This window comes from Equus przewalskii, chromosome 24 (assembly GCF_037783145.1).
Source record: "Equus przewalskii isolate Varuska chromosome 24, EquPr2, whole genome shotgun sequence".
Lineage (NCBI taxonomy): Eukaryota > Metazoa > Chordata > Mammalia > Perissodactyla > Equidae > Equus > Equus przewalskii.
Genome location: NC_091854.1, coordinates 12,419,558 through 12,651,982, shown reverse-complemented (window position 1 = coordinate 12,651,982; position 232,425 = coordinate 12,419,558). Strand labels below are relative to the sequence as shown.

Below are 232,425 nucleotides of genomic sequence, written 5' to 3'. Positions count from 1 at the left end.
TTTTCTCTCTTTGCACAGGGAGTTTTATAGCATAATTCAGCTCCCTGAGAAACAGGAGAGGCTCTGAAGATCAGCATCCATCACGGCATCCTCATCTCCTGCAGCCTTGGCAGGAATTATTTGCTGATTTGGAAGTAATCCAAACTGAAAGCCACATAAGCTGAGTCCAGGAGTAATTTTTAACAATCTTGAAACATAGACCAGACTTTTTGACCTGGCACAACTAATTTTGAACGATTAGCAGGGTTGACAAAAAGGGCTTTGTAGTTTAAACAGGAAATGGTGAAGAAGCAAGGGAGGAGGAAATAAGTGGAGACCACTGACTGCTGGGAAGGTTTGATTTCTCTCAGCATTCATCGGAAAGTGAGCTGTGCAATATGGCGTCTGAAGACTGCGCTGTTGAAACAGAAGGTCTGTTAGCATTGTTAGTTCCTCTACTGGGCAGGCACCAGCTCAGCCAGTTCTCATGGCTATGGATGTACAGGGGAATATGGGGAAACTGTAGGAAAGGAGTAAGTGTAGGACACTTGGCCTTTTACCAAGAGGGAAATGAAAGCCTGAAATTCTGTGTTGGCCACAGAAATAACACACAACAGCCAGACTTTCCATGTTTCCTTCCCACACACCCACCCCAAAGCTCTGGAGGCAGGGACCACCAGCCTGGTTATTACCCACCCTGATGCTCAAGTACAATAGAGTGAAGTATAAATCTCAGTCCAATCTTTAGTGCGATACAGTAAAGTGTAAATCTCAGGAAGCCACATAAGTCAAGAGATGGTAATTCTCTTGCACCAACATGGCAGAACCGCTGCATGGGCAGAGTTTGGTGCTGCTGAGATTGAAGAAATGGGCAAGAGAGAGAAGGTGAGGAAGACAGATTTGCCAGGGGGACCACATTTATGCATTAAGGATATTATGCATGTTTGTTACAGTAAGTATAAAGTTTATAATTGATTGAATAAAACATTAGAAAGTGGTTGGGTTTAATCCACTTAAAATCTCCCATGCCAAGAGATTGTGCGGAGAGAAGAGCCTTACAGGAGCATCTAAGAATGTAGTGGAGAACCTGCTTTCAGGCACCTATCTCTCTGAGAGAGGTATGAAACCACTCCACAGCAGGACAGGCTCCTGGGGAGCAACTGGCCTCTCCTCTCCCTGCTCCCCAAGACCCAAGTAGAACAACCCTGGGAAAAGGGAGAACCAGTTAATTGAGACTGAGGCCATACAACCCGCATCTGCCGTTTGAAGCCACAGGCGACACAGTCTGGCCTGAGTTAGAGGAAGGGAAAGAGGAAAGCTTCAGATCAAGTAAAAGATACAAGTTTGAAAATGCACAGGACTGGGTCCTAACCATCAAACCCAGATAATTTTAAAACCCAGGAGTGACAACAGTAATGGAATTGGCTGAGACATCATTAAGAAAAATTGCTACCCAGTAAGATAGGGGAACTCAACAGAGCACAGCTCATTATAACTACTGGAAAACATTGTTTTTTCATGTTTGTATTCCAATGACTTGAAACTGCCCAATCAACTGGTCTCACAGCAATGACACTCGACAGTATCACTGCCCAAATTTATGGTGACAAACCTACTGATATATAGACCCACTCGCTGTGCACCTAACTCCCTACTTGTCTTTCCACTCCTGAAACCAACAGCGAGTTAGCCATTGATGATTAAGTAGCTAGGAACTAATGTTTTTTTCCTTTTTGCAATTACTAATTATAGCTTTTAGCTATTTAACCCACCCATTGTTAACTGTGCTGCTTAGGCGATATGCTATCTGACTTCCACTATGCTCCTATAGATATCTTCCTGGAGCCTGGGTCACCATGGTAATGGGTGTCTGAGCTGTTTTTCAGGAATTAGAACTCTTTGTCTACTTCAGGCCAGTTGAGACCACCAACTCATCAACTGGGCCCGTGGAGATGTCCTATAGGCGACCTTTTGACGTCAAAAGGCTGAAAACTCCACCCCCAGATCACGCTAACATTGCCATTTTGTGAACATGGGTCCTGTGAAGAGGCATGATGTTTGACGATGCTTGCACAGATCATCAATACCTCACCTCCCATCACCTCCAATCACCTCTCTCCACATTTCAGACTACCTTGTCCCCTATCCCTAAATATCCCTGAGTCCCTATTTTTGGGGAAGCAAATTTGAGGCTCATGCTCTCGTTTCCTCGCATCACTGCCTTGTGAGTAAACTCTCTCTCTGCTGCAATCTCATTGTCTCAGTGTTTGGCCTTCTGGGCTGTGGGCAAAAACCAACCTGGTTTGGTAACAAATGGCAAGCCAGCCAGGAGCTAAGTCCCAGTGGATCTTTTTGCCTGAGATTCGTTAGCCCTTTGCCAGTGTGGAGAACCTGTGGATGAGTCCAGCAGCTGCCGCGAGCATTTCTCCTGGGACTGTTCTCAGGATTCTTTCCTGACTTGGTGCTGGCGACTCCTTGGCACATATTTTCGCTTTGCAGCAGAGAGAGAGTTTCTTGGTTTAGAAGATGTCTTTTTGGTGAGTAACTTCGGTACAAGTAACCGCATTCTTACTTCTTCTTCCTTTAAGTCTGACTTCCGAATAGAAGCCTTGGTTTGGCAGGGGATGCCCTCCGCAACTTCAGAAAAAGGAAGCATTGATCTGGCCTTCATTGTGAGGGTCTTGGTTTCAGAGACACTGAATAATAAGGAAGAATTAAGGGATCCACTCACAGAAGTGCTCTTGGCTTGGCTTGGTTTGGTTTGGTTTTGAGATCTGGTTCTAGCTGCAGCATAAATATCTTTTGACCGGCCATGTCTAAATTCTGAAACAATGGGTAATGCTAATTCCATTCCCACCTGCAGCCCCCTAGGCTGTTGTAGGGGAGGAAGACATTTCCTCTACCCACTCTGAGTCCTTCTGGCCAGACAATGAATTAAATTCACATGAGGCAATAACAGGAGAAAATTAAACAAAGCTTTATAACATGTATACATGGGAGAGACCCAGAAAAACTGAGTAACTCACCAAAATGGCAGAAGCTCTCACCTTAAATACCATCCTCACCTAAAGACAAAGGAGGATTTGGGGAGTGAGGGAAGCCAGTTATGGGAGATTACCAGAAAAACACAGTAAACAAGAGTAAGGTTATTATGCAGCTTTAAGTCCTTGCCTTCTGCATTGATGAGAGTTTCTAGAGATAGGGTCATCCCCCCCTTCCTGGTACAGAGAGAAAAACACATTTAAACATGGAGATTTCTTTTACAAATGTAAATGTCTCTTAAGAAAGGATAACTTCTAATTTTCAGAGTTTCTTTCATGTCTGCAGTTTTTTTTTAAAGATTTTATTTTTTTCCTTTTTCTCCCCAAGCCCCCCCAGTACATAGTTGCATATTCTTCATTACGGGTCCTTCTAGTTGTGGCATGTGGGACGCTGCCTCAGCATGGTTTGACGAGCAGTGCCATGTCTGCACCCAGGATTTGAACCAACGAAACACTGGGCCGCCTGCAGCGGAGCGAGTGAACTTAACCACTGGGCCATGGGGCCAGCCCCCATGTCTGCAGTTTTTAAAAGTAACCAGCCCAAGGGGCTGGCCCAGTGGCGCAGCAGTTAAGTTCATACATTCTTCTTCTCGGCAGCCCGGGGTGCGCCAATTTGGATCCTGGGTGCAGACATGGCACTGATTGGCAAAAGCCATGCTGTGGTAGGAGTCCCATGTATAAAGCAGAGGAAGATGAGCATGGATGTTAGCTCAGGGCCAGTCTTCCTCAGCAAAAAGAGGAGGATTGGCAGTAGTTAGCTCAGGGCTGATCTTCCTCAAAATAAATAAATAAATAAATAAAATAAAAATAAAATTCTTTAAAAATAATCAGCCCAAAATAATCCTCATGCCAAAGGGACATATCCAGTCCCCCACAGTCCCACCTTTTAAACTTTTAAGTTTCACAGTCCTTTGAAACTCTTAGTTTCATAGTCCAGAAGCTAAGTGGTAAATTGCTTCATCTCACTGAACACATTTCTTAGTGCTGGTAATAGATCAGTCCAGTCAAATTTATTTTAGAAGGTGGTGATGCAGGTGGCAGCAGATGTTAGCTCAGTGCTAATCTTCCTCAAAAAAAAAAAAGAAAGAAAGAAAGAAAGAAAGAAATGCACTTGAAAGCAAGGGTTCCCAAATCAAACAAACCAGATGGGATATCTACTTTCATACAGAAGCTTCCAAAAGGCTTCAAAATTCCAAAATAGCTTCATTAAAAAACTTGTTACAAAAGGTTAATGAAAATTTAAAGACGCGTGATTGTAAACAAAAGCCTGCCTAACCACTGGCCTTACAGCTACAAGAGCTCCAAGGTCAGAGACATAAAGAATACCTGGGCTAACTGCCTTGCGCCCTCCTAGGGGTCTATCATCAAAATGCTGACCCAGCAGTCCATGTCTCAGTTGTAATCAACTAGGACACTGGAAAAGAGATTGTCCTCAAAGGGCCTATGTAAATTTTTCAACATCGACTCGAATGCCCTCATATCTACCCACAAAGGAGGGCCCCAATATGGGCCCCTCCTAGACTGATGGAACTCCAAGGGATTCTCCAGTAAACTGCTACCAGTAATTCCCTTAAAACGGCGAAGGGAGGAGCTGGCCCAGTGGCATAGTCGTTAAGTTCCCGTGCTCTGCTTTTCAGGCTTGGGGTTCACTAGTTCAGATCCTGAGCACGGACCTACACACCACTCATCAAGTCAGGCTGAGGTGGCATCTCACATAGAAGAACTAGAAGGATGTACATCTAGGATATACAACTATGTTCTGGGGCTTTGGGGAGAAAAAAAGAGGAAGATTGGCAAAAGATGCTAGCTAAGGGCAAATCTTCCTCACCCCCCACAAAAAAAGCACCAAAAAAAAAAAAAAAGATAAGGCAGGAAAATGGATTCCATTAGATTTAAAAAACAAAAAAACAACAAGGAACAGCAAACGGAAAACCAAAATTTAAATTAATGAAAAAACTGGCCAAAATGTCACTCCAAGCCCGCAGATGGGATCCTGGGAAAAACTGGCAGAAGCTGGCTAAAGGTGAGAATTCTTACCAGAGTCAGCACTCCCAGATATCTGTGTGTAGTACCCAGCAGAGAGAGAAAAATAAAATTTCCTGTTGTCCCTTCCTTTCCAAATCCAGGCCATGGGTTATTGATCTTAAGAGTGGCTGTAGACCTTGTGAAGATAATCTCTCTTGCACTCTCCTTGAAGAAGCCTCTCAGGTCATGGTGTTGTTTAATACTGCCAGAAATATTTGCTGTTTGTCCTGTCCAAAACCTGACAGGATATTTGAAAGAATTTAATAACTTTATGATCAGAAATTTGGCCAAAAGGGAAGCTGATATTCAGAACCTGAGAGGAATTGTTTTTAGACTTTCTCTTCTAAGCTAAATGTACCCAGAGGGAAAGAAAAACATTCCAGCATAGGTGGATGGAAGTGTCAGTCCTTTGGTATCATCCAGGCTACAACTCAATCCTTTAAGGAATTAGAAGCAACTCTCCTTATCCTATAAATCTTTGCAAGACTGAAAATGCAGCTCTAGAAACAGTTCAAAGTCAAATTTTTACACGCTCCCATGATAGACCTGATTTTTTATCATGTAGCCAAGTTTCCATGTGCAGGAAACATTTTATACTTAATTCAATGTCCAGTGCACCTTTCTTATCTACACTTACAGTACATCCAGGAACGAGGAAAGAAGAAAACCCTGCTAAGTCCCGGAAGACCTGTAACAAGGGGCTGTTCTCAACATGCTCTTAACTTTAGAATTGAGTGTCAATCAAATTTGCTAACCTAACCAACAGGATTAATTGCCTACCTTGCTTGTATGTTTTGTTTTTCTGTTTTAATGTCACGTAACATGGATCAACTTTGCTAATGCAGTACTTCCCCCTTATCCTCTTATTTACTTCCTGTTTATTTACTTTCTTCGGTTTCAGTCACCTGCAGTCAACTGAGGTCTAAAAATATTAATGGAAAATTCCAGAAATAAATAATTCCTAAGAGTTAAATTGTGTGCCATTCTGAGCAGCAGGAAGAAATCTCACACTGCCCCCACTTCACCCCTCCCAGACGTGAATCATCCCTTTGTTCAGCGGATCCCTTTGTATCCACTCTGTACACACCACTGCCATTTAGTCACTTAGTAGCCATCTTGGTATCAGATCCACTGTCACAGTATCATAGTGCTGCTGTTCAACTAACCCTTATTTTACTTAATAATTACCCCAAAACGCAAGAATACCGATGCTGGCAATTCAGATATGCCACAGAGAGCCATAAAGTGCTTCCTTTAAGTGAAAAGGTGAAAGTTCTCAATTTGATAAGGAAAAAAACAAATCGTATGCTGAGGTTGCTAACATCTATGGTAACTTTCATTACAATATATTGTTATAATTGTTCTATTTTGTCTTGTTAATCTCTTACTATGTCTAATTTATAAATTAAACTTTACCATAGGTATGTATGTATAGGAAAAAACATAGTATCTATAAGGTTCAGTACTGTCCATGGTTTCAGGCATCCAATGGGGTTCTTGGAAAGTATTTCTCACAGATAAGGAAAGATTACTGTAGAACATGACCTAGTTGTCTAGTTAGTTTATTTTGCTGCTCTGTTTCACTACTAGATGGGATTGGATCTATGTAGAAACTAATGTATAAAATACACATATCTGTTACTGGATCAACTGTCGTGAATAACAAATAGTGACAAAGGTCGCCAAGAAAAACAAAGGAAGACCCTAAGTACTAGGATTGATTAGTTCATTCAATTTCCTCATCTGAGAATGGAAGTAGCTTCTAGCCCTAATTTTCTGTATGCTATGAGCAATTCCATTGATTGGCAACAGCAACAACAATAAAATCCATGTCACTAAATTAAAAATATAGAGAGAGCACTATTTTTGCTTTGGGCACTGTCTTTCTAGAAAGCAATCAGCAATGTCAACTCCATAAAAATCTCCACCCCTTGACACATCAGTTTATGTCCAGATACCTATCATGAGGAAATAATTAAAATCGCCAACAAAGAAGCTCATAGCAGAATTATTTGAAGATACTCAAAATGGAAACAATCTCAATATTTAACAATAATTGCAAATTATGGTGTATTCATGTAATGAAATTCTACTCAATCATTTAAAGTGGAATTTACGAAATATTTTGTTGATGTATGAAAATGCTTTAAAATATATATACCTACTTACTAGTTACGGAACATTGGTAAAGTTTCTTATCTCTCTCCTACAGCTTCTTTATCTGTAACGTGGGAATAAGAGTCTTACATCATCATAGGATTGATGTGAAGATTAATTGAATGAATATAAGCAGAGTGATTAGAACAGTGTCTGGCACAGAGGAATCACTAAGTCAATGTTAATTATCTCATCACCTCCATCATGTTCATCCTCTTTCCAAAACAGTCTTTTCATAAACTGCTTATAATATGTCCAGTTTTTAAATGTTTACAAAATTGAATACACATATGGTCTTAATGGTTTAAGAGAAATGTATATTTTTATATATATTTATATATGCAAGTAATTAAAATTTCTTTTTTGAGAGATGTAAGGTACAGCATGGCAACTATAGTTAATAATACTGTATTGCATATTTGAAAGTTGCTGAGAAAATACATCTTAAAAGTTCTCATCACAAGAAAAAAATTTGTAACGATGTATGGTGACAGAAGTTAACTAGACTTATTGTGATGGTCATTTCACAAGATATACAAATATTGAATCATTATAAATGATAAAAAAATAAAAACTTAATAGCTCACCCTAAAAAAAACTCCTTCTTTAAACATTGTAATATTTTCAATTTTTTTTACTACAAACGTGTTATTTATAATCAGAACAGATTTTTACATATAAAAAGAAAACAATCTACATAGTACAAAAGCCAAAACATGTTGAGAAACAGAAAAGAGAAGGGTGATGCCAGAAATTCAAAACGGCAACAAAGAATGGGCACTGGGAAGGTAGAAAAGAACCAGAAATGAGGGAAATGGAGAATATACGGCTCTACAACATAAGCACAAGACGTCAGCAGTGCCTTCAGGGGCCACCGTCCCGTGCTAAAGGCACATGGGACACCACACACCTCTACAGACATGAGCAAGTTTCCAAGAACATTGTATTGGTCTCCAGAGGACACCCCAAAAGTTGATGTACAGAATGGTGATCCAGAGTTTGAGGCTAAACTAATTCTAACATTAAATAGAAGACGTCACAGAGGGACAAGCCCAAGAAACACTCAGACAAGATGCCAAGTAAATGAGCTTTTGTCACTGCCTTTCCTCAGCTGATTCATTCGGGGTGGGCACCTGACTCAGAACAAGCTTATCAGAGCTTTTCTCCAGGACTTTTTGAATCACAACCAGGGAAGATGATAAATGTCTCTCCGACAGCAAAGCTGTGTGTTATGAGGCTCAGGACTAGTCTCTGTCGAATTTTCCTGCTTAAAGGGGGAAGCTGATATGAGATGATGAGGCCAATAGGTCAAGAGGTGGGCAAAAACCTGGTTACACTCACATCCCTAGCTTCCCCAGTTCCCACCGAACCTGAGTTCTAGGGGCTACCACACTTTGCAGGACTATGGGAGACATGCCCAAGTGCTACCAATATATAAACATATATATGTATATAACTAACTTATTGGAGTCACTTTTCTGTCACGTGCAACCAGAGTGCTGCCTAAAATACTCGCCCAATACAATTAATATTTCTGAAAATGACTTCTTTATCTTACATCCTTTTTTTTGAGCTGAAGAAACCAATCATTGTAACCTTTATACACAGAACCTATTTCCTAAATTTTTGTTTCTGTCTACTGGTCTGAATGTAGCACCATCCAGCACCTGGAACATAATCTTTGCTGCCTTGGATCCATTTATTCACTGAGCACAGTTTGTACTATGTGGCAGGCACCATGCTGGAGGCTGGGATACATGGTTGCTGCTGTTCCAGTAACTTATGGTTTAGTCAGAGGGACAGACAAAGTAATTCAATGTGATGTGATAAGACATCACATACACATAGGAGCACAAAGGAGAAAGCATCATGGAGGAGGTGGCACCTCGTATGAGTCTTGAAGCACAAATAGAAAGGGAAGAAGGAAATTCCAGTCAGAAAGAGCCGAATAGGCAAAGGCATAGAAGTGAGAGATGAATGTTCCATTTGGAAAAATGTAAATGTTTCTATATGCTCAAAGGAGGAAGAGGAAAGGGCAGGAGGCTGAGGAGCAGAGAGGTGATGAGGAAGCACTAAGCTACAAACCAAGGAAGGCCTTGAATAAAATGCCAGAGACCCTGGACTTTATCCTGTAGGCAATGGGGGAATGGCAGTAAAAAGCTGCAGCGGGGCAAGATCAGCTGTTAGTAGAAAGATCATGCTGCAGGTTCTAGTGGGAGGAATCAGGACAGAGACAAGGAGCTCTGTTAGGATGGAGATTGTGATCTTTGAGCTAGTAAGTTACTGCTCAAGGTTTTAACGAGGCAAAATAAAACTTTTCAGGGTCAACTGATTTTGTCTTTTTCATTATCTGTTACAAATATCCCATCTTTCTTACATCTTCTTTTACACATAGATAATATTGGAATTGTTATCACATTATCATTTTAAATGTGTCTCTAAGGACAGCATGTTATTGCATCTTTTCAAAATCTAAGCTAAGCGTCCCCACCTTGCTAAAAGTGAGTCTAACACATTCACATAGTGTTATTTGCTAGAAACTATTTTGACCATCTTCTTTCATATTTTCTATTTCACATATCTCCTTCTGTTTATTCTGTTCCTCTCCTTTCCTAACTTCCACAGATAGACTGAATTTTACTCTGCTGTTTTGAAAATCTCACATTACGATTTTAGCCTTCTGGTAATTATCTCAACTTATTAAGACCCATTCTTACATTTATTATTCATGTATTTATTTCCTACAGTAATAGAAGTCAAAAGCTTGTCAATATCTATGGTCCCTTATCCCCTTCACTTCCAACAGAAATGTCTTATCAGGCTCTTGTCTCTCTCTGGACGGCAACACTAACCTCCCTCATGTTGGTATTTCCTACAGTTTAAATCATGAATTGACAGATTCTTGTCACTGTCTGTTTAGATAAGAAACTTTACAAAATTATTTATTAATATTAGTTCCCATATCTAATTAATTCTTCTTTGTTTTCCTTCTTGCTGGAGAATTTCTTCCAAGAGTTTTTTTAGTGTATGTGTCAGGTGATCTAAGTCCGACTATTTCTAACATTATTTTTACTGACTGTAATATGTAAGGGACAATTTAACATATTAGGTTTAATTTCTTTCTTCAATCCTTTGAAATTAATATTCCATTGCTTCTTGCACCAGGGGTTGCTGTTGAAGTCTGGGCTAGATATGTCATCATAGGCACACAGAGGACAAGGGAAGCCAATAGTGGGGCTGATATGAACAACTGCAACAAGGACAGAGAGAAAAGAAGGGAGCCAAGAACGAATTCGTGAGAAAATACAACATTTAAAGGGGGATAAAGAAAGAGGCATTGTGAACTAGATTGAGAAGGAACAGCTAGAGATTTGCAACGTCATCAGGAATGTGTCACGCAAACTGTCATTAAGGTACTGAAGGAACCTGGAAGATAAAGAGCACTAGTGCGTGGAGATTAGCCTTTAAAAGGTCATTATCAGTGTTCTCTGAGGCTGGAGGGAAGGACAGTCCAGACAAAGAAATATTTGCAGATGCAAAGGCTGGCCTTGGAGGGATTTCACTTCCATTAGCTTCTATTTTCTTGGTGAAGTAGGAATCAAGGACTTTGGCTCATAGACAAGGTGTTAGGTGAGTTAACAGAAGACCAGTATTATTGGAAACCCCTTTAGATTAGGCCAAAGAACAAAACCATCTTCCTACAGCAAACAAGAGGTTCTTACACGTGCAGAGGAAGCATTCTATTTCTTTTCCGGAACTCTCGAGGGGAATTGAAGCACCATTTCTTCCCTTTAGTCTATTCCGGACTGTGTTTCTGGTGAGAGAAGCTTTAAAGCGTAAAATTTAGTTTTTTTTCTTGGCTCTGTTCCTTGTGATATGGACAAGGTCAGCCTTCAGAGGAGAGAATGGAAGGGACTGTGAGAAGTCGAAACAAAGGAAGGAGAGAGAATGTTTAAGTCCCTGGTTTTGGCTGCTTCTGAAAACTAGCTACATCTTGACTTTCCCACAATCCTAGTTCAGTCCTTTTTTGCATTCCCTGTGTCAATAACTTCCACTTAATTCCCTAAGCCAATTTGAGGTAAATTTCTATTTATTGGAACTGAAAGTTGACACAAGTGAGTGATTAATGCAAATAAATGGGACAGGCAGAAGCATTGTAGGAGTTCAGAGCACAGAGATATTTTGGACCAGAGGTCAAGGAAGATGTTATGGCCTTACTTGAGGTGGGACAAAGACCAGATCAAGTTTGGAGAGCTAAGTAAGCAACCATCATGACAAGTTAGAGAGGCATCTAAATTCTAAAAGTGAATCCATTCAAAATGAATTTGAGCTCTGCAAATAAAAGTGAAAGTGGAAGACAGAATAATGGCCTCCCAAAGATGCCCATGTCCTAATCCCCACAACTGTGAATGTTTCACCCTACATGGCGCAAGGGACTTTGCAGTCGTGATTAACTGAGGATCTTAAGATGGGGAGGTTATCCTGGATTTGCAGATGGGCCCAATGTAATCCCAGGTGTCCTTATAAGGGAAATAGGGAGGCAGGAAGGCAGAGAAGGAGACCCAATGATGGAAACAGAACTCAGAAACAGAGACAGAGAGAGACTTGAAGATGCTATACTTTCGGCTTTGAAGACGGAGAGGCCAGGAGCCAAGGAGTGCAGGTGGCCTCTAGAAGCTGGAAACAGTAAGGAAACAGATCCTCCCCTAGAGCCTCCAGAAGAAACCAGCCCCACCGACCCCTTAGACCAGTGAGATGCATTTTGGACTTCTGACCTCCAGAAGCATAAGACAACATGGTTTTAAGTCAGTAAGCTTGTGGTAATTTGTTATAACAGGGGTGAAGCTAATACAGCAGGACAGGAGTGATTTGCTTTTAAGATATGTCTCCCTCCTCATCATATTTGATCCTGATTTATGGATACCCAGACTTTGAGTCCTGGGCCAAGCTGCCACACTTATCTAGGGCAAGGATTTTACCTACCCAGCTTTGAACACAGAGCCTCATTCATCAAAGGACGTTAATAAATGTATTTGTTGGTAAGTAAATATGTGCCATATTCTAGTCTGATTAATCCCAGGACTCTATCTCTAGGAACCCTCCTCAAGTACCAAGGTATACTCTCACACGCACACACGTATTTATTATTTATCTGTGTGTGTGTGTGTGCTCCTTACAGGTCTTTTCTATCTAGATGTGCCTTTGACACCTCAAACTCGATTTGTGCAAAACTGCATTACTGAATTTGTTTCTGCATCCCACTCCCTTTCTTATTTTCTTCCTTGAGTGAGTGGGAGTAGGGAGCCCCAACTCTCCACCCAGATAGCCAAGCAAGAAAAGTGGGAGTCATCTGATTTTCTCTCTTTCTTCACCCTCAGTCACCAAGTTCTAGAGAACGTATTCTGTAATTACCTCTCAAATTCACATCCTTCTTCTCTGTCCCCACTGACACAACCTTAGTCTGGCATTATACTCTCTTATCTGGATTAGAGCAAAATCTCATCACTAGTTGCCCTCCAGGTAGCACCAGCAACAGGACCCCCAGCCCCTGCCGGGTCCATCCTCTGTGAGGTAGGAACCATTTTATGCCCATTTTACAGATGAGGAAACTGAGGCACAAATAGATTTAGCAACTTGTTTAAGATCACACAACTAGTAAAAGTGATCATTCCGGCATTCAAATTCAGGCATTCTGGTTCCAGAACCTGCACTCTTAACCACAGTGTCATATATATTTCTGTCATATATTGCACTGCACTAAATCGCAATCATCGATCTCCTTGTCTGTCTCCCATGCTAATCTGTGACTTCATTAAACCAAAGCACTATATTTGATTTGTTTTTGTATCCCTCAGACCTACCACAGTGCCTAGTTCATAGTCAGCAGGGACTCAACAAATACTCCTTGACCTATTGGCAACCCCAGCTTCAGTCAAGCAACGTAATAAAGAAAAGAACACTGTGGTAAGTGCTAACCTTGTTAACTTAAACATCTGAGATAAGAGAAAAACGTTAAACCTTCAACCTTTTAAGTTCCTGATTTTTTAAAATTTTGATAAAATATACATAACTGCAAATTTATGATTTTAACCACTTTTAGGTGTACAATTCAGTCCCATGATTAAGCACATTCACATTGTTGTGCAACTATCACCGCCAACCATATCCAGGACTTTTTGTTCTTCCTAAACTGAAACTCCATACCCATTAAACAACAATTCCCATTCCCCCCTCCTCCCAGCCCATGGAACCACCATTTTACTTCCTGAATCTATGAATTTGGCTACTCTAGGTACCTCATGTAAGTGGACTCATACTGCATTTGTCCTTTTGTGACTGGCTTATTTCAATTAGCATAATTGTTTCAAGGTTCATCCATGTTGTAGCATGTGTCAGAATTTCTTCCCTTTTCAAAGCTGAATAATCTCATTCTGTTGTATGTATTCACTACATTTTCTTTCTCCATTCTTCCGTTAGTGGACACTTGGGTTGCTTCCATTTTTGGCTGTTGTGAATCATGCTGTTAAGAACATGGGTGTACATATACTGTTCAAGTCCCCGCTTTCAGTTCCTTGAGGTATACACCCAGGAGAGGAATTGCTGGATCACATGATAATTCTATGCTTGTTTTTCTTCAGAAGCCACTATACTGCTTTCAACAGCAGCTACACCCTTTTACATTCCCACCAGCAATGCACAGGGTTCCAATTTCTCCACATCCTCACCAATAGTGATTTTCTGTGTTTTTGATAATGGCCATCCCAATGCATGTGAAGTCGTAGCTCATTGTGAAGTTCCTGGGCTTTTTGTCCAGCGTGTATCTTTCTGGTCACTCTAGATCCTCTCTAAATCTCATACTACTCCTGAATCCTAAACTGAAAGAAAATGTCTTTGAAATCATATGAATGAGGGACACTTCCCACAGGATAATATTCTCTTCATTTATGTATGGTGATATGGAGGTGCTGACATACTGGAGATTTGTGGTTACTATGCAAAATTCACTATTTATTTATTTATTCATTCTCTATTTAATTGTATAGTTCATTTTGACCCTATTCTGTTTACACCTTCATTCCATTTATCCAGCTTTCCAGGCAACGCTATCCAAGAGTCAATAGCATGTTAATGAAGAAGCGTACTATTTACCAACTGCATTTTTAAAATCTAGGGGCAAATTTTAAAACATTTTGTATTATGCTATTGTCATTATAACTTTATGAAGTTACAGATATATTTCCTTTAATCACTGTCCTCCCCAAATTTTCTCTTAAAAAGGAATGGAACAGATTTTTTATTGACTCATGTGAGAGACTCTTTACCTAAAAGAAAATTAAAATTGATCTGTTTTTTGACAACCTCCTAAATAAAAATATCTCTTGTGTGCAGGAAAGAGTTAAATTTTTGCACTCTATCTAGAGGGAAAACCAAATACACAAAGCAACATATTTCACTATATAAGAACCTCAATAATAACTTTGAACTTGATTAATTTGAAGCACATATAGGCAGAAGGAAGAAAAACAAGCAGCCCAACCAACAATTAGTTGGGCAAGTAGTTCAGTGAAAGAGGAACCTCTGCTCCCAACCATCCCTACCCCAGGTGAGAAGGATCAGCCAGGAACAAGAGAAGCATCTGAGCCAGTTATACAAGAAATTTCAGAGAGCCATAACAAGACATTAATGGCACAAGTGGACTTTGTACCAAGAACCAAGGCCACGACTACCAAGGAGATGCAAAGGCATAAATGTCTAGCAAAGAAACTAGGTTAAGCATGAAGGATTATGTGGGTGCCAGGGCTGCCATCATAAGCCTATTGTATCTTTTCAGAGAGGTGATTAATAAGAATGCATTTGCATCCACATCAGACGCACACAGTCAAAATGTGTCAACTATGGTCAATATGATGAACACTAGTCCTTCTCAAATTTTAATGTGCATATGCATCCCCTGGGAATCTTGTTAAAATGCAGATTCTGATTCAGTAGGTCTGAGACAGTATTTCTAACAAGCTACCAGATGGCCAATGCAGGTGGTCCAAGTCTACACTTTGAATGCATGAGGTCAACAATCAGAAGGTCTGGCAAATTAGGCGGAAATTGAAATCTCTGGGGCTCTTGGCAAAACTTTTGCTCTCCTGATAAAAGAGCAAAGATTGTTGGGGCCACCGCATTCCTCTGTTTACAGCATGGATACAGGGCCTCTAGCTGTAGCAGCTGCTTATGATCAGGAGTAAAAAGCCACCAATCTAAGGTTAGTAGAGAAGAAATATAGAAAGATCCTGTGTCCTTGATGCCATCATTAAGCTGCTGCTTAATGCCTGGACTGCCTTGTAAGGAAATAAATCCATATTTGGTTAGGCCACAAATAATTCGGTTTTACAACTGAAAACACTTGTAATGAATACATATAGGCTAGAGGTACCAATATATGAAGTATGGACAAAAAAGCTGGCAGGAAAGCAAGTGAGAGGAAGAACTAAGGACCTAGGTAATCCACTGAGATAAGCTTCTTTCAATAAGCAATGATCTACTGTAGACTAGTGATCCCCAGCTTTTCCAGAAATAATCCAGTAAAGATTATTATTATTATTGTCAAAAAATGTGAATGATCTGCTTTCGCAATTCACATACATGATAATAACTGGTATTTACTGAGCACTTACCATGTGTCACACAGTGTTCTAGTGTCCCATATGTATGCATATATTTAATTCTTTTAATACACGACTATTCTTTGAGGCAAGTTTATTATTGTCCTCACTCTACTAATGACAAAATTGAAGCACAGAGAGGTTCAGTAGCTTAACCGTGTTCACCTACTTAATGACAAAGCTGGGGTCTGAACTCACACAGCACAACTCCAAACCCTTATATTCTCAACGACTTTGTCTCATTGCTGCCCCACAGGATAAGAGCTCTAGTACCTGTGACTTGGAAAGGAATGCGTGTATGCATATGGATTTGAATGCCCATCTCAACAAATTTGAGTGCTCTGGAGAAATTTAATCCACAGTTTGGAAATCACTCTCCTTTATCCAGGGCTGCCATTAACATCTCCAAGTTCTCATCTCCAGATTAGAAACATTTGAAAAATTGAAACCTCGATTTTAGAGTCATGTGTTTAACGAAACTATGAATATAAACAATCACTGTTTGGAAGTGAATATTATAATTGGAAAAAGTTCTCTGTCATTTAAAGACAACAGTGACTCAGCCCACTCTACCAATCAATCAGAGAAAGGAGCGCTGCTATCCTGCCCACCAGAGCAAGCGCAGCAGGATCTAGGTCTTTGTGTCAGAATTTTAACTAGAAGTCAAGATCATTTTCTACCTCTGTGATTTTGGCCTCTATTTCAAACATAACGCTGGTATGTGCTCTTCCTTCATGAAATAATAAAATAAGATAAATAAACAAATAAAATAAAAGTAAAGTATAGCTGAATTAAATTAAGATAAAGTAAAACCTTAAAATCCTATCCATTCTTTAGAGACTCAGCTGAAATGTGATTCCTAACTCCACCTCTAGACCTGACTCAGAATTTCTAGCTCCTTACTCTTTACTGCCATATATATGTTTATTACAGCACTCATCATAGGTCAGTCTCCTTCACTAAATAGGGGATTTTTTTAAGGGCCAGCCCTTTTTATCGTCTGAGTTTAACACAAAGTAAATACTCCATAAAATATTCAAAGGACCACTGTAAAGACTATATGGCATGTTATATAATATGTTATGCCCAGACAAACTTTCTCATTCTTCCAAATTACAGAAATTTTTATTACAAAAAGAAAATTGTACAATATGTGAAAATTTGATTTTTGAACTGGAATTTTCATCTGTTGTTTGTAGAATTCTTCCACAGATGGAGGGCTTGACCTACTATGAGTTGGCTTCCTTCTCAGGGGAAATGATGTGTCCTTGAGGAGTACGGCATAGGGGTTATGAATATGGCTTGGAAGTCAGACCAGGGTTTCAGCTTGCTTCTGACACTACTGGTGTGTGACTTTGAACAAGTTATCAAGGCTCAGTTTTCTCAGTTGTAAAATCAGAAATGGTGTCTACTCATAGGGTTGTTGTGTGGATTAAATGAGTTAATAGGTTTAAAGAATGCCACATAGTGCTTAGGATATATTAAGTGTTTAATAAATATTATTTGAGAAGTTAAGATATGACACCCTATCTCAGGCTGAGTTCACCACAAGCTGACCCTGAGACAAGGATTTGTATACTACGAAGTTCTCACGGAGAAAAGGTATGGGAGGAGGGGAAGCAGGACAGGGAAAATGGAGTCAAGTGCGGTGTTGATTACAGGCAAAGTCCCACAGAGGGGGCATCAGGCTGATCCCACAGGGATCTCGAGTGTATAACTTACACCTCGGGACTTGTCTCAACACAAGCAAAGGCACAGAGATTTCATATCCCTGCACCTATCAGTCATTGGCTAAAGACAACCTGGGAGGATGGAAGCACCCTCTAGCTCTCTGCACAAATGGGCAAAGCGGTTCCAGTAGCCTGTGAGCCATCCTTCAGAGAAGAGTTGCTGGTGTGGGCCATTGGAAGCAAAAGCACCCTGACCCAGGGAGAAGGAGCATACAGGAAGAGTAGAAGGGATATGAGGGGATTGGGGCAGAGCACCAAGAATGTCCACTTTCAAACCCCAAGGTGTAACCAACCAGGCAAAACACGGCCGCCCATAGCAGGATGTAGAGACAGATATAGGTTCAAATCCTACACTCTCCCTTCTCCAGACATTGTGAACTTGGACAATTTACCTAACATCTCTGGTGTCTATTTCACCATTTATAATCAGGGGATGATAGTACCGGTCTTGAAGAGTGATTACGAAAACTAAATGAGTTAAAGCAAAGTAACAATCAGAGTATCTCACATGGGGACTCAGTAAAAATTAGTTCTCCCTAATCCTTGTAGGATTCCCTGTATTCATGAAGAATGGGTTATAGAGATCACGTGAATAGATGAATCTGTACGTACTCACTCCTGGGCCAAAATTCTTCAGACAAACTTTCTGTTTAAAGCAAAAAGGACACTAGAAAAAGGACCAAAAAGAACCCCTTGATGGTGTCATGTCCCAAGAATGTCCAAGAACGTGATTTCAAATTGCTCCCTATTTGATGTACTGGGCTTTAAAATGACAAAAACAAGGAAAAACAGGCATTTTAGATTCAGAGTGTGGAATTGACTTGGAAATAGACGTAGGAGTCAGACCATCAATTTCGGCTATATCGATGGTGAAGTTGGACTAATAAATGTGACTGGACCTGAAGCCACAATTGGGATTTCTGATGCTTCTCTCCAAATCTAGAACTCAGAAACATACTCCCTCCACCATCCCCAAAACCTAGTCTGCAAAGCAGATACTTTTCCGCCTCAGTACAGAGGGAATCAGAACCTCACACAAATTGGACACTAGCAGCAGGGAAAGAGAGACTGCTTTCCAGACCTGCCTCTAGAAGGCAGGACAGGACCCTGACCTATGTATGCTTAGTGCAAGGAATCTAGAACAGGACACACACACTGTGGACAGAGATCCAAACGAGAAGGAGAAGAAACTAAGTCTCACATGATGAATTCCAAGCTATTTTATACCCTACATTCTGTGAATACCTCCTAATAACAGAAATTCAGCGTTGCTTTCAGAAAATCATATAAGGGTGAGTAATTCAGTCTTGCAATTCATAAAGAAGCTCTTTTCATTTTTTTAAATGAAACATTTACAGATATCATTCCTTCCAGGAAATAAAAAGTCAAATTATAGACCATATGCCTGCCTCTATAAAAATAATCCAATTCACCTCTCATAAAGAAAGAAACTGACTATTACTCTCTTAGCATGTGACTGACCATGATTTAAAAGTCCTATGACAGGACACTTCTCTGTCGCCCTGGTAATCATAAGTCTGACTCTCCCTGGAGAATTCAATGTTGTTCAGCTAAATTCCCAGAGAAGAGGAAAATCTGGGATGTGATGTTAAAAGGAAAAAAGAACATAAAATTAATATCTAATTTTCTTACCTTGGCATATTCATTCTCCTTGTGAGGAACATAAGGAACTTCTCCTTTCAATGATAAATTTAACATGGAAAAGGACAAACTTGTTCCCTTTATGTCTCTTGGAAAACAGTGTTACTCATTCAAATGTGAATCCACCATGACATATGACAGCCAACAAAATATCTGTGTGAGACAGAAAGAGAGGAGGATGAGGAATTATTAACAGAGAACAGGTAGGTTCTCCTAAGATCCTAAATGCCCACCTAAACTGTGAATAGTACGTAATAGAACCTGTTACCCACTGGAATCAATTACTAAACAAATTTTACCAACTACTTAGCTTTTGGGGTTAATGATCTGAAGAAAAAACTTAACAAAAACTTTGATGTTTAATAAACATTTTGTACATAAGGTTTTATGCAGAAACAATGCATACTAATTTGTGAAAAAACATATTTAGTAGTTTTGCAATATTGCATATATTAACATAGAGATCTTATAAAAAGTTAAATAAAGATTAACATAATCAAATCTGAAATTACTCTATGATATTTAAAGACACTGGGAGGATTTAAGCAAAACAGGCTCAGTATTAAATTTTACAAATATCCCCAATCTAGTGTACAATTACAGAGGAAATAAAAATCAAAATTAAAATTCCAAGCATGAGGTAATAAATGTCAAATACATCAATGGAACAAAATGGATTGTCTAGACTGGAACATGATTTAGTAAAACTTGTGGGACATGGGAAAAATGGTATTCAATGCACTTGTTTTAGCATTTATTCCTAAACAACAAAAAAAATAAATAAATATAATTTAGCTAGCAATCACCTTGAGAAGCTACAAAAAGAAGTAGAGTGTAAATGTAAAAATTAGTGAAAGTAATGACTAATGATAAAAGAAGAAGTAATAAGATAATGAGCACCACCAAAAATAATAACCAAAGGTACAAAACTAATTTTTAAATGTTAAAATTTCTGGGGCTAGTGAAGGTATAGGAGTACACTTTCTGTCACATTATGAAATCCCCAACTGGAAACTGAAATACCTATAAATGTTCAGCAATAAGTGAATTCTTAAGTTATACTTAATCCATATTACTAATTTGTATTTAATATTTAAAGTGAATTGGATAATTATATGAGCTCCCATACACATGATTTCCTAACCTCATGCATGCACACACCAACTTCAGGATTGTTGCCATGTTCATCTACCTAGTCTACTATTTTCTTTATGTATCTTCAATCAACTCATTGAGAAAATTAAAAAAAAAAAAGTGGTATCATTATAACAGTAATATTGGTGAAATCATAAGTTAGGTATGTTGGATAACAGCTAGATTTTTTCAAAGCCCCTCCTTCTGTAGTAGACAAGGAAACCCAATAATTTTGAGTGCCCTGTGTGAGCCTGTTTCCATGAGCAGGATTCGATTTGGACCCACTTAGCACAGTCCTTTCTGATTTGTGACTGGCCAGTGTCTGTCCAGGATGTCTACCTGAGGTTGAGGTGATGGAGACAGTGGTCCTTGTAAGAGGCAGACTAGTTATGGACAGGGATGGCTCTGAGACACCACGGCAGCTCCCACTTCTCTCTTTAGGAAGAGTATTACACACTCAGCAAGGGAGATAGATGGAAAACCAGCCAAGGGCATACATTTGTCACCAATTCCAAGAAGATCCTTTTTCAGGCTCCACGAAGCATCACTCCTTTCTGTGCCCCCAGGAACAAGTAGATGGGGACTGTTATAAATATTCGTCTATTTTCATGGGGCTGCATGTGCCCAGTGCTTGAAGGGAGCTTTTCCTAACTCCTCTGGCAAAGGGGAAGGATCTCTCTTCTAACCTCACAACCATGAGCTTCCTGATTTACTGAGGGAGCAATGGCATCTCCTCAAAATAACCTAGATACTCCCCAGACACTGGAGAGGATCTGAGTCCCCAGGTTTCTCCAACATTTCAAAGGGCTTGGACAAGTTCCTGTTTAGGGGTTGTGATAGGTCGTTAAAATGATAATCTTCACTAACTCAGTCAATCCCTCAGCCAAAACCACTTTCCTGAGCACCGTGTCTATGGGATGGGAGCACTCTTGGTTTGCTTGAAGCCCCCAAGCTGGAGTTTAGGGAGAGGCAGAGGGCATAGGAAGCAAGGTCAGCGAGGCAACCAGGACAAGACTGCCCAGGATGTATTTGATAATACCCAGGCCCACCCACTCCAGGTAATCACGGTCCTGCTGGGGTTGCCAGTGTAACAGCTCCATGCTGTATCTTGAAAAATATATTAATTCCATGAATGTACAGTTATCCTGTAATTTACTTGAGGGCTGGAAGGAGGGTGTGCGAGGCAGCCTAAGAGGGCAGAATCTGGGCACGTATGATAAAGCCTCTATCTTAGAATGTGACAAGTTGTGCTATTCTATTTTCAGTTCTCTTTTTGGGTTTGGGGTACTGGCTCCTTTTGCTTTAGGACTAGACACTCTTGATTCATCATCACAACTCCTAACCCAGCCCCTGTTCTCCTTTCTTTTAAATCTTACTATTTGCCTCATAAAACATAAATATGTGGGCTCAGAGTAAGAATGTTGGGTTGATATCCTGACTCTGACATTTACTAACTATGTGATCTTGACAAGTTACTGAAACCGTGTGCCTCAGTTTCCCCATGCATAAAATGAAGATAATATTCAATCTTACCTTAACAGTTGCAGTGAGGATTAAGTGAGAGAATCTTTGCTCTGGTAAGCACTGAATAGATGTTAAGTATTAATATTATTCACTCTGCTTCAGTACTAACACGCTACCAGACATTTTTGATATGTTTGTATAAAAACAAGCATCATATATGTATAAAAACACTCTTATTTGGGCAGGATTTTTTTTAAAATTTAGTCTAATAACTTCATCAAATCTTTTTTAATCAAAGTATTTAAAATTATTAATTTGGGTTTCAAAGCCATCTTATCTAATTTGGTGTTACTTATATTTAATAATCTTACATCCTCTTCCATTATTTAAACCCTTGGTAAATAACCTAAGTAATAGTTAAATTTCTTTGTAATACTGAAGAACAACATTAACATTACTGTTTCTGTTCGTTTCATTATGAAATTTTATTAATTTTCACATTACGCTCTACAGAGAATAAAAGAATATGTCTACCTTTAGGAAATTAGCTGAAATTAGAAAGAATAGAAAAGAATTCCCAAGTAAAGATGTGTAAGGTATTTTATAAAAAGATTTGACGTCTTCTGTGCTTCAGTCACTTTTACAGTAGCATACAATAAAACAATTGCGTACACTAAAGTCAAACATTTTCCGTGTATATAACAATGACCTTTATACGCTCAACGTCCCACAGCAGCCGACAATGATAACGTTTAGGAGTGTATATATATAGAGAGAGAGGTGGTGAAAGAAAAGCCTCTTGAACAAACCGACATTGGGCTCAGGACAATTCAGAGCAACAATGGGGTTATTCAGAAGTGTGGTTTTTCTCTTAGTCCTCCAGCTTCTGCAGGGGTCTGATACGTCCCTCGTTCAGCTGAATAACAATGGCTACGAAGGTGTCATCATTGCTATAGACCCTGCTGTGCCAGAAGATGGAAGAATAATAGAACAGATAAAGGTAAGGAAGAAATGAGATTACTTCTGTTAAAATTGTGGAAAAGACAAGAAGTTAATAGTTAATTATTATAGAAAATTCTGAATGGTCCAGGGAGCTTAAAAGCCATGTGGTGCAGTGAAGACAATGCTAGAATGTCAGTGGGAATTGCAGGTTCTAGAGAGGTTCTACCCTCTCTCACCATAAGACCCAAGACAGGGAACAGGGCCTCCCTGATCCTCAGTGTCTTCCTCAGTATATAAGCAGTTGAACTTGTCCATTTTTAAGCAATGATTTATTGAATGTTTATAGCATGTCAGAGGGAGACAAGAGTGAACAAAAAGCCCCTGCCCTCGTGCAGTGTACACTCTTTTCAGATGCTGGTAGATAATAGAGACATGTAACTGTGTAGCAGGTCAGACAGTAGTAAGTTGTTATGGAGTAAAATAAATCAGCCAAGGGGGATAGGGAGCATTGGTGGGGCTGGGGTAGGGGAGAATGTGGGTTACTGTTTCACGTCGGGTACTCAGGGAAGGCCTCACTGTTGCTGTGACATCTGAGCAGAGACCTGAGATGAGTGAGGGAAGAGCCCACTGAAAACTCTGGGGAGGGAACGGCAGGCGCAGAGGCATGGAGGTGAGAGCATGCTTGATGCGACCAAGGACACAACTGTGAATGAGCAGGAGGAAGGGCGGAGTGGGCTGAAGTTGGAGAGGTGGCAGGGCCCAGAGCACTGGAAAGACTTTTGGGGCTTTTACTCTGAGTGCCATGGGAATCCATGAAAGGATTCTGAGCAGAGGAGGGGTGTGCTGTCTCCTGCATATTCGGGGATCACTCTGAAGGCAGTGTTGAGGAAACTCTGGAGAGGGTTTCCACTTCTGCTCATCCTGTATAGGATCTGTTGCAGCAGAGAGGTGCAGAAGGACACTGGGTAGGAAGCTGTCGCAGGTCAGAAGTGATGGTGACTAGCAACAGGGCTATTGTGGTAGAGATCACTAAAGAGGGTGATTCTGAGCATATTCGGAGGGTAGCATAGACGAATTTGCTCATGGTTTAGATGTGCGGGAGGTAGAGGTGGGAGGAGAGAAAGATAGAAGTCACAGAAGACTTCAAGGGTTTTGGCCTGAACTCTTGGAAGGATGGAATTTTCAGTAATTGAGAAGGCAAAAACTGTTATATGAAGAAAATTCGGCAGTTGAGAGATCAGCAGTTAGTTTTGAACATTTTGACTTTGAGAACGGTTATTAGACATCCATGTGGATAGAGACACGAGTCAGGATTCAGGGGGAAAATCTGGGGGGAGATGAAAATTTGGGAGTCATCAGTGTGTGGGCGAGATTGGAAGCCATGAGAATAAAGGAGTTCACTAGGAAGTGCAGATGGAGAAGAGAGAGTCTCCAGGACTGAACCAAGGACTCCGATTTCTACAGTTTCTTCCACCTCTCACATTCCATGTAAGAAAGAGATTGGTGTTACAGACATGTGAATTAGGTCCCCCGTCCCTGACATTTACTACTTCCTTATATTCAATTCCTCCACTACTGTGTCTTAGGCTCACTGCTTTAGCCCTCTCATGGGTGTTATTATCTACCAGAAGCTGATGGGCATGACCTCAGTGGTGAGCAGGTGCTTCTGTGGCTGCCATTTAGCACTCATTCTGTGTAAACTCGGGCAGCACAGTGGTGTTCACTTATTGATACCTAGGGAAAGGCAATGCTTCCTTTACCGAGGAACACAGGCTTGAATAGCAGTTAATATAGCTGATCCTAAAAGATGGTTTTTTAAGTGTTCAGGGACAGCTGATCAATTTCAAAATATTTTGAACCTCTTAAATCAGTATTTGGAAGGATTATTTGTACAGGCACAGTGACTGCTAGGACAGTCCTCTGTGGGACACTACAAGCAAACATTCAACTGTTAGTGGACACGCCTAGATTACACGTCTCCTAACACTCTCCCAGCCCTCTACAAAGTGCTTGCTTGTATATTGTTAGGCCATCTTGTGAAACATTCTCATCTGTATTATACAGAAGAGGAAAATGGGGTTGGGAAAGTTAAATGATTTTTCCAAGGTCATATTTAGTAGCACAATAAAACTGAGTTCCAGCATGTGGGCTTTCAAGATTGACAGATGTGGGTTTGCATTCGGCCTTGTATAAGATGACAGAAATCACACATTTTTCTAACCAGGAAGCAAATTTCTGGACATAACCCTACTCCTGAGGTACTATCTGATCATAATAAGTTTATGCTGAATTGACCATTAATTTATGACCTGCAATGTCACTTCCCAACTTTTCTTATTCCTTTTATTCATGTGTCCTTACTTATTTTCGGAAACATTGACGTCTTAATCTTCTTTAATCAAGCTAGGATATTACAAGAATTCTGAGAAGAAATTTAGAAAGAATATGACAGGAATTCTGCTTGGAAAGCCTGTGAGAAGCATCAGTAGTCCCCCTAATATATCCTAGGAGATCACAGTCATTTGATTTAGGGTCAATGAAATCCCTCCATGATCTGAAGACATTCTAATACCTAAGGGGGTTGTACAGAGCTATGGAGACAGCAAAGTAAATGGAATACCTCAAAGTTGTACAAAACACAAGCCACACAATTGTGTGCAGCCACACTATTTTCCAATCAGTAGCACAATTCAAATAACCACATACGCTTTTATATCATAGCCACAGAAGGGGCCATCACTTCAGCAGAAGGTAACCGGTTGATACATAAATATCCCAAAACAAAAAAAAAGGGAGAGGCATCCTTAGGGAACAGGTAGAGAATTCTTTCATCTGCTCTAGGCCAGTGATGAAGTAACCTCCTATCTAGATTAGGAGCTCTCTGAAGGCCTTTTCCTGACTCCTAGCCAGTCCTCTGGGCCTTCAGTTCTCTGTACTCTGGCTTCTGATTGATCCCATGGCTCTGAACCCAATCAGTTTGCTGATCTCCTCAGTACACTACAGTCAGCACACTGAACTCTCTTCAAGAACACAGGGTAGAGAGCTCTGGAACTCCTGAAATAGAACAGCTCTATGATGGGCTTATGTTAGGTCAGGAAGCACCCTGGAGGACTGGAGCCTGCCTTGAAGAAAACAACACTCTTGACTGGGATGTTGCCAGTGAGATGAAGAGGATGACATCGTCATCCAGCACCCAGGGTCCCCCAAATATTCAGTGGGTTTGATCATCTACCATAAGACCTTTTCACCCATTTATTTCCCCACCTAGATAGTAAGCTCCAGGGAGGGACTATTTCTCTTAATAATCGTTGCATCTTTGGATTCAGGATATTGGACAGTATAAGGTGATATTATTTTCAGCTTGTTGGCAGAGCAATAAGCTCTGCCTAGGATCAAAAAGCTCTGCCTCTCCTATGAATTTTGCGTCACCCCACCTTCTAAGATCCCAACCCAGCTGCCTCTCCTGCGCAGTGGGAGTATAATGAAAATCCTTTCCTATGACCAGTCCCTACAGAATGTTCTCCTCAGCTTGCATCAGCTAAGGCTGTTCTCTACTACGACTTATAAACAGTAATGACATCAACCGGTTTGTGACTTCCTATGTGTGGAGTACTATACAACTCATTTCATATTTACGCCAACCTTAAAGATAGATTGCAATACTCCATTTAAGAGATGAGGGAACTGGGCTTCAGAGCGTTACGTAAACTGGCGAAGCCCTGTCAGCCAGAAAGTGCTGATGCCAGTATTGGAACCAAGCAGATGACACTAAAGTCTATGCCTTTATCATTTTATACAATTTCTCTTAACACCAAACACGAGCATTTGCCTTTTGATGAAGGATTATGGAAGATTCAACCTTTAATGTGCAGAATGAAGCTATAATTTTGGACTGAGGTGGCCAAGTGAATTGTGAGGCAGAGCCCTTGCTCATTAGTAAGTTGCTTTTTCTATCCACTCTTAAGCTGGGAAATACCTATGACGAACACTTGTTCATTTAGTCCACTGTCACTTCGCCATCCTCACATGTGTTTCCTTTAACAATAGGACATGGTGACTACAGCTTCTACTTACCTGTTTGAAGCCACAGAAAAAAGGTTCTTTTTCAAAAATGTTTCAATATTAATTCCCGAAAATTGGAAGGAAAACTCTGAATATAAGAGGCCAAAACGTGAAAGCTATGAACACGTGAGTCACAAAGTTTCTCTTAAAAATTATAATTTTTGCTGCTCCTCAGTTTTACAGCAAACTGATCGTTTCAGAGTTGTTCTGACTAAATGCTATCATTTCTATTTCTGATCTTTTAAAAATCTTTTTAAACATTCTCAGGCTGATGTTTTAGTTGCACCACCTACCCTCCCAGGTAGAGATGAACCATACACCAAACAGTTTACTGCCTGTGGAGAGAAAGGAGAATACATTCATCTCACCCCCAACTTTGTACTTGGAAAAAACGAAAGTGAATATGGACCATCAGGTAGGAATTTTGGTTAAAACACATATTTTGCAATGCTTTCAACAAGCAGATTTGTATCCAGCTTAAGTGTCCAAGCCTTGGAGCCAGAGTCCCTCGGTTCAAATCCTGACTCCCCTACTTATCAGCTGTGTGTGACCTTGGACAAGTGACCTAGCCTCTCTGTGCCTATTTCCTGTAAAATGGTGATTAGAGGAGTTTCTACTTTATACAATTGTTGTGAACGTTAAATTAGATAATCCACGTAACTATGCTCAGTACAGCGTCTACAGAAATTTGAACACAGGGCAATGGTAATAAAGGTTTTCTTTTGGCATATTTTTAGATTTTAATTTTCCAGTTCTTCACAGCCAGATATTAATCAATCACGTTCTGTTTCCATGGAAGGCAGATGCCTGGCAAGCTGGAAAGAGCCAAGAGGCCAGTTTCTGGCCAAGAGAAAACACTCACAGGCTGTTAGTTGCTGATACTCTTATTCAACTTATTTGGTTGAACCAGATGAACTTGTCATTAAGTCATCATTTTCACCTATAAAAGTGACAGTTTCATCTACTTCCATCTAAAAGTTAACATCATTGGTTCAAATGAACTAAAGCATATTATTTTTCACATAAAATGCAAATCATTGTTAAAGGAGGGCCCAACGCACATGTCACTACTCAGTGAAACTTCCTGAATCTGCATACTCCAGAATCTCCCTCTTCTGTTGCCCTTCAACGAGCACACATGAAGTCTCTTGTCTCTGTTAAACACTCAGCTGGCTCTGGTCCTCATCATTACCTGGACCTGTTCCCCACTGCAATGTTTGTCTTTTTTTTTTTGAGGAAGATTAGCCCTGAGCTAACATCTGCCACCAATGCTCCTCGTTTTGCTGAGGAAGACTGGCCCTGAGCTAACATCCGTGCCCATCTTCCTCTACTTTATATGTGGGAAGCCTGCCACAGCATGGCTTGACAAGTGTGCCATGTTCGCACCTGGGATCCAAACCAGCGAACCCCGGGCCACAGAAGCGGAACGTGGGCACTTAACACTGGGCCACCGGGCCAGCCCCATCCCACTGCAGTCTTGAAAGCTACGTCATCTCACTCCATCCCAATCTTATGTTTTCCCCATAGTTTAGCCTGACAATGTTTGTTCTCCTTGGCACTTTTAATGCCTTGTACCCTTCTAGCTATACTTTCTTTCCTATCTGGCATGTCCAGAAAGTCAATTCAACTACAAGTATAAATAGCTCAACACTCTTATCCTTATGTTTCATTCAACTTGCCAAGTCCTATGCACTGAGTTTCCAGGTAGTTTCCTTTGGCTCCTGTTAATATGTTTCCAAGATGTAAAAGAAAATTACAAAACTAATTGGTGTCGTTACAAAAACACATCTTCCAAGCTCAGGGAAGCACTCAAAGCTACTCAACAGTATTTTTACTTGCCTCTTCTCAGCTCTCTCTCTCATTCCCCACAGCAGCTGTTGCAAAACTTCTACCAGTTTTCTCAAGATCTCTAGTCACTCTTGTCAATCCTATCAATCAACAGATTCTTTGAGAAAATAAAGGCCTTTATCTTCTTCCTCTTTACTTCCAAACTCGTGTCCACCTTCATCTCTCCCCACCTCCAGCTGTCTTAGAAGAGGAGGATGTTCTACAGTTTTTAAAGCCAAGGTCCCCTCCTGAGCTCTTGTTGTTTTCCATATCCCTCAACCTCAACCCAAGCCCACAGCTGACTATAATGGGACCCATATGTTTTTGAAAAAACTCACGTTATGCAAAACAATGCCCTAAAAACAACAAGGCTTTTGAAAAATAAGATTAAGAAGACAGTCCCCAAATCTATGCAATTTGTAATAAAAATGATAACAACAATAGTAATAGATACCAAGGAAGATCATTTGGACCACCCTTGGCAGCAGCTCAGTGTGGCTGGATGCTGCCATCATAGCAGATATTAAAAGTACACACACACACAGAGGAAATGCTTTCATAAATGAGAATAGGGTTTGTGGGAACTGAGACAATGATATAGATGGGAAGGGAATTCTAAGTCAGAGGGGTTGCTTTTTTTAACCAAAATTTAGGATATAAGGTCTACATCATGATGATTTGATGTACATATACATAGTGAAATGATTACTAAAGTCAAGCTAATTAACATTTCATTGTCTCACATAGTTACCTGTGTGTGTGTGTGTGTGTGTGTGTGTGTGTGTGTGTGTGCTGAGAGCCCCTGAAATCTACCCTCTTAGCAAATGGAGGTGGGTACTGTAGGCAGGACCACCTGCCATGACCTAAGAAGGAAACACATTCTCTAAAAAGTGAGCCACTTATGCAGGCAGTTTTAAATTTTCTAAAAATTCATCAAACTCTAGAGCAGTAGCTAACACGAGGGCTTTTTCCTCCCTTACTGTAGGATATAATTTCATACTCACTAATCTGCCTCCATTTGCCTCGGAAACCTTAAACCAGTGTTCTCAAAGTTTAACGTGTAGAGGAATAACTTAGGGATCTTGTAAATATGAAGATTCTGACTCAGTAATCTAGAGTGGGCTTGAGAGTCTGCAAATCTTGTTAGCTCCCAGGGTATGCTGATGCTGCTGGTCCAAGGAACATATTTTGAGTAGCAAGGATTTTAAGAAGAAATGACTTTTGCGTAATACTGACATTTCCCCCCTATTTTCAGGTCTCGTGAGTTAATTTGAGTTAGAGAAACACATGTTGTAGCAGAATAGGCTATATTTCCAACCTCTCCTCCTCCATTTGATTTCCTCTGAAGTTTTCACTGATATTGCTAAAACAAAAATTCCACTTGTTTTTTCTTCCTGCATTTCAAGCTTGGATTTATCTTTATTCTTCCATTCACTCTAAAATTCTTAGGAAAAAAATCTTTTATTCTGATTCCCTCTCTCTATGCTTATCCTAGTCAAGGACTATATCCTACTCATCTTTATATTTCCTAGTACTTACTATAGTGCTGAATATACATAATTAATAATAATTGTTTTCACACAAGTAATGCTTGTATATACTAAGTATTGTATATTAATCAGTTCTTTTAGACACCCACAAGATTATCTATGGTCTATCACAGTGTTTTCCAATCTTTTTTTCATTGTCAACCTCCTAAGAAGCATTTACAGACACTTTTTAACTAATTGCATCTTCATGAAATTTTAATGCCACGGATGTTATACATCTGTTTATGTTGTAGTAGGAGTGAACATTGTAGAGCCAAAAGCCATTGTAATATCTAAGACTTTTTGCCCCCAAAACCAAAACCCAAAGGCCAGTCTATTCCATCCATAGCACATACATCATAAATGTTTTGCTGATTTAATATGTTGTGGAATAAAAAGATTATATATTACATAATGTAACATAATATAATATAATGCAATGAATGTAAAATACTTTTGTATAAACAAAAATATAAATGTTGGCAGTTATTTAAAACCTAAATATGAATATTTTTGATTGAAAAAAAGTTTCTTAAAATAATTGCAGGGCAAATTTTGTCATTTGAACTATGATGACATATTTGGAATATTTTCCCACAGGGAGGTTGTTTGTCCACGAGTGGGCCCATCTCCGCTGGGGAGTGTTTGACGAGTACAATGAAGATGAGCCTTACTACAGTGCTAAGTCAAAAAAAATTGAAGCAACAAGGCATGACCATTTAAATTTTCTTAAATTACCTCAGGCTGTAGCTTCTTATTTGCCTTAGTTTGATTTCTTTCAAGAGCCAGTCATTCATTTTTGTCCCAATCCAGGTAATAGACACTATATCACAAAACAGTGCTTTTCTGCTTTTTTAGAAACTGTACCTTAAAGTAGCTGGTTGTCCATTTAAAATACAGGTAACTTCAAGAGCATTTGGTAGCCTGTTTGACGCATTTGTATATCTCTCTACCACAGCTTCCAGAACTCATTCATTCTGAAGTTGTCTGTGTAAAAGCCTGTACTATATGCGAGGAGATCAAAATTATTTACACTACACAAAAATGAAAAAAACAATGCTGAAAGTAGTGGCAAACGTGGGCTGAGAAATCAACCAGCTTCAAGAAACTAAAAAGGAATTTCTTGAGTTTATACAGTTCATTTTAAAACACCAATCTAACATCACCATTAATAATAGACAATCCTCTTGGTTCTGACATCAAGAAAGCAGAATGTTTGGGGAGAGTTGATCTAAAATTAGGTGCCATCAGCTTAGCCAATCTTAGATGGCTTGCTGGGGCTGAGGAATTATAAACAATGTACAAACTGAAAGATATACAATTTCAGTGAAGGCTCTTCCTCAACTCCGTCGAACCAAGTTTGAGGACACGTATTTTAGAGTTTTACATTGACTACATTTGTTTGCATCGTATTCCTCCTACATGTCTAGTCTCTACTGCAGAATATTCATCATGATTGTTAATATAGATAACATCATTATGTTCACTGAGTTTGGGGCAATAGAAGCATGCACATATGTAGGAGTCTCCCTAAATGACTGAATAAAATCTAGTCATTCCTTCTGGGATTAAAACTGGAGAAACATTGAAAAGATGGGATATATTCACATCCCAGCATACTTGTAATCAGTGCCACCTATGGCCAATACCATGCAGTAAAACATACGCATAAAACACCTCCACCATTCTTTACTCTGCTCTCCTGGGCAGTACCTCAGTCTTTCCTTCAAGCCACATTTCACTTTGGATACAAATGAATATAAAAACACTTGTAGCCACGCCTCATCCCATTCTTTGGGGATATCTTCTTGAACAGAAATCTACAAAGAACCTTACGCTAAGGTGGTACCAAGAGCAACTGTTTCACAAGTGGCCTTGTCTAGATGCCTGCAGTGTATTTACCATCACAAGGCCACCAAGACAGGTGTTTGGAAAAGAGAAGCTTCCAGCCATTAGTGTGAGCAGGACAGCAGGAGCTTGAATTCCAGCAGAGAACTCAGCCATCGCCTACACTGGAGAGCCCACTTAACATTTCCCTCTGCCACTTCTTGAAAAACAGATAACTGCTCTGGTAGGAACCCTTAAACTTTGCTGTCAAAACAGGATGTGTGTGCTACATAAATGAGAATAAAAACCTTGATATAAAGGTCATTATTGAAAACCATGATATGAAAACATAAGATTTTCAAAAAACTTTAATCGTTACGTTGCCTCAAAGACTAACTGTCACATACTTTCAGGTGTTCCACGGGTATTACTGGTATAAATAGAGTTCATACATGTCAAGGAGACAGCTGTATAACCAGAGAATGCAAAATTAATTCTAAGACAAAACTGTATGAAAAAGATTGTCAATTCTTCCCGGAGAAAGATCAAACTGAAAAAGCATCCATAATGTTTATGCAAGCAATTAATTCTGTAAGTATACCAATCATTGCTTCAGACTGTATATTTATAATTAAAGGACATGTTATCATGTTTATAAAAGATCTGTGCAGGTCACGTGAGAGATTAGATGTATTAGTATAGAGTTCTTTGACTGGTACATAGTAAGGACTCAAGCAGTGTTACTTACTACTCAAAATCCACTTTACTATTATATGACTCCTGAGTCAATAGCATTCAAGAAACAACATACTTGGAGAATAGATTTGTAATATTTTTCAGATTTGTACTTGATTTCCAAAGGCATAATGTAGAAAAATTTTTCAAATTTTATCAACCCTTAGGTCGTTGAATTCTGTAAGGAAAACAACCATAACCGAGAGGCTCCAAGCCTACAAAATAAAATGTGCAATTCCAGAAGCACATGGGACGTGATCAGCAATTCTGAGGATTTTAAAAACACAGCATCTATGGTGGCACCACCCCCTCCACCTGTCTTCTCATTGCTGAAGATCAGCCAAAGAATTGTGTGCTTAGTTCTTGATAAGTCTGGAAGCATGGGGGTAAGTTTGTGAGCCCATTTTTCCTGGATGTAGGGACAGGTAGGTGATTGAGGGCCTAAGAACACTCAACACTACCTGCACCTGGATTGTTCTGAATTGTATGGTGACATAAGTACCAACACTTCCTGTGATCATGACCTCAAGTTGGGCAGTGAATATCATAATGAAAGTAGGATAGTGATAGAGTTTAAAACACCTAACCCAAGAGTCTCTGTCTTTTCCAGAAAATGAGGGCTTTATTGAGGTGGACTTTTAGGCCCTTTATTAAAGATTTAGTTAGAAGATCAGAACTAGAGATTGAAATAGGAAAATGTTTTCTAACCTCACCCTTATTGTCTACTGGAAATACTTGACAGATATGAGGAAAAGGTAGATTATGGGCTTATGAACTCCTTTCAAGTCAAGGGACAAGATCAACCAGGAAAATTCTTAACACAGTTTTATCTTATTTTCAACACTTATATCAATGACCTCTTTATGCTCAAAGACACCAACAAAGAGCATCTCCATCACGAAGATAGGACCAGATTCAGCCATTTGTTCCTTCTACTATCATTCACTGAATGGTAGGCATTGTGACAGGCTCTAGGAGTAGAAGCCCATATCCTTAAAGAGTTTATAGTTCAATAGAGGAAATTTTCCCTGCCTTCTCTATCACCTGGTTAACTCATACACAATCTTCAAAATTTGGTAGAGGTACCCATTTCCCCAGGAGGAGATGGGCTAGGCTTCTATGCTAGGCTAAGGGCTCTTCTGCTGGTCTCCCATAATGACCTGTGCAAACTCATATTACTATAAATTATGTTAAATTACACACTTCTCTCCCCACAAGACTGGGAGCTCCTCTAGGACTTGAAAGCATGTTCTCTAGGAATCATGTCCTCTAGGACTTGAAATAGAGTCTTATTCATCTTTGTATTAGACCAGGGTTTATCACATATAGGCATTCAATAAAAAAATTGTTGAAATGAATAGACTACAAATGAGCAGATGTAATGTGATAAGGTACTCAAAAGAATGGCACATTTGAGGAAGAATAGACCATGCTGAAGATCAGGAATAGTGTCTTCAACAAATGGTGATTCTGTGGACACTGAAAAGAGCAAAGTATGAATGAAATAATCCACAATAACACAGAGTTTCAGAAAGAGCATCAGAGTGTTAGACACGAGCACATATAAGTGCCTAGGACGTGTCGCTGGGGAGAGATGACATTCCTGAATGAGAGAAGATGAGCACCCTCCCCTAGACACAGTGCAGATAGAGCCAAGTGTAAAGGTAAAGCAAGGCAGTAAAGAGAGCCCTCAAAGATGGGATGTAGGTGGAGGTTCTTACTGTGATTTGGTTCTAGGGAGTTCAGAGGGAAATTTGGGCATGTGTTGGGGGTGGTACCACAGATCAGTTGGTGTTGAGGGATTGGAAAAGACAAATGTTTGAAGACACTCACATGGTGGGCATTCACGTAGGAAAGAGATATGAGTCTTAATGAATTACCAAAAAACCAATTCCTATTAATCTGTTGGTGGGGAAGTGGTGGGAAGAGGTAGGAACAGAAGAGGAAATAGGGGAGGTAGGGATTGGGCCTCTCCTATTTCAGCTCCAGCTAGATTAAGTTTCATCTATTAGGTAGTCTGGTTCCCAGTGGATAGGGAGATTTCAGCCTCTAGGTGGAGTCTGTGATACTCTGGTGAGATACTGTAGGATCTGGGGATTGGCTTCACCTCGACACAACTAACAGAGTATCCCAGGAGTAAGCAGGTAGATTCTAAGATGTAAGTCATCATTCTCCAATTAAAACTCAACCCCCACTCCACCCTCCACTCTAATTTGGGTGCTTAGCGGTCAACAATCAGCTTTACTCAAAAGCTTGTTTTCCTTACTATACTATATGTTTTCCATAATACACACAACTATATTTTTCAAGTTTATCAATTAAAAAAATAATTGCTTTCTTTAATAACACTGATTACTATTGATAGAAAATTCTTAAATAATTCTACTCCTTCATTTTATGTGATCTGCTATTATTTTCCAGTTGAAAACACTTGGTTGTTTTTCTTGTCCTTTTTTATTCAGGGTTCTAATCGGCTAAGTCGAATGAATCAAGCAGCAAAACATTTCCTGCTTCAGATCATTGAGAATGGATCGTGGGTGGGGATGGTGCACTTTGATAGTACTGCCTATAAAAAAAGTAGTTTAATCCAAATAATAAGCAGCAACGAAAGAAACAAGCTCTTGGAGAGTTTACCTACAGCAGCTTCTGGAGCAACTTCCATCTGTGCAGGAATTAAATCGGCATTTCAGGTGAAAATCACACTAAAAATATAGTTTTTTTTATTACTAAGACATTTTTATGTTAAATGCGTGCTGCACTTACTTGCTCTCTAGTTTTCACATATCTAATCCTAAGAAGCACATGACTAACCGATAGAAAAATTGTCTTGATGATTTTTGAATGGATCACTAAGTCAACATATAAACTGGTGAGTGAATAAATGACTATTAAAATGCCCCTAAAGCACAAGCCCAATGGGGTCGGGACTTTGTCTTGTTACCATGCAATAGTCAGTGCCCAATAAAGGTTAGTTAAATAAGTGTGCTTGGGCAGGAAAAGTCATCAACATTTAATGCAACGAAGCAAGCTAAGTGTATGATTCCACTTTGGGTCAATCCTCGTTTCAGTGTCTGTGACATCCAGTTACAGAAAAGTGATGTTTATCTCTTAAAGCAGATGTGGCAGGGACTGTTAGTCAAAGTCGGGTAAGGAAGACTGGTCACAACATGAATTTTGACCTCAGAGAACTGGCTCTACTACGTACCAGCTATGTGATCTTAGACAACGTTTCAGTCTCTTTGGACTCTCAGGGCCTTAGCTATAAAATAGAGGAAAACAAGAATGCTACTTCACAGGGCTATTATGAGGAGCAAATGAAATGATACATTTACATACTTAGAACAATATCTATTTATACTAAATATATAATTCACAATAACGATTATTATGAATGTTATTAATATCCAAATGGTCAATATGAGGTTGTAATTAGTATCATTTGCATCATTTTCCAGCTAAGGAATCTTCACTGTCCCCACAGGGTCTGTAAAATTGAATCTGAATTCCTCAATCCCATGTTATTTGAGTCTCCTGTCCCCTCAATAAAATTCTAACATGAAGTCCTGGGTTCAAACTCCAATCATCACTTACTAGCTTTGTGACCCTAAGCATGACTCTTCACCTCTCTAGACTTCTATAACCTCATCAGCAATGAAAGCCAGCAGATAGGACTGTTCATGTTTTAATTTATTCAACATATGTTTAGAGTAGGGAGTAGTGGACAAACATATAATATAATTTAATATTTAACATATATTTATGTACCCAGCAAAGCTTCTCTGCCCTGGTGGTGAACGCTATCCCAGTGGGGAATATATCATACCTCCATCAATCAATCAATCAATTAATTTAAAACAATAACAATTAAAGATTTTTGGAGACAGTGTTGTGATGGAACCAGAGTGAAGTCATAGAGTAACTGGGAAAAGAGGGGCACTGGCTACCTTAGGTAGAGAGGCCACTGGGGCTCTTTCTGAAGGCTGACATTTAAGCTAAGATTTGAAGGATAAGGAGTCAGTGGTTCAGGCAGAAAGGAAAGTGCAAAGTCCCTTGGGAAAGAGGTGGAAAAGAACTGGATTATTCCAAGAAATAACAGAAGCTAGTGACACTGGAGTCTGACAAATGAGGGGGTACGAAATGCGATTGGCAGGTAGACAGTAGCTACAACTTTCAAAGCTTCAAAAAAATAATGATAAGAAGTTTGTATTTTATTTTAAGCACCACAGAAAGCTACCGAAGGGCTTTAAGCATCAGAGACTGAGAATTAATTTACGATTTATGAAGTTGACTCTGGTTGCCCCACAGGAAATAAACTGTAGGGAGCAGAGTGGTAGTGCGGTTGTGATCTAGGGATGTGTTCAGAATTGGGACTTGAATTAAATTATACAGAGAATAAAACACATGTAACCTGGAGCAAGTATTCAGTAAATGGTGGCACTGTAATATTTGGCTGTTTCTCTTGAACCGTAGAATACATTTGCTGTGTCTTTGTCACTCACCTGTGTATCTCCCCAGTCTCTCACTCATTCTCAACAAATATTTTTAAATTTAATTCATTATTTCCATGAATGCAGCAAGCATATAGTTCCTGCTGAATCCCCAGTAGCCAGGTCAGTGATTAACACACTGTAAGTGCTCAGTGGGTAAACTAATACAAGAAAGGGAGAGGTGAAGTAGAGAGAACTCTACTTCATCTTTAAATCTTCATTTTGCACTCAAATGTGAAGGTAGAGTGTGATGGGGATGCTGGATAAATGTTATAAATGTTTAAAAGCATTTTCTATTTTTCAATTCGGTGGTAATGCATGTCAGAGCATATTTCAAATATATTATGACATATATAATAGTCATTCCTTGCCTCAAAACATTGGAAAATTGAAATGAGGCTAGTCATTTTGTTCCCTGACACCTGCTCTATTAGGAATTTCTACGTTCCAAATCCTCTTCTGCAAATCCACACACACCTCCACTCCAAGTTCATGAAAGCCACTGACAATCTGTCATTTGTTTCCTCTCAGCCTGGACTCAGTTTCTCAAAATGGTGCTCCAAGAAGCCACTACCAATTAAAGCTGTCAGAGGAAATGAAATAATGTGGCTCTCCTGGGATAAATTCTCTTCATCCTCTCTTACAGGCGCCTAGATTCAGAACTCTGAGCTTCAAACTATTTGGCTTCATAGGAAAAGGGTTCAAGCCACACATACTCAATAAATATAATTCATGTATTCTCTGAGCACAAAAAGTATGCTTAGTTTCATGTTTATTACTATTACAGGTAAAGTAAAAGTTATATAACAAGGTCTCTAACTTGGACGTGCTTAGAACTTTCCCCATCTTTCTTTATAAGCACTCTCAGGATTCCCTAATTTGGATTGTTTCTTTATGTTGAGGTGGATTCTTAATGCATCTAGCTGTATGTGCAACAAACTATACACAGAAGGCTTGTCAGAGGGTAGTGTGGTCAAAGAGCAGAAAAATATTTAATGCCACATTCTACAATTATATTTTTCATGCCTGGTTGACCTGAGTTTCCCAGACTGGGCAGTCATTGTCACTTAGCCAAGGTGGGATTTTCCACAGCCCTGCTCCCATATAGCTTCATTTGAACAGAAATTCCCTGAAGCAGGTGGACAAAATAGAGAGTCATGTTCACATTCCCCCAGGGACTGCTGATTGCAGATTCTATGGTTTTAAAACAGAAGCTATTTCTTCCTTTCTGCACATTTTTATTTTCTTTGTACATTTTTTCTAATCTCCCATAAGTCTTTGATCTAGGAACACTTCTAATTATGCTCTAAATTACGTAATTATTTGCAGGTAATTAGAGAAATTTACCCCCAAATAGATGGATCTGAAATAGTGCTGCTGACCGATGGGGAGGATAACTCTGCAGGCAGTTGCGTGGATGAAGTGAAACAAAGTGGGGCCATCATTCATTTCATTGCTTTGGGACCATCTGCTGATCAAGCAGTCATAGAGATGAGCACCATAACAGGTAAGAGGTGACATATAGATATTCTAGACCTTTGATAGCAATGCACAAGTGTAGAGGCTGACAATCAGCAACTTCTCTCAAGCTCTTGCTCTGCAGGCACTGTGCCAGGAGCCTGGGACCAGAGTTAAATCAGACCTGATGTCTGTTCTCAAGGGGCTCACAGTCCAGCTGGCTGGAGAGACAAATAAAACTATTAATCACATAGCATAATCAGATAACTGTCCTCCACGACAAAAGGAATATACAGGAATAAAGCACGATGTGAGCAGAGGAAGCCATTACTTCTCGCAGGGTTGTACAGAGTCAGGACGGAGGCATGAGAGATGAGGTGACTTCTGAGCTGGGCCCTGTGCAAGGTGTTGAATTTCTCTGGAAGGAAAAGGGGTGAGAGATGATCAGATCATGAGCAAAAAGACCATGTTGAGACGATAATGCCAGGCACGTGGAGGGATAGTGGGCAACCCATGAGACCAGAGCAGAGGCTGTGGGGCGGGGGCACGGGATTAACAGAAGCTCAAACTGAAAAGGTCTAAATAACAACAGAGTTTCTAGATAAACATTTACTCTGGTAGCTGTCATCTTAGATACACAGACGTGAGATGAAAAAGAGCTACATGTTTTCAGTGCCTTCTTAAACATAGAAAATACATAATTTTTAAATTATGAACATCAATGATTGTGTTGGGTTGGTTCTAATGTTACCAAATAGATACCCGCTTTTTAATGCTTAGATGTACAAACTCTCATCATTTCAAACTGCTTTCACAACCAGTGTAAAATTTATTTTTATCACAAGTATCCCCCCAAAAAGTACTGCTCTTTTGAACTTGTCTCTCTTACTTACCATTTTTCTGTCTCCTCACTGCCAGCTATTGTCAGGATAACTCAATATAGTGGCATTTAACCTTTCTGATTCTGATCTACTCTGGCTGGAAAATCGGAAAGCCAATGCTGTTAAAACTATTTCTTACATACAAGTGATTAATTCCCCTAAAGGGCTGTGTGAAGTCTGTGAGCTTTAGTACAATGACTTATAACATCATTTTTAATATTCTATGGTTATTTGATGAGTTTCAGCCAGCTAACGTTTCTTTAAGTGAGGTACCTCTTTATGACATTTTGAAGTTAACATTTCGGAGTTAATCTTTACACCTATCTGACTTTTGTCTATTTTAATAATCCATACTGAAACTATGATTTTGTTACCCTATTATCTTATTAATCACTAAAATGTGATACGCACTTAATATCTACAAAGCAACCTAGTTAATGTATTTACATTTTAGGAGGAAGCCATCTTTTTGCTACAGATGAAGCTGCGAACAACGGCCTCATTGATGCTTTCTCGGCCCTCGTGTCAGGAAATGCTGATCTCTCCCAGCAGTCTCTTCAGGTCAGATCTCCCACGCTTCAGGTCTTTCAGTTTGCACTTAGCCATAAGCAAGGAAATAATTTGGGTGTTCTAAGTTCTACATTTTTCTCAAAGTAAATTTTTAATTAAAATCAAAACTTCAGCCTGAAATAGAAATTATTCTTCAGATATGACCAAATTAAGTAGTGAAATAGCAAACACTTTTTCTTTTTCTTTTCCCATGGGGTTTGGTTAAGGGATAACATCAAAACTTAAAGATGTTAAATTAGCCACCAAAAATAGACTTTCCAATAATTGCATCCATCTTTCTGTGAATACATTAAAACAAACTCATGCTTCATGAAAATCTTCATGAACATTTTCTCACTCTTCGCTGCTGTGAAATTGATTTAAAGTAGACAAATGAACTCAAGTAGCTGGTTTAAAAATGGAAGAAATGTATCTTGGAAATAAATTTATCAGGAGAAAGACAGTGAATGATCATTGCATATCTACAAGCCTAGGGCTTTCCTTACTTCTTCAACAACTTCTTTCACTGATTTTTATTTTACTACATCTCTTCTGAACTTCTTTTCTCATTTGTGTTTCAAGAACAACACCATTTTTGGTTACTTTCATTCAAAACCTTTGAGTGCACTTTGATTCTTCTTTGTTTGTATCCTATGTAAAATGACAGCACAGCCTGTTTCCTTCAAAATATTTTTAGAAAATTCTATTTCTGTCCGTATCCATTCCCACCAAGACTATATTACATCGCTTTATGCCAACACTTCCATCTTCCATCTCCCAGCTCATCAAATCACTGCCTATGTTAAAATTTGCCATGATCACCTAAATAAAACTATTTTCCTCTACTCTTCAATAATAAGAAGCACGGAAGTTACAGAACGCAGGGTTAGGATAACACAGGCAGACTATTTGGTCTGAAGATCTGGTTTGTAGCTTTACCCTACAAACGGATTAATAATTGGTCTGAGGTCTAGCTTGGCAGTGTATGGAGAATAAGCTGAAGGAGAATAAAGCCCACTTTTGAGGTTTTTAATCGGGTTGACTGGGAGAATGATCATGCTACCATCTAAAAATGACAAGGAAGAAAGAGAACTGATTTTGAGGATATTATTTTGTGTTCTCTTTTAACTTTGGCAATTTTTAGTGGATAGTGAGACATGAAAATGGAATATTCCAAAATAATTTAAAATATAAGAGTAGAACACGGGAAATCAGCTAGAAAGGAGACATCTGACTGCAGGAGCTGCTCAAAGTTTCGAGAATGGACTTTTTAGATGGCGTGGAAGGGGCAGGAAGAAAGCTTTCTTCTTCTCACTTAAATGACTTACAGGTTCTGGAATAGAGAAATAACAAAAAGAAAGCAAATTTCTGAAAGATTAATGTGGATTTGTGTACATGATGGGTAGGTCTTGGGAGAGAATAGTGACCGGTTAGACATATATTACAATAATCTGAGTAAATGGGAACTCAGATTTGGGTGGTAGCAGCTGGAATACAGAGGAAAGGCTGCATCCTACTCTTTACTCAGTTGTTTTCCCCTAGTACTACTATGTAGCCAAAGCCTTCTAACTTTAACTTTCCTGATAAGAAGTCTAAAAATGTCACTCACATTCTGATTTAACTTGATCATAATACTTTGTTCACTCAAAGACATGTCCACTTAACCTAGGACTGAGATTTTTGTCATGGCAATGATGTTTCAATGGTAGAATCACTCCCTTCTATCAGCACTGCAGTGAGGTAGTTTTGTTTCAGGACTGGGTTGGAGTAGAAGTGGGATTTCCCATCATTCCTGAAATGACACCTCTGCAGGATGCACCTTCTGGGTCAGTGGAGAAGCTGTCTCTCCTTGAGTAAGAGCTAGCCACAAGGACTTGAAAAACTTTCTTTGAAGCTCCTCTCAGAGAAGGGTCCTCTCTTTTACTTCCTCTCTTCTCAGGATTCCAACCTTCATGGACATCAGTTTGCCCTATTTCCACTCTTGTTGGACATGATTACCGTCTGGTGCTACTCACTATCCTGTGTGAAACATTATTTCAAGATTTCACATCAGGAAAACATCCATGAGTGTTTGTCTCAGTATTGCCTAGTCCTGATTTTCTCTCGAGGCCCCCGTTAGGGTGTTTCTCCTCAAATACTCCAGCCACACACACACACACACGCCTCTTACAGCTAATTCTTCACTGAAGTTGTAACACCCTTTCATGCTAAAGGCCAGAGTGGCTGTTTGCCAAGACAACTGGGAAAAAATAATGTGGCCGTATCTCCAACCATAAAACCCATTCTTCTGCTCTAATGCTTCTATTATACCCTGTCCTTTCTTCAGACCCTATACTTCCACACTGACAACTGTCACATCCCAATCAGCTGTCAGAGAGATCACAAGCTAAGACGGCAAGCCCTATATAAGCTTGTTCTCAGGCCAGAAATTAAGAACAATATTTAAAAAGAGAAAAGAATAAAATTACTCTATTCTCCAGTCATTAATTCTAAACATATTTAAACAGCTTGAAAGCAAGGGTTTAACACTCAACAATAACCTCTGGATGAATGGCACTGTAATAATTGATAGCACCGTGGGAAAGGACACATTCTTTCTCGTCACCTGGAACGGACAGCCTCCCTCTATTTCTCTCTGGGATCCCAATGGAACACGGATGGAAAGTTTCACAGTGGACACAAGTTTCAAAATGGCCTATCTCAATATTCCAGGAACTGCAAAGGTAAGCAGCTGGCTTTTAGATCTCCTTGCAAAATTGTTTTATAGCTGAAAATGCATTGTTTAATATGAGGATGCCAATACTTGCTTCATCTTCAAAATTAAGATACAGTAGGATGAACTTTCTATGCCTGTATGGTCCTGAGAATCATGATGGTGGAAAAAAAGGAAAAAGAACTTATGCATTAGGAGGCAAGAACAGAAGGGGAAAAACTAGCAAGACTAAGACTAACTTTGAAGATGCAATGCAGGGACAGTTTGGGCAACTTGGTGTGTAGATAAATATAGACTCATTCCTAATTAGCACTACCAGATCATCGAATCTGTGGACTTTGAGGCCAAAGAAAAACGCCTAGATCAAAGAAAACTTTCCAAAACTTATTTTTCCAAGGTGAGATTTCACAAAGTTTGGACACAAAGCATGGCAATAGCCAGGATGCCCTGTCCAAACTGCCTCAACTCTTGTCCTTTTACCATCAAAAACCGCAAAATTTGTTTGTTCTGCAACCTACTTATAAGATTTATTTTTGTCTTGGATAAAGAAAACACAAAAAATAACTTGATCTTGGATCCTTACTAAATTTCCCTTGAATTTGCAGGTGGGTGTTTGGACTTACAGTCTTCAAGCCAAACAAAACTCAGAAATATTAACGATAACAGTAAACTCTCGGGCAGCAAATCCTTCCGTGCCTCCAATCACAGTGAATGCTAAGATGAATAAAGACACAAACAGCTTCCCCAGCCCAATGATTGTTTACGCAGAAATTCTACAAGGCTTTGTACCCATTCTTGGAGCCAATGTGACTGCTTTCATTGAATCAAATAGTGGAAAAACAGAAGTTTTACAACTTTTGGATAACGGTGCAGGTAATTCACAGGTTTTTATGAATAAGCCTATATTTTCATAACTCAGGATATGTTATGGGTCTCTGGGGCAGTGTGGGGCAGTAGAACAGGCACCAGAAGAAGTGATGCAGATTATGCATGAACACCAGGACCAGCAGAAAATTCTATGCAGGTAAAACCTACAAGGTGCTTAGCAAGTGTCTTGCACGTGGTAAGCAGTCAATACCTGGTATTTACTACCATTATTGTTTGTCATCCAGACAAGCAATGTCTGTCACCAGATAGGAAGGCCTCATTCAGGAGGTTGAGGACAGCATCAAGAATTCTGAACAAGTCAGTCCTAGGGGGACATCATCAAGAAAGTCTGGCCAGAAAAGGTGAAAGACAAGCAACCATATGGGTAGAGTTAAGAGGTAGAGTTCAGGTCTCTGGCAGGAAGGAGGGGACAGGCAAGAGTACTTTCCAACAGCTGGAACAAAGTGCACACGTAGTCCTGGGAACTGAGGCCCAAGGGCAGGCAGAACTGCCACGAGAGAGGAGGGGACATCACTGGAGCATCAGACACCAGGTCTGACTGGCAGGAAACAAGATACAGTGTTGGCCTTACTCTGTCTCCTTGTCTGTTTGGGTGAGTGGTGCTATGAGACCTTTTTCCTGACTCTGGATCTTTGCAGATCTGAACTTTCTTTTGATAACCACCTGAGTTAGCAGATTTTCTATTCATATCCTTTGCAGTGTAATTGATTCAGTCAATTTATAATCCCATCCTCACTGCTGTTGGCCCTGTAAAAATGTAGAAAGTGAAATCTTTCTTTGGTACACCTCAACGCCTTCATCTGATATGCCAGTATTTTCCGTAACTATCCCTTCCTCCTCCCCATTCTGAACCCTTTCCATACCACATTAAATCTTACCTACAACGTGCATCATTTCTCAAGGTTTTACCAGACGACTGCTTAGCTAATTTGGAATGCCTTTACCTAAGAAGGTATTGGTGACTAACAATGACTTGGAGCAGGGGTTCTCAAACTTTAGCATGCAAAGGAATCATCTGGAGAGCTTGTTATAACACAGAATGCTGGGCTCTCCCCTGGGAGGTCTGAGAAATTTACATTCGTAATAGGATCCAGAGAGATGCAGATACCTCTGGTCCAAAAACCTCACTTTAAAAACCTCTGTCTTAGAGGGGCTAGCCCCGTGGCTGAGTGGTTAAGTTCACGCGCTCCGCTGCAGGCGGTCCAGTGTTTCGTTGGTTTGAATCCTGGGCGCGGACATGGCACTGCTCATCAAACCAGACTGAGGCAGCGTCCCACACCCCACAACTAGAAGGACCCACAACGAAGAATATGCAAATATGTACCGGGGGGCTTTGGGGAGAAAAAGGAAAAAAATAAAATCTTTGAAAAAAAAAAAAAAAACCCTCTGTCTTACAGTGTTGGACTCCCTGAGAATTGTGTTTGCAATTTAACGAATGACTCCACTGCCACTGATATCAAGAAATATAATATAGGATTCCTGAGTTCCCCAATGTTTATACTAATAGTAGATGGGGTTTCCCCCTGTCAGACCAGGGAGGTAATGAATCATAGAGCAAGAGCTGAGAATTAAAAAAAAGAGTGGTTGAAGATAAGTCAAAATAAGTAATCTGTATGTGACTATGGTGAGAATTAAATCCTATGCAAAGATGCTTTTTCCTCACTGCTGATCCTTTTGATTTGAACACAATGATGACACATTCTAGAAGAAGAGCACCAAAATAATCTGCATATAAGTTCATAAGGTGAAGGTATTCATGATACATATATAGATACCAGTGTGTGTATATGTGTATATAATCTACACCTAAATAAAGATTATACCTATATATAGAAATTATAAAATAATATATAACATTATACATATATGTAATGTGATATTTATATGTATATAAAATAACTCAAAAGATCAATTCAACAAGATACTGGTTGGCTGAGCATAATGGAAATATTCCCAAGGGGTCAATCCAAACCTATAGAGCCTAATCAAGAAGATATGCTCATAAAGGCCATATGCTTGGCTTTGAAAATGAATAAATTTCTCGTTTTCTTTACAATAATCACTTATTCCTTCATTTCTATAACAAGGTGCTGATTCTTTCAAGAATGATGGGGTCTACTCCAGATATTTTACAGCTTATTCAGAAAATGGCAGATACAGCTTAAAAGTACGGGCTCGTGGAGGAACAAATGCTGCCACACGAAGCTTAAGGCATCCACTCAATAGAGCCGCATATATACCAGGCTGGGTAGTGGACGGTGAGTAACTCGTGGTATCTGAAATCCAGTGCTGGCTTGACTAATTGGGAGTTGATACGATTAAGCCTTCAAACATTTTAACTCAAAACATAACTTTCCCCATTTCTGGAATGAAGTTCTCAGTCATCCTGGGATTTGCCTCCAAATTAACCTAAGCTTTGGCACAGTGTCTGGCATCCAGTAAGCACTCAATAAATGTCAGCCATTACTACGTTAGGTTGAAGTATTTTACCTATATCAAAAGCAATATGCCAAGTTTCGGCTCAGAATGACAGAAACAGGCTAATATATTTATGTACCTAAGTATAAACCAGTGGCAGAACTTATCCTTCAGCTGATATACTCTGTAAAAGATACACAAATGAGTAAACATTTATTTTAAATGTTTTTATTAAATCAGAAGAAAAACAATAAAGTAGAGTAAGTTGAGGATAAGGATTAAGAATGCATTCTTTGTTAACTTTCCTTTCTCTTGCCTCTTATCTTGTGACTTTTAGGGGCTTTCTGTCAGCAACTGGAATAAATCCAAAGTATTACTCCTTAGCACTTGCAGCCAGGAAGGAGGAAGTGATCTAGGGCAAGTAGAAGGAAGGGAACTCCCTAGGTTTACTTCCAGTCTGGAGATAATTTCAGAGATTAGTAATTATTTTTTATCACAAAGGCATCTATTGATTTGTATAACATTATTCACACTCACTGCAGCCTTAATTCCACAGAAATTCATTATCTGATTCTATCCCCCAATATCCTGGTCAGGACATAAAAGAAAGAATTCCCTCACCAATTAATTGGATGCTTACGACTTTGTCAACAAACAGTAAAATGTGACTGTATATGGAAATAAAAGGGAGTGAAAGATGTGGGACAGGAGTTCACTTCACCGAGTTCTGAAAATGCTAGTAGAGATTTCCCCACTAAATACCAGGAAATTTCTAACGCAGGGAAAATTGAAGGGAATCCATCAAGACCTGAAATTGATGCAGATACTCAGACACCCTTGGAGAGTTTCAGCAGAACAGCATCCGGAGGTGCATTTGTGGTTTCAAATGTTTCAAATCTTCCCTTGCCTGACCTGTACCCACCAAGTCAAATCACAGACCTTGAGGCCACCCGTGATGGGGACGATATCAGTCTAACATGGACAGCACCAGGAGATGACTTTGATGTTGGAAAAGGTAAGGATGAGGTGTCAGGTGGTGTTGATTAACTTAGAGGTGCTGGTTACAAAAGCAAGAGTGTAAGGGGGGGTTGGAGGGGAACAATTTTTAACTGACAGCTGCTCAGCAAAGCATTAATTTTATAATCTGATAGTTTTGAATCAATCAAACAGGACACTTTTTAACTGGCCCCACCTTTCATACAAAGAAGTAGTATTTGGCAGAGTTTAAAAATCAGAATTCAGCTTTTCTTGAAAAATTAGTAAGGCTTTGGCTATGAATATAAGCTTTGCCTAACTAAACAACATTTTGAGGAGAATGACTAAAAAGGAATTTAATAGGGTATGCTCTGGTTTCTAAACTACATGTAACTTTTTTCCTTAGCTCAACAGTACATCATAAGAATAAGTGGAAGTCTCCTGGATCTAAGAGACAATTTTGATGACGCTCTGCAAGTAAACACTACTGATCTCTTACCAAAGGAGGCCAACTCCGAGGAAACCTTTGCATTTACACCAGGACACATCTCAGAAGGAAATGCAACCCACATATTCATTGCCATTCAAAGTGTGGATAAAAGCAATTTGGCATCAAAAGTATCCAACATCGCGCAAGTAGCTTTGTTTATTCCTGAAGCAGATTCCAGTCCTGAGGAAAATTCCGCTGGTTCTGGAGCTAACGTTTCTCCATTTGTGTTGTTGGTGTCTGGGTCTGTGGCAATTGTTAGTATTATTTCAAGTGCCACCATTTTTTCTTAAACAAGAAAAAAAATTCAAGCAGACCCATAGCAACGTTTTTAAAAACAACAACAAAAGTGAAAGATATTTCTGAATTTGAATTCATCCTGTGTGATCACGAACTCATCAAAATAATTTTAAGAATTCTAAGAAGTATACTTTGATGAAATATAAACATCCAGGAGTATTTGAAAAATTATAAATCAATGTTACAGTTTATTTACACATTATTTTGTTTATCATAAAAAGTGATGAATAAAGATCCTTTTTCATGTTGATACGTATTTCTATTATCTGATACAAAAGCTTTCTAGAATTATAATTCAAATTTCATTGAGAAGTTAAAATTGCCTATTTGAGTAATCAAAATACAAGTGTAAGAAAGCAAATAATATTTGAGAAAAAATGAATTTTGTCTTGGTACTTTCAGGTATAGATTGATGCTGCTGTATTCACCCAAAGTTGCCAACTATATACCACTATATACAACACGAATAAGATCATGATTATTACAATTCATTGATAGGGAAGATACTAGCAAAAAAATCAGTTACCACCTGTCAAACCACAGATTTTCCTTATTTCAGTTCAATATAATCATATATACATATATCTTTTCACTTAAAACACAAATCTGCCTGTGAACATTTTCCTTCATTGAAGGAAAGAATTACTGAAGCTACTATCCATTACCCTTGTTTCCAGATACAGAAAGAAAACTAAAACTTTAAAAATACAATATTTTAATTATCGCTCAGAGTCACAGCCTAAAAGTCTCAACCATAGTACTGAATGGGGTCAATTATAGAGAGAATGTAGGCTGGGAAGAGCAGGTTCACATGGTAGGTCACGGCAAGACCTGCCAGAGACCCCACTGATGCAAAGAGAATGGAACACAGAGCGTGTAACTATGCACTACCAGGTGCCACAGGAACTTCCACTCATGAGAGTAGGGAGACTTTGAAGTCCAAGTTTATAAGCATATGATGACGTCGTTCCTCCAACTGGTGGTTTTCTCTCTTTGCACAGGGAGTTTTATAGCATAATTCAGCTCCCTGAGAAACAGGAGAGGCTCTGAAGATCAGCATCCATCACGGCATCCTCATCTCCTGCAGCCTTGGCAGGAATTATTTGCTGATTTGGAAGTAATCCAAACTGAAAGCCACATAAGCTGAGTCCAGGAGTAATTTTTAACAATCTTGAAACATAGACCAGACTTTTTGACCTGGCACAACTAATTTTGAACGATTAGCAGGGTTGACAAAAAGGGCTTTGTAGTTTAAACAGGAAATGGTGAAGAAGCAAGGGAGGAGGAAATAAGTGGAGACCACTGACTGCTGGGAAGGTTTGATTTCTCTCAGCATTCATCGGAAAGTGAGCTGTGCAATATGGCGTCTGAAGACTGCGCTGTTGAAACAGAAGGTCTGTTAGCATTGTTAGTTCCTCTACTGGGCAGGCACCAGCTCAGCCAGTTCTCATGGCTATGGATGTACAGGGGAATATGGGGAAACTGTAGGAAAGGAGTAAGTGTAGGACACTTGGCCTTTTACCAAGAGGGAAATGAAAGCCTGAAATTCTGTGTTGGCCACAGAAATAACACACAACAGCCAGACTTTCCATGTTTCCTTCCCACACACCCACCCCAAAGCTCTGGAGGCAGGGACCACCAGCCTGGTTATTACCCACCCTGATGCTCAAGTACAATAGAGTGAAGTATAAATCTCAGTCCAATCTTTAGTGCGATACAGTAAAGTGTAAATCTCAGGAAGCCACATAAGTCAAGAGATGGTAATTCTCTTGCACCAACATGGCAGAACCGCTGCATGGGCAGAGTTTGGTGCTGCTGAGATTGAAGAAATGGGCAAGAGAGAGAAGGTGAGGAAGACAGATTTGCCAGGGGGACCACATTTATGCATTAAGGATATTATGCATGTTTGTTACAGTAAGTATAAAGTTTATAATTGATTGAATAAAACATTAGAAAGTGGTTAGGTTTAATCCACTTAAAATCTCCCATGCCAAGAGATTGTGCAGAGAGAAGAGCCTTACAGGGACATCTAAGAATGTAGTGGAGAACCTGCTTTCAGGCACCTACCTCTCTGAGAGAGGTATGAAACCACTCCACAGCAGGACAGGCTCCTGGGGAGCAACTGGCCTCTCCTCTCCCTGCTCCCAAAGACCCAAGTAGAACAACCCTGGGAAAAGGAAAAACCAGTTAATTGAGACTGAGGCCATACAACCGGCATCTGCCATTTGAAGCCACAGGCGACACAGTCTGGCCTGAGTTAGAGGAAGGGAAAGAGGAAAGCTTCAGATCAAGTAAAAGATACAAGTTTGAAAATGCACAGGACTGGGTCCTAACCATCAAACCCAGATAATTTTAAAACCCAGGAGTGACAACAGTAATGGAATTGGCTGAGACATCATTAAGAAAAATTGCTACCCAGTAAGATAGGGGAACTCAACAGAGCACAGCTCATTATAACTACTGGAAAACATTGTTTTTTCATGTTTGTATTCCAATGACTTGAAACTGCCCAATCAACTGGTCTCACAGCAATGACACTCGACAGTATCACTGCACAAATTTATGGTGACAAACCTACTGATATATAGACCCACTCGCTGTGCACCTAACTCCCTACTTGTCTTTCCACTCCTGAAACCAACAGCGAGTTAGCCATTGATGATTAAGTAGCTAGGAACTAATGTTTTTTTCCTTTTTGCAATTACTAATTATAGCTTTTAGCTATTTAACCCACCCATTGTTAACTGTGCTGCTTAGGCGATATGCTATCTGACTTCCACTATGCTCCTATAGATATCTTCCTGGAGCCTGGGTCACCATGGTAATGGGTGTCTGAGCTGTTTTTCAGGAATTAGAACTCTTTGTCTACTTCAGGCCAGTTGAGACCACCAACTCATCAACTGGGCCCGTGGAGATGTCCTATAGGCGACCTTTTGACGTCAAAAGGCTGAAAACTCCACCCCCAGATCACGCTAACATTGCCATTTTGTGAACATGGGTCCTGTGAAGAGGCATGATGTTTGACGATGCTTGCACAGATCATCAATACCTCACCTCCCATCACCTCCAATCACCTCTCTCCACATTTCAGACTACCTTGTCCCCTATCCCTAAATATCCCTGAGTCCCTATTTTTGGGGAAGCAAATTTGAGGCTCATGCTCTCGTTTCCTCGCATCACTGCCTTGTGAGTAAACTCTCTCTCTGCTGCAATCTCATTGTCTCAGTGTTTGGCCTTCTGGGCTGTGGGCAAAAACCAACCTGGTTTGGTAACAAATGGCAAGCCAGCCAGGAGCTAAGTCCCAGTGGATCTTTTTGCCTGAGATTCGTTAGCCCTTTGCCAGTGTGGAGAACCTGTGGATGAGTCCAGCAGCTGCCGCGAGCATTTCTCCTGGGACTGTTCTCAGGATTCTTTCCTGACTTGGTGCTGGCGACTCCTTGGCACATATTTTCGCTTTGCAGCAGAGAGAGAGTTTCTTGGTTTAGAAGATGTCTTTTTGGTGAGTAACTTCGGTACAAGTAACCGCATTCTTACTTCTTCTTCCTTTAAGTCTGACTTCCGAATAGAAGCCTTGGTTTGGCAGGGGATGCCCTCCGCAACTTCAGAACAAGGAAGCATTGATCTGGCCTTCATTGTGAGGGTCTTGGTTTCAGAGACACTGAATAATAAGGAAGAATTAAGGGATCCACTCACAGAAGTGCTCTTGGCTTGGCTTGGTTTGGTTTGGTTTTGAGATCTGGTTCTAGCTGCAGCATAAATATCTTTTGACCGGCCATGTCTAAATTCTGAAACAATGGGTAATGCTAATTCCATTCCCACCTGCAGCCCCCTAGGCTGTTGTAGGGGAGGAAGACATTTCCTCTACCCACTCTGAGTCCTTCTGGCCAGACAATGAATTAAATTCACATGAGGCAATAACAGGAGAAAATTAAACAAAGCTTTATAACATGTATACATGGGAGAGACCCAGAAAAACTGAGTAACTCACCAAAATGGCAGAAGCTCTCACCTTAAATACCATCCTCACCTAAAGACAAAGGAGGATTTGGGGAGTGAGGGAAGCCAGTTATGGGAGATTACCAGAAAAACACAGTAAACAAGAGTAAGGTTATTATGCAGCTTTAAGTCCTTGCCTTCTGCATTGATGAGAGTTTCTAGAGATAGGGTCATCCCCCCCTTCCTGGTACAGAGAGAAAAACACATTTAAACATGGAGATTTCTTTTACAAATGTAAATGTCTCTTAAGAAAGGATAACTTCTAATTTTCAGAGTTTCTTTCATGTCTGCAGTTTTTTTTTAAAGATTTTATTTTTTTCCTTTTTCTCCCCAAGCCCCCCCAGTACATAGTTGCATATTCTTCATTACGGGTCCTTCTAGTTGTGGCATGTGGGACGCTGCCTCAGCATGGTTTGACGAGCAGTGCCATGTCTGCACCCAGGATTTGAACCAACGAAACACTGGGCCGCCTGCAGCGGAGCGAGTGAACTTAACCACTGGGCCATGGGGCCAGCCCCCATGTCTGCAGTTTTTAAAAGTAACCAGCCCAAGGGGCTGGCCCAGTGGCGCAGCAGTTAAGTTCATACATTCTTCTTCTCGGCAGCCCGGGGTGTGCCAATTTGGATCCTGGGTGCAGACATGGCACTGATTGGCAAAAGCCATGCTGTGGTAGGAGTCCCATGTATAAAGCAGAGGAAGATGAGCATGGATGTTAGCTCAGGGCCAGTCTTCCTCAGCAAAAAGAGGAGGATTGGCAGTAGTTAGCTCAGGGCTGATCTTCCTCAAAATAAATAAATAAATAAATAAAATAAAAATAAAATTCTTTAAAAATAATCAGCCCAAAATAATCCTCATGCCAAAGGGACATATCCAGTCCCCCACAGTCCCACCTTTTAAACTTTTAAGTTTCACAGTCCTTTGAAACTCTTAGTTTCATAGTCCAGAAGCTAAGTGGTAAATTGCTTCATCTCACTGAACACATTTCTTAGTGCTGGTAATAGATCAGTCCAGTCAAATTTATTTTAGAAGGTGGTGATGCAGGTGGGTTCCCAAAGTTAGGCCTATATTGTAGAAGCAAGCAATCAAGTATTTAATGAGAAGTATTTTTATGGGAACAAAAAGAAAAAAACAAGGTTAATGGTTGGAGCAAATTATAAACCAGTTTCTGAGCCCACGGGGGCAGCCAGTCAAGATTTCTAGATGTCAGAGGCAAAGAATCTTTTGCAGTTTGACATGTCCCTGATGATGTCATCAGGTGTTCAAGTATCTTTCTGAGTGGCTTACAGCTTACACAGCAACAGACATGAATCTCTCTTTAGTATCAAGTTGTTCAGCTTCATTGTGCAAGCCTTCAGGAAAAAGGGCAGGTTCAGTTCTCAATGACTCCAAATGAAAATGAGGGAAAAAACTGAAATTTTAGTTTGGAGATTTGTAGCTAGATATTTCAGGAGACTAGAGGAATTCAGGATCCTGTCCAGTTCACAAGTAGAAAAACCCTCAATCAACAGAACTAGGATCTAATATCCACAAATGAGTATTATAGTTTTCACTGAAACATAATTTTTCTCTCTAAAATCACCCTCATTTTTACCAAAGATAGCCAAATTAAGACTAATAGGTTTGCAAAATGTTTAGTTTTGATAAAATTGGCCCAATCATTTACATAAGTGCAGCAAGTGTAGCCATTGATCATATAGGCTCTTTTAAATCAGCTTTGCTGGAATTCTTTTATGAGGAATCTCAGATTGAACTTGAAAGCCTCTTGATGCCAGAAAAGCCAAGCCAAGGATTTGCCATCAGACTTAGCCTGCAATACTTACAGATTTGTGTGTGAGGAGGATCAAGGCTGCCCCAGGGAGAAAAGCCCAAGGCGTCCTGGCCTACATACCAATCTGTATCATCCTCGGGAAGCACAGGACGTCCTGACCTGATCTGATCTGATCTGATTCTTATCTAAAGTTATAGCACCACTCAATAACCAGACCCCACCTACACTGATACCATTCTAACAACTTTTTTACATAATCTTTCCTTTGTCTTGTCACATACCTATCTATGCCTTATAAATTTAGCCCTACCCTCAAATCATGCTGCAGCTCTTCACTGCCCATGGGTCCTGTCCCCATGCTATTCTCTGAATAAAGGAGCACTACTACCAGACCTTGAGAGTCTAAGAAATCTTTCTTTCGACTCCTTGGCTTGCCGAGCCCACATCAGGTGGATTCATCTCTTCTGGAGGTCCCCCAAAATATGTCAATTTTCCAGGCATCAGCCAGATAAGTAAGCTTCCTTACTTACCAGATAAGGTTGCTGGAATCTTTGAAAACAAGGTACCAGGCCCATATTTCCAAGTGGCTTTATTCCATAAAGTCCAATCCTTGTTTCTTAAAAGCTGTCTGGTCATATCTGAGTCTATGCCTATTTTTCTCAAATATGACATTCCAATTAAAGCTTTGGTAAGATAACCGATGTTTCCAATTGTGTCCTGTTATATGGAGAACAGATTCTTATTAAATTTATGCAAATAACTATATTGCCATGAAAATAATAATAATCACTAAGTTTCCAAATTCTGAAGGGATCAGGTAGGGAGAAAAAGATAAATGTTTCAGTTCTGCTCACAAAGGTGTAATTTCACCAAATTGCTATGTCATAGTTAGCATAAAAGAAAAGAGAAAAAGATTTCCTTAAATCTGAGAAAACAAAACAGGACATCAAAAAAATCAGCAATACCTCAAATGAAAGGTCATACAAACTAAATCATCCTCACCAGTTCATTCAGTATTGTGTTATCGATTTTTTAAATCTTTATCTTCTGTTAGCAGATTTATGAGGTCATCAGTTTCTCCATTAGAATTCTGTAATTTCTTACCCAGTTTAGTTTTATAATCAGAAAGTTCATCAGAAACCTGCATTCTAGAGTAAGTGTCAGAGTCCTTTCCACAAATCTTTTTGAAGATGAGACATATTTGCAAAATCAAAAAGCATCAGAGTAAAACAATAACTGTCTATAAACAATAAGACTCAAAAATGGAAATTGACAAAGAAATTTGGTTAATTTTCTGACTTACAACACTTTAAAATAACCAGAATTATGGCTGACAACCACAAAACATCAGAATTTTAGGAATGTTATATAATTTCAAAACATTTATATCAATAACTTTTACCCACGTAATACCATAGGTCCCTATGAAACAATGTTTAGTTATCATTTTAACAATAGTGACAATTAACGATTTTTAGGCAAATCCAGAATATTAAATAGCTGTAAGACCTTCGCACTTGTGATTAGAGACTTGATAAACAATACAGGAAATTTATTTTGATAATACGTAAAATCCCTACCTTTCTGCTAGACTGCTTAAAAATTTTCCATAATCTCTTTACCAAGAACAGACTAGAAGTTCAGGAAAATTATCTTTTGAGAGAAAAACCAAGTTTTAATTTCTGTACCAGCTTATTTTTAACATTAAAACTCATTTACTTTAACATTAGTCAACTTGACCAGGCACAAAACTCCTTTCAGAATTTCTCCTTCGCAAACTTCTACAACTTTCTTTTTACCTTCAGAATTTGTCCCATGCTTTCTTTCTACCTTTCTAGTACTTTAGGACAACTTTATCTTTCTTAACCCAAGAAACAAAAATACTTCCATTCTTTATACCCTCTTTACTGAAAACATACATTTTACTTTCCTTGTATACAAAGCTGTTTTCCTTATTAATTTCTAGTAGCTTTAATTACACATATGAATTAGAATTTTTAACCCTTCCCAACCTAGAAAAAACTAAAAACTAAGGAATTATGAAGTGTCTTTCATATCAGCATTCTAAACGCTTTTCATAATTTCTAGGAGCACACCATTTCACAGTAATAGACCCAAACACTTTTAACCTTTCTGCAATAAGAAGCCAAAGTAGATAAACTTACACTTAATAATTAATATCTAAATCTTATTTGGAAATGATCTGGATACTCAATGAATTTTATCATTTAAATTAACCTAGCAAAAGTTCAAAGTTTCAAGTTACCAAAAAGATTTTGGAAGTTATTTTAAATACACATGCCATAAACTATAATTATTGCTGAAAGTTTATCTATAAACTCTTATTTATATCTAAATCATTTGTTCCCAATAATGATGTTTAGATTACCCACAAAAACTTTGTGAGACATTAGACAAAATTAGCTATCATTTAAAGCTATTATTTTGCTGACAAATTTCTAACAGACAACATGAGCTTATTTGACTAGTAAACCCAGGCTGCGTGTCTGCATCATATGCAAATACCAACAACTCTGAGGACATGCCTTTACAATCAAACCAACAAACTTTAAACTTTCATTAACCAAAGATTAATCTGTATCATGTTAACTTAAAAGGCATTGGGTTAATTTCTATTACATTTAGAATTTATGTAAGCGCTTATTTAAGCCAATTAAGCAGAGCAGAGCTCTTAATTTTGGCCATATCATCCACAGGTAAAATATCACACATATATAACATACATATAGACATATACAGAGTCTCCACAGCTATTGTTTTAAAAATTACTGTCATGAATCAGGTGCAGCAACACAAAGCTCCCTAGTTATGAATCCCAATTTGGTTTCGAGCCTTTTTACTAATATTTGTGGAGAAGACAATCAAGATGCTAGATTTTTTGGCAAGAGCAGGCTTATGGCCATTTTTTTTGGCCTTTTCCCTTTTTTTTTTCCTTCAATCTTAGGAATTAGTGATGAGCTAGAAAGTCCCCAGAGGATTTGCAAGCTCTTTGAGATAAGGGAAACGAGTGGAACCCAAACTGCCTCTAGAGCTGCTTTTCCAGCCTTACAAGGATTTTCCAAGGACAGTTGCTCTTGATTTCCCAGAGACTGGGTTGTAACTCAAATGACAGTATACGTGGATCTACCTGTCCAAGTACATCATAAAGGCACAGAGAAACCCCTCAAGTTTCCTCCAAGATGGAGTTTTTGGGGCATAACCCATCCAATTGAAAGTGTTTCCAATTAAAATGCAACAAAGAGTGAGTCTCTGGGGATGCATGGGGCATTTCCCATGGCAGTAAAGCTAGAATCCGACAACAGTGAGCTGGAGAAAAGAGTGCAGAGCTTGACTGCAGGCATCAATATAGTTATAAGATCTAGTCAAGTCCCGCTCAGCCTGGGCACTTAGTCCCAGGTGAGCCAGGGAAACAGGAGGCAAAGCACTGGGGCTCCCAGTGCCAGGGTTGAGAGTTAAGTCCCTGGCAAAAGCGTTTCAAGCTTTCAATTTTACAAAAGGTCCAGGTTCTGCTCAAGTCTAGCCTGAACTTTACCTCGACTTGGTGACAACAGAGGTGATGACAAATGAAACAAAGGAAGGAAAAGAGGTGAGGCCTCGCCCTCACAGTCTCTTCCCGAAGGTTATCAAGATAAGGATCACTTAACAGTTCCTGTGCCAGGGCACACAACACCAGCAGGACAGTACACAGAATAAATCACAGGTCTCTTATTCTCATAACTGACTCAGTAGGTGCCTAAAATACTCAATGAGTCAACCGCCAAGAGAGGGCACCCCACTTGGGGTCACTGGGTTGATCAGGCCTGGAAATCAGAGTAGGGGGGATCCTAGGGGTGGAGCCTTTGACTCTTTGAAGATTCCTTTGTTTCTCATTTGCAAAGCTCAAAAGGAGCCCAAAATGGCCACTGTAACTCAAGGAGAGATGAAAGAAAAAGGTCCATTACCTTGAAGATCCCCCTGAACCCAGAGCAACGTCCTACCCATTGTTCCGCCTGTGGGGTTCCTATAGCAAGGGGTGATGGGGGCGTCCTCCTGCATTGCATCCCTTGTATACCTTCTCTACTATGCCTGGCAGTAACAGGTGCCTGGTGAATGGTCCCAGAGATAAAAGAATATAGAAAAACAGTGAAGAAATTTCTGCCGGTCTGGGGGACATTCCACCCAATTGCATCCCGGAGCTGTTCTCCCAAGAAGGGGTTCCCATTCTCAACCAAAGGTTAGAGTTTGGTACTTTCCTTAAACTGGAGTCTCAGTTGGGACTTTCCCGTGGCTCCAAGTGTGGTCATGAGCCACAGGGAGGGATCCCAATCCAGCCTTAGGAAAAGAAACCTGCCACGGGCATCTTGGAGATTGGTGACCATCCTAATGACTTAAGTGGTCAACCCGTGCCCATGTAAAATTTAAATATTAGAGATAGGATTAGGAAGGAACGGATTAATTCGTTCTTCATCACCCTCAGGCTTAAGGTACTGGTTCTCTTTGGGGTGAATGCCGTGGTTTGCCCCATAGAGTACCCATGGGCAGCAAACATGGATTCATTCAGCTGCCTGAGAAGGTTCCTGATGGAGATGTAAATTTAGATCCATCCTTGAAAAAGAGAAAGGAGAAAAGGAGTTGGCAGTATGAAAGCAGAGCCATCAATTACTTCATAATTAGAAGCTTTCAAGAGCAACTATCAATATCTGTGCTTTTCTCCAAATGTGCATCCACGTACAATTTCTCAAATATATTTGGACCCTTGGTCAAACTTCCTTCCTAGAAGTAAAACAGGGCTCCCCAGTGTTAGAAAAGAAACAACAGGCCCAAAATAGGGTCACTTGTGCTGAGCTCAATGTCAGCAAAGCAAGACTTACTACCTAACCTAACTGCAGTTTCAGCCTCTCCCAGGAATGTGACCTTTAGCCTCCAAATTGGGAATATTCTGGTCAGCACTAATGAAGTAATCTACCTGGCAGACCCCCAAATAGACCCACAACTTTCTCCAAAGAAAGGTGACCTTGCCTGAAACAATCCACTCTTTGCTAGCAACTTCCTTTCTCCATCCCCTTCTGCCTATAGACCCTTTCATTTTGTACAGCTCCTCAAAGCTCTTTTTTATCTGCTAAGATGGGATGCTGCTAGATTCACAAATCGTTAAATAAAGCCAATTAGATCTTCAAGTTCACCCACTTGAATTTTGTTTTTTAACGGATTTGGTGGCCGTGATGAGATCTGAAGTACACTGCTGACGTCTTTGGGGACAACGAGAAACACAGGCGTTGGCAACCAGGAACCCTCTGAGTCTCAGGCTTTCTCACTGTTTCTGAGGGCCATGGGTAACTTCTCTTGGTTTTCAGCTCTACTTTCTTTGCATTGAGTTCTCGATCTACTTGGCTTTCCAGTCTGGGGCACATCAGCTTGAGTTTGTAGACCGTCCCTTCTAGAGCCTAAGCCCCTAGGCTTGGTTCAGACTGCAATTCCCCATTTGAGTGGAAAACCCTTTTCTTTGCTTCTTTCCCCAGATTCCACACTGGGAACTGCTGGTGGCAGCTACAGTTGCCCATTAGGTTGAAATCATTCCAGAGTCCCCATTTTTGGGGCTCTGCTTCTTCAGTCCTTTCCCCAGTCCAAAGCTCCACGAGAATTGTTGGTGGAGCGCAAAGGGCCTTCCCTTGCCCGGGCTGCGGTAACATCTCTTGGTTACTTACTGTGTTAAGGTGCACACGTGTGTTTGTCTTGTTTTGTGTAGATAAAGACTATTGTTAATCAGATCTCAGAAGCCAAAAAGCTGTGAAAATCGGTGGGCACCAGCTCACGCATTTAAAAGCTGTTAGAGTGCTCACCACCTAACCCAACAACTCCTGGGTTAGGATAAGCTGGCCACTGAACAAATTAGATTGACACTCGGTCACTGTCAGCCTCAAGAAAATTTCTATACAATGAAGTACACTGTAAAATATCACACAATGCCCAACCCAGCAGCACATCCCTTTTAGGTACTAGTTTGCCTCTGGGAGAACCAAAGTCTTAGCTTAGAATGAATGAATGAATGAATGAGTGAATGAATAAATAAATAAAACAGGAGCCTTAAATTCCAAAGTGTTGAGCACATCAGCTTTCAGCACAACTGCTTATTTCATGTCTAAGAACCACGGTCCTAGGAGCTGCTGATATCTACAGAAATGGCAAAATCTTACTAAAAACAGGCTAGAGCTACAGTGGCCCTTATGAAAAACATTCCAATTAGACAAGACTGCTCACTTAAGAAATGCACTTGAAAGCAAGGGTTCCCAAATCAAACGAACCAGATGGGATACCTATTTTATACAGAAGCTTCCAAAAGCCTTCAAAATTCCAAAATAGCTTCATTAAAAAATTTGTTACAAAAGGCAAGTGAAATTTAAAGACACAGATTGTAAACAAAAGGCTGCCAAACCGTTAGCCTTACAGCTACAAGAGCTCCAAGGTCAGAGACATAACATAACCCCTGGGCCAACTGCCTTGCACCCTCCTAAGGGTCCATCATCAAAACACCGACCCAGGAGTTGATGTCTCAATTGTAATCAACTACGACACTGGAAAAGAGATTGTCCTCAAAGGGCCTATGTAAATTTTTCAACATCAACTCAAATGTCCTCATATCTACCCACAAAGGAGGGCCCCCATATGGGCCCCTCCCAGAGCTGATGGAACTCCAAGGGATTCTCCAGTAAACTGCTACCAGTAATTCCCTTAAAACAGCGAAAGGAAAACCAAAATTAAAATTAATGAAAAAACTGGCCAAATTCTGGTAGATAACCGGAGCTACACTCTCTATTTTAAATGTCACTCCAAGCCCGCAGATGGGATCCTGGGAAAAACTGGCAGAAGCTGGCTAAAGGTGAGAATTCTTACCAGAGTCGGCACTCCCAGACATCTGTGTGTAGTACCCAGCAGAGAGAGAAAAATAAAATTTCTTGTTGTCCCTTCCTTTCCAAATCCAGGCCATGGGTTATTGATCTTAAGAGTGGCTGTAGACCTTGTGAAGATAATCTCTCTTGCACTCTCCTTGAAGAAGCCTCTCAGGTCATGGTGTTGTTTAATACTGCCAGAAATATTTACTGTTTGTCCTGTCCAAAACAGGATATTTGAAAGAATTTAATAACTCTATGATAAAAATTTGGCAAAAATGGAAGCTGATATTCAGATCCTGAGAGGAAATTTTTTTAGACCTTCTACCCTAAGCTAAACTTACTCGGGGGAAAGAAAACCATTCCATCATAGGTGGATGGATATGTCAGTCCTTTGGTATCATCCAGGCTACAACTCAATCCTTTAAGGAATTAGAAGCAACTATCCTTATCCTACAAATCTTTGCAAGACCGAAAATGCAGCTCTAGAAACAGTTCGAAGTTGAATTTTTAAACGCTCCCATGATAGACCTAATTTTTTAATCATGTAGCCAAGTTTCCATATGCAGGAAACATTTCATATTTAATTTCATGTCTTGTGTGCCTTCTTTATCTACTCTTACAGTACATCCAGGAACCAGGAAAGAAGAAAACTCTGACTTGGAAAAGAACTGTAATAAGGGACTGTTCTCAACACAGCTATGAACTTTAGAATTGAGTGTCAATCACATTAGAAAACTTAACATACAGAGTTAATACCTCCTCTGCTTCCTTGTTTTGTTTTTCTATTTTAATCTTAGATAATGTGTGGATCAAATTTGCTAATACAGTAGTCCCCCCTTATCCTCATTTTCACTTTCTGCAGTTTCAATTACCCATGGTCAACCGTGGTCGAAAAATATTAAATGGAAAATTCCAGAAATAAACAATTCATAAAAGTGACAAATAGAAATGGCAAGCAATAGGATATATTGGAGTATATGAGGAAGCCATTTGGTGTAAACCTAATTCGGCCTGACATTGTTTTTCCAAAAGGGCCTGACCATGGCCGTTGAGCATGCATTGTATGTCTGCTTCAGACATTCCCCATGGCAAGAACAAAGGCCCTTGAGATAAAGGTGCAACTTCCCTCCCCCTCCCAACCTTGGCATTTCATTAAGGATTAAGCACCTTTCCTTAGGCTAGGAACTGATTGCTGGCTTACCTATGACCACCCAGCTCGAGACAACAGACTTGCTTCCTGCTGCACCCGCCAAGATAGCAGACCCACTACCTGCTGGGTCCATCAAGCGCTGTGCCAACAGGGCAATCTTGTGACTATTGTGGGAGGGACATTTCAATCATATGTGAAACATCCTGTGTGGGGGTATATAACCACTCTGTATACCTCACTTCTGTGGTGCCCTTTCTTCCTTTGGGAAGAAAGGCCCCGGGCCATGGTCCTCAGATTTCAGCTCAGAATAGACTCTCCCAAATTTTCATTTATAGATTGGTTATGGATTATTTTCGTCGACAAAAGCTAAATTGCATGCCATTCTGAGTAGCAGGAGGAAATCTCACACTGTCCCTGCTTTATCCCACCTGGATGTGAATCATCCCTTCGTCCAGCATATCCAAGCTGTACACACCACCTGCCCTTTAGTCACTTAGTGGCCATCTTGGTTATCAGATCCACTGTTGCATTATCACAGTGCTAGTGTTCAACTAACCCTCATTTTACTTAATAATGGCCCCAAAGTACAAGAGTACTGATGCTGGCAATTCGAATACATCACAGAGAGCCGTAAAGTGCTTCCTTTAAGTGAAAAGGTGAAAGTTCTCAACTTGATAAGGAAAGAAAAAAATCGTATGCTGTGGTTGCTAACATCTATGGTAACTTTCATTACAATATATTGTTATAATTGTTGTATTTTATTATTGGTTTGTGTTGTTAATCTCTTACTGTGCCTAATTTATAAGTTAAACTTTATCATAGGTATGTATGTATGGGGAAAAAAATAGTATATATAAGATTCAGTACTATCCATGGTTTCAGGAATCCAATGAGGGTCTTGGAAAGTATCTCTTGCAGATAAGAGAAGACTACTGTATAACATGACCTAGTTGTCTAGTTAGTTTGTTTTCTTGCTCTGTTTCACTACTAGATAGGATTGGATCTATGTAGAAACTCGTGTATCAATATACATACCTGTTAGTGAATCAACTGTCCTGAATAACAAGTAGTGACAATGGTCACTCAGAAAAAACAAAGGAAGACCCTAAGTACTAGGATTGATTGGTTCATTCAGTTTCCTCATCTGAGAATGGAAGTAGCTTCTAGCCCTAATTTTCTGTATGCTATGAGCAATTCCATTGATTGGTAACAACAACAACAATAAAATCCATGTCACTAAATTAAAAATATAGAGAGAGCATTATTTTTACTTTACAAACTAACAAAGATATCTTTCAATGTTAAAACTGATAAAGTGCAATGAGATGTGCACTCTCATATGTTATTTCATGGACTATAAATGGGCACTGTCTTTCTAGAAAGCAATAAGCAATGTCAAGTCCAAAAAACTCTTTACCCCTTGACATATCAGTTTCTGTCCAGATACCTATCATGAGGAAATAACTAAAACTGCCAACAAAGAGGCTCATAGCAGCATTATTTGAAAGATACCCAAATTGGAGATAATCTCAATGTCTAACAATAATAGGAAAAGTATGGTGTGTTCATGTAATGAAATTCTACTCAACCACTTAAAGTGGAATTTATGAAACATTTTATTGATGTATGAAAATGCTTTAAAATATATATACCTACTTACTAGTTACGGAACATTGGTAAAGTTTCTTATCTCTCTCCTACAGCTTCTTTATCTGTAACGTGGGAATAAGAGTCCTACATCATCATAGGATTGATGTGAAGATTGATTGAATGAATATAAGCAGAGTGATTAGAACAGTGTCTGGCACAGAGGAATCACTAAGTCAATGTTAATTATCTCATCACCTCCATCATGTTCATCCTCTTTCCAAAACAGTGTTTTCATAGAATGCTTATAATGTGTCTAATTTTTAAATGTTTACAAAATTGAATACACGTATGATCCTAATAGTTTAAGAAAAAATGTATATATGTATATATATGAAATTAATATTTCTTTCTGAGGGATGTAATATACATGGTAACTATAGTTAATAATGCTATATTGCTAGTTTGAAAGTTGCTAAGAGAGTACATCTTCAAAGTTCTCATCACAAGAAAGAAAACTTGTAACTAAGTATGGTAAAGGAGGTTAACTATTGTGATGATCATTTCACAATATATACAAATATTGAATCATTATGTTGTAAACCTGAAACTAATATAATGTTATATTCAATTATACCTCAATAAAAAATAAAATAAAAAATAAACAGCCCTCCTTTAAAAAATTCCTTCTTTAAACATTATAATATTTTCAAAATTTTTATTATAAACATGTATTATTTATAATCAGAACAGATTTTTACATATAAAAAGAAAACAATCTACATAGTACAAAAGTCAAAACATGTTGAGAAACAGAAAAGAGAAGGCTGATGCCAGAAATTCAAAATGGCAACAAAGAATGGGCACTGGGAAGGTAGAAAAGAACCAGAAATGAGGGAAATGGAGAATATACGGCTCTACAACATAAGCACAAGACGTCAGCAGTGCCTTCAGGGGCCACCGTCCCATGCTAAAGGCACATAGGACACCACACACCTCTACAGACATGAGCAAGTTTCCAAGAACATTGTATTGGTCTCCAGAGGACACCCCAAAAGTTGATGTACAGAATGGTGATCCAGAGTTTGAGGCTAAACTAATTCTAACATTAAATAGAAGACGTCACAGAGGGACAAGCCCATGAAACACTCAGAGAAGATGCCAAGTAAATGAGCTTTTGTCACTCCCTTTCCTCAGCTGATTCATTCAGGGTGGACACCTGACTCAGAACAAGCTTATCAGAGCTTTTCTCCAGGACTTTTTGAATCACAACCAGGGAAGATGATCAGTGTCTCTCCGACAGCAAAGCTGTGTGTTATGAGGCTCAGGACTAGTCTCTGTCCATTATTCCTGCTTAAAGGGGGAAGCTGATATGAGATGATGAGGCCAACAGGCCAAGAAATGGGCAAAAACCTGGCTACATTCACATCCCTAGCTTCCCCAGTTCCCACTGAACCTTTGCAGTGCTATATGAGAAACGTCCAATATCCATCCAATATACAAATATAAATATATCAGGTGATCTGAGCCCTAGTATTTCTAACACTATTTCTACTTCACTCTAATATGTAAGTGATAATTTAATGCATTAGGTTTAATTTTTTTTCTTTCAGTCCTTTGAAAATAGTATTCCATTGCTTCTTGTACCTAGAGTTGCTGTGGAGAAGTCTGGGCTAGATGTGTAGTTGGTCATCATCAGCACAGTGACCCACATACAAAACAGATGAAAATTGGAGATGATGCTAGCTCAGAGCAAATCTTCCTGAGCAAAAAAAAAAAAAAAAAAAAAAGAGAAAGGCACTGTGAACTAGATTGAGAAGGAACAGCCAGAGATTTGCAAATGTCATCAGCAATGTGTCATATAAACCAAAAAAAGAGGCAGGTTCAAAAAAAAAGGAATGATCAACAACATTAAATATTGCAGAGAGGTCAAGTAAGTTTAAGTACTCCAAAATGTTCACTGCATGAAAGAATACATCCAAATCACCGAGTTTTCCTTTTTAAGATGAGACTGGTTTCTATCACTTTCCAATGCTGCTGAGAAGGATCAAAGAGGAAGAGGAAGGCAGTTCAGAGGGAGAAACAGAAAAGAGAGGGGACACATGATGCATCTTTAAGGTACCGAAGGAACCTGGAGGATGAAGAGCACTAGTGCGTGGAGATTAGCCTTTATAAAAGTCATTATCAGTGTTCTCTGAGGCTGGAGGGAAGGGACAGTCCAGATAAAGAAATATTTGTAGATGCAAAGGCTGGCCTTGGAGGGATTTCACTTCCAGTAGCTTCTATTTTCTTGGTGAAGTAGGAATCAAGGACTTTGGCTCACACACAAGGCGTTAGGTGAGTTAATAGAATACCGGTATTACTGGAAACCCTTTTAGATCAGGCCAAAGAACAAAACCACCTTCCTGCAGCAAACAAGAGGTTCTTACACGTGCAGTGGAAGCATTCTATTTCTTTTCCGGAACTCTCGAGGGGAATTGAAGCACCATTTCTTCCCTTTAGTCTATTCCTGGCTGTGTTTCTGGTGAGAGAAGCTTTAAAGTGTAAAACTTAGTTGTCTTCTTGGCTCTGTTTCTTGTCATATGGACAAGGTCAGCCTTCAAAGGAGAGAATGGAAGGGACTCTGAGAAGTTGAAACAAAGGAAGGAGAGAGAATGTTTTAAGTCCCTGGTTTTGGCTGCTTCTGAAAACTAGCTACATCTTAACTTTCCCACATTCCTTGTTTAGTCCTTTTTTTCAATTCCCTGAGTCAGTAACTTCCACTTAATTCCTTAAGCCACTTTGAAGTAAATTTCTATTTGTTGGAACCAAAAGTTCACACTCATGAAAGACAAATACAAATGAACGGGAGAGACAGGAGCATTATAGGAGTTCAGAGCAGAAAGATTTCTTAGGACCAAGAGGTCAAGGAAGATGTTATGGCCTTACTTGAGGTGGGACAAAGACCAGATCAAGTTTGGAGAGCTAGGTAAGCAACCATCATGACAAATTGGAGAGCCATCTAAATTCTAAAAGTGAATCGATTCAAAATGAATTTGAGCTCTGCAAATAAAAGTGAAAGTGGAAGACAGAATAATGGCCTCCCAAAGATGCCCATGTTCTAATCCCCACAACTGTGAATGTGTTACCCTACATGGCAAAAGGGACTTTGCAGTGGGGATTATACTGAGGATCTTAAGATGGGGAGGTTATCCTGGATTTGCAGGTGGGCCCAATGTAATCACAGGGGTCATTATAAGGGAAATAGGGAGGCAGGAAGGCAGAGAAGGAGGCACGATGATGGAAACAGAAGTCAGAAACAGAGACAGAGAGAGACTTGAAGATGCTATACTTGCGGCTTTGAAGACGGAGGAGAGGCCAGGAGCCAAGGAGTGCAGGTGGCCTCTAGAAGCTGGAAACAGTAAGGAAAGAGATCCTCCCCTACAGGCTCCAGAAGAAACCAGCCCCACCGACCCCTTAGTCCAGTGAGATGCATTTTGGACTTCTGACCTCCAGAAGCATAAGACAACATGGTTTTAAGTCAGTAAGCTTGTGGTAATTTGTTATAACAGAAATGAAGCTAATACAGTGGGACAGGAGTGATCTGATTTTAAGATATGTCTCCCTCCTCATCATATTTAATCCTGATTTATGGATGTTCAGACTTTGAGACCTGGGCCAAGATGCCACATGTATGCAGTGGCAAGGATTTCACCTACCCAGCTTTGAACACAGAGCCAGGTTTATCAAAGGACGTTAATAAATGTTTGCTAGTAAGTAAATGTGTGCTGTATTCTAGTCTGATTAATCCCAGGACTCTGTCTCTAGGAATCCCCCCCAAGTACCTAGATATACTCTCACACACACACACATATTTATTATTTATCTCTGTGTGTGCTCTTTACAGATCTTTTCTATCTAGACGTGACTTTGACACCTCACACTCAATTTGTCCAAAACTGCATTACTGAATTGGTTTCTGCATCCCACTCCCTAACCCTCTCCCTTTCTTATTTTCTTCCTTGAGTGAGTGGGAGTAGGGAGTCCCAACTCTCCACCCAGATAGCCAAGCAAGAAAAGTGGGAGTCATGATTTTCTCTCTCTTCACCCTCAGTCACCAAGTTCTAGAGAACGTATTCTGTAATTACCTCTCAAATTCACATCCCTCCTCTCTGTCCCCACTGACACCACCTTAGTCTGGCCATTATACTCTCTTATCTGGATTAGAGCAAAACCTCATCACTAGTTGCCCTCCAGGCAGCACCAGCAACAGGACCCCCAGCCCCTGCCGGGTCCATTCTCCTTCTGCTGCCAGAGTTCTATCCCTCTGCACACTCTAACCAGGTCACAGCTTTTCCTAAAAGCTTTTCAAGATTCTTCCTCAACTCCATGGTTGACTCTATAAATTCTAATCCTGGTTGTACAACGTTTCAGGTCTCTCCTATAAACTCCTGAGGATTACAGCGGTGTCATGGTCACTACTGCAATCCTGACACCTGGCATAGTGTCAGGCATATAGTAATTACTAGAGAACTTTTTCAAAATAAACTTCTCTATCTTTCCAGCCTCCTCTCAGGCCCTTCCTCACCTTATCCTTTACAATCTGACAACACCAGTCTTATCACTCTTCCCCAGATGGTTGATGTTATTTCACTCACATGACTGCAATGTTGTTCCCTTTGCCAGGAACCCCTGACTCATTGTTAGAAGGAAAATATAGTCATCTGTCAAAATCCTGTTGAAGCATTGCTTCCTCTTGAAGTTCTCTAACCACCTATCTCATCGGCCTCAAACTCTCTTCTCTGTACTTGTTCTGAGCCTCACTTTCCTTTTAAGTTTCTGATTTTTCATTCATGCTTTCTGATTTTTTTATTGTGGAAAAATATACAGAACACAGAATTTACTATTTTAACCACTTATAGGTATACATTTCAGTCCCATTATTAAGCACATTCACTGCTGTGCAACCATACCACCATCCATATCCAGCACTTTTTCATCTTCCCAAACTGAAACTCCATACCTATTAAATAATTCCCCATTCCCCCCTCCTCCCAGTCCCTGGGCACCAGCATTCTACTTCCTGTATCTATAAATTTGACTACTCTAGGTACCTCATGTAAGTGGACTCATACTGTATTTGTCCTTTTGTGATTGGCTTATTTCACCAAGCACAATTTTTTCAAGGTTCATCCATGTTGTAGTATGTGCCAGAATTTCTTTCTTTTTTAAAGCTGAATAATATTATTCTGTTGTATGTATTTTATTTGTACTACTGAATTTTCTTTCTCCATTCTTCTGTTAGTGGACACTTGGGTTGCTTCCATTTTTGGCTGTTGTGAATCATGCTGTTATGAACATGGGTGTACATATACTGTTCAAGTCCCTGCTTTCAGTTCCTTGGAGTATACACCCAGGAGTGGAATTGCTGGATCACGTGATAATTCTATGGCTTAATTTTTTTGGAAGCTACTGTACTGTTTTCAACAGCAGCTACACCCTTTTACATTCCCACCAGCAATGCACAGGGTTCCAATTTCTCCACATCCTCACCAATAGTGATTTTCTGTGTTTTTGATAATAGCCATCCCAAATGCGTGTGAAGTCGTAGCTCATTGTGAAGTTCCTGTTTTTTTTGTCCAGTCTGTATCTTTCTGGTCACTCTAGATCCTCTCTAAATCTCATACTACTCCTGAGTCCTAAACTGAAAGAAAACATTCTTGAAATCACACGAATGAGGGACACTTCCCACAGAATAATTTTCTCTTCTTTTATGCATGGTGATATGGAGGTGCTGAAATGCTGGAAATTTGTGGTTACTGCAAAATATTCACAGTTTTTCCTACTGTGTTTACCTAAATTACTCTCTGTCTTCTCTTTAATTGTATAGTTCATTTTGACCCTATTCTGTTTATAGCTTCATTCTGTTTATCTAGCTCTCTGGACAACCCTATCCATGCGTCATCAGCATGTTAATGAAGAAAAGTATTTCTTATCACCTGCATTTTTTAAATCCAGAGGCAAATTTTAAAACATTTTTTATTATGCTGTTGTCATTATAACTTTATGAAGTTTTCTCCTTTGCAGATATATTCCCCTTAATCACAGTCCTCCAAATTTACTTTTACAAAGAAACAGATTTTTATTGACTCATGTGTTAAAGGCACTTTGCCTAACAGAAAACTAAAATTGATCTGTTTTTGACAACCTTCCAAATAAAACATCTCAAAGTATACAGGAAAAGGTTATATTTTTGCAGTCTCTCTAGAGGTATAAACCCAATGTACAAAACAACATATTTCACTAAATAAGAACCTCAATAATAACTTTGAACTTGATTAATTTGTAGCACAATGACATAGAAAGAAAAAAAAAAAAACAAGCAGCCCAACCAATAATTAGTGGGGCAAGTAGTTCACTGAAAGAAAAACCTACCCTCCCAATCATCCCTACCCCAGGTGGCAATGATCAGGCCTGAGAAGCATCTGAGTAAGTTTACAAGACCACTTAGAGAGCCACGAGAAGATATTAATGTCACTGTCTGTCTAAGCTGACTCTCTACCAAGAACAAAGGAAATGCAAAGGTATAAGTGTCTAGCAAAGAAACTAGGTTAAGCATGAAGTATATGGTGGTGTCAGAGTTGCCACCATAAGCCTATTTTACCTTTTCAGAGAGGTGATTAATAATGATGCATTTGCATCCAAGTAAGACTCACAAAGTCAAAATGTGCCAATTATGGTCAAGATGATGAATACCATTGTTTCTCAAAATTTAGTGTGCATACTTGTCAGCTGGGAATCCTGTTAAAATGCAGATTCTGATTCAGTAGGTCTGAGACAGTGACCAGGATTCTGCATTTTTAACATCCCCCAGCTGGTGCCAATGCAGGTGGTCCATAGTCCACACTTTTAATAGCATGACGTAAACAATCAGAAGATCTGGCAAATTAGATGGAAATTGAAATCTCTGGGGCTCTTGGCAAAACTTTTGCTCTCCTGATAAAAAAGCAAAGATTGATGGGGCCACCACATTCCTTTGTTTACAGCATAGATATGGGGCCTGTAGCTGCAGCAGCCGCTTATGATCATGAGTAAAAAGCCACCAATCTAAGGTTGGTAGAGAAGAAATAAAAAGCCCACGTCCTTGATACCATCATTAAGCTGCTGCTTAATGCCTGGACTGCCTTGTAAGGAAATAAATCCATATTTGGTTAGGCCACAAATAATAGGTTTTACAACTGAAAACACTTGTAATGAATACATATAGGCTAGAGGTACCAACATGTGAACTATGCACAAAAAAGCTAGCAGGAAAGGGAGTGGGAGGAGGAGCTAAGGACCTGGGTATCCACTAAGATAAGCTTCTTCCAATAAGCAATGATCTACTGTAGACTAGTGATCCCTGGCTTTTCCAGAAATAATCCAGTAAAGATTATTATTATTATTTTTAATGTCAAAATAATGTGAGTGATCTGCCTGTCCAATTCACATATATGACAATAACTTTTATTGAGCACTTACCATATGTCAGTGTTCTAGTGTCCCATATGTATATATATTTAATTCATTTAAGACTTATAACTATTCTTTGAGGCACGTTTAGTATTGTCCTCACTCTACTAATGATAAAATTGAAGCACAGAGAGTTTCAGTAGCTTAACCATGTTCACCCACTTAATGACAAAGCTGGGGTTGAATTCAGGCAGCACAACTCCAAACTGATATTCTCAACCACTTTGTCTCATTGCTGCCCCACAAAATAAGAGCTTTAATATCTATGACTTGGAAAGGAATGCGTGTATGCATGTGGATTTGAATGTCCATCTCAATAAATTTGAGTGCCCCTGAGAGTCTTAATCCACAGTTTGGAAATCATTCTCCTTTATCCAGTGCTGCCATTAACATCTCCAAGTTCTCATCTCCATATTAGAAACATTTGAAAAATTGAAACCTCAATTTTAGAGTCACATGTTTAATATAACTACGAATAGCTATGAACATAAGCAATCACTACCTGGAAGCAAACATTCTAATTGTAAAACAATTCTGGGTCATTTTTAAGACGACAGTGACTCAGCCCACTCTACCAATCAATCAGAGAAAAGAGCACTGCTATTCTGCCCACCAGAGCAAGCACATTGGGATCTAGGTCTACGAGTTAGAATTTTAATTAGTAGAAGTAGAGGTATAGGCCATTTTCTCTTTCTGTGTGTTTGGCCTCTATTTCAAACATAATTCTGCTATGTGTTCTTCCGTTGTAAAATAAGAAAAGAAAAGAAAGTAGAAGTAAATTAAAGTAATAAAATAAGATAAAACATTATAATCCTATCCATTCTTTAAGACTCAGCTGAAATGGCAATCCCTAACTCCATCTCTAGCCCTGACTCAGAATTCCTTGCTCTTTCCTCATTGCTGTCATACATTTTTATTACAGCATTTATCAGATTGTATTATAGGTCTTCATAGGTCAGTCTCCTTCACTAAACTGTGGATTCCTTTTTTATCTTTTGAACTTATCACAAAGCATATACTCCATAAATATTCAAAGGATCAGTCTAAAGACTATGTGACATGTTATACACTATGCTTTGTCAAAACAAGATTTGTTATTCTCCACAATTACAGAAATCTAAATCTTCTGGATCAGGTAAAGAAAATTGTACAATATGTGAGGATTTGATTTGTGGGATTTTCATCTGTTGTTTGTAGAACTCTTCCACAGATGGAGGGCTTAACCTACTATGAGTTGGCTTCCTTATCAGGGGAAATGATGTGTCCTTGAGGAGTACGGCATAGGGGTTATGAATATGGCTTGGGAGTCAGACCAGGGTTTCAGCTTGCTTCTGACACTACTGGCTGTGTGACTTTGAGGAAGTTATCAAGGCTCAGTTTTCTCAACAGTAAAATCAGAAATGGTGTCTACTCATAGGGTTGTTGTGTGGATTAAATGAGTTAATAGATTTAAAGAATGTCACATAGAGCTTGGCATATATTAAGTGCTTAATAAATATGATTATTTGAGAATTTAAAATATGACACCCTATCTTAGGCTGGATTCCAGAAGCAGACCCTAAGACAAGGATTTGTGTACGAGTAATTTACCAAGGAAGTTCTCAAGGAGAAAAGGTAAGGGAGGAGGGGAAGCAGGACAGGGAAAATGGAGTCAAGTGCGGTGTTGATTACAGGCAAACTCCCACAGAGGGGGCATCAGGCTGATCCCACAGGGATCTCGAGTGTGTAACTTACACCTCGGGACTTGTCTCAACACAAAGCAAAGGCACAGAGATTTCATATCCCTGCATCTGTCAGTCATTGGCTAAGGACAACCTGGGAGGATGGAAGCACCCCCTAGCTCTCTGTACAAATGGGCAAAGCAGTTCCAGTAGCCTGTGAGCCATCCTTCAGAGAAGAGTTGCTGGTGTGGGCCATTGGAAGCAAAAGCACCCTGACACACGGAGAAGGAGCATACAGGAAGAGTAGAAGGGATATGAGGGGATTGGGGCAGAGCACCAAGAATGTCCACTACCAAGGTGTAACCAACCAGGCAAAATACAGCTGCCCACAGCAGGATATAGAGACAGACACAGGTTCAAATCCTATGTCCTCCCTTCTCCAGACAATGTGAACTTGAACAATTTACCTAACATCTCTGGTCTCTTTTTCACCATTTGTAGAAGGAGGATGAGAATACCTATCTCAAAGAGTGATTACGAAAACTAAATGAGTTAAAGCAAAGTAACAATCAGAATATCTGACATGAGCCTCAGTAAAATAAGTTCTCCCTAATCCTTATAGGACTATCTATATTCATGAAGAATGGATTATAGAGATCACTGTGAATAGATGAATTTGTAAGTACTTGCCCCTGGCCCAAAATTTTTTTGGACAAACTTTCTGTCTAAAGCAAAAAGGACACTAAGTAGGAAAAGGGCCAAAAAGAATCCCTTAATGGTGGGATGTCCTGAGAACATACAAGGACATGTGAATTTCACATTGTTCCCTATTTAATGGATTGGGCTTTAAAATGACAAAAAGGAAAACAGCAAAAAAAAAAGCATTTTCTTTTCAGAGTATGGAATCCATTTGGCAATAGCCATAGGAGTCAGACAGATCATCAATTTTGGCTATATCATTGGTGAAATGGGACTAATAAATATGACTGGACCTGAAGCCATAACTGGGATTTCTAATGCTTCTCTCCAAGTCTAGAAGTCAGAAACATACTCCCTTCACCATCCCCGAAAGGTAGTCTGCAAAGCAGATATTCTTCTGCCTCAGTACAGAGAGAAGTAGAACCTCACACAAATTGGACACTAGCAGCAGGGAAAGAGAGACTGCTTTCCAGACCTCCCTCTGGAAGGCAGGACAGGACCCTGACCTATGTATGCTTAGTGCAAGGAATCTAGCACAGGACACACACACTGTGGACAGAGATCCAAATGAGAAGGAGAAGAAACTAAGTCTCACATGATGAATTCCAACCTACTTATACTCAAGATTCTGTGTTCACAGTGAATAACTCGTAATAATAGAAATTCAGTTGCCTTCACAAAATTACATAAGGGTAACTCAGTCTTGCAATTCAAAATGATGTTCTTTTGATTTTTTTAAATGAAAAATTTACAGATACCATTCCTTCCAGGAAATCAACCCGGACAAGACTGCCTAAGATGTATTTGATAACACCCAGGGCCACCCATTCCAGGTAATCACAGTCCTGCTGGGGTTGCCAGTGTAACAGCTCCATTCTGTATCTTGAAAAACATATTAATTCTATGAATGTACAATTATCCCATTATGTACTTGAGGGCTGGAAGGAGGGTGTGGGATGCAGCCTAAAAAGACAGAGTGTGGGCACATATGATAAAGCCTCTATCTTGGGGATGCTGCTTGTTCGGAATGCAACATAGGTGTTCTCCTTCTGGACTCAATTTAAAAATATTTTCTGCTGTTGTATTTTCAACTCTCTTTTGGGTTTTTTGAGTCCTGGCTCCTTTTGCTTTAGGAGTAGAATTCTTGATTCATCATCACAACTCCTAACCTGACCCCCTTTTTCCTTTTTTTAGAAAGATTCTTATTATATTACCTATAAAATGATATTGCTTTATTGTAGAGTGATTAAATTCATGGGCTTGGGGTAAGAACGTTGGGTTCAGAGCCTGACTCTGACGTTTACTAACCATGTGATCTTGACAAGTTACTGAAACTGTGTGCCTCAGTTTCCCCCATGCATAAAATGAAGATAATATTCAATCTTATCGTAGAGAATTGCAGTGAGGGTTAAATGAGAGAATTTCTGCCCTGGTAAGCACTTAGTAAATGTTAACTATTAATATTACTCACTGTGCCTCACTATCCAGCACATACTAGACTTTTTTTAATTTTTAAAACATTTTATGCTGACCATTTTCAAACATAAATAAAAATAGAATAATAGAACAAACTCCCACATACCTATTACCTAGATTGAATAATTGTTAATATTTTGCTAAATTTCCTTTTTTTAGATAAGGCAACATTGGTTTATAACATTATATTGATTTCAGGTATATAACATTATAATTTCACATTGGTATATACTACAATATGCTCACCACCAAAAGTCTAGTTTCCACCCACCACTATACAATCAATCCCCTTTACCAATTTTGCCCTCTCTGCACCCCACTTCCCCTCTGGTAACCACCAATCTGTTGTCTGCTTATATGAGTTTATTTTGATTTTGTTTTCTTTGTTTGTTCCTTTTGTTTTGTTTTTTATATTTCACATAGGAGTGATATCATATAGTATTTGTCCTTCTCTGTCTGACTTATTTCACTCAGCATAATACCTTCAACATCCATGTTGTCACAAAGGCAAGATTTCACCTTTTTTATGGAGAGTAGTATTCCATTGTATCAGAAGATTTGAACATATATTTTTCCAAAGAAGACATATAGATGACCAACAGGCATATGAAAAGATGTTAAACATCACTAATTATTAGGGAAATCCAAATCAAAACCACAATGAGATAGCACCTCATGCCACTTAAATGGTTATTAGGAAAAAAGCAAGAAACAACCAGTGTTGGAGAGGATATGAAGAAAAGGGAACCCTCATACACTGTTAGTGGAAATATAAATTAGTGCAGCCACTTTAGAAAACAGTATGGACATTCCTCAAAAGATTAAAAATAGAACTACCATTTGATCCAGCTACTCCACTTCTGGGTATTTATCTGAAGAATACAAAAACTCTGAGAAGATATACCCCTATGTTCACTGCAGCATTATTTACAATAGCTAAGATAAAGAAACAACCTAAGTTCCCTACAGTGGATAAAAGGATAAAGAAAATGTGGTGTGTGTGTGTGTGTGTGTGTGTGTATATACATATATAGTCAATGGAATACTATGCCAGGCTTTTTTTAATATATTTGGTTAAACACAAATTCTATTCATTCTTTACTGAACAGGATCTTTTAAAAATTTACTCCAGTAACTTTATCTGAGCTTACTTAATTTAACGAAGTCTTGAAAATTTCTAATTTAGATCTCAAAGCCATCTTACTTAATTTGGTGTTATTTATATTTAATAATCTTACATCCTTTTCCATTGTTTATGCCCTTGGTAAATAAACTAAATAATAATTAAATCACTGTGAAACTGAGTAACAATATAAGCATTATTGTTTCTACTCATTTCATTACAAAATCTTTTTAATTTTTACATTGCACTCTGCAGAAAATACAAAGTATATATCTGCATTTAGGAAATTAACCATAATTAGAAAGTATAGAAAATATGTCACAAGAGGAATATCTGCAATGTATTTTAAATAAAAATGTCTAATCTCTCCTATGTTTCTGATCACTTTTACAGTAACATACAATAAAATTATATGTAAACTGAGATCAAATATTTTCCCACATATGTAACACTGACCTTTATACAATCAACATCAAATAATCAGCTGATAATGTTTAGGAGAGTACAAATATATGCAGAGAGAGAAAGTGAAAGAAAAGCCTCTTGAAAAAACCAGCCAGCCTTGGAGCCAGGACAATTCAGAGCAACAATGGGGTTATTCAGAAGTGTGGTTTTTCTCTTAGTCCTCCACCTTCTGCAGGGGTCCGATACTTCCCTCATTCAGCTGAACAACAATGGCTACGAAGGTGTCATCATTGCTATAGACCCTGCTGTGCCAGAAGACGGAAAAATAATAGAACAGATAAAGGTAAGGAAGAGATAATATTTCTCTATATAAATTGTGGAGTAGAAAAAAAGTTAGCAGTTAATAATTATTATGGAAAGTTGTGAATGGTCCAGAAAGTTTAAAAGCAGCGTGGTGCAGTGAAGACAATGCTAGAATGTCAGTGGGAATTGCAGGTTCTAGAAGAGGTTCTACCCTCTCTCACCATAAGACCCAAGACAGGGAACAGGGCCTCCCTGATCCTCAGTGTCTTTATCAGTAAATAAGCAGTTGGACTTGTCCATTTTTAAGCAATGATTTATTGAATGTTTATAGTATGTCAGAGGGAGACAAGAGTGAATAAAAAGCCCCTGCCCTCGTGCAGTGTACACTCTTTTCAGCCGCTGTAGATAATAGAAACATGTAACTGTGTAGCAGATCAGACAGTAGTAAGTTGCTGTGGAGTAAAATAAATCAGCCAAGGGGGATAGGGAGCGTTGGTGGGGCTGGGGTAGGGGAGAATGTGGGTTACTGTTTATGTCGGGTACTCAGGGAAGGCCTCACTGTTGCTGTGACATCTGAGCAGAGACCTGAGATGAGTGAGGGAAGAGCCCACTGAAAACTCTGGGGAGGGACCGGCAGGCGCAGAGGCATGGAGGTGAGAGCATGCTTGATGCAACCAAGGACACAACTGTGAATGAGCAGGAGGAAGGGCAGAGTTGGCTGAAGTGGAGAGGTGGCAGGGCCCAGAGCACTGGAAAGACTTTTGGGGTTTTTACTCAGAGTGCCATGGGAATGTAACCAAAAGTTCTGTCTCTGAACCCGATGCCAAACCAAATAACGAGAACAGAGTCTTGAGTGGAAGAGGAAAGTTTTTTACTATGCCAGGCACAGGGAGCAAAGCAAGGGCTCATGCCTCAAAAATTGCTAGCTCCCCGATGAGGAATGGGTAGGGATTTTTATTTGGGGTTTTGGGTAGGGGAGGGGGCGCGTGGAGCTTGTGCAGCTGGGTGCTTTCCCACCAGCCTGCATTGGGCCTTGAGAGGCTGCTTGCAGCGAGGCAGGGGGGGATGGTGAGATAGGAGGATGGCAGGTGGGCGTCCTTCGCCTTTGTCTTGTCTTCCTTTTTGAGGGGGGTTAGAGCGCCAGGACTGAGGAGTTGAGGTCTGGGAAGCCTCCGCTCCTTGATATTCTTGAGACAGCAGCTTTCCTGGCAAACTTCAAGGACACATGATTAGCCAAACTTTAGTGTGCCTCCAACTCCAGGCCACCTGGGCTTTTAACAATGTGTAACTCCCATTTAGTTGTAAAGCTCAAAGAGTCAAAGTTTAAAGAAACAGGTATTTACATGTGAGTGGAGCTAGAGAAGCAGGAAAGGGGGTGGTGGGTTTTAGTTTTAACCCCACGTATGCTGGGTTCAATGTGGGGAACTGATATCAGGGCTGATGTTAAGAGCCTGTAACATATTCCCCACTGTCATGTCTTGCTTTCCATTTCTATGGAAAAGGGGCGTCGTCATCATCTAGCTGCTTCCTGCTGTATTGGGGCGATGCTAGGGGGTCCTTGAGATGGAAAGCTTGAACATGCTTTTGCTAGTTTTTTCTGTGGGTGGTTAGTGTTCCGGTTGCAGTCCTGCAAATACCGGAAATACAACAGAAAAGGAACTTAAACATAATGTCTATCCCAGCCATCAATAGAAGTATAGATAAACCAAAATGTAAAATGCCAGATAATGCAGACTGGATTTTTTTCGGTATCCAGGAAAATAAGCTTGAAAACCAGTCACCCATATCTGTTTTTCTTCCATCTAGGATGGAAGCATGATGATCTAATGTTTGTTGGAACCAGGTAGCCTGTTGTCTGATCTTTTCAGTACTAGTCTCTACTTGTGATGAAGTGTTAACGTATGTGCAACAACAGGTGTTAGCTATGGCACGAATTCCACCTTGTTCAGCTAGAATATAGTCCAAAGCCAGATGATTATCTAATACAACTTTTGCTAAAGAGTCGAGAGAGGTTTGTACATTGAGCAGGGACTTGGCAGTTTCATTTGCTGTGATTGTTAGGGTCCGAATAGATTGCGGAGCACAGGTTGATGGGCTGCGACTCCCCACCTGGGCAATAGAGTGTACCCATAGAAATATTCATCTCCATCAGGAACGTTTCCCTGCAAGTCTCAGGTAACTCAGGTATATAATTTTAAGGAACTTGCCCAACGTTTTGATGCACTTAGGTTGTGAAGCGTAAAAGGAGTCACCAGATTCCCAAGGAGGCACTGAGTGAGAAAAGTGAAATTGCGGAGGCACTCCATAGCCCAAGGGTAATTACTGATTTTGCAAACAAAAGCATGTCTGTGAGGGGCACAAAAGACCTTACTTTCACCTTCATTGTGAGTATAGTAACCTGCAGAGCAATTAGTATAGGAATAGTAACCAACTTTGAAGTTTCATCCAGGGTTGCTCTAGAAATGAATAGTCAATTATAGCCTTAATTCCTTCCCCAGGGTATCTGGTGGGCCTCTGGGAACACATGGGGAGTTGCCCCAAAGGCGGAGGCGGTGTCATTTCAAAGTATTCAGGTATCCGCTGGGCTCCCTGGGTCCAATATACCACAGTACTAGGGGAGAGAGGAAGTGTAAGACAGGCGATGGTAGAAGAGCTCGTAAGGGGGAGGTGACTAATGCACACCTGGTACATGAAGGTGAGTGCTCTAAGATCTCGTGTAGGGACCCAGTCTCCGTCGGGAACCTGAGCAAAGTCTGATACGGGATGTACCAGGAGGTCCCCATGATCCAGAGTGGACTGAGCTCGGGGAAGGCAAATCCAGCAGTCCACTGCTTGTGTTGCATTAGTAATGGTCTGTGCAATTCACACTAAGGAGTTATCCAGCCAGGCTGCAACTAGAAAATGCAAGGAATAGAAATGAATTAGCAACATGAAGCATCTCATGATTGTTTCCTAAAGAGCAACTTAAGACCCTCCAGCGGTTTACTTTCCCACTTAGCAGGAGAAGACGTTTGTGGCTGGAAATTATCTGGACATTTCTTTACTCGAGTGTGGTGGACCCACGGTTTTACACCTGCCAATTTAAGGGATGTATGGGTGGTTAACAACACATCATAGGGCCCTCTCCATTTTTTTTCAAGTTGTTGTTCTGGCCCTTGTTCCTTCCACGCCTTCAGAAGTACTTTGTCTCCTGGCTGGAATGGATGTAGCGAAGTTTCAAGACGGGGAGGAGACCTGGAGGAGATAAATTCATGCATAGTAGTTAATATTTGACCCAGATGCTGTACATACTGCTTTAATCTAATTTCCGTAATTGCATGGGGGTCCTCCCCTTTTCCCCATGGAGCTAGGAAGGGTCTCCCATATATTATTTCATAGGGGCTTAATCCAAGTCCACTTCTAGGGGCCACTCTGATACGGAAGAGGGCAATTGGTAGCACCTTGTCCCACTTTAGATGGGCTTCTTGACAGAGTTTGGCAATTGTCTTCTTTAGAGTGTGATTCATCTTTTCCATTTGTCCTGTGGATTGTGGTCTCCACGAGGCATGCAGCTTCTATTTGATCCCAAGAACCTTACTTACTGGTTGTGTTGCTTCAGCCACAAAGGCAGGTCCGTTATCACTCTGGATGCTAGATGGCAATCCAAACCTAGGGACAATCTCTTTCAGCAAACATTTGGCTACCTCGGTGGCTTTCTCAGTTCTGGTGGGGAATGTTTCTATCCATCCTGAAAGTGTCTACAAATACTAACAAGTATTTGAAATTCCCGGTTGTCTTAGGCATTTGTGTAAAGTCTACTTGCCAATCCTCACACGGTTGTTCCCCAGAATATTGAGTTCCCTTTCTCAAGGGTTGCCTTTCTGTGTTTGGGTTGTGTCTGGCACAGACTGGGCAAGAGGAGGAGGCCTTTCGAGCCAGCTGATGTAGCTTAGGCCCCCTGAGGTGAGGTCGTAAGAGGTCCACTAAGGCATCTCTTCCATAATGAGTGCATTCATGCAAGCATTTTATTAAGGGCCACACCAGGGCCTCAGGGAGTAGAATGAGACCATGAGGATTTATTTTCCATTTGTGAGAAGGATCCCAATTATTAAACCCCCATTCTTGTGCCCTTTTCAAATCCTCCTCCATATCGGAGGGGTCACATTGACTTAAGTCCAATTGTGGGATGAGGGCCCCCAAATATTTAGGCCCTCTGGCATTTTCTTGGCAGCCTTCCCTGTCCCTCATGTACATATAGCTTGAATTCCTTTTTTAGATCTGGAAGGCCCAAGGCCGGTGCAGTCAACAACTTTTGCTTTAAAGCCTCAAATGCCTGTTGGCATTCTCCTGACCATACGAGGGGATGTGTTTCTTTTCCCTTCAAAGCATCATATAATGGTTTGGCTATCAATCCAAAATTGGGAATCCAGATCCAGCAAAACCCTACCATACCTAAGAATCCCCTTAACTGTCTTCGATTTTGAGGAGCTCTCACCCACAAAATCGCCTGTCGTCGGTCAGACATTATGTTGCGGGTGCCTTGGTTTATTTGAAAACCCAAATAGGCCACTTGTTGTTTACAGATCTGGGCCTTTGTGGGGGATACCTTGTAGCCACACCAGGCAAGGTGATTTAGCACTATAATGGTGTTGTTCAAGCAGTGCTGGTAACTAGGACTTGCTATCAGCAAATCATCAACATATTGCAGTAATGTTCCCTGATTGAGCTGGAGTCCCCTCAAGTCTTTTGCCAAAGTTTCATTAAACAGGGTAGGGGAGTTCTTAAACCCCTGAGGCAACACAGTCCAACAATGTTGGTTGGTGGCCCGTGTATCTGGGTCTTGCCACTTGAAGGCAAACAATAGCTGAGATTTCCTTTCCAGTGGAATGCAAAAAAAACATCCTTAAGGTCCAACACTGAAAACCAGCCGTATTCCCCTGGTACAGTAGTTAATAGTGTACAGGGGTTTGGTACTGTTGGATGTATATCCTGTACAATGTCATTAATGGCTCTTAAATCCTGCACAAACCGGTACTCATCTGAGTGTGGTTTCTTGACTGGTAAAATAGGCATGTTGTATGGTGATTGGCAGGGCCTTATCAGCCCATGCTGCAAAAATCTTTGCAAAACCGATTGGATACCTTTTAAGGCCTCTTTCTTCAGGGGATATTGTTTCTTTCTTGGACAAGAGGCTCCTTTTTTAAGTTCAATTTTTATTGGGCTGGCAGATCCAGCTCGTCCGGGCACCCCATCAGCCCAGACGGCTGGACTCACTCGTTCGTGGATCTCAGGCGGTATTGGGTGCTCTCCTTCTTCCATTCTTTCCAGGAGGGCTTGTAGTCTGAGTGCATTTTCCAGTGGCACCTGTAGGTGAAGCTGCTTCTTCTTGGGTGAAAAAGTTATCTGAGCATTCAGTTTACAAAGCAAATCTCATCCGAGGAGAGGAATGGGACAATCTGGTATATACAAAAAGCTGTGTTTTAACTTTTGTTCTCCCAAGCTGCATTCCAGCGGTTGTAGCATGGGTCTCTGCTGAGTTTCGCCTGTGACTCCAACAATGGTAATTGAGGAATTACTTAATGATGTCAATTGGCTGTTTAACACCGAATAAGTGGCACCAGTATCCCCTAGAAAATCAACCAATTGGGTCCCCACTGTCATTTGTGCCTGGGGCTCGTGGGGGACTATTGGAATGGGAGCTGCCAGCATGGCAAGGACACCCGGGCCCCGTCAATCATCATCTTCCTCCTCTAAGTCCTGGACTCGAGGGGTCATGGGCCTTCTTGGGGGAAGACATCTTTCCCCTTTGGTGTCTATTTCTAGCTTAGGGCATTCGTTTTTCCAGTGCCCTTTCTCCATGCACAGGCGCACTGATTTCTCTCTAACTTTCAGCGTCTTCTCCTCCTCAGTCTTGGATCCTCTTCCCCATTTCTCCATTTTAGGGAAGCTGCATAGAGCACTTTGACTGGCCTGGCTTTATGCTCCTCCCGAGCATTATAAACTTTAAAGGCAATTTCCACTAATTGACCAGGGCTCATGGCTATGGCCCCTTCAACCTTATTAAGCTTCCTCCTAATGTCTGGGGCACTCTGTCCAATAAAGGTCATGTTGACCATCCGAAGGTTTTCAGGGTCTTCTGGGTCTGAATCAGTATATTTTCTGTAGGCCTGACATATGCGTTCTAAAAACACTGCAGGATTTTCTCCTGTTTCTTTCCGGAGTTCCTGAATTTTGTTTAGGCTCCTTTGTTTGGGGACTCCTTTCTTAAGTCCAGCCAAGACACACCTTCGATAATGGCTTAATAGTGCATTCCCTGAATCCGTGTTTGGGTCCCAACTGGGCTCTGCTTGGGGAATGGTCACGTCAGGAGTGGGAGTTTGATTGGGATCCTCATCATGCAAATGCTGAGCCTCTTCCCTGATTTTTACCACTACAAGGAGCCGCTCATCGCCTGTAAGCATTATACTTAACAAAGATTGAATGTCTGCCCAAGTAGGGTGATGGGTAGAAAAAAATAGTTGTAAACAAATCTGTCATCTTTTGTGGGTCTTCCCGGTAGGACGGGTTCTGGTTTTTCCAATGTAGCAAATCAGAGGTTGAGAAAGGGGTATAAGTCCAATAGTAGGCGACCGGTTGCCCCTGACTGTTTGTCCCTAGAGGCAGCTGGCGCAGAGGGAATTGCCCTGCCCCCATTCCAGAAGACCCCTGGCCAAAAGGAGTACCCTGTCTAGAGGGGGAGACAGTTCCTGCTCCTGGTTCATTCCTAGGCTGATCTGTTGGAGACTCGGCCTCCACTACCACCTCTTCATCTGACATGGGCAGACACAAAGGGGGCAGTTGCCGTGGGGGTTCCCTCCCACTTCCCGCCGCCTGGGGTTGCGGTGGGGAGCGGGAGGCACCTGCCATTGGTGGTTGTGTCACAGTGAAATTAGGATTCAAAGGATTTAACACACTCGAGGCAGTTATGTCCTCATCAAGGTTTTCTCCTGGTGTCCGAACATCTTTGACTACCAGAGGTTTGGCTTTTCTTTGGACCATCAGCTTGGTCCCTGGCTGTTCACCTTCCTGATGATGCAACCGCATAAAAGCCTGCACGTACAGAATCTCATCCCACTTCCCAGATCTTTCACAGAACCACTCCAACTGCAATATAGTGTAATAATTTAAAGTTCCATTCAACGGCCATCTTTCCTCACTTTCCAAGACATACATTGGCCAGGCAGTGTTACAATAGAATACCATTTGATTTTTCTTCATTGGCTTATAACTATAGGTCTACCAGTCAGCCAATATTTTCCCCAAGGGGATCTTGGGTGGAACAGATATGGCGCCTCCCATGTTGACACTTTGAAAGAACAGACAGACAGACAGACAAAAACAAATACCAAACAAGCACGCTTTCCCAGAAACCCCCGGCCACAAACGGAAGCCAAAAACCAAAACCAAAACCCAAACCAAAGTGCTTCCAGTCCCAGCTTAGTCCGTGTCCTACACTCGGGGGCGCCCAACAAACGAAGATCGGCTGTGCAGAGCTTCCCAAACGAGCAAGGACAAGGGACCTCGGTTGTGCACACCCGGGGGACTTACCAAAGTTTGGCCGGGGCATCCAGACTCCAAACAAATGCACTTTCCTTTTCCTCAAGATAGTTTCCCTGGTAACCAGAGGTCCGAACAGTCGCCCTGGGAGGAGGTAGGAGGGAAGACTCCCAAAGCAAAATGGGCTTTGGCAGCTGCTGGAGCGGCCCCTCCAGCTGTCCCTGGCACTCTGCAGAGCCCGGCCAAGGGAGCAGACCTGGATTCGACCTGGAATGAAGTCCCACCAACTAAGCACCGGCCCTCGGCGATCTGGCCTCCCTGAGTCTTCCTCCAACCCTCTACTTTCCCTATTGGGGCAGGCATGGAGTACGACTCTGGAGCATCCTATCAAGCCAAGGGGGTCTCAGTGGGGGCCACCCACAGGTCCCATCTGGGTCGCCAAATTTGTAACCGAAAGTTCTGTCTCTGAACCCGATGCCAATCCAAATAACGAGAACAGAGTCTTGAGTGGAAGAGGAAAGTTTTTTACTATGCCAGGCACAGGGAGCAAAGCAAGGGCTCATGCCTCAAAAATTGCTAGCTCCCCGATGAGGAATAGGTAGGGATTTTTATTTGGGGTTTTGGGTAGGGGAGGGGGCGCGTGGAGCTTGTGCAGGTTGGTGTTTTCCCACCAGCCTGCGTTGGGCCTTGAGAGGCTGCTTGCAGCGAGGCGGGGGGATGGTGAGATAGGAGGATGGCAGGTGGGCGTCCTTCGCCTTTGTCTTGTCTTCCTTTTTGAGGGGGGTTAGAGCGCCAGAACTGAGGAGTTGAGGTCTGGGAAGCCTCCGCTCCTTGATATTCTTGAGACAGCAGCTTTCCTGGCAAACTTCAAGGACACATGATTAGCTAAACTTTAGTGTGCCTCCAACTCCAGGCCACCTGGGCTTTTCACAATTTGTAACTCCCATTTAGTGGTAAAGCTCAAAGAGTCCAAGTGTAAAGAAACAGGTACTTACATGTGAGTGGAGCTAGAGAAGCAGGAAAGGGGGTGGTGGGTTTTAGTTTTAACCCCACTTACGCTGGGTTCAATGTGGGGAACTGATATCAGGGCTGATGTTAAGAGTCTGTAACAGGAATCCATGAAAGGATTCTGAGCAGAGAAGGGGTGTGCTGTCTCCTGCATATTCGGGGATCACTCTGAAGGCAGTGTTGAGGAAACTCTGGAGAGAGTTTTCACTTCTGCTCATCCTATATAAGCTCTGTTGCAGCAGAGAGGTGCAGAAGGACACTGGGTAGGAAGCTGTCACAAGTCAGAAGTGATGGTGGCTAGCAACAGGGCTATTGTGGTAGAAATCATTAAAGAGGGTGATTCTGAGCATATTCGGAGGGTAGCATAGACGAATTTGCTGATGGTTTAGATGTGCGGGGGGTAGAGGTGGAAGGAGGGAAAGATAGAAGTCACAGAAGACTTCAAGGGTTTTGGCCTGAACACTTGTAAGGATGGAATTATCAGCAATTGAGAAGAGGAGAAAATTTGGCAGTTGAGAGATCAGCAGTTAGTTTTGAACATTTTGAATTTGAGATGCTTATTAGACACCCACGTGGATAGAGACAGGAATCAGAATTCAGGGGGAAAATCTGGGGGGAGATGAAAATTTGGGAGTCATCCATGTGTGGACGAGATTGGAAACCATGAGAATAAAGGAGTTCACTAGGAAGTGCAGATGGAGAAGAGAGAGTCTCCAGGACTGAACCAAGGACTCCGATTTCTACAGTTTCTTCCACCTCTCACATTCCATGTAAGAAAGAGATTGGTGTTACAGACATGTGAATTAGGTCCCCTGTCCCTGACATTTACTAATTCCTTAAATTCAATTCCTCCACTACTGTGTCCTTATGCTCACTGTTTTAGCCCTCTCATGGGTGTTATTATCCACCAGAAGTTGATGGGCATGACCTCAGTGGTGAACAGGTGATTCTGTGGCTACCATTTAGCACTCATTCTGTATAAACTCTGGCAGCATAGCAGGGTTCATTTATTGATACCTTTTGAATTCCAGGGGAAGATAAAGATTCCTTATACTGAAAGACACAGGCTTGAATAGCAGTTAATATAACTGATTCTGATTGACGGTTTCTTAGTGTTCAGGGACAGCCAATCAGATTCAAACTTTTCTGAACCTCTGAAATTAGTATTTGGAAGAATTATTTGTAGGGGAAAAAAATTTTGAAAAGATCCTCTCTTGAACACTACAAGTAAAAGATTGATTTTTAGTGGAAATGCCTAGATTACACAAAGTTTCCTGACAGTCTCTTAGCCCTCTACAAAGTCCTTGCATTTATATTATCAGGCAACCTTCAGAAATACTCTCATCCACATAATACACAGGAGAAAATTGATATTTGGAGATTAAATAATTTTCCCAACATTACATTAAATAGCACAATCAGAGCTGAGATCTAGCACAGGGACTTTGAAGGCTGACAGACCTGGGTTTGAGTTCTGGCTTGTATAAGATGATGAAAACCACTGTATTTTGCAACTGATGGACCAACTTCAGGACATAGCCTTACTGTTGGGATACTCTCTGACCATAATAAGATTTTTTTCTGAACTCACTGATAATGCATGATCTAAGATGTCACTTGTCATCTTTCCTTATTCCTTTTATTCATGTGTCTTTTTGGTTTGAGAGTCCTTATTTATGAAAACATTGAAGTCTTAATCTTCTTTGATCCAACTAGGATATTAGAAGAATACTGGGAAGGAATTTAGAAGGAATATTATAGGAATTCTGCTGAGAAAGACTGTGAGAACCCTTATTAGGCCCCTTAGTATATCCCAGGGTATCAGTCATGTGATATAGGGTCTGTGAAATCCCTCCATGAACTGAAAACATTCCATTAACCAAGGGAGTTGCACAGAGCCATGGAGACTACAAAGAAAATGGAATCCCTTGGAGTTGTACAATGTACAACACAACTGTATGCAGCAACACTATTTTCCAATCAGTAGCACAATTCAAACTACCACATATGCTTTCATATCGTAACCACAGAGAGAGCCATCACTTCAAGCAGAAGGTAACTGGTTGAGACCTAAATATCCCACAACAATAAAGGAGAGAGGCCTCCTTAGGGAACAGGTAGAGAATTCTTTCATCTGCTCTAGGCCAGTGATGAAGTAACCTCCCATCTAGATTAGGAGCTCTCTGAAGGCCTTTTCCTGACTCCTAGCCAGTCCTCTGGGCCTTCAGTTCTCTGTACTCTGGCTTCTGATTGATCCCATGGCTCTGAACCCAATCAGTTTGCTGATCTCCTCAGTACACTACAGTCAGCACACTGAACTCTCTTCAAGAACACAGGGCAGAGAGCTCTGGAACTCCTGAAATAGAACAGCTCTATGATGGGCTTATGTTAGGTCAGAAAGCACCCTGGAGGACTGGAGCCTGCCTTAAAGAAAACAACACTCTTGACTGGGACGTTGCCAGTGAGATGAAGAGGATGACACCGTCATCTAGCATCCAGGATCCCCCAAATATTCAGTGGGTTTGATCATCTACCATAGGACTTTTTCACCCATTTATTTCTCCCACTACATAGTAAGCTCTAGGGAAGGACTATTTCTCTTAATAATCGTTGCATCTTTGGATTCAGGATATGGAACAGTATAAGGTGATATTATTTTCAGCTTGTTGGCAGAGCAATAAGCTCTGCCTAGGATCAAAAAGCTCTGCCTCTCCTATGAATTTTCCGTCACCCCCACCTTCTAGGATCCCAACCCAGCTGCCTCTCCTGCGCAGTGGGAGTATAATGAAAATCCTCTCCTATGACCAGTCCCTACAGAATGTTCTCCTCAGCTTGCATCAGCTAAGGCTGTTCTCTACTACGACTTATAAACAATAATGACATCAACCGGTTTGTGACTGCCTATGTGTGGAGTACTATACAACTCATTTCATATTTATGCCAACCTTAAAGATAGATTGCAATACTCCATTTAAGAGATGAGGGAACTGGGCTTCAGAGCGTTACGTAAACTGGTGAAGCCCTATCAGCCAGAAAGTGCTGATGCCAGTATTGGAACCAAGCAGATGACGCTAAAGTCTATGCCTTTATCATTTTATACAATTTCTCTTAACACCAAACACGAGCATTTGCCTTTTGATGAAGGATTATGGAAGATTCAACCTTTAATGTGCAGAATGAAGCTATAATTTTGGACTGAGGTGGCCAAGTGAATTGTGAGGCAGAGCCCTTGCTCATTAGTAAGTTGCTTTTTCTATCCATTCTTAAGTTGGGAAATGCCTATGACGAACACTTGTTCATTTAGTCCACTGTCACTTCGCCATCCTCACATGTGCTTCCTTTAACAATAGGACATGGTGACTGCAGCTTCTACTTACCTGTTTGAAGCCACAGAAAAAAGGTTCTTTTTCAAAAATGTTTCAATATTAATTCCTGAAAATTGGAAGGAAAACTCTGAATATAAGAGGCCAAAACTTGAAAGCTATGAACACGTGAGTCAAAAAGTTTCTCTTAAAAATTGTAATTTTTGCTGCTCCTCAGTTTTACAGCAAACTGGTCGTTTCAGAGTTGTTCTGACTAAATGCTATCATTTCTATTTCTGATCTCTTAAAAATCTTTTTAAACATTCTCAGGCTGATGTTTTAGTTGCACCACCTACCCTCCCAGGTAGAGATGAACCATACACCAAACAGTTTACTGCCTGTGGAGAGAAAGGAGAATACATTCATCTCACCCCCGACTTTGTACTTGGAAAAAGTGAAAGTGAATATGGACCATCAGGTAGGAATTTTGGTTAAAACATATATTTTGCAATGCTTCCAACAAGCAGCTTTTTACCAAGCTTAAGTGTCCAAGCCTTGGAGTCAGAGTCCTGTGGTTCAAATCCTGACTCCCCTAATTATCAACTGTGTGTGACCTTGGACAAGTGACCTAGCCTCTCTGTGTCTACTTCCTGTAAAATGGTGAATAGAGGAGTTCCTACCCTACAAAATTATTGTGAACGTTAAATTACATAATCCATGTAACTACAGTCAGTACAGTGTCTACAGGAATTTGAACAAAGGGCAGCAATATTCAATGTTTTCCTTTGGCATACTTTTTATTTTTTTATTTTATTGTGAGGAAGATTGTCCCTGAGCTAACATCTGTTGCCAATCTTCCTCCTTTTTTTTCCTCCCCAAAGCCCCAGTACATAGTTGTATACCCTAGTTGTAAGTACTTCTAGTTCTTCCATGTGGGATGCTGCCACAGCATGGCTTGATGAGCCGTGTGTAGGTCCGCACCCAGGATCCGCACCAGCAAACCCCAAGCTGCCGAAGCAGAGTGCATGAACTTAACCACTACTCCACTGGGCTGGCCCCTGGCATACTTTTTAGATTTTAATTTTCCAGTTCTCCACAGTTGGATATTAATCAATCACGTGCTGCCTCCATGGAAGGCAGATGCCTGGCAAGCTGGAAAGAGCCAAGATACCAGTTCCTGGCCAAGAGAAAACACTCACAGGCTGTTAGTTCCTCATATTATATTCAACCTATTTGGCTGAACCACATGAACTTGTCTATAAGTGATCACTTTTATCTATAAAAATGACGTTTCCATCTAGCTCCATCTAAAAGTTAAGATCATTGGTTAAAATGAACTAAAGTATATTATTTTTCATATAAAATACAAATCATTGTTAAAGGAAGGCCCAATGAATACGTCACTACTCAGTGAAAACTTCCTGAATCTACATACTCCAGAATCTCCCTCTTCCATTGCCCTTTCAACGAGCATACATTAAGTTTCTTTGTCTCTGTCAAACACTAAGCCAGCCCTGGTCCTCATCATTACCTGGACCTGTTCCCAACCCTAGTCTTGAAAGCTATATCATACCATCCCATCCCAATCTTACTTCTCCCCAACATGTTCCTTTCCCCACTTGAGCTCTTTGTTCTACTTGGCACCTCTAATCCCTTGAGCCCTTGTAACTATACTTTCTTTCCTCCTTGGTATGTCCAGAAATTCAGTTCAATTACAAGTATAAACAGCTCAACTCCCTCACCACTCCTATCCTTACGTTCCATTCAGCTTGCCAAATCCTCTGTATTGAGTTTCTAGACACTTTCCTTTGGGTCCTGTTAACATGTTTCCAAGAAAACATACGTGAAAGAAAATACAAAACTAAGTGGTATCATTACAAAAACACATTTTCCAAGCTCAGGGAAGCACTCAAAGCTACTGAACAATATTTTTACTTCCCTCTTCTCAGCTCCCATATATTCCCTATAGCAGTTGTTCTAAGACTTCTACCACTTTTCTCAAGATCTCTAGTCACTCTTTTCAATCCCATCAATCAACAGGTGACTTGACCGAAAAAATAAAGGCCCCTATCTTCTTTCTCTCTACTTCCAAACTCAAGTCCACCTTCATGTCTCCCCACCTCCAGCTGTCTTAGGAGGATTTTCTCCAGTTTTTAAAGCCAAGGTTCCCACCTGAGCTCTTGTTATTTTTCCATACCCCCCACCTCAACCCAAGGCCATAACTGACAGTTTCACCCTTCCCTCTTAAACAGGTGTTTCTGCCCTAATGGGATCCATGAGTTTGTGAAAAAAAACTCACATTCTGCAAAACAATGCCCTAAAAACAATAAAGCTTTTGGGAAAATAAGATTAAAAAGACAGTCCCCAAATCCATACAATTTGTAATAGAAATGATAACAACAATAACAATAGGCACATGGGAAGATCATTTGGACCACCCAGGGGCAGCCCAGTGTGGTTGGATGCTGCCATCATTGTAGATATTAAAGGTACACAGACACACACACAGAGGAAATGCTTTGAGAAGTGAGAAGAGGGCTAGTGGGAACCGAGACAATGATGTAGATGGGGATGCAATTCTAAATCACAGTGGCTGCTTTTTTAAAAATAAAAATTGTAGAGATACAAGGTCTACATCATGATGATTTGATGTACATTTACATAGTGAGATGATTGCTAAAGTCAAGCTAATTAACATTTCATCTCCTCACATAGTTACCTTTGTGTGTATGTGTGGTGGGAGCTCTTGAAATCTACTCTCTTAGCAAATGGAGGTGTGCACTGGAGGTAAGATAACCTGCCACGAGCTGAGACGGAAGCACGTCTCTCTAAAAAGTGAGCCACTTGTGCAGGCAGTTTTAAATTTTCTTAAAAGTCATCAAACTCCTATTGTAGTAGCTGATATAAGGGTTTTTTCTTCCCATACTGAAGGTTATAATTCCACACTCAATAATTTGGATCCATTTGCCTAGGAAACCTTAAACCAGTGTTCTTAAAGGTTAACATGTAGGGAATAACTTAGGGATCTTGTAAATATGCAGATTCTGATTCAGTAATCTAGAGCAGGCCCAAGATTCTGCAGATCTTGTTAGTGCCCAGGTGATGCTGATGCTGCTGGTCCCAGGAACATATTTTGAGGCACAGAGATTTCAAGAAGAAACATGACTTTTTGGGGCAGGCTCTGTGGCTGAGTGGTTAAGGTCGCACACTCCACTTTGGAGGTCCAGGGTTTCGCAGGTTCAGATCCTGGGCGCGGACATGGCACCGCTCATCAGGCCATGCTGAGGCAGTGTCTCATATAGCACAAACAGAAGGACCTGCAACTAAAATATACAACTATGTACTGGGGGGCGTTGGGGAGAAGAAGAAGGAAAAAAAAGAAGATTGGCAACAGATGTTTGCTCAGGTGCCAATCTTTGGACAAAAAAAAAGAAACATGACTTTTGCATAATACTGACATTTAACCCTATTTTCAGATCTCATGAGTTAATTTGAGTTAGAGAAACACACATTGTAGCAGAACAGACTATATTTCCAACTATTTCTTCTCCATTTCTATTTCTTCCAATGTTTTTCCTAATATTGCTGGAACAAAAATTCTACTTGTTTCTTCTTCCTGTATTTCCAGCTTGGATTTACCTTTACTCTTCCATTTACTCTGAAATTCTTAGGAAAAAATTTTTTAAAATTCTGATTCCCTCTCTCTAAGCTTTCATAGTCAAGGACTATATCTTACTCATCTTTATATTTCCTGGTACCTACTATAGCACTGAATATATATAATTAATAATAATTGTTTTCATATAATTAATGCTTACATATGCTAGGGACTATAAATTAATCACTTCATTTAGACACCCATAAGATTATATATGGTCTTTAGCAGTGTTTTCCAATCTTTTTTTATTATCAACCACCTAAGGAGCATTTATATACACTTTTTAACTAATCGCACCCTCATGAAATTTCAATACCACAGATATGTCATATTTGTCTTTATGTTGTTGGTAGGAATGAATGTTGTAGAGCCAAAACCACAGTAATATCTAAGATTTTTTGCCCCCCAAGAACCAAGACCCAAAGTCCAGTCTCTTACACCATACTGTGTATATAATAAATGTTTTGTTGATTTAACATGTTGTAGAATAAAAAGTCAATATATTACACAATGTAACATAATAGAGTGCAATGTAATGTAATATACTTTTGTATAAACAAAAATATAAATGTTGCCAGCTATTTAAGCCTGAATATAATTTTTTTTTTTTTGAGAAAGATTAGCCCTGAGCTAACTGCTGCCAATCCTCCTCTTTTTGCTGAGGATGGCTGGCCCTGAGCTAACATCCATGCCCACATTCCTCTACTTTATATGTGGGACGCCTACCACAGCATGGCGTGCCAAGCAGTGCAATGTCTGCACGCGGGATCTGAACTGGCGAACCCTGGGCCCCCGAAGTGGAACGTGCACATTTAACCACTGCTCCACCGGGCCAGCCCCAATATAAATATTTTTTGATTGGAAAAAAGTTTCTTAAACTATCTGTGGGGCAGATTTTATCACTTGAATTATGATGACGTATTTGGAATATTTTCCCACAGGGAGATTGTTTGTCCACGAGTGGGCCCATCTCCGCTGGGGAGTGTTTGACGAGTACAACGAAGATGAGCCTTACTACAGCGCCACATCAAAAAAAATTGAAGCAACAAGGCATGACCATTTAAATTTTCTTAAATTACTTCAGGTGTAACTTCTTATTTTTCTTAGTTTGATTTTTTTCAAAAGCTAGTCATTCATTTTTGTCCCAATGCAGATAGTAGATGCTATATCACAAAACAGTGCTTTTCTGGTTTTATTTTACAAAGTATACCTTAAAGAACCTGGCTGTCCATTTAAGATAAACATCACTTCAAGGGCATTTGGTAGCAAATTTGGCATATTTTTATACCTCTCTACCACAGCTGCCAAAATTCATTCACACTGAAATTGTTCTCTGCAGAAATGGTTTTACTATATGAGAGGAAATCAAAATTATTTACACGATACCAGAATGAAAAAAAACGTTGGTTACAATTAGTGGCAAATATGCGCTGAGTAAGAAGTCAATCAGCTTCGAGGAGCCAAACAGAAATTTCCTGAGTTTATAAAGTTCACTTTAAAATTCCAATCTAACATCACACTTTATATAATAGACAATCCTCTTGGTTCTGAGATCAAGCGAAAAGAATGCTTTTTGGGGAATTGGTTTAAAACTAGGTACCATCAGCTTAATCAATATTAGATGACCTGATGGGGCTGGGAACTTATAAAAAATGTGCAAACTGAAAGATACAAGATTTCAGTGAAAGCCCTTCCTCGGCCCTATAGCCCAAGTTTAAAGACATGTATTTAAAGAATCTTACATTGATTACATTTGTTTATATCATATTCCCCCTAAATACCTAGTCTTTGCTATAGAACATTCATCATGGCTGTTAACATCACAGTCACTAAGTTGTGGGGCAATAGAAACATAGGCATATTTAGGAGACTTCCTAAATGACAGAATGAAATCTAGTCATTGCTTCTTGAATTGGTACTGGAAACACATTGAAAAGATGGGATATATTCACATTCCAGCATATTTGTTCTAATTACTGCCACTGTGGTCAATTCCACGCAATAAAACATATGTTTAAAACGCCTCCACGATTCTTTACTCTGCTCTCCTGGGCAGTACCTCAGTCTTTCCTTCAAGTCACATTTCACTTTGAATAAAAACGCTCCTTGACCACAACTAGAAGGACCTGCAACTAGGATATACAACTATGTACTGGGGGGTTTGAGGAGATAAAGCAGGAAAAAAAAAACGCTCCTTGAATAATCAAAACACTTGCAGCCAAGCCTCATCCCATTCTTTGGGGATATCTTCTTGAACAGAAATCTACAAAGAACTTCAAGCTAAGGTGGTACCAAGAGTAACTGTTTCACAAGTCACCTTGTCCAGACGCCTGCAGTGCATTTACCATCACAAGGCCACCACGACAGGTGTTTGTAAAAGCCATTAGTGTGAGCAGAACAGCAGGAGCTTGAATCCCAGCAGAGAACTCAGCCATCGCCTACACTGGAGATCCCACTTAACATTTCCCTCTGCAACTTCTGGAAAAGCAGATAACTACTCTGGTAGAAACCCTTAACCTTTCCTGGCAAAATAAGATGCATGTGGTATACGAATAACAATAAAAGTCTTGATATAATGGTCATTATTGAAAACCTCGATATAAAGACCCTTAAGATTTTCCAAAAATTTTAATTGTTAGGTTGTCTCAAAGACTAACTGTCACATACTTTCAGGTGTCCCACAGGTATTACTGGTATAAATAGAGTTTATACGTGTCAAGGAGACAGCTGTGTAACCAGAGCATGCAGAATTGATTCTAAGACAAAACTGTATGAAAAAGATTGTCAATTCTTCCCTGAGAAAGATCAAACCGAAAAGGCATCCATAATGTTTATGCAAGGGATTGATTCTGTAAGTACATCAATAGTTACTTCAGACTATATATTTGTAAGTAAAGGACATGTCATGATATTTATAAAATATCTGTGCAGGTGACCTGAGAGATTAGATGTATTAATATATAGTTCTTTGAACACTGACTGGCATATAGTAAGCACACAACTAGTGTTCCTGTTATTACTATTATTTAAAATCAACTTTACTATTATATGATTCCTCAGTGAGTCAATTTCATTCAATAGACAACATATTTGCAGAGCAGATTTTTTATTTTTTCAGATTTGTAGTTCAATTTTTAAATGCATTGTACATAAACAATTTTTTTCATTTTATTAACCTTTTAGGTTGTTGAATTCTGTAAGGAAAACAACCATAACCGAGAGGCTCCAAGCCTACAAAACAAAATGTGCAATTCCAGAAGCACATGGGACGTGATCAGCAATTCTGAGGATTTTAAAAACACAACATCTATGGTGGCACCACCCCCTCCACCTGTCTTCTCATTGCTGAAGATCAGTCAAAGAATTATGTGCTTAGTTCTTGATAAGTCTGGAAGCATGGCGGTAAGTTTGTGAGCCCATTTTTCCTGGATGTAGGAAGAGGGAGGTGATTGAGGGCTTAAGAACACTCAACACTACCTGCACCTGGGTTGTTCTGAATTTCATGGTGGCATAAGTACCATCACTTCCTGTGATCATGACCTCTAGTGGGGCAGTGAACATTGTAATGAAAGAATGATGGCAAGAGAGTTAAAAAGACCTAACCCAAGAGTCTCTGTTTTTTCCAGAAAATAGGTTTATTGAGGATGACTTTTAGGCCCTTTAGTAAAGATTTAGTTAGAAGATCAGAACTAGAGATTGAAATAGGAAAATGTTTTCTAAGCTCACCCTCGTTGTCTACTGGAAATACTTGACAGACATGAGGAAAAAGTAGATTCAGGGCTTCTGAACTCCATTTCAAGTCAAGGGACAAGATCAACCAAGAAAATTCTTAACATGGTTTTATCTTATTTTAAACTCCTGTATCAATGACCTCTTTATGCTCAAAGACACCAACAAAGAGCATCACCATCACGAAGATAGGACCAGATTCAGGCATTCATTCCTTCTACTATCATTCACTGAATGGTAGGCATTGTGCTAGGCTCTAGGAACAGAAGCCCATATCCTTGATGAGTCCAAAGTTCAATAGAGAAAACTCTCTCTGCCCCATCACCTGGTTAACTCATACACAGTCTTCAAAATTTGGTAGAGGTACCCATTTCCCCAGGAGAAAATGGGCTAGGATTCTAGGCTAAGGGTCCTTCTACTGGTCTCCCACAATGACCTGTGCAAACTTATATTACTATAAATTATGTTGAAATTACACACTTCTCTCCCACTAGCCTGGGAGCTCCTCTAGGACTTGGAACCATGCTCTCCAGGAACCATGCCTCTAGGACTTGAAACAGTGTCTTATTCATCTTTGTATCCCACTTGCCCAGAACAGGGTTTATCACATATAGGCACTCAATAAAAAATTGTTGAAATGAATAGACTACAAATGAGCAGATGTAATGTGATAAGGTACTCAGACGAATGGCACATTTGAAGCAGAACAGACCATGCTGAAGATCAGGAATAGTGTCTTTAACAAGTGGGGGATTGGGTGGTTACTGAAAAGGGCAAGGGATGAATGAAACAATCCACAATAGCACAGAGTTTCAGAAAGAGCATCAGAGTGCTAGACACCAGCACATATAAGTGTCTAGGAAGTGTCACAGGGGAGAGATGACATTCTTGATTGGGAGAAGATGAGCACCCTCCCCTAGGCAGGGTACAGATAGAGCCAAGTGTAAAGGTAAAGCAAGGTAGTAAAGAGAGCCCTCAAAGATGGGGATATAGGAGGTTCTCACTGTGATTTGGTTCTAGGGAGTTCAGAGGGAAATTTGGGCATGTGTTGGGGGAAGGTACCACAGATCAGTTGGTATTGAGGGACTGGAAAAGACAAATGTATGAAGACACTCATATGGTGGGCATTCATGTAGGAAAGAGAGATGGAAGTCTGAGTTACCAAAAAAAAAGTCCAATTAATCCATTGGTGGGGAAGTGCTGGGAAGAGGTGGGAGCAGAAGAGGAAATGGGGGAGGTAGGGACTAGGCCTCTAAGAATATAGCTGCAGCTTGAGTAAGTTCATCTTTTTGGTAGTCTAGTCCCCAGTGGATGGAGAAATTTCAGGCTGTAGTTGGAGTCCATGATAATCTTGTTAGATACTGTAGAATCTGGGGAGTGGTTTCCTCTGAATGCAACAGAGGATCCCAAGAGTAATTAGTCAGACTCTAAGATGTGAGTCATTGCCCTCCAATTCCAACCCAGCCCCCACCCCACCCTCCACCTCTAATTTGGGTGCTTGGCAGTCAACAATCAGCTTTACTCAAAAGCTTATTTTCCTTACTACCCTATATGTTTTACATAATACACATAACTATATTTTTCAATTTTATCAATTGAGAAGAAACAATTGCTTTGTTTAATAACACCAATTACTATTGATAGAAGATTCTTAACAAAGTCTGTTCATTCATTTTATGTGATCTCTTATTATTTTCCAGTTGGAAGCCATTTGCTTGTTTTTCTTTTCCTTTTTTATTCAGGGTTCTAATCGCCTAAATCGAATGAACCAAGCAGCAAAACATTTCCTGATGCAGACCATTGAAAACGGATCCTGGGTGGGGATGGTGCATTTTGATAGTACTGCCTACATAAAAAGTAAATTAATCCAAATAACAAGCAGCAATGAAAGAAACAAGCTCTTGGAGAGTTTACCTACAGCAGCTTCTGGAGGAACTTCCATCTGCAGGGGAATTAAATCAGCATTTCAGGTGAAAATTATAATACAAATATAATTTGCTCTCTTTATTACTAGGACATTTTTATGTTAAATGCTGTTGCATATACTTTCTCCCTAATTTTGACATAACTAATCCTAAGAAGCACAGGACTAAGCCCATAAAAAAATGGATCAGTAAGTCAATGAATAAACTGATGAGTGAATAAATGAGTATTAAAATGCCACTAGAGCACAAGTCCAGTGACATCAGAAACTTTGTCTGTCGTGTTACTACGTAATAGTCCGTGCTCAAAAAATGTTAGTTAAATAAGTGTGTTTGGGCTGCAAAAGTCATCAACTTTTATGCAATGAAGCAAGCTAAATGGTATGATTCCACTTTGGGCCAATACTCGTTTCAGTGTCTGTCACATTCAGTTAGAGGAAACTGATGTTTATCTATAGAAGCAGATGTGGCAGGGACTGTTAGTCAAAGTTGGGTAAGGAAGACTGGTCACAACATGAGTTTTGACCTCAGAGAACTGGCTCTACCACGTACCAGCTATGTGATCTTAGATAATGTTTCAGTCTCTTTAGATTCTCAGGGACTTATTTGTAAAATATAGGAAAACAAGAATGCCTACTTCAGAGGACTATTATGAGGATTAAATGAAATTATATATTACATACTTAGAACAATATTATTTATTGTTCTATCTGTTATATCTATTGTTACCTTCTTTCCATCTTTGCATGTTAAACTTCTACCAATTCTTCAACCTCCTTGCTCCTTTGTGCAGCTTTTCCTGCTACTCTCACCCCTGTTGAATCACCCTCTTTTATGAATTGCATGGCATTTCAGTGTAGCTTTTTAACATGAAGTCCTGGGTTCAAACTCCAATTATCACTTACTAGCTTTGTGACCCTAAGCGTGATTCTTCACCTCTCTAGTTCTCTATTACCTCATCAGTAAAATGGGGCAATGAAAGCTAGTATAGGACTGTTCATGTTTTAATTTATTCAACATATATTTATTGTTGGGAGTAGTGGGCAAACATATAATATAATATAATTTGTTCAATGTATATTTATGTACCCAGCAAAGCTTCTCTGCCCTTGTAGTTCATGCTATTTCAGTGGGGAACAGATCATTCATCCACCAATCAATCAGTAATTAACTTAAAACAACAATGATTGAAGCCTGTGGAGACAGTGTTGCGCAGGAACCAGAGTGAAGTCATAGAGTAACTGGGAAAAGAGGGGCACTGGCTACCTTAGGTAGAAAGGCCACTGGGGCTCTCTCTGAAGGGTGACATTTAAGCTAAGATTTGAAGGATGAGAAAGAGTCAGTGGTTCAAGCAGAAAGGAAAGTGCAAAGTCCCTTGGGAAAGAAGTGAAAAAGAACTGGATTATTCCAAGAAATGACAGAAGCTAGTGACACTGGAGTCTGACAAATTAGGGGGTATTAAATGTGATTGGCAGGTAGACAGTAGCTACATTTTTCAAAACTTCAAAAAATATGGTAAGAAGTTTGTATTTTATTTTAAGCACCGCAGAAAGCTACCGAAGGGCTTTAAGCATCAGAGACTGAGAATCAATTTAAGATTTATGAAGTTGACTCTGGTTGCCCCACAGGAAATAAACTGTAGGGAGCAGAGTGGTAGAAGAGTTGTTATCTAGGGACACGTTGGGAGTTTGGACTTGGATTAAATTACACAGTGTATAAAACACATTTAACACCCAGCAAGCATTCAGTAAATGGTAGCACTGTAATATTGTGTTGTTTCTCTTGAACTATAGAATATATCTGCTGTGTCTTTGTCACTCTCTATATCTCCCCAGTCTCTCACCCAAATATCAATAAATATTTTTAAATTTAATTCAATTCTTTCCATGAATGCAGGAACCATGTAGTCCTGCTAAATCCCCAGTAGCCAGGTCAGTGACTAACACATTGTAAGCACTCAGTGGATAAACTAATACAAGAAAGGGAGAGGTGAAGTAGAGAGAACTCTACTTCATCTTTAAATCTTCATTTTGCACTCAAATGTGAAGAGGGAGTGTGATGGGGATGCTGTATAAATGATGTAAATGTGTAAAAGCATTTCCTATTTTTCAATGTGGTTTTAATGCATGTCAGAGCATATTTCACATATATTACAATATATATATTAGTCATTCTTTGCCCCAAAACATGCAAAAATTGAAATGAGCCTAGTCATTTTGTTCCCTGACACCAGGTTTATTAAGGATTCCTACAGGGGCTGGCCCTGTGGCCTAGCAGTTAAGTTCACACGCTCCGCTTTGGTGGTCCAGGGGGTTCGCCAGTTTGGATCCTAGGTGTCGACCTAGCAGCACTCATCAAACCATGCTGAGGCAGTGTCCCACAAAGAAGAACTAGAAGGACCTACAACTAGGATATACAACTAGGTATTGGGGGGGGGTGTGGGGGATAAAAAAATAACAGGGACAAAAGGAGAAAGACTGGCAACAGATGTTAGCTCAGGGCCATTCTTCCTCACACACAAAAAAGGCATACCTTTAAAAAAAAAAAAAAAGGTTCCTACATTCCAAACCCTCTTTTGCAAATCTACACACACCTCCACAACATACCCAGGAGAGCGACTGATAATCTGGTACTTTTTTTTTTTTTAATTTTTTTTTTATTGAGTTATTGATAGGTTACAATCTTGTGAAAGTTCAATTGTACATTAATGTTTGTCAGTCATGTTGTAGGTGTACCACTTCACCCTTTGTGCCCACCCCCCACCCCACCTTTCCCCTGGTATCCACTAACCTGTTCTTAGTCCATAATTTTAAATTCCTCATATGAGTGGAGTCATACACAGAGATAATCTGGTACTTTTTTCCCATTGGCCTGCACTCAGTTTCTCAAAATAGTACTCTAAGAAGCCACTACCAATTAAAGCTGTCAGAGAAGATGAAATATAGTTACTATCCTGGGATAAATTCTCTTTATCTTCTCTTACAAGCACCTGGATGCAGAACCCTAAGTTTCAAATTGTCTGGTTTTACAGGAAATGGGTTCAAGCCACAAATAGAACTCAATCTCAGTAAATACAATTCATGTATTCTCTGAGCACTAGCAATATTCTTAAGTTTGTTCTTGTTAATATTAGAGGTAAAATAAGTTATATGACAAGACTCTTAACGTTGACCCACTTAGAACTTTCTATATCTTTTCTTTATAAACATAGTAAGGGTTTCCTAATTGGGAATCATTATTTTTTTTTTTATATTGAGGTGGATTCTTAATGCATGTAGCTGTATATGCAGCAGACTATACACAGAAGGCTTGTCAGAAAGCAGTCCGGTCAAAGAGCAGAGAAATACTTAATGCCACATTCTGCAATTATATTTTTCGCGTCTGGTTGACCTGAGTTTCCCAGACTCAGATGTCATTGTCATTTAACCCAGGAGGGATGTTCCAAAGCCCTGCTCCCATATAGCTTCATTTGAACAGAAATTCCCTGCAGCAGGTGGACAAAATAGAGAGTCATGTTTACGTTCCCCCAGGGGCTGCTGATTGCAGATTCTATGATTTTAAAACAGAAGCTATTTCTTCCTTTCTGCACATTTTTATTTCCTCCGTACATTTTTCCTGATCTCCCATAAGTCTTTGATCTAGCAACACTTGTAATTATGCTCTGATTATATTTGCAGGTACTTACAGGCACATACCCCCAAATAGACGGATCTGAAATAGTGCTGCTGACCGATGGGGAGGATAACACTGCAGGCAGTTGCGTGGATGAAGTGAGACAAAGTGGGGCCATCATTCATTTCATTGCTTTGGGACCATCTGCTGATCAAGCAGTCATAGAGATGAGCACCATAACAGGTAAAAGGTGACCCATATATTCTAGTCCTTTGATAGCAATGCACAAGTGTAGAGGCTGACGATCAGCAACTTCTCTCAAGCTCTTGCTCTGCAGGCACTGTGCCAGGAGCCTGGGACCAGAGTTAAACCACACCTGATCTCTGTTCTCAAAGGGCTCACAGTCCAGCTGGCTGGAAAGACAAATAAAACTAGTAATCAGATAGCATAAGCAGATAACCGTCCTCCACGACAAAAGGAATACACAGGAATAAAGCAAGATGTGAGCAGAGGAAGCCATTAATTCTCCTAGGGTTGTACAGAGTCAGGAAGGAGGCATGAGAGACGAGTTGAGTTCTGAGCTGGGCCTTGAGCTAGGTGTTGAATTTCTCTGGAAGGGTGAGAGATGATGACCAGGTCATGAGCAAAAAAGACCGTGTTGGGATGACAATGCCAGGCATATGGAGGAATAGTGGGAAATCCATGAGACCAGAGCAGAGGTTATGGGTTGGGGTGATAAGATTAACAGAAGTTCAGACTAAATAAATTTAAGTAACAACAAAGTTTCTAGATTAACTACAGGGTAGCTGTTACCTTAGATACAAAGATATGTGATGAAAAAGGACTATATGCTTTCAGTGGCTTCTTAAACATAGTAGAAAATACATAATTTATAACATTATGAATATCAATTGTTGTATTGAGTTGACTTCTAAAGTTACCAAATACATACTTGCTTTTTAATGCTTAGATGTACAAACTCCCATTGTTTCAAAGTACTTTCATGGCCAGTGTAAAATTTATTTCTATCCCAAGTACCCCCCAAAAGTACTGCTGTTTTGAACTTGTCTCTCTTACCATTTTTCTGTCTCCTCATTGCCAGCTATTGTCAGGATAACTCAATATAGTGGCATTTAACCTTTCTGATTCTGATCTACTCTGGCTGGAAAATCTGGAAGCCAATGTGGTTAGAACTATTTCTTACATACAAGTGATTAATTCCCCTAAAGGGCTGTGTGAAGTCTGTGAGCTTTAGTACAATGACTTATAACATCATTTTTAATATTCTATGGTTATTTGATGCGTTTCAGCCAGCTAACGTTTCTGTAAGTGAGGTGGAAAGGTCGCTTACACTTTCTAGTTAGGAAATGTTGAAGTTAACATTTCAGAGTTAATCTTTACACCTATCTGGTTTTAGTCTATTTTAATAATCTATACTGCAACTTTGATTTTGTTATCCTGTTATCCTATTAATCACTAAAATGTGATAAGTACTTATTATCTAGAAAGCAACCTAGTTAATGCATTTACATTTTAGGAGGAAAGCACAAATATGCTTCAGATGAAGCTGCGAACAATGGCCTCATTGATGCTTTCGCGGCCCTTGTGTCAGGAAACGCCGATCTCTCCCAGCAGTCTCTTCAGGTCAGAGCTCCCACTCCTCAGGTTTTCGTGTTTACATTTAGCCATAACTAAGAAAAACAATTTCATTGTCATAAGTTTTGAGTTCTATATTTTTCTCAAAGTAAATTTTTAATTAAAGTGAAAACTTCAGCCTGAAATAGAAATTATTCTTTAGACGTGACCAAATTAAGTAATGAGATAGCAGACATATTTTTTCTTTTTCTTTTCACATAAATGACAACACAGCCTGTTTCCTTTAAAATATTTTTAGAAAATTCTGTTTCTATCCATATCCATTCCCACAAAGTCTACATCACATCACTTTATGCCAAAACTTCTGTTTTCCATCTTCCATTTCATCAAGTCACTGCCTACATTAAAACTTGCCATGATCACCTAAACAAACCTATTTTCCTCTAGTCTCCAAGATGAAGAGCACTGAAAGCATAGGATGCAGGGTTAGGATAATATATGCATATTGGTTTGAAGGTCTGGTCTGTAGCTTTACCTTATGAACAGATTAAAGATTGGTCTGAGATCTAGCTTGGCAGTGTATAGAGAATAAACTGAAGGAGAATAAAGACAGTTTCTGAGGGTTTCAACTGGATTGACTGAGAGAAAGGTGATGCTACTGTCTAAAATTGACAAGTAGGAAGGAGAACTGATTTTGAGGATATTATTTTGTGTTCTCTTTTAACTTTGGTAATTTTTAGTGGATAGTGAGAAATGAAAATGGAATATTCCAAAATAATTTAAAATATAAAAGCAGAACACGGGAAATCAGCTAGAAAGGAGACATCTGACTGCAGGAGCTGCTTAAAGTTTTGAGAATGGACTTTTTAGATGGTGCAGAAGGGGCAGGAAGAAAGTTTTTTCTTTCCCTCATTTGAAATGCCTTATAGGTTCTTAAATAGAGAAATAACAAAAAGAAAGCAAATTTTTGAAGGATTAATGTGGATTCATGTACACGATGGGAAGTCTTGGGAGAGAATAGTGACATGTTAGAGGTATGTTCCAATAGTCTTAGTAAATGGGGACTCGGATTTGGATGGTGGCAGCTGGAATACAGAGGAAAGGCTACATCTCACTCTTTACTCAGTTATTTTCCCCTAGTACTACTATGTAGCCAAAGCCTTCTAACTGTCTTTGACTTTCCTGATGAGAAGTCTAAAAATGTCACTCACATTCTGATTTAACTTGATCATAATACTTTGTTCACTCACAGACATGTCCACTTAACCTAGGACTGAGATTTTTGCCATGGCAATGATATTTCCATGGTAGAATCACTCCCTTCTATCGGCACTGGTGTGAGGTAGTTTTGTTTTAGGACTGGGTTGGAGTAGAAATGGGATTTCCCATCATTTCTGAAATAACACCTCTGTAGGACACATCTTCTTGGTCAGTGGATAAAGTTGTCTCTCCTTGATTAACAGCTAGCCACAAGGACTTGAAAAACTTTCTTTGAAGCTCCTCTCAGAGAAGGGTCCTCTATTTCCTTTTTCTCTTCTCAGGATTCCAACCTTCACGGACATCAGTTTGCCTTCTTTCCACTCTTGTTGGACGTGTTTACTGTCTGGTGCTATTCTCTAGCATGTGTGAGAAATCATTTCAAGATTTCACATAGGAAAATATTCAGGAGTGTTTGTCTCATTATTTCCTAGTCTTGATTTTCTCTCTTGAGCCCCACCCCACTTACTGTGTTTCTACTCAAATACTCTAGCCACTACAAATAACTAATTATTTTTAGGTCATCATGAGAATGGGTAAATTGAGGGTAACACACACACGCGCGCGCGTGCGCACACACACACACACACACACACTTTACAGCTAATTCTTCTCTGAGGTTGTAGCACCCTTTAATTATAAAGCCTAGGGTGGGTGTTTGCCAAGATAACTGGAAAAAATAATGTGGCCATGTCGCCAACTGTAAAACCCATTCTCCTGCTCTACTGTTTTATTATACCCTGTGTTTTCTTCAGACCGTATATTTCCACACTGACAACTGTCACATCTCAATCATCTTTCAGAGAGATCCCAAGCCTAAGGCGATATGCCTTCTATAAGCTTCTTCTGAGATCAGAAATTAAGAACAATATTTAAAAAGAAAAAAAATAAAATTATTCTTTTCTCCAGTAACTACTTTTTAAAATATATTTAAACAGCTTGAAAGTAAGGGACTAACACTCAACAATAACCTCTGGATGAATGGCACTGTAATAATTGATAGCACCGTGGGAAAGGACACATTCTTTCTTGTCACCTGGAACGGACAGTCTCCCACTATTTCTCTCTGGGATCCCAATGGAAAACGGATGGAAAATTTCACAGTGGACACAGATTCCAAAATAGCTTATCTCAGTATTCCAGGAACTGCAAAGGTGAGCAGTTGGCTTTTAGATCTCCTCACAAATTTATTTTATAGCTGAAAATACATTGTTTAATGTTGTAAATACGAGTGCCAATATTTGTATCATCTTCAAAATTAAGATAAAATAGAATGTACTTTCTATGCTTTTATGGTCCTGAGAATTATGATGGCAGGAAAAGGAGGATAGAACTTATGCATTGGGAGGAAAGAAGAGAAGGGAAAAAAATAGGTAGGTTAAGAATAACCTTGAAGAGGTAATGTAGGTAGAGTCTGTGCAACTTGGTGTGTAGATAGCTACAGAGTCATTCCTAACTAGCACTACCAGATCCTAGAATCTGTGGACTTTGAGGTCAAAGAAAAGGCCCAGACAAAGGCAAACATTCCAAAAGTATCTTCCAGTGAGATTTTACAAAGTTTGGATACCACGAATGGCAATAGTCAGGATGCCCTGTGAAAACTCTCATCCTTTTACTATCAAAAACCTCAAAACTTGTTTATTCTGTAAGATACTTATGAGATTTATCTTAGCATTGGATAATAGAAACACAAAAAAAATAGCTGGATCTTGGATCCTTACTAAATTTCATTGAATTTGCAGGTGGGTGTTTGGACTTACAGTCTTCAAGCCAAACAAAACTCAGAAATATTAACGATAACAGTAAACTCTCGGGCAGCAAATTCTTCCGTGCCTCCAATCACAGTGAATGCTAAGATGAATAAAGACACAAACAGCTTCCCCAGCCCAATGATTGTTTACGCAGAAATTCTACAAGGCTTTGTACCCATTCTTGGAGCCAATGTGACTGCTTTCATTGAATCAAATAGTGGAAAAACAGAAGTTTTACAACTTTTGGATAACGGTGCAGGTAATTCACAAGTTTTTATGAATAAGCCTATATTTTCATAACTCAGGATATGTTATGGGTCTCTGGGGCAGTGTGGGGCAGTAGAACAGGCATCAGAAGAAGTGATGCAGATTATGCATGAACAACAGGACCAGCAGAAAATTCTATGCAGGTAAAACCTACAAGGTGCTTAGCAAATGTCTTGCACGTGGTAAGCAGTCAATACCTGGTATTTACTACCATTATTGTTTGTCATCCAGACAAGCAATGTCTGTCACCAGATAGGAAGGTCTCATTCAGAAGGCTGAGGACAGCATCAAGAATTCTGAACAATTCTGTCCTGGGGGGCCATCATCAAGAAAGTCTGGCCAGAAAGGGTGAGAAACAAGCAACCATATGGGGTTAAGAGGTAGAATTCAGGTCCCTGGCAGGAAGGAGGGGACAGGCAAGAGTACTTTCCAACAGCTGGAACAAAGTACACATGTAGTCCTGGGAACTGATGCCCAAAGGCAGGCAGAACTGCCACGAGAGAGGAGGGGACACCACTGGAGCATTAGGTACCAGGTCTGACTCACAGGAAACAACATATGGTGTTGGCCACACTCTGTCTCCTGGTCTCTATGGGTGAGTGGTGCTTTAAGACCTTTCTCCAGACCCTGGATTGTTCCAGAACTAAACCTTCTTTTGATAGGTTAATGAGCAAGAATATTACCACATTGATAACCATCTGATTTGTCAGAATTTTCCGTCAGTATCTTTTGGGATGTAATTGATTTAGTCAATTTATAATCCTATCCTCACTAGAGTTGGCTCTGTGAAAAATTTAGAAGGTAAAATTTTTCTTTGGTGCACCTCAGTGCCTTCATCTGATATGTCAATAGTTTCCTCAACTATCCCCTGCCTCTTCCCTTTCCCCAACCTCTTCCATGCAATATTAAAACTTACCTACATCGTGCTTCGTATCTCAAGGTTTTACCAGATGACTACTTAGCTAATTTGGAATGCCTTTACCTAAGAAGGTATTGGTGACTAACAATGACTTGGAGCAGGGGTTCTCAAACTTTAGCATGCAAAGGAATCACCTGGAGGGCTGGTTATAACACAGAATGCTGGGCTCTCCCCTGGGAGGTCTGAGAAATTTACATTCCTAATAGGATCCAGAGAGATGCAGATGCCACTGGTCCAAGAACCTCACTTTAAAAGCCTCTGTCTTAATGATCTTATACGTAGAAAACCCCAAAGAATCCACAGAAAAACTATTAGAAATAATCAACAACTACAGCAAAGTAGCAGGGTATAAAATTAACGTGCATAAATCAGTAGCATTTCTATACACTAACAATAAACTAACAGAAAAAGAACTCAAGAACTCTATCCCATTCACAATCGCAACGAAAAGAATAAAATACCTTGGGATAAACTTAACCAAGGAAGTGAAGGATCTATACAATGAAAACTACAAGACTTTCTTGAAAGAAATAGGCGATGACATAAAGAGATGGAAAAACATTCCTTGTACATGGATTGGAAGAATAAACATAGTTAAAATGTCCATACTACCTAAAGCAATATACAGATTCAATGCTATCCCAATCAGAATCCCAAGAACATTCTTCACAGAAATTGAACAAACAATCCTAAAATTCATATGGGGGAACAAAAGACCGCGAATTGCTAAAGCAATCCTGAGCAAGAAAAACAAAGCCGGCGGAATCACAATCCCCGATTTCAAAACATACTACAAAGCTACAGTGATCAAAACAGCATGGTACTGGTACAAAAACAGGTCCACAGATCAATGGAACAGAATTGAAAGCCCAGAGATAAAACCACACATCTATGGACAGCTAATCTTCGACAAAGGAGCAGAGGGCCTACAATGGAGAAAAGAAAGTCTCTTCAACAAATGGTGCTGGGAAAACTGGACAGCCACATGCAAAAGATTGAAAATTGACCATTCTTTTTCACCACACACCAAAATAAACTCAAAATGGATCAAAGACCTAAAGATTAGGCCTGAGACAATAAGTCTTTTGGAAGAGAATATAGGCAGTACACTCTTTGACATCAGTTTCAAAAGAATCTTTTCGGACACTGTAACTCCTCAGTTGAGGGAAACAATAGAAAGAATAAACAAATGGGACTTCATCAGACTAAAGAGCTTCTTCAAGGCAAGGGAAAACAGAATTGAAACAAAAAAACAGCTCACTAATTGGGAAAAAATATTTACAAGCCACTTATCCGACAAAGGGTTAATCTCCATAATATACAAAGAACTCACACTGCTTAACAACAAAAAAACAAACAACCCGATCAAAAAATGGGCAGAGGACATGAACAGACATTTCTCAAAAGAAGATATGAATATGGCCAATAGACACAGGAAAAGATGTTCATCATCGCTAATCATCAGGGAAATGCAAATCAAAACTACACTAAGATATCACCTTACCCCCGTTAGATTGGCAAAAACATCCAAAACCAAGAACGACAAATGTTGGAGAGGTTGTGGAGAAAGAGGAACCCTCATACACTGTTGGTGGGAATGCAAACTGGTACAGCCACTATGGAAAACAGTATGGAGATTTCTCAAAAAGTTAAAAATAGAAATACCCTATGACCCAGCCATCCCATTACTGGGTATCTATCCTAAGAACCTGATAACAGATATCTCAAGAGTCCGTTGCACCCCTATGTTCATCGCAGCATTATTTACAATAGCCAAGATGTGGAACCAGCCTACATGCCCAGAAACTGATGATTGGATAAAGAAGATGTGGTATATATACACAATGGAATACTACTCAGCCATAAAAAAAGACGAAATTGGCCCATTCACAACAACGTGGATGGACCTCGAGGGCATTATGTTAAGCGAAATAAGTCAGTCAGAGAAAGACGATCTCTATATGACTCCACTCATAGGTGGAAATTAGTATATTGAGAAGGAGATCTGATCGGTGGTTACCAGGGAAAAGGGGGGGTGGGGGGAGGGTACGGAGGGGGAAGTGGTGTACCCACAACATGACTAACAAAAATGTACAACTGAAATCTCACAAGCTTGTAATCTATCATAACATTAATAAAAAAAAATAAATTAAAAAAAAAAAAAAGCCTCTGTCTTAGAGTGTTGAACTCCTTGAGAAATGTGTTTGCAATTTAATGAATAACGCCACTGCTACTGATATCAAGAAATATACCTATAATACTACAGTATTCCTGAGTTCTGCAAATGTATACTCTAATAGCAGATGGGGTTTCCCACTATCAGACCAGGAATAAGGTGAAGGTATTCATTAGACAGATATCAGTGTGTGTATATGTGTGTAATATTATACATATATTAGAAAACATATAATATTATGCATATATGTAATATGTTATATAAATGTATATAAAATAACTCAAAGGTATCAACTCAACAAGATACTAACTACCAGACTATAATGGAAATATAACCCAAGGGGTCAGCCCCAAAATAGGGAGCCTAATCAAGGGAGTATGCTTATAAAGACCATATGCTTGGCTTTGAAAATGAATAAATTTCTCTTTTCCTTTACAATAATCATTTACTCCTTCATATCTATAACAAGGTGCTGATTCTTTCAAAAATGATGGGGTCTACTCCAGATATTTTACAGCTTATTCAGAAAATGGCAGATACAGCTTAAAAGTACGGGTTCATGGAGGAACAAATGCTGCCACACGAAGCATAAGGCATCCAGCCAATAGAGCTGCATATATACCAGGCTGGGTAGTGGACGGTGAGTAACTCGTGGTATCTGAAATCCAGTGCTGGCTTGAATAACAGTGAGTCGATATAATTAAGGCTTCAGACATTTTGCAACTCAAAGGATAGCTCTTCCCATTTCTGGAATGAAGTTCTGTCATCCTGGGGTTTGCCTCCAAATTGACCTAAGCTTTAGTACAGTGTTTGGCATCCAGTAAGCACTCAATAAATGTCAGCCATTACTACGTTAGTTTGGAGCACCTTACCTATATCTACACTGATATGCCAAATTTTCAGCTCAGGATGAAGGAAAGAGTCTAATATATTATGTACCTAAATATAAGCCAGTGACAGAATTTATCCTTCAGATTACATACGCTGTAAAAGATACACAAATGAGTAAACATTTATTTGAAATATTTTAAGTCAAAAGAAAAACAATGTGTAGAGTAAGGTGATCATAAGGATTAAGAATGGATTCTTTGTTAACTTTCCTTTGCCTTGTCCCTTATCTTGAGACTTCTAGGGTCCTTCTGTTGGCAACTAGAATGTAACCTGACATATTACTCCTTAGCACTCGAAGCAGGGAGGGAGGGAGTGACCTGGCACAGGTGGTTGGAAGGGAACCAGTAACAATTTCCCCAAATTTCTTCCCAGCCTATAGATAATTTGAGAGACAAAACAATTCCTTTTTGTCAAAAAAGCATACATTGAATAATATTACATTATTCCCATTCAGTGCAGTCTTAATTCCAAAGCAGTTCGTTATCTGATTCCATCCAACAAAATGCTGGTCAGGATGCTAAAAAAGAATCCTCCCACCAATTGGATACTTATGACTTTGTCATCAAGCTTAATAAAATGTGACTGCACATATGAAAAAAGAAAAGGGAAAGATGAGATGTGGAATTCAAATCACTGAGCTCTGAAAATACTAGTAGAGATTTCCCCACTAAATGCCAGGAAATTTCTAATGCAGGGAAAATTGAAGGTAATCCACCAAGACCTAAAATTGATGAGGATACTCAGACACCCTTGGAGAGTTTCAGCAGAACAGCATCCGGAGGTGCATTTGTGGTTTCAAATGTTTCAAATCTTCCCTTGCCTGACCTGTACCCACCAAGTCAAATCACAGACCTTGAGGCCACCCGTGATGGGGACAATATCAGTCTAACATGGACAGCACCAGGAGATGACTTTGACGTTGGAAAAGGTAAGGACGAGGTGCCAGGTGCTGTTGATTAAGTTACAGGTGCTGGTTGCAAAAGCAAGAGTGTAAGGGGGGGTTGGAAAGGAACAATTTTTAACTGACAGCTGCTCAGTAAAGCATTAATTTTATAATCTGATAGTTTTGAAACAATCAAACAGGACACTTTTTAACTGGCCCCACCTTTCATACAAAGAAGTAGTATTTGGCAGAGTTTAAAAATCAGAATTCAGCTTTTATTGAAAAATTAAAAGCTATGAGTATAAGCTTTGCATAACTAAACAACATTTTGAGAAGAATGACTAAAAAGGAATTTAATACGGTATGCACTGGTTTCTAAACTAAATGTAACTTTTTTCCTTAGCTCAACAGTACATCATAAGAATAAATGGAAGTCTCCTGGATCTAAGAGACAATTTTGATGACGCTCTGCAAGTAAACACTACTGATCTGTTACCAAAGGAGGCCAACTCTGAGGAAACCTTTGCGTTTAAACCAGGAAACATCTCAGAAGAAAATGCAACCCACATATTCATTGCCATTCAAAGTGTGGATAAAAGCAATTTGACATCAAAAGTATCCAACATCGCACAAGTAGCTTTGTTTATTCCTGAAGCAGATTCCAGTCCTGATGAAACTCAGCCAAATCCCAGTCCCGGTGAAAATCTTCCTAATTCTGGAGTTAGCATTTCTTCTTTGGTGTTGTCAGTGGTTGGGTCTGTGGCGCTTGTTAGTATTATTTTAAGTACCGCTGTTTGCATCTTAAACAAGAAAAAAAATTCAAGAAGGCCTAGAACAGAGTTTTAAAAAACAACAACAAAAGTGAAAGATATTTCTAATTTTTTAAATTCATCCTGTGTAATCATGTACTCATAAAATTAATTTTAAGAATTCTAGAAAGGATACTTTGATTAAATATAAACATCCAGGACTATTTGAAAAACTGTAAGTCAATATTAAAGTTTAATAATTTTATTTACTCATTACTTTACTTATCATAAAAAGCAATGAATAAAGATCCTTTTTCATACTGCTACCTGGTTCTGTATTATTTGATGTAAAAGTCTTCTAGAATGATAATTAAAATTTTGTCAAGAAGTTAAAGTTGTCTATTTCATTAGTCAAAATAGAAGTATAATAAAGCAAATAACAATATTTGAAAAAAATGAATTTGGTCTTGGTACTTTGAGGTATAAATTGATGTTATTATGGGGGCTGGCCCCGTGGCCGAGTGGTTAAGTTCACATTCTCCGTTGCAGGCGGCCCAGTGTTTTGTTGGTTCGAATCCTGGGCGTGGACATGGCACTGCTCATCAAACCATGCTGAGGCAGCGTCCCACATGCCACAACTAGAAGGACCCACAACGAAGAATATACAACTATATACCGGGGGGCTTTGGGGAGAAAAAGGAAAAAAATAATAAAATCTTTAAAAAAAAATTGATGTTATTATGTTCACTCAAATATGGCAACCATATACTACTGTATACAACATGAATAAGGTCATGTTAACTGCAATTCATCGATAGGGAAGATACTAGCAAAAAAATCAGTTACCACCTGTCAAACCAGAGATTTTCCTTATTTCAGTTCAATATAATTATATAGTATATATATTTATATATATATATGTATTTCAGTTCTATATATATATATCCCTTTTCACTTAAAAAACAAACCCACTTGTGTATATTTTCTTTCATTAATGGAAAGAATTATTGAAACTACTATCTATTGCCCTGTTTTCAGATACAGAAAGAAAACTAAAATTTTGAAAATGTAATATTTTAATTATCACCCAGAGTCACAGCCTAAAAGTCACAACCATAGTAAGGAATGAGGTTAATTAAAGGGAGAATGTAAGTTGGGAAGAGCAAGTTCACATGGTAGGCTATGACGAGGCCTAACAGAGATCCCAATGATGCAAACAGAATAGAACAAAGAGCATGTAACTATGGCCTACCAGGTGCCACAAGAACTTCCACTCATGAGAGTAGGCAGACTTTGAAGCCCAAGTTTATAAGCATATGGTTACGTTGTTTCTCCAACAGGTGGTTTTCTCTCTTTGCACAGGGAGTTTTATAGCATAATTTAGCTCCCTGAGAAACAGGAGAGACTCTGAAGATCAGCATCCATCATGGCATCCTCATCTCCTGCAGCCTTGGCAGGAATTATTTGTTGGTTTGGAAGTAAACCAAAATGAGAGCCATGTCAGCTGAGTTCAGGAGTAACTTTTAACAATCTTTAAACATAGACCAGAATTTTTGACCTGACATAATTAAATTCATATGATTAGCAGGGTTGATAGAAAGGACCTTGTGGTTTAAATGGGAAAGGCAAAGAAGAAAGGAAGAGGAAATAATCAGGAGACCCACGACTACTGGGAAGGTTTGATTTACTCTCAGCATTCATTGGTAAATTGAGCTGTGCAGTAGGGCATCTGGAGACTGTGTTATTGAGGCAAAGATCTATTAGCACTATTAGTTCCTCCAGTGGGCAGGCAGCTACTTGGCCAGTGCATAGCCATTAGGCTACGGATGTACAGGTGAATACAGAGAAAATGTAGGAAAGATGTAAATGTAGGAGACCTGGCCTTTTACCAAGAGGGTAATAAAAGCCTGAAATTCTGTGTTGGCAACAGAAATAATATACAACAGGCAAATTTTCTCTGGGTCCTTCCAAACCACCCACCCCACAGCTCTGCAAGCAAAGCCCACCAGCCTGGTTATTACCCTTCCTGATGCTTCAGTACAATAGCTAAGCTCAGGTAGGCCTCAGTAGTGGGCTCTCTCTTCCCAAGTTAGGCCCTAGTTTAGTTCTATTTCTATATCTGCATCAGTAGCTAATTGTTAATTAGTAAGAATCAGAAAAATAACTGAATGATTACCATTGTTGTAGTCAGGACAGGCTATATAATTTACAGGGTCCAGGGTAAAATGAAAATGAGGGGCCCCTGTTCAGGGGCTAGCCCAGTGGTGCAGCGGTTAAGTTCGCACTTTCCACTTTGGTGGCCTGGGGTTCACCGGTTCAGATCCCAGGTGCAGACATGGCACCACTTGGCACACCTTGCTGTGGTAGGTGTCGCACATAGAAAGTAAAGGAAGATGGGCACGGATGTTAGCTCAGAGCCAGTCTTCCTCAGCAAAAAGAGGAGGATTGGCAGCAGTTAGCTCAAGGCTAATCTTCCTCAAAAAAAAAAAAAGAAAGAAAATGAGGGGCCCCTGTTCAAAAATTAAGAATTTCAAGACAGCAACAGCAAAGTGTTGAACCAGACCCAGGCTCTGTGCGAGTGCACAGTCTCATGCCCACAAAGCCTGCCCTGGCTGTATTCTAGGATAAACCAGTGACAGCACTGATACCGACCCTGATATTGGTTTCCTTACATTAAACCCACCATATATGGGGTTAAAACAAAAACATTCATTCCCTGTTTACTCTCTGTCTTCCTGGCTCCAGAATCCACTATCCTCCACGGAGACAGACACAGACAAGGACAAGCACCTGGATTCATTATCTCCTCCCCACAAAGAGATACAGGCTGGAGGGAAAGCTGCTGACCAGCAAGGTCATGGGCTCCTGCCTCTCTGCAAGTAGTCTCAAGGCCAAAGACAGGCTGGTGGGGAAGCTCCAACCAGCAAGGTCAAATCTCCCCCTCCCCTCCCTAAAACCCCAAATAAAAACCCTTCCTTTTAGCTTTTTGGGGAGTTTGGGATTTCAGCGTTATCTGCCCTCTCTCCTTGCCCAGTGCTATGCAATAATAAAATTCCTACTTTCTCCCACCACACCCAGTGTCAGAGATTGCTTGCTGTGCAACGGGTGAGTGAACTTACTTCAGGTTCGATATCAGCACCAGTAGTACAAAATCTTTGCATGGGCTTTCCCTTACAGACACGTGGCAATATTCATGGTCTAATAGTGATCTAGTTAATCACGAAAAAGTGCCAGGTTTGGAAAGGGAACCTTAGGGCCATCACTTCTGGCAGGGAATCTAGACACAGAAAATAATTCTAAGCTGTCCCAGTAAAGGAAGAGAGGCAGCCCTATGTGGAGGAGGAAAGTACCTTAACAACTCCAGAGACTCAGATGATTGTAGGACTCCTCAAAGGAAAAAAGCCCATACCACCAGCCATGCAACTGGCTGCTGCCCCTGGAGGTGATGAGTCAGCAGTGTCATAAATGAAACACGTGCCTGCAGGGGTCTGTCCAAGCTGCAGTACTGAGGGGAGGTATACATTCCTAATCTCAGCTGTTCAGTCAGGACCAAGAGAACTACCTTCCTATGCTCCTATTCATGCTCCTTGTAATGGCTGATGTTGCAGGCCAGAGTGACCTAATAAATCATGTGTAAATGGTGGGACCCAAAACACAGTGCCTGATGAACACACAATATGATATCAGTATAAAATGGGACCAGGAAGAGCATAGCTCAAAGTAACAGTGAAGTGAGCCAGGCCTATTGTAGGCCAGACAGAAAAGTGTGTAGCTAGTCTACAAATGATTTCTAAAGATCCACAACTCCTTTTATTATTATTACCATACAACATGGCCTTGTGTGGTCGCCCGCCTCCCACATTGGATCTGGGCTGGTCCAATGACTTGCTTTAATTAATAAGATGTAGCAGAAATGATGAAAGCTTCCATTTTTGTGTTCTTGGGAACCCTGAGTATCCATGTACAAAATTCAGATAGCGATGGACAGACTACTGAAGAAGTTCTGAGACCATATGGAGAATGGAAGAGGCCTATCTCTGCTTCCCAGTCAACCCTCAGACGATTCCATTTGCAGTCACCAGACTTCAACATGACCAAAACAAGAACTTCCCAAGTCCAGTCAACCAACAGAATCTTGGAGAAAATAAAATGGCCATTTTTAACCATTTTTCAAATGGTTTGGTCCACAGTGCTAGATTACTGAAATTATCGATAATCATATCAGTCAGGGTTCCATGAGGGAAACAGAACCACTATGAACATTACAGAACAGGGTATTTATTATAGGATTTAAGGCAGGGAGGTAAAAAACGAAGAAAGGAGTTGGAGGATCAGAAAAAAGTTACTAACGAGCCTCCCAGAAGCACTGGTATTGGTGCTGGGTGTTTGATGTTGGAAGCTAAGCAAGAACAAGAACTGCAGTGGGACTGTGAAGGGGGCTGGTGTAGAAATCTCTGGAAGACTGTTGCTTCTGCATAGCTACCACCTCTGTAGTTCGTTGCCAAGCGTCTCATGATGGGTCTGGGATCATTATAGGTCAGCAAGGCCAGCATTCAGGAAGAAGAGTTGGACATGCAGTAAGAGAAGAACAAGGATACCAGTTCATCTGCATCTGTTTCTTACTGCCTCCTATCATCTCACATTCAGACAGTTAAGGCCGCTGTTTTACTTCTGCCTTCCAAATTTCAAGCAAATATCTCTATTAACCAATTTTAATCCAGAATCATACGTCTGGGAGATGTAGTTCTAATCTATCCCAGTTGCCTCAGCAAAGCCACCACAAGCATGGAAGTATGCAACGGTGACTTACTGTGGCATAGCAAGGAGTTTTTTTTTTTTTTTTCAAGATTGGCACCTGAGCTAACAACTGTTGCCAGTCTTTTTTTTTTTCTTTTTTTAGCTTTATCTCCCCAAATCCCCCCGGTAGATAGTTGTATATCTTAGTTGCAGGTCCTTCTAGTTGTGACATGTGGGATGCCGCCTCAACGTGACCTGGCGAGCGGTGCCATGTCCACGCCCAGGATTCAAACCGCCAAAACCCTGGGCCGCCACAGCAGAGCGCGCAAACTTAACCACTTGGCCATGGGGCTGGCCCCACAAGGAGTTTCTTTATGTGGTAGTAAGTGGACCCTGTTTCTAACCTAAAAATAAAAAAGTTAGCAAGCTGGAAGCTATGAGCTCCTGTGACCTGGTGGATTACTCCCTCTGCATTGGCTGCACTGACTACAGGAACTTCTGGCCCACCCTCTGAGAAACTATGTGGAGTCACGTGGCACTGCCCACTTATCCACTTAAATCCATATCTTATAAACATTTTATGCTGCTTGTTTGCTGATTCAGTAATGAACCCAGGTAAAAACAATTTAAGCTGAAGCCAAGATGCCATTCTCACTAATCTTGCAAATAATACACATATTTTTACGATTGAACAGAGGAGGAGCTGCCAAAAACAATGCTGAGAAGGAGCCTCTGAAGACAAATGAGAAAACTCAAGAGTGTGAGGTCAAGGAAGGAAGAGGAAAGAATGATTCAAGAAGAAACGAGCAGTCAACTGTTTGGATTAATGCTCAATTGTAGCCATTGAATTTAGCAACACAGAGTTATTAGCGACCTTAATACGAGTAATTTTGGTAAAGAAAGCATGAGGGGTGAGTAAATAGAAAAAGTGTGTCCACACACTTCTTTCAAGAATCTTGACTGTGAAGTAGAACAAAGACAAGCAGTAAAAATTGGAAGACGTAATACGTAGTCAAAAGAGGTATAATTTGTACAGCAATTGTTAAATTTCATTGCAAATATTACAGAACTATTTTATATTTTAAATTCTAAATATATATGATTGATCAAGAAAAATTTTAAAAAGAAGTTCTTTATAATGAAACTTTGGTATAACCCCAACAGAAGTTAAGCCTTAATTTTCTCATCTGTAAAAATGAAAATAATAGTACCCACCTACAAGTGTTATGTGGATCCCATGAGAAAATGGCAAGTGCTTGACTCCATTCCTACATCTAGTTAGTGCTCAGTTCAGGGCAGCTCTCATGCTAAGAAGTTTTGTACTGCTGTACCCTAAACTCAGGAATCTTAGCACTGAGAGCAACATGTCTATCAGTCAGTCAGTCAGGGTATTAAACTCCTACTTACTATTCACCAACACTCTGCCACTAGGTGCTGTGGATAGAATGGTGAATGAAAAACCAGTCTAAGTTCTCATGGAGGTTAGAATCTAGAAGAAAGACAGATATTAAACGTATCACAAGATATAAATAATTATAAGTTTTCAAAGTGGTCTGAAGTGTTATTAAGTTATTGTATCTCCCATGACTCTTATCAAACTCATAGGCAAACAAAATCCCCACTTATTCACACCATTGACCTTCCATCCAGATTCAGATTCCCCAGGAGCACATTGTTTTTTCCCTCAATACAACCCTTGCTATTAGAATAAGATAGTATTTAGTACCCATTGGGATCCCATTTTCCCAAAATCAACTATGCAGGTCCACAGCTGAGAACAAAAGATACTATGTATCCCAGATTCCAAGCTTAGAATATTGCCAGCCACATCTCCTTAAAGTAAAGGAGAGGCACTGGGTCAGGCAAAGCTATGCTACCGCCACCCACCAATTCCACTACCCTAACCACCTCCCAATATAAGAAGAGGACTAGGAGAGAGAAAGATTCGGCCTTTTTGGGAAGTGCAGTGTTCTGAAAGGACCTCCAGTACAGCGTAAATCTCAGGAAGCCACATAAATCAAGAGATGATAATCCTCTCGCACCAACATTGCTGAACCACTACATGGGCAGAGTCCTTGAAGCTGCTGAGATCGAAGAAATGGGCAAGAGAGAGAAGGTGGGGAAGACAGATTTGCCAGTGGGACCACCTTCATGCATTAAGGATATCATGCATGTTTGATACAAAAAGTATAAAGTTTCTGATTGATTGAATAGAACATTAGAAGGTGGTTGGGCATAATCCACTTGGAATCTCCCAGGCCAAGAAATTGTGCAGAGAAGAGCCTTAGAGGACTATCTAAGAACTTAACAGAGAACCAGTTTTCATGCACCTACCACTCTGAGAGAGGTATGAAAATACAGCACAGCAGGACAGGCTTATGAGGAGACATTGACCTCTCCTCTCCCTCCTCCCCAAGACCCAAGTAGAATACTCCTGGGAAGCGGGAGAAGCAATTAATTGAGACTGAGGCCATACACACACACCCCATTTCAAGCCACAGTCTGGCCTGAGTTAGAGGAAGGGAAAGAAAAGAGCTCCAGATCAAGTAAAAGATACAAGTTTGAAAGTGAACAGGACTGGGTCCTAATCATCAAACCAAGATAATTTGAAAGCCCAGGAGTGACAATAGTAGTAGAATTGGCTGAGATATCATTAAGAAAAACTGCTACCCAGTGAGATAGGGGGAACTCAACAGAACACAGCTCATTATAGCTACTGGAAAACACTGTTATCTCATGCTTATATTCCAACAAGTTGAGACTGCTTAATCAACTGGTCTCACAGCGACCACACTCATCAATATCACTGCACAAATTTATGATGACAAACCCACTCATATACAGACCCACTCCCTATGCACCTATCTCCTTGTCTTTCCACTCCCTTCCCTTCTGTAGAAAACACATGTTCATCTCCCTATCATCCATTCTCCCCTCCTGAGGCAAAGGTCCAGTCATTTTCCATGCTGGAATTCTTGGCAAGTCCTTGTCTTCATTTCCAGTCCTGCCCCTCCTACCATCACCCTCTATTTCTGGTGCCCAGCATGGCCTCTTTCTTTGGATTGGCCCCATTTCCCTCTATTTCTATCTTCCATTTCCATATACCCCTAACTCTTATCTGAGACCACCACACATACAACTCTAAAGGGATCCATCCAAATTATATCTTATATGAATAGCATCCTTGGAGTTTATCAAAGTACAGTCTCTGTGTCCTCGTGTGGTGGCTCTACCCACTACATAGAACCAACATATGAAAAAAATATGTATTCTTTGTAAATAGGTTTATATTGTTTTGTTTTATGAAACATGAGTTGTCCTAAAGGCTTATCATCTATAATAGACTTTTATACACTCATTAGCATCTATAATAGCCTTCTATACACTCATTCAAGTAACAATTCTTGCAAATTAATCCTTTCATTTATAATCCCAGTGCACTGTTTGCTTTAATAACCTATGTGATGATCAGGACATTAGTTCCTGATACGTTTGACCCCATTAGGAATGTAAGCAAAATGCTACACATTGTGCCTTTTACCTCTTATGTGGTTGTCAGAAAATAAAGGAGTGGTTTTTACATTAAATTGTTTTAGACGTATATGGAAAAGACAGAAAAGGAGTAGTTGGCAGTATGAAAGTAGCACCATCAATTACTCCATAATTAGAAGTTCTGGTTGGACTGGGAAATAGCAACTATCAAAATCTTGTGCTTTTCTCCAAATGTGAATCCATGCACAGTTTCTCAAATATATTTTCCAATTCACACAATACATATGTGCTAGCAATGCAGCCTTGTTTTCAAACACTCTTTACCCTGTGGCCAAAGTCTTTCTAAAATACAAATCTGATCCTGTCAGTCTCCTCCTTAAAGCCTTCTAATGACTCTCCTTTGCACTCAGTGTGAAGTTCAAGCCACATGATATGATTAATAATGCCGTTCCTGTTACCTCCTGCTTACCACTGTCCTCTCAGGTCTCACAAGTTCTCATATTGTTTATTCTGGGCTCCGTCCTCCCTCTCTCAGTGTATCACAGGCTCTCTCAACACTGGGCTGTCAGGTGCTTTTCATTCTTCTGGAAAGCACCTTGCCACCATCCCTCCAGTTCCACATCTTGCAGTCACATCGGTGACTCCTGCTCATCCTTCAGGTCCTAGAATAAGTGTCACTCCCTTGGGAAGCATTCCCTAACTCCTTCGATCCTCCTGACTGGGCTCAGTTCCTCTCACATCACCTCATTCTCACCCCTGGGGTAACCGTTAATCCTCTGTGTTTTAACTGATGATTTACCTGTCCTTACTTCCCTTCAGATGGTGAGCTTCTTGAGGGCAAGAGACAATATCTTAAAATCATTTTACTCCCAATGCTTATCACTAGGCTCAATAAATACTTGTCAAATGAAAGCATGGAACCTGTCTCCTCTGGAGTTTCAGTTGTAATGAATCAATCCCAGAGCCAACAAAAGGACCACAAAAATGAACCAGTAACAACCTTACTGTATGGGCTTAAGCCACAGAAAGACAATATTATCCCTTTAGACAGGAATGCTGAGTCGCTCCATTTAAACGAGGAAATAGTATATTGAACTATATCCTCATAGTTACTGCAACAACAAGCTTTGGTTTAACATTTCCTCTTAATTAGCCTTCCAGCTAGCTTTCAGCCTCTGTTTAGGTTAATTCAAATTTTATATGAATTTACTTCTAACTAATATATGCCTCCAATCCCAATTCCTTCTATGACCCTGCTTACACCTGCCCAGGACTTTACTTTAGTCCTTCAAATAAGTTTCAAATATATCAAGGCCAGACTCATTCAAAAGCAGCTCAAAACTTATTTCGCACTCAAGAAATGCAGCCCCTCCCTACCCTTCTGTATCAGCCTACCTTTCTTCCTGTACTCCTGCTTAAACAGCAGACTAATCCAGCCAGCTACTGTTCCAACCCAGAAGTCAGTTTATCTTTTCTTACTCATCTCTAGAGCTTAGTAATGCAAATCTTTGCTTCTGACATTTGCTGGATAAATTTTCACAAACAAACACACCCATGTAATCAGGACCAATATCAAGAATAAAACATTACCAGCATCCCAGATGCTCCCTTTCTGCTCTCTTCTAGTTATTATCTCCCCAAAAGGTAAACATTATCTTGACTTCTAACAACATAGATTGTTTTACCTGTTTATGTACTTTATATAAGCCGAATCATGTAGTACACTCTTTTTGCGTGACTGACTACCTTTACTCAAATACGTGTGTGAGATTCATCCAAATTCTTGCATGTAATTGTATTTTGTTGAATCTATTGCAGTGTAATACAAGCTTTTAAAATTCAACACTCTCTTATTAACATATTGAAATATGAATGAATATATATTCATTTTTAGTGATCATATACGCATGCAACAAAATTTATACAGAGAAATCTAGAATCTTTCCAATTGTTCACTCTTTCAAAACAATGTACTCTATGATGAACATTCTTATAGCAAAATCTTAATTTATATCTTCAATTAGTTAGAATTTCTAAAAGTGAATTTTCAGAGACAAGAAGAACTTTTTTCACAAGGATTCACATTAGCAATTTATTCACAAGAAAGTATTAGTAATTCTTTTTATTATCCACTGTATATGACAGTGTTTGCCTCCCCAAAATCTCACCAAAAGTAGACATTACTGTTGTTTCAGGTTGACAAAAATTATGCCTTTAACTCATTTTTTTCAAAAGGAGTATCTTTTTCTTATTGATTAGTTGAGCAAAAGTTAATCCTTGGTCTATTCAGGTTTCCTGTGACTGACTCTATTTTGATCATTTGTATTTGCCTAGAAAATTGTCCATTTCAATGAGATTTATCAATGGGTGTGTAGTGGGATCTCATGGTTTTAATTTGCATTCTCCTAATGATTAATTCACTTAGATTTAAAAAGGATTAGTAATATTTCAAAATTCTGCTCTGAATCTGACAATTCTTGAGGTTGGTTTAGATCTTGCATATATAATTAGAAAGGTTTTCAGAGTTTGCATATAAATGAAATACCTTTTGTAATTGAATTTTATCTTTCAAATTTTCATGCAGATAATTAGAAAATTAAATATAGATTAGAGAGCAATATGGTTACAAAATGTGTCATTTTGATTGCCCTTTTTGGTTCAGGTCATCCAAAGGACCATACAAGCATTTTGTGCCCACAGTTTCCAAAACCGTGAGCTCCATTGAAAAGGAAGACCTTTTAATAGAGGATTATTGGAGGAAAAGAAATGAGCTGTCAGTAAAGGAGGCTAACTGGCAGGATAAATGAAAAATGAGAAAGCCTTTAGAGCCTGGGTCCAGGACATGGAAGGGTGTGTAATTTCAGAGAGTTAAATTATCAGTACATTTTCCTAAGGTCAAGAGATGAAAAATGTTACAAATAGTATTGTTGCTATTAAAATTAGTCTTTATAAGTTCTGTTTTGTTTATAGAATAACATTGAACATAGAGGCAAGATTCTATTCTGTAAAATAAGGGATAATATTTTAAAAATCTATTATCATAGCATTTTCCATTAAGAAAAGGAGAGAAAATGGACTTCATTGAGGATATATTTACTAAAAATGAGGCTTCTTAAATACGGCAATGTATTACTTAAAGATCTTATGAAGAATTTTCTTGAATTGTGATTGAAAAATTATGTCAGAGATTATTTAAATGTGATACATGTTATAAGTAGAGGCTGGAGTAAGTTTTAGAAGAAACTTTCAAGCATAAATTTTGATTTCTCAGTAAAAAACAATCTTGAGGTTATTTTTGTTTAGGTTAAGTGCTACTGGCAGTTACTTTTCATAAGAGTTTTATAGGCAAATAAATATCTATGAATCAATAAAGAGAGATTCTCCAAGAGAGTAGAAAATAGCGTCCAAGGCAAGGGAACAACATGTGCAAAAAGTATAAGAAGAGAGCCTCGGGCACTTTAGAAACAGAAAGACTAGTCTTATCAAAGTGAGAGATGAGGCTGAAGAATTAGTACACGGGTTTTAAAGGGGTGGGGGCCTTGCAAGTCTCACTAATAATTTTGGACTTTATCATAAGATAACTGGAAATAACACAATCAGAACTTGTTTTCAAAAGCTCACTACTGTAGGTGATATAATACATACAATTAAAAGTGTCTGTGGGATCACAGAAGAGGGAAAGGTCAACTGATTTGAAAAGAAACATTTGAGTTGAGCTTTGAAGAATGGGAGAGATTCTACCAAGCAGCAAAAGAGAAAGGGTATTCTAGAAAGAGGGAACAACCAGGGGAAAGGCACCGGCATATAAACAGAGCTGGGCATGCCGGAGAACAGGGAGCAGCCGTGAAGGAGTACAGCAGAAAGTGGAGAGAACACAATGGAAAATAAAGCTAAGAGGCACATCCCTAATGTTAACGTACAAATGTTACCATATGGAACAGATACTATATGTTTAAATATTTAAAAGTCATAAATCATGCTAACAAACTATTATACGAAATTCGTTCTCCTCTCTACATATCTTCATATTCAAAACATAACGAATGAGAGGCTATGCAGTGTAGGTATATATGGTAAATTTACTTTCATCCAGGCCTTTATTTATACTTAAAAGTCCAAGGATTACTATATCTTTATGGCAAGTTTGCCAACACATCCAGTTCTAAATCAAAGTTCATTAACCTCATGACTAAGAAAGTCACGTAAATCTTGATAAAGTTACATAAATCAGATAACAATAATTAACAGTTAACTGCTGAGTCCTAGGGTTAGTTGAGTTTTTTTCCTAATGATTCCAGTAATCACTGCCTATCTGGCATGAGTAATCAGGTATGGATATATGACTGAAAAGTTTGCCAAACTCTTTGTAGGTTTTATTTTTTTTCTTTTGCTAAGGAAGACCCACCCTGAGCTAACATTTGTTGCTAATTTTCCTCTTTTTGTATATGGGCCACCAGCACAGCACAGCCACTGACAAATAAGTGGTATAGGTCCATGCCTGGGAAGCAAACCCAGGCGGCCAAAGCAGAGCACACCTAACTTAACCACTAGGCCACTGGGGCTGGCCCTCAAATTCTTTGTTAAGTGTAAAAATTAAAAACTGCTCTTGAGGTTAGCCTCACTGGAATCTCATAGAGTCTTAAACAGTATCCAAACAAATTCTTTACTGTGTAAACCCAATTATTTAATGTTTTTTATACCAAAGCCTAATAACAATATCATGAGTTCTTTCATCATTTCTGTTTATTCTTCCTCAAATTCTCCCATATCTATCTCTCGCTTTCCTTTCTTATCACTCTTGTCCATTCACACCTGATTGACTGCAATACCCTCATGGCTAATGTTCCCATCTCCAAATATTCTACTTTTATACTGGAATTCATGTATCTTTTCTAAAGTGTAATTTTTATCAAGTCACATCTCTGCTTGAATGTAGACAATGGCTTCCCCTTCCTATAGGATAAAATTCAAACTACTCACTACATGCCCATCTTATTTACCTCTATTCCCTCCTCAAACTATAGCACAAAATTAGATATTCATCTTTCAAGTCTTAATTTCAGTCATATCTTCTTAACTCTTCCCTGAGTCCAAATTCATCTCTCTCCTTTCTCTGAACACCAAATCACTTACTGTCTGAATCACATATTTTAGCATTCAAATATACAACAGAGAGAGAGAGAAAGATATACACACAGACATGAATATCTTAGAATTCAGAGAGCTATAGATTCAAAAAAGTCTAAAGGAAGTAAATTCCAAAGAGCATCATTCTTCCTAGGAGCATGGGCACAAGGACAGAGTCTGTTTCAGCCAGGGGGACTCGGCTGAAGTAAGAAGTCAGCAGAGCTTTTAACAACCATGCACGCTGGTATGATAGGCTGGAACCTGTAGGACCCTCAAATACAGAGATAAGTCTCATCACCTACCAATTCTCCCCCATGGAACTTTTGTTGAGTATGCAGCAATACAACAGGCTGATGACTGGGCTAGAAAACAAAAAGTCTCATGATGCTTAGATCCCAAAATCCTTTTAGAAGGAGAGGCCTGAACAGATCTCATTCCAAGATCCTGAAACTATAGGTGAATTGAAACTACCCAAAGCTACAATCCAGACCTGACTCAGCTGGACTTCTGAAAAAAGAAAGGACATACCTTTTCTGGTGGAAAACAATACTTATTCCAATCTCTACAGTACTTTTAAGCACAATGTCAAGCAAACAATAAAAAAAAATTGTGAGACATGCAAAGAATCAGGAAAATGTGAACCATAATTAAGAGGAAAAAAATACAAATATGTTAAAGAAATGAATGAAAAAGTGGAGAATTCCACAGAGAAATGGAATCTCTAAAAGATCTTTCAAAGCAGAGCCCACTTTTCAAAAATGGGGTGAGGAGACAGGAAAAGTCAAAGCTTGATCTTAAGCTATACACACTTCTGTTACCTCAAGAGTTGACAACTTCCTTGGCAGAATGCTACAGTGGTCATGACGAAACTTGCCTCTAGTAACTGAGGATAAAGTACATTGAGAAGAGGAAGGACTTAATTTACACCATTTCGGATATTCTCCTGCAAGATATACCCAGAATCTCTCAGGGGAAACTTGGTTAGACTTTAAGAAAGATTGGAGGTCAAGTTTGAACAAAAATAATTTCAATTTGAGTCATTATCATTAACGTGATCTCATTTTTAAATAGGCCTAAAGAAACTTTTGTTACATATATATATATTGGATCCAGCTCTTTTTCCACTGAGAATTAATAAACCGATTAATGGCTGAGAAACATTATCTTTCACTTATAAAACATAAAGCCCAGTAAAGAAGAAGTCACCATTGGGAATCTCTTGAACTTACACTCTGGCAGAAATCAGACAGAAAATTGTGAAAGCAGATATCAAAGGAAACAGATTGAAAAATAGGCAGAATAAGATATTATCTGAAAGTAGAAAACTTCTTGATATCTGCCTCCTGGTGACAAAATAACTACCTCATTTCCCACCATAAATTTCTCAACTTACCTCCATATGTACAGGAAAGTATAAAGAAGAAAATAATAGTCAACTGTAATATCAATAAACATGGAGAAAATGTTAAAGTTTTTATTTATTTTCTTTCAGACTTTTTCTATCTATATATAAACAAAATTAGAATCAAATTCTATGTTCAGTTTTCATAAATATTCTTTAGGAACACAGTTTGTATTTACTCTATAATATTCTTGATGGATGTAAACAATTTGCTTAACCTTCTTCTATTACAGTCACACACTGCATAATAACATCTCAGTCAATGACCATATATGCAATGGTGGTTCCATCAAGATTATAACGGAGCTGACAAAGTCCTGTCACCTCGTGCTGTTATAGCCATCATACCATCATAGTGCAATGCATTACTCATGTGTTTGTCTTGATGCTGGTGTAAATAAACCTGCGCTGCCAGTCATATAGAAGTATAGCAGTACAATTACGTACAGTACATACTACTTGATAATGATAATAAAAGACTATGTTACTGGTTAATGTATTTACTATACCATCTCAGTCTATGTAAGTACACTCTGTGATGTTTACACAACGAAATTACCTAACGACACATTTCTCAGAACATATCCCTGTTGTTAAGTGATGCATGACTGTATTGGTCTGTTCAGAATTTTTAGTTTTAAAATCATAGCATCATGAATATCCTTGTTCCTGAATATATAACTTTGTATATTATCTTGGAATAGATTCATAGACATGTGATTACTGATTTTTAAAATAAGCTCTTAATGTGTATTTTCCTTTTGCTTTACCAAAAGGTTGAACCAATTTACCCCTTCACTAGAAGAGTATGATAGCACCTATCTCATTGCTCATTCACAAATGTTTAAAAAATTACTTTTAATCCAAACTTATTGCATAATATCTATATAGAAAAACTTATTACAGTATTAATTTAAAATTTAAGGATTTTTAAACCAAAACTGCATTAAAGTCTGTCTTTACTACATGCATAAAACTTAGTAGGAATTTTAAAAGTGTAAGCAAGCTTTCAAGGAGAAAGATTAATTTCCTGACATTTAAAGGATTGATTAAAATCATTCTCATCATACCTAGTGTAATGTCTTACACATAGTAGAAATTCACACAAGTCCATTAAACACATGGTCATTGAGTGAATTATTATTCATTGATTAATGAATATGTAACTCCTAAAATAACAGTGCTTTCATGCTGGGAACTTTAGAGGTCATTGGTTCTAACTCTTTCACTGTCAAGATGCAGATGGAAAAGCCCAGAGAGGTTTAGTAAGTTGCCCAATTTCATTCCTCTAGGTTTTTCAGAATGTCTAAGTCGCAAGTTTCCCTTTCTTAAACTACTAGAACAATAAAATAGGTGTGCTTTAGGCCATTGTTAACCAAGTACTACAAACGTTGGACATTCTAGGGAAGAAAGCGTATGTAGCACAAATCTTTTATTTACTTGTTTCTTGACCCATCATTTTATACACGTTGCTCTCTTCGAAGCTACCATGTTCTTAGATGACCCAGCCACTCACCATCACTGATTGATGATATTGAGTCTTGACACATCACTCCAATCTTTGGCCATAGTGAATGACTTGGTTTTTGGCATCTTACCCAAGCTATGTCAAGCAAATCTTTTCCCTGAGATTGTTTTAACTCCTCCAATGGAATAAGCCAAAAGATTTAAAACTTGAGAGCTGTCAGTTTCTACATTAACCACCACATGGAAGAAATCTGTTTTAATATGAAAAAAGTTGTCTTAGACAAGTAGTGTACCCAGGTGTCTGACAGACACAAACAGGAATCCTCCTTAGAGGAACTTATCACCTGAGACTTCAAAGATCTTCTGCAAATAAAGGGAAAATGAGCAAGTCAAAGTCAAACGTCTCTAAACATAAAGAAAATAAAGCACCATTAGTGAGAACCAATAGAAAAAACAGTATAATCAGACTCACAAAAAATATTACTTTTAGAATTAGTAGACACTAAAGGCAAACTAAAAATGTTTAAAATATTTTAAGTTTAAAGAAACAAAAGCGAGGCTTGAAACACATGAAAAAAAGCAAACAGATTTTTAAAAGAACCAAAGAGAATGCCTAGGAATAATTTTTTTAAAAAAATTGAAAAAAAATTTTAAACCTCAGTGAATGAGTTTAATCACAGATTAAACAAAAAGAGAAAATTTCCAACCTGGAAGATAAATTAGAAGAAAATATCCAGGCAAGCAGCTCAGGAAGACAAAAAGATGGAAATTTTGAGGGGCAAATGATGAAGAAGAAAGAATGAGAAGTGCTAATACAGATTTAAACCGTTCCAGAAGAACAGAGAGAGAGAGAGATGAAGCAGAAACAATTATGTTAAAAAAACAATGGCTGCTAAATTTGCAGAACTGATAAAGAACCAATCCAAAGATTAAAGAACCTCCCCAGCCAGTCAGCTCAGCTGGTGAAGGCCCACCACAAGAAAGTCTGCTCCTGTAGGTTTGATGTGGATATAGAACAATTAGTTTCCCACAAAGAACACTTTGTTTTATGGCCGGAGACTTCAGACCTTAAACTTACGTAAAATATCTGTTAATAATGTGTAATTAAATTATTATTGGAGTAAATATCAGAAAACAATGTGTTACTTCCAGCACAAATGTATCACCACTATTTCAAAAGCTACTCAAACCACCTGACTTCCCAATGGAGACTTCTGTTCATAGACCAAGGGCCATACCTGACTTCTTAGGCTTACTGTATGGGATAGACTTGTGATATTGGGCACCCGATTTAATATCCTAAATAGGGGCCGGCCGGGTGGCACAGTGGTTAAGTGCCCACCTTCTGCTTCGGCGGCCCAGGGTTCACTGGATCGGATCCCGGGTGAGGACATGGCACTGCTCAGCACGCTATGCTATGGTAGGCGTCCCACGTGTAAAGTAGAGGAAGATGGGCACAGATGTTAGCTCAGGGCCAGTCTTCCTCAGCAAAAAGAGGAGGATTGGAAGCAGACGTTAGCTTGGGGCTAATCTTCCTCAAAAACAAAAAGTAAAAAAATACTCTAAATAATAATACCTCCTATTTGAATAGCACTTTGTATATACAAACAGCACTTACACTATCTCATTCAATTTCCATGGAAATTCTTAGAGATAGATATTAATTTATGTTACAAATGAGAAAAGATGAGGCTATACAAGTTGAAATAGTTTGTACAAAGTAAACTAGTAGTATATATAGACCTCAAACACTGGTCTCCTGGCTGGTTATAGAACACTCTTTAAAATATTCCCATGTTGCCACTTTACTAAATTTCTTACTCCAAAAGAAGTTAATCATAACACATTATAAAATATTTAATATTCAAAGTGCTTCTTTTCTACCATAAATTGTCCTCCTAACCCATCATGCCAATAATGTTTTACTGTATTTGTCTATATGTGTGTATGCATACATTTCGAACTACCCAATAAGTTAATTTCAGGGAAGTGGCAAATATTGATTCCCGATAAATAACCATAAGAATTGATCCAGGGCCCGGCCCGGTGGCGCAGCAGTTAAGTGCGCATGCTCTGCTTCAGTGGCCCGGGGTTCACCGGTTTGGATCCCAGGGGTGGACATGGCACCGCTTGGCAAGCCATGCTGTGGTAGGCGTCCCACATACAAATTAGAGGAAGATGGGTATGGATGTTAGCTCAGGGCCAGTCTTCCTCAGCAAAGAGGAGGACTGGCAGCAGATGTTAGCTCAGGGCTAATCTTCCTGGAAAAAAAAAAAAGAAGCAATCTAATACTGTGTCCTTCCCTTGGTTTTCCTCTTCTTCCAAATTTTTAAACTGCTCCTCACATGTCATCCGTAAGTTTGACTAACAAATACAACAGCAACAAAAAGTTGTTTCCTAGCTGTTGAGGAATGAATGATTAAAATGCAAGCCAAGTATGGCTTCTTAGAAATAGCTTCCTAATTAATAGAGTTTCTTGAGTATTTTAATGAAAAGACACTACTATAATCAATATTTATTAATTTGGTATTTAAATTTTAAGTGACACTAGTTTTACTGAAGTTTTAAAAATGTGTTTTTTAAATATCCATTGATTTGGAAAATGTATCACAAACCAAGTAAATTGATACTCTGTTAAACAAGTATCAATTGGTGCACCTTATTTTGAATGGATCTTCTACCCTTGAATAATTTTGTTTTGCTCTGTTTTTTTGGATTTTTTCTTTTTGCAGGGAAAGATTCACCCTGAGCTAACATCTGTTGTAAATCTTCCTCTTTTTTTTTTTCCTCCCCAAAACCCCAGTGCATGGTTGTATATCCTAGTTGTAAGTTGTTCTAGTTCTTCTATGTGAGCCACCACCACAGCATGGCAACTGCCAGACAGGTGGTGAGGTTCCAGGAAATGAACCCAGGCCGCCAAAGTGTTGAGCACTGAACTTTAACCATTAGGCTATTAGAGTTGGCTCCAATAATTTTTTAATATCATGCATTGGTGATTTGGAAATCATTGGTTCACTAAGTTATGTGGATCTTCCAAATGTTGACACATTTCATTATATAATATCAAAAACTCACATTAATTAAACCCATCACCAACCTCATCAGAGAAGTCTTTAAGTATTGGGAGGCAGTCAAGCTTTCAATAACAGATACAAGTTTTCCAGAATTCTAATTTTTAAAAGCTCAAATTTTATCATTGGCAACAAAAACTGTTGGTTGTCTTCCTCTATGTGACATTTTTGAGAAAATATCTGCCAAATACCCAAGTCTGAATAACCATTGTTTGTTTTTCAGTAGTTCTTTCAAGTAAAAATGGTGCTTTTGAAAAATGTGACTAGTTCAACACACGTCTTTTGCCCAGGTGGTTTTCCTCAAGTACAATCATACTTTGCTCTGCACAAAGAATATCAAAAATATGTGTATTCAAGGTTAGAGATTTAACAAAATTAATTTTTACTGCTTCACCAATTCCATTCTTAAGTGAAACAGGCATTATTTTATACTGGAAGTGCTTGGCAGTGAAGAATTCAATGACTATAAGCACCATTTCATGTCACTGCTAATATTTGTGCTAAGGTCCCAGCAGTTTTATCCTTTACATCTTTTGCATCATCATCAAATGTCAACATATTAAAAAAATACAAACAACTTCGTAATATTATCATCTAAATAGTTTTGACCATTCAGATCTTCTAAAAGGATCTTAGAGACCTTTAGGGGTCTGCAAACCACACTTTGAGGATCACCCACTTAGATCAACCTGGATTTACCCTTGAGTTTGAGATGGGGGTGAGCTTCATTTCAGTCACATGAGAACTGAGGACACCTGAACAAAACTGAAGGTCTATTAGCAAGGAGGAAAGGGCAAGTAGATATTGAGAAAACTTAAAGGGTGTGCAACAGCAATGTAGGAGTTAACAAAGTTGGCTTGAGATAATGTTAAGTACAAAAATAACAATAATAAATTGCATAATAATCAATCAGAGGATTCTCTGAATTGAAATAATGCCCAGTGTTGTAGGAAGAACAACAGAAAATCAACCAAAATAATTACAAGTGTCCAGGATCCCCACAAGATCAGAAGCACCTTGAAAAAGGTAGGGATCATAACTTAATCAATATTATAGACCCCTGACTAGCAGAGCGCCTGACACATCGCAAGTGTCCAAGAAGTTTGTTGAATAAATGAATGAATGAACAAGTTTAATAAATTAAATGAATGGAAAGAATATTCACAAAAGCAGAGCACGAATATTGGTAGCAAATGGAATGATGTTCCAAAAGTGATGGTATAAAAGAAGCAGCAAAGAAAGAAGAGCTAATAAAGAAAATTCTGAGGGAGGATCTACATGGAAACGAAGCTACCAATTCATTGTATGTTTAACTTCAACTTTGTGTAACAGTTGGTTAAACACAATCTCTGCAGGAATTAACTTTGACATCTAAGAATGATTGCACTGGAGCATGACTGGGTGTGTGTGGTTATGATGGTTCATAAATCTCTCTGAATCAGTGCAGCATATCCATAGGTGAACTCTTAACATTTCCTTCTTTATATCGCACATTGCAAAGAATGGCATTTGCTTTTAATTTATTTTACATAACTCTTTGAAAGGTAGCGTAACTATATAAAAACTGATTTGCTATTATCCCAACACTTGTACTCTTCCAATCTTACATCTTCTGTGAGGCATCCAGAAAAATATCTTTGAGGAGGACGAGGCAGCAGGAAAAGAATAAAGAAATCAGTTTTAATAAAGACATTTAAAGAAACCTTATTAAAGTTTCTGGAATTTTATGACAATATGATTTTTACTCCTATTGTCTATTTCATTTTCAGATACAACTTAAGAATGATTTATTGAAAGATTCTCTCTCCTCAAAATTATCAAAAAATAAATTATTAAATTCTAGAAGACTTGTACTTAACTCTAAGTTTTCATGGCAAGACAGTCAAAAGAAAATTCCATTATTCAACCTAAAATCAAAACAAGATAAAAATTCTATTGGGGCCGGCCCAGTGGCACAGCAGTTAAGTTCACACGTTCTGCTTTGGTGGCCCAGGGTTCGCCAGTTCGGATGCCGGGTGCAGACATGGCACCGCTTGGCAAGCCATGCTGTGGTAGGCATCCCACATAGAAAGAAGAGGAAGATGGGCACGGATGTTAGCTCAGGGCCAGTCTTCCTCGGCAAAGAGAGGAGGATTGGCAGCAGTTAGCTCAGGGCTAATCTTCCTTAAAAAAAAAAAAGTAAAAAAAAAATTCTATTGATTCATACAAATTAATCACAGCAATTCACATTCTCTTAGATCTTCTACTGTCAACTATTAGTCTATAATAGAAACAAATAGAGACAACTTTCACAATAATTTTCAAGGTTGATACTCACTGATTCACATAAAGTATATGTCACACATACTTTAAAAACATAGACTCTGAAACTGGATGACCTGAGTTCCAATTCCAAATTTGCCCCTTCCTGAAAGTGTGATCTAGAGCAAATTAATTAACTTCATCATGCCTCAGTTTCCTGAAAAATGGTCTGCCCCTAAAATCTTTTCTGATTCCATCTCATATAGAATCTATTTCCCAACCTTTGCTCCCTAGCACTTATATGTGCTTATAACTCTCTTACAGAACTTTTCTTACCCTACCTTGTATTTTAATCTTTCTTATCTAATCTAATTCATGCAATTGAGTCTGCAAGTTCTTTGGAGACAGTGTTTGTGTTTTACTGGAGAGTAGAGCACTGAGCCTGGCACACAGAAGCACTAATATATTTTTCTATATGATTTAAAAGGGATAAGGAAAAGCGAAAAATAAACATTAATTGAGGGCCTACTATGTACCTGGCACTTACAATAAGTGCTTTCCCCAAAGGTTATTTCATTTAACCTTCACAACATTTCTTCCAGATAGGTATTGCTGTCCACATTTTATGGTTAAGGAAATTCAGGCTGAGAGAGGTTAAATTCAGAAAAAATAATCTCTTCCCTCCAAGGAGTTTACAATCTAGTAGGGGAGGTATACTATGTATATTAAAAACAACAAATGCAACGCAGGTAGTATGTAATAAGTGGTTCAAATGAGTTCAAAAGAAAGAAAAATTACTTCTAGAGTGGATTATTTGAGATTTTATGGGTGAGACCACAGCTAAACCGGACCAGCAAGGACTGGATACTGTCAATAGATGGAGAAAATCAAAGATCATTCCAAAGGGCGTATAGTCTCACTCCTGACAGACAGTTCCTCCTCTAGTCTTTTTTGGACAGGCTTAGAGACTACTCATTCCCTAGATGAACACTGAAAGACTATATTTAAAGTTTTACAAAAGAAGCAAATGAAAACATAATAAATAATTGGCAAAAATTTACAGCAAGGTTTGTATTCATAATATAATATATAACATTTAATAATAATGGATAATATTTAGTGAGTGCTTATTAGGCACCAGGAGTCTTGTATGAAGTGCTTCCCACAGATTATCTCATTTAAACATGCATAATTACTCCAATATCACAGAAGAGAAACTAGACCTAAAAAGAGCCATACAAAGCTTACTAAGAATCACGTGACTGTTAAGTGACCAAAGTAAGGGTCAGGTTTAGATTCATCTGACTTCAAAGCCAGCTCACAATGCTATGTGTACAATTTCAAACTAAGGAACACTGGCAGATTTGTATCCAATCCAAAAAATAAATTTTAATTGAGGCGTATTAAGTTTTCAAGTTACATAAAGACTCAAAGCATTCAATGCCACTTGAAAACTGAAATACACAAGTAGTCATCACAGAAGGTAACCAAAACACCCCTTTTCCCCTAACCCATAGCTGTCCCCAACCACTGTGTTTATATCACTCCCTTCAAAAGGAAGAACAGAAATCCTGACTCACTGCCAATCGTATTCTAGTTCCTTTATTGTTTTTTGTTTTGTTTTGCTTGTTTTTTAAACAGGCGTTTTTCATGTGCTCTTTCCTGGTGCTTTTCATTTCAGTTCCTCCTGGTTCTAAAAAGTATTTTTCTGTAAACCAATCCCAGGATTGGAAAATCTCTAATACTATTTGGTGATGGTGATGATGATGATGATGCTGGCCACTACAATGACAATGACAACTACACAAACAATCTAAAATAACTTCTCAATTCAATGAGTACTTAACACCTTAGCTGGCTTAGAAAGTATGATAAACATTGCTACCTAATAACCAAATCTTTAGAATGAGTAAGATAAGGAAGCTCATCAGGATATTTAAGCAATTTATTGTGTAACATTCATGCAAATACTTTGGTTTAGATTCAAATTCCTCATTTCAGCAGATATAAATACTCTCCTTATCTTTCCAAAAGGTTTATTCTAACACGCAAAAATGGTGCTCAGTTTGAATGTTATTCTGTTCCTAGCTTTGCATGTCCTGACTAGAGTGAAAAGCTCAATGGTAAATTTGACTAACAACGGATATGATGGCATTGTCATTGCAATTAACCCCAGTGTACCAGAAGATGAAAAACTCATTCAAAACATAAAGGTAAGAGAGAAAATTTTATTATCCACTTATTTTTATTTCAATAAGTATTCTCAACTCATGTTGGCTAGGTACATACACACACACTCACACAGAGTTATAATTTCCCAAAATTGCTTTGACAATAGTCATCATTTATGTAGTATGTATCTAAACTGTCAAGATTAATGTTTGCTTAAAGTGTGATTTATCATATATTAATAGTATTAGTCATTCCTCTAATGAATTATTAAAAGGCTAAATTACTAATATTTTTTAAACTCATTAAGCTAATAGAAAGACTTTAGAGCTGGTGGAGAGTTATTTTCAAATTTTATCTTTATAAAATTACTTTTACAATGTTTAAATAACTAACCTACACTTAAGCCCTAGAGGTTTATTATCATATACGTTTTTTCAGTTGTTCATACTTGTTCAACTCTGAAAAATTCAAAACGCTTATGTATCTGATCTTAAGGAAAATAATACATATTTCTGAAGTTGACTTACTTCCTAATTTTATTCAGGTTAGTCAGTATAATAAAAACACTTTATATATAGCACTTTAATATATACTGTCTTCTTTGATCCTCTCAATATCCCTATGAAGTAGTCAAGAACAGAGATTATTCCCTTGTTATATAAATGAGAGAAGATAAGTGATTTGTACAATCATACAATTAGTGACAAAACTGGGACTTGAAGCCATCGAGATCTATATACTTTTATTTTCATTACTGCTTGGTAAAACTTTGCCTTTTACGAACACATTCCACATGAGAAGATAACTCAAAATAAATCCTGCAAAAATTTTTTTCGATTAACAGTAAGTATAAAATCTACCAAACTTTAAACTCCCAAACCAATTATCAGCGCCTCTGTTGGATTAAATAAGCAACTTGCCAACAGGTCCCTGCCTTAATCCCCTTCAGATCTGACCCAGCACCTTCACTCCCCTCTCCAACCCATAAAGCTGAAAGCAGGTCTGGATAGGTAAGAAATGGAGAGTTGATTTTTGAGCATTTGAAAATGCGGAGTTTATAGATTAGAGTGATACAGTAAAATTCGACCTATTTTTCAGTTAGTCTTTGCCAAAATATTTGGGGTAAGGGAGCTTAGATTTGCTTCTTATTTGTATATATACACTTTTATGCTCATTTCATTGTGAAAGTGTTACCACAAGGTATTTTTAATTTTGTCAGAAAATGGTAACTGAAGCTTCAACTTACCTGTTTCACGCCACCAAAAGAAGAGTTTATTTCAGGAACGTAAGCATTTTAATTCCAATGACCTGGAAGTCAAAATCTGAGTACTTAATGCCAAAACAAGAATCATATGAACAGGTAGGACATTTTATGTAGTTCATAAACTGCTTCTTTCTTCCTGGGCTTTTTTAAAATTAATACTTACAATTTTTCAGTAATTATTAATCACTACTTTAGTAATTATATTAGTAATATTACTTGTCTCAATTTAGAGGAAAAATTCCTTGTTCTTATTGTTCTTGCGATCTGTTTTGGTTTGTTTGTTCTTCCACTTTTTAGGCAGATGTCATAGTTGCTAATCCTTACCTAAAATACGGAGATGATCCCTATACACTTCAATATGGACAATGTGGAGACAAAGGACAATATATACATTTTACTCCAAACTTCTTGTTGACTAATAATTTGCCTATCTATGGGTCCCGAGGTAGGGACATCTATTTTACACTTCTATGTTTATTTCTACTGGAAACAACTATAACACTGTGACTAATGGTATTTTTAAAGATTATTTAAAAAGAAAAATAGGTATTAATTAATACCTTTGTTTGGAAACATACTAGTTATGTTCAATCTAACTATATTTCTTTGTGTGTGTGTGTTTAATAATAAAATTAGTTATTTATTGATACTAATCCATTGCAACTTTTTTGGGGTATCAGAGGGGTGTCAACTTCTAGAGTTCCTTGACTCAATTAGATTAAGGATATGGGGCAAGGAGACTTAAAAATAAGGAATCTATATTAAAATATTGTAAATATAAATTTTTAAGTGGGCATATTCTCTCATAGGCAGAGTATTTGTCCATGAGTGGGCCCATCTCCGATGGGGAGTATTTGATGAGTATAATGTGGACCGGCCATTCTATATCTCCAGAAGGAACACTATTGAAGCAACAAGGTATCATTGTATTGAACAAATCTGTTTTCAAAACTTTCCACTTATGATTTTTTAATTTTCTATACTAGGCAAACAAAAATTATCTCAGTGGTTGAATGCTCATTCAGTTCATTTCAGTATCCAACCTGCCCCGCTATGTATGTGTCCAACTACTTCTGGGGATTCCTTCTTGGAATCAAGATCATTCAAAATTGCAAATCATTTCAGTATTCATGGAGATTGTACTAAAATATGTTATTGTCAAAGGAGAAAGGAAAAAGCTGTAGCCTAAACCTTAAGTATCTTAATTGGTGTTCAAGTTCCTACCCAATCTTTTATTGTGTTTGATTCATAATTTTTTAAGGTGAATCTATTTTATTGAAATCAACTAAACTACTAGAGTTTCATGTTAAATATATTTTACTTTTCATTTACTCTTAAACTTAAAGGAGGGGAAAAAGTACTTTTCATAAGGATAAGTGAGTAAATTGATATGGTGCTTTTTTGTTGGGTTTTTTTTTTTTTTTTTTGGTGAGGAAGATTCACCCTGGGCTAACATCCATTGCCAATCTCCCCATTATTTTTTGCTTGAGCAAGATTAATCCTGAGCTAACATCTGTGCCAATCTTCCTCTATTTTGTATGTGGGATGCCTCCACAGCATGGCTGATGAGTGGAGTAGATCTACGCCCAGGATCCAAATCTGTGAACCCAGACTGCCAAAGTGGAGCATGCAGAACTTTGACCACTTGGCTATGGGGCTGGCCGCCCTGATTTTTTAAGAAATATAATCTTGGTAGATTTAGACAGGCCCTATTTATAAATAGATAATATATTTCAATTAAAAATATCAAGCATATGGAGTATTTAAAGAGTATTAAAGAACAACAGAAATCAGAGTAATAGGGAAAGTCTTTGGGATAAAAAATATACTAGAGGACAGAACTGTGATAGAAAAAATGCCTCTCCCCACCTCCTTTGTGTGGTTTGCTTTATCTCTGCTAAGCTGCCTAGAGTCTCTCGCACAGACTGGGCTCTCAATTCAGGATACTCATTCCTCTTCCCTCCTCCCACGCAACTCCTCCCAGCACCACCTCCCTTATCCAGACAATGCTCGTTCATCCTTCAAGACTCAGTTCAAATGTTGCTTCCCTAAGTGTCTTTCCTCTCCCTCCATTTGGGGTTAGATATCTTTGAACGTGTTCTCAAAACAATATGCATGGACTTCTCTCACACTGAGCATCAATCAACTGTGAAATTTTATTTTCCCCACTAAGATCTCACACTTAAGATCCTTGAGGACTAATTTTTTTCTAATCCCCTAGCCTTGGGCCTGGCACAAAACCAAGTAAGTAAAAGCTAAAGAAAGAACGTATCAAGAAATAAATTTTTGATGAATTAACAAAAACGAATGAGCTCCTTATCAGTCATTCAAAGAGATATATTAGTAAAAACAACCATCTAAAATAAAATTTATTGAGCTCCTGCACTGTGCCAGGTACTTTATTTAATCATCAGGCTTACTTTACAGGTAACCCTTTTGGAAGATATGACTCATTACCTCCTTTAGTCCTTGCAATACAAATAAATTTATTCAAGTGGATTAATGTTATGAAGTTTAATAGTAAATCAGAATGGGAGTAAATCCTGCAGATAAATAGAAACTCTTTAGAGTCTTTTACCCCATACCCTACCCTGCCTATTCCCTGCCAGGGACTTGACAATTATCTTACTTATCACAAAGACCAAAAGGTTTGAATGCACAAGCATTTCTATGCAGCTTTATTTTTATTTCTTCCTTCAATCTAGCTCAGTGGTTTTCAAAATGTAAATTGCAAAATGCTATAAACATAGAACAATACATGGTTTTGTATGTATGGTATACACACATATGTGTATATATGTATACGTGTGCATATATATGTGTACCATACATAGAAATTTAAGAGGATTTTAAGCATAATGTTGACTCTCCCCTCCCCACTAAGAAGCAACTTCTCTGTATCTCTTAACTCACTTAATCTTCACAACATCCCTGTGAATTAGGAATTATCATCTTTAGTTCAAGGTCACAAGGATAATAGATTTATTGATCACATTAGTGAGCAATCAACGTTAATAAATATGAAATGACATCATTCCTCTTGTTGAAATCTATGGTAAATAGGGGTAGGACATTGTGCCTACTTCAGTCAAAACGGAATGTTTAGTACATGATCTATAGCAATTATCATTGAGGAAAATATTTTAGGATGTTGGTCTGTATTCATGATTTGTCTGGTCTTCATAAATAAATGTAATCTCATTCTTTTCATCATAGATGTTCAACTCATATTACTGGTATTAACGTGGTTTTCAAGGAATGCCAGGGAGTCAGCTGTATAACAAGGCCATGTAGACGTGACTCACAGACAGGGCTGTATGAAGCAAAATGTACATTCATCCCAGAAAAATCCCAGAGCACAAGGGAATCCATAATGTTTATGCAAAGTCTCGATTCTGTAAGTACCTTCTTTTCCTAGTCTCACAAAGGAAGCTTTTGGGAAAAATTAATTAGGGAAGCTAGATTTTCTACTATGAAATTATATATACCAATAGAAATGAGAGAAATTACTCAGACAATTAATTAACAGCTATTTTCTCCAGCCTATGTCAGGGTGTGTCCAGAAATCATTCCACCCTTTCGTATTAACCTGTGTCTTTTCTTCAGATGTAGAACTGTACCCTTCTCATTGGCGTGACGTAATTTCTTATAACATCCCTTCCCTCATTTGACTTCTGTGGACTTGTGTCTAGAACTACAACCTTGTTTTAATTCTCTCTTTTAAGTGTTAGTCAGACCACTTTTCCAAAGTAATCCATTCTGTAGCTTTGAAAAGTACTGACATTCTAGATTTCCCATTATCTTCCCGCTAAAGCACACCAAGCTATTGCAAAGTGATATTGTGAAAACATAAATGGCTCAATCTCTACAGAACAGACTTAAGGGAAAAAGTTCACAATCACTAATATCAACACAATAATTCAAGTTCCAAAGCTAATGTTTGACCTGAAATATCTGATTTAAATACATAAAGCTCAGTGGATAAGAACAGGTGCCTTCGAATCAGATAGACTTGATATCAAAACCCAGTCTGTCATTTTCAAGCTGCGTCACTATGAGAAAACTGCTGAATCTGAGATGTAGTTCTCTCATCTTTTAAGTGGGTATTATAATACTCACTTCACAATGTCATTGTTGTTAGATTTACAAGATCTAATGTAAAAAAGTATGGTCAGTGTTTAGCACAAAGAACAAAATAAACTTTAAATTTTTAAAATTTATAAAATATTTGGATAATAGTCAATTGTCTCTTTCCCTGGATAAGTCCAATCTTAACTAATACAAACATATTATAGCTACCTAATGAAAACTTCTAAACATGTAAAAAAGATTTTTAAATATGAAACATATGAAAGTTATCAAAAATAAATCAAAATAAAGTACTACCACTAAATAGTAAGACTAACTTATTTTTTAAAAGTAAATTTTCATATACCAAGTCAGTAGCAACAAATACTTCCATAGGTAGAGGTTTGTAAAAGCCTATTGTTTCCAATAAAATTTAAAATTGTTTTGGAGCCGAGGGCATTAATGATGGACTTGAGTAAAAATTTAAACGTGATATTTTCTTCTAAAACTCTTAAGTGAACCCAATTTGATATTAGTAGAAATTGTTTTCCAGCCTAATAAAGCTCCCTCCTGGGAATATTTGAAACATGAGTCAACAAAGTTCACTTCAACCTGCTGAATCTGGATCAGCAAAGGCTAGCCAAAGAATTCAGCATCCAAATAGATATCAGATCATGCGACACAAGAGGATAATTGGAATATGTACTGTCTGTTCCAAACTATAAATTCCAAAAGCATTTGACTCTCCAGAGACAACTGATGCTGCCTACCTGGGACATAAATAATAATGAAGAAGATCACGTAGCTGAAATACAGAGGGCAACTAGTTATATAAGACATGGCTCGGAGATAAATATTGTACTTTAACCATATATCTTGTCCAGAATAACACTGACTTCTAATTATTATAATATAGATGAAATATAATGCATAGCATCTGTACCCAGGGCATAAGCTCAGACCCAGGAGAGATATGATCTTAAATACCGAATGTTCAATTCCATAATTTCTTTCCCTTAAATTTCACTATTCCTACTTCATGCCCAGCACTGTGTTAGGAGCTGGAAATACAGAAATAATTAAAGATAATTGTTCTTGAGGAAATGTTTAGTGAGAGAGGTCGAGCTATAAGGAAAACATATGGAATACAAAATAGGAAGAGATATAAACCAAGTGCTACGAGAGTACAGCAAACATCTCCAACTGGAGGTCAGAAAATGGTTTCTAAAGAGACGAGTTTTGAGTTGGGATTTGAAAAAAACGAGTATAAATTTACCAAAGCAAGAAGGGGAAGGATATTCTAGGCAAAGAAATAGGTTTACAATAACAAAGAATGGAAAAATACAGGATGCCACACATGATTGTACGAGTTGAGCAGTCCTCAAATTAGCTGCATCATGGACCCTAAGATTTTAATATTTATTAGAACAATTTTCAGGTAGATAGCAGCAAAAGAACTTAAGAAACTTTTTAAGCACCTTTTTCTAATTTACTCAAAATTTCCTGTCCCTCTTTCCATTTGAGTTAGCTGAGACCTTTGTGAAAGTTTCTGGCATACTCTAAGGACAGGAAAAAGTTCAGTGTGGTACAAGCAAAGGACACACAGTGAGCAAGAAGCAGGAAACAAGACTGAAGCAAGAAACTGGGACCTACAAAGCTAAGGTGTTTGGATTTTATCTTATTAGCTTCAGACTGGCGATGTAATCAGCTTAATTCTTTCAGGAAGATAATCCTACTAATTGTGAGGGAAAAAATGGAGTGAGGGGCCGACCCAGTGGCACAGTGGTTAAGTTTGCACGTTCTACTTCAGCGGCCAGGGGTCCACTGGTTTGGATCCTGCGTGCGGATATGGTACAGTTCATCAAGCCATGCTGTGGCAGGCGTCCCACATAGAAAGTAGAGGAAGATGGGCACAGATGTTAGCTCAGGGCCAGTCTTCCTCAGCAAAAAGAGGAGGATTGGCAGCAGATGTTAGCTCAGGGCTGATCTTCCTCAAAAAAAAAAAAAAGCAAAGAAAAAATGAAGTGAGATCATAATGGATGCAGGGAGAAGAGATGGAAGGCCATAGCAATAGGCAGATAAGAGACCTGAAAGCCCTGATTAAGGCAGTGGCAGTGGTAGGGGAAAGAGAGACTAGATTTGATAGGCATTTCATATCAGCAAGACTTGATTATGAATCATCACTTTGATTGAAAACTGTATTTTTCTCCCATCCAATATAACCCCTCCTGGGAAATGCAAATCAGAACCATATCACAAGGAAATAAACTCTTAAAACTTAAATAAAAGATATTCAAATTTAATAATTTAATTGTAAATCTGAGTTTACATCTGGAGACTCTATTGGGAGGGGATTTTTTTAAAAAGGAAATGACATTTACAAAAGTATTTCTTATAAGCTAAGACTTACTGCAAGGTGAATTCTTTCCTGAACACTGCACTGGTTTATGGAAGCATTTTTCCAACACTAAGTTTTCAAACTTGGAAGATTTTCACAGGTTTCATAGTAATGAAATATCATTTGGCAGAATACTGGATACAACTCACCATTTGCAACTGAAAGAGAAGCAATCACATATCTTCATATTCTCTCTACATTTTCATTACTTTTTCAAGAATAGTATTTTATTTATGTCAGAGTTCACACAGCCAATAATAACCCAGGATGTTAAAATACCTGTTCTCAAGTTTTTCAACCAACTATAAAGAGATAGAAAATAGTTAAGCAATTAAAGAAGGCCATTTTCTTTATCCCACTTTTAGGGGTCAGTTAGAAATTACTGCAAAGCCTGTCCCTTTTCCACTAACCTTAGTTCACAGCTTTATTTCCCCAAGAGTCTAGAAGGGAAAGTAAGAAGTGAACTCAAGCAGTTGTGCCAGTATCACACCACCCACCGCCTGCTATGATCTACCTGTACCTTAAAGAATCCCAAAAAACTTTCCAGTGCATATTGATGGTTTTACCTTGCTTCCTCTCAAGTTTGCAAAATGGATGGCAGAATGTTAGATTATAAATAACTTTTAATTGTTAGGAGATAAAATCTGTGAAGGATGTATATGCTAACCAAGCGCATATTTGGAAAAGAGGGTAATGCCACACTGGTTATCATGATATCATTTTCTAATTGATTTTTTTTCCAGGTGACTGAATTTTGTACAGCAAAAACACACAATACAGAAGCTCCAAACCTACAAAACAAAATGTGCAATTACAGAAGCACATGGGATGTAATCATGGACTCTGATGATTTTCAGAATGCATCTCCCATGCCAGGAACAAATCTACCACCTCATCCTACATTTTCATTGCTCAAGTCCAAACAGCGAGTAGTTTGTTTGGTACTTGATAAATCTGGAAGCATGGATTCAGTAAGACATTTACTTGTTAGCTCTCTTAAATTAAGTATTTAAGCTAATAGAAATATAATTTAATCTTAGGTTTAGTTCTACTTAGCTAATTAAAATATACACTTATTATTCTACTAAATTTTAGTATAATGATTTTATATGGACAATTACTAGAAGATAATATATTAAAACAAAGATAATTGTTATATTAAGATTATTGAATTATATATAATGTTTATTCTCTAACTTTTATAGATAATTTTTATTCTTTCATTCAGTTAAAGAAAAAACTGAACAAAATATAACTGAACAAAAAGAAAACATGAAAATCATTCATAATTCCACCACTGAGCATATGTCATTTTAGTCTTTTTTCTGTTCATGTATTTGTTTTTCCTGCTCAAAAATGTGATTATATTTTATGTTTTATAATGTGATTTTTTTACTTACTATACCTTAAACACTCTCCAGGGAAAAAAATGATTCCATGACATAATTTTTAATGGCTGAATCATATATACATACCATAATTTAGTCAAATAACCTCCTGTTATTGGACCTTTTGGAGATTTTCAAGTTGTTATTATTAAAAATTATGTTGTTTTGAACATTTTTGTCTTCATTTTTAAGTTATTTCCTTAGCAGAAATTCCTGAATATAAAACTGTTAAATAAAAAGTTATCAATTTTTAGGGCTTTTCCAACTATAACATGACTAATTATTTTTAATTTTCTTTAATATTATTTCTTTATAATAAAATGAAAGACTTAAATTCTAAAATACAGTAATCAATTATTATCATGATCTGCGGCCTGTAGACAACTTCGTCTTCCACCAATTTGTCAGGACTTGAGGAGAATCAGGAATTGTTCAGAGATCTTTTTCTTACAGGACGACCGTCTCCTTCGAATGAATCAAGCAGCAGAATTATATTTGATTCAAATTATTGAAAAGGAATCTTTGGTTGGGATGGTCACATTTGACAGCTCTGCTGAAATCCAAAATAATCTAACAAAAATAACTGACGATAATGCTTACCAAAACATCATTGCAAAACTGCCTCAGTTTGCTGGTGGTGGAACTTCAATTTGCAATGGACTCAAAGCAGGATTCCAGGTACAATAAAAATGTTTTTCTAAGTATCATTTGCCATTTACCATTACTTTTAATTTTGTCCAACTATCTTTGAACAAGGGTCATGAGCTCACAGGTCCCTCATTTAAATAATATTTTTTACAAAAAGACTCTCCTACTGTCTTGTTTACAGCTGGAGGCTCTCTGAGTGTGGTTATTCCACCAACATATTCCTGAGGGACTGAGCTGCATGGGGAGTAGTCAACCAAGGGAAGAAAACTCCAGTGTGCACATAACCATCAAGATTTCATTGAGGAGCTCCCCATTCCTTCATCTCTCCCACAGTCTGAATTTCTGTGAGCAGAAAATAATGCTGTTAAGGAGACTGTGGAAGAGGGAAATTAGTAATATTTCTATTATGAGTAAAAAAAGAAAAAATTAGTTCATCCAGTTAAATTAACATTTAAAAATCACAAAGACAGAGGTAGTTCCTCAAGCAGTATAGCCCCAAACCCAAGACACATAGGTGGAAGTTTAACGAAATAAAAATTCTGAAATCAAAACTTGAGAGCAACTTTTGAGCGCTATATTAAACTCCCTCTGGTACTCATCTGAATTTCTTTCAACCTGAGATAGCCTCTATTTAAGCCTATTTATTGTCATTCTTTAAGTCACAAAAATAAAAAACTGCTTTCGGTCACTGATCCTCTAATTGTCTCAGCTAGAAAGTGAAGCCTGCTACTCTTATCCAGGCCTCCAATTAATACCATCTCTTAGCTTTCCTTGTGATGTCTATTTGTTGTAAAGCCTATTGGTTTAAGAAGGTGTGCAGGCTCTGAATTCAGACAAACCTGGGATTCTAGCTCTATTATTTATTAGCTAAATAACTTTGGATAAGTTACTCAACTCAGAAAGTCTGTTTCCTCAACCAAGTAAATGTGGAAAATAATAGCACCTATCACATTTAATTGTGAGAATTATATAAGTATGTGCTCAAGAAAGGATTGTTATTACTATAATAATTCTTATTATACATGTCTATTCACTTCTAAAATATGACAGTACCAAACATTGGGAATACATCATAATGTTTGCACATATTGGTTCATACATGTTTTTCTTAATATAATTTGATATATATCTTATGATATTTTGACCATAGAATCTATTGCTAAATAGATTATGTTAAAGCACATTCAAAGCTATAATTACTCTTAATTACTCATGTAATGAAACCATATAATATGTAAGCATTTTATTTACAAAATCATAACAATAATAGCTAAAATATATTGAGTATATACTACACTATTGCCTATATTAAATGCTTTATACGCATAATCTTATTTTATCCCTACCATTACTTTTTTAGTCAGGTACTACTATTGTTCCTATTTTGCACATAAAGAAACTGAGGTTCAGAGTAATTAAATATCTTTCTTAAGAATATAGAGTCAGTAATTGGCAAACCTAGGATTCAAAACCTGGTCTTTCTTACTCCTAAGACCAAAAAGTTAATCACTACGTTGAGCTATTTATAGAACTCTATTATATATGACAGAGAGAGAGAGAAGAAAAAAAGACAGGGAGACTAAACACTAGCCATGATATTTATCAAATGGCAGAGCTGGAATTGATCTCAATTTGTCTGACTAAAGATCTCAGTCAATACTCCTGGTAAAAGTCAGGAAAAGACAAAAAAAATTGGAATACTCAATAAATTTATGAACTTCCTTCTTCACGGCAGGTCAAAGTTTTATCCAGGAAATCCTGAGATTCTCCAATGATCAACTAAAATGCATAAAAAGACACATACTACATCATTTGACCTTGCACATTTGCCATTAGTCATGACTTTGCAAACGCTGTCCGGTCCGCAGCCTTCCAAAACTGCCTGGGTCCTTTGACTCCACCTCAAGTATCTCCCGGAATCATAATAGCTAACATTCACTGAGCACTTTCTACGTGTTAGGCATTGTTCTACGTGTTTTATTCTTCTTCTCTTGGATAGCTTCACTATATGTGAAAAAGTTAGAAGCACTGTTGACACTCTATCTTTGGCAACCTACAAGAACATTGTACATTATACTCATTTCCATGCCAAAAGTTTCCTTTTGCCTACTCTGATACATAAGCCTGAAGACTTCTTCAAGACTAATGAACAGGTTTATTCTTAGTTTAAATTTTAGATATTATATTCTGTAATTAATAATCTGCTTTTTCACTATCAGGCAATTGTCTACAGTAACCAGAGTACTTCTGGTTCTGAAATCATATTACTGACAGATGGGGAAGATAATCAAATGAGCTCATGCTTTGAGGAGGCAAAAGCAAGTGGTGCGATCATCCATAGCATTGCTCTAGGCCCTTCTGCTGCCAAAGAACTGGAGACTCTGTCAAATATGACAGGTAACCCTTTGGAATGTAGTTTGAATAGAAATTACCAAAAATATCTCTCCCATCTCATGGGCTCTTTCCCCTTAAACTATAAAACTGCTCAAAAATTTCCTGTCCTAAAAATTAATCTTTGCCCCATCCATGTCCTTATCTTTCAAGTTAATATCTTTCCTCTATGGTCCCCCACCACCTTTCTCCATTTCTACCCATACTATCTTCTTCTGTTAGTCAATATTTGCTGTCTTCATTCATTTCTCACCACTCTCTACTACCAAATTGAACCTTCTTTCTCCATGGTTACTAATGACTTACTCAACTGCAATTGTGAAATTATTGATTAGTATCTGTTCTGCTCAATCCTACATAGAGATCTAAATAGCCCTATTTCATAGAGGAAGAAATGGAAACCTAGAGAGTACAAATGATTTGCCCAAGGCTGGAGTTAGAGTGCTGATTACCAATTCTTGCCCTCTGCAATCCGTTCTTTTCCAACTCTTCACACCTAAGTAATCTCTCTCTTCACTAATTCCTATATTATTTACTTTCCACACCTAATTTTTATTTTATTCTAAACTGCCATTCTCTAATTGTTTTGGTATAGCTTAGATACAACTAGAAAATAAGTAGTTGGTTCAAAAAAATTGTCTTAAATTTTATTTTTATAACATTATTTAGTGATTAGATCAGCTTTACTAATGTGGGAGGCACTTACATCTAATGACTGATATAAAAACAATAATATTTGTCCAGTTCTTTACATTTTCTTCATTCTAACTTATTTTGAGCAAAGTTTTAATTTTTATAGGATTACACCTGGGACACTGTTATACTAAAAGCTCCTAAGCTTCTGGAAAATTCATATTTTGTTAGTTTAAAAAGAAATTTAAAAATATGTTTTAAAGTACATACATTGATAAAGTACAATAACAAATATGATTTTCCTGTTTTAAATTAGTACTATAAAAGTAAATAAACATCCATTTTAGGAGGACTTCGTTTTTCTGCCAATAAAGACATAAACGGCCTTATTGATGCTTTCAGTAGAATTTCATCTAGAAGTGGCAGCATCACTCAACAGGCTATTCAGGTCAGTGTCTCAGAAAAATTCTTTGCCTTTTCACATTTGTAATAAATTTCTATTATCCTGAATAGTAACTTTATTCCCTAATAAATAACACTTTTGCCTGAAAATATTTCAAGTGTGCAGAAGAAAAACATCCCCACTGAATTTGCTTTTCTGTGACACTTATAGCCACCTTTTCTTCTGATTCCTCTATCCCTTATATTAAGTACTTTGTATTTGCAAAATTCTTCAAAATAATTCTTATTTTAATCGAAATCTTAAAAATAAATTTATAATTACTCTGAACAGACTAAACTTTGAAATTTTATTAACTAAACTAACAAATTGGTTTCATGTGTTTATTGTTTTTATTTGTATAACAGTTGGAAAGTAAAGCCTTTAATATTAGCAGGAGGAAATGGGTAAATGGTACAGTGCCTGTGGATAGTACAATTGGAAACGACACTTTCTTTGTTGTCACATGGACAATACAAAAGCCAGAAATTCTTCTCCAAGATCCAAAAGGAAAGAAATATAGAACCTCAGATTTCAAAGAAGATAAACTAAATATTCGGTCTGCCCGTCTTCAAATACCAGGTATTGCAGAGGTAAGAATATTCTTTTATTTTCTCCATGCTTTATCAATCAATTTTGAGAAAAAAAAATGAAGATAACATCTTATACACTGTGAATATTAAAACAGTGACAGATCATCTGTCATAAAAAACAAGCCAAATAGAATTAGCGATTCATATCCACTTACTATTTACCAGCTTACAAAATTGCATATTAAAAATCATTAGTATTACTTTGCTTAAATTTCTAAATAATTTTATATTTCAAATAGGAGTAGGAAAATATTACAAAAGCTCTCAAACAGACATTTCTGATTTTCAGACAGGTACTTGGACTTACAGCCTACTAAATAATGCCAACTCTCAAATGCTAACGGTGACAATGACTACTCGAGCAAGAAGTCCTACCACACTCCCAGTAATTGCAACTGCTCACATGAGTCAAAATACAGCACATTACCCTAGCCCAATGATTGTTTATGCACGAGTCAGTCAAGGGTTTTTGCCTGTTCTGGGAGTCAATGTAACAGCCATTATAGAAAACGAAGATGGACATCAAGTAATATTGGAGCTCTGGGACAATGGTGCAGGTAATAAGAATCTGCATCAACTTCCACTGAATTTAAAATCCTACTAAAGCCACATGACTTAGAAGTCAATATTTCCTGTATATACTAATGAATCATATTCTTAAATGAACTGTTTAATTTTAATGTTTTTAAAACTTTTTACTCAGTTATCTTGACGTGAGGCATAGACATGCACACATTTATTTTCTTTAAATTTTATGAACAATTTTACTTTTCCCAGGAAACTTAGGAACACAATTTTTCTCTATTTTCATTAGTGTCAGTGTTTTGCATACACTTTCTCCAGTTTAGTTATATTCTCCTTATTTTGTTAAGATTCCTTTATGAAATAATAGTAACTAATATTAACTGAATGTTTATCATGAATTAAACTTTTCCAAAGTCAAGAGTTAGCAAGTGGTCAAGCCAGGCTTTGAATCCTAGCAGTCTGATTCCAGGGTTCATGTACTTAAAGCACTGTGCTATACTATCTCCCAAAATGGTTGCCATCACTAGTGCTCATAAACAGTTGGGATTGTGATTTTTATTCTGTTGGATGGCTAATTATTACATTTCAATATCAAGGTGCTGATACTGTCAAGAACGACGGCATCTACTCGAGATATTTTACAGATTACCATGGAAATGGTAGATACAGTTTAAAAGTATTTGCCCAGGCAAGGAAAAGCACAGCTAGACTAAGTTCAAGACAACAACAGAATAAAGCTCTATATATACCAGGCTATGTTGAAAATGGTAAGTGATGTTAAAATAGAAATGCATCATTTGTTTACGTAAATTACATGTGGCAAGCATTGAAAATATAATGTACTATGGAAAACCTAAGTATATAATTATATAATCATCTGTATGTTAGAAACATTTATATTAACGGAGCCTGCATAGGACTGTGCTTCCACATGTTTTGTTTACATCCCCCTCAGTTCATTTCATTTACATTGAAAAAAAATTACCTCCTATGTGGCAAGCATTGCGCTAGAGGCTGGAGCTACAAAGATAAATAAGACATCATCCCTGTCCTCAAAGAATTTACAGTCAAGTAGTAAAGACAGATAGCTTAAAAAACAGTTCTAATATTGCATAATGCCTCCTCATCAATTTTAAAATGACACTAATAAAACAAGCTTTTTTTCACTAAAAGCTTTTGCTTTTTCAACATTTGCTATCAATCAGTGTTAACCCTCCACAGCTGCAAGATGAGATTACAAGATAAAGAATAGACATTACAATATGAAAAGTTACAAAATTACTTTTTTTGGTAGGTAAAATTATACTGAACCCACCCAGACCTGAAATCAAAGATAACACGGCAGAAGCTGAAGTAGAAGACTTCAGCAGACTAACCTCTGGAGGGTCGTTTACTGTAACAGGAGCCCTGACGCCTGGAAATCAGAATCATGTGTTCCCACCAGGCAAAATTACAGACCTCCAGGCTAAGTTTAAAGAAGATCATATTCAACTTTCATGGACTGCCCCTGGCAATGTCCTTGATAAAGGAAAAGGTAAGTTCGACATTAGGTTTTAAAATATGCTAAAAGAAATTCCATTGGCTTTCACATGCTAGTAATTTTCTAATGTCCTATTTATAAATAACACGAACGGAGTGTCTACTGTGGGCCATTAGTAACCTATTTTTGGATATGAAAACTGAAGTTCCAAGAGATAATGAACTGGCCCAAATTAATTCTATACTTAATAACTTCGACGTCTAACCCATTCTTGTCAGACTCTATTGTGCCAAACCGCCTCTCACAATATGAATCATCTTAGAATCACTTTGAGAATACAGTTAACAGTTTTCTGTTGCATTCTTTTCTCTCTAACAGGGAAAAGTTTTTCTAAGTATTTCTGTACCTGAACAATTTCATTCATTCCTTAACCTTTTGTTGAATTTTCGAACACTATTAGGTTCCTAAGAAATAATCTCTACTCTTAACAGTCAGTTAAGTGCAGAAGATACTTTCTGCAAATAAACAGATAAGTTTACCGAATGTGGTAAGAGATATGCTGTTGTAAGCACTGAATGATATGGAAGGCCACAGACTCCTGGTTGAGGGTTAAGATCACAAGGTATATCTTAAAAGGCTTCCCAGGGAAGACTATCCCTTTCCTAAGTCTTGAAGAATGAGAGAAGTTAGCCAAGTTAAGTGAAGGTATCCCACAGAGATAGAGATCACATGCAGAAAAACTCACTAGTCAGAAACCTTTGGCCATTGAGTTTGAATAAAGTTCAAGGCCAAAATATCTCATTTATTCAAAGTTCCTTATAATAAACTGCCCTCATTCCAGAAAGTTTAAATCATTTCATCTTTGCTTTAAATTTAACTGAACTCAGTTAGTATTTATTGAATGCTTACCATATTCCAGTATTGTGCCAGGCTAGTAGATTCTTACAAGATAAAGCCAATCTTGCTATTTTCCCTCAAAGGTGGGAAAATGAAAGCAATATGCAATATCAATATACACAGTATCTCAGGGGTTGTCAGTGCTGAAAAGCCACATGTTCAGTACAATAAACATCTCATTGTATACTCTCAAAAGAAAAGATGTTTTTAAATCTTTCATTTCATTTTCTATACAGCATTTTTCAAAGCTATATTTCTTTTTATCATTACTATGCAAGAAAAAAAATCATTCTAAAGCCAAAGAAACTGCCAGAATAGTTTCCTATTCTAAGAGCTCTTCTAGACTTCAATGCTGAAAACTCTTATATGACACCTTCTGAAATATGCTATTTTCCCACACTATGACCCTTAAAGGTATGGCAGAATAAAACAAACAAACAAAAACCAATACTTTCACTGAAAAAGCCACAAATGAAATTACCTGATCAAATGTTTAGTTCTAAACTCAATTCAGCCAAGACCAAGCCTTAAGTTCAAGAATGGCTTCATAGTAAATGTCCCTCATGCTGATTATAGGAACAAAAAGAAGGAAGAATGCATTACATGTGGACACTGGGAGAGAAAGAACTTCGCTGTGCTTAACCACAAATGCCTAAAATAGGTGGGATCTAATCTCCCTCTTTTCTTGTGACAAATAGGAAGAGGTTGTAGTTGCTATCAAATCTTACCCTCACACATTGCAAAAGAAAGTAGCAGCAGTATCTCAAAGAATAATACCTATATAATCTCAAATGAAGTACTTAAACTCTCTGGGACTCAATTTCCATACCTGTCAAATATGCAAATTAGACTAGTTGACCTAGAATTACTAAAACAAGTAGATGTAATTCTAATATTTTATGATTCTCTAATTCCACCATTTTGGGCAACAACTTAAAAACTATATTATTGGCCAACAAGTAATTAAGGAGGTCAAATACATGCCCAACAGAGTTCCAGGTACTCTAGTTGATACAAAAGGAATATGAAACATAGTCTTTGCTCTCAAGAATAATAGGATCTAATTGAGAAGATAAATTGAACCTCCATAAAACAATCTGGAAAACTCTATTCCATGCAATAAGAATTCATAGAAGAGGGGCCGGCCCAGTGGTGCAGCAGTTAAGTTCGCACTTTTTGCTTCAGCAGCCCAGGGTTTGCCAGTTTGGATGCTGAGTGCAGACGTGGCACTGCTTGGCAAGCCATGCTGTGGTAGGCATCCCACATAGAAAGTAGAGGAAGATGGGCACGGATGTTAGCTCAGGGCCAGTCGTCCTCAGCAAAAAGAGGAGGATTGGCAGCAGTTAGCTCAGGGCTGATCTTCCTTAAAAAAAAAAAAAAAAGGAATTCATAGAAGAAAGTCACTGTGGTGGATGAAATATGTGAACAAGACTTCCTGAAGAAGGTGGGCCTCTTGTTGGGGCTTGAAGAATGGGGACAATTTGCATAGATAGGAAGAGGGACGCACATTCCAGGGAGTCATGACAGGGAGAGAAGGAACTGAATAACACGATTAAGGTCAAGAAAGCAAAATTTCACAATGGAATATTTGAATTAAAATAAGGGATGGATGGATGGATAGATAGATAGACAGGTAGACCCGCCTAACTGGAACACAGGGTGTGTGTGAAAAGTAGTAGAATGGATTGATAAGGCCTATCTATTGAAAAACTAGAATGTTAAGACAGAAGGCATGAATCTTTTAAAAATCACTAAATCAAAGTTATTCACCACAGACTTAAAACATTTCAACATTTCATGAAAAAATAAAGTCTTGGGGCCAACCCAGAGGCATAGTGGTTAAGTTTGCACACTCCACTTTGGCAGCCTGGGGTTCACGGGTTCAGATCCCAGGCGTGGACCTACACACTGCTCAGCAAGCCATGCTGTGGCAGCATCCCACATACAAAGTAGAGGAAGCCTGGCACAGGTGTTAGCTGAGGGACAATCTTCCTCAAGCAAAAAGAGGAAGATTGGCAACAGATGTTAGCTTAGGGCCAATCTTCCTAACCAAAAAAAATAAAAATAAAATCTTCACTTCAGAAAGAGACTTTTGATGTTTTACTGTTCATGGCATTTCAGAATGTGAGAATATATTTTTATATTGATGGCTCTGAGAGATTTCTAAAAGCATTTTGGAATGAAACATTTATGTCAGCATCTTCCTTTCCGTTCTTGATAAAATAGCAGTTATAATAGCTAATATTTCAAAAATTTATTAAGTCTCAGACATTGTGCTGAACAGTTTTCATGCATTAGCATATATCATTCTCACCATTAGAATAGTAGGCATTCAATAAATATTTGTTGACTGAATTGAATGACAATCTCTATTTTACAGATGAGAAAACTGAAGGTAAAAAAGGTTAAATAAATTTTTATTACACAGCTAGAAAGTAATATAATTAAGGTGCTAATCAGCCTGCCTAGCTCCTAAGCATGTCTTAGTTACACACTCCAGTCTCTCTGCCTCCTTTTGTTCTGTATCCTTATCCCTGTCTCCCACTCTATATATCTGCTCTCTTACTCCCCCATCCTGTATTATTCCCTCTCTCAACTTAATGAGAAATAATACAGGTGTGGGGTACTGAATGTCTTTACTACTAGAACATTATTATGTTCCTTGTTCTAAATTAAAGTGGATTCAGCTCTTTATGTTTCTATTTCTGAAAAGAAATCTAGATTCCACTTTTTTAGTACTATATGATTTGGAATTGAATTTTTTGTGATTAGATAACTAGATTAAAAAATTGTTTACATATTTGTTCTTAAAATAAAGAAGATGAGATAACCAGACAAAGACTATACCTGGGATTTCCATAACCAAAACCTAGTCTGCCTTTCCGATAGGCCCCTAAATGCAAGGCAGTGTGGTGGCAACAAGGCATCCTAGAGATTTTAATACACATGAAGTACCTACTTGTTTTCCAGCCAACAGCTACATTATAAGAATAAGCAAGTGTTTCCTGGATCTCCAAGAAGATTTTGACAATGCTACTTTAGTGAATACTTCTAGTCTGACACCTAAGGAAGCTGGCTCAATTGAAAATTTTGAATTTAAACCAGAACCTTTTACAACAGAAAATGGCACCAAATTCTATGTTGCAATTCAAGCCATCAATGAAGCCAATCTCACCTCAGAGGTTTCTAACATTGCACAAGCATCTAAGTTTATCCCTCCACAAGAACCCAGCGCCCCTGGTCTGGGTACCAAGATTTCTGCAATCAGTTTGGTAATTTTTGGATTAGCTGTGATTTTATCTATCCTTTAAACTAGGAATTGTACTAGAACTAAAACTCAATGTTATGAGTATTTGGTAAACATTTATTTAGAATTTAATTTGCTATACGTGTCTATTATAAAACTCTTTGTAATATAAAACTGAATGTACAAAAGGTGTAAATTTCCTAATTCCTTGAGTTCATTAATGCTAATTAGATGCTAAATGTAAATCAAAATGAGTACAACATTTCCTATCTTTGAAAAACCCATTTATTAACTCAGTATAAAAAGAAGATGCATATTTGTACTTGTAGGCTTTTTAAGAAATTTTTGGAGTGTGCTACAAATTCACTTGGTATATTAACAAAATCAAAATTTATCCAAGCCATTTGAAAAATATTTACATATCCACAATAGACAATTCTATGGTAGAATTATTTAAGTTTTATTCTTGATTATGAATGAATACTTCATGTTTACATAAACTGTAATCAAAAAGGACAATAAAGATAATTTTCCAATGAGAAATGGTCTAAGGCAGTAAAGAGGTCAAGTTTTTTTTTATCATTGATTAAAAGTGGTATATGAAAGTTTTGACTCTAGGCATGAAATGACTGTTAGATAAAAAGAGAGTTTTATGTGTGAATTGTGGAGCAGTCATATTTTGAGACAATTACTAGATCCTGAGTATCACCAAGATGCTCCATCAGGGCAGGGATTTTTTTTGTTTTCACTGCTATATCCTCAACATCTAGAATAGTACTTCACATTTGGTAAATACTCAATAAATATCTGTTAAACAAATTAATGAATATTTTCATACTATCAAAGAAATTCAAATTTGACCCATTACATCAAAAAATATCCACAAAATATGATGTGCACATGATAATGTGAGGACTCAACATAATGAAAACTAACCACTTAGTAACAGTGATCAGAATCAACACATAGTGTTTCAGCAAATTAACTGCATCACGTCAATAGAATTTATAAACCATCAAATAAAATGTAAATTAAGCTATTAATATAGCAATACTGTGCTTTGTTTCTGAGAGACGGAGAGTGACAGGTATACTGGAGGAAAATTCTTTGTTTATAGGCAGGAAGATTTCAAAAAGTCTTTGAGTGTCTGAAAGGAGGAAGTTGTATTATATATCTGGAAAAGTTGGGGGGGGAGGAATCATAACACATTAGCAAACCAAATCCAGATGTATATATAGAAAATAATAATATATTGTGACCAAGTTGAATTTATCCCAGGAATCCAATGGTGGTTTAATACTGGAAAATTAATATAATTCATTACATCTCCAAGCAGCTCTACCACAAGCTTCATGTGGCAAGGAGCTGATGCATCAACTTGCCAGCCATGTGAGTGAACCATCTTGGAGAAGGATCCTCCAGCCCCACTCAAACCTTTAGATGACTGTGACCCCAGCTGACATCTTGACAGCAACCTCACGAGAGACTCCAAGCCAGAACCATTCAACTGGCTGCTTCTGATACACAGAAGCTGAGACATAATAAATGTTTATACAGCAATAGATAAGTAATTCAGATTTCAACAAAAAATTCCAGAAGATTTAACAAGCACATCATCATCATTATATGAAATAAAGGTTCATGAAAAACTAATCTAATTTTGAAAAAAAATAAGTGAATGGAAGAACTTCCTTCCCAGATATTAATATAATATAAAACTATGGTAACAAAATGTAGTGTGCAATTGCACAGAAACAAATACACAGTGAAACAGAATAGAAGACTCAGAGGGGCTGGCCCAGTGGTACAGCAGTTAAGTGTGCACGTTCCACTTCGGCGGCCTGGGGTTCACCGGTTCAGATCCCAGGTGCAGACATGGCACCACTTGGTGAGCCATGCTGTGGTAGGCATCCCACATACAAAGTAGAGGAGGATGGGCACGGATGATAGCTCAGGGCCAGCCTTCCTCACCAAAAAGAGGAGAATTGGCAGCAGATGTTAACTCAGGGCTAATCTTCCTCAAAAAAAAAAAAAAAAGAATAGAACCCTCAGAAATAGAAATTGATATCTGATAAAGGTAGCACCGTAAATTAGTAGAGAAAAGATAGACTATTTTCCAGATAGTGTTAGGAAAACTAGCTCAATATATTCCCTAGTTCATGCCATATACACAGGGGAATCCTATCTGGAATAAAGTCTCAAATGTAAAAGGCAAATTTTAAAAGCTAATAAAAGAAAATGAAGGAAAATATTTGGGTGACCTTAGGGTTGGAAGAACTTCTTAAGCAAGGCCTAAAAGCACAAAACATTAAAGAAAAAAAAAAGAGAGATGGGTTTATATACGTCAAAATTGAGAACTTCTATTCACAAAGGACATCATAGGGAAAATCAGTCAATTGACCAGAGAAGATATTTGCAATGTTTAAAATCTGCTAAGGAATTAATATACGGCATGTATAAGGAACAGCTGCAAATGAATAAGAAAAAGACAGAAAACCTCAATAGAAAAATAGGCAAAGGACATAAGTAGGGAAATCATTTAAAGGGAAGCCCAGGGCAAATAAGTGTAGAAATCAGAGAAATGCACTAGAATCAGAGAAACACCAATTGCAACAACATTTAGAAACACCTTAACATCCAGCAGATTAATAAAAATTTAAAATCAGAAAATACCAATTGTAGGTAAGAAAATAGAGAAATAAGATTTCTCACCCTCTGTTGGCAGGAGTGTAACTGAAGCAGTATTACGGAAAATAATCTGATAATACCTAATGAACTCAATATACACGTTATCCTATCCTCCAACAATCACACACATGGGTATAAAATCAAAGAAACCAGCACACAAATCAAAAGGCAATTTACATGAGGATATTTATCACAGTGTCATTTTGTAGTTGCAGAAAGTTGAAAGTTACTTTAGGTGTCCATTGCCAGAGGAATAGAAAAGTAAACGCCATGGGTACATTATCTGAAATGCTGTACTACACTTATAGCAATACAGTAGATGCATATACAGCAACAAAATAGATCTTAAACATAAAGCAGTGAGTGAAAAAAATTGAAACAGAGTAAAGTTCTATAAGACAAAACCATGTATATAAATTAACACATAGACATACACAAAAAATAACACTTTATTTAACCAGGATATATAACAAACATATTAAAGTAAAAGCCTTGGGGGGGTAGAAGAATTGGAATAGAGTTGTGGATAGTGAAAATAAAAATAAGTAAAAGGATACAATAGAGGAGACACAGACCAATGACAACAGTATATCATCAATTGAGGAGAATTATTAATTGAATTCTATACCTGAATTCCAAATGAAATTAACAAATTAATAATAATAAAAAACTAAAATAACAAGAAACTAACAGTAGTAACAAAAAAACTCTATCAATGCAATTCCTCATATTAACAGATTAAAGGAGAAAAATCACAAGTATGTCGATAGAAGCAGAAAAGGCATTTGATATATTCAACTACCTATTCATGAGTTTTCAAAAATAAAAGCTTAGAGAACTAGGATTTGAAAAGAACTTTAACAAGTATCTAGACAATTCTATACCAAGCATCACAATTTATAGGAAACATTAGAAGCATTCCCATTAAAGTCAGGAATGCACCAAGATGCCTGCTAGTATAGCTACTAATCAATATGATGCTGGAGGCCCTAACCAATAAACAAAGACAAAATACTGAATAAGTATGAGTATTATAAAGTCACAAAATTGTCATTATTTGAAAACTATAATCATCTTATAGAAAATCCTGAGAGATGCAACCAAAAGTTTATGAATATGATAATGCAATGTATGAAATTCAATAACGTTCCTATTTATAAGCAAATAAATTTAGAAAGAGTAATTTTTAAAATTCTCATTCACAATAGGAACAAGACTATAAAATACGTAAGGAAAAAATCTAAACAAAAATGCAGAAGAATTTTATGCAGAAAACTATAAAATATTAATGAAGAACATTTTTAAAGATCTGAATAAATGAAGAAATACATTACATTCATGTATTAAAATACTCAATATTAAGATTTCAATTTTTTGAATTTAGATTACATATACATTTAAGACAGCATAATGAAAAAAAATTTAAAGACACTAAACATTTATGACAAATTGGAAGCAGATGTTTTCAGACAATAAAAATGAAGGGAGAAAAAGGGAAAGAAAAATATCAACAACTCAACAGAAAAAAAGGGCAAAGGTCATGATCAGTCAATTTACAGAGAAGGAAAATTAAAAGACCAATCACCTTAGGAAAAGAGTTTCTATCTCAAAAGTAATCAGAGAAAAGCAGATTAAAAAAAAAAGAAGAAGATTGGGGCTGGCCCCGTGGCCCAGTGGTTAGGTTCGCGCGCTCCCCTGCAGGCAGCCCAGTGTTTCGTTGGTTCGAATCCTGGGCGCGGACATGGCACTGCTCATCAGACCACGCTGAGGCAGCGTCCCACATGCCACAACTAGAAGAACCCACAACGAAGAATACACAACTATGTACCGGGGGGCTTTGGGGAGAAAAAGGAAAAAATAAAAAAAATCTTTAAAAAAAAAAAAGAAGAAGACACTATTTCCACTCAATAATATCTATCAAGTTTTGGTGGAAATGGGAGGAAATAGGGACTTTCTGTTGAAGGCAATTTGGTTGTATTTAGTAAAATAAAAAATATGCACACAGTTATATGTAAATCCCTTAGAGAAACTTTTATATTTGTGTTCCAGGACACATGAAGACATTCACTACAGCATGGTTTTTAAGAGTGAAAACAGGAAACAATCTAAGTGTCCAGCAGTAGGAGACTGGGCAAATAAAATGCGGCATCTTCACGATATGGGCCTATACAACAGCTAAAAGAAATAGATCATGTCTATCTATCTCTAATCTGTATTAAATAGATTTCAAATATATAATATTGGGTAAGGAAAACTGCAGAATGACAGGTACAGTATGATATCATGTACATAAATTAAAACCACCGAAAATATATGTGTTTGTAAACATAAATAAGTAAAAAGTATTTTAAAAATTGTTTGGCAGGAGACACTAAACTCTTCACAGAGGAAGATTCAGCAGGGCTTAGAAAGACAAATGGGACTGGGGGTGTTGGTTTAGTTCCCTAGGGCTTAAGCTTAAACAGTGATGCTTTAGCCCTTTAAAAAAAAATCTAAGATATGATAAAAAATTAACAATGGTTAATTCTATATCAGAGGAATAACAATGTTGTTATACCATTCTTTTTATTTTCCTGAATTTTAAAAATTTCTTAAAGTATAAAATAAAAATCTATTTCACTTCAGTCCAATTAAATAAATTTACAAATATTTTCAAAATATAAACTTGCATTAGAGACATTAATTTGTGTGCCTACATATCTTCATCCAGCTCTGGATACATACAGGGGCATACCATATAGTAAAAATAGGGGAAATCATCTACAACATGACTCTAATCAAGATTAGTGTACTTACTTTGGCAGCCAATGGAAAGTGCAGCTACTTGAGCAAGTTGTGATGCGATATGAGCTGTACTTTCATGAGTATTCATCTTTCAAACTTGTGTAAAGGAGACTGAAATGGAGAGATGATTTGGAGGCTATTAAAAGAATCTAGGCAAGAAGTTACATATTAGAGTATTAATAAACGGTAAGTAGTAATAAACACGGAAAGAAGATAGTAAGTTTCATTTCTTTGTCCACCTCCTTTATTATCATACCCAAGCTCCAAAGGTACTTGAAAAATGTTGACAAAATACATGATCTTAATTCTTAGCTCCTCAACGGAAATATTCTCAATAATTTTCAAATTTAAATAATTAATCTTTCTATGTAAGCTGTACATAAATTTGAAGTCATTCAGGTATGAACTTAACACTGCTATTTTGCATATTCATCTACCATGACCAAAATATGAGGGTTTTCTTTTAACCAGAGTATCCACAAAATTAATATCTGTTCTTCTCAGATTGAGACATTTCTAACAAAACAATAAAAACTATGATTTATTGAACTATAACTTATTACATGCCAGCCACTGTGGTAGGCACTTTCCATATATTTTCCTACTTAACCTTTACTTCAGGACTATAAGGCAGGCATTATATTGTATCCCCACTTAACTGATAAGGGACTTCAGTCTCAAAGATAGGAAATAATTTGCCGAAAATCAGACTAAAGCTAGTAAATGGTGATACTAAGATGCAAACCAAGGTCTGCCTAATTCCAAATCTATGCTCTTTCCACTACTATCCTAATTTCTTCCACTAAAAAACATCATTTATTCGGCTGTCACATAAACAAAATCCTGAGTTCCAAGCGGCAACGAAGGTTGATAAGTCCCCCATTAATAAAACATCTTTAATTTATTTTTTATGAGTAAATATTCATTTTTATAAATAAGTAATTTTGATACATTATGCTATCTCTTTTGAAGTTTTTTCTTCTTCTTCTTCTTCTTCTTCTCCCAAAAGCCCCCTGATACATAGTTGTAGGTCTTTCTAGTTGTGCTATGTGGGACACCGCCTCAGCACGGCTTGAATGAGTGGTGCCATGTCTGCGGTCAGGATCCAAACCAGTGAAACCCCAGGCTGATGAAGGGGAGAACATGAATTTAAACACTCAGCCACAGTGCCAGTCCCTCTTTTAAAGTTTTTAAGAACAGCTGTCTAACCACTTTAAACTCCAGTTTTTGAAATGGGGTAGTAACATATTTATCTCACAGGATTATTTTCTTAATTGAGATGCTTTTAGTTACTGTCTTAGTTTATTAATTAGTTGAGATTAAATGATAAAACAAGCATTTAGCAAAGTGTCTGGCATATAGTTAGTGCTAAATAAATATTAGCAGCTATTATCTTATTATTATATCAGTAAATATTCTATTATTGATTGAGTTCAATTCTTCTATAAAGAACCCAAAATCTCAGGGCTGGCCTGGTAGTGCAGCGGTTAAGTGTGCACGTTCCGCTTCGGCGGCCTGGGGTTCACCAGTTCAGATCCCAGGCGCAAACATGGCAGAGCTTGGCAAGCCATGCTACATATAAAATACATATACACATATGCTACATATAAAGTAGAGGAAGATGGGCACAGATGTTAGCTCGGGGCCAGCCTTCCTAAGCAAAAAGAGGAGGATTGGCAGCAGATGTTAGCTCAAGGCTAATCCTCCTCAAAAAAAAAAGAACCCAAAATCTCTATAACCTCCTACAGCACAAGAGAATTATATCCTTGGTACTCAGTATACAATTATGGAGCATCTACAATCTCAATTTGAAAGGTATCTACAAAAACATTACCTTTTCATTAAGCTAAAAATATAGGAATCACCTAACAGTTCAACTGACAACTGAAATCAGACACACTACTTTAATTTTATAGCAGTTAATTTTTTAGGTTAGCCTGACATCTAGTGGAATGACTGTAGCCATCCAAAAGATTTAAAATACATTCCTTTTTTAAAAACCTAGTAACATTCCATTAAATAAAAGACCAATGTCTAAGGTAAATGTTTAAAATAAAATGGAAAATCAACCTGAGTATTTTCTATGTTTCAAGCACTGTACTAAATGCTTCCACATACCTTAAATCACTCATTCATTTGTTCAAAATAAATATTTAGCACCTGTTATGTGCTAGGTACTTATTATACAGCATGTTTAAAAAGCAGATATGATCCCAGTCCTTTTGGAGTTTATAGACTTGTAGAGAATAAGTTATTAAATAAATTATTATATAAATTAATAAAATTACAAATTGTGTTTAGGGATATGAAGGATTTTAGAAGAGAATCCTTAATTTAGTAGAGAGTTCAGGAAGGGCCTTTCTGAGGAAGCGATGTGTGAGCCAACTTCTAAAGAATAAGTAGCAACAGGAATTTAAGACAGAGGAAATAGCATGTGTGAAGGTCCTGAGGTGGGAAAAAGTTGGTTGCCAAAAGAATTGAAAGAAGGGCAGTGCGGCTATAGTTGTAAGGGACACAGTAGTACCAGACGAGCTTAGAGAGGTATATGGGGGCCAGATTAGGCAGGGCCTTGTGAAAAAGTAGGCCATGTTAAGGATTCAGGATTTACCATTTTATCATAGGTATAATGGAAACCATTTAAAGTATTTAAATAGGGAGAGATATATGATGAGATATATGGTTTTAAAAGAACACTCTGGCTCCTGATGGAAAATAAAATGGAAGGAGATGAATGTGAAGGTAGGAAAAACAATTAGGACCCATTGGGAGAGTATTTCAATAGTCCGAAAAATAGATGGTTTTGGCTCAGATTATAGAGGTTGCAGTTAAGACGTATTTTGGAAGTAGATTCAGATCTTGGTGATGAATCAGATATTGGAAGGGAGCTAGGAGTGAGGGACAAGAAAGCATTGAAAATATTCCCAGATTGCCATCTTCAACAACTGAGCAGGTGGAGGTATTAAGGTGAGAAACAACAGATTGGAGAATAACACCAAGCTTTTATTATGAAAGAATAATCCAGAGACATTTAGTTATTTATCTGCAAACAATAGGTTTTCACATATTGGGAGACAGTTATTAGACTGCTGTCAGAGAACAAGGGCAAAAACTGCATTTAGGAGAAAAAAAAAACTGCAGATAGTCTAGGAAGACTGAGTCTTGGTTGCACATCTTTAAAGGTAAACTAATGAGGTGACAGCAAAGAGATCCATCTAGGCAGTCTGTCCTTGTGAAGGTTGTTCAGGGATAACAAAGAAAGCAATTTTAATTGTATTCAATTCTCCCCAAACCATGAGAGTTTGCCATAGAGCATTCATCCGATGCTGACCAAGGGTAATGTCTTTCAAGGCTCTTCTATTAGCATCTCCTCCTTAGCTGAGCCAGCTCTGCATCATTTCCCTCATCACTATTTCTCACTCCCTCCTTTTGGTCAAAACAAACTCCAAAAGATGCAAATTTCACCATGAGGGTTTCAGTTCCTTTTCTGACTTATTATCAGTTGAATGTCAATTCAAGATAATGGATGTGAAACAACATTTTAGATGTCTAGATTTGATTCTATTGATCCGGCTGGACTAGAAAAGCCAGGACAAATCTTTCAGGGTCCGTAGGACAGGTTACAGATTTTGTTCTTTATTCTGAGACTAATGAGAAACCACTAAAGCTTTGAAACCAAGACGGTAACTTGATTAGAACCTGAACTTTTAAAATTTAGAAAATTTTGCAATATTTATGATACAACTCAAAAGTTGCTCACTGACTGGGTATTTGCTAATATTAAGGAATTATTGCTAATTTTGTTTTAGGTGTGATAATGGTATTGTGATTATGCTTAACCAAAAAAAAAGAATTCTTATCTTTTAAAGATTTACATGCTGAAATATTAATGGAGGAAATGAAAATAAAATTGGGAGTCATCTGTGTATAAACAGATGTATATGAATGAAGACAATTACCTGTGGTATAAAGTGAGAAGAGTAGAGGAATAAGGATTATGCCTTGAGGAATTTCATTTATTAAAGGCCAGAGACATGAGGAAGTGCAAAGAAACCAGAGTATCTACTTGAGAAGTAGAAGGAAAATCAGAGGAGTGTTACGTCATGGAAGCCAAAGGAAGAGAGGTTTCAAGAAGGAAATAATGCTCATAAAGTACTTACCACAGTGCCTGGCATATGGTAAATGGTGCATTTATTATGGTGATTTATTAGAATGAGAAGGAAGTGGTGTAGAATACCAAGTAATGTTAAGAGGTCAAGACAGAGAAACCACCGGCGACCTTAAGGAGAATTACGTGCAGGGTTGGGGGAAACAGCTACCTTAGAGTCATTTCAGAGATAAATGGGAGGTACAGACATTGAGACAGTAACTGGAGATAATTCTTTTAAGATGTTTGATTGACATGAGAAGAAAATAAATAAGGCAGTGGTTGGAATAAGGTTGTGAGAGTGAATGGAGGCAGTATTTGTTTCGTAGCAATTTGGACGAAGAGCAGTTTAAAAATAGGAGAGACTTAAGCATGTTGAAACAATGGTAAGGAACATGTAGAAAGGAAGAAATTGAAAATATAGGAAAGAGAAGTGATATAAATATATGGGTCCTAAAAAGGTGTGAGAGGTAGGATCCAGAACATACAGGGAAAGGACTGATCTTTCATGGGCAGAAGGACATTTCTTTTATTTAACAGGAGAGAAGGAGAAATGACAGGAGCAGATGTAGGCAAGCTGCAAAGGATGTCTGTATTCTCCCTTCTCTTGGAAAACAATTTTCTGGAACATATTCAGTGGCCTTTTAGTATCCAAATCTGTGGAATTTCCTGTTCTCATTTTCTGGTGCAATATTTGATATTGTAGACCATTCTTTTTCTTAAAACCCTCTCCTCCTTTTTAAATATATTTCAAGTAGACAAAAAAATCTAAAGACTAATAGAATGAATGCCCCTGTACACTAGCGTAAGAAATACAAATGAAGTTCCAATTCCATTCTCTTCCCTTCTCCTACAGATAATGACTATTTTGAATTAGGTGTTTCTCATTCCCATGCTTGTTTTTATACTTTTACCACTTACATGTACTGCATATATATCATATGTATATCATATACATGAATACACATATAAAACATATGAATACATCTCTAAACAATGTATAGATATAATATTAACATGAATATTTTAGTTATTCACTGACAGTCTGTGAAAGGTAAACTTTCTCAGTCTTTGTCTGAAAAGTGCCATTATTTGGCCCTCTTGATAGTTTAGTTGCATATTAAATTCTAACTTTTGGTTTTTCCTCAGCTCTTTAAAGATACTGTTTAATTAACTTCTGGCTTCTACTATTGTTCTTTAGAAATCTGTCACTGCTCTGTTGCTAATCTCATAGTTATCTCTCTGTAGGTAATCTGTCTTTTATGTCTGATTCCTTTCTAGATTTTATCTTTGTCTTTGCAGTACTTCAATTTCACTATGATGTGCCTAGGGTGTACTCCTTTTTATTATTTCTGCTTGAGACTCCCAATTACTGACTTTGAGACATTGTTTCATCAATTCTGGGAAATTATCAACATTTAATTTCATCAAATTTCTCTCTCCTTCTTTCTTATCTTGCTTTCTGGGTAATATATTGTTGGATATTACCAAACTCTTGCCCAACTCTTGTTGGATAATATATTGAACTTTCTCACTCTATCCTCATTTTTTCTTAATTCATACTTTCCATTGTCTGTTTCTTCATGCTGCCTTCTGTATAATTTCCTTAGAACTATTATCCATTTACTAACATCTTTTCATCTGTAGCTAACAAGCTATTAATCAGTCCATTAGATTTTTATTTTAACAACCTGTTTTAAATTTCTAGATGTTCTAATTTTTTTTTAATTTGTCTAGTCTTATTTTCACAGTGTCTTACTATATTCTTCAGATTTTAATATTCCTTTCCCTTCTCACTCTGTATATCTCCTGATGGAAATCTTATCTATCACATCTATCCAAATAACTCCAAAGTCTGTATCTTTAACCCAGTGTTCTCTCCCAAGCTTTAATTACCTATTTCCACTTGCCTTCTGGACATTATTAGGTGTCTCATGTCTCGTGCTGTGAGGCTTATCTGACTACCTGTGTAGTGGAGTAATAATGTGTCCTTTTCGTGACTTTCTATAGAACTTATCTATTCTACTCAATTAATACTTGGCCATACACAGCCTCACAGTGCAGGTTTTCTCTGCATATGAATAAACTAGATTACATGCCCTCAGAGCACAAGGATCACGTTTTGTGCTTGTTAGCAAGACTTCTGGATATCCTTAACTCCACTGCAACAGGTAGAATGACTTCAAAATTAGTCTTTCTTAGATTTGACTTTCCATAATATCTTATGTGTGCCTGTCCTCTGACAGAAGGGACAATCTTATATTGGTTGGTGTCCTCCATCAAGTTTACTATAGGGATTGCTCATAATAGGTGTTTGTCAGTTGCTCTGATTGGTAAGCAATAAATAAGGGGATCCTTCTGAAATTTTTCTTGGGAACATAAGAGTTTAAACTTGTATCACTTCATTTGATGATATTGTCTCCTACTCCCATCCCTCAAAGCATCAGTAAATAACTGATGTGTACCTTTCAGTAGAGAAAGCTTATTGCTAATATGAATCACATTAACCTAAATTACAACAATGTGGGCCAACCTGTTATTTTACTCTTTCTTTTAATCTTCATCCCAAGTCACAAAGTAATATCACTAATTAAAGTATAAAATAAAATTATAATCAAGCTATATTTTATAGAAGAATGAGTATTCAGTCCTCTCAGTGGAAACTTATGCATAAGGGGCAAGATATTTCTAGAAATGCTTTGAAAGAGATTAACATCGTCAGTAACCTAGCACTTTTAGGCTCAAAGGTGCTGTGAACTACATTATTCCAGAACCCTAAGCATAATAGAAAAGAAATTATGTCATTTTGAAGTGAAGGAAAGTTTTGGCTTATTGGCTAATATCTATGGCAAGCCATGTGGATTGTGTCAAAAGCTGGTTTGTTTGTTTGTTCATTTGAAATGTAATGCAGATTTAATCATTATATTAATCCTTAAACATGAGATACCAGACAAAATTAATTAGATTCCTTACTCTGACATATTAAATTTTTGAGAAGAGACTGGATTTCTTTTTTTTCTTCTCCCTCTTTGTCTTTTATACAATACATACATTCCTGTTGTAAAACACTAAAGCAGTTTTCAAGTATATATGGTTAAACGTGAGAGTTCCTCTTTATCCTCCCAGTCCCTTTCCTCTCTTCTCTTTCTCTATCTGTACCATTCTGTACCAATGTGGATATATGAATATTTATATATATATTCTCGTATAATAAATAAGTGGAATCAGGGCCAGCCTGGTGACACAGCAGTTAAGACATTCCACTTCGGCGGCCCGGGGTTCACCGGTTCAGATTCCAGGTGCGGACATGGCACCACTTGGCAAGCCATGCTGTGGTAGGCATCCCACATATAAAGTAGAGGAAGATGGGCACAGATATTAGCTCAGGGCCAGTCTTCCTCAGCAAAAAGAGGAGGATTGGCAGCGGATGTTAGCTCAGGGCTAATCTTCCTCAAAAAAAAAAAAGTGGAATCACACTTGTGGGTATGTTATGACTTGCTTTTTTCTCTTAATAATATAATTTAGAGATTTTTTCAATTTTAGTACATATCTGTCTCCATAATTCTTTTAACAATTGTATAGTATTCCACATTATGAATGCACTATGTCATAAAACCGTTTCCTTACTGATTAACATTTGTTTCCAACTTTTTAATATTAAAAACAGTGTTGCAAAAAAGTTTTGTACACTTATCTTTGTACTAACATGTCTTTGGACAGATTCCTACAGGTAGAATTGCTGGGTCAAGAGCTTATATATTTTAAATTTTGATAAAAATGCAAATTACCATTCCAAAAGTCTTCATCAATGTATACTTCCTCCAACAATGTATGAGAGCACTTGTTTTCCTACATCATCCAATAACACTGGGTCTTAATGTTGACACTCTGTTTAACTCCTTACTTAAAAGTAAAAATAATAAAAGCATACAAGTTCATAGGGAGACAAAAGAAAGGCAAAAAAAATACATGAGTTCTTATTATCTCACCTTTAATATAATAAGTTAACAGATAATGTCTAAGATTGAAACAGGTAACTTAGAAAAAGGAGGGAGAAAAAAATCTCACATAAAATGACTGCAATGTCTCTAAGAGGTCTTTTAGGATCTAATACCTCTTGTGGAGAAGAAATTATATGAAGTTTAGCTAATTATTGCTCCCTTCAGTTTTTTATTTCTGTTAAATTCAAGTAAAGTTAATTTAATATCATGTATAACTCTCTCTCTCTCTGTTTTCTCTTTCTGTCCATGTCTCCCCCTCTCTCACTCTTTATCTGTATTTATATAAAAGAAATCTTCACCAAATGTTAACACTGTTTCTGGGTGGCGGTACTTGAGCTGCTGGTTGCTTTCTTCTTTGTCCATTTCTACACTGTTTGAACATTTTTAATGAGTATGCATCATGTTTATTAAATCAATAAAATTGCTACTCTAAAATCCAAACAACAAAAATATGAAAGAAATGTTATATACAACTGTGTGTGTATACACACAAACACACACAGATTGAAAATCCAAGCAGTAAAGAAAGATGCAAAATAAACAGGGATAGCCTCCAACCCTTCCCACTCCTCACCCTACTGTACCTCTTCCTCAAAGATAACTACTATAGTTTCCTAAAATTCTTATTTAAAATTTATGCAGGGGCCAGCCCCATGGCCAAGAGGTTAAGTTCACACACTCTGCTCAGACGGGCTAGGGTTTCTCTGGTTCGGATCCTGGGTGCAGACCTAGCACCACTCATGAAGCCAGGCTGAGGCAGCGTCCCACATAGCAGAACCAGAAGGACCTACAACAAGAATATACAACTATGTACTGGGGGGCTTTGGGGAGAAGAAGAAGAAGAAAAAAAGATGATTGGCAACAGAGGTTAGCTCAGGTGCCAATCTTAAAAAAAAGAAGGCTTGCCTACCTTAAAATGTATGCATATACAATGTACTTATATATACACAGTACACACATTTCTTTTTTATTTATACAAAAAGACCTTCACATTGTTCTGCACCTTGCTTTTTTTATTAATATATCTTGGAGATCTTTCCATACATCCACACTTTCAGATACACATGTCCACTGCCAGCCTTTGCTGCCTCATTCACACACTGTTCGCAATACTCCATGAATAAAGAATTCCAGCAGACCAACAAGAGTACAAAGTAAGTATGTATGGAAGCTGCCAACCATTTACACTGAAAAGGATGACAGACAGCAAGGGCAACCCATAGCTCCTCTTCCTTTCAGTCCTTCCTTACTCATCAGTAAGTCAAAGGTAGATAATATTGGTAGAATGTACATATCTCAAGAAATGAAATTTTAGGGGTCGGCGCCATGGCTGAGTGGTTAAGTTTGCACACTCTGCTTTGGTGGCCTAGGGTTTTGCTGGTTTAGATCCTGGGCACAGACATGGCATGGCTCATCAAGCCATGCTGAGGCAGCGTCCCACATAGCACAACCAGAGGCACTCACAGCTGGAATATACAACTATGTACTGGGACGCTTTGGGGAGAAGAAGAAGAAAGGAAAAGGAAAAAAAAAAAAGATTGGCAACAGATGTTAGCTCAGGTGCTAACCATTTGGTAAGAATAAAATACAAATGCATGTACACACTATGAAATACAGATTGTGTAATTTCAATGATTATGCATACACGTTAAATGCTCTTATATTTGCATTTTAGAAGAGGCATTGTACGATATGAAGGTGTATGGTAAAATTCATGCTAATAATTTCAATTTTAAATTTTTCTTTGCTTAGAATGACATTAAGTAGCAAATAAAAAACACTATGAATATTGAGAGCGAGACCACACAAGAAAGGAAACATTTTTTATTTTAGTACTTTCTAATGGCACTTTTCTCCTGCTTCTTGAACAAGGAGCTCCACACTTTCATTTTGCACTGAGCCCTGCAAGTTATGTTGCTGGCCCTGTCGATCAGTCTAAAAACTGAAAGGAAGTCGCAGTGTGCTAGACAGAGCACAGTAGACTTACAGTTCTTGCCCAGAGTAGCATGGCAGATACTGATAGTTGCTTGTCCTATAACTATTCTCCCCTTCTCCCTTGCTAACAGTACTCCCATTTTGTTCAGAATGACAATGTGCCCTGTTAAAAAATATGAGTATTTACCAAACTCTATTGCATTTACAAGGAACCAAATGATCTATGTCTGGTCAATGATGCAAATAAAAGTTAGCTAGGTAGAGCTTATGAAAGAGCTATTTCCTTGATTTAAAAAAAAAAAAAAGAAAGCAGACTCAATTGGCAAGTACCTTTTGCCTTCGCCTTTCATCTTTTCCTGCCTCGAAGACATATGTGATGCCTAGAAGCACAGGAGCCATCTTGAGACATGAGGATGAAAGCTATATGCTAAGAATAGCAAAATAGAAACACAGCTGCCTACCTCTAACCTTCTTAGGAGGTGAGAAAATAAATCCCTATTTGGGTAAGTCACTGTAGCTAGGTGTTTGTTACTTGCGCTGAAAACAATCAATCCCTAACTAATACAGGCAGACTAGATAACATGAAAACTCTTCCACTGCAAACACACAGTAATGCTGAGTAAACGAAAACAAATATTTTTTAATACACACTTGAGCTTACAAAAAAGACCTTTATTTCTTAGGTGGCAGAAATAAAGAAGGAACTGAACACCAGAGCCGTAAGCACACAATATGACCCTGTCTTGAGTGAGGAGCAGGTTGGAGGAAGAAGGTGCTTGAATGTTTAAACCCATGTGGTAACTGTGGATAAGACTCTGGGCCTTTGGTGCAAACAGAAATTAGAAACTATGAGCCCCTCTCTCAAGTCCTCCCTCCAACATATAAATTAAAAATCTTGGAAGATCTAGACCCTCAGTGAAAACATAAATTAGACAAAATTCACCTCTCCTAGGACAGCAAGATGACAAGAAAGCTTTTCTGTCATGGCACGAACCCTGAAAAGGGAAAACAAATGGTTTCCCAAGAGAATTTGTAATCATAATCTGTACTTCTGCAGACTAGGGTTTCAAATTTACAATATCTGAATGATCTTGGTACTCCCAAGCCCAGAAGGACATTCATATAAAAATTGGTCACTGGTCAGTGATAACCTTACAGATCTATGACAGAAGCAACACTTTTTAAAAATCACTAAAACTGAGTTCATTCATTCAAAAAAAAAGCTACAAGATACAAAATGAATCAACCCACAATGAGAGTCACGAAACACAACAAACGAAAATATTAGACTCCTAACCACAAAAGGATACACTGTATGATACCATTTATGTAGTTTAAAAATACAAAATAGTATCACTTATAGATATGTATTTAATCAGTGAAAGTACAAAAACATAATAGAAATGAATCATACCAATTTAAGAATAGTGGATAACTCTCAGAAAGAAAGAGGAAGGAACAGAGTGTCAAAAAAAGAATGAAGACCTAATCCAGATTCAAGGAGGACTGAGCAACATGACAACTGGGTGTAACACCTGATTTGGCTTTGTTACTTTTGCTATAAAGACATTACTGAAATAATCCTCAAAGCTTAAATGAAGTTTCTGGTAAAGGATATAAAGAAGTTGTGTACTATTCTTGCAAATTTTTTGCTAGTTTGAAATTGTTTCAATATAAAAATATGGTTTTTAAAGAGAAGATGATGGATTTTGGTTCAAGATGGTGAGATAGGAAGATCCCAAATTCACCTCCTCCCACAGACACACTGAGTCTTCAGCTACATATGGAACAATTTCCTCTGGAAAAAATCTAAAGGCTGGCTGAGCAACAAGCATACATTGGGCAAACAAGAAGAAAATCACATCAAAGGGGGTAGGAGAGACTAGGACATGATCTCACTATAAACCCCACCCCCAGAGTGGCAACCCACAATCTGGACAGAACTCAAAACCCTGAAGAGTGAAGGTGGAACCCCACACTGGGCATCCCAACTTTTAAGATCCACACCTGACAGACAAGCTCCCAAAACATCTAGCTTTGACAACCAGCAGGCTCACATCCATAAGACCCACAAGACTGTAGCCATCTGAGAAACAACTCTCAAAGGGCCTAACGGGCTCAGATACTTGGACTCACCCACCCCAGGACCTAGCTCAGAGGCAGCTGACAGCACTCTGAAGTTAAGTGAAAGAAGCTCACTTGTGTATACTGAAGCATGGGACTGGTGGGCAAACACCTAAATTAACACACACATTAAGAGCGTGCTGGAACACTTTCTGGGGACACAAACCAGTGGACACCATCTTCACACTCTCTGTCTTGTTCTAGGCAGCAGACGTCTTTTTCTTTTTTCCTACAGGAGCCATCTTTACACTCCCACTCCGCCTCACTTGAGCTGGCAGGTGCCATCTTTGCCCTCTCCTTCTGCCTTGCTCTAGTCAGCAGGTGCAATCTTTTTTTTTTTTTCTTTTTCCCCTGGGCACCATCTTTATGCTCCCTCACTTCCTCATTACAGCCAGCCGGCACCATCTTCACACTGTCCCTCTGCCACACTCCAGAGCACCAGTACCTCCCAGAAGGGAGTTTCTACATGTCTGGTGCCCTGATTTGTACAGCTACCACCCAGGGAACACGCCTTGATTGCCTAGCTCTGGAGGCCAAGGGAGCTTGCATTCCTGAGTCCCATGGGACAGTAATAATTGGAGAGACAGTTCTTAGCAGGCTATTGCCCCCAGGGCACTGCACAGACAGCAGACTGAAACACACCCCCAGTCTTTCTGTGAAAGAGGCCTATTTACCAGCCCAGGAGCTTTGGTCTGAGAGACAGACTTCTGGCTTAGCACATTTATAGGGGCATATGGAGCTGCTCTCAGGGAACAAAGGCCAGTGGATGTCATCTTTGCACTCTCCCTCTGCCTTGTTCCAGTTTGCTGGTATCTTCCAAAAAGGAGCTTAACCTTGTCTGGTGCCCTGATTTTTGTGGCTGCCACTAGGGGACACCTCCTCACCGCCTGACTCTGGTGGCCAGTGGGGCTTACACTCACAGGTCCCACAAGACTGTAACCAACAAAGAAAAATTTCTTAAACAGCTACTACTCCCAGGGCACAGCAAGGGGCAACAGACCCAGGAGCTCAGTCTCTCTGTGAAAGAAGCCTATTAGCTTATCATCACAGATGCAATCTGAGAGGCAGGCTTCTAATTAAACACATCTGAGGGCTGACTGAAAGCCTTTCCACAGACCTCAGAGGACAGGTGCTATCTTAGCACTCAGAGTGCCACTATCTCCTGAAGGGGAACTCTTACACATGTCTGGGACCCTGGCATTTATGTCTGGTGCCTAGATTTTGCAGCTGCAGCCCAGAGGACACCCCTTGACCACCAGGCTCTAGTGGTTTGGGGGGCTTGCATTCCTGGATCCCATAGGACTCTAACTACCAGAGAAATAGTTCTTGGCGGGCTACCACCCCCACGGCACTGGACTGCACAGACCACAGACTGAAATACACCCCCAGTCTCTCTGTGAAAAAGGCCTATTTCTTTGTCCTAGACCTTCAGCCTGAGGGGCAGGCTTCAGGTTTGGCACACACATAAGGGCATATGGAGTTCCTCTCAGGGAACACAGGCCAGTGGATGCCATCTTTATGCTCTCCCTCTGCCTCACTACAGCTCACAGGTATCTCCCAGAAAAGAGCTTATACATTCCTCTGGAGCCCGATTTCTGTGACTGCCACCCAGGGGACACCTCCAGATCACCTGGCTCTGGTGGCCAGCAGGACAGATGCTTGCAGTCTCACAGGACTGTATATATTTGCCTGCTTTAAACGTTGCTGCCTGAGGGTCTGGCTTCCAATCAGCCTGAATCTGGGTGCTGATAAGATCCTTCCCTTTGGGACACCAGCAGGTCTTGGCAAACCTTCAACTACTGGGAGGTATTAAAAATATAATACACTGTTTGGACAATCACAAAGGTTTGAGAGACCACCAAGAGCTAGAGCAGGGTTGAACAACAAGGTTTATCTCCTACATAAGGCCACTACTTCAAGACTGGGAGACATAGTTGTTTCATCAAATGCATAGAAACCAACAAAAAGAGTCAAGCAAAATGAAAAAACAAAGAAGTATGTTCCAAATGAAAGAACAAGACAAAACCTCAAAAAAAAAAGTAATGAAACAGGAATAAGTAATTTACCTGATAAGAAGTTCAAAGTAATGGTCATAAAGATGCTTACCAAACTCAGAAGAAGAAAGGATGAAAACAGTGAGAACTTCAACAAAGACATAGAAAATATAAGAAAGTACCAAACAGATATCACAGAGCTGAAGAATACAATAACTAGGGGCTGGCCCCGTGGCTGAGCAGTTAAGTTCGCGCGCTCTGCTGCAGGCGGCCCAGTGTTTCGTTGGTTCAAATCCTGGGTGCGGACATGGCACTGCTCATCAAACCACGCTGAGGCGGCATCCCACATGCCACAACTAGAAGGACCCACAATGAAGAATATACAACTATGTACTGGGGGGCTTTGGGGAGAAAAAAAAAAAAAGAATACAATAACTAAACTGAAACAAATACACCAGAGGGATTCAACAGCAGACGAGATGAAGCAGAAGAAAGGATCAGTGAACTCAAAGACAAGGCAGTGGAACCCACCCACTCAGGGCAGCAAAAACAAAAAAAAAATTTTAAAGTGAACACAGCTTAAAGGACTCATGGGACAAGATCAAGTGGACTAAATTTGCATTATAGGGGTTCCAAAAGGAGAATAGGGAGAGAGAAAGGCAGGAAAGTTATTTGAAGGAATATTGGCTGAAAATTTCCCTAACCTGGGGAAGAAAACAGACATCTAGATCCAGGAAGCCCAGAGAGTTCCAAAGAAGATGAACCCAAAGAGACCCATATCAAGATACATTATAATTAAAATGTTAAAAGTTAAAGATAAGGAGAGAATCTTAAAAGCAACAGGAAAAAAACAATTTGTTACATACAAGGAAATCCCCTCAAGACCATCAGCAGATTTTTCAGTAGAAACTTTGCAGGCCAGAAGAGAGTGGCATGATAATTTAAAGTGCTCAAAGAAAAAAACCTCCAACCAAGAACACTCTACGCAGCAAAGTTATCATTCAGAATTGACAGAGAGATAAAAGAGTTTTCCAGATAAGCAAAAGCTAAAGGAGTTCATCATCACTAAACCAGCCTCACATGAAATGTTAAAGGGACTTCTTTAAGCTGAAAAGAAAGGGCACTAATTAGTAACAAGAAAACATACAAAAGAATAAATCTCACTGGAAAGGTAAACATATAGTAAAGGTAGTGAATTAATCACTTATAAAACTAGTATGAAGGTTAAAGACAAAAGTAGTAAATATAACTATAACTACAATAATTAGTTAAGGGATACAGAAAACAAAAAGATGTAAAACCTGACATCAAAAATATAAAATGTAGGAGGGGTGGAGTAAAAATGTAAAGCTTTAGAATGTGATCAAAGTTAAGTTGTTATATGTAAGCCTCATGGTAAACACAAAGCAAAATCCTATAGTAGATACACAAAAGAGAAAGATAAAGGAATCTAAGCATACTACTAAAGAAAGTCATCAAACCACAAAGGAAGAGAGCAAGAGAAGAAGAAAGAAACAGATAGGAACTACAGAACAGCCAGAAAACAATTAACAAAATAGCAATAAGTATGTACATATCAATAATCACTTTTGTAAATGGACTAAATTCTCCATTCAAAAGACGTAGAATAGTGGAAGTGATGAAAAAAACAAACAAGACCTATCCATATGCTGCCTAGAAGAGACTTATTTCAGATGTAAGGATACCGACAGACTAAAAGTGAAGATATGGAAAAAGATACTCTACACAAATGGAAACCAAAAGAAAGCTGGGATAGAAATACATATATCAGACAAAATATACTTTAAAACAAAGACTGTAATACATGACAAAGAAGGACCTTACATGATGATAAAGGGGTCAATCCAACAAGAGGATATAACATTTGTAAATATTTATGCACCCAACATAGGAGCACCTGAATATATAAAGCAAATATTAATAAACTAACAAGGAAAAAGAAACACCAATACAATAATAGCAGGGGACTTTCATACCCTACTTACATCAATGGATAGATCATTTACACAGAAAATCAACAAGGAAACATTGGTCTTAAACAACACATTAAACCAGATGGACTTAGATATATACAGAACATTCCATTCAAAAGCAACAGAATACACATTCTTCTCAAGTACACATGCAACATTCTCCAGGATAGATCATATGATAGGCCACAAATCAAGTCTTAATAAATTTAAGAGGACTGATATCATATCAAGCATGATTTCCAACCACAATGATACGAAACTAGAAATCAATTACAAGAAGAAAACTGGAAAATTCACAAATATGTGGAGACTAAACAACATGCTACCAAAGGACCAATGGGTCAAAGAAGAAATGAAAAGAGAAATAAAAAATACCTTGAGACAAATGAAAACGGAAATACAACATGCCAAAATTTACGGGACGCAGCAAAAGCAGTTCTAAGAGGGACTTTCATAGCAATAAATGAACACCTCAAGAAAGAAGAAATATCTCAAACAACCAACCTAACTTTATACCTCTAGGAACTAGAAACAGAAGAACAAATGAAGCCCAAAGTTAGTGGAAGGAAGGAAATAACAAAGATAAGAGCAGAAATAAATGAAACAGAAACTAAAAAGACAATAGAAAAGATCAATGAAACTAGCTGGTTCTTTCAAAAGATAAACAAAATTGACAAACCTTTAGCCAGATTCACCAAGAAAAAAAGAGAGAGCACTCAAATAACAAAAATCAGAAATGAAAGAGGACACATTACAACTGATACCACAGAAATACAAAAGATCATAAGACAATCTTGAACAATGATACACCAACAAATTGGACAAGTTAGAAGAAATGATAAGTTCCTAGAAACAAACAACCTACCAAGACAAACAACCTATCAAGACCTGAAACAAAAAATCTGAACAGATTGATTACTACTAAGGAGACTGAATCAGTAATTAAACACTTCCTGACAAACAAAAGTCCAGGACCAGATGGCTTCCCTAGTGAATTCTACCAAACATTCAAGAAATAATAAAATCTTTCTAAAACTCTTCAAAAAAACAGAAGAAGTAATACTTCCAAACTCATTTTACAAGGCCAGCATTACCCTGATACCAAAACCAGACAAGGATGTCAAAAGAACAGAAAATTACAGGCCAAAATCTCTAATGAACATAGATGCAAAAATCCTCAACAAAATATTAGCAAACTAAATTCAACAATATATTAAAAGGATCATATATCATGATCAAGTGGGATTCATTATAGGGATGCAAAGATGGTTCAACATCTGCAAATCAATCAACATGATACACCACACTAACAAAATGAAGGATAAAAATCATATGATCATCTCATCAGATGCAGAAAAAGCATTTGACAAAATTCAACATCCATTTATGATAAAAACTCTCAACAAAGTGGGTACAGAGAAAACATACATGATAAAGGCTATTATGACAAGCTCATAGCTAACGTCACACTCATTGGTGAAAAGCTGAAAACTTTTCCTTTAAGATCAAGAACAAGACAAGGATGCCCACTCTCACCACTTCTATTCAACATAGTATTTGAAGTCCTAGATAGAGCAATTAAGTAAGAAAAAGAAATAAGAATCATCCAAGTTGTAAAGAAAGAAGTAAAACTGTCACTATTTGCAGATGACACAGTCGTATATATAGAAAACCCTGAAGACTCCACAAAAAAACTATTAGAACTAATAGAAGAATTCAGTAAAATTGCAGGATCTGAAATCAATATACAAAAATCTGTTGTGTTTCTATACACTAAAAATGAACAATCAGAAAGAGAAATTAAGGAAACAATCCCATTTACAATGGCAGCAAAAAGAATAAAACACCAGGGCCGGCCCAGTGGTGAAGCAGGTAAGTTTGCATGCTCCACTTTAGTGGCCCAGGGTTCACAGGTTTGGCTCCTGGGCACGGACCTACACACCACTCATCAAGCCATGCTGAGACAACATCTCACATACAAAATAGAGGAAGATTGGCATAGATGTCAGCTCAGCAACAGTCTTCCTCAAGTGAAAAAAAAAAAGAGGAAGATTGCCAACAGATGTTAGCTCAGGGCCAGTCTTCCTCACCAAAACAAAAACAAAAACAAAAAAAGAATAAAATATCTAGGAATAAATTTAACCAAGGAAGTAAAAGACTCATACACTGAAAACTACAAGACATCAATGAAAGAAATTGAAGAAGATACAAATATATGGAAAGATATTTCATGCTCATAGATTGAAAGAATTAATATTGTTAAAATATCTATACTACCCAAAGAAATCTACAAATTTAATGCAATCCCTATCAAAACTCCAATGGCATTTTTCACAGAAATAGAACAAACAATTCTAAAATCTGTATGGAACCACAAAAGAGCCTGAATAGCCAAAGTAATCTTGAGAAAGAAGAACAAAGCTGGAGGCATCACCTTTGCTGATTTCAAACTATAGTAATGAAAACACTATGGTATTGGCATAAAAACAGACACATAGATTAACAGAACAAAATAGAGACCAGAAATAAATCGACACATATATTATCAACTACTTTATGGCAAAGAAGCCAAGAATATGTAATGGGGAAAGGACAATCTCTTCAATAAATGGTGTTGGGAAAACTGGACAGCCACATGCAAAAGAATGAACTGGATCACTATCTTACACCAAATACAAAAAATTAACTCAAAATGGATTAAAGACTTGAACATGAGACCTGAAACCATAAAACTCCTACAAGAAAGCACAGGCACTATGCTCCTTGACACAGGTCTTGGTGATGATTTTTTTAATCTGACACCAAGAACAAAAGCAACAAAAGCAAAAATAAACAAGTAGGACAACATCAAACTAAAAATCTTCTGCACAGGAAAAGGAAACCATCAACAAAATGAAAAGGCAACCTACTGAATGGGAGACAATATTTGCAAATCATATATCTGATAAGCAGCAAATATCCAGAATATATAAAGAACTCACGTAACCCAATAGCAAAAAAATATATATATACATATGATTTTAAAAATGGGCAGATCTGAATAGACATTTTTTCCAAAGAAAACATACAGGTACATGAAAAGATGCTCAACAACACTAATCATCAGAGAAATACAAGTCAAACCCACAAGAGATATCACTTCACACCTGTTAGAACGACTATTGTCCAAAAGACAGGAAATAAGACAAGAAATAAGAAATAAGGATGTGGAAAAAAGGGAATCCTTGTGCACTGTTGGTGGGAATGTAAATTGGTGCAGCCACTATGGAAAACAGTATGGAGGTTCCTCAAAAAATTAAAAATAGAACTACCATATGATCCAGAAATTCCACTTTTGGCTATTTATCTGAAAAAATGAAAACTAACTCAAAAATATATCTGCACTCCCCCATGTTCATTGCAGCATTATTTACAATAGCCAAGATATGGAAACAACCTAAGTGTCTATTAGTAGATGAATGGATAAAGAAAATGTGATTTATATACAAATGGAATATTATTCAGCCATAAAAAGAATGAAATCTTGCTATTTGTGACAACACGGGTGGACCTTAAGGACATTATGTTAAGTGAAATAAATCGGACGGAGAAAGACAAATGCCATACAATCTCACTTATATGTGGAATCTAATAAAAACAAAAACAAACCAACATCACAGATAGAGAGAACCAACTGGTGGTTGCCAGAGATGAGGGGGGATAATAAAAGAAATGATGAAAGCGGTCAAAAGGTATAAATTTCCACTTATAAAATAAATGTCATGGGGATGTAACGTACAACATGCTGACTATAGTTAATAATGCTGTATTGCATATTTGAAAGTTGCTAAGAGTGTAGATCTTAAAATCCTCATCACAACAAAAAAACATATTTTGTAACTATGTAGGGTGATGGATGTTAACCAGACTTATTGTGGTGACCATTTAACAATGTATACAAACAGTGAATCACTATGTTGTACACTTAAAACTAATATAATGTTACATGTCAATTATACCTCAATTTTTTAAAACAGAAGATAAAGGTGAGAAACAGTTTAGAGAAAAAAAAAATTGCCAGGACCTGATCAATTGGACATGAGAAATAAGAAGAAATAATCAAAGGACTCATATTTCTAGCTTAGGCAACTTGTTGCATATAATTCAATTAACCATTATAGGAAACCCAAGAAAAGCAACTTTAAGGAAAAGCAAACTACAACAGGCTCACCACTGAAAATACTGACTCTGTAGTTGGAAATTTAGATTGGGAGAAAGAGTCACAAAAAAAGTGTATACAGCTTAATTTGATTATTTTATTAATTTAGCAAATTATTTGAGGATCCACTATGTTGCCAGGAATGTAGACCAAAAAAATATAAAAATGGATAAGAAATGGTTGCTGCCCTTGAGGGTCTCAATCCAGTATGAGAAATGGAATCTATCTGTAGGCAAAGGGTAGAGACTGGTAAAGCAAGTTCTCAGAGGATGATGGGTTCATTCTTTTTTTTTTTTCTCCCCAAATCCCCCCAGTATATAGTTGTATATTTTTTTTAGTTGTGGATCCTTCTAGTTGTGGCATGTGGGACACCACCTCAACATGGCCTAATGAGTGGTGCCACATCCACGCCCAGGATCCGAACCCTGAGCCGCCAAAAGGGAGCACGTGAACTTCACCACTCAGCCACAGGGCCGGCCCCTGATGGGTTCATTCTCAACCATGGCCACATGTTAGAATCATCTGGGGTAACTTCTAAACATCCCAATGCCCAGTCCACACTCTGGGGGTGAGGTCTAGGCACCAGTGGTTGCTTAAACTCTCCAGGTGATGCCAATGTGCAGCCAAGATTAAGAAAGCAGGAGCTCAACTCAGAAAAGAACACCTGGGACATCTCTTCCTTTAAAACACTTGGCAATAATGGGGGGACGAGTGTGGATAAAGATAAGAGGTAGAAATAAGGGAACTTCGTTGAAGGTGTTCCTGCTTGATGATTTACAGATTATCTGTAAAGAAAAAGTATCAAACGCTAAGAATAAGGGTGTATGAGAATAAGTAGGCATCTTAAGGTTAGTAGCAAATTTTTGCAGAAGGTTCTGGAGAGAGTGTGCAAAAGAGTTGATTAGGAAGAAGTAAAAGTATTTCTAGGCAGTTATAAAGGTCTAATGGAAGTAGGCAATCATGCATTGATAGAAGCATCCATTTACAAGGTTGTTCAATTTTCCCTAACAATGCTTGGCAGTTTGAGAGCATGAACAGAGAAAACATTCACCCGAGAATGTAGATTGATGGGTCAGAAGGATGGAGGGAACTGAGAGTGCTGGTGAGAGTTAAAAATAGAATAAGAGTGAGGCGTGGGATTGCAGGCGTTGATGATGATTACACACTAAATGCATAAAGGAGTCAGAGAGATCAAAGGAGAGAGAATTTTGGTCAAAATGAGATTTCCAAATTTAAGATTTCAAGATAGCAGAATATACGGTGAGTTATGGCAAAAGACTCCTAACTGGTCTTCCTAATCTGTCTTTGCCCTTCTCCAATCCATTATCCACACTGCCCAAAACGCAATCTTTCTAAATTAAAAAGTCTGATCATCTCTCCCCACCCTCAAACCTCAATCGGCCAGATGAATTCAATCAAAAGCCAGCTCAAGAAGTCCTAATTATCACCTCCCCTATCCTGATAGTTAATACCCCATTCCTCTACACTCTCTCACTCTCGCCCAACCTTACACAAACTTTTCTACTTATAGTTATACTAGACAGCATTTACAAGTCTGTTTCCTCCACTAGATTCTGAGTTCCTTGAAGGCTGGAACCAAGTTCTAATCATCTTTTAACCCATATTTAAACAGTCTTCCTGAAAATTCAACAAGTAAATGTATCAGCTCTGGCATTTCTTGCTTGCTTATGCTTGTATTATTACCTTTAATAATGGTTTCTTTGGAGAAAACTCTTTAGGCTACTTGTCCACTTTTGTGAAGGCGTATTTAGTTAAAACTAGACAGATAATATAACCTACAAATACACTCAACCAGTCACACTGTATTATGCGACCATATGCTGAAGCAAATAATCAAAGGAAAGTACTAATTTCAACTCTTCCAAGTGGTGCAATTCCCATTCTTCCCCTAGGACACTTCATTTACTGTCTGTGACATATGTCTATCTGATAAATGCAAAGTGAGGACATCAGTGTCCATTTTTTTTAATTAACGAAACAAAATTTCTTTTATATTTATTAGATAAAAATTAATACAAACCAAACTTCTAATATTTCTTTCTGCACCCCAGTGGATCATCTTGCACACGCCATGATGTATATATAGCTCCATTTTAGACATCGTTGGTCTAGATATGAGGTTACGACCACCTTGTCAGTCACTACCAAAAAAAAATTAATTAAAATACATATCACACTACCTAAAATGCCATTTTTATAAAGGTTTTTTTTTAAGCTAAAAACTTTTCAGAGGACTTCAGATATTCAGCACTTTGTATGAGCTTAAAAAGATTGCTTTCCCAATACCTTGTACTATTGGAATAAGAAGGTAGTATAGGGGACAGAAAAAGAAAGCATTAAAAGGTAATTTGAAACCTTACAGAAATACTGAGCCTTCAAATCAGAATTCAGGTGACTAGGTGCAGGCTGTAAGTGAACATTTCATAGTTCTCTGGATTCCTCCTTAGCATTTCATCACACTTTACTTATTCAATTTCTGTCTTACAAACCAGTTACGAGCTCCCATGTGAGGCTGTCTGTCTTGTTGCCTGCTGTATTCCTAGCCACAAGAACAATGTACAGTGTGCCACATGTGGATGCTCACTGTAGAGGTACACTGTATATGCTCAAAAAATATTTACTAAACAAACGAATTAAAGAATGAAGTGGTTTAACTGAAGTCGTGATTAAGAAACTAACCAAAGAAAAGAGAACAAAAAAAGTGCTAAACATTGAGCTTTGAGGATTACCTATAGCAAAGCCATCAGAAGTGCCAGCAAAATAGAATGGGAAAGTCAAGGAGGCAGCAGGAAAACCAGGAAACAATAAGGCCCTGGAAAGGGGTGTGCTGTTGGGAAGGGGCTGAGTAGAGTTGCTGTGGAAGTCTGAGAAAAGGCCATTCGATTTACCAAGAAGATAATCGGCAACCTCAAAAATGCTATTTAAGCATAGTTACAGAAGTGAAAGTCAACTGCATGGAAGCAGGCAGAAAACCAGTGCTAAAGAAATAGAGGCAATACACTAGTCTTATGAATTCAGCAGTGAAACAAGAAAAGCAGTTTTACAGCTATAGAGGCTCAACAGGAAGAAGAGAAGTTTTTTCAAATCAGGAAGATCTACACGTTTGAGGAAGAGGATCCAGAGTTTTTTCTTCTAACGGTGGACACAGTGTTGTGATCCTTCTGCAGAAATGGACATAAATTATGGCAAGTATACTTATTTGCTTTTCCACATAAAAATCTAAAAAGGACAATAAATGAAAAACAAGATTACTGATTATCTATTTCCTTTTCCATATTTCTGGGGAAAATAGGTTGAGATGAAAGATACATGGACTATTTTTGGTCTGGCAGACTCATTCTACTGGAGTTACCTTTGAAAGAAGTGGTTATTTCTGTCACCACCACAAAGAATAAAAGAACACAAATATTTACGTTATCTGCTGTTACTTATAATGCTTTTATTAACTAATTTTTCAGCCTTTAACAACTGCCACTGCTTTTGTGACTGCTGTTTCAGTAAAACACGGAAGCCTGAATGTGAGCTCATTTCATTGCCTGCTGGGCCTGCATTTTCCCAGCCCTAATGTAACAAAAGGGCACGGCGACACAAAAAAATACATAGGGCGTTTTCTTATTCTTGAAATAGTAATGTCTTTCCATCCGTGTTTGCACCTGTTTTAACTTAGTTCAAGCACAGTGTGTCATGAGACTGCTAAGAAGTTACTAGGAATTACCGTATAGGTTTTTGAACAGATTTCACATCATACAATCATTTGTCCTTAAAATTCGCCACGCTGAATCTTAAGGGTTATTCTGTCTCACTCACCATCTTAAACTTCTTTGTGTCCTCCATCGGGCACTTTGTGTCCCCGGCACCATGCTTTGCACCCAATAAGCACCTAGTGTTGATCCTGTAATCCAGTGTGTGCATGCTGCCAATCACAAAGTCCTTGCGGCAGCAAATAGTTAACAGAGCTTTTGGTGGGGGTGGCTAAGTCCCCAAGAGTTGTCAAGTAATCGAACTGAGAGCTTCTTGAGGGCAGGGACAGGGTCTTGTTCAGCATGTTATCTCCAGCGCCTAATTCAGTCCTCGTACACAGTCGATACTCAGAAACGCTGAATGAATGAACAACAGACTCGGTGGGGACATTAGATTCAACTCTATTCTGCAAATTTACGCCGAGCGCCATGCAGGCTTCAGGGACCACCCCGGCGCGGGTGCTACAAGATGCCTGGGAGCTGCTGGTTCTAATTTCACAGATGTTGTAATTCTATGCTATAACTTCCATATTTTCTCTTAAAGCACAAAGGACATTTGAGTTGTCTCTGCTCTTGGTTTTCAGGGGCTTAACGGCAAACATGCCGCGTCCCCGCGGCGGGCAGCTCTCCGCGAACGCGACCCTCCCTCGGGTGGGGTAGGCCGAGCTCCCGGCGCCCCCCGCGGCTGAGCCGCCCCGATCCTGAAGGGGTCGCTGTTCCCGCGATAACCTCTTTAAGGTTCCGCCCCGCGGCCGGCGCTCGCTTCCTCCGTTGGGGACCCAGCCCTAGACGGCCTGAACGCCCGGCCGTTTGCGTCGTGCTCGCCCACCGCGGCCAGAGCCGCCGTTAGCGGCCGCAGTCCCAGCGGACAGGCGCTGCTCTCGGCCTCCGCCGCCGCCTGGGCACGCGGCCCGCTCCGAGTCGCTCGTTCTCGCCCCACCCTCTCTCTCCCCCTTCACGGAAACGACAGCTGCGGCGGCGGGGCTGGCGCCGCCTCCCTCCACCTACCACGTCTGCCCCCGCCACTGTCGCCCGGCGCCCCAGCCCGGCCGCGGCGCCCCTGCCTCCCCGCTAGGTCAGCCGGCAGCTCGGCCCGGCTGCAGCCCAGGATGAACATCATGGACTTCAACGTGAAGAAGCTGGCGGCCGACGCGGGCACCTTCCTCAGTCGTGCGGTGCAGGTACCGCGGTGGGGGAAGGGGTGGCGGCGCCGGGCAGGACCAGGGAGGGGCCGCCGCAGCGCCCGGCCTGAGGCGGCTGAGCCCTCCGCACCTGGCCTCGCCTGCCGCCCGGCGGGCCTGTGGCGGCCGGCGGCCCTGGTGATGGGCGCGGCCTGGTGCTCCTCTGCACCCGGCGGCCGTTTTCCTGCCCAGCCGCCACTCCACGGGAAGCGAGGCGGGATAGGGACGGGGCCCGGAGCCTACTCCCGCCCCTGGAGGACACCTTGAGTTCGGCCTCCGGTTTCTGACCTCACGGCGCCGGTGCTTGGGTGACCTCCACCCACCCCTACCCCGGCGGGCGGAGGCCTTGCGAGTCCCGCGCGGAGACAGACCATTCTTGCACCGCCCCCACCCTTGCCTTTCGTTTCTCTCACCCTCCTCGCCAAGTCCAAGAAGGAAGTTTCCTTTTCCTGCCCCTCAACCCAGAGAGCTGCCAACTCAGTTCCCTCCAGCCCTCCCTCTCCCTGAAAGGACCGTCCCTGGGCTTGGCAGTCCGTGGGAGAAATGGAGATCGCCAGTTGGCGTCCAAACTTTGCCAAGGCCATGAGAAACCTAGAGTTTGGGGGTTCCCACCCATTCTCAGAATGGGAAGCGCCGGCAGTAGGGTGAATCTTTCCTGGTTCATGCGTGCCTATAGTCGGTGGTATGTTTCAAATACACTTTAAGGGGAGAAGTTAGCTATCTCGTAGTATTCCGCAGTCAGGGAAGCGTCAGTACGAGGCAACTGGGACGGTTTCCTACAGTCATCACCCACATTATGCCAGCTCAGTTAAATCTATGAACAGATGTAAATTTTGCCACAACATGGGTTATAAACAATCTGGTGTCTGAGTTAATGACATAGTCACGGTAGCAACAACATTCTCTTATGTAAAGTGAAAACAAAAATAGTTTTCCAGTATGCATACCAAATTGATACAGAAATGTAAATCAGTTGTTTTGCTTTACTACTTTCCTTGTCTCTTTCACCCCAATTTCATTGGCATAGTGCATCTTACATTGCACTATTCTTGGGAAAAGTGTGGTAGAACTAGAGCAAGGTAATAGCTGCCCATTGTGAAAAAACTGTGTCAAACATTTTGCTAGGCATTTGACAGATTATCTCCAGTCCTTTCTGTAGCTTTGCCAGATCAATGTTATTAACCCCTTTGATGTATAAGGAAGCAGCCTCAGAGAGGTAAAGTAACTTGCTTAACTTGCAGTCTAGTAAATAGCCAACTGCTGTTTGACCTACTACTGCAAGTTGCTTTTCTCTTCCTGGATAAGCATTGCGGGTTTAGGACACACTGTAGAATAATAGAATGTTACAGCCTGGAGAGACCTTCTAGTACAATGTGAGCATTTCAGTAACACTTAAGCAAATAATACTTAAGAGATGGGAAATTCCTTCTAGGTTTTGATTTCCAAATTACAAAATCTACATGATGAGTAATAAGCTAGCTGCCTTAACCCTCTTCTCCCCCTCCTCCACTAAAATATAGGGTATATTGTAAAGACATTAAACTGTATAGTTAAAATAATTTCTTGATTTAAATTTAGCCTACTTCTAATACTTCAAAGACAAGGTGCAAGAAGAATGAGTGATTGAGGGTCTGAAATAAATTATGATTTGTGAGACTTAATGTTGACTGCAAAGGAGGCAGAACCTTTGGTATTATTTTTTTTAGGACTGATTTCCTGTGATTCTAAATGCTGAATGCAGATTTGACACTATATAATGCCACTCTTTTAAATACGGTTAGATTTGTTTTCAGGTGCATAATCCACAGTGCTTACTTAGGACACGTGTACTAGAATTTGATTTAAATTGTCTACAGACTGGATTTAAAAAATAAATGTGGCAAAACTCTCAAAAGATGTACAGGTACTTCCCAAATGAATTTTAATTACTAATTGTTTCAGATTCTTTAGGAAAATGTTCTTAAGTTCTGTCCTAATCTGTTATCTATCAAATAATTTTCAGTCTTTAATACTTAAATGCCTGCTCCATGTCTGCCTGTCACTACTACAGGCATCCCTCATTATAAGCAGGGTGTTGGTTCCAGACTCTTCGGTGGATGTGGATACCAAAATCTGCAGATAAAATGGCATAATATTTGCATATAACCTACACACATCTTCCCATATACTTTAAATCATCTCTAGATTATTTGTAATACCTAGTGAGATGTAAATGCTGTGGAAATAGTTATCATACTTGTATTGTTCAGGGAATAATGACAAGAAAAAAAGTCTGTACATGTTCGGTACAGATGAAACCATCATAGACTTTTTGATCTGCACTTGGTTGAGTGTACAGATTCAGAACCTGCGGATATGGACGGCCCACTGTATTTTGGATACTGGTGATAGAGCAACGAATAAAATCAAGAAAACCAGTGAATTAAATCAACTCCAAAATGTCTGCCCACCCAGACCTTACAGTCTAGCAAGAGACGACGAACTAGTAAATACATCAGATGGTGATGGAGAAAAAGACCATAGGGGATAGCTTAATGGCAGAGGTGGCAGGTGTTGCCATGTTGTCTAGATATGATGGTCAGGGCCAGCCTTTCTAATAGGATCAGATTTGAAGAGACCTCAAGGAAGTGACCGATTCCCAGTTTTTTGAAGGAAAAGCATTTCAGGCAGAGGGAACAAGTGCAAAGACTGTGGTTGCAGGGGTACTAGGGAGACCAGTTAGGGAGCTGTGGCCATAGGACAGGCAAAAGGTGATGTGACTGAGATAAGAATTACAGCAGGGGACGTTCAAAACCTGTCCAGTATTGCTTGTCAGATTGTCTGGGGTTCAAGAGAAAGGTGAGTCAAGGATGACTCTGAGGTTTTGCCTTGAGTCATTTACTAAGTGAAAAATTTCAGGAGGAATAGGCTCCTTTAATGTGTCTTTTTATATTGTCTGTTAGAGATATGTTCTGAAATACTTATATATAAACTGTATCATATCTGAGAATTGCTTAAAAATATTTCAGAAGAAAAAAGGGATAGTTGAAACAACGTTGGCAGAATGTTGATAGTTATTGAACCTGGGTTATGGGTTCATGAGATTTCATTATACTATTATGGTTTTGTGTTTGTCATTGCCACAATACTTTTTTTAAAATAAAATATGTGAGAAAGGAAAGATGGTTCCAAAATGTAACATATGAAATTTGGAATACATTATGGTAATTTTCAACAAAACACTACATCCTCATGTCAGTAACTGAGTTCCAACTCTAAATTGAGTTGACATCCGTATAGTGCCAAGTGTCGTCCTAAGAAGAGCATTAAGACCTATGCCAGTTATTCATTATAAGCAATAAGAACAGTAGGAATGGAGTTCATCTTCCACATTTCTAAATAATTTCTATTCAAATTATACCTTAAGGAAGGCCCTTCTCTGGCTGGCCAACTGCCATACATTTTTTCCATTTTACTTAAAAATTTTTAAGTTAGTGGCTGGCCCCTTAGCCAAGTGATTAAGTTCGTGCGCTCAGCTTTGGCGGCCCAGGGTTTGGCCAATTTGGATCCTGGGCGCAGACATAGCACCCCTCATCAGGCCATGCTGATGTGATGTCCCACATAGCACAACCAGAAGGACCTACAACTAGAATACAACTAGGTACTGGGGGGCTTTGAAGAGAAGAAGAAGAAGAAGAAAAAAAAAAAGATTGGCAACAGATGTTAGCTCAGGTGCCAATCTTTAAAAAAAAAAAATTTTAAGTTAAAAATTAAACATATTCTCTGTTTTAAAAAGTAAAATCAAACTATTAAAGCATATAAATGAGTCTCATCACTCCGCTTTCACCCTTCAAAAATTTGTTTATATACCTTGGTACTTAAAAAGAATGTTAAGGTGAAATGTATAAGTGAAAATGAATATTCCTTTTCACATTCATTCATTAACAGTCCATTTGGGTGCTTTGTTCTTAATCCCTCAAAACAGAATACAGAAGCATCAGGTAATTTATCCTTGATAAATCGTTACTTTATTAGCGTCTTAAAAAGACATTTATTAGTTCTTAGAATCTGTCTTTTCCATCTAAACTCCTTAGTAGAAGTACTCCCTTCTGGGCTTGTCTTTTCTCTCATTCATATATAAACTCTGTATTCTTACCAAATTATTTTTTTAATTTCCGAAGTACCTTGTACTTTTCTAACTCTAGGCTTTTCTTCATACAGTTAAACTCATCTTGAATGCCCTCCACCCCATCTTGGTATAGTCTTTCCTTGCCTCAAGATACAACTTCAAGTCCCATCTCAGAACACAGGAGCTTGATATGAAATCCTGTGTCATTTTTCAGTTCTGTATGATCATGTGGCATTTTTCTTCTAATGAACTGTTATGTAAGGTCCCTTGGAGCTCTAAAATTCTTGTTACTCCATAGCTTTCACATCTTCAATAAGATTGTCTGTCCTAAGGAATCAGCTCTGTTTCTTTTTTATTCTTCTCTCACAACGTCCAACTTGGTTCTTTTTAATTTTTTATATCATTTTAGGAAAGTAAGGTAGTATACATATGGAAAGTTTGCTCTTTGAATCATTTAGCCTATTGAATAATTTTGTTTTTATTAATACTTTTCTAGCATTGTATCTGCTGACCTTGAAGTTGATTAATGCCAGTCTAAAATATTAAACTATTTAGTTCAACCTATATTTATTGAGTAGCTCCTAGGTCTTTACATTGAAGGATACCGAGATGAATGAGACCCAGTTGCTACCCTCAAGGACTTCATAGTCTAGTTGCAATTTGTCATAATTTAGATATTTTATTCTTTGTGGTAAATACCCATTTTGTGAATTACTGTTCTCTTACTTTACTTGATAAATCTTTCAAGTGAGCACATTTTTAATTCAGAATTGATATTAAAGCAAAGTTTTGCTCACAATCTTTGAAATAAGAGCCTATACTTCCTTAAAAAAGTATTTTCAAACTAAATTAATTAGGGAAGGGGTTCATTTTAGCTTTCTGACATTTTCTTTGAACTGACTTCTAAAGTTACACCATGAACTTCATGAATGCCAGCTATTCTCTGAGGGACAAAAGGTCTTTAAAATTTAGTTGCAAGCTTGGCCTTGATCTGCTGTTTAATTCAGCAAGCATAGTAGTGTGTCTAAGCTGGAGATGTAAAGATGAATATGTTGCTGCCCTCAACTAGCTCGTGTCAAGAGTGGCAGATCCTGTCTGGATGGAATTCTAACTTGGCCAAACATTCTCTCTTAAGCCCTTCTCAAATCCCATTTCTTTTATAGAATTTAAACTGCAATAACTTCACTAGGTCTCTAAAATTCTAATAAACATAGCGTGTTCAAAGTCCCTATGTTTTTCTCATTATGTAAAAACTCTGCCTATTTAGTGTTTCCCAAAACTATGTTGGCATGCTTTGGTGCTCTTGGCATTAATTTAGTAAACTACTAGATAGAAGGTGGTTTGTTAACCTGATGTTGAAATAATTATGTATAAGCCTAGAACAGTGATGCTCAGTCTTAGCTGCACTTAAAATTACCTGAGGAATCTTTACAGGCTGCAGCCCAGTCCAGTTGAATTAGAATCCTTGGGGTTGGATTTGGCATCAGTGTTTTTGAAACCTCCCCCAAGTAATTGCAGAGAACAGCCAAAATTGGGAACCAGTTGAGAAGGATCTGCTTTACAGTTTACTAAAGAATATTCAGAATTTGTGTTATACATTTTCCCCCAAGAAGTTTAGACTACTTTTGAAATATTACTCTTACCCAGTCAGAGAACTGATGGTTTGAGTTTTTATTAAATAGATGTCTTTGATCACCCACCCTTTTCACTTAGAGTTCTTTTTTCTTTCTAGTAAAGCAGGGTATGGAATCCAGGCTACTATTTCTTACTGTAGGCTACATTCCTCTCTTGCAGTAAAGGAAGGATTACAGTGCCTGGCATAATGTAGCTGACTCAAAGACAATCCTTCCCTTAAAGGAGTGTTTAGAGAAAATATACAAGGAGGGGGATTAAGCTTTCTATTCTCATGTTGTTTTACTGTATTACTAATGAAATATTGTGAAAGAATTATACATCATATTACAGTTTACAGAACACTGGGTTTGGGTTTCTATGACTTATTTACATTCTGACTTTTATAGTACGTTGTTTTCACAAAAATTTTAATTATTAAATGCTACTGCTATACTTTCATTAAAATACATGCTTAAAATCAACTGTAGTTTCTCATTAACAGCTATTATCATCAAGAAACTACACAGTTAAAAACTAAAACTTTTTAAGCGTAAAATATAAAATTTTTGGTTATTAGGAAAGGGATCTTTTTTAAAAGAAAATTAATATGTCTTTTTGTCCTTCTGAAAATGGTACCATTATTATAATTTTATGTTTGTGTTTAGGCAGTATTATTAAGATCATAAAATCTTTGAAGGCAAGAACCATGTCATATGCTGATTATACATCTTACATACAGTAGATGAAAATATATATACTCCATAAATATTTTTTATTAATAATTTAAACTTCCTTAATTTAGTTGCTATAATGCATCATTTTCAGTAGTAGATGCATTCTTAAAAGTGTTTTAGAGAAAAATGTTACGTATTACATATTGTACTATTGTAATATGTTGTACCTCCTGAATAACAATGGAAAAAATCCTTAAGCCCCCACAATGATAAAATATGGGAAATAGTATATCTTTTACAATTGTACATTTAAGTAATAAAATTTAACTTTATAATTTTAACTTAAATATATATAACATTAGCAAAGTTCTTATGTCCCCCCCGCTCCCTCCCCCCCGCTTTTTTTGGTTCGTTCTAGATAGGATTAAGGTTGCCATTAATTTGATGATTATTGAATATTTTGTAAGAAGCAGAGGTGGACTATAGGATAAAGCTGACCAGAGTGCTATGAACAAAGACACAGAGACAGGGAAGCACAGCATATGTTTGGATAATGGCAGTAGAAAATATTAATTTACTGGAAGGGTAGTGTAATGTACTAATACTGATTCAAACAGATGTGAGATTGAATCACAATGCCGACACCTTGGGCAAAATGTTTAACCACTGTGAGCCTCAACTTCTTCATCACTAAAATTATGATTCTTACCTATATAAGAAGATTTTTTTGAGTATTTTAGATAAAATGCACAACTGAGTGTATGGCACTTTCTAATGTATGCTAAGCCCTAACACTGTTAAGGATACAGAAGTATAAAAAAGGTCTTATAAATGATCTTAATTGAGAAAAGAAAACACTAAAAAAAAAATTACAAGGTAAAACAAGACCATATATAACATACTGAGATGTGAAACACAATGTAGTTAGAGTGAAAAAAAATAGTAACTCTTTTCACTCTCAGAGAATTCAAGTAAACGTCAGATAGAATTTATTATTGGTGCTTCAGAACATTGTTCATGTGGGCCTTATTGCAGAACTGCTATTTTCTAAACAGGTTTTCTATCATCAGACTCTCTATCTCACTTATGCTTAGTGTTCCTTATATTGCTTTTTGTGTTTTTTTTTATCCTTCTGAACTAAGAGTAAAAAACCTACTCATTGTGTTTGTAGAATCTTACTTTGTAAGTCAGTTTACATATTTTCTTTGTTTCTTGCTCAGACTTATACAAAAAAAATGACGTTGCAAATACTCATCTTTGGTCTATTACACTTTCACACACTGTCTTTTTCACTAAAAAATGTTTATTTAGGGGCCAGCCCGGTGGCACAGCAGTTAAGTTCACACGTTTCACTTTGGCGGCCTGGGGTTCACTGGTTTGGATCCCAGATGCGGACCCATGCACCACTTGTCAAGCCATGCTGTGGCAGGCATCCCACATATAAAGTGAGGAAGATGGGCATGGATGTTAGCTCAGGGCCAGTCTTCCTCAGCAAAAAGAGGAGGACTAGTGGCAGATGTTAGCTCAGGGCTAATCTTCCTCAAAAGAAAAAAAATGTTTATTTAGTGAGATACCTATAAGGAAGTGTCATGACAATCAGAAAATATTAGTTAATTAAGTGAGCAGGACTTTTGACCGGAACATTGAAGTGTTTTATTTTCCTAATAATTGCCTTTTTAATTGTTGGTTCTCTGAAATATTATTGGGAGAAACTTAGTCTAAAACATAATTTGTATCAGATAAACTCAGTGACTTTTTATTTAATTGCTATTTATAAACATTTTTTAGTAATTTCTAGCCTGTACCTTTAATTCCAGTGTGTTTCTAAAACATCTAAATCATTAACATGATTTTATGTACTGAAAAAAATAAGCATATAGGTTTATATCGTTTAGGTAATATTTGTCATTTAGCTCTTGTATAACCAAGAACTATGTCTTTAGTTCTTAGCAGAGTGCCTTGCACAAAGACTGACCTAATAAATACTGATTTTTAAATGTGGATCTGTTGATTATTGTACTAATCTGTTCTTGGACGTTAAATATAAATTAAGGATTTATACCAAAAAATAATATTTAATATGCATGAAGGTAGTGCTAGTGATTGTGTAGTGTAGAGGAGGAAGAACATTTCCTCCACCCACTGGGTCTTTCTGGCTGGGCTGCAAATTAAATTGACATGAGACAGAATAACAGGAGAAAATCAAACAAAGCTCTATAACATTTATACATGGGAGAGACCCCCAAAAACTAAGTAACTCACCAAAATGGCAGAGGCTCTCATCTTAAATACCATCTTCAGCTAAAGACAAAGGAGGATGTTGGGGGGGAGTGTTTGGGGCCTCAAAGGGGAGGAAGACAGTTCACATGGAAATGGAAAAGCAAATGTTTGTAAATAGAACTTTGATAAGAGTGGGCTTAGCAAGGGTCCTCCCAGTCCGCAGTTGTGTGGTGTTGGCCTGTCCTGGGGGCAGGCCTTTATTTTGAATTTCTTTTAGGCAGTTGGGGGGAGTTTCTTTCAGAGTGTTTTGTTCTTAAAAATAATCAAGGCAAGGCAAGAGACACATTTTGTGGTGGCCAATTCTGATCCCCCACACTAGCAATGCAATTGGAAGATAAATCTCTATACCCTCTCCCTAGATCTTTACATAGCTCATTTCTTACTGTTCAGTATCAGGTTGTTACCTGCTCAGAGAGGCTATTTCTCTAACCACCCCCATCTCACACTCCTCAAACTCCTACACCCCCTTCCAGTCCCTGATTGCATATCCCTCTCCCTTTGAAGCCTTCCCTGATTTTCCTGCTCCCCCAAGCCCCTGTGGAATGAATTCTTCCTTCCTCTGTGCTTGAATTCTGTAATTCGCTCAGTTAATCATTCACTCGCTCAAGAAACAATAGGACCACCTGTATTGGTCCTCTCTCCACCATCTTTTTTATCTATGTATCCTTATTATCAAATTATTTATTTACTTGTTTATTGTCTGTCTTCCCTATTAAAATATAAGCTTCCTAAGAGCAGAAAGCTTGTCTGTTTTTTGGCTGCTGAAACCCATGTGCTTAGAATGGTGCCTGGCACATATGTAGGTGCTTAATAAATATTTGTTGAAGTAATGAATAGAATGAACAAATAGATGTACTTGCTTATTAAGGTACTAAGTGAGTAATTTTTCTCTACTGGTAGATCATCCCCTGTGGATGATGTTCACCTGGGTGTGTTCCCTTTCTTTCCCTCCTATTGGTTGTTTTATCTGGGAAATAATCTATTTAACTGTTGGAGATAGGGCTTCGAACATGTAAAATTCTAATCTGTACCTCTGTAGGAGGTCTGTTGCTTAGAATCTTCAAGGATCTGTAGAGAATACCAGAATTCTCCCTTAAGAATGAGATTATGTAGTTACCAAACTGACCTTGGGATTAGGATTTTGATTTTTTGCCCAGTGCCTCTCCTATCCTCGGTTACAGTACACTGCAAGTTTATGGGCTTAGGCAATAGCTTTGGAACTGCTCTTCTCAGTTCCACCCATTGGGTCAGGGCTTGGCTACAGACCAGTCTCAAAAAGACCTAAGTTTTTACAGAAGCTCGAGCTGTTATTTCTAGCCTCTGAACAAGACTTTCAGTGGGGGTTGTAACCAGAAGTCTAAGAATAACATTCTGGAGAACCTTTCAGCTAAAAGTACTAATTGATAATCAGTTGAAAGTATTAGGCCAAAAAGAAGGATGTTGAAACATACATAATAAAAGTAAGAAAAATGGAGCAGCAGAAGATATTTTAAGAAATGAAAGGGGGAAAAAGCAAGGTGAACATTATATTTTGGTAGGCAGAAATGAGTTATGACTAATAAGCATAGAATTAGTACTAGTGATATACGTGTGTTTTGATGGGAGAAAGCCACATGTTCCAGAGGAAAATTATATATAATAAATAGTCTGAGTCATCACCTTTAATATTTAATTGAAAGTATCCACAAGTCTCCATAAAATCTACATGAAAATCTTTTACCTCTTTGTTATTATATGGGCAATGCTGCCTTTCTTCAAAAACCAACACACTCAAGATAATAAAAATTGATACGTTGAGTATATTTAACTACATTTTGTGATCTTTAAAACACACCTCCATATTGTGAATAGGATATATTCCAAAAGTTAGGGTATAAATCAATTGCTGGAACATAATCTGAAGAAGCAACTTAAATGATAGTTTCCCAGAGCATCCCATAAAAGTCTAACTCAGTGTGATTAAAGTGCTGATAATACAAAGCCACATTAAACATAAACAGCCCTTTTTAAATTCAAAATAATAATTACCAGGCACTGAAAAAAGTGATTTACATACATACTCTTACTTAATTCTCAAAGCACTGTGAGGTGTGTATTGTCTCTCTCTTACAATAGAGGATACCTAAGAAAAAAATATTCAAAAGCTCGCTCAGGTCACACAGTTAGCAGTGCAGCCAGGATTTGAATTCAGATCCAACTGACCCAAAGCTCTTACTCCTTACCACTATATTATCCTACCTTTCCATGTAAGAAACATTTGTATACTTTATATAACAGGCAATATGTTAGATTGTCTGTAGAATTCACACCATACATTTTAGCAGAACTAAGGATACGTGTTACATGTAAGATAGAGTCATGGTAAGTGCCAAAAGAGGTATGAATAAACTACCACAGTGGCAAAACAAGTAGCATTCACATGCAGTGGTTTGCAAACAGTTATTTTGTATGTTCGGGATTATTTGGATTTGAGTTTTCTCTTAAATATTGATGAAGGTTTCTAAAATGTATTTCAGATATGTTTAATTTTTTTTATAATCAATAACAGTTCACAGAAGAAAAGCTTGGCCAGGCAGAGAAGACAGAATTGGATGCTCACTTAGAGAACCTACTTAGTAAAGCTGAATGTACCAAAATATGGACAGAAAAAATAATGAAACAGACTGAAGTGTTATTGCAGCCAAATCCAAGTAAGAAACTTTTTACCTTTTGTCTACCTTACTGACTAATCTTATTAAAAGGTCCTGCTGGTAGGTGTTTTAAGTTTAAAAAAAAAAAGTTTTAGTGGCTATTGGAAAACAGAATTTTTTCATTTCTGACTTTGAGGGTCAGTGGTTATTTTTTGTATGTGCTTTTGGTGAAGAGGGTGATAAAACTTCTTCGTGTGCCCTCTAACAAGTTGACAGATAACGTTTCTCAGACCTTTGTAGAATCCTCATGAAAACTCAATTTCAGGCAATGACTTTGAATTTTAAGTTATGGAAGGCTGTGAAAATAAATTAATCTTCCTTTTTCATCCAGGGGACAGTTGTCCCTAAATAAGGGGAAATTATATAGAAACTTAGTTACCAATTCTTTATGTTAAGTTTTACATTTCTACATAAATTATTCTGTTTGATTTTCAGACAACTCTGTGAGGTTTTTCAGGTCACCCAACTCAATAACCTTGCAAATAAGGTGCACAGTAATTGTTTCTTAATTCACACTCACAAGTTAGCATTTTGTCCAATGTAGCATAGCTAATTAGAAGTGAAACCTGAGTTAGAGCCAGGTGTATTGGCGCCTTGTATTCCCTACGAGCTTTACATATCAAAACTTGAAGGACAAAGGCAGCAACGCATGCTTTCCTTCCCCTTTTCCCCAGTGTTATTGTGACCATGTTGGGAAATGGCGTAAACTTATTTTTAAATACTAACTTAAAGTTCCAAGCTTTAAATTTTGTTGCTATTACATAAACCTCAAGCACTATACAAAATATTAGTAATTCTGTGCCATTTTAAAATGCAGTGACCTTTTAAAATAGACCTTTTACACTTTGAGCAAGGTCCACTGTCTTTGACACCATGTGATATTTCTTATTTGTTTAGGTTACTGAAATTGTATACCATGGCACTTAAAAAAAAAAGTAGTGGACATTTTTCCTCTTATTCTTTACTCTTTCCAGAGTTCCTCACGTATATAGTCTGTTACACGACATGTTTTTCTGAATGGCAAATAAGCTCATATACAACTGGTAAACAAGGGAATGGAGTCAGTGTAAAGAAGTTACAGTGGCTCATGTAATACAATTTTAGTTTAGTGTTTTAAGTTGGAAGTAGTAACAGAATTGTTCTTGTTTTTTTTTGTGCTCTTGTTATAAAGTCACATAGATTTTGAGTGGTTAGACCCAACCCTCTTTTCCCTGTAAGCCCTGTTATTTTTAGTGTATGATTTTCCAGAACCCAGGGTTTTTCAGAAATATATATTGCATTATAGCAGAATTTCCTGCATATTTTGTTAAGATTTTATTATGACCTATTGATGCCTTACTGAAATGAAACATTTATTTATTAACATACCAAATATTTTATTAACTGAATGAAATCAACATAGGATTCAACTTTAAACTTTTGACCAAATAGGTAGAAAAGCAACAATGCTAAGAATCACTCTCACAGTCAGAAAATGAAATTCTGAAATTTGGTTAACATCTTCTAAATACTTAGTATGTTTCTAACTGACTCATTTTGGTTTTAACTAATTTAAAGCTTTCAAAATTCCTGCTTAAAAACTTTTCTAATGTTATAACAGAGTCTACCACAAAAGTGAGTATTATTCCAACAGCCTATTTTACTTATTGTAATTAATGCTTTTGCCAATTCCTGAAGTGTTTCTGTTACTGTTTCAGCTCATTTTTGAAATTTTCAGTGCACTGTGTGAAACTTCCACTTGTGGAGGAATTATGTGAGATGCTTAGAAGGAACCTATTTTACTTAGCTTCTTTTTGGATTGTAATTTTAATTTATATCTAGTCATTATTTCTGGAAACTTTGACTTTTTTCTCATTTGTCTGTGAAATACCTTGCTGTTAGGCGGCAATGTAAATGTGAATTTCTTAAATGTTGTGCTAACCAAATGTTTATTCAGATTTTACTGGTGTTTTTTCCTTTCCATGTATCCTAATGTTATTGTTTTAACCTTTTGTATTTTAAACTTATTTTTAGTCATGAAATATTTTGAGTGAATGCATGCTCAGAGATATCTATATATCTCTATGCTTTAAACATAATTAAGTAAAATTAAACCAAGGCATCATATTGTTGATCTCTGTCAGTAGACTATTCCAAACCTGGATTGTTCTATGCCTTAAACTCCTGTGCCTAGATTTAGACTCTAGGAAAGAGAGAGGGTGTGTGAGCAAGCAAAAGCATGTTAAAGATGTCAGAAGCATGTAACTCTGGTTCTTCTAGGTACGTTATATCTATATTTTCATAGCTAGAAATCCCTGATTTTGAAATTATGAACATATATTCAAAGTTAAAAGTTAGACACCATATGAATGGGGCAAAGGCAGCTTCTTCACTAGGTATTAAGTGAATACCAACCCATTTCTGGAACTTAAAATCCTGTAAAATACTCATAAAATAGTTTATTTTAAAATATTTTTGTGCCAAACTGTCTTATCAAATTTCTGAGATATAGGTTTCTCAGAGCTATATAGTACTCTAACGTATAAATTAAAAACTATATATTAAGATATGTACTTCAAAGCATGCTGATTTCATATTTATTTTAAAGGATGATAAATGGCTAGTAGGGGAACAAAACAATCTTTTAGATAGTTTTTCTTTTTTGAAACCATTGGTAATTTTAAACCTTTCTCCTAGATGCCAGGATAGAAGAATTTGTTTATGAGAAACTGGATAGAAAAGCTCCAAGTCGTATAAACAACCCAGAACTTTTGGGACAATATATGATTGATGCAGGGACTGAGTTTGGCCCAGGAACAGCTTATGGTAAGCAAAAGGCAAAAAGGTCTCATAAGAAATATCTTTACTTCTAGACTTCTACTACTGAGAGAGGTCATTAACATTTATGTAATATTAGTAAAATCAATTTTAACTTCAAATTTTTTATGTTAAAATTTTAGATGAAGTGAGAAATATAGGTGACCAGTAAATATGTACAGTTCAGTTTAGTATTTTAAGCATCTATTCTGAAAACTCACATTCTTTTTAGTTTTAAAAAGTTATGGGGGGGCTGGCCTGGTGGCGCAGCGGTTAAGTTCACATGTTCCACTTCTCGGCGTCCCAGGGTTCTCCGGTTTGGATCCCAGGTGCAGACGTAGCACCACCACTTGGCAAAAAGCCATGCTGTGGTGGGCATCCCAGATATAAAGTAGAGGAAGATGGGCATAGATGTTAGCTCAGGGCCAGTCTTCCTCAGCAAAAAGAGGAGGATTGGCAGTAGTTAGCTCAGGGCTAATCTTCCTCAAAAAAAAAATGTTAAATGAATTCTTTGCTTGTACTCCCATTGGATCTTGCAATTCCTCTGTTGTAATACTTCTTGTGATATATTGTAATTTTTGTTTACATGTGTCTCCTGTACTTGATTTTTTTTTTTAAGCTTTATTGAGAGCTTGTTTATTTCTGTGTTAAAGTACTTGGCACATAGTAAGTATTTGAACAAATCACTAGTTCTTTCATTACACAATAATGTTAGTACCAAAAAATTGTTAACAATAAATTATCTCTGGATGTTTGCATTACATTTCATTTCTGTTTTCCTCTTATATAATTCAAATTTTCTATAATCATGTTTTACAATTATGCCAGCTTTGTTAGTTGCTATACCAACTTTTATAATGGATAACTTTAAAGCTCAAAATTATGCATCTTTATTATCCCTCAAATCTAATCTCCTCCAAACATGATACTAATTCAGATTTCTGTAGCTTCTTTTCCTATTGTTATGGCTGATAATTCTCTTTATTAAGACTTCTGCAAGAAATTGGTCCTTATTTGGATTTGAAATGGTTGGTAAATTAAATGATTTTCTACAGATAGTCCTGATTTATGAAATAGCTCATAAATTCTGGGACTAAATGAACTTAAAGTTTTGGTAGTTATCTTTATGTCGGACAGAATAGCCTAAACACTGTAATGAATGCCATTAATCCATTTACTGGCTTTTAGATGTACAACTTTGAAACTTTTACGTTGTGTTCTTCAAAATATAATTCTTTCAGAAATCTGAAAATGCTTAAAATTTCTATAGGTTTATTTCTAAATTTTAACTATTAATTTTAGAAAAACTTTATACGTTGAACAGATTTTTTATTACCTGCTTATGACAGATGCAGTTAGATGCTGAGGTCATAAAGATGCATGAAGGAGACTCAGCCCTTTCCTTCACAAGCTGTAGGCCTAGTGGAGCATGAATACTGGAAAGGCTTCTAAATTTTTTCCTTTTTTAATCTGCCCCTCTAGTAATTCCAGTGAATGTACCCTGATTATTGGAGTTGGGCTTTGTGAATCTACTTATTAGTAATTCATAATACTTAACAATTGAGTATTCCAGGCCTTGAGCTAAGTACTATACAATACATATATTATTTCAGTAGATCCTCACTTATGTCCTACTTATAATGTAAATTCTGCTGTCTCCATTTTAAAGACATGGAAACTGGGTCTTAGGTTACTAATTCATCCATGATCACACAGTTAGTAATTCAAACATAGATCTGTATCCAGAAACTGAGCTCTTAAATACTGTGTCATATTATTACCTTCCTTACTGATCAGATCTCATCCTAACATGAAGGGATTAAGACCCACAGAACTAAAGCTTATTAGAGGTACAACTAGGAATAGAACCTTGGTCTTGTGGTTCCCTTTCTTACATTCTGTTTTCCACTGTACTTGTTCTATTTAAATATTAGGGGTTGTATGTTGCAAAACATGCGTTTTTCTTTAGCTTAAGATATAAATATTTATAGGTACTTGAGATAAGTGCATCAATATAGAAACAGAAGACAAATTTTGCCTTGATCTACTTATTAAACTGTTTTAAGCATTATATCTACACTATTTTGAGCTGTGACCATAAATACTTTTTAGTATCTCTGTCCTCTCTTTTCCCATTGATAGAATTGGTACAATTAGGACATGGTAAAAAGTTCATTTTTGTCATTTTCATTTAGATATTTATAATTTTAAATTTATTCTTAAAATAAAACTACCTTAATTTCAGTTAATTCTATTTGATTTTTACTTAAGTAAACAAGCGACAGCTAACTTTAAAGCAGGTTAAATTGCTGATTTAACATGATTTTCTGACAGTACCAGACAATGGTAAAAAGCTTTTTTCCTTTGCAGGCAATGCACTTATTAAATGTGGAGAAACACAAAAACGAATTGGAACAGCAGACAGAGAGCTGATTCAAACATCAGCCTTAAATTTTCTCACTCCATTAAGAAACTTTATAGAAGGAGATTACAAAACAATTTCTGTGAGTTGGAAAGTGTTTCATTTTCTTAGAAAAATAATTTAGATATATACTTAGAGGAGTTTTTTTGTTTTGCTTATAACATGTAAATTTCAGGTGTACATCACTATGCTTCACTTTCTGTGTAGACTGCATTGTGTTCACCACCAACAGTCCAATATACTTTCAGTTTTAATGAATAACTTGCCCTCTTAATGACTGTGTAACATAGCAGATTAGAATATTTAAATAATTTGGCTACATACATATTTAACAGAACACAAAACTAAACCAAAATAAAGGACTGTTGATGACACTGCCTCCATTTTTGTGTCCCTGTAGTATTATGGAGATGACTTGACATCCATCTTGTTCATTACCGGCACATTTAAAATCTGTAGAGAGGTTCCTGGAATGATTATAAAATTATGGTACAAAATATCACCATAGTATAGCCATGTGACTGTTTATTTAAACTGGGAGGCCGAAACCTCATTACTAGAAGCTGTATTTCTGGCTACTGTACTTCCTGTGGTTTTGCATCCCTAGATGTCTGTTACCTTCTTTTCACACGGCTGTGTTTGATTGATGAAGTATGAGATAAACATTACATCTTTTTCTCTAACCTGATCTGTCTATTGTTTTTGAGTTTAATTTGTTTTATAAGTGAGGCAGAGTGGAGATCTAGGTGGATTTTTTCCCTTTTTGCAAGACTGCCCTTTATTGTAAACACTACTCCAAACTTTAATTTACAGGTTTCTTATTACAAAATATTTTAGAAACTTGATATGTTTACAATGAATTTGTCTCTTGGTAAACAAGTATCTGGGCTGACACAGAGGAAAAGCCACCAAGTTCAAATATTATTTAAAAGATATTAGACTATCAATAGGATGAAATTTGGTATATGAAATTTGAGAATAAAGCAAACATCTGAACTTACCTGTTATAGAAGCTTGAAGTTCCCATGAGGAATTCTAAGATACCATTTAATGCATATTCGTTATTCATTCTATAATTTAAAATTCCATTTTGGAGTAGTACAGTTGCTTTCAGTGCCATGGCACATTAATAGCAGCCTGCCCAATCGTTGAGGTAGATCACATAGGATATGAAGGAGCTTTGCCCTGAGCCCATACCTCCTTCACCACAGACACTTCATAGGTAATCTGTGATAGTTTGAAACAGTTGCTCAGCCTGGGCACTACTGACATTTTGGGACGAATGATTCTTTGTTGTGGGAGCTATACTGCATTGTAAGATGTTTAGCAGCATCCTTGGCTTCTATTCAGTAGATGCCAGTAACATCCATCTCCAAATTCGGACAACCAAGAAGACATTTCTGAATCTTTCCTGGGGAACAAAATGGCAAAATATTAAAACGAATATTTCTTTGAGCCAGCCCTGATAGCCTAGTGGTTAAAGTTCTGCACTCTCACTGCTTCAGTGGCCTAGGTTTGTTTCCCGGTTGCAGAACCACACCACCATTCTGTCAGTTGCCATGCTGTGGCAGCAGCTCACGTAGAAGGGGAATGACTTACAACTAAGATATACAACCATGTACTGGGGCTTTGGGGAGGGGGAGAAAAAGAACAAAGAGGAAGATTGACAACAGACGTTAGCTCCGGGCAAATCTTTCCCTGCAAAAAAAAAAAAAAAAGCAAAATAAAACCTATCAGTTTAAAAAATAACAATAATAATAATAACAATATTTGTTTCTATCATCACCTGATTTTTCCCAGATTTTTCAGACATCTAGAATGGCTTGATCTTTTTAAAGTTGAAAAGTTGCAAAAGGGGGTCGGATTTTGTCATCATAGATCTTTGTTTTTCAGATGATACGTATAGTCAATGGAGAGTAATATTTTAAATGTGTATGCTCTTAGTGGATTTTAGCATAATTAACTTTTATTTTTTTCTTTCCTGTATTTATAGAAAGAAAGGAAACTATTACAAAATAAGAGACTGGATTTGGATGCTGCGAAAACCAGACTAAAAAAGGCAAAAGCTGCAGAAACTAGAGCTTCAGTAAGTAGTGTTTTTTAATAGAAAAACATTTTAAGTTAATAATTTTTTGTAAAATATTTTATTCATATGCCATGCAAGCTACAGTCTATCATTAAGACTGAAATAGGACTTTTGGGTACATTTTTGTGTTTTTTAAACAAACTTATCAGAACTTAATACATCCAAATCAGTGAAAAGTAGTCATATCGAGGCAATATTATTTTAGTAATACACTTTTGCTAAAAAAACAAAAATTATAAGAGCTCCGAAAGCTATGTTGTGTTCTTCAAATATCCTCAGTGGTGGTGGCAAATATGTCTTTTGGAGATAGTTTTACTATATTTGAAGTAGAAAAATAGTAATTAAGAGGAGAATGAATCAAGTTTGAGAATGCTTGTGTGTGGCTTAAAAATTAGATATGACTCTCTTTCCACATGTGACTCAAACTGACTAAACGAGTTGTCACCAAGAATAGTTCCAAAATCATTCATCAGTGACAGCATGGACTCCCAGGTGGCTATTTTGAAGAGGAGGAAACCCATTTAATAAATAAGTACTCGTATGTTTTTCATAAACTCACCCTCAGAGTAGTCATCTAAAACTGAGTGGTTATATATTAAATATAATAAGTTAATGATTTTATATATATTTATATAACTTTCTTAAAAGATTTTATTTATAATATTTAATCTGATGTTTATACTGTTTATATCATCATTTCAAAGTTTGAAGAGATTAATCACATTTGAATTGGAACACCTTTAAGATAGTACAATATAAACAAATCTTAATTTATTAGAGGACACTAACAAGTTAATTCTTATTTTGAGCTAGGGATATGTTTTGTTAAGAGGCATAATATTCCCACTGCCTTCTGTTTTCAACTCACTATCACTACCACCATCAAGAATTCATTGCCTTACTGAGCATATTACCGCAGTGCTGGTAGAAGTCTTGTTGCTCTCTTGTTTGGGGAAAGAAAGGGTTGAGACTTGGTTTAGAGTGAAATTTAAAACTACTAACTTGGTGTTGGACAGTGATGTCTTATGAGATTATCCCGACACCTTATATGAGCAGAATAAATTATTTTCTTCTAGATGATTCCACTGTTGGAGAATCTGTATTAGCTACTGCTGGAGAAAAACTATCTTTAACAAAACATTAATTCCAAATTCATTGGCATTTTCACATCAGAGTGTATCATTACATCATCATCAAAACAGCCTAACTTCTCTAAGCAGGCTTTTTGCAGAATCAGAACTTTAAAATGAACACTATACATGGCAAGAGACTCTAAATTAGCATATTAGTTTCTAGTTGCTAATAATAAATTTATATAGTAAAATATAAACTGGTTTTTAAGATACTAATTGCATAATCAGGAAAAATATTAAGATAAATAGGATCATTTAGAAATAAAAGTTTGAACTGGAACAGAATCTCTATTCAAAATGCCTGCATGTGCTCAGTGATGATTTTGGGATAAGAATATTGTTGTCAACTGTCAGGACAAGACTTTCTTTAACGAGCACTATTAGAAGATAATAGTAGCCTACTTTTTTACCTGGAAAAGTGCCAGAAAGCTCATAGATTTAACAGTATACAAGGTCCTTTGATTATTCTGAATTATTTTACCACTGCTATTAAAATGTATAAGCACTAAATATAATAGTAGACAAATTTTGAGAGGTGTTTCCTTTTACTATATCCAGAAAAGATCTTGACAATTTTTCTGTGCCCTGTATTTTTAAGGACAAAATTTTTTCCATGAGAATTCATGTTTAAAATAAAAATGAAAGATTATACAAATGACTTTCTTCAACACTCATTTATACACAGTTTTTCTAGAATTTATATGTTGCATAAAACAAAATTTAACCATAGCCAAATATTTAAAATATTAATCTAAGCAAAAATTCACATTTCCTGTTTTTAGGGGTGTCTTACCCCTAGATAACCAACTCGTTTTTCTTCAAACTTTATAGCAGTAAGTCTGAAATACTTCAGAAAGGAAAAGTCCTCTTAGTTTATTACATAAAGCCTTGAGGCATGCCTATATTTTGTGGTCTTTTTTTGTTTCTATTTTTTTCCTCTATCTTTTGTTTACCTGAAAAATAGAAACTAGTAGGAGTTTGGTTTTGCTTTTTTTCTTCCTTGACACATTTCCTGGTTCCTAGTTGGCAGCTGAAGAGGTTACTCTAATCTCAAGAGTTTCTTTGGTTTCACTTCTTTATAAATTTCTATGGATTAATTGTTTGTGACTAGTTATTCTTCTGCAAGTAAGGTTTGGGACCTGTACATGTTACCACTTTTTTTTTTTTAATTCATTTACTGGTTTCTTGTGACCTCTTTTTAAATTCTGTATTTATTGAATGCTCATTTTGTGCAGAGTTCATAGATAAATAATGCAAAACCTCTGCTGCCCTCACTTCACAATCTAGTACAGCAAATTGAACTCTTTTATGATTTAGCCCTATCAGTAAAAAATTTATGCCTGTATCTAATATTGATACATTACTAACTTGTATTTTATTAGTTAGCATTTTGAAGAATGGTAAGGCGACCTCAAAGGCATTTCTCAAAAATAAACCAATTGAGCAGAAAAGAGAAAACCTACTTTAGTGTTTCACAGTGAACTTTTGTGAACAGTTTTTAAAATAATATAAAATTTATGTCAGAGAAGCAAAAACAAATTGAACTTCTGCATTTAGATTATAAGGCACTGACTTTTACTGACCCTAGTCTTATGTAAACTTAAAAAAAAAAAATTTTAGAGTTAATGGGAAGGAAAAAGTGTGGTTTCAAAGCTCTGTAGGGGCCGGCCCAGTGCCACAACGGTTAAGTTCGCATGTTCCGCTTCAGCATCCTGGGGTTCGCCAGTTCAGATTCCTGGTGCAGACATGACACCACTTGGCAAGTCATTGCTGTGGCAGGCGTCTCACATAGAAAGTAGAGGAAGATGGGCATGGATGTGAGCTCAGGGCCAGTCTTCCTCAGCAAAAAGAGGAAGATTGGCAGCAGATGTTAGCTCAGGGCTAATCTTCCTCAAAAAAAAAAAAAAAGCTCTGTAATATTTAGATGTTTAGACTTCTGTTACTTTAGTGATTAAGTCCCTCTGTCCACTTAAACATCTTCGCAGTGGTCTAAATCTTTAATTTGTAAACTGAATGAATTTATAGCACCATCATATAACCTTAACTTTAATGTACACATATTAGAATTTAAAGTTTATTAAAAGTACAAGGGTTGGCATGCCTTTCGTATTTCTTCAGGGTATGCCAAGACCTGGCTGAGGCTGATTGAAAGAGAACGTGGTTGAAGGCAGCATACATTCATAAAGTAGAAATAATCTTTGAATAGGACAGTTGTGGGTAGGCAGAAGGTGAAAATGTAATAAAAATTATAAGTAACTGTGGCAGTTACTACAGTTCTGAATGCTTCTGATTTAAAGCAAATGCTTTAAATTCTTCTAATTTAAAATCAATCATCAACCATGTTTTTTGTCTTTGAAAATTTGAGTCTTTTGGAAAAATTGAATAGGCACCACTATATGAAATTCTGTAGAACAATATAATTTTTTTTTCAAGTAGAAAACCATTTTATCAGCTCTTTTAATACTTGTTTGTGTGTTCTTTATTGTGCAGAAGCAACTTGTTTCACTGTGTTCATTGGTATAATGTGTTCTTTGTCTCTTACCTATGCACTTAAGCAACTAAACTCAGCTCGCCTTGAAGGAGATAACATTATGGTAAATTTCTCTTACATGCTCAACTTCCTGCATGTAAAATGGCTGAAGGTTTGTTGGCCTACTGTGTTTTCTACATCTTAAATAAAGTGCCTTCTCTTGCTATTATCTTCATGTAAAAGTCTAAAGTAGTTGAAGCCATGCATTCATATTATGTCGAACAAGAAATATAGGGAATACTAGCTGTAGTCATACTGGAACCTGAAGAAAGAAATTGTGTGTTCTAATTACCAAATATATTAGCTATGCCAAATTCAGACTTTAGAATCTGAATTTGTGCATAAATATATAATGCCTTTTATACTCAGTAAAAGGTGTTAATTTAGGTGGCACTTCATATTTTCACTTTTGCCAAAGAAAATTAACAAAATTTACCCAACTTAGAGAAAGGATTAAGGTATACAAATTGACTTTGCTTCTCCGTACCTTCACTGTTTACCTTATTTTCACCTGAACTCAACATAGAATTAATTTCTTCTGCAATTCCAGGCCAAGACAAACCCCAGTAGTTTAGGTATTTCTGTAGCAGTGAGGCCCATTCCCCACACAGTACTAATTCACTTTAGAAAGTTGCAGAACAGTCATAGCCTTGGGCAAGAATTGGGAATGAGAATTGTTCTATAGTATCTAGTGTATATATTGAGCTCTAATTGAGGAAATTTTTGCAATATTAGGAATTTTTTTTAAGAAAATAGAAATTCATAAATCTGAACATAGCCCCAGAATTCATAAATGTTAGCCAATAAAGATTTATAGAGATAGTGTTTGGTATTATACTCCTAGATACAGTACTTCCAGAGAAGTGGCATAGAATCTTCAGTATAGTTAATAGTTGGCAATTAATTGACTGCTTTTATTCCATTAGCATTAACTTGAAAGCAGGGGGAAGCAGGGGCGCGGAGGGGGAACATCCATGTAATAGGAAAGATTATAGTATAGAATATGTAAAGTGCATTTTTGGTTTTTTAAACTACGGTTATTATTGAAGCCCTGGCTAAATTAGGGCCTTCCTTAGATAGCAAGAGAATGCATTCATTTATTTCCATTGTCCTATTTGTAGGTAAATGAAAAGTGTGAGACTATTTCACTCATTGGTAATTTAGTATATAAATCATAGATTTTCTTTTATCTTAGGTGAAAATATCCTTCCAAACAGTTACTTTGTTTCATTTATTAGGCATTTGTTTTACTACTAATATCATCTACTTATAGTAACATGTATTTAACTCTAGTAATTTTAAAGTCATTATATCTCAAGTTTATTGTGCCCCCTCAAATAGCTATATCAACAGTGTCCATTTATCCTTGCCTTATTTTAATTTCCTAAAATTCTAGAATTTTAGAACTAAATGAAAAATTAGAAATCATTTAGTCCAAACCTTTGGTTTTACAAATGAGTAAACTGGAACTAAGATGAGTTAAATATTCCCAATGTGGGAAAACTGTTATTCTTATTAATTTTATACAATTAGTATAAGATTCAAAAATTGATAGTATTGATACATGTAAAGGCATACTTTCACTCTATATTAAGCTGTGCTGATTTAGTTACTGGTGTGTTTAATCTGTCGTGATTCTAGAAAAGGAGAGTATGCCATTTAAATTAAAATATTTACATTTTTCTATACTAAGTTGTAGAAAATGTTAAATTCCAACTTTCTTTCATGCTCTGTATTTTTCTCTAATTTCTAATGCTGGCTAGATTTGGGCAGAGGAAGTGACAAAAGTAAGTAAATTCTTAAACTACAGAATTATGAAACAAGAATATAATTGCCATTCATTCAGTAAAATATTTATTGAACAACAACTATGGGGCCAGTCACAGTCTTTGTTACTGAATCTTGTAAAATCTGAAAATTATTACAGAAAGCTCCGATCTGTTTGGCTAGTTGGAGCTTCACAGAGCAGTAGAACAATGCTGCAGAGATGTTGTTTGCACACCCTCTGATAAATACTAGATACCTGTTATATTAAGTGGTAATCTTTACAGTGCCTTGCCAGAAAACAGTTTAAATATTTGGTTTATTCATATGACAATTATGTAAAATATAGTTAACACCATGTTGTATATCTTTAGAGAATTGGATATATCATGTCACACAAATGGATCTTCTAAAGAACTGAAGCTTGTTCTCTTCAGCACCAAAGCTAATTTTTGGCAGTCACTTTAGTTGAAAATATTTGTTAAAAAGCACTTTGCTGCTGCATTAAATTCAGGATGCAAATATTTAATTTCACTTAAAGTTAGGGTTATTCTTATGAATATCCATTATTGTACTGTGTAACAGTTGGATCGTTGTTTGTGTTTGAAGTGTGTGGTCTCCTCCCTCGTTGTCAGACTGTCACTTTTAGAGGCTGTCCATAGGACTGCTACTAGCAGTCCCTCTGCCTGTGTTGCCATTTCTAATCTTCTCTGGGCTGGGAAATCAAGTAACTAAGCAAGAATTTAAGGAAGAAAATTATGACTTTAATGCAGATTTGTTTCAAATGCTACTTGAGGTCTTCCAAAGCATTTTTCATTTACTCCTCATGTTCAGGCCCACCAAAATCTGACCTCCAGCTGAAAACAGTGCTGGGAATTGAGGGCAGGTAGTAATTGTGGCCCCTGACTGTTAATGGTTTTATAAATGTTAACTTTTTATTTTCTGGTTTCATAGGATTGCTGACTGTATAGCCTGTTCTCAGGCATGGGTTACAGAGCTATTGATTCTGTAACTTGGAAATCCAATGTGGAATTCTTGACTTAGTGCTCTCCCCCCGCCCTTCGTGGAATCTGTTCATCAACTTAGTTATGGTTCCACCCTGGCCTCTGATTCTTCCTGAACCTCTAGCATGAAAAGGGGGCAGAGTAACACAGAAGAGAATATAGATTGAACAAAAAAACCAGAGTTTCTGCCCTTTGGTTGGCATACAAGTACACCAAAAAAGTTCTGATTTGGTTCTGCAGTCTCTACAAGTTTGGGAAATATTTGATATAATAAATGGAAAGAAACTCATGAAACAAATATTTACATTATTTATGTATATGTGAAAAAGACTTAAATATATCAATGGATTTGGGGAGGTTTTTTTCTTCTGTACTTCTCATGTCTGTCGTTTTTAGAATTTAAAATGTGTAATTTTAAAACTTCATGTTCCTAGAATATTTTAAGATTTAAGCCCATAGAAAAATTAGGTAACACTGACCAAGATTATCACAGCAAATGCCTCAGAAGCATGGCCAAAATATCTGGTTTATAGTTATCCAGTCCTGATATCACAGAGCAATAAATTCTTGCCCTTTTTCCAAGTTACATCCTAAAAGAACTCTTCTTCCTTCCCTGACACAAGTTATGCTTATTATATACTCTAGATCAGTTAGCCCAGTAACAGTAAGTCTAAGCAATAGAAAGTCTTTTCCCGGGCTGGCCCCGTGGCCAAGTGGTTAAGTTCGCGCACTCTGCTGCAGGCGGCCCAGTGTTTCGTTGGTTCAAATCCTGGGCGCGGACATGGCACTGCTCATCAAACCACGCTGAGGCAGCGTCCCACATGCCACAACTAGAAGGACCCACAGCAAAGAATATACAACTATGCACCAGGGGGCTTTGGGGAGAAAAAGGAAAAAATAAAATCTTTTAAAAAAAAAAAAAAAAAAAAAAGAAAGAAAGTCTTTTCCCTAGAACTCTACGTCTTAATTGTAAAATTGTCAGGGAATGAGATCTTCTGGAGGACAGAATAAAAACCCTTTAAATTCATTGTCTTTCTTTAAACCTGTTGTCTCTGTCTTTCTAATATGGCTCATTTTCTTCTTAGGTACATTGATTATGCTGACCCTAATTTCAGTAACTTTAGCCTCTCAGATTAATTATTATGATCGGTTTTACATGTCAGAAGTATAGATTGTTTGGGACATTTGACTGTTTGCAGTCACCCCAGACATACACTGAGAAATTTGTTCAAGAAATGAGATTTCTTTCCTTCCTGTCATTTACCTTTTCTAAAGATAAAGTCTAGATTGTGCAGAAGAATGACTTCTTAGTCTTTGTAACATGGTAACTTTCTTCACAATTAAATAATATTTTGTTCAAACATAGACTGATCCCTTGTCCTTAATGAGATCGTTTTACATTTTTTTTATTCAGTGTTCTTAGCTTTAAAACATTATTTCCACTTCACATTCAGGTTTCCTGGTCACTTTTAATCTGCTACTTAGCTTACTTGCTTATACCTTGTACAGAAATATTGCCATTTAGTAGGTTTTTCTATCATTTCTACTAAAGGCTATTAAATCAAATTGTACTTTTATAATCAAAGACCTACATGGAACTACTCTTGTTTACTTCCAAGGTTCATTTTTTGGGGGTTTGCTGTGTTTACTTCTATTAATAAAACATTTTTGTATTTAACCAAGCAGAATAGTAAATAGTGCAGATGTAGCACTGAAGTGTTGGGCTTTCCTTATCACTTTCCTTAGGGTGAACCTTGGTTCATTTCTTCTCCTGAGACTTTTTCTGCTTCATACTAGCTTCCAGATGAAGCTTACTTCAGCCCCGTTATCAAAGCACCATCTGTTCTGGTTTTAGTCAAGTAAATTTAATTTTAACCCTTGACTTCTTGAGTAATTCAAGCTTATTTCCATAAATCCAGTCCCATGGTCCATTCTTAGCCCCCTCTGCCATGTCTGTTGCCAATGGGATGAGAATGACGATAGCAACTGGTTATCTATTTTGCTGCTGCTTCCTTATTGACTGGTTCACTAGTTTGTTGCCACCAAAGGATGAAGGATAGGGAGATGAGGTGTGAAAGGAAAAAGTTCAGACCTTGTTTTTATACTTACCACAGTCTCAGAAATATTGTAATTATTTGGATGGGGAGAAAGCTATTTTTCCTGGGAGAGATGGTAGAAAATATCATTATAATGAAATTATCACCAATAGAGATTCCCAATTTGGGATAAGCTATTTTCAGTGAGCTGTGAGATTTTATGTTCTCCTCTTCACTTATTACCAACCAACTCTGGCTAAAAGTTTGAGAGGATTTTTTTTTGTCAGTATTTACTAATTTTAGATAATGCTGATTATTTAGTGAACTATTTTGTCCCAGCACTAAACCTATATCAAATAGTTGAAGCCAGTAATGGTATGCTATTATACATACCTCTTCCCAACTCCAAGGTCAGTGACTTTACTTTGGTAGCTTGAAATCAGCTGTACTGGAAGTATTTGTACCATGAAAATCAGCACATTAGAGCTTTTTTTTCCTCGAGAGCCAGTTTACCAGCAAACCACTGATTGAAGGTCACCCATAAACTTGCAGAAAAATCCTAGCATATCTTGCAGAAAAATCCTAGATAATATTTCTGCTTGAGGCATATTTTATGCAAAGTTTGGAAGGAAAACTAAAAGGAAAGAAGGCACTTTTGTAGGACAAAGAATCCTTGGAAGGAACCTAACAACTCTGTTTCTAGAAACCACTGTATATTTGGTAACCAAACATAAGAGGTTAAAATGCTATGGCTTCACAAATCTGAAGTTTTTTCATTTGAGATTGAAGGCTATCTTTAACTTCAAAGTAAAGTAACTATAGTAATAATAGAGAATTTTTTGCAATATTATTTTATACATGTAAACTAGTAACCTTAAGACTTTGTAAAATGTTAAAGTTTAGCAATATTGATCCTATAAAATGTATGAAAATATATTGACTGTCTCAGTAGTTTTCTAGACTTTTATGTGTATGTTGTTAAGCTTTGGGATTAATAGATTCTTTTGAGTCAAGTACTGATAATGAGTTAGTTCTGTGTAGATTGAGTAATATAGAAAAGCCAAGGTCTAGAAACTTAGGACCAGTTTAGATACAAAGCAGAGAAAGGGAATTGCCAAATTATCATTTGGGGTTGGTTTGGGGGATTTTTTTAACTGTCTAAAAGAATGTACATAAAATGGACTAAGTCCTCTAATGAGATTCTAAAACTATGTTCCAATTTAAGTCTGAACAGGAATTAAGAATAACTCAGAGTGAATTTGATCGTCAAGCAGAGATTACCAGACTTCTGCTAGAGGGAATCAGCAGTACACATGTGAGTGTTCATTCATTGGAGATTCATTTGGAACAAAAGACTTTGATAGTCCTAAGGCAATTTTGAGAGGAAAAACTGAACTTCCTTTCCACTCACTTGTGAAGGAAATTTAAATTGTGGCCCTTTCCAAGATACATGAAATATTTTAAATTTTTGCTTACACCTCATCACCTAGTTCTCCCACCATCCTCACATCCAGTTGATGATTTTTGTTGACTGAACATTTTGTTACTATACTGTTGACCAAGGTCAGTAAGCCTTGGTCTGAATAAGCCTTGTAGTAAAATACTAAATACTGGTAATTCTCTCTGAATACAATGTTGTGCTCTGTGTCCCCTTAGCATTTGCCGCTTTAAGTAGATTCTAGATCTAAGAAGTGACTGTAGCTTTCCTTTACAGGCCCATCACCTCCGCTGTCTGAATGACTTTGTGGAAGCCCAGATGACTTACTATGCACAGTGTTACCAGTACATGTTAGACCTCCAGAAACAACTGGGAAGGTGGTAATTTCCTTTTCACACTTGAAACTCCTGATAAGAGAAGAAACTCATATTTTTGCATATGAACTAATGATTAGAGGTGAAGATTAAAAGAATTAAAGGCTTTTTTAGCCTGCTTAAAATCAGATTTTTTTTTTCTTTAAGGAAAACAATCAGACTTCTGCAGTAACAAATATTTTGAGCTCTTCTGGCACAGAAGACTGTTAACAGGAATAAGAAGATAATTTAAGTGAATACCTTTTTAGTACTATATAAAGAAAGTTTAAAAGTGAAGTTCACTTTTCTCTTGAATATCTTTGCAGTTGGTTGAGGAATATATAATTACGTTAACACTAGTTTCCCTTACAGATAAACTAATTTATATTATTCATTACTCACTTGTTCACTGTTTTTTTTTTTTAAAATGGTTTTAGAATAGTCTGTAAGACCTCAAGCCCATTGTTGTTGTTGTTTTGAGTGTGGTAATATACTTTAAAGCAAAACAATAGCATGTAAAGCACATAGCTCAATCATTCATTCATCGGATATTTATTGAACACCTGCCAAATGTTAAGCACTCTTCTGTACTCTGGGATTACATCAGTGAACAGACTAGGCAAAAATGCTTACCCCTGTGGAACTCACATTGTAAGGTAACACTGGAAAGAAAATGATGCACAGGACAAACATGGTCTCCTTTCTCACTACACGTAAGGTCTAGGTTAAAGTACAGGCCATAGGTGGACAGGCCATGTGATATGTAGAAAGGAAGAAGAAGTGCAGGTTACTGTGAGGGACATCTGTGACTCAGGTGGGTCTAGCAAAGTTTCACAGATGAAACTATTTTAGTAGGAATCATCTAGATGAAGAAAAGGGCAGGGACAAGTATTCTAGGCAGAGGAAGAACATGTATATTAAAGGGCCAGAAGAAAGAGAGTGAGAGTTTCAGGAAACTGACAGTAGTTCATTCTGGTTTGAGCATAGTGTTCAAGTTAAGAGTAGGATGGTAGGTGAGACTAGAAGAGTGAAGCAGGGTCACGTCACGAATGCCCTTTAAAGTAAGTAATGGAAAGGAATTTGGGGTTTATATAGTGAGTAACCATTAAAGCAGGGGAGTGATATGTGACGTTTGAAGGAGGAATATCAAGAGAAGTTATTTCAAGGAATAAAGTGGGGGAAAAAAACCATCACTTCAGCATTTCTTTGTGTTAATCCTTCAAAACTAGACCTAGAACAAAAATAGGCATATCTACAAAACCAATTGTAGATCTTAAAAATGAGATGTAGCTTAATACCACTGGTTATCCTAATAGGATTTACAGAAGGATTTATGCTTCCACATATTTGATGTTTTGTTAGTGGTATTAATATCTGAAAGCAGATCCCCACATCATTACAACCATTTTAAGCCCAAAAAGCCTTAGTACTTCCTTTTCACCTTGGACTGGTACTCTGGGAGTGCAGCAGAGTGGTTGCTGTTGTTACCATTCATACTTGCATTCTGCTTAAAACCACACAAATGTTTGGAACTCAGCCATTCAAACAAAATCTACTATTGCTGCACTTAAGGATAAGCTTAAATATTACAAAGGGAAACGAGTGCTATTGTTTTAGGGAAGAGGGTCTAGCTTGTCTCTCTGCCCTCAAAGAATTATATTACTGGTAAGGACCAATGATAGAGAGTGGAGAAAATTTTAGGCCTTTAATTTGCTGCAGGTTATGCTTTTTAAGACAGCATAAAGAAATAGTCACATGTAGAACTTGAAAAATCATCCAGACGCACACTTAAATTCAAAAGCTCTTTCTGAAGAGTAGAACGAGGAGATAATGTTAATGGTTGCAGCAGCAGTGTTGGCAGCAGTAGTAACTAACTCATAGCAATCAGTCAGGGCTTCAGTTGCCACCTGCCACTCTTCTAGACAGACACCTCATATGTAATAATATTATAATACTCACACCAAGTGAGTCAGGTACTATTATTATCCACATTTTACAGGAAACAGAAGCACTAGTCACAAGATTAGTAAGTGTATTTTATTTTTAAATAATTGGGAGGCTTTAACATATCAAGCCACAGTAGCAGGAAGTCTACAGTTTTTTAACTGTGTCAGAAGTTTTTAGAAGGTGAAAATGGTCTTTCAGTTTTGGAGGTTTTTGGTTTTTGTTTTTTGTTGTTGTTTTGACCATTATTTTTTGTTTGTTTTTGAGAAACATTAGCCCTGAGCTAACATCTGCTGGCAATCCTCCTCTTTTTTGCTGAAGAAGACTGGCCCTGAGCTGACATCCGTGCCCATCTTCCTCCACTTTATATGTGGGACGCCTACCACAGCATGGCTTGCCAAGTGGTGCCATGTCCGTACCCGGGATCTGAACCAGCGAACCCCGGGCTACCAAAGCAGAATGTGCGCACTTAACCACTGCGCCACTGGGCCAGCCCCTGTTTTGACCATTATTAATTCCCCAAAATTGTCATAAATAAACCTGAGTGGCTAAACTAAGGCTAATTATAGTGGTAAATTTTAAAGTAAAATCCTGTGGTTAGAGACTTAAAAAACCACGTATGTGTGTGTATATACACACACATATGTTGGGGGAGAGGGCTTATTTTTTTTTTATCTTCAGAAATGTGTACATTTAATTACTGCTGAGGAGCTGAGTTCACTGAGGAAGGGACGCTAGGAAACATGTTCTTAACTTTAGAGTGAAACCTATAGTAAGAATTAGCTCTTTTTATTATTAGGATCCTTCCTATCTATCAGAGAAACATTTACTTTTAATTTTTAAAAACGCACTATTGTAGGCACACAGGATACAGTGTAAGCAAAACAAACCAAATCCCTGCCTTCATGGAACCTACGTTCTGTTTGGGGGTAGAGGGGAATAGAAAATCAATATGTATGTGAATTGTATATTAGAAGGTAATAAATAATATGGAGAAAAATACAGCAGGGCAGTTAGGGGTAGAGGTTTGCAGTAGTCAGGGAAGACAGAGACTTGAAAGATGTGAGAAAGCAAAGCATGCAGGTATCTGAGAGAAGATGCTCCAGGAGAAGGTACACAAGTACCAAAACCCTGAAGCAAGTACATAGCTGTTAAATTCAAGCAACAGCAAGGAGGGCTTGGCTGGAGAGGCATCAAGGAAACAGGGAGCTGGAACATGTAGAGCTTTGGAAGCTACTGTTCAGACTTTGGCCTTTACTCAGAGATGAAGACCCTTTGGAGGGTTTTGAGCTGAGGAGTGACATGATTTGATTCGAGGCTTTAACAGGATCATTCTTGCTGCTCAGTTCAGGATGGATGTTAGGGTGGAAGCTGACAGACCTGTTTGGAACCTATTGCAAAATTTAGTTAATAATCCAGTCAGGGGAGGATGGTAGCTTAGATCAGGGTGACTGTGGTAGATGTGATTGAAGTGGTCAAACCCTGGGCATATTTTAAAAGTAGAGCCAGCAGGATTTGCTGACAGACTTTATGTGTATGAGGCTTAGAGGAGTCAAGAAGTACTACAAGTTTTTGGCCTGAGCGACTGAAGGAATAGAGTGGAGTTAATTAAAATGGGGAATGCCTCAGGAGGAGCAAGTTGGGGTGGGGAGGGCATGTCAGGTATATTAGAAGCCCAGTTTTAGACATATTAAGTTTGAAGTGTCAATTAAACATCTAAGCGGAGATATCCAGTTTTAGGATATGCAAATCTAGAGTTTGGGGGATGAATTAGAGATATAAATTAGAGTCATCAGCATATCAAGATGAAGTCACCAAGGGAGTAAGTATAGGTAGAGAGCAAGAAGACTAAAGGCTCAGCCCTGAAGCCCTGCAGCCCTGCAACACCGAGAGCTGAGGAACCGCTAAGGAGGATGGGTAAGGAATGAGCAGTGAGGTAAGATGTAAACTGTGTGGCCTGGAAGTCAAATGAAGATGATGTAGGAAGGTGGAGGGGAGTGATCCACTGTGATCACTAGATAAAGTGAAATGAGAACTGTTAATGGACCACCAGATTTAGAACATTGAAGTCATTGCTGACCTTAACAAGAGTAGTTTTGATGGAACAGTAGGGGCAAAAGTTTGTTTGGAACGTAGGAGAATGAAAGGAGAGGAACTGTGGTAATGAGTGTTTCAAGGAGCTCGAGTCTAAAGAGGAACAGAGAAATGAAGCAGTAGCCAGAGGACAAAATGGGGTCTAGTAGATTTTGGTTTGTTTTTTAAGATAGGAGAAATAAGAGAATGTTCATGAGCTGATGGGAATGATACAGTAAATGGAGAAAATATGATAACGTGGGAAAGAAAGGGAAGAATTGCTAGTGTGATATTCTTGGAAGGAGAAAGAAGATGAGATTTTGTGCACATGTGAAGAAATTAGCCTTAGGAGCATAGATGGCTTATCTGTAGTAAGACGAGAGATGACCAAAAGCATGGAAATTTGCTGATTATTCTTTTTTCCTCTCAGTTAAAAAGGAAGTGACTCATCAGCTGAGAGTGAGTGTTAGGAGAGAATTGCTGGAATTTTGAGGATTGATGAAAGGGTATAAAAATAGTCATCAGGAGAATGAAAAGTGAATGAACTAGAGAAATGTAATGTAATTGCCAGGCAGCACTGTGGACCCATTTGAAGTTCCTGCTCATAAATTGAATGTAAGACAAGACAACATGTTTTTTTTATTTTTCTCCTGTCACAGTAGACACATGGATACTGAGTAGGTAAATAGGGAGATTTTTACCAAATGAGTACAATGAAGTGAGGGGCAGAGGAGATGAAGGCATATGCAAGGGGTTGATTATAATAATTAACCGTGGATATGAAGGGAGTGTTGGTAGGATCATAAAGGGTAGATCTGTGGTAGGACCATAGATCCAAGATAGGATTGTTGAAGTGAGAGTACCAGAAAGAAGAAAAAATGATGGTCAGAGAATGGGATATTGGAAATTGTGCTTATTAGAAGGGTTATAGCTATTGGAATTGATAAGGTCTAGATGAGACAGTGGGAATGGTTGGTTGAACTAGGGTCCACAGAATCACTAGAAGAGAAGAGTTCATGGATCTGAGAGGCCAAAGTCTTGGAAAAATGATCTATATGGATATTAAAATCACCAAGAATTAAGATACAATGTCAGTAAGCCAGGAGCTAAAATCTTCTAGAAATGAAAGGAAGGAAATGAGGCATCTGTAGGTGATTACAGCAAGAGATAGTGGGTAGTATATAGTTGAATATCATGAAATACAAAGATTGGGTAGGAGGCCAGCCCAGTGGCCTAGTGGTTACCTTCAGCATGCTCCACTTTGGCAGCCCGGGGTTCACAGGTTCAGATTCTGGGGGCATACCTACACTCATCAGCCATGTTGTGTCAGGCAACCTACATACAAATAGAGGAAGACTGGCACAGGTGACAGCTCAGCAACAGTCTTCCTCAAGCAAAAAGAGGAGGATTGGCAACAAACGTTGGCTCAGAGCCAGTCTTCCTCACCAAAATAATAAGTAAATAAAAATAAAGTAGATTTGAAAAAAAAGATTGGGTACAACGGGTTAGGGAGAAGAGTCTAGAGATGGTAATGAGGAATATAGAACTTCTATTCCATCCACCTGTAGGCTCAATGATAAAAGGAGTGTGGGAGATAAACACAAGCATGAGGGAGTGAAGGAAAGGTTTAAAGAAAAAGTTAAAGATAAAGGGAATTTTGCCGCTGGCTATGATTTCCAGATGGCACGATGGTCATAAACAGAAGAAGGAAATTGTATTTTATGGAGGGATGAATTTCACCCACCCTACCAGATGGGGCCTTTATGTTTTAACTAATAGATTTATTAAAATTTAAATATGACTTTTCGTAGATAGTTTTCAACTTTAGAAATGGTTGGATTAGAATGATTATAGGCCAGCCATTTTATACTATTTTCCATTTAGTAGTAGTATTAGATAAACAGTAGCCTTGCAATAAACTGAAAATTCTAATTATCTTTAAATTATTTATAAATTATAAATTTATTATAAATTATTAATCACAATTATTATTCACTGATTTCTAATAAAAATTTTATTTTTTTCCCCTAAAAAATAGAAGATAAGATAAACTTGTGACATCTGCCCTTTTCTCCTGTTAGGTCTACATCATGATAATCAGATTCATAGCATATTATTTGGATGTCAGTCTCTTCACTTGTCTATGTGTCCATAAAGGAATGGCATCATCTCATCTTTGTCTTCAGCTTGTGGTAGTGATGCTGGACATGTAGATACTCAATAAATATTTGTCATTTGAATGAATAGGAAAATGGGATTAGATCAGTTTTATAAAAAAGCTCAGTTATTCAACTATTTCTCAAAGAATTAACTTCAGAAAGTTTCACTCTTGTGGTATATCCAATATTTAAGTAGTTTTTCGTTGACATTTTTATTTAACAATTCACATAGGGAGGAAAATATTAATAAAACACGCTAATAGAAGTTTTTGTAAATGTTTTAAGGATAAACTCATTTTTTTCTGGGGAAAAAATAGCCATTGCCTTTTTTGAAAATTTTTTATAATTGTAACAACAGCTTTAAAACATACTTTCAAGGATTTGTATTTGAAAGCCACCTGAATTTTCTCTGGTATAATTGGCCCAAGAGGGATAAAAGCTAGACAGCACACGGTGTCATTAAAATATTAACAGCTTTAAGTCTTTATCTAAAGTGGAGTTTGGTAGAAAGTAAACACTGCCACCAAGTGGTGGTATTCAGGAGCTTTGGTCACTTGGAAATAGATAATTGGCCGTTTTCTTTTCAACAGTTTTCCATCCAATTATCATTGTAACAACAATCAGACTTCTGTGGCACCTATGCCATCTGCTTCGTCAAATGTGATTGGTTCTTCTGCCTTGACTTCCACAAGTGGCCTAGTAATCGTGTCTCCTTCCAACCTTGTTGACCTTAAGGAGTGTAGTGGCAGCAGGAAGGCCAGGGTGCTCTATGATTATGATGCTGCAAACAGTAGTGAATTATCACTTCTGGCAGATGAGGTGAGTAACGTGGGTATAAGAAGAAGATTATATCATATATTGACATACCTTCTAGTATTATAACAAGATGCAAAATTCCTCATTACTTATCTGGAAATTGTTTATCATGAAAGCTTTCACAGATTTCAAATTGTTACATTAACATTTTATAAAATTTTAACTACTATTCTTTAACAAAATAGTATATCACAGAAATATTTGAAACTTTTAACTGTTAAATAACTGGAAGATTTCTAAAGCTACTTCTACTAAAATTCTTTATCTTTCAGCAAAATTGGTAATGTTTAAAGTCCTTTGATAGTGAATAATTTAAACAAATACAAATCTGATTAGTTTTCTATGTGTTTATTTTTTAATACATTTAATAACTGGAAATGTTTTATTTTGTAGGTGATCACTGTGTTCAGTGTCGTTGGAATGGATTCAGACTGGCTAATGGGGGAGAGGGGAAATCAGAAGGGCAGGGTGCCAATTACCTACTTAGAACTGCTCAATTAAATAGGTGGACTGTGGAAAGATTGCCCAACATGACACCGTATTTATATACAATTAACTCTAAATATAGCAGGTTTAAGTATCTTCCATGTTAATGTCTTAAGAGACTAAAGAGAAAATACCAACCATCAGAAACTCGCCTTTCTGCCAATAAAGTTGCATGGTAAATATTTCATTACAAAATTTATGTTAGAGCTTTCATGCCAAGAATGTTTTCTTATAAAATTCTCTTTCTACTGAGGTTTCACTAATAAGCAGCTTCTACTTTTGAGCCCCAACTTAAAGCAGAAGAACTGTTTTCTACTGAATTTTTCATTAATGGCAAGCTTTTTCTTTTATGTACAATAAATTTATTGTGACTTGATATCAGTGACTCATTTATTAGGTATAATTAATAGCCAAAGAATAAAATTAAAATTTGTTTTAAACTTTTGGTTTAAAAAAGAGCTCTAGGATCTAAATCTCTTTTGTGAAGAATATAATGTTTCCGAATGTTCCCATAAACAGAAATGCAATTATACCATGTTTACCTTGTTTTCCAACAGAAATTGAATGATTTCAATACAGTCATGCATCACTTAATGATGGATACAATCTGAAAAATGCGTCGTTAGGCAGTTTCCTCATGCCATTGTCAGTGTACTTACACAAACCTAGATGGTATAGCCTACTGCACATGTAGGCTATATGGTACTAATCTTATGGGACCGCTGTCATATATGCAATCCATCATTGACCAAAACATCGTTATGTGGCATATGACTGTACTATATTTTGATGGATTATTTTGGGGTTTTTTGTATTATTAAACACTACTGAATGGTTTCTTTTAAATTTAAAAACACCTAGTCCTTGAAAAGTATTACTATATTTCTCTGGTATATTTGCAGTTAAGGTTCTGAAAAAATCTGGGATGAGTTCAATTCACTAAATGATATTTTTAAGATTATTGAATTGGCACAATTTAATGCGTAATCAGAATTGGATCTGTTAACATACTGTAGTGTAGTAAAGAGAATTTGTTCTTATTGAACAACAAATTCTTAGAAAAATATGGATTAGTGCAACTAACTACATTCATCAGAGAGTAGATTGTGAAGAAACAAACTTTTGGTTACTCTGAGCCTACTAAGAAAATTTTCAAAATTTATTAATGAATTTAAGTTATCTTGATCAGGGTCTCTATGAAAAACAGACTATAGAAATGATTAGTGACACTCTTGAGTCAGATAATTGCTATTTGGACCATTGCTATGACTTAGCTGATTATTTCCATGTTAGGATTAATGCTGTCATTCTCATTCATTCATTCATCAAACATTTGTTGAGGGCCAGGCATTAATTATGCTAATCAGCTGAGGATACTACCCTGAACAAGGTGTCCACAGTCCTTCCCCCTGTAGACTTAAATACTAACGAAGGACACAGGAAAATAAGCAGTTGTCATGTAGCAGAATCAGTGTCATGATGGAAGAAATATAGGGTGCTGTGTTTGGGAGCTTTGGGGGTCACCTAAGTCAAATCTGGGGGAATGAGAGATAGTTTGGAGAGGAAGTGCTCCAGGCAAAGAGAAAAAAATGTGCCAGGCCTGGAGAGTGTAGCACATTCTGATAACTAAAAGTAGTTCAGTCTGGCTTAAGCATGAAGTGCAAAGATGTAGTTTATTTCTTTAGGGAATGTTAATGTATCAAAATGATATTGGTACTTTAAAAAATGATGAATACTTAAACACCATTTCAAAATATCCTTTTATGTTACGAGCTCCTGATCAGAGCTTGGTAAACGTGGATAATTTAGTTCACAGTCCAAACTTTAACAGCAGTTGTTACCCTTTTATTTCTGTGCTATGAGACAAATTCCTCTGCAATTTTATAATTGTACAAGATGCTTTTATTCACACTATGAATTGCCATACTCCCAAAAGCTGCTCAAGCTGATTAGTTAGCTATAGAACCAAGAGAGTGAAGCTTTTTTCCCCCAGAAAGGAAGTTCTGCAGCCAGCCTAGAGTACCATCTATTGTGTTACGTAGGTCCAGATTTAGGCTTTAAAAGAGCATACAAAAATTCAGGTTAAGTTAAACAGCAGCTATAAATTAGGTTTATACGAAGTAGAAGAGTTAAGTAGAAAGATTGTGGGTAATGGAGTGGAATAGTCCTGGGTTCAAATCCGGTCTTCCTCACATACTGTGCTCTTGGAACTTCGACTCAGATGTTATGTAAACTGCCGTTTCCTTATTAGTAAAATGGGGACGATAATTATGCCACCTTTGGGTTATTTCGAGGATTACATAGCAAATGTTATCTTGTATTTAGGTAAGTTTTAGGGAAAGTCTTGGCACATAGTAGAAATGTTCTGTAATTAGCAGTTTCCCCTTGTCAGCCCTGTAGCTTCCTGACCCATGCAGACTGTAGGTCTTATTTATGACTGTACCAGAGATACCTCTTTTGTATCCATGCTCCATTCTACTCCTTATCAATCCTATCCTCTACCCTCTTTAAATCAGACCCAGATCTAGGTTTAACCTCACCAGAGTCAGTGTAAATTTTTATCAGAACCTTCTGCTTTCCATCAAATGAATGTTGATTACTGTAACCCAATAATGTACAGAAGCCTTCAATAATGTTAAAGTTCAAAGGCTTCTTGTGCCTTTGTCTACCAAGATCCACCACAACATGTGGGCTTGTTTATATGTTTATTGCTTTTCTTTTTTTTTTTGAGGAAGAGCAGCCCTGAGCTAACATCAGCTGCCAGTCCTCCTCTTTTTGCTAAAGAAGACTGGCCCTGAGCTAACATCCGTGCCCAGCTTCCTCTACTTTCTATGTGGGACACCTACCACAGCATGGCTTGCCAAGCGGTGCCATGTCCGCACCCGGGATCCGAACCAGCGAACCCCGGGGCCGCCAAAGCGGAACGTGGGAACTTAACCGCTGCACCACTGGGCCGGCCCCTGTTGCTTTTTATTTTAATGGGGTTTTGGTTGGTTGCTTGGTTGGGGGTTTTTTGGTTTGTTTTATTTTGGTTTTGGCTTGTTTTATAAAGTCATAGGTTTAATTTTTACTCAGGTAAAGGCCTATAAAGCTTCTTAGGCATGGAAGAAAAGCTTGAGAAGCCTACTAATCTATGGTGCAATTTAGAATGATTTAAAGAAGCCCCATGATCTTAATCTAAAGGCGTAGTAACGTGAAGAATGTACATATAAATGAAATAATAAACTTGGAAATAATTGTAGGCTCTTTTACAAACAGAAAACAGTGATTGGATTTTATCTACATTTGTCCTCAAAGTAATGCAACCTAAAAGGTCATAGCGTTAAATCTTTTTTTATGGTGCTAATCAGAAAAAGTCCTACTGTAGGAGATTAGGTCCCCTGCCTCACTCTAACATGAGAAAGAAGAAACCTGAGGCCAGGGTCCCCAGTGGGTTAGAGTCCATCTTCATAGTCTTCTGTTATCCTCTACCAGAACAAAGGAACAGAACGTGAATGGAGGAGCTGGTGTGGGGAGGACATTTCTGAGATAAACTGTGGGGAAGATGATGGAGTGCAAGACAAGAAGCAGCAGCTTGCTTTACCCAGAGAAGCCCAGCTTACCTCCACCCTTTGTTGACAGGATTCCTCAAAAATCTCTTCTGTACCTCCCAAATGCCTGAAATTTTGAAATAGATTGCCCTAGTATGTAGCATTTCAAGCCTGGGTGAGGAGCCGTGATAGATAAGATGGCTTTGCAATTTGACCTACAGCCAACTTTGCCTCAGTCCCTTCTCCACGTAATTAAGTGGCTCTTACCTCATGATGAAACTCAAAAGGGGAGGAGGGAGTTCCATGAGCACACCTGCCCTTTCTCCTCCATTATCCTAATTAGAAAGTCTGGTCAGAGGGCGAGACCTCAAGGTGGGCAATATCAGCATCACGTGGGAACTTGTTAAAAATGCTAATTCATAGTTCCAAGTACTTTCTACCTTTATTTGTACTTATTTTTTGCCTTCAAGGGGCTATAGAACTGGTCTTAGTTCTTCCATGTAACATTTTTAAAAATATTTTAAGACAAAAACTATCTTCTCATCTTATTTACTGTGTTCTAGAACTAATCATATAATTTTGTGTAACTTTTATGATTTTTTTATTTTATAATTTATTTGTTTTGTTTCATATTTATCTGTCACTCCAGAAAGTGGGCTCCCTGAGATAAAGACTAATTCTTTTGATCACAAATTCCGAACTCTTAACACGAGACCTAGCACATAGCATGTACTCAATAAATATTTGTCAAATGGAAGAAAAAAATGTAATTCCTAAGCCTTCCCCAAGGCCTACTGAATCAAACTCTGGGGTGGGCCCAGCAATCTGTTTTTACAAGCCATTTGAGTGATTCTGTTATGCTCTAAAGTTTGGGAACCACTTTAGTAGAACAAAGAAAACTTGCCTTACACCTTCAGGCCTACTGTCTGACATCACTTGAGAAATTCTTCCTGCCTTCTTATGGTCACCAACACTGCTCTCTTAAGTTGGGCTTACTGGGCTGTATTACAAGTGGGTGTGAAGGTATAAGGATATGCTTAGTGTAAGTAAGGGAAATATTGCGTGGAATGCCAGTACATGTCTGCGGTGGAGGGTCCCTTAGTCTGAAGAAGGGTAGCACTACCACTACCCACATTTCCGCTCAGTGCAATGACCCTTTGACATCAAAGCACCCTGACAAACCATTAACGTGATATCAGACAAACGTGTACATCCCTCTGCCTCAGGTCGCTAAACTCCGTCTCATTCCTACTTCAAAGGAGACTTTTTAAGAATTTCTAATGCTTTTTTTACAGTACAAATCATCGATGTGTTAGTAAAAAGGAAAAAAATGGAAATATAGCTTAAAAGATAAAAATCACTTAATAATCCCACCATCCAGGAGACCTACTGTTCACTTCAATAGGTGTATAGCCTTCCAGACTCTTCTGTGCATTTATAGGTTTTTTTAAATGGAATCAAGTTGTACATACTGTGTTGTAACTTTTTTTCACTTTGATAATACCATGATTATCCTGCCGTGTCAAATATATTTCTACATCTTTTTAAATGACTGCATGGTATTTCTTCATATGTGCCACACTTTATTAAACTACTGTTGGTATTTAGGTTGTTTTCAATTTTTCACTAATAAACTGCTTTAAAGAACATTGTATCGCTGAATCTTTTATGCCTTCATAATATTTCCTTAAGATGAATACTTGGAAGTGGAATTACTAGTGGAGAGAGTATGCCACTTTTTAAAAGCTTTTGTTACTGCCACTTTGCCCCCTAGAAAACTTATCAGTTTATGCTTTTATCAGCAGTATGTGAAAGAATACTGTTTCTTGTTGGAAGACTTCCAGTGGAATGTTCTTAGAGCCTTCAGTTTAAAAATAAAGGGTGAGAGGAAGACAAAAAGACCCTGCAAAATTAAGACCAAGATTAGTCTTAAATTATTCTGACATGACATCATTCGCTTTCTTCTATTGTGTATTTTGTGGCACTTGGGAAATATTTGTAGTACTAGCTTGCCCCTTTTATTCAGTCTCCTGGAAGCACCGTCACTTTTCTGACTTTTGGTGAAATGGTAGGAGAACAGTCTTAAGTGGACTGGAATCTTGTGGTGATTTTGCTGCAGGCTTACTGGTGATGATTTTAGGGAGCATGGCCGTAATAGGGAAAGTAGAAACTTTGGAAAGTAAGCAGAACATGAGCTCTTCCACTTGGTGGCCTGGCTTTGTTTCCGTCGACACACATCTCTAAAATGAGAGTAATATAAACCTACCTTGCAGGGTTGAAAGGATTAACCATATTATGAACAAAGTGCCCAGTACCTAGTAGATAATAATTTCCTAGGTTTTCCAGCTGAGTATATTAGAGCAGTTGCTGTTATCAACCTCTGGAGTAAATATCACTGCCGCGGTCAAATAAAATCTTCCTTGAAAGCTATCACAATAAATGGACATTGCCTCAAACATCCTACTCCACCTACAAAATCTAGTTCTTAAAGAATCTGTCTCATTTTTCCACAGGTATTCAAGTACCTAACCAGTTAAAGTTCCCAGACAAGCTGCCTAACGGAAGATTTCAAATACTATGCTTTTATGGCAGTGTATCAAAGTGGTAATTGTAGTATTCTAAAATGGTGATCTGAACATGTCAGCTGTGCCAAACGTCCCATTCTAACTGAAACCGCCCTCCCCTTGGCACACAGCTGATCTTTGTGCGTTGGAGTGTTGGTCCTCCACCTGTGAGAGACTGACACAGCTCAGCTCCATATAGGGCATGGTAATTAGCTAAGTCCCAATAGCATCTCCAGGAGTAGAGAACACAGAATTGATTCATCCAAAATGAAAGAAATTCATTTAGAGAAGTGTCTGAATTCTAAAAATTGCTTAGCAATATTTCCAAAAGATGGATGTCCCAGGGTTAACAGCTACAGTGGTCAGAGCAAAGTCCCAGAGACCAACCCATTTTCACATTTGGATAAACCCTAGTAGGTTTAAATTAGCGTCCAGTCTGTTGGTATAACTGAAACTACTCAGCCAATAGGAAGTGAATAGTAAGAGAATTTGAGAGAGATGTAAGGAAGGAAGGCTATACAGGAACCCTCAGCTTTGTGAGAACAAAACAAATTAAATGACTGAGGTGAAAAGAAAATGGGCTACTATAAGAAGCTGCCTTTCTGGAAGCCTGAGGCACCAGCGGGTACGGCACATGCCTAGTCCCATGTTCAGGGTGGTTGTCTGAAATGAGCTCTGGTAGGTCCCCTACAACTGCAGACTTTGATGGCTGCTTGCCTTGCGTGTAGAGTTTCTTCTGTTCAACTCCACCTGAAGACCCTCGTTTGCTGAGAGTAAGCTCAAAGACTCCCTCCTCTGTGAAGATATTCTGGACCCCCTTAGGATTCCAGAATTAATTATTCATATATATATATGTAACTCAGCTATGGTGTTTAGCCTGGAGTGCAATTACTTGCAACCTAGCTGAGCTCAAGGACAGGGACTTTGTGTCCCCTAACACCTAGCACGCCCACAGCTCAGTTTCAGCAACCTCCATAGCTGCTTGCAGCATTCTAATTTCCACAAAGGATCTATTAATGATTCAGACTTGGTGCTATTATGTATGTTTGCCCTAAGAAACACTGCCCCTTTTGGACATCAATGTCATAGAAAACACGGGTCTACCTTTCTTTGCGAGAAACCGAGAATCTATCTCTATTACTTCCCCTTGACTCCGGTTCGTTTTACACCGTGCTCATCACTGACTTGTATTTTGCAAAACAGTAATTTATTAGGGAATGGACTGTTTTTGATGGTTACATCTATTACTTCAAGTTAATTTAGGATCAGTCACCTCACATAAGTCAGGATTGGGCTATTTACCTCATTAAAATTTTCTATGTAAATATCCTCTGTAAAATGGGTTAAATTTCCTTCCTTTCTCCTCTCCACCTTTCCTTTTTTCCATTTCTGTACGAACTCCCTCTCCCTTCTTTCAAAAAGGTTACATGGTTAGGAAAATGTATACCACATAACAGGAGAAAGGTAAATGTACAAAGGAAAAATTATAAAATAGTCAAAAAACGTATCTTGCTCAATTGTTATTCAAGAGTGGCAAATCTGACTCAGATTCTAGCTGCCAAAGCAAGAAGGAAGCATGATCAAACTACACACTGAGGGTTCACAGAGAGAATCGCGCCGGTTGCTCAGGAGAAGGCCACTCCTACAGGGGGCCTGGAAGACGACATCAAACACCAAAGCAGAGGAAACATGGGGGCCAGAGCTCCTGCTCTGATGCAGGGATTCAACGTGACATGGCTGCTGTATAGCAGTTTTCATCAACCTGGGAATATAAATGAGTACAAAATGATTCACTTTAACCCTGAAATACAGGGACTGCAAGCCTTCACCTGTCAAATCATCAGGAAGTGGAGGATCCTCCTTCCTATGTGTTTCTGAGAATCTCCAGGGACACTTGTAACTGCAAATCAATTTTCTTCTCCTTCCTATCTTCTGGTGGTGAGGGGACTCAGGGGCCACTCTCCTGCCTCAGTCCAGAACACCTTTGGCCCTCCACTCCGTCTCACACTTCTAGGCCTCTTGATGTTTCTGTGGCCACTGCCAACGAAGCTGGGGTTTGGCAGGCTGAAAACTGGTAAAATTGGAAGGTCACCACTGGCCTCTGAGGTGGCATTCTACAGAAGTGGGCGTGGAATGCTGTTTTAATTAATAAAGTTTAATTTTAGGCAATAAAGTTGCTCATCAGGACACAAAGTCTTAGAGCAGTTATGTGATCGAGTGCTTTTCCTCACCTATACAATGCACCGGGCCCACTGCCTCGGCAATCTCATGGTGACAAGGATCTTACTCAGACACCTGTGCTTCTGGCTAGCCCCTAACCTACCCTCTTCTTCAGTGCTGTCTACAGTTGCCCGCACCTGGCTCACCGCTCCCTCAGACTGAGATGCAAGTCAGAGCTCTACAGCATGAGGAGCAGCATCTCTTCCTTCCCTATCGTGCTCAACTCCTCAGGCACAGAGCCAATTCTTTCAGAAACAAGCCCCCACCAAGATGGCTGGTGAAGACAAATGCCATCATTGGACACTTTGCAGACCTGGAACCAAGACTCCCTTTTGTCCACAGCCTTTGGTGTGGTGGAGCTCCTCACCAGTCTAGTCTATTTCTACCCTCATGATAAATTCCTTCTTCGGAGCTATATCACTCTATCCAAACAGTCTGGCTTTGATTAGAACATTGTCACAACATCTCCACATGTTTCAATATATTTGAACCTCAGTGTTGGGAGCAATAGAGACCTATGCTATTGATAGGCTATAAAATGTTACCAATACTATTCTTCCCATACAGAATGTCTTACTGCATGCCACCTAGCACAGAAATTAAAACTGTAGACTTAAGCAAATTTCCAAATCCAACCTTTGCCAATTATTAGCTGTGTGTTGAGCAAGTTATATAATTTCAATTTCTGTTTCTTCATCTGTAAAATACAGATTGTAATATTTACCTCCTAGGTTTGTGGCAAGCAGTAGTTCTCAAAACATGATCCTCAGGGGCTGGCCCCGTGGCCGAGTGGTTAAGTTCGCGTGCTCCACTGCAGGCGGCCCAGTGTTTCGTTGGTTCGAATCCTGGGCGTGGACATGGCACTGCTCATCAAACCACGCTGAGGCGGCATCCCACGTGCCACAACTAGAAGGACCCACAACGAAGACTATACAACTATGTACCGGGGGGCCTTTGGGGAGAAAAAGGAAAAAAATAAAATCTTTAAAAAAAATTTAAAAAAAAAACAAAAAACAAAAAAAACACATGATCCTCAAACCAGCAGCAGCACCACCTAGGAATTTATTAGAAATGCAAATCTCAGACCCCTACTGAGTCAGAAACAATTTGTGTTTTAACAAGCCCTCAGGTGATTTGATGGATGTGACATTGGAGAGCCACAGGTTGTGAGCATTAAATGAAACGGCATGAAAGAGCTGGACTCAGTAACTGTACATAGTAAATACCTAACAATTTCTATTATTATTATTATCGCTATCAGAATTTCTAAAGTAATGAATGAACTACACACCCTTCAGACAAAGTTCTGTATATATATATTTCTCATTACCCAGCTTTTCATAAGAGTTTGGCAGCTGAAGGTTTGAAGTTCTCTGATGAGAGTACAGAGTACAAATCCCTATAATTTAATCAATCATGTGGAAAATGAATTGAAATTCTTTTTTACCAGAAATTAGCAAACAGAAATCTACAGGAAGTCAACCTACCACTGCAAAAAGGAGTACTTGGAGAA

The 232,425-nt window shown here is 38.1% G+C and overlaps 4 protein-coding genes and 2 long non-coding RNA genes across 16 annotated transcripts; 4 read left to right on the top strand and 2 right to left on the bottom strand.

Annotated features, from left to right (window-relative positions):
• Nucleotides 1-22,673: 22,673 nt before the first annotated feature.
• Nucleotides 22,674-48,031, top strand: LOC103543602 (calcium-activated chloride channel regulator 4-like). Its single transcript, XM_070592153.1, has 14 exons — nt 22,674-22,846; nt 26,836-26,976; nt 27,118-27,265; nt 30,807-30,915; nt 32,447-32,624; nt 32,936-33,154; nt 35,231-35,458; nt 38,585-38,762; nt 40,049-40,155; nt 42,651-42,866; nt 43,462-43,729; nt 45,832-46,002; nt 46,944-47,177; nt 47,544-48,031. Exons 1-14 carry the CDS (start codon nt 22,688-22,690, stop codon nt 47,915-47,917), a joined length of 2,730 nt encoding a protein of 909 aa, XP_070448254.1. The 5' UTR covers nt 22,674-22,687; the 3' UTR covers nt 47,918-48,031.
• A 28,205-nt stretch (nt 48,032-76,236) lies between these two features.
• CLCA4 (chloride channel accessory 4) lies at nt 76,237-112,437 on the top strand. The gene is made up of 14 exons (XM_008529705.2): nt 76,237-76,513; nt 88,347-88,487; nt 88,629-88,776; nt 92,898-93,006; nt 94,630-94,807; nt 95,140-95,358; nt 97,428-97,655; nt 101,285-101,462; nt 102,757-102,863; nt 105,011-105,226; nt 105,815-106,082; nt 109,655-109,825; nt 110,771-111,004; nt 111,363-112,437. The coding sequence occupies exons 1-14, from the start codon at nt 76,355-76,357 to the stop codon at nt 111,803-111,805; spliced, it is 2,799 nt and encodes a 932-aa protein (XP_008527927.2). The 5' UTR covers nt 76,237-76,354; the 3' UTR covers nt 111,806-112,437.
• On the bottom strand, nt 77,328-81,733 carry LOC139073307 (uncharacterized). Its single transcript, XR_546434.2, has 2 exons — nt 79,156-81,733; nt 77,328-77,686 (listed from the first exon to the last, which is right to left on the bottom strand). It is a non-coding gene; the product is annotated as an uncharacterized lncRNA (long non-coding RNA).
• On the bottom strand, nt 84,497-185,975 carry LOC103557274 (uncharacterized). 4 transcript variants are annotated; one of them, XR_011532421.1, is made up of 3 exons: nt 185,079-185,975; nt 160,873-160,971; nt 84,497-84,853 (listed from the first exon to the last, which is right to left on the bottom strand). It is a non-coding gene; the product is annotated as an uncharacterized lncRNA (long non-coding RNA). The 4 variants fall into 4 exon arrangements; XR_011532420.1 differs by lacking the exon at nt 84,497-84,853 and adding an exon at nt 100,241-101,632; XR_011532419.1 differs by lacking the exon at nt 84,497-84,853 and adding an exon at nt 100,955-102,910.
• LOC103557296 (calcium-activated chloride channel regulator 1-like) lies at nt 135,277-157,046 on the top strand. Its single transcript, XM_008529717.2, has 14 exons — nt 135,277-135,458; nt 136,637-136,777; nt 136,979-137,126; nt 137,491-137,599; nt 139,898-140,078; nt 143,891-144,118; nt 144,989-145,213; nt 147,403-147,580; nt 148,555-148,655; nt 149,015-149,239; nt 149,529-149,796; nt 150,361-150,531; nt 151,059-151,298; nt 155,112-157,046. Exons 1-14 carry the CDS (start codon nt 135,300-135,302, stop codon nt 155,450-155,452), a joined length of 2,715 nt encoding a protein of 904 aa, XP_008527939.2. The 5' UTR covers nt 135,277-135,299; the 3' UTR covers nt 155,453-157,046.
• On the top strand, nt 185,347-222,974 carry SH3GLB1 (SH3 domain containing GRB2 like, endophilin B1). 8 transcript variants are annotated; one of them, XM_070592157.1, is made up of 11 exons: nt 185,634-186,192; nt 197,417-197,558; nt 200,235-200,363; nt 202,725-202,858; nt 204,770-204,862; nt 208,551-208,589; nt 210,289-210,312; nt 214,555-214,644; nt 215,044-215,144; nt 221,887-222,115; nt 222,506-222,974. In XM_070592157.1, exons 1-11 carry the CDS (start codon nt 186,121-186,123, stop codon nt 222,611-222,613), a joined length of 1,161 nt encoding a protein of 386 aa, XP_070448258.1. In that variant the 5' UTR covers nt 185,634-186,120; the 3' UTR covers nt 222,614-222,974. The 8 variants fall into 8 exon arrangements, with proteins under 8 accessions (XP_070448262.1, XP_070448258.1, XP_070448257.1 ...); XM_070592156.1 differs by having other exon boundaries at nt 215,044-215,147; XM_070592155.1 differs by having other exon boundaries at nt 208,551-208,637.
• The last annotated feature ends 9,451 nt before the right edge of the window (nt 222,975-232,425 follow it).

Coding starts and splice junctions, on each gene's coding strand:
- SH3GLB1 (XM_070592154.1), top strand. CDS start 186,121: ATGAACATCATGGACTTCAACGTGAAGAAGCTGGCGGCCGACGCGGGC. Junction 186,193..197,416: donor TCCTCAGTCGTGCGGTGCAG/GTACCGCGGTGG, acceptor AATCAATAACAG/TTCACAGAAGAAAAGCTTGG. Junction 222,116..222,505: donor TATCACTTCTGGCAGATGAG/GTGAGTAACGTG, acceptor TTTATTTTGTAG/GTGATCACTGTGTTCAGTGT.
- CLCA4 (XM_008529705.2), top strand. CDS start 76,355: ATGGGGTTATTCAGAAGTGTGGTTTTTCTCTTAGTCCTCCACCTTCTG. Junction 97,656..101,284: donor GAATTAAATCAGCATTTCAG/GTGAAAATTATA, acceptor TTATATTTGCAG/GTACTTACAGGCACATACCC. Junction 109,826..110,770: donor ACCAGGCTGGGTAGTGGACG/GTGAGTAACTCG, acceptor TTTCTAATGCAG/GGAAAATTGAAGGTAATCCA.
- LOC103557296 (XM_008529717.2), top strand. CDS start 135,300: ATGGTGCTCAGTTTGAATGTTATTCTGTTCCTAGCTTTGCATGTCCTG. Junction 145,214..147,402: donor GACTCAAAGCAGGATTCCAG/GTACAATAAAAA, acceptor TTTCACTATCAG/GCAATTGTCTACAGTAACCA. Junction 149,240..149,528: donor AAATACCAGGTATTGCAGAG/GTAAGAATATTC, acceptor TCTGATTTTCAG/ACAGGTACTTGGACTTACAG.
- LOC103543602 (XM_070592153.1), top strand. CDS start 22,688: ATGGGGTTATTCAGAAGTGTGGTTTTTCTCTTAGTCCTCCAGCTTCTG. Junction 33,155..35,230: donor ATAAGTCTGGAAGCATGGGG/GTAAGTTTGTGA, acceptor TTTTTTATTCAG/GGTTCTAATCGGCTAAGTCG. Junction 47,178..47,543: donor TGACTTTGATGTTGGAAAAG/GTAAGGATGAGG, acceptor TTTTTTCCTTAG/CTCAACAGTACATCATAAGA.